General features: G+C 46.9%; 6 protein-coding genes and 2 long non-coding RNA genes across 22 annotated transcripts in view; 5 read left to right on the top strand and 3 right to left on the bottom strand.

Annotated features, from left to right (window-relative positions):
- Positions 1 to 60,698: 60,698 nt before the first annotated feature.
- ARID3B (AT-rich interaction domain 3B) lies at positions 60,699 to 119,190 on the top strand. Of its 2 annotated transcripts, XM_043555018.1 has the most exons (9): positions 60,699 to 60,832; positions 63,378 to 64,012; positions 97,631 to 97,702; positions 97,906 to 97,978; positions 111,320 to 111,503; positions 112,591 to 112,871; positions 112,974 to 113,228; positions 114,625 to 114,723; positions 116,621 to 119,190. In XM_043555018.1, the coding sequence occupies exons 2-9, from the start codon at positions 63,455 to 63,457 to the stop codon at positions 116,776 to 116,778; spliced, it is 1,680 nt and encodes a 559-aa protein (XP_043410953.1). In that variant the 5' UTR covers positions 60,699 to 60,832; positions 63,378 to 63,454; the 3' UTR covers positions 116,779 to 119,190. The 2 variants fall into 2 exon arrangements, with proteins under 2 accessions (XP_043410953.1, XP_043410952.1); XM_043555017.1 differs by having other exon boundaries at positions 112,591 to 113,228.
- Positions 119,191 to 122,120: 2,930 nt separating this feature from the next.
- Positions 122,121 to 137,576, top strand: LOC122468431. Of its 2 annotated transcripts, none has more exons than XR_006293241.1 (3): positions 122,121 to 122,666; positions 129,883 to 130,014; positions 133,153 to 133,255. It is a non-coding gene; the product is annotated as an uncharacterized LOC122468431 (long non-coding RNA). The 2 variants fall into 2 exon arrangements; XR_006293240.1 differs by lacking the exon at positions 122,121 to 122,666 and adding an exon at positions 136,784 to 137,576 and having other exon boundaries at positions 124,670 to 130,014; positions 133,153 to 133,958.
- Positions 131,054 to 135,830, bottom strand: LOC122468430. The gene is made up of 3 exons (XR_006293239.1): positions 134,859 to 135,830; positions 133,146 to 133,275; positions 131,054 to 131,683 (listed from the first exon to the last, which is right to left on the bottom strand). It is a non-coding gene; the product is annotated as an uncharacterized LOC122468430 (long non-coding RNA).
- A 1,091-nt stretch (positions 137,577 to 138,667) lies between the features above and the next one.
- CLK3 (CDC like kinase 3) lies at positions 138,668 to 152,739 on the top strand. Of its 4 annotated transcripts, none has more exons than XM_043555014.1 (13): positions 138,678 to 138,869; positions 142,303 to 142,454; positions 143,073 to 143,289; positions 145,148 to 145,244; positions 145,522 to 145,588; positions 147,916 to 148,032; positions 148,729 to 148,895; positions 150,093 to 150,187; positions 150,278 to 150,407; positions 150,658 to 150,740; positions 151,155 to 151,234; positions 151,514 to 151,604; positions 152,244 to 152,739. In XM_043555014.1, exons 2-13 carry the CDS (start codon positions 142,303 to 142,305, stop codon positions 152,418 to 152,420), a joined length of 1,473 nt encoding a protein of 490 aa, XP_043410949.1. In that variant the 5' UTR covers positions 138,678 to 138,869; the 3' UTR covers positions 152,421 to 152,739. The 4 variants fall into 4 exon arrangements, with proteins under 4 accessions (XP_043410947.1, XP_043410948.1, XP_043410949.1 ...); XM_043555011.1 differs by having other exon boundaries at positions 138,744 to 138,821; XM_043555012.1 differs by having other exon boundaries at positions 138,668 to 138,821; positions 150,093 to 150,407.
- Positions 152,740 to 153,094: 355 nt separating this feature from the next.
- On the bottom strand, positions 153,095 to 214,747 carry EDC3 (enhancer of mRNA decapping 3). 4 transcript variants are annotated; one of them, XR_006293238.1, is made up of 8 exons: positions 214,590 to 214,744; positions 196,178 to 196,359; positions 192,669 to 192,988; positions 175,779 to 176,114; positions 160,848 to 161,001; positions 158,189 to 158,406; positions 153,388 to 155,571; positions 153,095 to 153,302 (listed from the first exon to the last, which is right to left on the bottom strand). XR_006293238.1 is itself a non-coding variant. In XM_043555016.1 (7 exons), the coding sequence occupies exons 2-7, from the start codon at positions 196,339 to 196,341 to the stop codon at positions 155,237 to 155,239; spliced, it is 1,527 nt and encodes a 508-aa protein (XP_043410951.1). In that variant the 5' UTR covers positions 196,342 to 196,359; positions 214,590 to 214,747; the 3' UTR covers positions 153,095 to 155,236. The 4 variants fall into 4 exon arrangements, 2 of the variants coding, with proteins under 2 accessions (XP_043410951.1, XP_043410950.1); XR_006293237.1 differs by lacking the exon at positions 214,590 to 214,744 and adding an exon at positions 214,200 to 214,317; XM_043555016.1 differs by having other exon boundaries at positions 153,095 to 155,571; positions 214,590 to 214,747.
- A 13,499-nt stretch (positions 214,748 to 228,246) lies between these two features.
- LOC122468425 (cytochrome P450 1A1) lies at positions 228,247 to 235,368 on the bottom strand. 6 transcript variants are annotated; one of them, XM_043555008.1, is made up of 8 exons: positions 234,341 to 235,368; positions 231,861 to 231,971; positions 230,887 to 231,751; positions 230,211 to 230,337; positions 230,030 to 230,119; positions 229,822 to 229,945; positions 229,590 to 229,676; positions 228,247 to 229,438 (listed from the first exon to the last, which is right to left on the bottom strand). In XM_043555008.1, the coding sequence occupies exons 3-8, from the start codon at positions 231,724 to 231,726 to the stop codon at positions 229,153 to 229,155; spliced, it is 1,554 nt and encodes a 517-aa protein (XP_043410943.1). In that variant the 5' UTR covers positions 231,727 to 231,751; positions 231,861 to 231,971; positions 234,341 to 235,368; the 3' UTR covers positions 228,247 to 229,152. The 6 variants fall into 6 exon arrangements, with proteins under 6 accessions (XP_043410943.1, XP_043410945.1, XP_043410944.1 ...); XM_043555010.1 differs by having other exon boundaries at positions 230,887 to 231,748; positions 234,341 to 234,459; XM_043555009.1 differs by lacking the exon at positions 231,861 to 231,971 and having other exon boundaries at positions 230,887 to 231,748; positions 234,341 to 234,545.
- Positions 235,369 to 250,003: 14,635 nt separating this feature from the next.
- Positions 250,004 to 255,967, top strand: LOC122468422 (cytochrome P450 1A2). 2 transcript variants are annotated; one of them, XM_043555003.1, is made up of 7 exons: positions 250,004 to 250,119; positions 251,198 to 252,025; positions 252,572 to 252,692; positions 253,169 to 253,258; positions 253,438 to 253,561; positions 254,728 to 254,814; positions 255,547 to 255,967. In XM_043555003.1, exons 2-7 carry the CDS (start codon positions 251,207 to 251,209, stop codon positions 255,842 to 255,844), a joined length of 1,539 nt encoding a protein of 512 aa, XP_043410938.1. In that variant the 5' UTR covers positions 250,004 to 250,119; positions 251,198 to 251,206; the 3' UTR covers positions 255,845 to 255,967. The 2 variants fall into 2 exon arrangements, with proteins under 2 accessions (XP_043410938.1, XP_043410937.1); XM_043555002.1 differs by having other exon boundaries at positions 250,014 to 250,119; positions 251,195 to 252,025.
- A 26,589-nt stretch (positions 255,968 to 282,556) lies between these two features.
- Positions 282,557 to 285,679, top strand: part of CSK (C-terminal Src kinase) — an 18,728-nt gene continuing 15,605 nt past the window's right edge. Inside the window, exon 1 of the mRNA XM_043555004.1 lies at positions 282,557 to 283,201. The gene's annotated coding sequence lies outside the window, so the exon portion shown is untranslated. The remainder of the gene's footprint in view (positions 283,202 to 285,679) is intronic.

Raw genomic sequence — 285,679 nt, 5'->3', positions numbered from 1 at the left:
CAAATCAAGAATCAGATGCTTAACTGACAGAGCCACCCAGGTGCCCCAACTTTTTCATTTTTACTTAAAAGTTTTTCTTAAGTAGGCTTCACACCCAGTGTGGAGCCCAGTGTGGGACTTGAACTAGGATCATGAGTGAGATCAGGACCTGAGCTGAGATCAGGAGTTGGATGCCTAACTGACTGAGCCATCCAGTTGCTCATTTTTATTTTAAAACAATTTGAAGTTTACAATAAAGTTGCAAAAATAATACAAAATAACTTGCTTTCAACCTTCACCTAAAGCCCCAATTGTTAACATTTTACACTTACCTTTTCATTCTTTTTTATCCTCTCTAGATATATATTCTCCCACCTACATCCCAAGCCATTTGAAGGCAAGTTGCAGATATGATGCCCCATTACTCTTAAATGTTTCAGAGGGTATTTCCAGAAAACAAAGACATGCTTTCCTACATAGCCACAATACAACCCATCAGAATCAAGAAATTAATATAGTACTACCATCTACAATTAATCCACAGATGTAATTCAAATTTCAACTGCTCCAGGTAGATGGAGGCTGATCACCTCATTGCTGTTTTCATAAATTATGTGGGAAATGTTGACAGTGTGTCCTGTCAGTCATTAATCCAAACAGCCTTGGTTTATTTTAGTAGAGAATTGTATTTAGAATCCAAGTTTAGATGCTAGGTGTGTTTATTGCCACTGGGATGTCATTATTTCTAGTCCCTCTCAGGGGACATATATGAATATTTACACACGCAAACCTACTCGTCTATATTTCTATTTCATATATGTATATGTGTGTGTGTACGATATGTAAATAAAAATTATATGGGGTTTTTTTCATCACTTTTTAAAATTAATTATTTTTTAAATTTACATCCAAGTTAGTTAGCATATAGTACAATAATGATTTCAGAAGTGGTTTCCAGTGATTCATCCCCTATGAATAATAACCAGTGCTCATCCCTCTTACCCATTTAGCCCATCCCCCCTCCCACAACCCCTTCAGTGACCCTCTGTTCTCCATACTTATGAGTCTCTTCTGTTTTGTCCCCCTCCCTGTTTTTACATTATTTTTGTTTCCCTTCCCTTATGTTCATCTGTTGTGTCCCTTAAGTCCTCATATGAGTGAAGTCATATGATGTTTGTCTTTCTCTAATTTCACTTAGCGTAATGCCCTCCAGTTCCATCCACATAGTTGCAAATAGCAAGATTTCATTCTTTTTGATTGCCAAGTAATACTCCATTGCATATATACATACCACATCTTCTTTATCCATTCATCCGTGGATGGACATTTGGGCTCTTTCCATACTTTGGCTATTGTTGACAGTGCTGCTATAAACATTGGGGTGCATGTGTCCCTTTCGAAACAGCACACCTGTATCCCTTGGAGAAATACCTAGTAGTGCAATTGCTGGGTCGTAGGGTAGTTCTATTTTTAATTTTTTGAAGAACTTCCATACTGTTTTCCAGAGTGGCTGTACCAGGTTGCATTCCCACCAGCAGTGCAAAAGATACTGTCTTTCTCCACATCCTTGCCAACATCTATTATTGCCTGAGTTATTAATTTTAGTCATTCTGACTGGTGTGAGGTGGTATCTCATTGTGGTTTCAATTTGTATTTCCCTGATGGTGAGTGATGCTGAGCATTTTTTCATGTGTCTGTTAGCCATCTGGATGTCTTCTTTGGAGAAGTGTCTATTCATGTCTTTTGCCCATTTCTTCACTGGATTATTTGTTTTTTGGGTGTTGAGTTTGATAAGTTCTTTATAGATTTTGGATACCAACCCTTTATCTGATGTTGTTTGCAAATATCTTCTCCCATTCCATCAGGTGCCTTTTAGTTTTGCTGATTGTTTCCTTCACTAGGCAGAAGATTTTTATTTTGATGAGGTCCCAGTAGTTCATTTTTGCTTGTCTCCCTTGCTTCCGGAGATGTGTTGAGTAAGAAGTTGCTGTGGCCGAGGTCAAAGAGGTTTTTGCCTGCTTTCTCCTCGAGGATTTTGATGGCTTCCTGTCTTACATTTAGGTCTTTCATCCATTTTGAATTTTTTTGTGTGTATGGTGTAAGAAAGTGGTCCAAGTTCAATTTTCTGCATGTCACTGTCCAGTTTTCCCAGCACCATTTGCTGAGGAGACTGTCTATTCCATTGGATATTCTTTCCTGCTTTGTCAAAGATCAGTTGGCCATACGTTTGTGGGTCCATTTCTGGGTTCTCTATTCTGTTCCATTGATCTGAGTGTCTGTTTTTGTGCCAGTACCTTGCTGTCTTGATGATTACAGCTTTGTAATACAGCTTGAAGTCCTGGATTATGATGCCTCCAGCTTTGGTTTTCTTTTTCAGGATTGCTTGGCTGTTTGGGGTCTTTACTGGTTCCATACAAATTTTAGGATTGTTTGTTCTATCTCTGTGAAGAATGCTGGTGTTATTTTGATAGGGATTGCATTGAATATGTAGATTGCTTTGGGTAGTATCGACATTTTAACAATATTTGTTCTTCCACTCCAGGAACATGGAATATTTTCTTTTTTTGTGTGTCTTCTTCAATTTCTTTCATAAGCTTTCTATAGTTTTCAATGTATAGATTTTTCACCTCTTTGGTTAGGTTTATTCTTAGGCATTTTATGGTTTTTGGTGCAATTGTAAATGGGATAGATTTCTTGATTTCTCTTTCTGTTGTTTCATTATTGGTGTATAGGAATGCAACTGATTTCTGTGCATTGGTTTTATATCCTGCGACTGCTGAATTCATGAATCAGTTCTAGCAGTTTTTTGGTGGAATCTTTTGGGTTTTCCCAAAAGAGTATCATGTCATCTGCAAAGAGTGAAAGTTTGACCTCTTGGCTGATCTGGATGTGTTTTATTACTTTGTATTGTCTGACTGCTGAGGCTAGGACTCCCAATACTATGTTGAATAACAGTGGCAAAAGTGGACATCCCTGTCTGTTCCTGACCTTAGGGGGAAAGCTGTCAGTTTTTCCCCATTGAGGATGATATTAGTGGTGGGTCTTTCATACATGGCTTTTATGATCTTCAAGTATGATCCTTCTATCCCTACTTTCTTGAGGGTTTTTATCAAGAAAGGATGCTTTATTTTGTCAAATGCTTTCTCTGCATCTTCCTCTCACCACATGAGAGGATCATGTGGTTCTCGTTCTTTCTTTTACTGATGTGATGTATCACATTGTTTTGCAGATAGTGAACCAGCCCTGCATCCCAGGTATAAATCCCACTTGGTTGTGGTGAAGAATTATTTTAATGTATTGTTGGACCCAGTTCGCTAGTATCTTGTTGAGGATTTTTACACCTATGTTCATCAGGGAAATTGGTCTGTAGTTCTCCTTTTTAGTGATCTTTGTCTGGTTTTAGAATCAAGGTAATGCTGGCTTCATAGAATGAGTTTGGAAGTTTTCCTTCCATTTCTGTTTGTTTGTTTGTTTGTTTGTTTGTTTGTTTGTTTGTTTTTGGAACAGCTTCAAAAGAATAGGTGTTAACTCTTCTTTAAGTGTTTGGTAAAATTCCCCTGGAAAGCCATCCAGCCTTGGACTCTGTTTTTTTTGGGAGATTTTTGATTACTAATTCGATTTCTTTACTAGTTATGGGTCTGTTCAAATTTTCTATTTCTTCTTGTTTCAGTTGTGGTAGTTTATGTTTCTAGGAATTTGTCCATTTCTTCCATATTGCCCATTTTATTGGCATATAATTACTCAATATTCTCTTATTATTGTTTGTATTTCTGCTGTATTGATTGTGATCTCTTTCATTCTTGATTTTGTTTGGGTCCTTTCCTTTTTCCTTTTGATCAAACTGGCTAGGGGATTATCAGTTTTTTTTAATTCTTTCAATGAACCAGCTCCTGGTTTCATTGATCTGTTCTACAGTTTTTGTTTGTTTGTTTGTTTTGGAATTTTTTGTTGTTTTTTTGTTTGGTTGGTTTTGATAGCATTGATTTCTGCTCTAATCTTTATTATTTCCTGTCTTCTGCTGGTTTGGGGTTTTATTTGCTGTTCTTTTTCCAGTTTAAGGTGTAAGGTTAGGTTGTGTATCTGAGACCTTCCTTCTTTAGGAAGGCCTGGATTGCTATAGACTTCCCTCTTATGACTGCTTTTGCTGTGTCCCTGAGGTTTTGGGCTGTGGTGTTATCATTTTCATTGGCTTCCAGGTACTTTTTAATTCCTCTTTAACTTCTTGGTTAGCCCATTCATTCTTTAGTAGGATGTTCTTTAGTCTCTAAGTATTTGTTATCTTTCCACATGTTTTTCTTGTGGTTGATTTTGAGTTTCATAGTGTTGTGGGTATGCACGGTATGATACCGATCTTTTTGTACTTGCTGTAGGCTGATTTATGTCCCAGTATGTGATCTATTCTGGAGAATGTTCCATGTGCACTCAAGAAGAATGTGTATTCTGGGGCGCCTGGGTGGCGCAGTTGGTTAAGGGTCCGGCTTCAGCCAGGTCACGATCTCGCGGTCCGTGGGTTTGAGCCCCGCGTCGGGCTCTGGGCTGATGGCTCAGAGCCTGGAGCCTGTTTCCGATTCTGTGTCTCCCTCTCTCTCTGCCCCTCCCCCGTTCATGCTCTGTCTCTCTCTGTCCCAAAAATAAATAAAAAATGTTGAAAAAAAATTAAAAAAAAAAAAAGAATGTGTATTCTGCTGCTTTAGCATGTAATGTTCTGTATATATCTGTTAAGTCCATCATGTCCAGTGTGTCATTCAAAGCCATTGTTTCCTTGTTGATTTTCTGTTTAGATCTGTCCATTGCTGCAAGTGGGGTGTTGAAGTCTGCTATTTTATGGTATTATTATCAATGAGCTTCTATATGTTTGTGATTAATTGACTTATGTATTTGGGTGCTTTCAGGTTGGGAGCATAAATGTTTACAATTGTTAGATCTTTTTGGTGGATAGACCCCTTAATTATGATATAATGCCCTTCTTCATCTCTTGTTAAAGTATTTATTTTAAAATCTAGATTGTCTGATATAAGTATGGCTACTCCAGCTTTCTTTTGGTGACCATTAGCATGATAGATGGTTCTGCATCCCCTTACTTTCAATCTGAAGGTACCCTTAGGTCTAAAGTGGGTATCTTGTAAATAGCATATAGATGGATTTTGTTTTCTTATCCATTCTGTTACCCTGTGTCTTTTGATTGGAGCATTTAGTCCATTGACGTTTAGAGTGAGTACTGAAAGATATGAATTTATTGCCATTATGTTGCCTGTAGAGTTGGAGTTTCTGGTGGTGTTCTCTGGTCCTTTCTAGTCTTTGTTGCTTTTGGTCTTTTGGTTTCAGTTTTGGGTTTTGTTGTTGTTGTTGTTGTTGTTGTTTGTTTGTTTGTTTCATCTTTACTCCCCTCAGAGAGTCCCCCTTAAAATTTCTTGCAGGGCTGGTTTAGTGGTCACAAACTCCTTTAGTTTTTGTTTGTCTAGGAAACTTTTTCTCTCTCCTATCTTGAATGACAGTCTTGCTGGATAAAGAATTCTTGGCTGCATGTTTTTCTGATTCAGTACATTGAATATATCCTGTCACTTCTTTCTGGCCTGCAAGTTTCTGTGGATAGATAGGTCTGCTGCAAGCCTCATCTGTCTTCCCTTGTAGGTTAAGGACTTTTTTCCCTTGCTGCTTTCGTGATTCTTTCCTTACCTGAGTATTTTGTGAATTTGACTGTGATAGGCCTTGTTGATGGTCGGTTTTTGTTGAATCTAATGGGAGTTCTCTATGCTTCCTGAATTTTGATGTCTGTGTCTTTCCCCAAGTTAGGAAAGTTTTCCACTATGATTTACTCACATAAACCTTCTACCCCTTTTTCTTCTCTTCATCTTCTGGGACCCTATGATTCTGATGTTTATTCCCTTTTAATGAGTCACTAAGTTTTCTAATTCTTATATCATGCTCTTTTGCCTTAGTCTCTCTCTTTTTTTTTTCTGCCTTATTATTCTCCATATGTTTGTCCTCTATAGAGTTGATTCGCTGCTCTGCTTCATCTATCCTTGCCTCCATGTCATCCATTCGAGATTGCAGTTCAGTTATAGCATATTTTATTTCATCCTGACCAGTTTTTACTTCTTTTATCTCCACAGAAAGGAATTCTAATCTGTTTTCAACCCCAGCTAGTATTATTATCGTGATTCTAAATTCTGGTTCAGACACCTTGCTTGTATCTATGTTGATTAAATCCCTGGCTGTCATTTCTTCCTGTTCTTTCTTTTGGGGTGAATTAATTTCGTTTCATCATTTTGAAGGAAGAAAAGGAATTAATAAAGTATAAAAACATTAAAAACTAAGAACAACACAGAAAAATCAAATAAAGGATGCTAAATCCTAGGTGAATTTTGGTCTGGTTGTTGAAAGAAACTTGATAGAATAGAGAAAAAAGGGAAAGAAAAGAAAAAAAAAAGAAAAATGTTTAAAAATTTGAAAAAATGAATACAATAGAATAAAATGAAATGATGAAAGTAGAATAGAATTTAAAAATTTTACAAAATGAAAAATATAGTAGAAAAAATTAAGGAAAAATCTTTTTTATAAAAACGAAAAATAAAAATAATTTTTTTCTCTTTCTGTACTCAAGAATAAGAAAAGAAAAAGGAAAAAAAATTGAATAGATGGACCAGTGAACAGAATGAAATACGATTGAAATTGCATCCAGTTTCCCCTAGAAGTCAAACTATTAAGCACTTTATAGTCCATAAGCTAAGCAGACAGAGAGATTTGTGGTATTCCTCAAGAGCGCCATTCGCCCAGTTGAGCGGGGCTTATTGTAACAGCTCTGTTCACCACTAGATGGCGCTGGTTAGCTTACTGGGGAGGATTGTTGTGGCATGTGTAGGTGTGTATGTGCATTTGCGGGAGGGGGTGAAAATGGCATCACCCAGCTACCCAGTCTCTAGTTTCAGAACTCTGTGTTCTCCCCAACCAGCAATCAAGCACTCTTCCTTTGTCTCCATCTTCTGTCCACTCCCTACTTTTACACTGTCCATGACCAAGCTGTCAGGCTGCCAGGCAGCACCTCCCTCCCAAATTTTACCTCAGATGGGTCTGTGTTTCCCAACCCCTCACTTCTGAGGGAATACAGCTTTGACCCGCTCAGACCCTCTGGGAGAGGGTCTCATGGAACAATGGCCAGGAGCCGGCCTGCCCCCAGGAACATTCGCCTGACCATGCTGCTGCCAATGTCCAGAGACTAAGGCCAGGTGCAGTCTGCCCCAGAAAAAGTTCACACAATCATGTAGCATCAGCGGTTCAGGGATTATGGTAAATCACAACACACATCTGGCACCAGGCTTCACCCTTAATGTCCTTGTTCCAGCACCAGCAAATGTGGTTGATCTCTGGGGTCCATTGGGACCTTTGCCTATGGTGAGACCACACAACTTCTACCAAATGTCCTCTGAGCAGGGGAACCGCCTCTTCCTGTGTGGCCCCAGGACCCGCGGACCTCTCTCTGCTCCTTGGGATTCACCCTTCCCACAATAGCACTGCCAGGCATCAAGCTACGGAGTTTCAGACTCTGCGCTCCCCCTGTTTATAGAGTCTTAAACGAATTTAAACCCCCTCCTTTCTCCTTTCTCCCTCTTTTGTTCAGTCCCTTGTGGCTGTTTCTACTCTTCCTCTTTCTCTCCAGCTGCTTTTGGGGGCAGTGCTTTTCCCGTACTCTCTCCTCATCTCCATCCTCTCTCCACAAGCAAAAATAGCTCCCTGTGCTCCTTGACTTCTCTCTCCCCCAGTTCACCTCTCCACACCACATACCTGCCAAGTTCTGTGGGTCAAGTTGTGTAGATTGTTGTGTTAATCCTCCAATCAGTTTTCTAGGTGTACAAGATGGTTTGGTGTTGATCTGGCTGCGTTTCAGGAATGAGAAATGCAAAAAAAAAAAAAATCCATGCTGTTTTGCCGTCTTGGCCCCCTCCCCGAGAAAAGTGTTCAAATTATTACTTATTGTATAACAAACACACCCCAAAGTTAAAACTATTTTTTGTCTCACACACTCTTGTGAGCTGACTAGGCTCCGCTGGGCAATTTTAGCTGTGGTTGGATGGATCAAAAACTTGATTGGCTGAATATTCAAAGTGGCTCATTCACATCACTGGGGGCTGATGCTAGCTGTAGGCTAGGAATTTAGTTGGGGCTGTCAACTGGAGCAACTACATGTGCCCTTTCCATGTGGCCTGAACTTACTATAATGGCTGGGCTCTAAGAGGGAGTGGTCCAAGTTGCTCAGGTAAAAGCTGTCTAAATTATATATGTTTTAACACCAATACTTCTGGAGCACCTGGGTGGCTCAGTAGGTTAAACATCCAGCTTTGGGTCAGGTCATGATCTCAAGGTTCATGAGCCTAAGGCCTGCATCAGGCTCTGTGCTGACAGCTCAGAGCCTGGAGCCTGCTTCAAATTCTGTGTCTCCCTCTCTGCCCCTCCCCTTTCCTCCCTCCCTCTTTCTCTCTCTCCCCCTCTCTCTCTCCCTCCCTCTCTCTCTCTCTCTCCCTCCCTCAAAATAAATAACATTAAAAAAACTTTTTAAAAATTGTTTTAATAAAAAAAGATTATCGACAGATTTCTCATCAGAAATTTTGGAGGGCAGAAGGCTGATATATTCAAAGTGCTAAAAGATGGGAATGCAAGCTGATGCAGCCACTCTGGAAAACAGTATGGAGGTTCCTCAAAAAACTAAAAATAGAACTACCCTATGACTTAGCAATTGCACTACTAGGCATTTATCCAAGGGATACAGGTGTGCTGTTTCGAAGGGACACATGCACCACAATGTTTATAGCAGCACTATCAGCAATAGCCAAAGTATGGAAAAAGCCCAAATGTCCATCCACAGATGAATGGATAAAGAAGATGTGGTATATATATACAATGGAGTATTACTCGGCAATCAATAAGAATGAAATCTTGCCATTTGCAACTACGTGGATGGAACTGGAGGGTATTTCACTAAGTGAAATTAGTCAGTTAAAGACAAACATCATATGACTTCACTCATATGAGGACTTTAAGGGACACAACAGATGAACATAAGGGAAGGGAAACAAAAATAATGTAAAAACAGGGAGGGGGACAAAACAGAAGAGACTCATAAATATGGAGAACAAACTGAGGGTTGCTGGAGAGGTTGTGGGAGGGGGGATGGGCTAAATGGGTAAGGGGCATTAAGGAATCTACTCCTGAAATCATTGTTGCACTATATGCTAACTAATTTGGATGTAAATAAAAAATAAAAATAAAAAATAAAACAAGTTAAAAAATTTTTAGAAAGATTTCCTATCTGGGAGCTTAAGTGCAAAAATAAACATAAAAAAAAACCAAAGTGCTAAAAGAAAAAAACACCATCAGTCAAGAATCTTATATCCACAATTGCTTCTCAGCCTTTTGGCTAAGATCAAGTGAAGAATCTTATATCCAGTAAAAACTATCCTTCAAAGGTGAGGGGAAACTTAAAACATTCCCAGATTTTAAAAAAAGCTGAAGGAGTTCATTACCACTAGACCTGCTGTTTAAGAAATGCTCAAGGGAGTCTTGCATGGTGGAATGAAGAGACACTAGACAGTAATATGAAGCCATATGAAAAAATAAAGATCTCAATAAAGGTTAATACGAAGGCAAACATAAAAGCCAATACTGTAGTAACAATGGTTTGTAAGTCTACTTTTTGTTTTATACATGATTTAAGAGAGTAAATTTTATTTTATTTTATTCTATTCTATTTGAGAGAGAGAGAGAGAGAGGGAGTGCAAGCAGGGAGAGGGGCCGAGAGAGAGAATCCCAAGCAGGCTCCACACTCAGCCTAGAGCCCAACTTGGGGCTTGATCCCACAACCCCAGGATCTTGACCTGAGCTGAAATCAGAGTCAGACCGATTGAGCCACCCAGGTGCCCCAAAAGTAATTTTTTTGACTATGACACTAAAAGATGTATTATAACTTTGGTTTGTAACTCTACTTGTTTTCTACATAATTTAAAATGCACTATTCTTTAAAAGAACTGTTAATTTAGTTTTAGGGCACAGAATAGATAAAGATACATGTAACACCAATAAGAGGTAGGGATAGAGCTATAAAAGAGTAATGTTTTTTATGTTGAAGTTAAGGTGGGTTAAATTCAAATTAGAAGTTTATAACTTTAGGATATTAAATGTAATCCCTGTGGGGTTCACACACACACACACACACACACACACACACACGAATATTTAAAAAAGAAATGAGAAAGAAATTTAAACATTCCATTGCAAAAAATCAACTACACTCAAAGGAGTAAAGCAATAGATAAAGGGGAAAAACAGGGCACCTGGGTGGCTCAGATGGTTGAGCATCTAACTTCAGCTCAGGTCATGATCTTGCAGTTTGGGAGTTTAAGCCCCATATCAGACTTGCTGCTGTCCGTGCAGAGCCCACTTCAGATCCTCTGTCCCCCCTCTTTCTGCCCCTCCCCAGCCTGCACTCTCTCTCTTCTCAAAAATAAATAAACATTTTTTTATGTAAAGGGGAAAAAGTAATAAAGCATACAGAAAACAAATAGTAAAATGACAGAAGTAAGCCCCTCTTAATCAGTAATTACTTTAAATGTAAATGGGTTCAATTTGCCAATCAAAAGACAGAGACTGGCAGAATGGATAAAAATACATGATCAAACTATATTCTGTCTACAAGAGATTCACTTGAGATCCAAAGACAAACTGGTTGAAAGTGAAAGAGAGCAGGGGTGGCTCTAACTAACATCAGACAAAATAGACTTTAAATCAAAAACAGGTATAAGAGACAGAGAGGGACATTACATAGTAATAAAACATTCAATACAGCAAGAAGATACAAAAATTACAAACACTTAGCACCTAATGACAGTCCATCAAAATATATGAAGCAAAACCCAACAAATTCAAAGGGAGAAATAGCTCCATATTAGTAATTGGAGATTTCAATACCTGACTCACCACAATGGATAGAACAACCGACAGAAAATGAGTAAAGAAATAGAGGACTTAACACAATAAACCAACTAGAGCTAATAGACATACACAGAAAGCTCCACCCAACAGCAGCAGCATACATTTTTCTCAAGTGCACATGGAACATTTTCAGGATAGACCATATGTTAGGCCACAAATTAAGTTTCAATAAAGTTACAAAGATAGATACCATACAAAGCAGCATTTCTGATCACAACAGGATGAAGTTAGAAATTAATAACATAAAGAAAACTAGAAAATATACAAAATTATGGAAACTAAACACATTTTTAAACAGCCAATGGATCAAAGAAGAAATCACAAAGGAAATTAGAAAACACTCAGGAATGAATGAAAATTAAAAAACATACCAAAACTTAAGGGACACAGCAAAAGTAGTGCCAGCGGGGAAATTTATAGCTATGAATGCTTATGTTAAAAAACAAAGATCTCAGATCAGTAATCTACTTTGCAAATTAAGGGACTCGAAAAAGAACAAACTAAACCCAAAGCTAACAGAAGGAAGGAAATAATAAAGATTAGAGCAGAGATAAATGAAATATAGAAGAGAAAAGTCAATGAAACCAGAAGTTGGTTCTTTGAAAAATCAACAAAATTGACAAACCTTTAGCTAGATGGACTAAGAAAAAAAGAGAAGACAAATTACTCAAATCAGAAATGAAAGTGAGGAGGGGTGCCTGGTGGCTCAGTCAGTTAAGCATCGGATTTTGGCTCAGGTCATTATCTCAAATTTGTGAGTTCAAGCCCTGCATTGGGCTCTTTGCTGTCAGCACAGAACCTGCTTTAAATCCTCTGTTTCCCTCTCACTCTGCCCTTCCCTACTTGCTCTCTCTCTTTCTGTCTCAAAAATAAATAAACATTAAAAAAAAAAAAACAGAGGAAGCATCTGACTTCAGCTCAGGTCATGATTTCATGGTTCATGGGTTCAAGTCCTGCTTCAGATTCTGCTTTGGATTCTGTGTATGTCTCTTTCTCTGCCCCTCCCCTGCTCACATTCTGTCTCTCTCTCCTCAAAAAATAAATAAACATTAAAAAAAAATTTTAAAAACATTTAGAAATGAAAGTGGGCACATTATCACTGATTCTACAGAAATGAAAAACTGTAAGAGAGTACTGTAAGCCATGTATGCTAAAAATTGGATAACATTGATGAAATGGACAAAATCGACCAAAACTAAATCATGAAGACATAGAATATCCGAAGAGACTTATAAGTAGTAAGGGGATTGAATCAATAATCAAAAATCTCCCAATATCTGACAACTTATTGGTGCTGTGAAGTTTTGAATAGCACACTTTGCTTTAAAAAAAAAAAAAAACAACAAACAACAACAACAACAAAAAAAAAAAACTACCAACAAAGAAAAGCCCTAAACTTAATGGCCTCAGTAGTGAATTCCACAAAACATTTAAAGAACTAATACTAATCCTCAAACTTTTCCAGAAAACTGAAGAGGAGGGAACACTTCCTAACTCAGTTTAGAAGGGCAGCTTTAGGGGCGCCTGGGTGGCGCAGTCGGTTAAGCGTCCGACTTCAGCCAGGTCACGATCTCGCGGTCCGTGAGTTCGAGCCCCGCATCGGGCTCTGGGCTGATGGCTCAGAGCCTGGAGCCTGTTTCCGATTCTGTGTCTCCCTCTCTCTCTGCCCCTCCCCTGTTCATGCTCTGTCTCTCTCTGTCGCAAAAATAAATAAACGTTGAAAAAAAAAAAGGGCAGCTTTATCCTGTTACCAAAACCAGACAAAGACACTACAAGAAAACTGTAGACCAATATGCCTTACGAGCTCTGATGTGAAAATCCTCAACAAAATACTAGCAAACAATTCAGTAGTATATTAAAAGGATTATACACCATGACCAAGTGTGATTTATTCCTGGAATGCAAAGATAGTTCAACATACAAAAAAATTATTAATGTAATTTACAACACATCAACAAAAGGAAGGGGGAGAAACACATTAGCATTTCAGTATAGAAGTTGAAATGACAATTGACAATATTTTACACTCTTTCAAGATAAAAACACTTAGCAAACTAGCAATAGAAGGAAACTACCTCAACAAAATAAAAGAGGCCTTTTGGGGGGGTAGAGGTGATAGGCATTAAGGAAGGTACTTGTTGGAATGAGCACTGGGTGTTATATGTAAGTCATGAATCACTGGGTTCTACTCCTGAAGCCAAGACTACACTGTATGTTAACTAACTGGAGAATGAATGAATGAATGAATGAATGAATAAATGAATGAATGAATACCAGGCCTTTTAATTATATCGCCCTCCACTCACATTGAAATGAGTTTGGATTTTCTGAGCCTACATCAGCTAGCTGGGGGGAGGCAGCCCAGAAAGCTGCTGGTTTGGAAAGGGAAGCAGAGAGGGACAGAACGAGGTGGAGATGAAAATTCTGTGTTCTCCCAGCAGAGCAATGATAGGGTGCTGAGTGCTGAGTGAGGATCATGGACCCTCTGCCCCTCTCGTCAAGCGAAAGCATCTTGCCCTTGCTTATAGGCCCAGAAGCCATGTCCCCTCAAGCCAGCCTGTCCTCTGAGAACAACAGCTTTCAGGGTCCAAATCACTTAGCTGGCCATTAGTGAGTTGCCTGGTACTAGACTTGTCTGTGCCCTGGGAGAGGTCCTCCTCTACTTCTAGGCCAAACCTTTCACGGGGTGGAGAGGAGTGGATCTGAGGCCAGAGAGGGGACAGGGCCTGCCACCACTCACAGAAGTCCAGTCTGTCTTGTACCCCTCCACCGGGGGTTCTCTTCGTGGAGTTGCAGGTGAGCGGGCGCTCAAGGTTCCCCGGAGACTGGCACCGCTCGCTCATTTAGGGTGAAAAAGGCTGCGAGGGGCGTGGTGGGGTCAGGCGTTTGACTCTACCTCCTCGCGCGATGACCAGCCTGCGTGGGACACCGGTTTGTCCTGGCTGCTGTTGCTCCAAGTACCCGGGATAACACCACCTCTGCTCAGATGCGCATCGCCCAGACTCTGCTCCCTTGCCTCCCCGCCAGCGGTCTAGGTCCCGGCCTCTGCTGCGGCTGCTGCTGTTCAGGAGCGGCCCCCGCATCTCCGCTCTCTGGAAAGGTAGGTGGCCCCGCTCGGCTGGTGGGGCTCGGGATCAGACGCGGCGCGGGGCGGGTGCGGAGAGTGCGGCAGCGGAGGGAGTGCGCGCGCGGCTCTGCAGGTCCCGGGCTGTCCCCGCGGGGAGCGTGTGGGTCTAGCGGAGTGTGTGAGTGTGCGCGCTGGCACGCTGGAGCGGCTGTAAATGGCTCCAAGTCAGCGCCCAGCAGGGAACCGTAGGGTCGCCGGGGCGCAGGGGAGAGAGGGCCCCTCTCTCCACCGAGAGACGTTTTATTGCCCGTCTCGGTGCTTGAGCTGTCTTCAGTGTTTCCTGTGCTCCTCACAGGGAGCCTGGAGACCGAGTGTCATTTCTGGAACTTGTCATAAAGCCAGTAAGTGGGAAGGACAGGGTTCAAGCTCCTGTGGTTCTCTATAAACCTTGTGGCCATGGTGCACAGTGAGGAGAACAGGAGCAGGACCTGTGGACAGCTTGTCTTTTCCGTTCCATCTTCCCCAGCTAGAAGCCTTTCCCTCTGCTCTCCAGCTCAAGAGCTTTCACTGGCTCCAGCTGGCCTGTAAAGAGTCCGCGTGGGTTTGGGTGGTTTTTGAAAAACCCTGCACACCTCACCCTTGCCTGCCGGCCTCTCTGAATTTGTGTTTCATCCCCACTGCCTTCTCCTTCCCATGTGCGAGGCCCTACTCTGGAAGGAAGCCTTGAAATGTCAGTTTTAGAGTCCATACTGACTAGACTGCGTTAGGTCCCTTCAGACCTAAAGTGGACCCCTTGCCTTTAGCCACTGTTGGAATGGGTGGGAGAGAGTCTCCCAGTTTCAGCTGCTGTTCTGAAAATGGCCAGGGCTTTCCAGTGAATACTTGTTGACTATTTATACAAATTCCTATTCTCAGATCTATTAGATGTTATTACCATGCAAGTCTTGTGATTACCAATAGTTTGTCCTCACCAACTTGTATTTTGGAGTTGATGGGAATACTGTTATCTCGTATATTATTCTTGTAATGATGCCATGAAAAAATACCACAGATTGAGTAGCTTAAACAATAGAAATTTATTTCTCCCAGTTCTCAAGCCTGGAAAGTTCAAGATCAAGGTCCAGCAGGGTTTGGTTTCTAGTGAGTACTCACTTTCTGGTTTGTAGATGGCTTCTGTGTCCTCACCTGGCCTTTCATTGGTGTGTGTTCATCTCTCTCTCTTTTCCTCTTATAAGGCCACCCATCCTATTGTATTAGGGACTCCTGACTTCATTTAAAGTTATTTACCTCCTAAAAGCTCTATCTCCAGATAATGTCATATTGGAGTTTAGGATTTGATGTATAAATTTAGGGGGCAAACAGTTCATAGCATTTAGTATTGTTATAAATATTGTCTTTGGGAAAATTTTTAAAAAGTTGGGGGGAGGGGGCACCTGGGTGGCTCAGTGGGTTGAGTGTCAAACTTCAGCTCAGGTCACGATCTCATGGTTCATGGGTTCGAGCCCCGCATTGGGCTCTGGGCTGACAGCTCAGAGCCTGGAGTCTGCTTCATATTCTGTGTCTCCCTCTCTCTCTGCCCCCCCCATTCATGCTCTGTCTCTCTCTGCCTCTCAAAAATAAACGTAATAAAAAAAAACTTATAAATATTGTCTTTGGGTTTTGGGGTTTGACCCTAGTTACTCTGGTGTTTATTCTATTCTATTCTATTCTATTCTATTCTATTCTATTCTATTCCATTCCATTCCATTTCATTTCATTTCATTTATTTTTTGAGAGAGAACATGCATGCACATGCAAGGAGGGACGGATAGAAGGAGAGGGAGAGAGAGAATCTTAAGCGGGTTCCATACCCAGCTAAGAGCCCAATGCAGGGCTCAATCTCATGACCCTGGGATCATGACCTGAGCAGAAATCAAGAGTCAGATGCTCAACTGTCTGAGCCACCCAGGCAACCCAGTTGTTCTGTTTTTAATTGGGTATCTAGAGAGATTAAAAAGCCTGTCACCCATTATGCTAAGTGAAATAAGCCAGTCACAACAAGACAAATATATGATTTCACTTATATGAAGTGCCTAGAGTAGTTAAAATCATAGAGACAGAGAGTATAAGGGTGCAAGCTAGTTATAGAATGTTTACAAAGTACTGGTTCCCATACCTAGGTAGAATTTATTTTGCATGTAAAAGGAGCTAGTCACTTTATAAAAGTCAAAAGGTAAAGCAACCCAAGTGTCCATCAATAGGTGAATGGCTAAACAAAATGTGGTATGTACATATAATGGAATATTATTCAGCCTTAACAAGGAAGGAAATTCTGACATATACTACAACACAGATAACCTTGAGGACGCTTTGCTATTGAAATAATCCAGTCACAAAAAGACTGTCTCATTCCCCTTACGTGAGGTACCTAAAATAGCCACATTCATGAAGACAGAAAATACACTCTAGAAAACAGTGTGGAGGTTCCTCAAAAAATTAGAAATAGAGCTACCCTATGACCCAGCAATAGCACTGCTAGGAATTTACCCAAGGGATACAAGAGTGTTGATGCATAGGGGCATTTGTACCCCAATGTTCATAGCAGCACTTTCAACAATAGCCAAATTATGCAAAGAGCCTAAATGTCTATCAACTGATGAATGGATAAAGAATATGTGGTTTATATATTCAGTGGAATACTACTTGGCAGTGAGAAAGAATGAAATCATGCCATTTGCAGCAATATGGATAGAACTGGAAGGTATTATGCTGAGTGAAATAAGTCAGTCAGAGAAGGACAGATATCATATGTTTTCACTCATATGTGGATCTTGACAAACCGAACAGAAGACCATGGAGGAAAAGAAGGGGAAAAAATAGTTACAAACAGAGAGGGAGGGCGGCAAACCACAAGAGACTATTAAATACAGAAAACAAACTAAGGATAGATGAGGGGGTGTGGGAGAGGGAAAATGGGTGATGGGCATCGAGGAGGGCACTTGTTGGGATGAGCACTGGGTATGATATGTAAGGCAATTTGACAATAAATTATATTCATTAAAAAAATAAATACATAAATAAATGAAAATAAATAAATAAAAGACAGAAAGTAAAATGGTGGCTGCCAGGGCCTGGGGAGGGCAGGGAGAATGGAGAGTTATTGTTTTTTTTTAATTTTTATTATTTTTTAATGTTTGTATTTCTTTTTGAGATGGAGAGACAGAGCATGAGTGGGGGAGGGGCAAAGAGAGGGAGAGACACAGAATCCAAGGCGGGCTCCAGGCTCTGAGCTGTCAGCACAGAGCCCGACGCGGGGCTCGAACTCACAGAGTGTGAGATCATGACCTGAGCTGAAGTCGGACACTTAACCGACTGAGCCACCCAGGCGCCCCGAGTTATTGTTTAATGTGTACAGAGTTTCAGTTTGGGAAGGTTACATTCTAGAGATGGAAGGTGGTGGTAGTTGCACAATAATATGAATGTACTTGATGTCACTGACTGCACCCTTAAAAAAAGTTAAAATGGTAAATTTCATGTTATATATATTTTACCACAATTTTAAAAAACAAAGAAGACCCCCCATCACCACCAACCCACCCAAAACAGGAACGCATCAAAATTTGAACGATCCCACCCATCAATCATTGGGTTGGAACTCCTCCACCCCTGCACTTGACAGGAGACTAGTCTATGAATTGAGATTATGAGCTCACTGAAATGACTATAAAATATAAAAACAAGTATTACCGGATATGTGGGGCTCTTTCTTCCTGTGGAGCCTGAAATAAATAAGACTATGGCTTAGTCTTAACGTTTATGGCTGAACGTTAATTTCACAAATGTTCAAGGGCCTGTTTTATGCAAGGCATTATGCCAGGAGCTGTGGTAAATGTGCAAATGAAGCATATTCAAGAAATTCTTAGTCTGGAAAGGATATATCCATGTATAAATTTTTTCATGAGTAATTCAAATATGAGATAAAACATGACGCATTCCCCTTTCTGTGCCCTTAAAGCACCCTGTACTTCTCTCAATTATTGTTTGTGTTTCCCGGTATTGTCATTAACTTCAAGCTTTTTTTTCTTGTACTGTGGGAGATCGTGTTCATGGCCCAATTCTCCACCCCTGTATCCATGCTCTTTACCATGCAACCGTGCAATTCCTGCCTACCATCAGTAGAGTGACCTGCCTGCCCTTTGATTCTAGTTTCCACCATTTGACTTGCTTTGGCCAGTGGAATGCTAGCAGCTCTGATGGAAGCAAAGGCTTTATGTGGACTTGAACATTGGGAGCTACCCTTTTTACACCTCTGCCATCACCATGAGAACATGCCTGGGCTGGCCTAAGGAGGATGATAAGCCCATGTTGCAGAGAGCTGAATCTCCTGAACTGCCCTAGCAGAGACCTAACAGACAGCCTAGATGGCTGTTAGATGAACCTCCAGATATGTGAGTGAGCCCAGCCAAGAAAAGTGTACAAATTATAGTTGTACAACTTGATGAATCTTCACTAAGTGAACACATCCATATAATCACCACCCAGATCAAAACCCAGAACATTAACAACCCCTTGGAAGCACCTTGCCTGCCCCTTTCTAGTCATTACTCAACTCTTCCCCCAAAGATAACCATTAGCTTGACTTCTAACACCGTAGATTAGTTTTCACCTGCTCTTGAACTTCTTCTAAATGGAATCATACCATATATGGTCTTTTGTGTCTGGCTTCTTTCATTCAACCACATGTTAACAAGATTTTCTCCTGTTGTTGTGAATAGAAGTAGTTTCTTCATTTGCAGTGCTCAATCGTATAGATGGTATGAATGTAACACAATGTATTTATTAATTCTACTATTTGGGGTATTTCTTAGAACTATTAAGAATGGTACTGCAGTGAATGTTCTTATGCATGTCTTTGGATGAGCATATGTATGCATTTCTCTTGTACACATAGTTACGATAAGTATATATAGGATATATAGGATAAGTGAATATAGGATATAGGATAAGTGTATGTTCAGCTTCATACATGTTGCCAAACAGACTTTCCAAGTAGATGTACCAGTTTACATTCCCAGGAGAAATGTATGAGTCCCACCTTCTTTACTTTCTCGCAAACACTTGGTATTGTCAGTCTTTTTCATTTTAGTCATTCCAGTGGGTATGTAGTAGTAGCTCATTGTGGCCTTGTAAAAAAAATTTTAATGTTTGTTTATTTTTGAGAGAGAGAGATGGAGACAGAGTGTGAGCGGGGTAAGGGCAGAGAGAGAGGGAGACACAGAATCAGAAGAAGGCTTCAGGCTCTGAGCTGTCAGCACAGAGTCCAACACGGGGCTCAAACTCACAAACTGCGAAATCATGACTTGAGCTGAAGTCAGATGCTTAACTGACTGAGCCACCCAGGCGCCCCACATTTTGGCTTTAGTTTACATATCCCTCACGACTCATGAACATGAATACATTTTCCTATGAATGCTTGAATATCCTCTTTTCTGAAGTGTCTGTTCATGTAAGATTTAAGTTTGTGCCTCATAGGCTTCTGCTATAGGGCAGCTAGGCAGGTCATGAAGCTCCCAGCAAGAGATCCTGAAGATAAAAAAGAATTTTGCATCAGCTCAAACCCAGCCTTATCAACATCAGGAATAATATGGTAGGATTCCAGCATAAGACACTGAATGCAATGAAGCTTCAAATAAATACCCTGAGCAGGTGAAGGGTTGGACACATGACACATGACAATGGCTGGTTGCTGATAGACACACATTTGCAGATATCTTGGAAACACCAGGACTTCAGGGTCTGATTCTCAGCCACACAGGCTCAGAAAGAAGCTTCTGCAGACACAGTGAGTGAAAAATTAATATAAAACTCAGAATGCTGATGTGTTAGTTCACACTGTGAACCAGAATTGCCATACATTCCAGTCTCTGATTACGTTACTCTCTGCCTATAAGAAAATAATTTGGGAAGTCAAATACAATCAGAAGCCTGCATGGCGAGCTGGAATTAGAACACCAGGATGAGAGATGGGGGCTGGTAATGACAAGAATGTGCTTCCAAGACTTTCACAGTAAAAAATGGATCTGCCATTGGAACTGGACAAGATATGACCTTGGGCCAGGCCTCCCTCTTCCCCACCAGTACTTGGATAAATGAATGCTGTCATTGTTCCTTCAGAGACTTGCTAAATTTTTTTGTCCCATGCAGCTCCTGGGATGATTCCACCCCAAATCTAGATTCGGAGCTTGCCACCTAGGCGGAGCAATCAGCACATTCCATCCTCTGAGCCCAGGGATGGGTTTAGCATGTTAGTTGCAAATGCCGAGATCCTGATACTCTCCATTTCCTAGTGGGCATGAATGAGAAAGCCTGTAGCCCTGGGAGCCATCTGAGGACCACAAGGGGAGTCAACCTCAGATTATTCTGAGACGGAAGAAGACAGACTGGAGATCGAGCAAACACAGCCTCTGGACTTTTAGTTACTTGAGCCAAGGTATTCCTTTTCTTGTACAAACAGTTTGCATTGGGCTGGCAGACTCAGTTGACTATCCAATATCTATTCTCCTCTTCTTCCTTACTTACAGAACCTCCAGTTTACTCATAGTTTAAAAATATCCATCTCCCCATAATTCCCCTGGAGCTAAGGGTGGCAATGTGGCCAATAAGATGCAAGTGAAACTCACTAAGAATATTGATTCTGGAAAAGTGATTGATTTTCTGATTAAAAAAAAAAAAGAGGGAAGACTCAACTGGCACATACATTCTGCCTTCCTCTACCCTTCTCTTCTAGCCTGCAGAGCAGATAAAATATCCAGAAGAATGACAGCCAACTTGTGATTACAAAGCCAAAAGATACTAAGGATAGCAAAAGAAGATAGAAGATGCCTGGGTGGCTCAGTCGGTCTGACTCTTGATTTCAGCTCAGGTCATGATCCCAGGGTCATGAGATTGAGCCCCACATTGAGCTCTGTGCTAAGTATGGAGCCTGCTTGGGATTCCCTCTCCCTCTCTGTCTCTCTCTCTCTGTCCCCCTACCTCTCTCCCCAATCTCTGAAATTAAAAAAAAATAATGATAAAATAAAAAAAGAAGATAGAAGGAGACTGATTCCTTAAACAGTTGCACCAGCCCTGGACTACATATCCCAGACTCCTCGTAACGTGAAAAAACTAAACCCCTTATTGGGTTAGCCACTATGTTAGTTTTCTGTGAAATGCAGTCAAATGCAATCACTTAGAGAATTCAGTCCATGAAACATGGACTCAATAGAGTGGTAGAGATGGGCCTTGGACTGTGAGGGTACAGATATTGCAGACTGGAATGCCCATGACCTCATTATGCAGTGGTGAAACATTGCTTTTCTATGGAAGATACTCCACATGCCAACCAAGTGTGTTGTGTTAGGGAAAAATAGAATGTTGGCACTTGCAGGTGACTTCATTCCACTTTCAATAAAGTCCTGAGAGAGACCAGTGTACTAGAGTTTTCCAGGCTGAAGGAAAAAGGGAAGGAAATTCTTGTTTACAGAGCTCCTTCACTAAGGAAAAACACTCTGCCTAAGGCCTGCAAATCTTTGAAGGAGCCTCTCGGAATTTGGAGATTTTCAGGGCTGAACAAGATCGTTCTTTCTGTTCTCTAAATAGGTAGGCTGCCAAGCAATCGTCTAGAAGATGAGACTGGCGTCCTGGATCTTTCCTAAGTACCTTCCTTTAAGAAAAACCATTCAACAGAGGAAATGAGGGCTGACACTTTGTTTTGTTTGTTTTCAAAACAGTTGTTTTGTTTTGCTTTGTGTTCAGTTGTCTCAAATCAGTAAACATCAAGTTGAAGGCTAGAGGGATAGGGTAGAACACAGAGGCCAGATGGTTATAGAGGAGGAGTTTCATATTTAAAAACTGTGGCTATAATGAAGATAAAGAAGATGGATAAAGAAGATGTGGTATGTATATACAGTGGAATATTACTCGGCTATCAAAAAGAATGAAATCTTGCCATTTGCAACAACATGGATGGAACTAGAGGGTATTATGCTAAGAAAAATTTGCCAGTCAGAGAAAGACAAATATGATTTCATTCATATGTGGAATTTAAGATACAAAACAGATGAACATAAGGGAAGGGAAGCAAAAATAATACAAAAACAGGGAGGGGGACAAAACATAAGAGACTCTGAAATACAAAGAACAAACTGAGGGCTTCTGGAGGAGTTTGGGGTGAGGGGGGATGGGATAAATGGGCAAGGGGCATTAAGGAGGACACTTGTTGAGATGAGCACTGGGTGTTATATGTAGGGGATGAATCACTGGAATCTACTCCTGAAAACATTATTGCTCTATATGCTAACTAACTTGGATGTAACTTGATAGATAGATAGATAGATAGATAGATAGATAGATAGATAGATAGATAAATGCCATGGCTATCTAGGTGTTTTGGCTGTGGCTAATCTCACACATAGGACTGAATAAGAGATAAATAGACTGGAACCTTACAACATTTTTGAGGGGATCATATCACCAAAAATGAGACTCTAAGAATCTGGCCAGCAACACCTTATCATTTTTCAGCCCAGGCCCCTGAACACACATAAGAGAACAGGCCTCCTCCCCAAAGTTCACTTCAGATATGACTGAGAGAGGATACTGAATGAGAAGTCCTCTGCAAAGAAGATGGAACTTGGACCATGGAGCACAATCAACGAGGGATATCTTCTCAGAGAGTTGGTTGGCTGAGTAAGGAAATTACTGTCAGGGAGGGAGTCCTGGCGACTCCTCTCTAGTAGCATCTGGTATTTGCTGTAGATGTACTTCCCATTCTTCCCTTTCCTGTGTGGGAGTTGTATTTCATTCCTTCTCCACTATTATATATGGAATATGTTGGGGAAAGATAACTTGCCTTTTAGTTTATTGGACTCTCAGGATTCACATCAGGGTTACATGGAGAAAACTATTGATTGACTAGAGATCTGGGCTTGTGAGATGTATGCAATGTCTGGATGAGACCTTGACACTGTCCCCATTAGGGAGGGTGTATATTCTACCTATGGGAGGATGGATAGCCAACAGGGTGGACTGTAGTATTGACTGCTTTTTCCTATCCAATGATTCTTCTCCTTTTCTTCTTTATTAGCAGAACTTTGAATTTGTTCGGGAAACCAACATGTCCCACTAAAAACAACACCAAAGTTTTCTGGCCACTGAGACATAAGGAAAATTCTGCCAAGGATATCTGGAAAAGCTTTGCTTTCTGGCTGCAGGTATCACTCTTTTTCTCCTTTCCTTTTCCCCTTTTCTTGCCTGGAACCAGATGGAAACTTGAATCTTCAGAGCATCGGAAATGGTAAATACGTCAATAAATGTCAAAGTCTATTTATTCCTCTTGGTTTCTTTACATGCATGTGACTACTTAAATATAATGTGGGCGTTTCCCTTTTCCACCTTCTGGAACATTCTAAGTAGCTTAGAAGGTTTAGGAAATTCTCCTATGAACTGATTTGGGTCTTGTGTCTTTTGAAGAGTAATCCTTTCATTTATTTAAATTCTTTATGTTTACTAGGGTCAATTTGGGTGAATGATATTCTCCTAGGAAATCATCATTTGGTTTTCAAGTGTGTTGGTCTAGACTTGGGAAAAGTAGTATCTTAAGATTTTTAATTTTTCTTCTGTTTCAATGGTTATTTCCTCCCTGTCATTTCTTATCTTCTATATTTATGCCTTTTCTTTTTTTTTTTTTTTCCTGATTAGGTTAGCTAATGCTTTGTCTATTTGATTGATTGGATTGATTAGGTTTTTTTAAGAACCGGAGGTTGGATTTATTTATTCTTTTTACATATTTTTCTGTTTTCTAACTCATTAATCTCTGCTTATATACTTAATAATCCCTTCATCCTGCTTTATTTCAGTTTACTTTTTCATTTTTAGCCTTTTTTAAACATTTATTTATTTTTGAGAGGTGGGGAGGGAGGGAGGAGCAGAGAGAGAGGGAGACAGAGGAATCAAAGCACGCTCTGTGCTTAGGGCAGAGCCCGATGTGGGGCTTCATGTAGGGCTTGATATAAGGCTCCATGTGGCTCTTGAACTCACCAGTCATGAGATCGTGACCTGAGCCTAAGTCAGATGCTAAACTGACTGAGCCACCCAGGAGCCCCTTTAACTGATGTTCAATTTTGCTGATACAGGTATTTCATGTAATATATTTCCTTCTAACAACTATTTTTGCAGTATCTTATAGCTTCAGATAAGCTATGTTTTCATTATTACTATTTCATAAAATTCTGCAATTTTGGCTTGTATTGCCTCATTGGCCCATGAGTGGCTTAATACACAGTGCTTTAAATTGGCGGGTCTTTTTGCCTTTTAAAAATAATTGTTTTTAGGCGCGCCTGGGTGGCTCAGTCTGTTAAGTGTCTGACTTTGGCTCAGGTCATGACCTTGCAGTTTGTGAGTTTGATCCCCACATCGGGCTCTGTGCTAACAGCTCAGAGCCTGGAGCCTGCTTTGGATTCTGTGTCTCCCTCTCTCTGCTCTTTCCCCATTTGCATGCCAGCTCTCTCTCTCCCTCTCTCTCTCTCTCTCTCAAAAATAAATAAAATCAAAAAATTAAAACATTCTTTAAAAATAATTATAAGTAGGGTTCACGCCTGGTGCAGAGTCCAACTCAGGGCTTGAACTCATGGCCCTGAGACCAAGACCTGAGCTGAGATCGAGAGTCAGCTGCTTGGCAGGGCACCTGGGTGGCTCAGTCAAGTTAAGCATCTGACTTCAGCTTAGGTCATGATCTCATGGTTCACAAGTTCAAGCCCCTAATCACGGCTTATGGGTTCGAGCCCCACGTTGGGCTCTGTGCTGACAAGGAGGAGCCTGGAGCCTGCTTTGGATTCTGTGTCTCCTCTTCCTCCCCCTCCTCCACTTAAGCCCTCTCTGTCTCTCTCTCAAAACTAAATAAACATTAAAAAAAAAAAAACAGTTGGATGCTTAACTAACTGAGCCACCCAGGAGCCCACTTTTTGCTTTTAATTTGTTATTAATTTATAATTTTATTGATTTGTGATCAAAGAATGTTGCTCATGCTATTGCTATTTTTAAAGTTACTGAAATTTTTTTGTGTGACCCAATGACTCATCCATTTAATGACTGTTCCTTTCAATTGCCCAGTAGCCCGTGTTCTGATCCACCAGGTCTCAGACCTGATCTCAGTATCTCCCCTCACAGGATGGAACCCTCTCCTAGCTGATGTTGTTGGCATTGGCCTCCTCTAGGACCAGCTGGACTCCTCTCTTCCACATACCATTCCTGCCCCCATACCTCATTGCTGATGTGAGCTCTGGAGCTGGCTTCTTGAGTTCCAGATGGTTATCTGCCCATTTACATGTAAATTGGAATTTGAGGTATTCTCTGTCTCCTAGAATGCTGTAGGTGAGAGCTGGGGTGATTTAATTTGCTTTCATTGTGGATTTGTGCGGTTTCCGGAGGACTGTGAAAGGGTTTAGGAATCTGCCATTATTGTTCAGGAGTCAGGGAGCTCTGTGCTTTCCTTTTATCATATTTACTCTGCTGTTTTTTCTTCAATCCTGCCTTCCATTGGCTTAAATATTCTCTTTTGCCCATCCTTCTTCCCTCAACATTGAAGTCACATTTCTTTTTCTTTTTTTTTTTTTTTAAGATTTATTTGTTTTTGAGAGAGAGAGCGTGAGTGGGGGAGGGACAGAGAGAGAAGGGGACAGAAGATCTGAAGCAGGCTCCACACTGACAGCAACCGGCCGATGAGGGGCTTGAACCCACAAGCCATGAGATCATGACCTGAGCGGAAGTCGGACGCTCAACCAGTTGAGCCATCCAAGCTCCCCTTGAAGTCACAGTTCTACTTCCATTCTCTTAATGGTAACCGTGAAAACGGTAGCATGCACATAGCAAAGTCTAATGTTAACATCATTGCCTTCCTTCCCAACAAGGTAAGGGACTTAGGACGTGTTGACTCCTGTCGTCTCCCTCTCATGTTGCTGTTCATTCACCAAACAATTTTGAGTTACCATGTGCCAGGTTGATAGAATAATGAACAAAAGTTTGGAGGGGGGAGAGGGTAGAATCCCTGTTTTAAAGGATTTACACCTTAGTGGGGGAGAGAAACGAGATACAAATTTAAAATATGTAACATGTTACATAATAACAAGTACTAAGGAGCAAGAAAAAAATTAAGCAAGGTAGGGAATGTGAAATCTCCCCTGTGTGTGTGTGTGTGTGTGTGTGTGTGTGTGTGTGTGCGTGTCTAGCTAGCTATGCAGGTATCTTGGGGAAGAACATTCTAGCCAAAGAGAATATCAGGTGCAAAAGCCTTAAAGGACTTCTTGACAAGGAGGTCTGTGAAGCTGAGTGAAGTGAAAGGGGGAAGAATGGTAGGGTTTGAGGTCACAGAGCGAACAAGGAGACCAGAGTAGGACCTCACAAGGACTACAGTCTGGACGACAGTCCACATTAGGGATTTTGGCTTTTATTCCAAGATGGGCAGAGGAATGACATGGTCTGACATATGTTGTAGCAGGACCACTCTGGTTATTGAGAACAGACTGCTGAGGCTGAGCCAGTTAGGAGGTTACTGCTCCACATGAGAGAAGATGATGGCTGGCCCCAGATAGGACACTGGGAGGTGAGGAGAAGTGGTTGTACTCTATGTGTATTTTGAAAGGTGAGCTGACAGAATTTGATAACTGACCAGTGTTAAAAGCAAGGCAACAGGCCCAAAATGGAGTCGCTTATGCTAAGCCCCAAGTCACCAAACTGAGACTTAATTGTGGGTTTGGCCCCTCCCAGAAGTAGAATCTTAAGTCAATTGATCAGGAATCACCTGGTGGGCACTAGCAAGGTAATCTGCCTGCTAGACCCCTGTCATCCCCTAAAGGAAAGTGACCTTGTCACAGCACTCCACTTTTTGTTGGTTCCTTGTTCCCTTCTGCCTGTAACAGTTTTTCATTTTGTGCAGCAACTTAGAGCTCCTTTCTCCCTGCTAGATGGGATGCTGCCTGATTTATGAATCATTGAATAAAGCCAATAAGATCCATAAGATTTACTCAGTTGAATTTTTTTATTTTTTTAACGTTTATTATATTATTGAGAGAGAGAGACACAGAGCATGAGTGCGGGAGGGGTAGAGAAAGGGGGAGACACAGAACCAGAAGCAGGCTGCAGGCTCTGAGCTGTCAGCACAGAGCCCAACACGGGGCTCGAACTCACAAACCAGAAGACCGTGACCTGAGCCGAAGTCAGATGCTTAACTGACTGAGCCACCCAGGTGCCCCTTGAATTTTTTTAATGGCAGTGAGGTGTGAGGGAAAGCAAGAGGACAAGGATGACACCCAAAACGTTGCCCTGAGCAACTGAAGGATAGAGTTGTCATTAGCTTCCTATTGCCTGGCATTTAGTCACATGCTGTAGGAAGCTGAGTTCTAAGAATGCCCTCAATGCCCCGTGAAGTCCCTACCCTTTGAGTGCGGGTGTGATCTCATCCTGTGATCATATTTTGTTACATGGCAAAAGGAAGGCTCTCCAGGTGGGCCTACTCTAATCCCAGGCCCTTTAAAAGGCCATCTTCCTCCTGCTGGTGGGCAGAAGAGGAAGTCAGAGATTCAAAGCCTGAGAAGGACTTGCTGTACTGATGCCGTTTTAGAAATGGAGAGGGCCACACGAGGAGGGGTCCAGGCACCCTGGAGGAACAGACAGCAGGAAATGGGACCTCAGATCCATGGCCACAAGGATCTGGCGTCTGCCAACAGCCTGAGTGAGTTCGGAAGAAGGTTCTTCCCCAGAGCCTCTGGACGAGAGCCCCGCCCAACTGACACCTTGATTTTGGCCTTGTGGGACCCTGAGCAGAAAACAGCCAAGCCCAGACTTCTGACCTACAGAACTCTGAGACAGTAAGTCTGGTATAAGCTGCTAAGTTTGTGGTAGCTTTTTACACTGCAAGAGAAAATGAATCCTCATGGCCACACACAACTCTTAGGGGGGCTGGGAGATGGTGTCCCCAGCTGGGCAATCACGTGCGTTGTTAAACTTGAGGGTGGGGGTGTGCGTCTATAATAAAAGAAAGAGAAGAATGAGCACTAGGGGGATGTTACGATGTTCTTGCAGGGACTGTAAACCTGCAGGGCCCAGTACAGCAGACACTGACCACAGGTGGACATTGAGCACCTGAAATGTGGCCGGTCCAAACTGAGACGGGCCATAAGTGTAAAATATCCACTAGATTTTGAAAAAAAAAAAAGGGGGGGAATGTAAAATATCTCATTAAGTATATTTTATATCAATTATATTTTGAAATGATAATATTTTTCATATATTTGATTAAATAAAATACATTATTAAACTTAATTTCAACCTGTTTCTGTTTACTTTCAGAAAATTGGGGGGACAGGCACCTGAGTGGCTCAGTCGGTTAAGCATCGGACTCTTGGTTTCCACTCAGGTCATGATCTCATAGTTTCATGAGTTCGAGCCCCGCATCAGGCTCTGCACTGATAGTGTGGAGCCTGCTTGGGATTCTCTCTCTCTCTCTCTCTCTCTCTCTCTCTCTCTCTCTGCCCCTCCCCTACTCATGCTGTCTGTGTCTCTCTAAAAAAAAAAATTCTTTTTAATTTGGTCACATGTGTAGCTGAAAATTTTAAATTATATCTGTGGCTCCCATTGTAGTTTTATTGGGCAGTAAACATCTCCTTCATTTTCGTCACATGCCCGTGAATTTAATTTTTTAAACATTGGGTTTTTTTCAACATTACAGATTTAAAAAGGCAGTGTTCCCATAAGAAATAATGGCAAAGAGAGGAGTTCCTAGTCACATTCAGCAAACCTGTTTTCCCAGACTACACAAATACACTAGTTGATGCTTGTGCATATATGTAGGAGGTGGGATTGATGAAGGTCACCATGTTCAGTGGCTGCCATCATGGAGATGGAAATATTGCTTATACCATCATGATTCATCCCTTAAGGCTGGGCACACACAGCCCCCAAATAAAATGTAAGTTCTAGCAGCAAAAGCGGAGGGGTGGTTGTTACGTAGGTAGGTAATCACAACCTACCATAATGGGAGGGAAAGGAAAGGACTGTCTGTCACGGCTTTGTCTCTTCAAGACACATGTTTACAGCCCCCTGGTGGACTATGGCGGCACTTCAGTCAGGCCAATCAGATTCCCCTACTTCTTAACCGCCTCCACCCTTGTCCAAACCATCACCTCAGGCAAGCATTATCCTAAGAGATTCCTAATGGGTCTCCCTCCTTCCCCTCCTGTCCACCAGAATGAGCTTTAAAAACCTCATCAGGTCATGTTACTCTTCTGCTCAGAACTCAGGAGCAACTTTCTTTCTAGTCAGAGTTAAAGCTAATGTCCTCACTTCCCCTCTTACCCATCCACCCCTCACTCCATGCTAGCTGTGCAGGCTGCCTGTGCTTCCTCTGTCAGTGTAACACATCGTGCGTGCACCTATCCTGGCAGTTGCTATCAACATCACCATATCACCTTATCGCCCTAAATAAATAAATTGAAAAAAACAAAACATTAGTCCACCATTCTATACCATTCTATATACCCCCCTTAGCTGGATTCTTTTTTTTTTTTTTTTTTGGGCCGTAGCGTGTAACAAGTGACCTATTGCATATTTAGTTGTTATATTTATTATGCATTTGTTTATTACCTGTCTCCCCCACTGGAATGTATCCTTCAAAAAGTCAGGAAATTTGTCTGTTTTGTTCACGGTTGTATGCCTCCCCAGCATTTAGAATAGGGCTTAGCATGTAGTAGGTGCTCAAAAATATTTGTTAGATAAATCAATGAAACAAGATCTGAACAACGAATAAGCATTGTATGGCCTTCATTGTTTTATCCTAGGATATGTGACTTAATGTCACTTAATGTCACAAAAAAGTCAATTCCATATATTTATATATGACTTAATTATAAATGGCTATATTTATATATGACTTAATGTGACTTAATGTCACAAAAAAGTCAATTCCATATATTTATATAACATTAATAAAATTCCAGGGGCACCTCACTGGCTCAGTTAGAAGAGTATGTGAGTCTTGATCTTGGGGTCATGAGTTCGAACCCCATATTGGGTGTAGAAATTACTTAAATAAAAAACCTAAAAAAATTTTTAATAAAAATAAATTAATAAAATTCCAGTTAGAATCTCCACAGAGTTATTTTTTATTGGATTAAATTATCTTAAAATTCATTTGGAAAGAATAAATGACCTATGATAGCCAATAAATGTAGGAAGAAGTACACTAAGGGTAACTTGGCTTACCAGATATTGGAAGACCCTGTAAAGCTACCATAAGAAAACCCATATTATATTGGCATAAGAATAGACAAATGAGCCAGTGTAACTGACTAGAAAATCCAGGAACAGATAATCTGTTTATAAGAACAGATTAAAGGCGAAATTCAGTGATAAAAGGATGACTATCTAATAAATGGTGTTGATGTTATCTACCAGGGAAAAAACTAGACCCCCATTTTATACATTTACAAAAACAAGTGCCCAGTAGATTAAATGCTGAAATGTAGTTGGTACTTAAGGAACTCTAACATAAATACAGAATTGTGTTAATTTTGTCCTCATGCCAAACGAAGACATATGGCCGATTTCATCACAGTCAGAATTTATAGTGCATATTCTTAATCCCTTTGCTTTAATAAAAAAAATCCTGTTTCATGACTGGGCTCAGGGTATCAAAGCCCAAGCAGAGTGAGGAGGGAGTCTGTGGTGGGAAGAGGTGGGTTGGTGATGGCCAAGGACAAAGACGGGGACATGGCAGTAGCCATCCAGTTGGACATGTCAGAGTCTAAGCCAGGTAAGGAGAGGGCTCATGGAGGGGCAGGACAGTGGTGACATGGAAGATACAAAGGGATTTATCAAACAAGTAAATATTTCAAGGATAATTGGGTAATGGGAACCACATTTCTCACTATCAAAAACAAAAGGTCAGGGATGTCTGTGTGGCTCAGTCAGTTAAGTGTCCGACTCTCAGTTTCGGCTCAGGCCATGATCTCACGGTTTTGTGAGTTCGAGCCCCACATTGGGCTCTATGCTGACAGTGCAGAGCCTGCTTGGGATTCTCTCTCTCTTCCTCTCTCTCTGTACCTTCCCAACTCATGTGGTCTCTGTCTCTCTCAAAATAATAAATAAAACTTAAAAAAAAAGGACAAACATAATAATGGAGAAACTAGAAAAAGCCTGTGGTGCTAGATGGGAATTGGAATGGTTTCCATTTCATATAGATAGGTTATAACAATGTATGTATCTTGTATGGATGTATATCTAAAACATAAATTCTCTTGATCTGTCCACTGAGAAAGACTGGGAACAACAACATCCTGAAGCAAGGAGTCTTCTTAGCACTGAGATCTTTGATTCTGAGTGCTGAGAAGCCTGGAAGAGACCATCTTAACCAAGTAAATCAAAGAATCAAAACTAACATCACAATTAATGCACCAAATTGAAATTGCATACCCCTGATAAAATGCAATTGGAGTATATTCCTGCCAAAGTGCACAACTTGAATCTAGACATGACAAAACATCAAACAAACTCAGATCAAGGGACAGTCTACAACATACCTGGCCTGTTACCATCAAAAATGGTCATACATGTTGAGGAAAGACTGAGAAAATGTTCCAGACTAAAGGAAACGAAAGAGAAGTGAAAACCAAAAGCAGGGTGTGATCCTGAGTTGGATTATTTTGCAAGGACATTTTGGGGGCCATTGGTGAAATGTGAATGTACTCTGGGGTTAGATTGTAGTAACTATCGTCATCAGCATCCTGGCTGTGATGGTTGTGTTGTGCTTATTTAAGAGAATGTTGTTGTTTGTAGGAAATACGCACAGTAAGGTCCTTGTGTGGGTAAAAGGGCATGTTGCTGGCAACATGCTCTTAAATAGCTCAGGGCAAGAAATGTTCTTTGCACTAGTCTTGCAATTCTTCAAGTTTGAAGTTATTTCAAGATAAAAAGAAAGGGAAAATCTTACTTTAACCACTGATCCAATAGAGGGGGAAAAGGCAACATAAAGCTGCACAGGTACAACTCAAGTTTACAATTTTAGGTGCCTGTGTGCATACTTCGATACAAAATAATTCGCAACTTCTAGAAATAACGATTTGATGTATTTCTAGAAAGAAAGGAGTAATTGGCATGGAAAGCCAATCTATGGTTACCCATAGTAGTAGTCCTTATTATCCATTCTAGCATGATTCCAAATACCTGTGGCACACCACTGCTGCTATACTGATTCAATGAATTCTCTATGTCCTGGAGAATGGCACCTTGATCTTTGCAGAGTATTGCCTCTGCCTTCAGCAGACTGCCCCAACACTCTATTGGACAAGCGTCTGCTCGCATCAGGTACAGCACAGGACATGAGCATCAATACCATGGCCGTGGGCCTATTCCACAACACTTTTGCTGCAAAGTGGGCCCCCGACCTGATACAGTTCTGTGGGATTCTATGATAGTAGATCAAATATTTCATAAGCCCTCAGTGAGTGGTGCTGGCCAAGACCTTGTGGGGAGGACAGGCAAACCTATACCTGGAATATGTCTGTTCCTGTGACAATGAACTGTTGACACTTCTGGGATGGGAGGGATCCACTGTGCTCTGGGCCTGCTTCAGGCAGCACTCAAAGCTGTCAGCTTCTCCCACTGTAGACTGGAGCAGTATCCCTAGGATACTGCACAGGGATCCCTAGCACACCAGGTGGTGTGCTTCTTTCTTTGTGGTAGATGTAAGATGGCAATAATTTGTCTTTTACATTGGAAGGGAGTCATCATGCCCTGATGACTGGACTCATCAACATTTTATGCATGTAGAAGGCCCTGAATTTCACAGAGCTCCCTCCGGAGAGTATGTATCTTACTAAGGCCTCCAGTGTATTGTCCACTCTTCTTCATCTGGCCCATGAATGTGATGCCATCGATGTGGTGTATCAATGTGGTACTCTGCAGTATGTCCAGATATCTGAACCTCTTCAGACTATATTATGACATAGCATAGGAGACATAACCCGGGGTGGAGCTTTAAGTGTATATTGTTGTCCATTCAATGTAAATGCAAGTTTTTTCTGCCCCTTTTTATCTGATTGGGATTTGCCAAATCAATGGTTGCATAGCATGCACCTGAGGCCAGAGCAATTGCTCTAGCTAATATGCCACATCAGGCACAGCAGCTGCAGTCAGGGCTACGGTACCTGGTTGAACTCATCGGAGTCTACAGTCACCCTCCAGTGTTCTGGGTTCTGCAGGGGTGAGAATCATGAATTAAACAGAGACGTGATGGAAACCAGCATCCCTGCATCCTTTCTATCCTTAAGGATGGAACTAATCTCTGTTATCCTTACGCCCAGCACTCTTCTTTGTTGACCCCCAGGAACAAACCAACCCCTATTATATACTCAGGCACTGGGAAATGACCACTGAGTGGGTCCAAGAACCCAGTGGACCCACTGTAAGCCAAACCTAAGACAGGATTCTGCTTATTACCTGGCTCCATGTGCCTCCTCAGCTGTAACTGGGAGCAGGCAGCTGCTACTTCAGGTATCCAGTATCAATGTCAACACACACCCTGTCTTAAACAGACCTTGATATGTCAGGGTATTCTTCCTTTCACAGTGCAGTTGCCCAGGTAAATGGCCATAGATCTCTTTGGGAGAGGGCTGGGGGAATCATTAGCATATATTCTTGCTATAGTGTTGAGGGTCCTTCCTCCTACGGACCCAGCCACTTCTTCAGTCATGGTTTGAAAACTGCCTCAAGTCTGGACTCTGGGAAGGGATTGTGACTTTTGAGGGGAGCTAGTGCCTTCTGTCTTCCAGTCACCTACACAATTTTTTCTGCTGATCAAGCTAAGTAGTACCCATGACAGTTACCCATCTATTTTGCCTCTAGGGATGCTTTGCTCTATTAACCATCTCCATAACTCCCTGCGGGCCAAGTCCCCCTCGCTGCCACTCCAGGTTTACCAGCCATTATGATAATTGTCATTCCCTCGCTTCTGGAAGTTAAGCACTGCCACTTGGCCCTTGTTGTTTCAGGGTACAGTTGTCCCCATTGCTGTCAGTGAGTCAAATTCTGTAACAGTCTCTTCCATCGTCAGCCCTGGTCTTTGGAGGAGAGCCATGATTTAACCTTTTTAGAGATTCTGGTGATCTCTCACCAGTAGATTTATATGGTCTTGAAAAAGTGTGTCTTTTGGTTCTTTCCATGGAACATAATTGTCTGGTGGGCCTTCTGGTTATCCTTAGTCTATTCTGGCATACCCACTTCCCTGAGTGTTGTAATCACACTGCATCATCTTCCACCGCAATTCTGATACTTAAGCTCTTTAGCATAGATCATCACTTTTTCCAGGCTTTTTCCACCCTGGTGGTGAGTTTGCACCATCTTCTGGTTCTTGCCAGGATATTGAATTGTGTAACTCAAGAGAGGGATCTCAAATTTATTCCTGGGTTGCGATATTTGCAAATCAATCAATGTGTTACATCGCATTAATAAAAAATGATAACAACCATATAATCATTTCAATAGATGCAGAAAAAGAATTTGACAAAGTACAACATCCATTCATGGTAAAAACTCTCAACAACGTAGGTTTAAAAGGAACATATCTCAACATGATAAAGGCCATATGTGAAAAGCCCACAGCTAATATCATCCTAAATGAGGAAAAAAACTGACAGATTTTCCTCTATGGTTAGGAACAAGACAGAGATGTCCACTGTCACCAATTTTATTCAACATAGTCCTAGCCACAGCAATCAGACAATGACAAAAAAAAAAAAAAAGGCATCCAAATTCACAAGGAAGAAGTAAACTTTTACTATTTGCAGATGACGTGATACTATGTATAGAAAACCCGAAAGACTCCACCGAAAAACTGCTAGAACTGATAAACGAATTCAGTAAAGTTGCAGGAAATCTGTTCCATCTTATACACCAATAATGAAGCAGTAAAAAGAGAAATTAAGGAATCAATCCCTTTTACAATTACACCAAAAGTAATAAGATACCTAGGAATAAACCCAAGAGGTATTAATAAACCTAAGAAAGACCTATACTTTGAAAACTATAAAACACTGATGAAAGAAATTGAAGACGACACAAATAAAGGAAAGAGATTCCATGCTCATTGATTGGAAGAGCAAATATTGTTAAAATGTCTATACTACCCAGAGCATCTACACATTTAATGCAATCCCTATCAAAATACCAACAGCCTTTTTCACAGAGCTAGAACAAACAATCCTAAAATTTGTATGGAACCACAAAAGACCCCAAATAGCCAAAGCAATCTTGAAAAAGAGAAGCAAAACTGGAGGCATCACAATTCCAGACTTCAGGTTATATTGCAAAGCTGTAGAACTCAAAACAGTATGGCTCTGGCACAAAATAGACATAAAGATCAATGGAACAGATAGAAAACCCAGAAATGAACCCACAACTATATGGTCAATTAATCTTCAGTAAAGGAGGCAAGAATATCGAATGGGAAAGAGACAGTCTCTTCAACAAATGGTGTTGGGAGAACTGGACAGCAACATGCAAAAGAATGAACCTGGACCACTTTCTTACACCATTCACAAACATAAACTCCAAATGGATTAAAGACCTAAATGTGAGACCTGAAACCATAAAAATCCTAGAAGAGAACACAGGCAGTAACTTCTTTGATATTGGCCATAGCAACTTCTTTCTAGATATGGTTCCTGAAGCAAGGGAAACAAAAGCAAAAATAAACTATTGGGACTACATCAGAACAAAAAGTTCCTGCACAGTGAGGAAAACAATCAACAAAACTAAAAGGCAACCTATGGAATGAGAGAAGATACTTGCAAATGACATATCTGATAAATGGTTCGTATCTGAAATATATAAAGAACTCATAAAACTCAACACCCAAAAAATGAATAATCTAATTTAAAAATAGTCAGAAAACATGAATAGACATTTTTCCAAAGAAGACATCCAGATTACCAACAGATACATGAAAAGATGCTCAATATCACTCATCATCGGAGAAATGCACATCAAAACTAAGAGTTATCACCTCACACCTGTCAGAATGGCTAGAATCAATAAAGAAACAACAGGTGTTGGCAAGAATGTAGAGAAAAAAGAACACTTTTGCACTGTTGGCAGGAATGCAAACTGGTGGAGCCACTGTAGGAGACAGTATGGAGTTCCTCAGAAAGTTAAAAACAGGGGCACCTGGGTGGCTCAGTTGGTTAAGCATCTGACTCTGGATCTCAGCTCAGGTCTTGATTTCAAGGTTGTGCAAGCCCTGTGTTGGCCTCCATGCTGAGTGTGGAGCCTACTTAAAAAAAAAAAAAAGAAAGAAAGTTAAAAATAGAACTACCCTATTATCCAGCAATTGCACTACTAGGTATTTATTCAAAGAATATAAAAATACTAATTCAAAGGAATACATGCATCCCGATGTTTATAGCAGCATTATCTACAATAGCCAAATTATGAAGACAGTCCAAGTATCCCTCAATTGATGAAGGGGATAAAAAAGATGTAGTATATACATATAGTAGTAATATATATATATATATATATATATATATATATATAGTATATACATATATGTAGTATATATATATAGTATATATATATGTAGTATATATATATAGTATATATATATGTAGTGTATATATACACACACACACACACACACACACACACACATACATACACAATGGAACATTACTCAGCCACAAAAAAGAAGGAAATCTTGCCATTTGCAATGACCTGGATGGAGCCAGAGAGTATAATGCTAAGCGAAGTAAGCCAGTCAGAGAAAGACAGATACCATATGATTTCACTCGTATATGGAATTTAAGAAAGAAATGAGCAAAGGGAAAAAGAGAGAGAGAAACCAAGAAACAGACTCTATAGAGACTATAGAGAAACTATAGAGAACTGAGAGTTACTGGAAGGGAGGTGGGTGGAGAGATAGTTTAAATGGGTGACGGGGATTAAAGAGTGCACTTGTTGCGATGAGCACCAGGTGATGTATGGAAGTGTTGAATCACTATATCGTACACCTAAAACTAATATTACACTGTATGTTACCTAACTGGAATTTAAATAAAAAATTTCCCCAAAAAAGTAAGTAGTTGATCCAAAATTGGGTACATGTGAAAACAAAGCGGGGGGGGGGGGGGGGGGCGGGGGGAAGAGAGAGAGAAATCCCAAGTCAATAAACTCTTCCTTTCCTGATTTTATGTTCCTTCCCCCTCCAACAAGCACCCTCAGAATCCCGTTCCACATATATCCCCTCTGGCTCCTCCAGTTCATACTGGCTAGGCCTTGCCGCTCCTATGGGCAGAGTCCCTTTCCTCTCTTATCAGGCCCAACACTCGAATGCTGGGTTATGCTGCAGCTAACCTGGTATAGGCCTAGTGGCTAGGAGGAGAAGTGGGCGTAGATCCTGAAGGGGTACCTGTTGCTTTATGAGGGAGAGCTGCCTGCACTGCCTCCCAGCGGAGAGGGAGTGCTGGCTCTCACTAGGGAAGGGTGGGCTACTTCTGCAGACTCAGAAGATTCAGAGGAATTTGTGGAGTTAAAATCTTCAGAAGCATCCATCCAGATATCTCCATTCCATGTGTCAGAATCTCAGGTTTTTCCAACTAGGACCCTGACTTTAGCCTAAGAGATCTGCCTTATTTGGCAATTTAACTGCCTTTGAAATCAGTCACTCAAACTATTGAGTCCTGGGCTTAGTCCTCAGCTTCTCTGCTCTTCCACTGCAGGAGATGTGGGCTTTGTTGTATGGGCCAAAAGGGCCCTCTGGGTTCCATACCCGACTTTTCCTGGCTAACTGTTCACTATCCTGCGGCACGTCCATGGCACTTAGCAATAGCCATCCAATTCCATCATCCTTACGGCTACTATTTCCTCCGTGCATCTCAAGCATCTGCTACCTTGTGCCCGCCCTCTAGAGCATTCCATTCTATTCGTTCACTCTCCCAATTCACCACTGGGTGTGCTCCACCTACTTCTAGTAACGGGGTCCTCTTTGTAAGATGGGTGGTGACCCAGTTCCAAAACCCCATCTTCTCGAAACCCACTTTCTCGTCCGCTTCTGATACCAACTGTCGGAAGGTCAGGTTCTCAAGAGTTGAGGCTGAGTTGGAGTTTGGGATGTAAAATGCTTGTTAGAGATCCACAGCTATGAAAGGAGGGGAACGAAAGCAGGATTGGGCTGAAGGAAGTCTGTGCTGTGGAGTCACCAAAGTCTCAGCCAAATAGCAGTTAACCCTGGAGTGAGAAGTCCCATCAGCATCAAGTCTAAATGGCTAGACTTTTATACCCCTGCTGTGTTCAGTCACCAGATGCAGACTGCACCAGGAAGGGCATGACCTTAGACAAGACAGCCCCCTGCAGGCTCTGAAGGAACGGACACTGGAAACTGTCCGCTAACCACTATCCCTGCAGTTGGGCAGCTGGCCCTTCCTTGAAACGGGATCTGGGCAATACATTGCCGTGTGTCCCACAGTAACATGAAAGTGCATAAGTCCTGCATGTACAGCTTGGTGAACTCACCCAGGTACAATCAGCCAGCTCAAGAAACAGAATTTGCCTGAACCACAAAAAAAAAAAAAAAAAAAACATTTATCCCTCTTAGTGTTTCTCCCTCAAGGTAACTATCTTTCTTCCATCACCGTAGACTCATTTACCCGTGAGTTTTTTTTTTTTAACTGTGGTCAAATACACATCACATAAAGTTTACCATCTCAACTACTTTTTAATGTTTATTTCTTTATTTGAGAGAGAGAGAGAGCAAGAGAGAACGCAAGCAGGGGAGGGGGAGAGAGAGAATCCCAAGCAGCTTTTGCACTGTCAGCCCAGAGCCCGACTGGGGGTTCAATCTCACAAGCTGCGAGACCATGACCTGAGCCAAAATCAAGAGTTGGTCACTTAACCAACCGAGCCACCCAGGCGTCCCTTAAATATTTTTAAGGGCACAATTCAGTAGTGTTAAATATATTCTCATTGCTGTGCAACCAATCTCCAGAACTCTTTTCTTCTTGCAAAACTGACCCTGTCTATCTATATGTGTATGTACCCATTAAACAACTTCCTGTTCTTTCCTTTTCTCACCCCCTGGCAGCCACCATTCTACTTTCTGTTTCTATAATTTTGACCACTCTAGATACCTCATATAAATAGGATCATACAGTATTTGTCTATTTGTGCCTGGCTTGTTTTACTCAGCATAATGTCCTCAAGTTTCGATGTTTTAGCATATGTCAAATCTCCATCCTTTTAAAGGCTGAATGATATTCGGTTGTATGGGTATCCATTCATCCATCAACAGACACTTAGGTTACTTTCACCTTTTGGCTACTGTGAATAATACTGCTATGAATGAGTGTACTCCTTTACCTGCTTTTGAACTTTATACAAGATCATGGGTAATCTTTTGTGGTAAGTTTCTTTCCTTCAATATTAATGTTTGTGAAATTCATCCATCTTATTGCATATAACAATATTCTTTCTCATTGATGTATATTATTCCATTATATGATCACACCCTAATTCGCTCATCCATTCACCCATTGATGGATATTGAGATGGTTCCCAGGCTTTAGGATTTATTTATGAATAGTACCACTATGCATATTCTTGCTCGTGTCTTCTGGTAATACACATGTATGCATTTCTGAGGGTATATACCTAGGAGTTAAACTGCTGAGTCATAGGTTATATATGTTCAGTGTTAACTACATTCTGCCTCATAGTTGTCCAGTGGGCTGAACTAATCTCCCCCTCTCAGGAGCACTGAATGAGAATTCCAGTTATTTCACATCCTTAGCAGCACTTGCTCTCATTGTAACTTTAGCGATTCTCATTAGTATAATAGCTCATTGTGGTTTTAATTTGTCTTTCCTGATGACTAATGAGGTTGAAACACTTTTCACGTTTATCAGTCAATTGCATATCCTCTTTTGTGAAGTGCTTGTTCATGTCTTTTACCCTTTTCTTAACTGAGTTGTCTTTTTTCTCACCGATTTTTAGCTTCGTAGGATTTGTATATATTTGCCAAAACGTGTTTAATTCTCCATTGCAGATGGCGCGGTCTTGTTCCAGAACCTCAGGGATCTCTCTGGAGCTTGTCACAAATTATGCACACCATCTTCTCCCATCTCCCACCACTCTGTGTGTGTGTGTTCTTGATAAGTGCCTATTGTTGGATATCGCAAATATATTCTCCCTCTTTGTGGCTTACCTTTTTGCTCTCTTCGTGGTGTCTTTGATGAACAGTGGTTCTTCATCTTAATAAGTTTGAATTATCAATCTTTTTCCTTATGGTTAGTACTTTTTGTGTTCCACTTACTAGTTATTTTTTTAAGCTTATTTTTATTTATTTTGGAGAATGAGAGAGAGCAAGTGGGGGAGGGGCAAAGAGAGAGGAAGAGAGAGAATCCCAAGCAGGGTCAGCCATGTCAGTGCACAGCCCGATGTGGGGCTCCATCCCACCAACCGTGAGATCACGACCTGAGCCAAAATCAAGAGTCGGATGCTTGGGGCACCTGGGTGGCTCAGTCGGTTAAGCATCAGCTCAGGTCGTAATCTCATGGTTCATGAGTTTGAGCCCCGCATTGAGCCCTGCTGACAGTATGGAGCCTGCTTGGGATTCTCTGTCTCCCTCTCTCTCTGCCCCTCCCTCGCTCGCTCACTCTCTCTCTCTCTCTCTCAAAACAAATAAATAAATATTCAAAAGAATAAAGTCAGCCGCTTAGCCAACTGAACCACCCAGGCACCCCTAATTATTTTAAACTATGCATAAGAATAAATATGTATCTATTGAAATAAGAATCTCCTTTTGTGGCCTGCCTAAGGTTATGTTGTGTGACAGCAGTCGTCCTCAGTGGCCCACTGGATGAAACCCAGATTGGCTAGCATGAATCACATTATCCCAGCCCTGGCCAGGCTTCCCAGGCTCCTCTCAGTGCTCCTTTCTCTGCACTTCCCCCTTCAGCTATTTGCTAACCAACCACCCTGCACTTGTATCAGCAATTCTGGAAATGATGTATCAGGAACTGTAGCAAACGCTCTTTCTCTTTCCCAACAGGACACTGACTTTTTATTTATTTATCATATTTTTAAAGTAATCTCTACACCCAATGTGGGGCTCAAACTCACAACCCCGAGACCAAGAGTTTCATGCTCCACTGCCTGAGCCAGCCAGCACCCCTCCCCCAATATCCTGATTTTGTTCAGGCATCCACCCTCCTCCATGTGGCCCTGTGCATCGGGGGCCCTGAGCTACAGGAGGGGGCATCCCGATTGCATAATCCAATCATGGCTCTACATTCCCCCTGCTGTGGACAATGGGACCCGATTCTGGTTAAGGAAATGTGCACAGCTCCTGGGAAAGTCATCTTTGCTCCTGTCAAAGAGAACAGGAAGAGGTGCCTTATTTCTTACTTTGGAAGTTATGGGGACTCAGAGCAAGTTCCACGGGCCTTTGATGATATTGGGCACCTGTGACCAGCATGTGCCTGAAGAACAAGCTTCTGCCAGTCTGCATTTCCTTCTGATTTAAGCCAGTTTGCATCAGGGTTTCAGTCCTTTAAACAGAAAGCACCCTGCAACATTGAGTGAATGTAGACATCCTCGGTGGATTGTGATGTGCAGGGCCAGCTTCACTGGTGTGTGACTAGCTGTCACACATGACTACCTCATGCTTGGTAGTCCCCTCCCCCCCCCAACCCCGCTTGGTTTACTGTTCTATTGTTACTGTTCTGAAATTCTTAATAACTTATGATCAAGGGGTCCTGCATTTTCATTTTGTACTAGGCCCCCCAAATCGTGTAGCTGGTCCTAGCGATGCCTTGCCTGTAAAACCCACCAGCTTCACTGTAAAATGAAGAGGTTGAACCACTCATCAGCTCATCCTTCTGGATACTCTCCAGCACTGTTAAGAATTCAGCTTTCCCCCAACCCATTTTGGTGAGTAATGACTTTTCAGCACCCCCAAAGTGTCCCATACAGGCAAAATCCAAGCCCCCTGGCCTAGCACTCACCATCTGATTCGGTAAGTTGTTCATGTCTCTGTTTCTTTTAAAAAAAACTTTTTTAAATGTTTATTTACTTTTTGAGAGTGAGAGAGAGCACGAGCCGGGGAGGAGCAGAGAGAGCGGGAGACAGAGAATCCGAAGCAGGCTCCAGGCTCTGAGCTGTCAGCATAGAGCCTGACACAGGGCTCAAACTCAGGAGCCATAAGATCATGACCTGAGCCAAAGTCAGACGCTTTAACCGACTGAGCCACCCAGGTGCCCCATGTGTCACTAGTTCATCCTCGACTTCCATTACTCTCTAATGGGAATCATCTACTTCAGTCAAAATGAAAACAACAGGGGGTGCCTGGCTGGCTCAGTCAGAGGAGCGTGTGACTCTTGATCTCAGGTCGTGAGTTTGAGCCCCATGTTGGGTGTAGAGATTACTAAAAAATAAATAAATAAGACTTTTTAAAAAAGGAAAACAACAACAATAATGAAAACAAGGCATGTGATAGTGGTTTACAGACTACATTAACACATATTGTAACATTTGGTCCTTGCAATAATTCTGTGAAACGTAAGTTTAAAATTACCCTGTACCTTCATTCTATTACAACTAGAATCTGCTGATCAGCTTATGTGTAGTGCAAAAGTCCTCAAATTTAATTAGTATAGTTAGTTACTAGTCACTTTTTTTAACTTTAAAAAAAATTTTGGGCGTGCCTGGGTGGCTCAGTCGGTTAAACGACCGTCTTCAGCTAAGATCATGATCTCATGGTTCACCAGTTCGAGCCCCGTGTCGGGCTCTGCGCTGACAGCTCAGAACCTAGAGCTTCAGATTCTGTGTCTCCCTCTCTCTCTGCCCCTTCTTCTGCTCATGCTCTGTCTGTCTGTCTCTCTTTCTCTCAAAAATAAATAAAAAACATTTTAAAAATTTATTTTTGAGAGAGAGAGAGAGAGAGCACACTTGAGTGGGAGGGAGGGAAAGAGGGAGAGAGAGACAGAAAGAGAGAAAGAAAGAGAGAATCCCAAGCAGGCTCCATCCCAGCACTGAGCCCACCACAGGGCTCAATCCCACGACTCTGGGATCATGACCTGAGCTGAAATATAGAGTCAGATGTTCACTGAGCCACCCAGACGCCCCAGTTACTCGTCACTTTTAATGACTTTTTATTTTGAGAGAATTTCAGACTTATAGAATGGTTTCGTGAAGACTACAAAGACCTACCATATACCTTTTATTCAGATTCCCAAAATATCAACATTTTATCACATTTGCTTTATCATTCTTCATATATATACATATATATATATATATATATATATATATATATATATATACACTCATACACATATGTATTCATTTAGGGGTGAAAAGGCTATCTGCAGTTTACTCTCAAATGGTCAAATGGTTCAGGAAATAATTATATAATTACATATATTATTAGTTATATTTTTGTATGTTTAAAGCTATATATATATTATACATTAGTATGTTAATATATAAAAATGTATTCGTTTCATTATCTATATGTTTCCTGAACCATCTGAGAGTAAATCGCAGGCATGATGCCTTTTTACCCCTAAATACTTGAATATTTCCTGAAACAAGGTCATTCTTGACATAACAATAGAGCAATCATAAAATTCAAAACCTAACATTGATACAATAATATCATCTAACCTACAGATCTTAGTCAGATATTATCAGTTGTCTCAATGATGTCCTTTAGAGCAAAGAGGGAACAATGGATTTTTCTGGTTCAGGACGCGATCCAGGATTACATGTTGTGTTTAATCAACAAATCTCTTCAGTTTCCCTCAATCTAGAATAACTCCTCAGTCTCTCTTTGCCTGCCGTTAGCTTGTCACTTGCAGAATACAGGCCAGATATTTTGGACAAAAATCATTCCATTAGGTTTTTTCCTCGTGATTAAGTTCAGGCTATTCATTTTTGGCAGGAATACCACACACACAAAAATGATGCTGTGTTCTTCTCAGTTAATCAGGAGGCATATGATGTCTATTTGTCCTATTACTGGTGGTGTTAATTACCTCTGATCCCTTGGTTAAGATGGTCAGGTTTCCCACTGTAAAGTTATTATCATTCCATTTGTAATTAATTAATAAGTATCATGTGAGGAGGTATTTTTATCCTTTATCCTATCCTCATAAAGCTTTCACCCATTAATTTTAGTATCCATTGATGCTAAAGTTTCTAATTCTATTTTTGTAGGATTTTATTTTTAAACGGTCACACCCCACACAGGGCTCAAACCCACAACCCCGAGATCAGGAGTCACATGCTGCACCAGCTAAGTCCCAGTCACCAACCAGGCGCCCCGAGTTCCTAATTCTTTTAATGGGAAAAGTATCCATGACCCAATGGTTCAAAAGCTCCAAATAGCATATGAACATCATGAACAGTACAGTGAAAAGTAAGTCTTCTGAGATCAGATTTCAAGTTTAATATGTGGCGACAACATGATTTAGTTTATCCTGGTAAAAATTTTCTTAAAATGTTCCTCGTGGATTAAAAATACGTATTTATGCATCATTTTATTGCCTGTAAGTCGGTATATTATGAAATATTCTATATCTTCCTTTTCTTACCTAACAACATCTTTGAGATTTTTCTACATCAGAATGTATAGCTCACTCTTTTGAAGAGTTAGGGAGTGCTCTTTTCTGTGAATGTACTTATATTTGCAAGGTCCCTTTCTTCAATTTAAATTTCTGAAATAGTTACTGCATACATATCATTTGAAAGCAGTTCAAAGAGTATACGTGAAAAATTCTCCCTCCCACGGCTTCCCTGAGCCAACACATTTCCCACAAGAGGTAACCAGTATTTCCTGTTCCACATGTATGCTTCCAAAGATACGTCACACATAGGTTGTGTAAATGAAGCTCACGTAAGTCTCCGGTTTGTCTCAGATCCCAGAACAATAAGGTCACATTCAAAGTTAACCTGCAAATCCACCACCACAGGATTTACGGCGGAAGATTGTAGAAAACCAGTTTTTCACTCTCCGTCCCCCCCCCCCACCTCCACCCTATAAAAGATGTTGGAGAGGGTGAATCAAATAGGAGATTCAAGGTCTTTAGAGAAAGCTGTTGGGGTCCTGACTCACTGCGACACCCCTAACCTCATCATAAGGAACACGTGCCCATCACCTCACACTAATGGAAGGAGTTTTGCTGGAAGCACCCGGCAATATATCATATGTGTGTTCCTTCCAATCTGAGAGACACAGTGGCCAGTGTCTGAGTTATGCCTGGAGTATGTGAAAGGTGAAGGGCTGACTCAGGCATCCTGTGGGGTAGAGATGAGACTATGGTTGGGGGTGACCCAACAATGGGTCAAATGAACGTGTTTTGTCTAGTGTAGATATGGTGCCTACATGCAAGGGGTCCAGAGATGCACTGTCTTGGATCCTGTTCAAAAAAACGCTGCCCAGAGGGGCGCCCGGGTGGCTCAGTCGGTTGAGCGTCCGACTTCGGCTCAGGTCATGATCTCGCGGTTCGTGAGTTCAAGCCCCGTGTTGGGCTCTGTGCTGAAAGCTCGGAGCCTGGAGCCTGCTTCGGCTTCTGTGTCTCCCTCTCTGCTCCTCCCCCACTCATGCTCTGTCTCTCTCTGTCTCAGAAATAAATAAACATTTAAAACAAAAAACAACGCTGCCCAGAGAAGTGACTGGATTTCAGCGGGAGGAAGGTGGAGACACATCACCAGAGGCCCAGAGCCTTGAGAAATAATTAAACAAACACCTGTAAAAGCAATACACTCATCTCCATGAGAGAAACTGCAGAGGTGAGATCCCCACTGATGGAATGAGGGAGCTCTCAAGAACTAAGGAATACAGTCCCTTCCCCAGAAAGAGCAACCTTAAGTGTCTGTGAACTCCAGAGAATGCCGATGCCACTCGTGACAGCGCTAGTCAAAGACAAACTTGACTGTCTGGCCTATTACTTCCTCCACATGCTCCAACTTCAATAGACCTTATGGTTGTGCAAGTTGAAAGGGGTACGAACCGGGGGGCCACAATCCAGCCTGCTTTCCGTGCTCCAAACCATACGCCCTGGCAGGGGGCGTGTCTTCTGGGAGGAAGAATTGCCTTTTTCTTCTTTACGCAGAGGCACGGTACTCTCCCCACAGGGTTGCACCCATCCACAAGGGGAACCACTTTCTGATCTGCACCGAGACCACACTTGAACTGGCAGCCACCCAGCTTGGAGGGCTCAGAGGCAATTGCTAGGGAGACGAAGAAGGGAATGGAAGCATTGACTGAGGAAGGACTGGTCATACAGTCCTTTTCCACGGGAGGCGACCCACCTCACAGAGGCCCAAGCTGGAAGGGAGGGAGAGGCCTCAGTTTTAAATCGTCTTTTAGAAAAATGTATTTATTTATTTTGAGAGAGAGAGAGAGCATGCACATGATGTGGGGAGGGACAGAGAGAGAGGAGAGAGAGAATCCCAAGCAGGCTCTGCACTGTCAGCACATGGAGCCCGATGCAGGGCTGGATCCCACCAACTGTGAGATCATGACCTGAGCCGAACCCAAGAGTCAGATGCTCAACTGAGTGAGCCACCCAGGCGCCCCCAAATCAGTTTTTGAGTGATGACTATCACAGGGAGCTGAGCATTTTTCTTGCTTAACTGATGCTGTTTGGGAGGACTTGTGACATGTAAGAGTGACCAGCAAAGTTGAGGGACCTGATCAAGAGTTTATCGAAAGGGACAGTAGAAAACTAGAACCCCAGGGAATAGATTAAAGGGCCGGTGGAAAAGTTGCACCCTGTAGTGGAGACCTCTAGCTCCTTACCAGTACACATTATCTCCTTCGGGCACAAAGCGAGGCGATACCTCCCAGTGTCCCTTGCAATCAGGTAGACTCTTTAGACTAAATTCTCTCCAATGGAATGTAGACAGGTGAGGGTTAATCTAATGGGCACCACCTCCAGCACTGGCTTAGCAACAACCCCTTCCACTCCCTGCCATGAAACTCTTTTCTTTCCTCTTCTGCTAACTTGATACAGATGGTGACAAGGACACCAAGGGTGATGGACAGAAGGACCTTGGGTCTGTATGAAATACTTACTAATTACAAAGGGACAAAGAATGACTTCACAGTGGAGAGAACTGGCAGACAACCACCTTAGCCAAGTGGTCAAAGTTAACATCGCCATACTCTGTGTCTGCTGATATAATGTACTGAAAACCAACAACACCACCTCTGCGGTGTTCCTTCCAGAAATGCATATCCTCACATCTGATCAGGCAAACCCAAACTGAGGACAACGAACAAATCAATGGACCTGTACTCTTCAAAAATGTCGAAGTCATCAAAGACAAAGACTGTAGATTAATTATTTAAAGGGAAATAGAGAGACTTGACGATTTTAAATGCAATGTTTGACCCTGAAGCAGAAAAACAAGTTTTTTGTTTTATTTGGTTATAAAGCCTATTTGGGGGATATTTAGAAAACTAGGAGTATGATCTCTAAGTTAGATAATAGTATGGTGTCAAAGTTAATTTCCAGATTTGGGGAATCATACAATGGTTATGTAGGAGAATGTACTTGTATTTATGAAACACACACCAAAATATTTAGGCATAAAGGGATGTTGTGTCTGCAAATTACTCTCAAATGGCTCATAGAATATAGTAATAATATGTATACAGAGAGGGAAAGAATGGTTAAGCAAATGTGGGGAAATGTTAACCTTTGCAGAGCCTGGGGCAGAGTATATGGAAACTCTTTGTACTAATTTTGCAGCTTTTTTATAAGTCTGAAATTATCACCAAATAGCTTTTTAAATTTTTTTAAGTATATTTATTTATTTTGAAAGAGAGAGGTTGGGGGAGAGTGGGGGGGTGGGAAGGGAAAAAAGAAAGGGCTCTGTCGGTGCAGAGCCCTACTTGGGGCTTTAACTCACAAACCATGAGACCATGACCTGAGTCAGAATCAATCAAAAGTTGGACGCATAACTGACTGGGCCACCCAGACACCAAATAACTTTAAATTATATAAACCTGAACACCTAGAATGGAAAATTATGGCCTCTAGGATAGAGAACAAAAGCATGGAAAGCGGGGCATGTCAGTGAGCAGTTCTCGGGTAGAGGCTTAGCACTTCATACAGTCATCAGCTTGCTGCAGGGTTCTTGTGTTCAGTAGCAACTTCTAAGGGTCATCTGCTTTCTGGCAGCTCTCTAGGAACTTGAGTTTAAAATTTCCAGTAAGTGCAATTTTCTGATTTTTACTGCTGTATAACAGATAATGTCGTCTTAGCTGAGTAACATGAATCCAAAGATCAATCCTTTGGAGTTTGACTGCTGTGATAAGGCCCTCTTTTCAAGCAAGGTTTAAGTTTCTTGGATTTTTCCAAAACGCCCAGTCACCTGGTCTAGTAAGGGCATTTAGAAGAGGGTCAGTGGCTGGCAAGGGCGTGTGGCATGTGCCTGTTTACTGATCAGACTAAGTTGATTCGGTTAATCCTTCACAACATGCAGCCAGCTCTGCCTGTCAGAGGTTAGAATCCACTATAGGTAGACAGATTCCTAGTCACATGGGCCTGCCTACCAGGTACCACTTCGTAGGAAGGCAATCTGTGAGTTCCTGAATGGGAAGGACATGGAGTCTTAAGAACCAAGGACAGTACTTAAGGCCATGGGAAGTCAAGCGTGTCCACTAATTCAACTCATTGAAGTATCAATATTCCTTTTGTTCTCTCTTCTTGTCTAGGTGATTAAGAGTGATAAGGGCAGTGAGACTTCTACATGAGAGGTGATACTTGACAAAACTCAAGAATAATTGCCCCAGTGAAATATGTTCCTGTGTCATTAAACACCAAGCTGGACTATCTTAAGGAGTGACTGCAAAGTGCAGTCAAAGCGCAGAACTGTGAGCGCTGTGGCTTTTTGACAGGGGCAGGCTTCAACTCACCCAGAAAAGAAACACATGATTACCATAAGTATCCATAACTCATACAGGGAGGTAATTGGGTGGAGTCTCTTTGGAAATATGCCAAGGATCTCTCAGGGCAGGATTCCAATATATGCCTCACTTTTATAAGGTTTCCTGGGTTACCTTGTTCACAGGTGAGGCGTGCATTGACCATGTCTTCTCCTGTCTCAGGTAAGTGTCCCCATCCATGTTTAATATCACGGCCACTCTGTCCCCTCTGTGGTGTCCAGTGTCCATCTGAGGTGTTCTGGTGTTACTGGAGGCTGGCTCCCTGGATCCTGCAACCAACCTTTTTCATGTATGATGGCATTCTTGAACCTCTCCGTAGGCTCCTCATCCTGTTTTTAAAAGAAATCACCGTGTAAAGACTTCAGTTAGAGCAGTTTGTGAGCATAATGATTTATAAAGCATTTCCTCTAATTTGTGTATGTGTGAGCCTCTACTTAATGGAAGTAATTTCCAAGACGTCAAGAAACTCACTTATTTGGTGTCCATTTTTAACAAGCACACCTGAGGAGGTAAAAAGAAAAAATACTCTCTTTCTTTCCATGGTGTTCTGAAATCATGGGCCGTGAGTCAGAATGTCAGAATGTACTGCTTGTTCCTTGCTGTGTTTAACAAGGTATTGTGAGAGGTAAGCTCAAGCTAGAAGGTCCTGGTTTGCAAGCAGAAGTGAAAAGGAATCGACAGAGCCCAGAAGTAGGGCCTTACGCCCGACCAGCAGGAAAAAAGACAGAAAAGGTTTTGAGAAACAAAGGTCCACGAAGATATTTCAGTTAAACAGAGGAATTTTTCAGCACTAGTGCGAAGAACAGCTTCAAGGCTTTCCTCCCACCTAAGCCTCTCATTTCATATGGCTTCACTGTAACTGCCATTAAGTTGGGAAAGAGGCATGGAGTAAAGAAATAAATGAAAGTTGATACTTCTATCTTGAAAAAAAAACTCTTGGCCATGATTTCTGGCACAAGAAGCTGCTTAGAAGCAAATAGATCTGAATTTTCTGAGGGAGCTGTATTGCCAAAAACCCACAAGCCTGGCCTGAATAAGCAAAGCCAGAAAACAACCCTTGGATCTCCAGACTTGCACCAGCAGGAAGCAGACTGTTAAGGCTGTAATGTCCCCAAGGAGGGCATGCTCCCTGCTTCCTATGTAGCCAGGGAGAGCGATGGCTGAGGGCAGAACCAGGGTACAAAGAAAACAAGGACAAGAGAATTTTCCCTAAAGAGAAAAATTGGGTCTAATCTAGGAACTTCTTTCACTGCCAGGAAAGGGAGTCTTCACTATGTACATCCAGCAGGATTCCACGATTTCTCTGCATGTGACTTCGTGTTTCCCATTCTCCCTTTTCCAAATAGTTTTTATTTCAGTTTTCCTGCCCCCTCTGTCACTGTGCAGTGGGGTAGTGATGAAGTGGCAATAACTTGGGTTTTATTTTGCTTTTTTTTTTTTTAAGTAGGCTTCACACCCAATGCGGACCCAGAGCGGGGCTTGAACTCATGACCTTGAGATCAAGACCTGAGCCGAGATCAAAAGTTGGATGCCTAACCAACCGAGTCACCCAGGCACCCCCAACAACTTGGTTTTTAGTTCATACGTTGTTAGACCATGAGGAAATTAATCCAGGTCAACTAGAGAAGACTGCAATCCAGATTTTGATATGAATGCCATAATTGGATGGGACTTTCTGTCATCGCCCTTAGGGGAAGGGTGAGTCTATTTGGTGATCAGAAAGACTGACTATAACAGAGACCTCTTGCTGTCTAACAAAAGCCATTATTCTGCAGGCATACGACTAGACTCTTTCTCACATCCCCTTTCAATATGGGAGTGGCCATATGACAAAGTGTTCTCCAGTGTAACACGAGCGGAAGCAACGAGCACCACTCTGTGACCTAGGGGACGGTAGAGCACAAGATGGAAGGGGCCTAGGGTCCAGAATGATAGCAATGAAGGAGCCACCTGCCTGACCTGAGTATCTGCCCAGGACTGTTAGGGTGAGCAAGAAATAAGCTGTTTTGCTGAGTCATGTTTGGGATGTAGTTGTTGCAGAAGTTTAGAGACCTACCCCATGAGTCATGCTTGTTCAACATAATGACCACACACAGACACCGTTTGTAAACACAATTATTAATGGTAACATACTAAACACCCTGTAATGAACCTTGCTTTTTTCATTTAGTGTCCTGGAAAACGTTCCATATCAGTACATCAAAGACTTCCTCATTTTTCTCTTTCTTCTTTTTCGCTTTTTGATAGCTCAGGTACAACACTATTTAACCAGTTCCCTGCTGGTAGACATTTGGGCTGGTTCTGATCTTTTGCTAGTGTCACATGCTCAAGTTCTTTCCATTGGTACTCTGCAAACACAAGATACAGATCAGCTTCATGTCCAGCATGATCTAGTTTCACTCTCTGATGCACGACGTTCCTTAGTTTCTTTTCGCCAAATTGCAGAGCTAATTATGTAACAATGTTGATTGTCTGTGGTACACTTATAAACTGTACATTGAAAAATACACTCTGGGCACCTGGGTGGCTCAGTCGTTTAAGCGTCCAACTCTGGATCTCGGCTCAGGTCTTGATCTCCGGCTTATGAGTTCAAGCCCCCTGTTGGACTCCACACTGGCATGAAGCCCACTTAAAAGAAAGGAAGAAAAAGAAGCTCAAACGGTTACAAGTCAAATACTGACACCGCTGGGAGGAATATGGCATGGTGGTTACCAGCATCAATTATAGTCAGACAGCCCTGGGTTTTAAATCCCAGCTCTGCTCTCTATAACATGTAACTTAACTTCGGGCAAGTTACTTAACTCCTGTGAGCATGTTACCTCACTTGTAAAATGGGGCTTATTATGAGGATTAAGTGAGAAGTTAAGTGAAGTGGTTAGTATACAATAACTAGCAGTAAATAAATACTGTAGATTTTTTCTTAATACAGCATTTTTCTAATTCCCAAGGAAAGCAAAAATTAAACTTGAATCTAAGGTTAGGACATGCATCCTAAGTGTCTTTCTTCTTTAAAAAAAAAATTTTTATTTATTTATTTATTCAGAGAGACAGAGAGGGATAGAGAGCATGTGAGCATCAGGAGAAGGGCAGAGAGAGAGAGAGAGAGAGAGAGAGAGAGAGGCAGGGAGAGAGAGAATCTCAAGCAGGTTCCACGTTCAGCACCGAACCCAACGCAGGGCTTGATCTCAAGACCGTGAGATCATGACCTGAGCCTAACTTGAGTTGGATGCTTAACTGACTGAGTCACCCAGGCACCCCATTAAGTATCTTTATTCTTCTTTTTTTTTTGAATGTTTATTTTTGAGAAAGAGAGAGAGTGGGGGCATAGAGAGAAGGAGACACAGATCTAAAGCAGGCTCCAGGCTCTGAGCTGTCAGCATGGAGCCCGACGCAGGGCTCGAACCCACAAACTGCGAGATCATGACCTGGGCTGAAGTCAGACACTTAACTGACTGAGCCATCCTGGCACCCCATGAGTATCTTTAGTCTTAAGGTGGGAATTGGTTTTCAAAAGATTAAATCATCATTCGATTTTTTTTCAAAATGATTTTCTTTTACATACTTTCCTGCAACTTGGTAGTTTCTTTTTACATTCTACCCTGACATCTTCCCATGTCAGTAGAAAGTATTGACTTCATTGTTTTTAGTGGCCATAACCATTTTTTTGATAGCTATTCATTTTTTCATAAGGATAAAGCCCTCAAATCTTGTGACCACTTATTTGAGTTTTCTATGTAACTATTAGAGTTCAATTACATTGGGTCAAGGCTTATACTGCAGGTTCAGGAAATTCACTTGTTACCATGTCATAATTAATGTTAAAACAAACAACGCAGAGGCCTCATTGCTTTGGGGACTGAGAAAGAGAATGGTAGAAAATGCATGCAAGTGTAAATGCCATTCTCCTAGCACTTGAATTCCAGAAGTGAAACTGGAGGGTTGAACTGTCCATATTAGGAAATGACTGGTTGCTTGATGGCCAAACAGTTAAGCTAAGTATTTTGCTTTTGGGGGGTGGGTGATATGGAAGAGAATTGGTCGGGAGGATATCAGATCAGTTAGCTTCATAACCGCCCTATTCTCTTTCAGCATAATCTCAGTGGTTAGAAGCATTATAAAATCAACCTTTCGCTTTAATAGGAGAGACTTGAAAACCCAGCTCATTTTTTAAAGATGACGTTTCTGCATCAGTTTCCCAAATGAGGTTATGTGTTATTGGCTGAAATTGCAGCAGGTTAAAAGCCCAGGTTTGAATTGGGGCACCTGGGTGGCTCAGTCAGTTGACCGTCCTACCCTTGATTTTGGCTTGGGTCATGTTTCCAGGGTCATGGAATTGAGCCCTGTGTTGGGCTCTGAGCTGAGTGTGGAGTCTGCTTGGGATTCTCTCTCCCTCTGCCCCTCTTCCCTCTCCCCCACTTGCTCTTTCTCTCTCTCTCTCTTTCAAAAAAAAAAAAAAAGACAGGTTTGAATCAAAGCATTCAACACGCGCTTTTGCTGTGAAGTCATAAATGAAGGCCTGGGACACAGACAATCCTTTCAATCTCTCTGGCATTGAATGTATTTCACCCTGATAAAATATCAGGAATCCCCATTATATTATACTCAGTTTTCTTTAGCTAAGAGTCAGGGATAAAAGGGCTGTAAACTGGCAATGGGAACATGGCTGTGTCATGTGCTTTGTGGGGGCAATAAAGACATGATGAGACCCAAACACCTCAAACCTAATAAAACGAGTGCTCTCCACGGTCTGCTTGAGAAACTCCTTTTCTCCACCCTATATTTAGGAAACTTCTTTTCCACTGAAGTTTCTCTAGGATACCTTGCATCCTCTGAGCCCGTGTTTCCAAAATACTTACCTCCGTAAATTCTCTATACTTACGTCCTGAGATTGACTTTTTTTTTTTTTTTTTTTTTTCAATTCAGAGAGGACAAGAGTCCTGGTCGACCTTAACAATAGGAAAATGCACATTACTGTTCTTGATAATTCAACATTCAGTGTTGGTGCTTGGAAATAAAGATTATTTTGATGGATGGAAAGCCCCTGGGCATGTATAGGTGTCTGTGGACACATTTACAGCAACCGGTTGGCTCCATGATTCTCCCAGCCGACCAACTTCAGTTCAGGCGCCCTCTCCTCTTAGACTCGCCAGCACTTGACAGTGTCTGGCTTATCACAGCTCTGTCGGGTGGAGGGCCAGATGGCTCCCACAAAGCCCCGACCAGAGGCACAGACCTGTGACCAGATATCTCGTTCTGGGACGGATGGCTTGAACTGCCTCTTGCAGCCTTTTGCTCTACCAGTCTGTGGGACTGCCGAGGGCTAGAGCCACCAAAGAAATCTGGATGGAGTTTGCAAAGACAGCTTTCAATTAAGTATCAAGGAGAGTGAGATGATCTAATGTTTTCAAAGGTGAGTGAGTCACTTAGGGATTGGCCTTTTTATTTGCTTTAGAGGTCTGACTTGTTCCATTCCCAGGTGAGGGAAAGAACAAGATAGTTAAGGCAGTTTATCAGAATGTTGGCAAAACCCAGAGCCACCAGATTGGAAAGGACTTTTGCAGTGGAAGCAGGTCGAAAGGGAATGTGGCAAGACAGCAGCTACCAGCAGGAGCCCTTATTACTTTGAAGAATGTTCTCAAAGTTCAGCTTTGGGCCTCAGTAATGAGGTGCGGCCAGTCCCCCAGGCTTGACTGGCTTATGGAAGCTGACACATCATGTAACCCAAGTCATCAGACACCAAATAACCATTTTCTGATTCAAACTATAGAACTATAGAAACAGTTCTGTAAAAGAAAAGCCTGAAGAGTCGGCCTGATGGGCATCCCCCCACCTCCCATAGGAAAACCCAGTGGACAATGAAAGCCCCATCAGGCTGCAGACAACATCACTGGTGCCTCCACCTCCGTGATGAGGTCCCCTCAGGAATGTGTGGACTTGATCCACCTCCTTTCACACCCTCTTGGCCAGTCACACTCTTTCTTTACACACGTTAATAACATTTACTCAGCAGAGGCTGTACACGTGCTCATATATAGCTCCTGAGGCTATACCTTGATCTCAGGACAAGAGGAAGCCTTAATCATCTGGTTACATTTTAGTTGTCCATGGCATTAAAGGTACAGTCACTGCAGAACAGTCCACTCCTGCCTTACTAGTATCATTGTGTCCCCCCCTCTTGTGGGGCCAATGCAAATTGGAAATGTAATCACTGGTAATTTCAATGGGAAAGCATTTTATGTTTCTTGAGTCCCCAGACTGACACCCACTCATGCTAAAATACCAAATCTCATTAAGAGAGACACAATTACTTCAGTCATTAATATTGGCTATCAGAAACACAAACTGAAACCATTCTTCCCTTTACCAGTCATGACTAATTACATTATTATTCTATAATATGACCATTTCTCTATTGTTTCTTAGTTTTTATGCCCTGTACATTTAATTTTAAATTTCTAACATATACATACAAATGATACCCAATATTTATACAATTCAACCTTTATTTAAAAAAAAAAAGAGTAATAAAATCAATGAAAACCAGGCAAATGTTATTAGTTTTACTGAATGAGTTGAAATACAACAGACAGGATGTGTACGATCACCCCTGTTGTAAATAAGCAAAACAATGAGAAACTAGATGGGAGAACATAAGGTAACATAGACTAACTAGGTGATGATGATGCATGATGGCTACCTTCTGCAGGTGCTAAGCAGCTCCAAGAAGTACACCCAAACAAATCCAGCCCAACAGATACAAAGAAATGCCCTGCGTATCTGTTATCTTTTATTGCAAAACAAACCACTTCACAACTGATTGTTTTAACTCTAAAACAATAAACATTATTTTTCACTGGTCTCTGGGTTCACTGGAAGTTTCTCCTGGTCTAGGCCAGCACAGCTGGACTTAGATAGTCTACAATGGCCCAGCTCACATGTCTGGTGGTTGGCAGGTTAGTCTATCCAATGAGCCACACTCGTATGTTTGGCAATTGGTTAGACGTCAGACAAGGTGTTGATCTCGTGTTTCTCATCACTCACCCATCAGGTTAGCCAAGAGTTTTTCACAAGGTGGTGGAGTTCCCAGCACTGAGAGAGCAAACCGCAATCAGAAGCACTTTTTAAGAATCTCCTTGTATAAAAAAAAAAAAAAAAAAAAAAAAAAAAAAAAAAAAAAAAGAAGAAGAAGAAGAAGAAGAAGAATCTCCTTGTATCAGATTTGCTAATGTCCCATAGAACAAAGCAAGCCTTGAATGAGAGACTAGGGAGAGACTATACCTGTTGATGGGAGAAGCTAAAAAATACCAAGGCTATTCTCTTCAATTTACTATACCTTGGAAGCCAAAATAGAGAGATTGAATGATATTCTTTATAACCAGAATGGATGGTTATCTCAGGGTTGAAACGTATGTCTATGGGGAGGAGGACTTTTCTGTTTTAACTACTGAGGTCATCTAGGAAGGCTGCCCTCTTGGGTCTGCTACTACACCTGAGGCGAAGAGATGAAACCAAAGAGGTAGGCAGAGGTTAGGGCTCTGTAGGCCACATGAAGGAATTCCTGTCTTGATCCCAAGAGCAATGGGACCATAGAGCACTTTAAGGAGAGATAAGATCACTTGGGCTGCGGTGAGGACAGTAATTCTAGAAGCTTTTCCAGGAAGGGGAATAGTGAGATAAGCCGTTAGTCATAGAATATGGGGTCAAGAGAAAGATTTTTTGTGTTTTGTTTTGTTTGTTTTGTTTTCTTTTTTTTAAGCAAAAGATGTTTGAAACTAGAGCTTGCTTGAATATTATTAGAAGGATCCAGTATTCAAGAGGTTAGAGGGAGAGCCCTAAGAATTTAGAAAGGAAACTCGAGCGCACATGCAATGTTTGGCTTTTAAAAAATCATATAATAAAATTGACTGTATTTTTCTATATACAGTTTCTATTTTCTATTGTATAGTTCTGTGGACGTTAACACCTTCACATAACTGCCACCACAATCAGGATAGAGGAGTTTCATCTCCCCAAACCCAAACCCTCCTTTTTGCTGTCCCTGTATTATTTTATTTGAGAGAAAGAGAAAGAGAGACAAAGAGAGCTGGAAAGAGGGGAGAGAGAGGGAGAGAATCTTAAGCAGGCCCCATGCTGAGTGTGGAGCCCAACTTGGGGCTTGACCCCACGTCCCTGGGATCATAACCTGAGCCGAAACCAAGAATTGGATGCTCAACCAACTAAGACACCCAGGCACCCTTTGTTGTCCCTTTATAATTACTCCTCCACCTCGAATTCCTGGAAACCACTGACTTATTCTCCACCACTACGTGTTTATCTTTCAAGAGTGTCATTTTGAGACTAGCTTCTTTCATTCAACGTAATGCCTTTATCATTATGTTATAATGCCTAGTTGTTGGGTAGATCAACACTTCACCCTTTTTTGTTGCTGAGTAATATAATATCCCATTGGGGTCAGCTTCTGATAGCATTCCCCGGGTCAGTAAATGGTTTCACCATTCTACCAGTTATTTGGGCCAAAAACCTTGGCTTCATCCTTGATTCTCTTCTCCAACCTACACGTCCAATCCATCAGTAAATCCTGGCGGCTTTACTTTCAGAATAGACCTGGAATCTGACTACTTACCAGCTTCTTTGCTGTCATCTAGTTCAGGCCACCATCATGCTCTGGAGGACAAGTGCTTCCACTCTTACCCCTCCACCCTCAGTCTACTCTCCACACAACAGCTGGAATGAGCCTTTTAGAGGCTTAAATCTGATCAAGCCACTCTTCTGCTCAACTCGCCAGTGGTTTCAATGTTAACAATCCAAATTTGTCACCATGGCCTAAGGCCCTGCATGATTGGGCCCCTGGCTGCCTCTCAGATCTCTTTTCCTGCTGCTTTCCCCCTCATTAATTGTGTCAGTTATAGGAGTCTCTTTGCCATTCTGTTAGCAAGTCAGGCATGCTCCTGCCTCAGAGCATTTGAATTTTCTGTCTCCTCTGGAACACTCCTTCCCTAGATATCCACAAGTCAATTCCAGTTTCTGCTGATCAGTCCTTCTCTGACTGACATGTAAAATAGCAGCTACAGGGGCACATGGGTGGCTCAGTCGGTTAAGCGTCCGACTTCAGCTCAGATCACGATGATCTCGCGGTTCGTGAGTTCGAGCCCCGCGTCGGGCTCTGGGCTGATGGCTCAGAGCCTGGAGTCTACTTCCGATTCTGTGTCTCCCTCTCTCTCTGCCCCTCCCCTGTTCATGCTCTGTCTCTCTCTGTCCCAAAAATAAATAAACGTTAAAAAAAATTTTTTTAAATAAAAAATAAATAAATAAAATAGCAGCTACATGACACCACTGTCTAACCCTTAACTCTGCTTTGTTCTTCATATAGCACATATATATTTGTTTTTCTGTCTTTCAACACTAGAAGAATCTTTTAGGACAAGGAATTTTTTTGTTCGCCTCTTAACAAGCACCTAGAGGGGTGCCTTGCCTGGCAGAGAGTGGAAGTTCAACGAATATGTATTTTTAAATGTTTATTTATTTTTTAGACAATGCGAGAGACAGAGTGCAAGCAGCGGAGGGGCAGACAGAGGGAGACACAGAATCTGAACCAGGCTCCAGGCTCTGAGCTGTCAGCCCAGAGCCCGACGCAGGGCTCGAACTCACGAACTGGAGATCATGATCTGAGCCGAAGCAGGACACTTAACGAACGGAGCCACTCAGGCACCCCTCAACGAGTATTTTTTATTTAAAAAGTCATAGGCGGAAAAGACAGAATGGAAACACCTGTAGATTTCTAGATTTTAGGACATTCTACATTTATTTCAATTCCAATATAATTAAAATACAGTATTAGATTCGTTTCAGGTGTACAATACAGTGATTGAACAATTCCATACATCACCCAGTGCACATCATGACACATGCACTCCTTAATCCTCATCATTTATATCATCCACTCCCCCACCCACCTCTCCTCTGGTAGGCATCAGTTTGTTCTCCATAGTTAAAAGTTTGTTTCTTGGTTTGTCTCTCTTTTTTTCCCCTTTACTCCTTTGTTTTGTTTCTTAAATTCCATATATGAGTGAAATCATGTTGTATGTTTTTCTTTGCTTGACTTATTTCATTTAGCATTATACTCTCTAGTTTCATCTGCATTGTTGCAAAGGTTTTTTCTTTTTCATGGCTGAATAATATTCCATCGTGTGTGTGTGTGTACACATACCATACCATATCTTCTTTAGCCATTCATCTATCAATGGACACTTGGCTGTTTTCATAATTTGGCTATTATAAATAATGCTGCAACAAACATAGAGGTGCATGTATCCCTTTTAATGTTTCTGTATTTTGGGGGTATAGGGCATTCTACACTTTGTGACTTATACAGTAAGATAATCAGAGGAAGGTGTATGGGAAGTGTAGGGTTACAGATTTGCAGAGCTAGTGGACAGCAAATTAACTAGAAAAATATTATAATGAAATTTCCAGGCACTAAAAAATTTCAGAGCCAATTTATGGTTGAAATTAATAAGCTAGTGATGGCAGTCTGTTCAGCAGGACAATTTTCTATGACCAGCTACAGGAATAGAGAGGCATGTTGGTCCACCTAGGGTGGAGGACTTAGTTGGAGAAAAAGGCCATGGCAGGCAGGTTTAGTAGTAAGAGCCAGATTGTAATGGTACACCCTTGTATCTAAGATCCATAAGAAGGGAAGTGAAGAATGCAGACTAAGTGGAGGCTTTCAACGGATTAGAGGTACTGATAAAGTGAAAAAAAAGTTCTGAACAAGTTCTTCAGCAGTCAAACTGAAAGGACATCAGGTTGCAATTGGACAGAAGGGTGTTCCAATTACTAATTTGTGACACAACAATGTTTCTGGTGACAAGGTCCAGGCTTTTGCCTAAGATTGGGAGGCTGATGTCAGGGTCGCTAAAGATGAGGCCCAAGATGGTTCAGGGGCAGTTTCACTTTAATTATCAAGATGGAAGATAGAGGAGACAAAATTAAAACACGGAGCTGGATGCACAAATAAACAGATGGTTTCTAAGAGGCGGTTACATAGGTGGCAAAGTCTTAAGAAGTGTCTGAGAAGCAAGGGTGTTTACAAGAGGTGACCGGATTCGGCACATAGCCCCCCACCTTTTGAACTTCGGAAGTGAGAATACCAATTCATGGGAGGGGGTTCCAGAGGATGCAGCATCCTCGGAACACAACCAGGTCCCAGTTCAAGAGGTTCAGAGAAAACTGGTCTGGAAGAGGGCATCTCAGAGGAAAATCGGTTTGAAAGCAGGTGGCTGGGAAGGGGACGGAAGCAGAAAAAAACACGGACACCTCTCGTCCTTTATTTACCTTCCTACCAACCTGACGCCGCTCCACACCTCCACAAACAGAAAACACAGAGAAGACTGAACGCAGCCCATCTCTTTTCAACTCCGCGCGGAAGCCCTCACACCGGAACGCCGCGGAGTCCACGCTCCCCATTGGCGGAAGCTTCCGCCAGCTTCCATCCGCTTCCGCCAACGACTCAGTCGGGCGGAGCCGTCCCTAGAAGTCACTTCCGCTTGACCCCGCCCCCTCGTTCCCATTTTGGCTGCTTCCGGCCTCAGGCCCCGCCCCACCCAGTGTGGCCCCGCCCCGGCCCCGCCCCGGGCTCGCGGTCCCGGCCCCGCGGCGCCGCTTCCGGTGCGGGCCCCGCCCCGGCTGTGGCCCCCGGCTGCGGAGGAGTCCGAGACGCAGCTGCTGCGGCGGGGCCTGAGTGGCTGCTTTCACCCCCCCCCCGGCCGGACCCGAAGAGCTGCGCACAGGTAAGCCGCGTGGGGCCCGGCTCCCTCAGTCGCGCGGGAGAGTGGGCTGTGGCAGGTGGAGGTACGCGAGGGGAGGCAGGTGTGTGGGGGGGAGACGCGAAGGCGCGGGCCGGCTGAGCGCGGGGCCGCGGGGGAAAAGTGAGAGCGTCGGGAGGAGACCCGAGGCGCCCTGCAACCAGTAGGGTGATTTGAGATAAAGAGATGGGAAGAGTAAGGGGCCCCCGGGAACTGAGGGCGAGGATAGGTGGGGTTGGGGCGATCGAAGAAGAGCCAGCGGATTGGCTGAGAGGGCTTGGTGGAGGTAAAAGTGATAGGGCTGCGATTGGGGGTATAATGAAGAGGGGGGGGTGGTGCTGGCGTAACCAGGGAAGGAGGTGTGGGGCTTGAAGGGAACCGGGGCCAGAGGGATCCGGCAGCGAAGGTAGCGGGAATGGTAGGGGAGGCCGGGTTCAAAGCTACAAGCGGTCCGTTGCGCCGGGCATGGTGGTCCGGGAACTTTAGTGGAAATGGGGGAGGGGGCCGTGTGAAGGGATGAACTGGCTTAGATTTCTGAGACACAAGTTTTCTAAATACAGGCAGGTGGCATTATTGTTTGGATCTTTCTGCTTAGGGACAGTTGGTTGATGGGCTCTTGGGGGAGGGTGTGTGTATTGAGTTGTGGAACTGAGTCATTTCAATCTTACTAAAGAGGCTGTGAGACACCTCCCCCTCTGCTGGGGACAGCATACTAAGAAGATGGTGCCACAGGACAAGAAGCAGTTGTTCAATGGCTGGCAGGACTCAGTCGAAAAATTATTCCTCTTGTAACTGATTGACTGCAATGATTGTAAGGAAAATCAAAATGACCACCGAATTATTTGCTTTATTCTTTTGTTTAATTTTTTTTTACGCCAGTTTTTATCCTAAATGCATACTTTTGCCAACTGGATTTAATGTGGGTGTAAGTCTTTTCATGTTCTGTTACACTATAAAAAGGGCTAAAGCTGCAGGCGTAACTCACACTTTCTCAAGTGCCAAGAGAGGAAGTAAAGGCAGTAAGAGGCAAATTGGAATTTGAATCTTCCACCAAATTCAAAAGGCAAAAGCAGTGCTTCTCAGATAAACCGAAAATGAGAATTCTTATCTCTGCTTTTTTGCCTAGCTTTAAAAATTGTACCTTTTTCCTCTAACCCATTAAAAAATTAATAAAACCACACAGTTTTTATTGTTAGGGATGTGATTACTTCCCCATGAATTTTTGAAAACACTGAAGGCATTTAGTTGTTTTTTTTTTTTTTTAATCTTTATACTCCGTTCTAAAACAGTGAAACAATGCAAATATCAAGTCCCAACCTGTGCGAAGCAGCTTCTTCTTTCATGTGATGACAACATTGTACGCCATGTTGCGAGTCCTGTTACCTAAAATTTGCCCGTGCGTAGTAATCCAATCAGTTATGGGGAAACATAACTCAAGTGAGGTTTGTTGGGGGTGGAGATCTGGAGAGGAGGACGGGAAAGAGGGAGCTAGCGGAGAAGAGGGTGTGAAAGGGGGATGTGTTTGGAGACTGATTGGTAAGAATGCTGATAAACCTGTCCCTAGAGTACTTTTGGCCTGAAAGCCTTTTCTTTTTGGTATTTGTCTTAGAATATCATAGTAGAAGTGAATCAGAAAGAAAAGAGATGTGAAGAGATTTACTTGGTGGTTTATAAAAAAGAAGCATTGCCTTGTTGTTGAGACAATATTAATATCTGTTTCAATTTAATTAACTTTAAAATCTCCAGAGGAATTCCCCCACTGTTTGTTTTTTGAGTGACGATTGCAATTTGAAACTCTTGCCTCCTTGTGTATTTCTTTCATGTTGTTGAAATTGGATTCTTTTTGAGGCCATAATGTACAGTTAACATGGCTTGGCCCACTTGAAGAGCAGGCTGGCAATTTGATCTGGGAAATTTGAAAAGTTTAAACCTAAAAGCCGTTTGCTAGGTTCTGTTTTGGTATGAGAGAAATCATTCTGTCTTCCTGATTGCTCTGCGTCTGGCTTGGATGGTACTTCTTTCTCTGATGGGCCTGGGAACGTAAACAGTGTTCCCTCTTTTGTAGGCAGGACCTTCTTTCCTTTATTCTTGAGGTTTTCATACTCACCACCTTTGTACAGTGCAAACCCAGTTGCCTTTTCAGTAATAAACTGGCTAATGTTCGATAATGAGAGAGAGAGATCAGAACACAGAAGTTCACAGTAATAAACTGGCTAATGTTTGATAATGTTGAGAGAGAAAGGTCAGAACACAGAAGTTCACAGGCTAGGTATTGTCTGGATTTACTTCTTTTTAAACCCACGGTAGTCCACCTCTGCTGAGACTCATCCTGTCTTCACACCGTTCACTACGTCCCCTCCAACCTCCCTCCCCCCAAGTCCGCTCATTCCTCTTAAAACCCAGGCTTAGGAGTGTATGTTTAGTGTTCAGAACTCACACCCTTTAGTGGAAAAAAGAAAGTCTTTTAATACCTGTTTTACATTTCCCCCCTTTGTTTCTCCTTCTTTGTGGTTTCTGTCGATCACTTAAGGTTCAGACCCAGTGTGCCCACTGGGCTGTGCCCAGGTTCAGAGCCATGCCAATCGGTGGGTGAAACTCGAGGCAGTGATGGAGCCACTGCAGCAACAGAAGCAGCCGCCGCCGCCACCGCCACCGCCACCGCCACCACACCTGGCTCCTCTGCAGATGGATGCCAGGGAGAAGCAGGGACAACAGATGAGGGAAGTCCCATTCTTATATGCCCAGAAGTTGGTCGCTCAGCAGACTCTCCTTTCCGCCACCCCTGGGAGGTCTTCTGGCAGCCCTGCCCTGGGGCCCTTAGCCAGAGTTCCACCAGCCACAGCAGTGGCCCGAGTGTTTGAACGGAGCAACGTGAACTCAGAGCCTGAGGAAGAGGAAGGAGGTCTGGAAGATGAGGATGGGGATGACGAAGTTGCAGAGGTGGCTGAGAAAGAGGCCCAGGCTCCTTCAAAGTATTTTCATGTGCAGAAAGTGGTTCGCCAGGACCCCAGAGCAGCACCCGTGTCCGGTCTGCTTCCAGCGCCGGGGCTCCCGCCGCGGGGACAGCAAGCTAAAGAAGACCATACCAAAGATGCTTCCAAGGCCCCACCTTCCGTCTCCACAGCTGGGCAGCCGAGCTGGAATCTGGATGAGCAGCTCAAGCAGGTCAGTCTTTGTGGTGCAGGGGGTCATTTGTCCTTCCTAAAGGTTGGCTGCGAGGGATACTGCCAGGTCCGGGGTCTCCGCCAGTGTGTGCCTTCTCACCCCGCTTCAGTGACCCAACGGTCTCACCATAAATAGGCTTTGAGTTTTTTTTCCCCATACTCGTTTCTTGATTACAGCAATGAAGTGTGTCCTCCTAATATAGTTTCAAATTGGATGTGAAAGAATGTCAGTACAATCTCTTTTTTTAAAAAGGAAGGATGAGGTTGCAACAGTGTTATGAAGGATATCTAAATATATGCGACACGCGACTCTAATTACAGTTTTTGTACATTAGTAAGAGAACAGTCTTGCCTAAGACCATTTCATAGCCCCAGGCTAACCCAGGATCGTACTCTTTAAGGACAGTTTTGTTGTTTTGCAGTTAAGTGTAGCTGACAAGAAGCACCTGTGTTGTGTATGTTTTCCAACGAAGAGCATTGTAGACATGATTTCATTTCACCCTTATACCACCCCCTTTGAAACAGGAAAAGGTAGACCTCAAAATTCCAATTTTAGCCAAGGTAAGCTGAAGTGATTTTCAAGTGGCGTTTGTTTGTTTGTCTGTCTGTGACAGGGGTAGGGGCAGAGTGGGAGAGAGAGAATCCCAAGTAGGCTCCACACTCAGCACAGAGCCCCACATGGGACTTGATCTCACAAACATGAGATTGTGACCTGAGCCAAACTCGAGAGCTGGACACTTAAACGTCTGAACCACCCAGGTGCCCCACGTGCAGGTGATTTTCAGACGTGGCTGAGCATCACAGTTATCCTGTAAGCTTTAAAAAATACAGATCCCAGGGTCTTAATTATATTTTGGGGGGTGCCTGGGTGGCTCAGTCAGTTAAGTGTCTGACTCTTGCTTTTGGCTCAGGTCATGGTTTGTGAATTCCAGCCTGGCATTGGGCTCTGTGCTGACAGTGCAGAGCCCGCTTGGGATTCTCTGTCTCCCTCTCTCTCCTCTTTCTCTGCCCCTGTCCCTGCTTGCATGCATTCCCTCTTTCTTTCAAAATAAATAAACATTAAAAATAAAAATGAATTCTATTTGGGTGGAGCCCAAGGAATCTGTGTTGTCAGCCAAGCCTTTGGCTTCTGATTCCTCTTCCCTTTCTGACCTGCCATGCAGTTTTTCCTCACCAACAGAATGGGAGTGTTGGTGGATTGTTCCAGGTTAAGTGACTTGCTGGTGCTTAGGGAGTTCGTGATAAAGCTGGTAGTATCTGGGTACTCCCCACAAGTACATGCTCTTCATGCGGCCCAGTGGTGCTTTGCTCTTTGGAAATAAGTTGTAAAGAGCTGTGGGTGTTCACAGGGCAACTGAGAAGTCCTGTAAGAAAGGTCCTTTGGAACCTGAAAAATCAGCGGCTTTGAATACAGGAGCTCTGTGTAATTGATCTGCGTTTGACCACAGCAGTGTTTGCAGTAGATTCCAGAGCTAGCAAAGTGGGGGGTTCAGTTCCCATTTCTTCCATTTATTACCCTTGTGATCCTTTAGTAGGGCTCTCAGTCTGTGAGCCTGCATCCTTTCGTCTGTGCAGTGAAAACAGGCGTACCTCCTGAGGGTGTTGTGAGGATTGACTGAGCTAGCACGGTAGGTAGGAGTGCTCCAGGCGCTCTTTTATGCACCGTCCTCCACCTCCTCCACCTCCTCCACCGCAGCCACACAGGCCCCGGAACAGGCAAGATGCCGAGGTGCACCGAGGTTTTCCCTCAGATCACCGGGAGGTAGTGGCAGAGCTGGGACTTGGATCAGAGAGTCCCCGCTTCCACGACAGCGGCAGCCTGGCCGCCAGCCCAGACCCGCCTCCTGGCTGATTGCTTTGGTTTAGCAAAACATCTGTGAGTTGCCTGCAGCCCCCGCGCTGCCTTGTGGCTGGCAGAGTTCCATGCCGGCCGCTGAGTCAGCTCATAGCGGGATCCCGCCCTGACAGCACTGGGAAAGTTCAGGCCCGAGGCGGCTGGGCTGCCCCCGCCTTGGCAGCTGGCCAGCCTCTGCGTGTGTGCGGTCGTTCCTAGAAAGTGCAGCCGCGTGCGAGGAACAAGTGGAGCTCCAGAGCCTGTCTGTCTTCAGGAAGTGTAGCAGGTGTTGAGGTCAAGCCATGAGAGCTTTGAAAAAAGAGACTCTCCCCAGCCGGCGTGTGCATGCACACACGGATGCACGGTAGCGGGCACCCAGCGCCGTGTTCTGGGCGGAGTGGCCCCAGGACTACACAGCTCAGTGCTCAGGGGCTGGCTGATGGTTTCTGAAACCCTTTGAGTTCGTTTTAAGTTTCTGAGGCACACTCACTAATTATAGACTGCCTGGCAGAGCACCTGCCAGGATGTTTTATAAATGCCTGCGTAGCTGAGGCCTAATCTCACGTCCCAAATTTCCCTTCCCCTTGGATTCAGAGACCAAGAACTGGGTTGGGGAAAACCTCAGATGCACACCTTTTCCTTTTGAGTTTAATTTTAGAAAATTGCTTTGGTCTGTGCCCTCCTCCTTTGTCTAATCCTGCCTTAAAAATTTTTTTTCTTAATGTTTAGTTTTGAGAGAGGCAGAAACAAGAGTGTGAGTGGGGGAGAAAGAGAGAGAGAGGGAGAGAGAGAATCTGAAGCAGGCTCCAGGCTCTGAGCTGTCAGCACAGAGGTGGATGCGGGCCTTGAACTCAAACTATGAGATCATGACCTGAGCTGAAGTTGGATGTTTAACCGACCAAGTCACCCAGGTACCCTTAATCTTTTAAAGAAGTAAATAATGTGCTTGGGATATAAAAAACAAAACAAAAAACAAACAAACAAAAAAAACCAACAACTTTTAAAAAGCTGTGCTTAGGAAGGGGGTGCTGAAAAACTGTACTTGGGGAGAGCCTATAGGAACCATCACAGAGCATGAAATTAGCTTTTTTATTGTTCACAGTCTTCTATTTCTGATGCAGTTGACTTGTAGAGAGCAGGAACGGGGTATCCTTTGTTCCAGCAATAGTTACAGAGATCTACAGGGAACACAAAATGATCTCATTGTTAATGTGTTGCAGTATCCATTTTGGTCTTTTACACAACAGACTTTGTAAAAGTCTTCTTTGTAAAAAGCTTCTTTGCAGGGAGGGACTGAGCTCCATGGACTAACTGTGGGCTTCCCTCTCAAGATGCTCACCGTCTAAGCAGAGGCCGTGTGGAAACCTCTAGGAGGACTGGGGCTTGGGTGGCAGTAATTTCACTCTGTCCTAAGTCAGCTGAAGCCCAGCTGCCCAGTCATAGCAATGCTGCAGATATTTTAAAACGAGGTTTTGTTTCGGACATTCACACACCAAGGTAAAAAAGTTAATTTTGACAACAGCATGGCTAGCACAGCTTGGGAAACCAGCAGGAATACCCAAGTTATTTTACAAGACTTTGGGGACTTGGGTCAGCAGGCATCTGCCAAGCAAAAAGCAAAATTTAAAAAGCCTAAGGATTCCACAGATTATCTTTTGTTCTATAGCCCTTTTCTTAGAACATGGGAAGTCAAGATAATTTTATGGATTCTCCTTAAAGAAACTCTTAGAAAAGAATTGCTTCTTAAGGCCTGGATCGTTAGACAGAATGTAGTATTCTCTGACACCAGAGTGATGGGAAAATAGATAATGCCATTGAACCAAGCATTCTAAAGCCCATCAGATTTCGATAGGCAGAGTAAATAATTGTAAAACAAGGCAACAGACAAAGAGCTGAGTGTCCCTTCTCTCAAGGGAGATCAGTAGAGCCCTGTCAGCATACAACCAAATGGAGGGTGTTACTGGCCTATTAGAGGTGGTCTTCTGCCCTCCTGGGAAGAGGGTAGTTCAGGCAATACAGGCTTTGTCTGTCTTGAGCCTGTTAGTGGAGCCAGAAGGTTTCCAGAAGGGTGTAGACTCCCTGACAGAGAATAGAAAGATGAGGAACACCTTGGTAGGCATGGGGGAGCCGAGTGTATGTGTCTGATTTTCGGCCTGCTTTGCTGGTCACCTCGGTCACCAAGTGTGGGAAGGAGGAAGGATGGCTGACTGCTTGGTCTGTAAAACCTATTACTAAGAGTTCCTCTAAGTAGTAAGGTGCCGTTTCTTGGACTAGGCCTACTTTTCTCGGTACATGCTACCTGTCCTTGGAACATTTGATGCTTTTTGTAAAGACTGTGCAAACTGGTGCCTGAAAAAAATAAGGTCATAAGCTTTCCTCGCTTTCTTTGTAGGTCTGTCTTGCATGCCCTTAGCTTCTGCCATCACAGTGGAACCAGCCAGTGGTTGGTTCTGAATTGAGGTCAGTCTCCCCCCACCCTGCTCCCAGAGGTTGTTTGACAACGTCAGGAGACATGTTTGGTTGTCGTGACTGGGGTGTAGGAGATGTGCTACTGGCATATAGTGAGTAGAGGCCCTACTACATCCTGTACTGCACAGGACAGTCCCCCCACGACAAAGAATTTCCTGGTGCAAAATGTCACTACTACTGTGTTGAGAAACCCTGCTCTACGTTGTGTAATTGGAAACAGAACGTACGCCGTGCCTTCCTCGACGCCGCCCTAGACTCTGTTTCTTTGCGTTTTGGTCTTGGTCTCTGAAGAGTTTGTCAAACTTAAAGTGTTTGTCACTTCTACTTTCAATGTCTGTGTTGAGTTCATGTCTTTCCCCACAGTCACCTGGGAGACCAAACTGTCACTGAGGAGAGGATTGAGACCTAGAACTTGTACTGTCTCATTTATTTCTACCAGTGGTGCTTCTAGCCTGGCATTCCGTGATGTCTAAAAATGCCTGTGGTGATTTTTAGACTTGGTTGCCCTTTTATACATTAACCCTGAAAGGTTAAGGCATAAATATTCAGCAAACTTGTTAATTGGTAACAGATTTAATTAGTAAATCGGCATTGGTTTTGGAGCCAAAAATGTGGCTTTAGGTCCTAGCTTCACTGCTTGCTTGGGACAGGTGTCCTAGCCTGCCATTCTGAACCCATGCATCCATCTATCCCACAGGATGGTAATCCTCTCCTGCTGTGTTCAGTGAGCAATTGTAAAGATATTACCAAGGTGGCCAAAGAATAGAAGTGAGAGACCTTTGTACAATTTATACCGTCATACAAGGGTTGGGTCAGATTGTCATTACCACTGAGATACTTTTTTTTTTTTTTTTTTAATGTTTATTTATTTTTGACAGAGAGAGAGAGAGAGAGAGAGAGAGAGAGAGAGAGAGAGAGAGAGCATGAGCGGGGGAGGGGCAGAGAAAGAGGGAGACACAGAATCCGAAGCAGGCTCCAGGCTCTGAGCTGTCAGCACAGAGCCCGACGCGGGGCTCGAACTCACAGACCGCCAGATCATGACCTGAGCCAAAGTCGGACGCTCAACCGACTGAGCCACCCAGGTGCCCCTGCACTGAGATACTTTTTGAAGCTGTAATCCTTTAGTCTTTACTACCCGTATAAGTAAGATGCTCCATAAATCTTAGATACTGCTCTAAAACAATTTCTTTTAAAGTTTCCTAGAGCTGTAACCAAACTCTAGTATTCTGGAGTTCTCTGAAACATTTCAGGTTTATGTCAGCTGAAACCATTGCACTTTTTTTTTAGTCCGCACCTTTAAAAAAATTTTTATTTTCTCCTTGTTGAGAAACGATTGCACTTTTGAAGCTGCTTCTTTCCACATTAAAATAGGGATATGGGGGGGGGGGGGCGCCTGGGTAGCTCAGAGCTGGTTAAACATCCAGCTCTTGATCTCAGCTCAGGTCTTGATCTCAGGATCGTGAGTTTGGGCCCTGCGTTGGGCTCCACATTGGGCAGGGACCTTACTTAAAAAAAAAAAATAGGGATTTGTGCATATTTCTTTAGGTGGAACTAAGCCTTATTTACATTGAATTCTTATAAAGGCATGGTCGCAACTTAAGTTAGTTCCTTACAGTTCTTACCAAACATTGATCCCTCTACATGTGTCTGAGATCCCATCCCCTCCTAATTCTCAGGGACTTGCTCCATCAGAGAAAGGACTATTTCTTGGGACCCACTGGCTTCTGAAGCTTTTTTCCACATTCACGCGTGTTCTGCTATCTCCCAAATTTAAAAACAACAACAGCAAAAAACTCCTTTAATCAGTAAGTCTGTCTGATTCATTTGTTACAAGGGAATGAGAAGTCACTTTTTAAAAACCTTCCCTTGGGGCACCTGGGTGGCGCAGTCGGAAAGCGTCCGACTTCAGCCAGGTCACGATCTCGCGGTCCGTGAGTTCGAGCCCCGCGTCAGGCTCTGGGCTGATGGCTCGGAGCCTGGAGCCTGTTTCCGATTCTGTGTCTCCCTCTCTCTCTGCCCCTCCCCCGTTCATGCTCTGTCTCTCTCTGTCCCAAAAATAAATAAACGTTGAAAAAAAAAAAATTTAAAAAAAAAAAAAAAAAAGAAAGAAAAACCTTCCCTTGACTGGCCATCTCTCCTTCCTGCTTGGTCCTCATTGTCTCCCCTCCCCACAACAGAGCTGCTCAGAGGAATTGTTTGCACTCCCCACCTCCACTTTGTCATCTCCTGCTTACTCCTCAGCACACTTCAGTCTGGGCTCCGTCTCTTCCGTGTCCCTGAAGTTCCTCTTGGTGAGGCCTCCCAGTGACCGCCATGTTGCTAAGCCCAACCTACCCTCACCTCACTTGATTTCTCAGTGGTTCCAAATACAGTGGACCCCTCTCCTTGAAGCATTCTCTTCCTTTGCTTTCCATAGCCCCTCCATTGGCTTATTTTCCTTTCTCTTCTGTGCGACTGCTAGAACCCCAAGTTACCCAGGGCTTGGGCTTAAACTTTCTCTATATAGGCTCCCCTGAGCAATTTTCTTTCACTCTCATGGTTTTAAATACTGCCCACAAGCCATGGACTCCAGTATGCATTGTTTGAGCCCATTTTTCCATTCTGAGCTCAATTGCTGTATCCCCAGCTACATTCCTGAAATGTCCACCTAGGTATTTCACTGGCATCTCTTGCTTTCCAACCTACTCCCCTATAATTACTTCCTCCTTTATTTTTCCTTCTCTGAAGTGACATTTCTCTCCACTTGGTCTTCATGTCAGAGACCTCAGAGTCGACCATCTCTCATACCTCCTACTCTGTCACTCCATTTGATATCCATCCAGTCCAGCACCAAGTCTTACCAATTCTCCCATTGAAATGTCTAGAATTGTGCTACTTTTCTCCTTCTCCACTATCACCTACCTAATCCGGGTAGCCTACCTACTGCTGGAGCTATCCACAAGTTTCTGTCTTCCCTCCCCCATTCTAATCCATTCTCTACACAGCAACTAGAATGATCTTCTAAAAAATAAATCCGATTATGTTACTCCGTTAATGCCATCCAAGTGTGGTGTCAGTTGCTCCAGTTGCAAAAGCCAAAATCTTTATAATCTGATCCCTGCTTGTTTGTCCAGCCTTATTTTTGTGAATCTCCTGATCTATCATTCTACTCCAACCACACTGCCCTTTTTATATGCTAGTCTTTCTGCCTAGAACATTCCTCTAGGCTAACTCTTATCCAGCCTTCAGTTCTCACCTTAAACATCTCTTTCTCAGAGGCACTGTCTTCACCTTTGCTGTAAATCAGGTTATATGCTATCATTGAACATTATACTTTTATATTTGTGCGGTTGCTTTGTTTGTTTGCTATCTGATTCCTATACTAGGTGTAAGCTATAAGAGGACAGGGACCATATCTGTTTTGCTTATCATTGTATCTCTGTACCTAGCAGAGTGATAGCAGATAATAGGTGCTGAATAAATATTTGTGTCTTCCACTGTCTTTTAGTTTGCCCTGTTTTTGTTTTTCTTTTTTTTAATGTCAATGGCATTATTTCTTTCTTTTCTTTTTTTTTTTTTTTTAGAGCAGTCTTAGGTTCACAGCAAAGCTGAGTAGAAGGTACAGTGATTTCTCGTATAGTCCCTGCCCCAACCTACACACAGCCTCTCCCACTGTCAAAATTCCCCACTAGAGGGGTACATCTCCTGCAATCGATGAACCTATATTGACACATCATTATCACCCAAAGTCTGTGGTTACATAGGGTCCACTCTTAGTGCTGTGCATTCTGTGGGTTTTGACAAATGTATAATGGCATATATCTTCCACTGTGGTATCATACAGAGTAGTTTCACTGCCCTAAAAATCCTCTGTATTCCACCTGTTCATCCCTCCTTCCCTGGCAACCACTGAATTTTTTTTTTTTAATTGTCTCCATAGTTTCACCTTCTTTAGAATATCATATAGTTGGGAGAGCCTGGGTAGCTCAGTAAGTTAAGTGTCTGACTTGGGCCTAGGTCATGATCTCACGGTTCATGAGTTTGAGCCCGAGTCGGGCCCTGTGCTGACAGTTTGGAGCCTGGAGCCTGCTTCGGATTCTGTGTCTCCCTCTGTCTCTGCCCCTCCCCTGCTCACACTCTGTCTCTCTCTCTGAAAAATAAATGAACACTTTAAAAAGTTCAGAATATCATATAGTTGGAATCATACAGCATATAGCCTTTTCAGATTGGCTTCTTTCACTTAATAATATGCATTTAATTTTCCTCCATGTCTTTACATGGCTTGATAGCTCATTTCTTTTTAGCACTGAGTAATATTCCATTGTCTGGATGTACCACAGTTTATCCATTCACCTATTGAAGGATATCTTGGTTGCTTTGGCAAGTATGAATAAAGCTGCTGTAAACATCTGTGTACAGGTTTTTGTATAAATGTAAGTTTTCAACTCATTTAGGTAAATACCAAGGAGTGCAACTGCTGGATTGTAAGTTAAGAATACGATTGGTTTTGGGGCGCCTGGGTGGCGCAGTCAGTTAAGCGTCCGACTTCAGCCAGGTCACGATCTCGCGGTCCGCGAGTTCGAGCCCCGCATCGGGCTCTGGGCTGATGGCTCAGAGCCTGGAGCCTGTTTCCGATTCTGTGTCTCCCTCTCTCTCTCTGCCCCTCCCCCGTTCATGCTCTGTCTCTCTCTGTCCCAAAAATAAATAAACGTTGAAAAAAAAAATTAAAAAAAAAAAAAAAGAATATGATTGGTTTTGTGGGGCGCCTGGGTGGCTCAGTCAGTTGAGCGTCCCACTTCGGCTCAAGTCATGATCTCACAGTCTGTGAGTTCGAGCCCCATATCGAGCTCTGTGCTGATGGCTCAGAGCCTGGAGCCTGCTTCCGATTCTGTGTCTCCCTCTCTCTCTGCCCCTTCCCTGCTCATGCTCTGTCTCTCTCTGTCTCAAAAATAAATAAAAACATTAAGAAAAAAAAAATTAAAAAAAAAAAAAGAATATGATTGGTTTTGTAGGAAACTGCCAAACTGTCTTCCAAAGTGTCTGGATCATTTTGCATTCCCACCAACAATGAATGAAAGTTCCTGTTACTCCACATCCTTGCCAGCGTTTCGTGGTGGTAGTGTTTGATATTTCGGCCTTTTTTTTTTTTTAATTGAAATTTTCATTGAGATAATTGCAGATTCACAGGCCAATATAAAAAATAATTTAGAGAGGGCCGCCTGGGTGGCTCAGTCGGTTGAGCGTCCGACTTTGGCTCAGGTCATGATCTTGCAGTTCTGAGTTCAAGCTCCATGTCGGGCTCTATGCTGACAGCTCAGAGTCTGGAGCCTGCTTTGGATCCTGTGTCTCCCTCTCTCTGCCCCTTCCCTGCTCATGCTCTGTCTCTCTCTGAAAAATGAATAAATGTTTAAAAAATTTTTCTTTTTAATAATTTAGAGAGATCTCTGTACACTTTGCCCAATTTCCTTCAGTGGTAATATTTTATAAAACTGTAGTATACTCTCACAACCTAAGTATTGACAAAGACTTTATCCACTGATCTTAGATTTTCTAAATTTTACTTGTACACTGTATGTGTCTATTTCATTTTTTTAATAAGTTTATCTATTTTTGAGAGACAGAGAGCAAGTAAGGGAGGGGCAGAGAGAGAGGGAGACAGAGAATCCCAAGCAGGCTCCACGCTGTCAGCGCAGAGTTCCATGTGGGGCTTGATCTCACAAACTGTGAGATCATGACCTGAGCCGAAATCAAGAGTCAGGACACTTACCCGACGGAGCCTCCCAGGTGCCCCTGTGTCTATTTTGTTTTTAAGGCTAATTGATTTTATGTTTAATATAGCTTCTGAAATTCTTGTTAATAAATGCATTTGAAGCTGTAGATTTCTCCCAGGGTTGCACTTGTGCCATATTCCACAAATGTTGATATGTAGTGTTCTCATTGGTTAGTACTAAACACTTCATTATTTCAGTTGTAATTGCTTCTTTAACCCATGGGTTGTTCAGAAGTATTTTTTAGTTTCCAAGTATGTGGGTTTTTAAAAAATGTGTAGGTTTTTAAAAAATACTAATTATAGCTTAAGTATGCCACACATCCAGTGTGGGGCTTAAACTCACAACCCTGAGATCAAGAGTTGCATGCTCTACTGACTGAGCCAGCCAGCCACCCTCTCATTTAGCTCATAATTAAGTTCTAGCCATTGTGGTTAGAGAACTGGCATGATACCCATTTTCTGGAATTTTTTATGATGTCCTTTGTGTTGGCCTTATGTATGATCAGTTTCTATATATTCTCCATGTGCTTGGAAGGAATGCCAGTTTTGTTTTTGATAGATGTGGGGTTGTGTATCTAGTGGATCAAGCTTATTAATTGTGTTATTCAGATCTTCCTGATCCTTACTAAGTTTTGTGTGTGTAATCAGTTTCAGAGAGGTAAATTAAAGTATTCCAGTGTAGGACTGGCTTTCTTTGGACTAGTGTTAGTATGTTTTTTCCTCACACAGTCCACAATCTTAATTTTATTTATTTATTTTGTAAATGTTTTATTATTTATTTTTGAAAGAGAGCTGGGGAAGGGGCAGAGAGAGAGGGAGGAGAGGATCCCAAGCAGGCTTTGTGCTATCAGCACAGAGCCTGATGTGGGGTTTGAACTCATGAACTGTGAGATCATGACCTGAGCTGAAGTCAGATGCTTAACCAACTGAGCCACCCAGGCGCTCCCTGAGCTGAAATCAAGAGCTGGACGCTTAACCAACTGAACCACCAGGTGCCCTTGACACATTCCAATCTTTGCATCTTAAGACCACATATAAACAGGGCGTCTTAAGTGCCTCAGTCGGTTAAGCATCTGATTTTCTATTTTGGCTCAGGTCATGATCTCACAGTCATGAGATCAAGCCCCAAGTTGAACTTCACTCTGAGCTTGGCATGGAGCCTGCTTAAGATTTTCTTTGTCTCATGTGCCTGGGTGGCTCAGTCGGTTAAGCATCCTACTTTGGCTGGGGTCATGATCTCACAGTTTGTGAGTTCAAGCCCCGCTTCCCTCCCTCCTTCTCTCTCTCTCTCTCTCTCTCTCTCTCCCTCTCCCTCTCCCTCTCCCTCTCCCTCTCCCCCCCTCTCCAACCCTCCCTCCCTCTCTGTCTGCTCCTCCCTTGTGCATGCTTGTTTTCTCTCTCACAAATAAAATAAATTCTTTTGAAAAGACCTATAATCTCTGCCTTTTTATTAGCTTTATTTGATCCATGTAGTTACTAGGATCGGTGATACACTTGGATCTATTTCTACCCTCTATCCTTGGGTCTTCAGTTCGACCATAGTTTTTCTTTGCTTGTTATTTTTTTTCTCTCCTGTCTTTTGTTATTTGATTGGGGTTGTTTTTCTTTTAATATTTTTTTTAATGTTTGTTTATTCTTGAGAGAGAGACAGAGCATGAGCAGGGGAAGGGCAGAGAGAGAGACAGACAGACAGACACAGAATCTGAAGCAGACTCCAGGCTCCAAGCTGTCAGCACAGAGCCTGACGTGGGGCTGGAACTCAGATCATGACCTGATCCAACGTCAGATGCTTAGCTGACTGAGCCACCCAGGTGCTCCGAGGTTTGTTTGTTTGTTTGTTTTAATTTATGTATTTTCTGAGAGAGAGAGAGAAAAAAAAAAGAATGAGTGGGGGAGGGGCAGAGAGGGATAGAGAGAATCCAAAGAAGGCGCTGTCAGAGCCCTACGTGGGGCTCGATCTCATGAAATGTGAGATCATGACCTGAGCCAAAATCAAGAGTCAGACGCTTAATCAACTTAGCCACTCAGGTGCCCCATGATGGAGTTTTTAAAATTCAGTCTTTGTCTCATCTGCTGGTTTAGAAATTAATTTCTGTTTCTGTTCTTTTTTTCATTATGTTTAGCTTTTAACTTGCATTCTTGACTTTTTACACTACTATCAAAAAAATTTAGCAACTTCAGGATTCTAGTTTTAACATTTATTCTGCTCCCATCTTCCAGTTTATTGTGGCTAGTATTTTAGTTGCAGTTTGTTCTAACCCCTCCCCTAAATTAATTTTTTCCCTTAATGATTAAGTATTTATTTAGACTTCCCAACAAGCCTATCCTTTTCTTTCCTCTCCATGACTTCTTACAGCCCACTCTTTCCCTTTGGGCTTGGTCTTCTTTTTCGTTTTTTCACTAATTCTTTTAGCAGAGATTTGTATGTAGTAAAATCAGCCTTGGTATGTCTGATAAAAAGTTTTTAATTTATATCTTCATTTTTCCCTTACTCTTGTATGATTGTTCATAGTTTTAAATTCTAGATTGACCTTGATTTTCTTTTCTTTAGGCTCCACACCCAGCGTGGAGCTCAACGCAGAGGTCAAACTCAAAACATTAAGACCTGAGCTGAGATCAGGAGTCAGTCACTTAACCAACTGAGCCATCCAGGTGTCCCAGACCTTGATTTTTCTTAACACTTTGATGATATGATTCCATTGTCTCCTAGCAGTTATTTTTCCGTTGAGTAGTCTATTGTCGGTCTAATTGTCACTTTTGTGATTCCTTTTTCTCTTTTGTGGCTTTTAAGATTTTTTTTTTTTTTTTTTGGCTCTGCTATTTTTCACTTGTACTTCAGTATTCTAGGTTTGGACTTAATTTTTTTTTTTTTCCACTTGGGCCTTTTTCTGCTCCTTCAACCTGATCTGTCTCCTTTTTTCCTCTGGCTGCTCTTTTTTTTCTTCACTACTGTTCTAACAGAAGTATTTGGACCTTCTCAATCAGCATTCTCTGTATCTTTTCTTGTATATAGCCTTATCTCTTTATGTCATTCTCCTGCATTCTGGAACATTTTCACATTCTATTTTCCAACTTTAAATTCTGTCTTCAGCTCTGTCTATTCTACTTAATAACTTAAAAAATTGTTTATCTTACAGGGCACCTGGCTGGCTCAGTCGGTAAAGCATTCAACTCTTGATCTCAGGGTCGTGAGTTCGAGCCCCACAAAGGGCATGGAACCAATTTAAAAAAATTTTTTGTGTGTTTATCTTAATGTTGTTTAATTTCTGTACTTTTTTTGGCTTTTAAAAATCTGCCTGTTTTTACCAGTTGGCTTCTATTCCTTCCTTTGAGCTCTTTGAACATCTTGAACTTTTTTTATTAATGTTTCTTTTTTTAATGTTTGTTTATTTTTGAGAGAGAGAACGCATGCCCAAGTGGGGAAGGGGCAGAGAGAGAGGAAGATAGAAACCCAAGCAGGCTCCACCTTGTCTGCGCAGAGTTCAATGCGGGGCTTGAACCCACAAACTGAGATCATGACCTGAGTGAAAATCAAGAGTGGGACTCTTAACCGACTAAGTCACCCAGGTGCCCCAGACATCGTTAACTTTTTAAAAAACTTTACATTATGGAATTTTTAAGACTTTTTATTATGGAAATTTCCAACATGCAAAAGAAAAGAGAATGGTAATGAACTGCCTGTGTCTTTTACCCAGCTTTCACCAATTACTAACATTCCGCCATTCTTTAAACATGCTTATTTTAAAGATGCTTTTAGATTATTCTGTTATTATCTCATCGTTGGAGTACAAGTTCTTTTGTTACTCTCCCATATGATGGTTTATTTCCTCTTATGGTGTTTTTGTTTTCCCAGTGGAAGCTCATTTTGAGTTGGGATTTGTTTCCATGGGAGTCCCATGTGCTCTGGATTATGGAGGCATTCCTAAGGGGAGTTTTGTTTTCTCCTCTGCTGGGGCCCTGCGAGTTTAGCTAGTTGTCATTACTTTGGAGTAATGTGTATTTGGAGTCTCCATCTGTGCCTGGTGAGAGTCTGGGCTTCTGTTCCTTATGGACTCTATTTTTCCATGAGGGCCCTGACAAAAGGCTAGTTCCCTTACTTCTCCAGGCTGGTGTGCAGTTTTTTAAGCCCCATCTAATGAGGGGTGGAAATGTATTCCTTCATGGCCTCTGGCTTTATGCATGTATCTCCGTTCTGGTTCCTGTCATGCAAGGGACCTTCAGCCCTGGACTCCTCTCCCTTGGGATTAAATCCCCAGTCCTCAGCCCTTAGATGTTAAGAACTATATCCAGGTTCCTTTTCCCTTGAGTCCTACAGCTTTGGCACCTGCTCACTGTTGGTTGATTCCTTTTTGTTCCTTGCACTGCAGGCTAGGCTTTCTCTCTTGGTTTCAGCTTAGCTATATGTGTAAGGAGTGGAGGGTGCTGACTTTTATCTAGCATTTCTAGGTGAGGTTTTCTTGGCAAAGGAGGGAGGTAGTAGAGTTCATATCAGACTGTCCTCAATCATGGTTTGTTTGCTGCTTTTGTTTTTTTTTTTTAAAGTTTGATTTTTAATAGCTCAGACTTTTTGACTTCTTGTATGCCAGGTACTTGCCTTATTTCACTGAGTTGTGTGAGGCAGGCCCTGATATCATCACCCTTTATGTGTGTGTTTTATAGATGAAGAAAGAATTGTGGAGTGGGCGCCTTGTAGTCTCACAGTTGGGAAGCTGGGCTGGGGGTTCTGACTTCAGCCTCCATGCTTTACCTCTTCCCATGCTCCCTCTCACTCCTTTCCAGATGGAGCAGGGCAAGGATAATCTTCCTTCAGTGCTCCATTACTTTGAAAGTAACTTTGATTTATTTCTTCTGATTGTCACAGGGATTCGCACTCATTTTTTTTTTTTTTTAATTTTTTTTTTTTCAACGTTTATTTATTTTGGGGACAGAGAGAGACAGAGCATGAACGGGCGAGGGGCAGAGAGAGAGGGAGACACAGAATCTGAAACAGGCTCCAGGCTCTGAGCCATCAGCCCAGAGCCCGACGCGGGGCTCGAACTCACGGACCGCGAGATCGTGACCTGGCTGAAGTCGGACGCTTAACCGACTGCGCCACCCAGGCGCCCCATGGATTCGCACTCATTTTAGAAAACATCGAAAATATAAACATTTGTAAAGGAGAAAATAAAGTCACCATAACCACATAACATAGGTGTTAACTGTAAACATTTTCCTGTGTAGTTGACCCTTGAACAACACAGTTTTGAACTGGATGAGTCCACTTATATGTGGACTTTTCCCCCATAAAAACAGTACAGTCCTACAAGTGTTATTTTTTCTTCCTTGTGATTTTCTTAACAGTTTATTTTTATTTGAGAAAGAGAGAGAGAGAGAGAGACCGACCAAGTGTGAGTGGGGGAGGGGCAGAGAGAGAGGGAGACACAGAATCTGAAAGCAGGCTCCAGGCTCTGATATGTCAGCACAGAGTCCAATGCGGGGCTCAAAATCATGACCTGAGCTGAAGACGGACGAACAGTTTCTATTCTCTAGCTCACTTTGTGTAAGAATACGGTATATAATACATATAACATGCACAATATGTGTTAATCAACTGCATGTTATCAGTAAGGCTTCTTTTGAGAATCAAAAATTATACTCAGATTTGCATGCGGAGTTGGCATCCCTGACCCCTGTGTTGTTCAAGGTTCAACTGTATTTCCTTTGTGGGTTTTTTTAAATAATTTTTTTAATGTTTGTTTATTTTTGAGAGAGTGCAAGACAGAGTGCAAGCAAGGGAGGGGCAAAGAGAGAGGGAGACACAGAACGCGAAGCAGGCTCCAGGCTCTGAGCTGCAGCACAGTGCCTGACGAGGGGCTCAAACTCACAAACTGCGAGATCGTGACCCAAGCCAAAGTCAGAGGCTTAACTGCCTGAGCCACCCAGGCACACTATTTCCTCTGTGTTTTAAAAATAGTGCCTGCGATAGGTATCTTATATGTAATTTTGTGCCCACCTTTTGTCACCTAGTAGACTATGAGCAATTTGTATCATTAAAATTTATTTTAAAAGATAATTTTTAAATGGCCTAAAATTTTAAAAACGTATTACAGAAGTGCTATTGACTAAAATAATTTTAGAAATATAAAAATGTATAAAATAAAAGCCTGACTTTCAGTTCGTCTTTGTTAACAGTTTGGTGCTCTATACTTTTTCAGAACTTTTTTTTCTTTTCAGAAACATTTTGCTTGTTTTTAACAAAAAATAGGTACTCTACACATTATTCTGCAATGTATTTTTTTAATGTTTATTTATTTTGAGAGAGAGAGGGAGAGAGCACACGCACGTGAGCAGGGAAGGGGCAGAGAGAGAGAGAGAGAGAGGTTGAGAGAATCCCAAGCAGGCTCTGTCAGTGCAGAGCCTGGCTAGGGGCTCAATCCCATGAACCGCAAGATCAAGATTTGGGTGGAAATCAAGAGTCAGATGTTTAACCAACTGAGCCACCCAGGCACCCCTGCAACATATTTTTTTACTCAGTGTTGTGGCTTTCTTTCCATGTGTGTTCATAATGATCTATTTTATAATCATTTATCTCAGAATTACACCAGCAGTATGAAGAGATGCTCAGGAAAATTAAAACCACCTAGGAAAATACAGAATAAAAATTTTATAGTTTAAAAAAATACAGTGTTGTGTTGCCTATGCTGCACCCACCCACCCATCCCACCTCGCAGGAGGCCACATTTGGCATGAATCAGCTTGTAGGGCTGTTTCTGTATATTTACCTACTTAACTGTGTAGTTACAGAATGTATTAGAGAGTGTATGTATGTGTGTGTGTTTAGTATAAATGTAAACTATCTTTGTAGATGCTCTATAACCCCTTGTCCTTGTGTCTGTATTTCTATGGCAGGTTACAGTATCCGAGAGTTTGAATTTCTTGTATCAGAGGGTATATGTCTATTATTATCTTTTCATATGTTTGCCTTTTGTATTTATTCTTATCCTGCTTATAGCCTTTGTCCATTTTTCTTTTTTTTTTTAATTGTGAAAAACATACGAGATTCCCTCCTAAGAAAATTGTAAGTGTATAATGCATATTGTTAACTACAAACACAATATTGTACAGAAGATCTCTAGAACTTTTTCATCTTGCATGACTGAAACTTAAACCCATTGAGCAGCCATTCCATTCCCTTCCCATCCCCTGAGGCTCCTGGTAACCATCATTCTGTTTCTGCTTTGATGAGTTTGACTACTCTAGATACCTTATAGAAGTGAAATCATGAAGCATTTGTCCTTATGTGACTAGTTTATTTCACTTTAATTACATTTATTTGACTTTTTATTGAAATGTATACAATCAATATTTAACATCTTGCTCACCAGGTTCATCTACGTTATCACATATTACAGAGTTTTCTTCTTTTTAATGACTGAATAATATTCCACAATTGAGTATAGTTGAGCCCTAAAGTTCCATTAGTTTCAGGTGTACCACATGGTGCTTGAATGAGTCTGTACTTCATGCTGTGCTCACTATAAGTGTAGCTGCCGTCTGTCACCATGCAACAATATTATAATATCATTGACTCTATTCCCTCTACTGCACCTTTTATCCCCATGACTTATTCATTCCATAACTGGAAACCTGTATCTCCCACTCCCCTTCACCAATTGTGCACATCCTACTGCCTCCCTCCCCTGTGGCAACCATCAGTTTGTTCTTTATATTCGTGGGTCTGTTTCTGCTTTTTCTGTGTGTGTATTCATTTGGTTTTTTTAGATTCTGCATATAAGTGAAATCATATGGGTTTTGTCTTTCTCTAACTTATTTTGCTTAGCATAATACCCTCTAGGTCCATCCATGTTGTTGCAAATGGCAAGACCTCATTCTTTTTTATGGCTGAATAATAGTCCGTCGTATATGAACACCACATCTTCTTTATCCATTCATCTATCAGTGGACCCTTAGGTTGCTTCCATATCTTGGCTATTGTATTTTTTTTTAAGTTTATTTATTTATTTTGAGAGAGAAAGAAAGAGAGCATGAAGTGGGGGTGGGGGGTGGAGAGAATATCCCAAGCAGGCTCCAGCTGCCAGCACAGAGAGCGGCACGGGGCTCGATCCCACAAACTGAGATCATGACCTGAGCCAAGGTCAAGAGTTGGGCCCTTAACCAACTGAGCCAGCTAGGTGCCACCGTATCTTGGCTATTGTAAATAATGCGGTAAACATAGGAGTGCACATGTCTTTTCAAATTGGTGTTTTTATTTTCTTTCAGTAAATACCCACTAGTAGAATTATCAGATTCGTATCGTATTTCTATCTTTAATTTTTTGAGAAACCTCCTCACTAAGAGTGGCTGCATCAGTTTACATTCCCACAAACAGCACAGCAGGGTTCCTTTTTCTCTACTTTCTCGCCAACACTTGTTATTTCTTGTCTTTTTTTTTTTTTTTTAAGGTTTTTATTTTTAAGTCATCTCTGCACCCAACATGGGGCTTGAATTCACAACCTGAGATCAGGAGTCACATGCTCCACTGGCTGAGCCCAACCAGGCACCCCTTGTCTTTTTGATTCTAGCCATTTTAACAGGTGTCAGGTGATACCTCATTGTGATTTTGATTTGCATTTCTCTGATGATTAGTGATGTTGAACATCTTTTCTTGTGTCTGTTGGCTATCTCTATGCCTTTGGGAAAATGTCTATTCAGGTCTTCTGCCCATTTTTGAATCAGATTATTTTTGGTTTTGGTTTTTTTGGTGGTGAATTGTATAAGTTCTTTATATGTTTTGGATATTCCTTATTGAATGTATCATTTGCATATATCTTCTCTCATTCAGCAGGTTGCCTTTTCATTTTGTTGATGGTTTCCTGTGGTGTGCAAAAGGTTTTTATTTTGGTGTGATCCCAATAATTTATTTTTTCCTTTTGTTTCCCTTGCCTGTTGAGACATCTGAAAAAATGTTGTTGCTAAGGCTGATGTGAAAGAAGTTCTGCTTGTATTCTCTTCTAGGAGTTTTATGGTTTCAGGTCTCACATTTAGATCTTTAGTCCATTTTGAGTTTATTTCTGTGTATGGTGTAAAAAGTGGTCCAGTTTCATTCTTTTGCATGTAGCTGTCCAATTTTCCCAGCGCCATTTATTGAAGATACTATCTTTTCCCCATTGTATATGCTTGCCTCCTTTGTTGTAGATTAGTTGAGCATATAAGTTTGGGTTTATTTCTAGTACACCACATTTTCGTTATTCATTCATCCATCGATGGACGTTTAGGGTTGATTCCATATCTTGCTTATTGTAAGCAATGCTGCAGTGAGCATGAGAATGTGGATACCTCTTCAAGATCCTGATTCTAATTTTTTTTTCCTTAGTTGTGACAGATGACTTTTTATTCAGTATTTAAGCCATGTACACTTGTAGATGGTAGGATACGAAGGCTATAACAGCATTCTCCTTAAGATGCAAAGTTTAGTGTAAACATTGGAAATTTTACACGCAGCACTGAGCACAATACTTGAATTCTTTTTTTTTTTTTAGTTTAAATTCAAGTTAGTTAACATACAGCATAGTATTGGTTTCAGGAGTAGAACCTAGTGACTCATCACTTCCGTTAACACCCAGTGCTCATCCCAACAAGTGCCCTCCTTAATGCCCATCACCCATTTAGCCTACCCCTCATCCAGCAACCCTCAGTTTGTTCTCTGTATTTTAGAGTCTCTTATGGTTTGCCTCCAACTCTGTTTTTATCTTCCTTCCCTTCCCCTATGTTCATCTTTTGTGTTTCTTAAATTCTATATGAGTGAAATCATAAGATACTTGTCTTTCTCTAACTGTCTTACTTTGCTTAGCATAATACACTGTAGTTCCATCTACATTGTTGCAGATGACGAGATTTCATTCTTTTTGATTGCCGAGTAATATTCCATTGTATATATGTATATATACCACACCTTCTTTATCCATTCATCAGTCAATGGACACTTGGCTTTTTCCTTAATTTGGCTATTGTTGATAGTGCTGCTGTAAACATTGAGGTGCATGTGCCCCTTTGCTAATTCTAATTCTTTTGGATAAATACCCAGAACTGGGAGTGCTGTATTATATGGTAGTTCTGTTTTTATTTCTTCAGAAACCTCCATACTGTTCTCCATATTGGCTGTACTATTTTACATTCCCACCAACAGTGCACAAAGATTCCAGTTTCTCCAGATCCTCTCTGATACTTGTTATTTTCTCTTTGTTTTTATAATAGCCATCCTAACAGATGTGAGGTGATCTTCATTTCCCTATAATGATTAGTGTTGTTGAGCATCTTTTCATAGATGTCCTGGCCATTTGTATGCCTTTGGAGAAGTGTCTGTTCTAGTCTTTGCCCCTCTTGTAATCAGGTTGTTTGTTTCTTTTTGCCGTTAAGTTGTAGGAGTTTCCTATATCTTTTGGATATAACCACTTGTCAGATATATAGTTTGCAAATATTTTCTTCCATTCTGTATGTTGCCTTTTGCTCTGTTGATTGTTTTCTTGACTGTGCGAAAACTTTTTTGTTGTTGTTGTTGTAGTTCATTTGTCTATTTTTACTGTCGTTGCCTGTGCCATTGGTGTCCTATCCAAGAAATCATTGCCAAGAGTAATGTCACAAAATTTTCATCCTATATTTTGTTATGGGAACTTTATAGTTTCAAGTCTATTTTTAAGTCTTTTATGTATGGTATAAGCTAAGGGTCAGTTTTCATTCTGTGCATGTGGATATTCAGTTTTCCCAACACCATTTGTTGAAGAGACTATCTTTTCCCCATTGTTTATTTTGGTACCCTGACAAAGATCAGTTGCCCATATGTGTGTGGGTTTATTTCTGGACTCTGTATTCTATTCCATTGGTATATAATATCTGTCTTTATGCCCATATTGTTTTGATCACTTTAGCTTTGTGATATGTTTTGAAATCGGGAAGTATGAAGCCTCAGCTTTGTTCTTTCTCAAGACTGATTCAGCTGTTCAGAGTCCTTTGTGGTTCCACATGAATTCTAGAATTGTTTTTTTCTTTTTCTGTTAAAAAAAAAATGCCACTGGGATTTTGGTTGGGAGATGCATTGAATCTGTAAATCTCTTTGGGTAGTATGGACAGTCTAACAACGGTAAGTCTTCCAGTCCATGACCATGGGTTGTCTTTCCATTTTTCTATATCTTCTTTAACTTCTTTCAGCAGTATTTTGTAGTTTTAAGTGTACCAGTCTTTTGCCTCCTTGATTAGATTTATTTTATTTTATTTTATTTTATTCTGTTTGATGCCATTTATGGGATTGTTTTTTTTTTAATTTCCTTCTTGGATTGTTTATTGTTAGTGTATAGAGACACAACGGATTATTTTTTATTTTTTATTTTATTTTTTATTTTTTTAAACATATTCGTTTTTTGTCTCTCAGAGAGAGACAAAGCATGAGTGGGGGAGGGGCAGAGAGAGAGGGAGACACAGAATCCAAAGCAGGCTCCAGGCTCTGAGCTGTCAGCACAGAGGCTGATGTGGGGCTCAGACCCACAAGCTGTGAGATCATGACCTGAGCTGAAGTCAGACACTTAAGCAACTGAGCCCCACAACTGATTTTTGTATGTTCATTTTGTATCCTGCAACTTTCTAGAATTCACTTACCAGTTCTAACAGGGTTTTTGTGTGTGTATGTGTGGAATCTTTAGAGTTTTCTACATACAAGATCTTGTCATCAGCAAACAGAGATAATTTTACTTCTCCCTTTCCATTGTGGATGCTTTTTTAATTTTTTTTCTTACCTACTTGCTCTAGCTAGGATTTATAGTACTGTGTTGAACAGAAATGTTAAGAGTAGGCATCCTTGACTTGTTCCTCACCTTAGAGGAAAAGCTTTTAGTTTTTCACCATTGAGTATGTTGTTAGCCGTGGGGTTTTCATTCATGGCATTTAAAAAAAAATTTTTTTAATGTTTTTATTTTATTTTTGAGAGAGTGTGAGTGGGGGAGGGGCAGAGAGAAAAGGAGACACAGAACCCTAAGCAGGCTCCAGGCTCCAAGCTGTCAGCACAGAGCCCCACATGGGGCTCACACCCACAAACTGTGAGATCATGACCTGAGCTGAAGTCAGACACTTAACTGACTGAGCCACCCAGACGCCCCTCATTCATGGCCTCTAAAATATTGAGGTAATTTACTTGTATTCCTAGTTTATTGCGCATCTTTATCATGAAAGGATATTAGATTTTGTCAGATGTTTTTTTCTGCGTCTATTGAGATAATCATGTGATTTTTACCTTCTATCTGTTAACGTGGTATATCACATTGGTTGATTTTTGTGTGTTGAATCATCCTTGCATCCCATGGAATCAATCCCATTTGGTCATGGTAGACGATCCTTTCAATGTGCTGTTGATTGTGGTTTGCCAGTATTTTATTGATTTTGCATTGTATTCATCAGGTAGCTGTCTTGTAGTGTCTTTTTCTGTCTTCGTTACCAGGGTGATGCTGGGCTCAAAACATGAATTTGGAAGTGGTCCTTCCTCTTTAAGTTTTTAGATGAGTTGGGGAAGGGTTGGTGTTAATTCTTAGTTAAATGTTTGGTAGAATTTACTTGTGAAGCCATCTGGTTCTGGGCTTTTCTTTGTTGGAAGGTTTGATTCTGATTTAATCTTACTAGTTATAGGGCTGTTCAGATTTTCTATTTCTTTATGATTCAGTCTTGGTAGGTGTAAGTTTCTAAGAATTTGTCCTTTTCCAATTTGTTTACATATAATTATTCAGAGTAGCCTCTTATAATCTTTTTTATTTCTGTGGCACTGATTGTAATGTCTCCTCTTTCATTTCTGAATTTAAATAAATTTAAGTCTTCTCTTTTTTCTTAGTTTAGCTGAACGTTTGTCAATTTTGTTATCGTTTCCAAAAACCATCTGTTAGTTTAGTTCATGTTTTTCTGTTGTTTTTCTAGTGCCTGTTTTGTTTGTTTCTGCTCTGATCTTGATTATTTCCTTCCTTCAGCTAACTTTGGGCTTAGTTTGTTCTTTTTCTAGTTCTTTGATGTGTACAGTTAGGTTGTTTGACATTTTCTTTTTTAACGTAGGCGTTTATTGCTATAAACGTCCCTCTTAGTACTGCTTTTGTTACATTCCATGAGTTTGGGTATGTTGTGTTTTGTTGCCTTAACCCATTTTTTATTCTATTATCTCTGTCACATTGAGCTGTACTAGCTCTTATGCATAGGTCCTTGTCTTTATGTTGCAAGCATTTTTCAGTTGTTGGTCTTTCATCTTGTAGTCCTTTCATCAGGTAGGAGTTTAAATTTTGATGTAGCCATATCAGTTGATCGTTCCCTGTATGGTTTCTCTATTTAAAAAGACTCTCCTCTCCACAGAATTATAAATATATATGTATATAATTATTATTTTATGATTATATTTTTATTTGTAGGAAATATATACTACATCTTTTTTATCCATTCATCAGTTGATGGACATTTGGGCTCTTTCCTTAATTTGGAATTAATGGGAAGGATATGAAGTGGGAATTGAATGTTTTAATTGTGCGACGTCTGTCACATGGATAGCACCTTCACGAGTTGCCTGTAAATGTCAGATATCTAGGCTATTCCAATTTTTTGCTATTATAAATAAAACTGACTGTATTTCTGGTTATTTAGGGTAGAATTGGAGAACAGAATTCTAAGATCAGGAGGAGACTAGATAGTGAAGCAGTTAAAAGCAGAGACTTAAAGATGTGTTGCCTGCATTTGATTTTCGACTCCTCTGGTTCCATTGCTTTGCAACCTTCTACAAGGTGTTTCCTATACCTTCCTTATGCCTTGGTTTTCTCATCTGAAAAATGGAAGTAATAATAGTACCCCCACCCCCTCAGAATTCTACTGAGGCTTAAATGTTTAATACACATGAAATACCGGAACAGGGCCTGGCACGTGGTGAGTACTCAATTACTGTTAGCGTTAGGGTTTAAGTTTATTTTAAGAGAGAGAGAGAGAGAGTGCGTGCATGTGCATTTGAATGGGGAAAGGGCAGAGAGACAGAGAATCCCAAGCAGGCTCTGCCACTGTCAGCACAGAGCCTGATGCAGGACTCATACTCATCAACTGTGAGATCACAGCCTGAGCTGAAATCAAGAGTCAGACGCTTAATGGACTGAGCCACCCAGGCACCCTGTGATGGCATTTTAAGACAAGTGACTTTCTAGAAAAGTCCTGTTGTTTTTATATTTCCATTATGGGAATAAAGGAGATCCCATTGCCCCAACCCCTTGTTACCATTGAGTTTTATCATTAAAAAAATTTTTTTCAATGTTTATTTATTTTTGAGAGTGAAAGAGTAGGAGAGAGACAGAGAGGGAGACAGAGGATCTGAAGCAGGCTCTGCGCCATCAACACAGAGCCCGATGTGGGGCATGAACTCACCAACTGTGAGATCATGACCTAAGCCAAAGTTGGATGCTTAACCGACTGAGCCACCCAGGCGCCCCAAATCTTATCATTTTTTAAAGTTTTGCTAATTTGTAAAATTGAATATGTATAATGGGCTCTTATTATTTTTTTAATGTATACACTTCTGTTTTCCTCTTGAACCTTAAAATTAAACTGCTGACTTTAGGAAATGGTTTCTATTGCCTTCTAGGTCCCTTTTTTAGAATTGTATTTTTAGAACTTGAAGCCCACCTTCTTTTAAGTATTTGTTTCCCCCCAGTTCCTCACTTAGCCTGTGGGGATCCTCCTAAGTCTATGCCTGTGGCTTGTTCTTCGGGCACTGACATTCATTTGAGCCCCTGCCACCTGCCGGGCCCTGTGCTGGTGCCCTGGCCTCACAGAGGAGCAAGTTGCTGTGTATGAGAGAAGACAGCTAGGAGAGGTGGCAGGCAGCAAGGGGCAGCGGGCATCAGAGTCAGGACGTGTACACATCGTGGTGCCACCCCCCAAGATGGGGCTGTGGGGTTGGGAGAACCTTAGGAGAAGTTTTCAAAACTATACGTGGGGCCGACTTTTGAACACAAAGTGCAGCTGCCTTTGGTGTGAGGAAACCCTCTCCGTGGAATACCAAGCTTGAAATGAAAGAAGTTTTCTTTTTTTTTTTTTTTTTACTTTATAAAATAATTTGTCATAGCATTTTTTAAAAGTGTGTTCTTTCTATATATTTAAAATATGTTGCTTGGAGGCACCAGGCTGGCTCGGTTGGAGCGTGCGACTCTTGATCTCAGGGTTGTGAGTTCGAGCCCTGCATTGGGTGTAGAGATGACTTAAAAACAAAAATTTTATTTTTTATTTTTTATTATTATTATTTTTTAATGTGGCTTTAGAGGCTCCTGGGTGGCTCAGTCAGTTAAGTGTTCGACTCTTGATATCAGCTCAGGTCATGATGTCACAGCGTCATGAGTTGAAGCCCTGCTTCAGGCTCTGTGCTGATAGTGCCAAACCTGCTTGGGATTCTCCCTCTTCCTCTCTCTTTGCCCCTCCCCTGCTCACACTCTCTCTGCTCTCTCAAAATAAATAAACTTAAATAAAATAATAAAATTAAATTTAAAATGTAGCTTGAAAAAAGTTTCATTTAAAAAAAAACATTTCTGAAAGCACTGATCTTGGGCATGTTTCCTAACATCTTCAGATCTCAATTTTCCCTTCTATTAGGAAGGTCAGATGAGGTGTTCTCCTCCGTTCACAACACTGTTGGCTGGCTGAGCTCTGTGGTTTAAATGGATGGCAGGAGCCAGTATGGAAGTTCAGGGGACAGATAGCTTACAGGGCGGAATAAGCATGTGGAACTCTGCTGAGAAAAGGAGCTGGCAGTTGGCTCTGTGGCAGACTTAGACTTGGCAGGGCCGGTCCACTCTTTGGCGTAGGGGTATCCTCATCGCCAGCACCGCACTTCGAGTGTCTTCCTCATTTTGTAGGAACACCCCATTTCTGAGCACTCTTAAGTATTGCCTGGAGGGATGGTGTGGCTAGATGGCAAGGTAGGACTGCTGCCCTCTCCCCTCCTCCCCTCCTCCTCCTTTCTACTGCTTAATCAAGAAAGTGTCCCTTAGCTCTTTTTCCAAGCCACCGACTTTCAATTGATCTTGGCTGCTAGTAAGAGGAGGGGAGGTGCTTTCTGGTTCCTGCTAAAGTTACCTGACAGCGGAAGGTGTGCATCTGATAATTATAACTCTGGTGTTTCCAAGGCCTGAGCGATTTAGCTAAGAGCAGTAATCCTGATCTTATCAGGAGGGTTTTGTAGTCCAACAGTGTTGCTTATAACAATATCTGTTTTACTTCCTGGGGCTTCAATCTCCTTTTAGGATTCTCCTATAATCCTGCCCATTACCCCCTTGTGCATGTCTCATTACCTCCTGGAACCAGTTAAAACTGGTGCGAGGGCAAAGATGTTTTTCTTTTCTTCCTACCAAGATCTGGGAATTGAGCTTTTAACATTCCAGCAACATCAACCTGGCCAGCAGTAGAGCAGTCACAGTGAGCATAGATGATACCTGCAGAGCCAAGGTCTAGCCAATGAAAAGGTAAGTTGCTTATTTAAAAAAAAAAAAAAAAATTACAATAGTAACAACAGCAATATTCAGCCCAAGTACTTTAGTTACATTTTATATTTCAAAGCAATTAAATAGTATCCATGAGTTTGAGATCAGCCCCTTTGAAGTCTAGTTATTTTCCTAATGACTACCTTGAGATTCAGCCCCCAGGAATTTGCCCAGATCCTTGACCTTGGGGTTCAGAATCTATTAGATTATAGAGAGTAGACAGAAAGGAAACACATTACTGTTCTATGTCTTTAGAGAACACTCAAGAATCTCTGCAAAAGTTATCTGAAGTATGTATGAAGGACATGACAGTTTCTTGGAGGTTTCAGAATATGAGGAGCACAGAAGAAGAGTTGGTAACTTAGCCTCTGCACTTTAAACCTGAAGGAAAGGGTTAACTCTTGCCTTGGGGAGGAGTGAGGAATGGGAACTAAAATTGCTTTGGACATCTGAGCTGTGCTTTAATAAGATATTCCAGGTGGTCAAGGAGTAATCCTAAAATAGCCTAGATACTTAATTGCTTTTAAAGTCAGGCACTCCTGTCTCTGGGGAGGTACAGCTCTAAGGAATGTAGTGCTGGCTCCTAAGATCTTGGAGGCGTGGTCTGGTTGGGCTTTTTTTTTTTTTTTTTTTTTCTCCTTCCAAATCCCAGTAAAAAGAAAGGCCCAAGGTAGCCTTCTTGGGTCAGGAAACACTGGTTGAATTTCTCTCTTTCTCCCCACCAGAAGCTTGCCTCTTGCTGATGCCAGCTGCCATAACCTGGCTTGTTCCAGGGTTGTGGAATATTCTCTGTCTTCTCTCCCCTCCCCCCACCTTTCTTTCCCGCACACTCTTAACCACCAGCACCAGAGATAGTGGTCTATTCCTGTGCGATTACTTGCCCAGTGTCTTTCCATTCCCATTAGAACCTTTCTTAGGATAAGGTTCACATTTACCCTTTCCCTTTTGTCCCCTTAGTCCAGATCCAGTTAATTCTCTGACTTGGCTGCTTCTTCCCAAGACTTTTCTTTTCTCCCTGGTCCTGCTGTCCCCTACCCCTACCCTAGGCTCTCTGCATGGACTGCCACACAGCCTGCCACCCCCTGTGCTGGCTTTCCTCTCCTGTCTTCTGTGCATTTTACAAAAGTAGTGTATCTACATTGCAAAACGTTATGCGGGCCAAAGCATATTTTGTTACGTGAAGAGTCATACTGCCCCCTTACTAGAAAGGCTAAATATTGTGAAGGTGTCAGTTCACTGAACTATTCCATAATTTCAGTGCAATCCAGATTTTCTTCATTGGGGTCAAGGGAGAAGGGGGGAGAGCAAGTGATGGGTCTTGCTTGACACATCATTCAAAAGTTAATCTAGAAAAAATAAACAATTGTTTTTTTAATCATCTCTCCCTCTCCATTAGACTGCAAGCTCCAGGTCAGAGGCTCCTAACTGTCTTGTTCTTTTTGCCTCAGAACTTTACAGTTTCTAGCATATCCTAGGTGACATATCCTAGGTGATCACATGTTCGTACGGGAATGATATAATGAAAAATTGAAAAGTGAAAATCCTGCATAGTCTCAACCCGATTAGGTGTCTACATACATTTTTAGATTTCTATTTTTTCCCAACCAAAGTAGGGCATTAAAATCTTCTAAAACACTGGTTTAATCATTTATTTTCTGCTCAGAAAACATCACTGCCTCCCTCCTGTTCACAGTTCAGAGTTTAAATTTCCTCCTGGTATTCAAGGCATTTCACAGCCTGTTCCCACCTCAACTATTCAGACTTGAATCCTCCCTGCCAAAACATGCCTTGTTTATCCCCCCACTCTGTGCTCATTTACACTGTAAATCTCCCCTCAACCCATTCTTCCATGCCGGCTTTATCTCCACCTCTGAGGAGCTCTCCTTTCTTCCACCTCCACCTCCTGGGCACTTTGTGTTTCGGTACTTTGACTTGCTCTGTTCAGTGCTCTGTGTGTCCAGCTTGTTTTTCCAACTCCATGGTAAAACTCCCAGCAGGGAGAATCACTTTTGGGGGAGTAGAGGTATTCTCAGCAGCTTGCACAATGCTCTCCCTGAGGTGGGTTCTCAGGAAATCAGTGTTGAATAAGTTTGTCATAGGGTCTTTGCTGCTCGGGACAGAAAGGGCCCCTAGAGGCCCTCTCATCCAGCCCTGTCCCATGTTGGATTCCACAGCGTGACGTCCCAGACAGATGGCCATCCCAGGACAGGCAGCTGCCCACCTCCTGAGAAGGCCCCCTCCGTTACTGGGCAGTTCTGATTGCTAGAGAAGTCCTTCTTCTGTCGACCTGGGTAATTTCTGCCCCGTAACTCTAGTTCTGCCCTCTGGGGCTTTATGGAAAAAAGGAAAAGAAAAACAACAACACCTTGCGTCCTCTTCTCCAAGGCAGCCTTTTAGATTTTCAAAGAGTGAATACGTTATCCCTCTGTCTTCTGGATCTTCCAGGTTGAAGTGTTGGAGAAGCACTGTTTTAATTTTGAGGAGCAGTCAGGTTAGACTTTGATTCATTATTGTTTGAAGGCCTTTTATGTGCACGTTCACAGTGCTAGGTGCCATATTCTGCCGCCCTCTGAGGCGAAACCTGCTTATCTCTCTTTCTCTTTCCCCTGGTGTCCTGTCCCCTGGGGGAAGATGGGTCCCTTCCTACCCAGGATGTTCTGTTTTGGAGGTAGTGGTGAAAGCTTAGCAGTTCTTATCCCAGTACCCCCAGATAAGTCCCCCGGGCAGGTGATGCCTGAGGGCTAGTTTCCTGGTTGGCTGCACTTGCCAGGTGAAACCTAGGAGATGAATCTGGGACTAAAAGGGCCATGACTTGGCAGTGTAGGCATTCTGTGACCAGAGGATTTTCTTCTTCTTCTCCTCCCTCTCTCCTTTCCCGATGTCACACCCGGAACACTCTCTGCTGTTTCTTCCACCCACAAGGCAGGACAGCGTGACAAAGAGAGCCAGACCTGCATGTTGGCACTGCCACTGGGAAGCTCTGAGACCCTGGGCCACTTAAGCAGCTTGCTCTCTTTGAGCCACTGTTTTCCCATCTCTAAAATCACTACCCCTATGTCATACAATTCAGTGAGAAAATGCTTGTTAAGCCCCTGGCCCAGTCCTCGCTGCACAGAAGATGCCCAAACATTAGCTTCCCTTCCTTCCCCCAGCCTTCTTCCACTCCCATTTTTGAGGGATTTAAAGGCACGACACTGTGCTTCCCTGGGAAAAATAAACTGAATGTGGATATAGCAACCACAGCTAGCCTTGGATGGGTATTTGGGAACAAACTGTCAGTTTCCTGTGAGCTCCTGGTGAGATCAAAGCTTTTAAGAGAGGTCTTAAGTAGGAGAGGCTGGGAAGGTTGTAAATGGCAGTAAGTGACCACTCACTACTGCCTGCAGCCCTCATGGTAACAGAGCCTGTTCCCCTGGTCGGTTGCCTTGCATGCAGCAGCCCTTCAACTGAAATGCTTTTCTCGGGGATCCCCCTAAACTGTGGAGCTAGCTCCTTTTGGATGTGTGTTCCCCACGCTCACCTCTGCCACTCCTCACTCTCCTCCCCACCATGCTCAGCATCCAAGACAGAAGTCATCGCTGGGCTTCGAGCAGTCACACCCACAGCCCGGTGAGAGGCCAAGAAACCCACACGTCAGCTTGAAGTAGCTATGTTTTTACAGTAGTTGATCAGAGTGCTGAAGCCTGCGGTCCTCCCCATGAAAGGAGGAGAGAACAGAGGAGTTGTGGGGTTGGAGGTCCCATGGGGGAGCCCATTCCTGCCTTTCAATAAATGTGCCCATGCTTTCTCTGTACTAGAGGCTGGGGATACCCTGATGGGATGTGCACAGACTCGAGGGGACACACACAGACTGGGGATGTAGGCGGGACACAAGTAACCAGCACATCCGGTGATAGCCCAGAGGAGAAAAGCATCAATTCTGCCTGGTGGGCAGAAGCGAGAGTCTTCGTGGAGGAACAGCATTCAGGCTAGACTGTGAAGGGCGGGCAGAGCCAGGAATTACTCTCACTGCAGCCAGAAAATCTTGTGAAGTAGGGTTTAACTGCCCCAAGACCAAGAGAGTCATGCAAAGAGAGCGGACATTTTCTCATCAGCCCCAACTAAATATTTTAAATTAAGTAATGACCCATCCCAGCCTCGGACAAAAGAAAACAACTCCACTCCCCTGTGTTTTCTTTCTTTTTTTTTTTTACGTTTATTTATTGAGAGAGAGAGCACGCACGCATGCTTGCACATGAGCGAACAGAGGAGGGACAGGGAGAGAGAATCCCAAGCAGGCTCCCTGCTGTCAGCGCTGAGCCCAACATGGGACTCGATCCCACAAACCATGAGATCATGACCTAAGCCAAGAGTCGGATGCTTAACCAACTGAGCCACCCAGGTGCCCTTCCTGTGTTTTCTTTAAATCATAACTAAAATTCCTATCTGTGGAATGGGTCAAATGGTAGCATTGCCCAAAGAGTTGAGTGTCCTCTTTCCGTCCCGTTCTGGCAAATTTCCCTGTCTTCTGTGGTCACTGAGCTAGGGGTGTTAGGCTAAAATCCCATAGCTAAGCAGATTTGCAAGTGTTTCATATTTAGCGAGCCACAGCTAGTGCAAGGTCTGATTCTCCCACCACTTGGGTTCTGATGTCTAAGCAGAGCTGGAGAAAGCCAAGGGGTCATGACAAGCCCCAGCCCCCACCCTTCTCCTCTGTTCCTGAGCTGAGCTCTCGCACTTGGGTGTTTATTTTCACACGTAGTCACACAGTGGTTGTACTGATGTGCTTGTTTTTACACTCCTCTCCTGCTGTGGAAAGCCCTGTCTGAATTCTAGGTTGTGGATTCTGTCCTCCTCACCCAGCTGAGTGTTAAATAGTTTCTGAGTGAGCATTCTGAGTGCCTGGAAGTTATTGTAATTAGCAAAAAACTGTGTTTTCATCTCTCTTGGTGACTGATAGAGAAAAAATCCTCCTGTGCTTCAGATCTCTAGCTGGAGAGAGTTGGGAATTGAGCTGCCACAGTAAACAGCTGACATAACAGAAGCGGCAATGATCCCCCATTAAATGTCTTTCAGCCGATAGGGGCTCCCGGGATAATTGACTTTCCAGCAGGAATTACTGGCTCAAACAAAATCACTGGGCATTAGGGCAACCTACTGCATCTTTTGAAAGGGGGACTGTAACTCTGTCTGGGTTTGCTGACCTGACAGGCATAATTCATCTTGATTATTCATTGTGCTGGTTCCCACCAGATGATACCAGATTTCTGTTGACTGTAATTACAATGTGGGGGTGAATCTTAGCTTTTTTTTTTTTTTTTAAATAGTGTTTCCCCCGCTTGGTTATTGGCTTCCCTGAGCCGAAGAGCTGTAGAGAGATCTCTAACAACGTCTGCCTGGGGAGATGATGAGTGCACAGTCAGATAGCATTTACTGAGCACTTCCTTACACACATCTTTTGTGAGATAAGCAGGGAAACAATTTGGTGTAGCCTGTTTCATTTCAGCTGACAGAGTGTCACTTCTTCTTGGTTATACTTACCTCACGGTGTACTAAATTGCTGCTATCAGGAAGTGGGTCTACATCCCAGAGCCCTCTTTGAGTAGGGGAGGCAAAGTATGGTCCCAGAATATAACTGAATAAATAATACCTCCTGCTTTCGGGCAAGCTTGATTAGAGGGGAAGATAGAAAAGAAGGGAATTAGACCAGGCTCTTATGTTACTGACAAGGTTTTACAGCGAGATCCCTATGCAGTCCAAAGAATGTCCTCCCAGGAAACCCCTGCTCCCCATCCCCGGATGCCCCTCCCCAACCATTTACATGCCCCAGTGCCTGCGCATGCGCCCAAAGTCCTCGGGGGAGAAATGAGAGAGTGACAGGCTTGGTGCATCCAGTCCCATCCACTGGGTCCTCCACTGACCAGTGTAGACTTCTACTGTGACATTTCATATTCCCCACTGGCAGAGGGCCTGTTTGACTCTTCTGTATGGTATGTGTGTATATTTTTTGAAGAGGTGCCTAATTGACTCAAATAGCCAGGTAAGGCCTTTTCGCAGTGATTCTAGTTCATCAGGCATTCGCTGGGGCCTGTTAAGTGCCAGCAATGTGCTCTATGCTGGGGGTACAAAGATGGATGAGAAACTTTTGCTTTCAAGGAGCTTACGATAGGGTGAGGATGATAGATAATTCCAAAGTGTGTTAAATTCTAAGCTCAAAACGTATAGCGATTTCTTCCAGAGTACTTAGTGCAGCCGAGAGTGAAGGGAAGGCTTCCCCCAGAATATGTTGCCTAATCTAAGGAGTAAGAGTTACCCAACTGAATAAAGGCAGGAAGCAGGTTCCAGGAACATAAACAAAGGTGTATTTGCTATTTCCTCCTAATTGGCTGAATGGTGTTGGTTTAACCCAATCAATTAAATTAGGATTAGGTTTTCATTATTTCTCTAATGGAAATGAATTTCATCCCAGGGGCACAGTCTGTATACCTTGGGAATAACGTCAAACTCTGAAGGCTGTCCTATCACTAGGGAGTTCTGGTCACTAGACTTCCAGCTTCCAGTGGTGAGGTTTAGTGGAGAGACCAGAACTTCAGGACCTGCCATCTGTGATCCTTTATCCTCCACTTCGAGTGGTCACATGGCTTTACAGCGTGCTGTGTAGTATACAAACGTGCCATAAAATCATACAAACACACATGCCGTGTAGAACCTGAAGAAAAGTGGGACAGCTCAGAGTGATGGCTTCGGGAGGATCAGCTAGGGATGAACAGGTTCTCAGAAAGTTGGGCCTTTGTCTCCTCCTCTTCTAGGATTATCAAGGATAAGTAACACCCACCCTCCTCCAACAACTGGACCTGATTCTTCCACCTGACTCCCTCTTACTTTGGAACCATTTCTGAAAGCGAAAGAACAAGAAGATGTCCCTGTAAGAGCAGCAGAGGCGGGTTACCTGAGGAGTCTTTTACAGTCTGAGCCAAGATAGCACAATTGCTCAGGGTCTTCATCTTTGCCCTAAAAGATTGCCTTGTCCTCCGTCACTCTCCTATGCCCTTCTGAACTCTGTGCTTTGTTCTCCTTTAGAATGGTGGTTTGGCCTGGAGTGATGATGCGGACGGAGGCCGGGGAAGAGAGATCTCTCGAGATTTTGCCAAGGTCTGTAATGTCTCCTTTGTGATAATGAATGGGGCAGCTCTGCAGTGGGTTGTTAAATCTGATCGCCAAGGAATAAGGACGGGAATGGCCCGTGAGTCACATTTGTAGTCATACAGATAGATGGTTGTGTATCTCTGGTGGAAATCTTCCTGCATTAGACGGAATTTTTCATTGTGTTTTTTTCTGGGGGACCGGGATTGCAGCTGTATGAACTGGACGGTGATCCGGAAAGGAAAGAGTTCCTGGATGACCTCTTCGTCTTTATGCAGAAGAGGGGTGAGTGTGCAGTCTCCTCAGTTTTTCAACTCAGTGAATATTAATTGAGTGCTTACTGTGTGTAAGTCACTGTTAGCCATTCTCCCTGCAGAGTGCTGGCATCTTAGCCCAGGAGAACAAGAGGCACTTAACTGCTGAGTGGTTCTGACCCTAGCAGAGTAGTCGACAACCAGATCGAAGAGGACAGAGAGGGCCTTGGCAGAAAATAAATGGAATGATCCATCTAAATTTGGTCCTGCCTTATTTTTGTTGCTCTCTTCTGATTAACCGGCCTCTCTGGTGTTATTTTAAATTCAAATGTACTTTTTTCTTAGCCTTATAGCAACTTTGGGCATCACTTAAACTAGTATGTCAGGTTTCCTCTTGGTGTACCTAGTCCTACAGACACTGAGAAAGGCCAGTAAAAGACTAGAGGTCCCTCAGGATTTGTTGAGAGGGTCTGAAATGATCTGTGAAAAGGAAAGGCTAACTCGTTTTTTCTTACCCATTGGCTCTGGTTTTTGCACCCCGTGGCTTGGTTTGGGGCGCTCTGCATGGGCACCTACTTTATAATGCGCTTCTCACTTCTCTGTCCTTCTCTCCTTCTCACTCCCACTCCCCACCCCAGCCATCTCCACTTTGGACCCTGGTGGGACTGAGTCTTGAGCCCAATGACTTAACTTCCTGGCTTTATGTCCTGTGATAGCAATGAGTTCACCAGCCAGGTTAGCCCGCAGAAAGCATGGCCAGAAAGCCAGCCTCTCTAGAAGGTCCTCAGCAACCTGTGTAGTTCCACCTTCATCACCCTCAGGACAGAGCCACACAGCACAGCTGTTCCCACCAGCCTCCTGCCTGGGACCCTGCCTATGTCTGGTTGTGTATCTCTTGGTTTCTGTGTCTGCTCCTTTATTGAGACCCAGGAATGAAATCTTCCTCTTTATCTTAGGCTGAGCTATAATGGCAGCCCCCAGCAGGTACTGTTCTGCGTTAACTCCTTTCTCTCCCTCTTCTCCCCCGACCCCCCAGCACAGCCTTCCCCCTCTCTCCTCCTTCCTCTTCCTTTACCTTGTAAAGCCTCACTGCTGTCCTAGTAGCGTGCATGTTACTGCTGGTTTGCTTACAGAGGTAGTAGGAAGTTTGGTGTCTCCGTGTCCTCCCATCTCCAAGCCTCTCAGAGCCGTCCAGGCAGCCCACAGTTTACTCCTCCAGCTGCTATCTGGAGCTGCATGTGCCAATGCAAAACAAGAATATAATCCCCAAAGATAATGTGACTGGCAGCAGTGAAACTCCCTGGTTGCCCTGAGAGCGAAAAATCCACTTAATACTTTGGTCTCCCTTCCAATTACCTTTTAATTATTTACAAGCTCCACAAGCCCAGCTGGTGCAAACCCAGGAGCTGATCTCGTCTCAGAGGGGCTGCCACAGCAATATAGATTTTAATCAGCACTGTGGCTCCACTGCTTTCTTTTCTACTTTATTGTCTCCCTTCCCAGAAGGATTTTTAGAGGAAAATGGAAGTTAGATCATCCTCGCCAAGAGTGAATGTCGGAAATTATTTGTTTACTACTCTGTGTCCCCAGTAGACTAGGAGCTCCTTGAGGACAGCCACTTTATCATTTCTTTGTGTCCCCGGTGCTCATACAGGACCAGACAGGGAGGTGCTCAAGATGTGTTTGCCGTGCAAGCAGTCCTAACTCAGGTTTTCCGCACTTAGCTGGCCCCACGCAGGAAGGCTGAGCTGCCCCGCTCTGGGTAGCCGCCCTATAATCTGAAGTCAGCAGTAGAAAGCAGCGTGTGCCGAGAAGCCTGCCATGCTGTGGCAGCTGGGGACTGCCACACTGTCATCTAGGATATTTCTCAGGGACCCTGAAACAGGGGACTGCCACACTGCCATCTAGGATATTTCTCAGGGACCCTGAAGCAGGAGTGAGTGACTCCCTTTGATCGTGTCAGTTTATGGTTATTCAGGCTGGGCAAATCTTTTTCTTCTTTCTTTCTTTTTTTTTTTTTTTTTTTTCCCAACGTTTATTTATTTTTTTTGGGACAGAGAGAGACAGAGCATGAACGGGGGAGGGGCAGAGAGAAAGGGAGACACAGAATCGGAAACAGGCTCCAGGCTCTGAGCCATCAGCCCAGAGCCTGACGCGGGGCTCGAACTCACGGACCGCGAGATCGTGACCTGGCTAAAGTCAGACGCTTAACCGACTGCGCCACCCAGGCGCCCCATCTTTCTTTTTTTTTTAAAGTGTATTTTTTGAGAGAGAGAGAGAGAGAGGGAAACAGACAGAGCATGAGTGCGGAAGGAGCAGGGAGACACAGAATCCGGAGCAGGCTCCAGGCTCCAGGCTCCAAGCTGTCGCACAGAGCCCGACGCAGGCTCTCACAGTCGGGGAGATCATGACCTGAGCTGAAGTCGGGCGCTTAACCGACTGAGCCACCCAGGCGCCCCTGGGCAAATCTTTTTCTGTCCTCACCACTTACGTTAGGTATTTCACTGTTTGCTGGCATCACCCGTAGAAAGGAAACAGTGGAGTCCATGTTGCAATTTATTAGTCACCCAAATACAAGGTTTCTCAGCCTCAGCATATTTACTTTGGGGACTGGACAGCCCTTTGCTATAGGGGCACCCCCCCCCCAAGTCATGATAACCAAAAATATTTCTAGATATTGTAAATGTCCCCTGGGGAAGAAAACCACGCCTTCCCCATTGAGAACCACTGCTAGAAGGATGGGAAAGAGGGTGAAGTTCTAAAATTGCCTTCACAGAGAAATTCTTTATGGAAATCATCTTCCCTCCACTCAGGTAGCCCTACCTGAGGGTGGTGGGGGCCTGTGCCAGGCAATATCACAGGCGCCCCTCCTGTGGCCAAGTGCCAGAAGAGTGCGTGCCGGGCCCCTGTTCTGGGCTGGGGTACAGGGGAGGCCTCTGCACCTCCACCGGATTGGAGGTAACAGGTGGAAGACCCACACAGGTGGAGGCAGAAGCGTGGTGGCACCCGTGGGCCAGGCACAGCTGGAAGAATCCTTCATTGTCTGTGGCCTGGGTGAGTCAACTGGCACCAGATTGTGAAGAGCCGTGGCTGGCCGAGAAGTTAACACTTTAGTCCGTGGACATAAAACGTGGGGCGCGTCACCAGAGCTGGGCCTTCAGGAAGCTTGCCGTGTGTGGCAAGCAGGGGTGATGGGGGCAGAGAGGGGAGAATGAGGCACAGAGACATTATGGAGGTTGTTCCCTTTAAACTCACAGTGGTCTCCTCTCTGGAAAACTAGCATCTAAGGCTGTAAACTAGATTGTGTGGCCCAAGAGGGCTCGGAGCAGATCACAGTTTTACTCATGTGACGCTTGCCGTCTTCCCTCTTCACACGGTGGTGAGACCAAGGGCCCTTAGACATTTGTGACTGGTTTCGTCACTCCCAAATCGGAGTGTCTGGGGCACTCAGGAGCCAGGTATCGTTAGCTGGGTCGGAGAAAAAGCCTCAGAGATCCCGGCAGCAGGGCAGCGACTCCTCCTCCAGGGCTAAGGGGAAGGACAAACATAGATTTCACAGGAGCCGCTGAAGATGGCCTGGGTTTGAAAGGCTTAGTGACTCCCACCTGGACCGTGAGTGGGGCCGGGCAGCTTTGACACGGCAGGCCGCACCGCAGGCGAAGCAGACAGGGCTGCAAGGGAGGCAGCGCCCAGCAGGCTGCCCAGCGAGTGCAGCTGCAGGTGATAAACGGCTGTCCAGCGGCAGAGGGGCCAGGCCGTAACTGCTGCTTTGTGCAGCGTCTCCTTCGCTTGTTAACGTGTTCGGGTGAATTGACTGCCACAGATGGGCCTTTCAGCTCCGGGCACCTTGGTTTCTGGGCCGATGGTCCCCTCCCCCACCAGCAGAACAAGCTGCCCCAGAAGGAGCCTGAGAAGAGGCCGAGGCAGCTCCGCGTTGTCGGGCTGTCTCCTGCCTGCCTTGGGAAACAGCCGCTGCGGCCCTGTAGGCAGGCACATGGCAGGGGAAAGAGCTGTAGACGGCGTGCGGGTCCAGGCTCGCGCCCCACCCATCTCCATGATCGGGAGCAAAGCATTCTCCTTCTGGGGGCCACAGATTCCTTATGTGTAAAATGTGAGGGTTCAATTCGAGTTAATCTGGAAGCTTCTTCCAAGTTCTGTGTTTTGTATCATGTCCATGATTGTGTCTTTTGCACTACCAACAACAGGTCACCCTCACTGACCAAAAAGATAGCAATTTTCTGTCGAAACAGTTGTGTAAAAACAATACTGAGGGGGTGCCTGGGTGGCTCAGTTGGTTAAGCGTCCGTCTTTGGCTCAGGTCATGATTTTGCTGTCCATAGTATGAGCCCCGTGTCGGGCTCTGTGCTGGCAGCTCGGAGCCTGGAGCCTGCTTTGGATTCAATGTCTCCCTCTCTCTCTGTCTCTCCCCTGCTCACGCTCTGTCTCTCTCTGTCTCTCAAAAAGAAATAAATGTTAAATTTTTCTTTAAAAGTATTTAAAAATGAAAACTATACCGAGGACCCCCCCAAAACAAGTACTTCTCCCCTTTCCATGCCCAAGCCAAATTGAATTAAACAAGTTGCTTTTGATCTTGGCCCCCACCCATGTCTCTCTGGAAAGACGGGTTAGATTTCAGAGTTCTGATGCCCCTTCTTGCTTATTACCTTTTGCTGCGTGCACACACACGCGCAAGTCTGTGTAGAAAATACACACGCATTTCTTTGCAAAAAATAAAGCCAAATCATTGTAAGTAAAATTCTCTGGCTAATTGAACTGACTATGGATGGTTTCTGAGATCTCATTCCGTGTTAGATTTTCCAGGGGGAAGTCTAGGTAGGCTGGAGGGGACTAATTTGGAAGTCTGATAAGCAAGGGCTTATAAACAGTTCCATTCTCTGACAGTGAGGAAGAAAAGCTTGTTCCCTAGGTAGTGAAACAGAAAGAAATATGTCATCAAAGAGGAGAAAGAGGATTTTGCTGTTATTTTTATTATCCCATGTGTTTTATAAACCCCTTTCAACCCATTTTCTTATCTGCCGCTCCGCACAGCTCTAGCTCTGAGGGGTAGCGAGAGCAAAGGTTACCAGGTTAAGTGACTTGCCTAAGGTCACAGAGCCGACTTAGCACTTGTCCCCCAACTCCAGGCCAGTGCTCTTTCCCTCTCCTGCAGCGCCTTTGAGAAACAGCCCCTTGTGCCAGCAGCTCCGTCGCTTCCTGTTCAGGCAGTGGGCAGGCTTTGTCTTGCTTTCAGCCTTCTGAAGCCCCACAGAGAATGCTGGTCTGCCTCCACGGGCCAGTGTGTGGTAGGGTCTGACAGCATCTAGCTGATTAACACGGGGGTAGGACTGTTCGCATGAGAGAGGTCTTCATCTCAGGGTAAGGCCCGCCTCTCAGGGAAGGGCAGATGTGACGATTCACAGTAGCACAGAGGCTGCCATCTGTCAAGGCAGGATGGGGGGGTGGGGGGCACGGGAGAGGGAAGCTCTAACGCATCTTATACGCACCCAGAGCACCCCCGAACAAGGCTCTGCTCTCCCTGCCCTAGCCAGGCACACCAGGTAAATGAGCTGCTTAGTCACATAGAGGACGAGCTTTGTCAAGCCCTCACCCGGAGAACTGCCCTCCTCCCCCCACTAGTTCTGTTCAAGGCTGCAAACTGACCTTGGTTTTCCCAGATGGATTGTTGAATCTGTTTTTGATGTGTATATACAAAGAATTTACTGTGGGAAAAGGGCTTGGTCTGCCTCAAAGTGCGATTTGAGTGTTTTTCCTTCTGTTGTGTGCTTATCTATCCATCTCAGGCAAGGAAATGTTCATGACATATATCGCTCTGCCTTTTGGTGGAAGCAGTTTCTCATATATTCTTTGTAACTTGCAGTAAATGGTCTATGCCATGGACACTCTTCCTGATAGACTAAAATACGTGTCTCTGTCAGATGAAATAGGCTTTGGGGCTTCGTTTTCTAACTTTAGCACCAAATGAAAGTCTAAAATGCAAATATTTGTCTCATGATTGGCCTTTGTTTGAAGCCAAATCTTTTTCTCTCCCCAGGTGTTCCAACTATTAATATACTGGGTTTTTTTCCCCCTTCTTTTCCATTTAAAATAGTCATTTAATATCCTATATCTACTCAGTTATCCCTAATAATAGGAAGGGATCCTGGTTTTTGGAAGGCATGATTAATTTGAAGAGCCCAATTTTGTCATTCAGTTCAGCCTCTTCCCCTCCAGATCTTTTACTTATACTTTAGCACTTGGTAAAACTGAGTTGATAGTTTGCCCTTCTTTGTTCCAAGTGAGCTAATATTTAGTACCTCATTCAAGGATTGGTGTAGGAATAGTCTAAAGCAAGGATTTGGTCCACTTACATGGTGAGAAGATCTACTGAGTATTCAGAAGCCAGTGGCATGGTTTGGCAATAGAAGACAGTCATGAACTGCCTAGGCCAAAAGGTCCTTGAGTTCTTGTACCTTTCCCCAGCCAACTTTCCACCCCCTCTCCTGGAGACACCAGCTAGGTCTGTTGGTCAGCAGCAGTCAGAGAAAGCAGAGAAGACATGATGATCCACCTCCTTCTAACTCCTTGACCAACTTCTCTGAACATAGTTGTTTTTTTTTTTTAATTTTTTTTTTTACGTTTATTTGCTTTTGAGACAGAGAGAGACAGAGCATGAGGGGGGGGTGGGGCGGAGAGTGAGAGAGAGAGGGAGACACAGAATCCGAAACAGGTTCCAGGCTCTGAGCCGTCAGCACAGAGCCCGATGCGGGGCTTGAACTCACGGACTGTGAGATCATGACCTGAGCCAAAGTCGGACGCCCAACCGACTGAGCCACCCAGGCGCCCCTGAACATAGTTTTTAAGGAAGGAGACAGCACGGCCCTGACCTTACAAGCCATAATAGAACACAGCATTGCACATTGAACTTCACCTAAAGCAATTAGTCTGAGCTAGAGTATCAAAAAGGGTGAGGAGTTTGGGGCACCTGGGTGGCTCAGTCGGTTAAGCATCCTGAGTCTTGATTTTGGCCCCAGGTCATGATCTCACGGCTTGCGAGTTCGAGCCCTGAGTCAGGCTCTGCACTGATATAGCTTGTGGAGCCTGCTTGGGATTCTCTCTCCCTCTCTCCCTCTCTCTCCCTCTCTCTCTCTCTCTCTCTCATTCTCTCCCTTTCTCTCTCTCTCTCTCTCTCTCTCTCTCTCTCTCTCTCTTTCTCTCTCTTTCTCTGTCTCTCCCTTTCTCCCTGTCCCTGCCCCCTTGGCCCTCCCCTGCTCCCACATGCATACTCTCTCTTAAAATAAATAAACTTTTTTTTTTTTTTTTTTTAAGTTGAGGAGTTTAACATTTAACCTCTCAGGTTATGGTCCCTCCAGTACTCCCATGCATTGCTTCTGGCAATATAAATGGGCATAACCACTCTGGAAATTTATTTGGTAGTGTTTACTGTAGCTGAGCATATGCCAAACCCTGTCATTCAGTAATTCAGTAATTCCACTCGTAGGTGTATTCCCAAAGAAATGAATGCTGTGTTCACTGAAAGACATCTCAAGAATATTCAGAGCAGTACCATTCGTTAGAGCCAAACACTGGAAAGAACCCCAATGTCCATCAGCAGTAGAATGGACAGATAAATGGTGCCATAGTCACATAGTGGAATAGTGCGCAGCAATAAAAAGGAACGAACTGCTGTACGCACTGGAGGGATCTCATAGGCCTAATGTTGAGCAAAAGAAGCCAGACACACAAGGGTAGATACTACATGATTACACGTATGTGAAGTTCAAGCCTATCACCTGTGGTGGTGACACACGTCAGGGTGATGGCTACCTCCTGGGAGAGAAGAGGTGGGGAATGAGTATTGATTGGGAAGGGGCATGAGAATTTTCTGGGGTGCTGGAAATGTTCTGTATTTAGATCTGAGAAGTGGTTACAGGGGTGTACATGGAAGCAGAAATCCAGTGAGCTGTGTAGTAAGATGAGTGCACTGTGGTGTGTGTCTGCTGGACCCACTCGGTGGGAAACCAGAAGTAGAGCTTAAAGATACCTGTCAGTCCAGTACTGGGACGCTTGAGCATCTTGCCTCTGCTCTGTTATGTGGGACAGTCAGCCACACGCTGCACCGAACGCTGCCAGACATGGCTGCCCCGTCTCCTGGCCTGAGGTATTTTCTACATAAACAAGTCGGGAGAAAAATCACCCGTCGTTTCTTTGCCTGTTCCTGGGCGGCAGGACCAGAGAAGGAACGAATATGCAGAGGAATGGGCAGGAAGCCTGTCTGTCTGCCCATGCACACTCCCCGCTTAACACGGGCCTTAATACTTTTAGGCTCTCCAGTCGACCGCCCGGCTCTCTTGACAGGCAGTGGAAATGATTAATGATCATTTTCAAAGCCAGGAAAAAACAGCGAGGGTCCTTGGCAGGGCCACGTCCTGGGTCCTGGGCCCTCACCCCTGATCAGCGGGCGGGAAGGCAGCCATGTGACTGTCTGGGGTCCCCGCCCCTGACTGCGTCTCGTCTTCGTTGGAACAGGCCCATTTTCTGTGGTGGGGTGGATGTGCCACCTCCCATCTTTGTCTCCAGAGCCCAAGGAGGCCATCTCCTCCCTCCGCCCTCACCCCTACCCCTTCCCCCTATCTCCGCAGTCTTGAGTGGCAGGAAGGAGAGCGAAGTACCAGGGAGCAGCTTTTCTTTGACTCCATGTGTCTGGAAGTTCCCAATGACAGCTTTGGCCTTGCTAGTGCCGTGCCCCAGCGGCGTTCCCACCACCCAAGGGTTAAAGCCCCGGGAGCCCCACAGCCTCTCTGGGTCCCTGGCCCTCATAAAAGCCTTTTCTGCGTAGTCCCTTGGGCTGCCTCAGGCTCCCTGGCTGAAATCTGATAAGGGCCCTCTTTGTTGGAACTGTCAGTCTCCTTTATTGAGGAGGGAACTGGAGACCAGCGGCATTTCTTGGGGTACAGATAAGGCCCTGGATTCCTGTCAGAGGGAGCATGATTAATTACCCTCAATCCTAGCTCCTGCTTTGATAGCAGTGACTGACAGTACACAGGCTTCCCCATCAGGTGCTCACGCCCCCTCTGGGAGGCCCGATGGGGGTGGAGATTCAGCCTCCTGCAGGGCCAACGCTAGTGACCCACGAAGCGCTCTTGCAAAGGCCGTTTGCCTCCTTCCTGGTTCTCTGCAGGTTGTTTTTGCTCTTATTGTGGACAGAGATCTGTTACCTTCCAGGTGAAGAGCCTCCTTAGAGGAAGATATAATCCAGCCCAGAGAGCAAGCCAGAGACACCCCTCTTCCCTGCAAGGCTGGAGGAAGAGCGTATGGCTGTGGTCCTTAGCCACACAGGGGCCTCCATAGGACAAGTTCCTAAACCATCCACCTAAAGTCACTTGGCAACATTATTCCATAATTCAGGCAAGCTCCTAAAACCAACTCACCCTCCCTTCGGCAATAATCACAACTATCCATTTTTGTTTTCAGTTTTTATTCATAGACTCATAGGACTGAAAGGCATCTAGCCCAAATTCCTTATTTCACAGATGGAGACACTGAGACCCGAGTATGTCAGTCCCTCATCCCCACTCCCCAGTATGATATATTGGTCCTCTTTCTTGTTCAGAAGGTAAACTCCACTACACAGCCTTCCCCCATCTCTCTTCATAGCTGAGTCTCCTTGAGGCAAGGGAGATGCCTGCCGGGTCCGTTAAGCACAGGGCAGCCTGCAGAGACAGACCAGTCTGAGGGTCCTGTTTCTGTCGTTTGTCTTGAAGCCAGCGCAGGTTTTGTGTATGGATTGTCTGGACAGTGTGAGAAAACCGTACCGTCCTCTACAGCTAGCACTCAGAATAGTCTCAGCTTTGTTTCTGACAGTATCGGGGTGCCTCCTACCCTGGGAACTATTTTCAGCAGTTTCACCAAGGGCCAGACTCTGGGAAGATAGCACCCTGCCCCCTTACCCACTCGTCTCTGCACCAGCGTGCCAGCTGTATCCCAGACCTGTGCTTTCTCCCCAGGGGTGCTGGGACGAGGTCACTTTTTGGTTAGATTTACGGCCTATGACTTCACATGCCACTGTGCCCCTTTCTTGTCGCCTCAGCTCCTATACCTACCTCTGTTTCCCCTGCCCTGAGCAGTTCTCAGCCTCATGCAGTCACATTCTGTGTGACTATCAAAACGCTAACTTTTCATGAAATTTCTACATCTGTAATGTTGTTGTCTCTCAAAGAAGCCATGTCAAATGGCTAGACAGTCCAGTGATGACTAGGGAATAGCCTCCAGAGGCCGTGTGAGCTACACCTGAGAACCTTTCATGGTTCATAGCTACACCTCATCTCCAAACAAAATCAGTATAAACAGCTTGGTCACTTTCCATTTTCCTGGCTTGCCTCCATAAATGACCGTGTCCAAAAGTACAATACACTGTTTACGTTTGAAGATTTACCAGCATGGGAGATTGTAATGAAAATCGTGTAAATTATGAAGGCCATTTGCAAATGGATTTCGAAAACCAGATACGTAGCTCCCATCTGTGACGGTTGGAGGACAGCACTCCCATCAGCTGGGCAAGCCCTGCCTCGTGGTTGGTTACACACTCAGCCGCACCCGTCTGTGTATGGCCCAGACCTGGCTGCCCTCCACTCTTTAACACATGCTGCCCCTTCTCTTTGACCCCACTGAGCATGTTCATGGTCTCTTTACCTTCTCAAAACCACCCCCCCCCCAACTCTCCATCCATCCTTCTGCTGCCTGTCCACTTTTCGTGGGACCTGGACGCAAAGACCTTAACAACCCTGGGCTTCCATTCCCCCAGTTTGTTTACTAAGGGTCGTGACCCTAATGAGCCCGCTGGGACCTGAGAGGAGACAGTGACTTCTGTTCAGGGTTGTCAGCCTCAGACACCTGACTTGATGCTGGTGACGGGTCTGGCGGGCACACTGCAAGCATTACGGAAATGCATCTGAGATTCCAAGTTGGGTAACCCAGAGCTAGTAGCTATGACTCTGAGGAGCATTTTTTTTTTCCAACCTGCACAGTAGTTTAACTTATTACACACTATAACTTTAAGAGATGGTGAAGGAGAAACAGTCTCTGCCTTCACAGAGCTGACAGTCGTCCTGGGCTACCCAGTGAACATACGTAAAATGATCAGAGACTAAGTATCGCTGAACTTGTAGGCGTCATAACAGGAATTTGGAGAGAGAAGAAATCCCTGTGAACTAGGATAGCTAGAAGATTCTTCCTGAAGGCCACTATGGAGAGGACTTAAGCAGAGGCAGGTCATGTTAGGCTTGATGAGGGAGAGCACCAAACAAACCATGGAGGAGAAATGGGCCTGGTTTGGGCAGTGTCATGAGGGGACCCAGCTACTGAGTGAGAGTGAGTTGTTGGGATGCTTGAAATACTTTGTAGGTAACCTTTTAAGGGGTGTTGGGGCCCCAGGTGATGAGACTGGGCTTGTGGGGCGGGATGGGCAGACATAAGAGTCTGTAGGTGTTGAACAAGGATGCCAGGGCCGTGGTGGCAGCCGTGCTCAGGGTGAGCGCATGGGTAAAGAGGCCGCCGTGGGCTGGGAAGGCAGATACGTTTGAGAAGTGCCTCTAAGGAAGGATCAGTGGAGCCTCCTAACAACCTCAAGGGGGGTGATAGGGGAGAGAAGAGGAGCCGGTGCTGCCCAAGACCTCAGAGGATGATGGTGGTGCTGGAAGGAAAAGGAAGTGATGGGAGAGGACGGGCTGGCTTGGGGATAAGGGTAAGCTCAGTGTGAACATTCTGACTTGGAAGGGAACGGGTCACTGTGAAGATGTCCAGGAAGCTTCTGCAAATGCGAGGGGGGCTTGGGAGTGGTCCTTCCAGAGTCTGGGCGATGCCATGAGGGTGTGAACTCGCCTGGCCATGAGTGTGCTTCGGCAGACAGGCCTCCCGAAGGACGTGGACCTTAGCCCTGTCCTTCCAGGAGACCAGTTCTGCCATACCAGGCTCTCGTGTTTACGTCCGGAATCAGGTTCACTGTCCAGAACACAGGGAGAAAAAGTGAACCAACACAAACTATGTGTCTTGGCAGTGTCCCCACAGTCCTCTGCATATTTTACCTGTGAATCTTTGGATCTAACACTATGACCCCTTTGTTTTGACCCTCTAAGGACCAGCTGATCAAGACAAAAGTTCTTCCAGACCTCCTGCCCCCTCCCCACACTTAGAAAAGAGGCCTGGTGCTGCCATCCAGCTCCACATACATGTTCATGCTCAGGCTGTTTGCTCTTCGTGCCTCTAGCTTGCATTATCCTGTAAAAGAGTTGATGAGGCCAGTGTTTCAGGGCTAGGAAGAAAATGGCATTCCTTGAGGGGAAAGAAGCAGGAAGAGCTGAAATAAACAGCACTTCTCGAAAATCAAGCTGGCTCACCGTCCACCAGGCAGGCAGTGAGACCTCAGCAAGACTGGGGCAGTGGGAGGGGGCCAAGGCAGAGGAGAGCAGCCTGTGTACAGTAAAAGGAGTTTGCCATCAAAAGGCAACAAGTCTCATACCCTGCCCTGGACGGTGACCCTTCCCTGCGGAATTCTCCCCTCTGACCTCCAGATCATTAATCCTGAGGCTGCCAAATGACAGTCATCCATCACGCCTCCTGACGAGCATCCCAGCCGCCTGTGAAAGGACCCCAGCCCCGCCCTCCCTGCCGTCCCCTGGTGCTCATTAGTGGGCCTTCCTGCCTGGTGCCAGGTTTCCTAATCAAGTCCCTGGCTCCTCTCACTTCCCTTCGGGGCCAGTGGCGGAAGCTGCTCTGACCCTCCCTCTTGCAGAGGCCAGGGAGGGGGTGGAGTGATTACTGGGGAGAGAACCATTGAGTGGCTTTTTATCCCCCTGGAGACTTGTGTGTCCAGCGGCTCCTTTGACTTGGTGGGGACACAGGAGAGAAAACATTTCTCCATCCTGCCACAGGAGAGGGGGAAGCCGGCAGTATGCAAATGAAAACACTGTTATAAAGTGCATGTAGAGCTACAAAAGAGACACCCAGGGAGCTGTGCAGGTGGGTGGTGGGACAGCCGAGTGGCTTCTGAAGGCTCGAGAGGAATGTGAGTGGCCACATCATTAGGAAAAAATCTGGACTCATCTTGGTAGCCAAATAAATAAAAATAAAGGGAAAACATACCCAGAAAGACTAATGTCTTAAGCAAGACCACAAAGCCTGTGAGATGGACCTGTCTGCTCATCCCAAGGAGAACTGGCAGCTAGTCTGTCTGATAGCTTCCAGCTTTGGGAGTTGGAGTCAGATTAAAGCAGATTCGTGAACATATTTCTAACTCAGCAAAAGGTGGGCACATGGATATGTCTTCTTTCTCTGCTTGATAACACAACTCTCTGTTTCTCTATTTGGACAATCACAGGGACTCCCATCAACCGAATCCCCATCATGGCCAAGCAGATCCTGGACCTATATATGCTGTATAAGCTGGTGACGGAGAAGGGGGGCCTGGTGGAGATCATCAACAAAAAAATCTGGCGGGAGATCACCAAAGGCCTGAACCTGCCCACATCGATCACCAGCGCCGCCTTTACCCTGAGGACCCAGTGAGTGGCCAGGGCCCTAGGGAAAGGAAGCTGAGGCTGGAGAACAGGGATGTTTTAACCTAGAGGAGAGGAAGGAAGGAAGGAAATTCCACTGTACAGTGAGCAAGATGAGAGGAATTCCCAACGCAGCCAGGAGCTTTCTGAGAGGCGTCCCTCTCTAGACCTAAGTAAGGATGAGAGCCACCATTTCCCAAGAATGTTCCTAGGCTACTTTGCCATTCTCTTTCTTTCGGGCCTCACCATTAACTCCGTGAAGTAGGTGTTATGCCATTTTTCCGAAAACAAAAACTGAGTCTCAGAGATCACAGTTGAGCTGAGATTCACCCCTGGGCTTCTGGCCCTGCATCCACTCCTTCCAGGACATCGTCTCCCCCACACACCCCCAGCCTAAGCCTTAGCCCTTCCTGCCTGACATTCTGCACGCCCGGCCACAGAGGACCGGGATGTGGGACCCGTTTTTGCAACCATGTGAACTGATTCCAAGGGTGACAGGCGCAGGGGAACCAAGAGTAGCCTGAGGGGCATCGATTCTTTGGAGCATGCTGGATGTTGCTCTCTAAAGAATATGGAATGAGCATCTGTGAGTCAGTACGTCATAGCCTTGTTGAGAAGTGGGAGGGCTTTATCTTTGGAACTCTTCCAGCAGGAGTCGGGGACAGCACTGTAACCAGTACAGCGGTCATTCTCTTGAGGCTCTTGGGACATCTGATGCAAGGATGGACAGCACTTCTGGGTCCACGCACAGTGGGACAAATCACTCCTATCCGAGCAGCATGACTCAGAATGGTTAGGACGTCCCAGGAGCCAGGAAGACATTGCAAAACCTTTCTCCCAGGGTACTAACACAGCACCAAAACACACATGAAACATGAGTGGAGATGTGCTTTATTTCCCTGAAAGAATGGTGCCTCTGAGTGGATCAGAGATCAGGACAGGGTTGAGTAGCAGCTGGCGGGCCCTGGACCTTTCTCTTCTGCCAAGTGACCCTGTGTCCTAGAGGCCTGCCCCACAGAGACCCAGAAACTTTCACTGGGCAGCGTCTGGAGCCGTTTTGGATTATTCTCCTCGCTTGCTTCCTCTCCTCCAGGTACATGAAGTATCTCTATGCCTACGAGTGTGAGAAAAAAGCCTTGAGCTCCCCGGCCGAGCTCCAGGCAGCCATCGACGGCAACCGGCGGGAGGGCCGGCGGCCCAGCTACAGCTCCTCCCTCTTTGGCTACTCGCCTGCTGCTGCCACTGCTGCCACCGCCGGGGGCCCCGCCCTGCTCTCCCCACCCAAGATCCGCTTCCCCATCCTCGGGCTGGGCTCCAGCAGTGGCGCCAATGCCAGCAGCCCTCGGATATCCCCAGCAACCACTCTCAGGAAAGGTCTGCAGGGGCCAGGGAGGGGGCGGGAGGAGGGGGGCAGGGAGGGAGTGGGAGAGCCCGTCGTCAGGTGCGAGGTCTGTGCAGCTCTGGTGCCTTTGCCAGGTGATGGAGTCCCAGTGACGACGGTGCCTGTGCCAAACCGCCTGGCTGTGCCCGTGACCTTGGCAGGCCAGCAGGCCGGGCCCCGGACGGCCGCGCTGGAGCAGCTGCGGGAGCGGCTGGAGTCAGGGGAGCCCCCGGAGAAGAAGGCCTCCCGGCTGTCGGAGGAGGAGCAGCGCCTGGTGCAGCAGGCCTTCCAGCGCAGCCTGTTGAGCATGGCACGCCAGCTGCCCATGAAGATCAGGATCAACGGCAGGGGTGAGCGCCTCCTCCGACTCCACTCTCCACTCCCTGCCCTCCTGCTGAGGGCCCTCCTCCCGGCTCCTCCACTCGGGCCCACCACGCCCCAGGACTGGGGTGGGGCCCCCTCCGGGTTCTGCCCTCCGGGTACCCGGAAGGGTCTCAAAGCCAGAAAGCCACACGGGGCTTTACCTTCACCAAGCTGACTAAAAACTGCTGCAGGCAGTGCCCTGTTCTCTGTCAGAAAAGAAAAGCATTTGTTCAAGGGGGAGGAGCCAGAGACCTTCGGGCACAGCTGCTGTGTTTCTCTTCCTCGCCAGCCTTTTGATCTGTCTAAATTAAAGGGCTCAGCCTTCACCCTGGTACCTCCCCGGATGTAGATCTGGGCGGAAGATGGCATCTCCATTCTGAGCCTCCAGGAGCCTCCGGGAGGGGCCAGGCTGCCTGTGACCCTTACAGAGGAAAGAGGAAATACCAGTTTGGCAGCATAATTGACATCTTTCCCTTCCCTTCCTCATTTTTCAGGTGCCCTACCTTCTGGACTCCTGAATCACACACTCCATGCCCCTTGTTCCTTTCTCCTCTCCCCCCACCCCCCACATTTTCTTGGCCATTCTTGCCCCGATTCTGTCTCAGAACAAACTTCAGCCAGCATGTAGTGGGAAGTCAGGTGTGAAGGGAGCTGTGTGCATTCGAGGGCAGCACTCCCTGCCCCACTGTCCCCAGGTGAGGAGCAGGACGCTGGGGGCGACAGCCCAGACAGCAGGGCTCTGCTCTGTTACCTGCACAAGCCAGACACTAATAGCAAAGCAGCTCACCTGGAAGAAGTACTTGGTTGCGTGATGAAAGGGCAGAGTGTAGGGTGAACCAGGCAGAGCCAGAGCCTACAGTTCTCTACAGACCCCAGGTGGTCAGGTGGAGATGGGTGCCACGTGCCGGGCCACATGCTGTGCAGGTAGACCCTCTACCTGAGGACCACCCAGCCCAGTTAAGGGCAAGAAGAGGTTAAGGGCAAGTCCTCAGAGGCAGGGACTGGGGCTTGCTGGTCTCTGGTTCCCCAGCCTGATGGATAGTGGATGCTTAGTTAGCATTTGCTGAAACACTGAAAGTGGCAGTGCACAGCTGTGAGCCAAGGTCAGTCTTTGCAGCCTGTGATCCCTTTCGTGGATCACAGAGGGAATGGGGGAAGTGAGTGGCTAAGCAGGGAATAGAGAAAGCCAGTGATAGGACCTTGGCAAGCCTGGGTTCTCCTGCTGCCTGACCTTACGCTCAGGGGAAGGTTATCCAGATACTTTCTAGAACAGTGGGAGGCCTCACCTGCTCTGGTCAGTCCGGGAGAGTGGGAGAGCCTCAGAGAGGACACTGCAGTGTTGGAAGTCCTAATCAGGCCCGCTGTCTCCCTTGTCCCTAGCAGAAGACAGAACAGAGGCCTCGGCCGCAGCGCTGAACCTGGCCACAGGCAGCATCGGGAGCATCAACATGTCCGTGGACATCGATGGCACCACCTACGCAGGTGAGGCTCTGGGAGCCCCGAGGGAGGCCCACAGCCAGGGCCCCTCCTGTCACCCTCCCATCTGAACAGCTTCCCAGGGGTGGCTCTCTTGTATGTAGTCTCGAGGTTCCAAAGGTTAAGTGGTTTTTCCAGACTGGGAGAGGCTGAGGATTGCCAGCAGGATGACAGATCCCCCCCCACCTTCAACAGAATGGTGGAGACCCTTCATCTAACCCTTTTGGACCAACGGTTGAGTCGCTAATTGCACCCATAACTTAAACGCGAAGCATCACAATCCCGTCCGTGCCCATGCCTTAAACATCGCGTTTGCCGTCATGGACCTGTGGCGCACAGGGCTCCTTGGAATGGTTCAGCTCCACTCTCCCTAGACATTGCCTGTCATTCCCTTTCTTTAAAATGGACCAAGGAGTGACACGCAGGCAAAGGAATCTGAGTGCAGCAGAAATCCGCCTGTTTTTACGATTCCACCCAGTCCTTTAAAATTATTCGTCTCAGTCTACTTGGGCAGCAGTTTGTTGGCTGGTTGGGTTAGCATCTCTACCAAGTCTTTTCAATTGCTGGAAACCAGTCCTTTTCCCGCTCCCATTTCTTTGGTTTAGGGGTGAGTTTGGGAACAAGCCCCACCAAGTCTTACTAGTAAGCACGGCTTGCTGAGCGGGGGCCAGAGAGCCCGAGGGGTCCAGAGGAGGGGCTTTAAAGGTACACCTTCCATCAAACTGGTGCTCCTGTTCTGGCGGCACCACCCTGCAGGCCTCACGCTCTGGCTCTGCCGGCCACCAGCTGCCAGCATCAGGGTTGCGCCAGGGAAGGGACGGAGTTCCTGGAAGCAGCCTACAGAGAAGCAGCGATGCCACATCACCTTGCCGGTCACCACATGACTGGTGCTTTGGAGGCCACATTGAGAAGTCTCAGCCTGACACAGGGGACCTCTCGAGACCAGGCGAGACAACAGGCAGGGCCTAGGTGCCCTTTGCCATCTGGTGGTGCTTGATGGTCTAAGAGGATTGGGGGCTGGGGGTGGGTCCATGGAGAAAGCAGGGAAGGACGAGATCAGTGTCTGGAAAGTGGGAGATAACGCCTCCTCACAACATGGGGAGCAGTCAGAAGGGAGGTGAAGGCACCCGAGACCTCACCTGCATCACCCTTGTCCCACCTGTGCCCTTTCTTGGTGGGCGTGCACGTCTCACAGGCCAGGAACTGGGAAGTCGTTCCCAAGAGCCCCTCACCTCTGTCCTCACCACCAGAGCTGACAGACCCCGCTCCTCTGCTCTCTCCCCTTTTCTGCCACCCCACAGCCCCGCTGCCCTGGTTTGGGCCTCTTTCCTTGTGGGCCTCTGTCGCCCCTGTTCCTCCCAGCCCCATGGAGAGCATTTTAAAACTCATATCTTATCGTGTCCCTCCCCTTTCTAAAAGCTCCAGGGCCTTCACGACCCACGCAGGGTAAAACCTGCCTCCTAAGAGGCACACAGGCCTCCCTTCCCTCATCTTCCCATCTGTGCAGCCTCACCTGCCATGCCAGCCTCCAACACATTGCCACCTCCCTGCTCTGGCTCTTCCTTTGGCCACTCTTTCTGATAGCCCAGGCATGCTCTCCCCCCGAGCCTTTCCTGACCAGCTTGCCCCTGCCTTCCACCACCTTCTCTTTGTTCCCACAAGCCCCCGGAGGAGGGAGCAGTGCTCACAGAGCACTGGTTACATCTCCTCAAAAATCATGGTTTACTTTTCTGCCCCCTGGCCGGCCTGTCAGCACCTGAGGCCGGATGGTATTCAGGACTCTGGTCAGCGGCCAGCATGGTGTCTGGACCGGAGCCTTATACAGGGCTGGGCACCCGTAGCGGGAACAGAGTGCAGCTGCCCGACACTCTTTGCTCACGCTCGTTCCCCTCCTCCCCCGCAGGTGTGCTGTTTGCCCAGAAGCCCGTGGTCCACCTCATCGCAGGGTCTGCCGCCCAGAGCATGGGCGGCAGCGGCAGCGGCAGCTCTCACTGCTCAGCCAGTCCTACCTCGTCCCGGGGCACCCCCAGCGCGGAGCCCTCCACCAGCTGGTCCCTCTGAGGGGCAGGACCCAGCTCCCCGTGCCCCGCTCTCCTGTCGAGAGTGAAGGAGGTTGATGCACAGAATTTACCTCATCTCACGGAGCCCACGTCAAACACCACGTGGCCAGATGTTGAGAGTTTGGACATGTCCGTCTGTCCGGGCTCCGTTCGGGTCCTGCTGTACTCTGGGGACAGGGAAAGGCTGCAGGGGCAGGACAGGGCAGCGTTGTCCAATCAGGGATTGTGCTGGAGAACTGGGCGGGGTCTGTGGGCAGCCAGCTTCCTCCGGGGTTCCCAGGCCACCTCCCGTCCCGGGCACAGTGTATCGACAATCTGTAAGCCGGCACAGGGCTGGAGGCCCTCCAGAGCCCTTCCCCTTAATTTATTTCCTTTCCCCTGCTTTCTGCCGTGACCCTGGGGTCACTGGCCTCTTCCCCTGCTCAGCCCTTCAGTCTTTAACTCCCATGTTGGGGCTGCTAGGGGCCAAGACAATGCCTTCATGGCCTTTCTCCGCTGAGCATGGGATGGGGCCCTCCTACCCACCTCACCTACCATGTTTGGTTCCAGGGGTGTGGGTCCCTCATATTCAAGTCTCGAAGCTATCCTCAGGGCCCCATGTCCCTCTTTTAATGGTCCCAAGAAAGGGCACACGAGGGCAGTCCTCAGGCCCCAGAGCTTACTGGGTACCTGCTGAGGGAGAGGCAGAGCCTCAGGGGGCTGCCCAGGCAGGCCCTGGCACCCGCTTTCACACTGACCCTTTTCTGGCCCTCCCAAACCTCACGCTCTCACTCGCCCTTTTGGCCACCTCTCCCAGGAACAGCCCACTTGTCCCTCGGGCCCTCCCTTCTCATGGGGTCACCTCAGCCCCAACATCCCCAAACCTGCTGATGTCAGGTTCATTGAAATACCTCAGATTTGTAATTGTTGATGTTTGATTCTTCAGGAAGTATTTGCATCTCTGATATCTTTTTTATATGTGTTTTGCTGACTTTTTTGTTTTTAATTTTTATTGTTGTTATTGTAGCACCAAAGAAATGAAAGCAGATCACCCCTAAAGCCGAGCAAACCTTTGGTACCCCAGCCCCTCCGGCCCTTCGCTAAGACCCCAGTAACGAGGCGGGGAGGCAGGCAGGGCAGATGACTCAGGGATCACGGTGGCCAGGGAGGCGGTGAAGCGAGAGGCCCTTGCTCATGCAGGTCAGGTCCAGAAACCACACGGTTCTGAAGATGGTTCCTGACCCATTTGCTGCCAGAGCAGGGCTGGTCCCACACCCCTACCCCCAGCTCCCCAGGGTGGGGACAGAATGACTCCCCTTCACTCAGCATTGCCACCTCAGGGCAGGGGCAGGCCGGGGAGGCCCTGGGCCTTATAGAGGCCTTGTAGAGCCGTCCCAGGGATAAGGGGATGCCGTGAGCTCCGTCCTCCCTTGGGCCCCTGGGCTGGAGCAGGCCGCTCCCACGTTGGGAAGATGGGGTGATTGTCACACCAGGCTCATCTCTGGTTGAGTCCGCCCTGCAGAGCTCACAGAACACCGCTCACTGTGACGTCATCGGGCTGTGGTGGTGACAGGCCACGCTGGCACGAGCTGTCACACAGCTAGCATTCGGCCCTGTCTGTGAAAGGAAAGGGAAATCAAAAGCTGGAGCACAAAACAGCTCCCTCAGCCTGGTAAGGTGCACTCTGCCGGACGCATCTTCTCACTCCCTCCCCAGCCTTCCACACACTTGCTCACTCACACACACACACACACACACACACACACACACAGCCCCACCCAGCGGGGTCTGACCCTCTTCTGGCCTCAGGAGCCTTCCCGCCTTACCTACCAGGTAAGCGCAGGCGGTGGGCAGAGAAGAGTGTCTGGGATCCGGTGCCAGGAAGGGCCCGGTTGGCTGGCGCTGGGCCCACTTGAAAGTGTCACAACATTTGGCCAGTGTGTCTTTCTCAGGGGTTTGGTCACGAAGGATGGACTCTTCTAGCCGGAGGACACAGGGACGGTGCACTGTGGCTTTCTGGTCATTGGATCCTCTCCCCTTCCCTAGGCAGCTTGCCCAGCCAGCTTTGCCCTCTCAACAAACCCTTGCTGCCCTCGAGGACAACAGCAGGGTCTCAGCCCGGAAGCCCAAGAGTCGGGGATGCCAGCAGGCGCCCCAGGAGCGGGGCCCTGGGCAAGAGAAGCTTTCCCTGAAGGTGCAGTCCTGAAGGCCACAGGGCAGGCGGTGGGCCGGGGCCACTTCGTCCCCACCCCTCCCTCCCCTCCCCATCTGTGTACTCTGACCAGGAAAATGTGCTAGCACATGGGTAGCCTAGGCAGTGGATAAATACCTCAGACGTCCTCTTGCAGCAAGTGTCTGTATATGTTGTGGTTATTTTCTATCTTACATGTTCTCGAATGTTTATATTTCAATAAACCTCTACCTCTTCACACAAGCAGGTCTCTCGGATGCTTTCAGTGACCCTCCCAGTGGGCAGTGATCGGGATGAGGGAGCGGTGAGAGCATTGAGAGTAGAAAGGACACGCTCCTCTGGATCCCTGGGTTTTCCTGAACCTTCTGCCCTTTACTGCTTATCCATTCTCCAGAGTACTCACTCTCAGCCTGTTTCTGGCTTGGCAGGAAACGCTAGGTATTGCCTGACCACCAGGACCATCTCCAGTGGTTCCGCATCAGTGTCCTGGCAGGCACAGGGCCAGGGGACTGCCTCCATTTAGCAAGGCTTTTTTTGAGGTCCTGCCGAGTAAGTATGGTCCCCGTGCTTATGGAGCTCACGGTCTTGTTGGGGAGGCACACACAATTATCCAATCAAAAATTGAAATGCAATGTGACTGGGACAGTAGGCCATTGATGGCAGATGGATGCTGGGGCAGCTCACTGGGGCATCTCTGGAAAGCCTCCCAGAGGTGGCGATCTTTCAGCTGGAAGAGTGAGGTTGCCAACTGGAGATGTGAGGAGAAGCATTCTCGGCAGAGAAACTGATCTGTGGAAACTTGGCGGCCTCAGAGGACCTGCCCTTGGGGAATTGTGGCCAGGACCTGGAGTTGGAGGGGTGAGGAATTGGGGAAAAGTATGGCTGGGTCCAGGATGGATCCCAGGCTAAGGGATTTGGGTGCCATCCTTTGAGCATCAGGGCACTGCTGACACGTTTTAACCAGGACCTAGGCTTAAAAAGAGGCTTTTCTGGAAGTGTGATCTGGAGTCAGGAGACATTCTGGACATGAGACCTCTGGGATGCCACCGCTGGAACTCGGGCCTGGACCCAGAGTGCCCAGACTTTTTTTTCCACCATGATGCACATCCTATGGCTACAAGCCAGTTTTGGTGAAACCAAGAGAAGTGGGCAGAGAGGAAAAGCACTGGGGATTTGTAATTGCCCTCCTCCACAACAACAGCGCCCCTCCCCAGTCTGTGCAGTCCTCGGAGGCAGGCAAATGCAGACCCCTTTGCCATTCTGAAGTGCTAGCAAACGAGAGTGACCTTGGGACAGGCTTGAGCCTCTCACTGGTCTCTAAACACCTTTTGAAAGAAATGACCAGTCCTTTAGTAATTTTTTAAAGTATTCTCTACACCCAACGTGGGGCTCAAACCCCCCAATCCGGAGATGAAGAGTCACATGCTCCACTGACAAAGCCAGCCAGGCACCGCTAGCCCTTAGTACTTTAATAACTGGTAACCAGTAGTTGGTATCACACCTCCCAGCTTCCTGTGACGCAGCAGGAGGCCCACGAGGGTGTCGGGGAGGTGAGGAGAAGCAGGGTCTAGAGACCTCTGAGGCGGAAATGGTGCATCGTGACTGCAGGGGGTGGTGCGAGGAGAAAAGCTCCTGACGGAGGTGGAGAATCTAGGAAGAACAAGGCACCAGGCCGCTGCAATTCCTTCCCGTTTCAGTTTAACAAGACCTATAGGAGAATATCTTCCAAGACCTCGAGAAAGGGAAGGATTTCTCCAACTAGACCCTCCAAAAGAGTTTATCAAAAGATCCTGGTATTTTGGGATACCTGGGTGGCTCAGTCAGTTAAGCATCTGACTCGATTTCAGCTCAGGTCATCATCTCACAGGTTCGTGAGTTTGAGCCCCACATCCGGCTGTGTGCTGACAGTGTGAAGCCTGCTTGGGATTCTCTCTCCCCCTCTCTGCCCCTTCCCCCTCAAAATAGGTAGATACAGGTTTTGGGGGCACCTGGGTGGCTCAGTTGGTTAAGCTTCGAACTCTTGATTTCGGCTCAGGTCATGATCACACGGGTTGGTGAGATCGAGCCCTGCATTGGGCTGTGTGCTGACAGCTTGGAGCCTGCTTGGGATTCTCTCTCTCTCTCTCTCTCTCTCTCTCTCTGCCCCTCCCCCGCTCACGTTCTCACATTCTCTCACTCAAAATAAATGAACAGGAAAAAAAAAAAAAAAAAAGAAGATACTGGTATTTAGAAAGACACACTGGGAGAGTCCCCTGGATGGCTCAATTGGTTATGCATCCAACTCTTGACTTTGGCTCAGGTCATGATCTCATGGTTAGTGAGTTTGAGCCCTGTGTTGGACTCTGCACTGATGGCACGGAGCCTGCTTTGGGTTCTCTCTCCCTCTCTCTCTGCCCCTCCCCTGCTTGTGCTTTCTCTCTCTAAATAAATAAACTTAAAAAAATAGATGATACTTGCAACATAAAACTAACAGCCAGTGTGTGTGTGTGTGTGTGTGTGTGTGTGTGTGTTAATGCTTATTGTTAAAAGCAAAAGGGGGGGGGTTGAAAGAGGGGGCCAAGTCATGAACAGCTGTTTTGCAGAAGAGGAAATACGAATGGCTGGAACTTGCTGGGGCCAGGGAAATGCACAGAAAACCATTCCACACCATCAGATTGGCACACACTTTGGTCTTACAATACCAGGTCTTGGCAAGGATGGGGAGCAATGGGAACTCTTGGAGACTGCTAGGGGAATGTAAATTAGTCTAACCACTTTGGAAAACACTTGGGCATTACCAAGTGGCACATGCAATTCTCCTAGGTTTGTACCCCAGAGGAACTGCACGTGTGCTCCAGGAGACCTGACAGCACTTAGCTATGAAACTATCGATTTCTGAATACTGGTGTGGGCCAGGTGCTGTTTTAAGTTCTCTGTGTTAATTCCTTGGATTCTCTACACATATGAGATGGGACTATGATTCCCATTTTACAGATGAGGAAACCGAGGAACAGAGAAGTTGAGTAACTAGCCTGAGTTCTTATAGCTAGTGAGAAGAGCTGTAGGGGTTCTAATTCGGTAGCTACGGAGTCCAGAGTCTGCCCTCCCAGCAAGTACTAAGCATTCTATACACGCTTATTTCCACTCCACCTACACCCCTATGAGGCAGTAACTTCGTTCATTTTACAGATGCAAAAACTGAAAAGCAGAAATGTGCTCCAGGTCACATATCTAGTGAATGGCAGGGCTGGGAATGGACTCCAATCAGCTGCCCTAAACTCTCCTGCATGTGCCTCCCTTCAGTGAGGGGCAGGGGCGACCCAGCCCGGTGACAGAAGGAAGCAGAAGTTGGAGGGGGTGTCTGGTCGTCCGAAGTCTCCGTTCCGCCCATGTCCCCCTTGCTGTGCAGTCGGGAGTCACCTGACAGTCCTGAGAGGCTCCAAGATTCTCCTGGACCAGCCTTCCCGGCTCCGCGCCACGCCGCAACCTCCCCCCACCTCATTGGCCAGGACTGGCCACGTGCCCTCCGTATAGCCAATGGGGGGGAGGGGGCGGGGCGCGGGAGGGAAGCCCGGACGCCTCCTGCACCTTCTCCTGGGAGTCTCCGCCCTGAAAAGGGGAGTTGGTGGCTTGCGGCTTCTGAGAGGTCGGAATCACCACTGGAGGGAAAGGAAGAAGGAACCGACCAGAAAAGCAGGACCGGGACGAGTGGGGACCTTGCTGCGCTTGGAGGCAGAGAGGTACCGTCTCTCTGGAGGGGGGGGTGGGGGGTGGGGGGGACGCCATCTGTGCCAGGAAGCAAACAGGAGCCGGCCTGAGGGAGTGAGCGGCTGGAGGGTGGGTGCCCGGCCTGAAGGGAGGGCCCTCCGGGGAGGGCAGCGCCCTGGTTTGGAGCGCACTGGGGATGCGCCCTGGCAGGGGTCCCAAACCACTCATCTCATGTGAGCAGAAAGGAGAAGAATTTATTTTCGGAGTCTGGGGGAGCCCAAGGACAGCGGGGTGTGGGACTGGCCTTGGCAAGTGCTGCCCTTGGAAGGTACTCCTTTCCTTCTGAAGACCAGCTCACCATGCTGCCCAGGTCACAGAGCAACGTGAGATGACCATCCTAAAGGTCAAGTTTATGTCTTCTCCATACAAGAGACCTCCTGGGATGAGCTAAAGTGTCTCCATCCCAATTCCACGTCCTGGGACCTGTCGGCTCCATTTGCCCTCACTGAAATCCAGCTTTTGACACCATGAAAAACAGGGAAGTTAACAGTTCCCAAGTTTTCTGTGTCCAGTCTTCAGCCCCGAGAGACTACGATTTTGTCTCAAGTCCAGTGATCAGGACAGGGCCACTGGCTCTGTTGGGCTCAGGACCCAGTGCTGGACCCATCAGCTGGGAACTCTGTAGCTCCCACAGCAGCTGTGTGAATGGCAGGGAGGGCAGAGAACATTTTGCAGGAGATGATGCTGGAGAAACAATCTGAGAGCTGTTCTGTCCTTCCATCCTGCCAGGGTCCTCCTCTGCCAAACTCTGCTTAAGTCAGTTAGATGGAGGGAATGTTCAGTGACAGAGTTGAGGGAGGTTCTGGAAGCACGTGGCCCAGCTGACGGAGCTCTGTAGGGGAAGGAAGTACACAGCAGGGTGGGGAGGGAAGTTCAGAAGGAGAAAAATGGCCAGATAACCTCAAGGGGGACAACTCTAAGCCAGCCTTGCCTCTGGCCATCTTTGATGGCCATTGTATCAAGCTCAGAAACGAGAAACGACCTTTCTGGAACAGGTTAAGGGACCAGGGGGCTTAGCTGCCATTTTGCTGTGTGACTTTGGGCACATTACTGCCTTGTCTGGGCAAGTTCCCTGTGAAATGGGGACTATAGAGTGATGTGAGGCACAAAGGTATCAGAACTCACTTTGAAAAGTCTAAAGCCCAATACCCAAGGCCTCCACCAGTAAGACAGAAGGTTTGTGGTCATCATTCTGCTGGGACGGGGCAGTGAATGGACCAACCAAGCCCCACAAGGACCTTAGCACCCCACTGGGCACTCTCTGCCCAGCTCTACTTCTAGCCACAGGGTCACCCTGGGAAAGGGCAGGTGGTCTCATCCACTAAGAGTCAAGAACCTTGTACTGACGTGGGCATTTCAGGCCCTATTTCAGGCAGGGGACAGGGAGGCTTCTGACTGCAGCCACCTATGACAGGTCCCCTGCCTCAGGCCTGACAGAAACCCTAGCCGGGGAGGGGGGGGGTGCTCCACTCTCCCCAGGGAGTCCTTGCCCACCCTTGGTTCTTGAAGCCTGACAGTCTGCTGTCAGCTCACTGGGGGCAAAGGGCTGACCTCGGTCTCTTGTGCAGCAGAGTGAGGCTATAAACCTGGACCCTGGTGGCTCTGGGCCTCAGTGGGCACAACACCTTTCTCCTCCAGCTAGGGCACTGCCCCAAGTGCCAACGTTTCTCAGATGCTCCTCTCCTCCATGGTTCTTGGGCTATGGCTGACACCTGGGGACAAATGAAGCAGAAGCTGACCCCACAGAGGGCAGAGAGGCAGGGCAGGTAACCAGGTATGGAGTAGTTCCGGTTCTATCCAGGGAAAGGGAGGCCAGCTGAGGAATCCATTCAGAATCGCCAAAGGCCCACGCTGGAAGGACCTTGTGGGCCTCTGTCTCCCCTCTACTGTGGCTTGCAGATGGGGAAACAAAGGCAGAGAGAGAAACAGGGTCTGGGTCACACAGGGAGGCAGGGGTTACTCTGCCTGTTCCTCTAGGGAGTCCCCAGGTGTCACCTTCAGGGGTTGAGAGATGGCTGGAGGCTCCCGCCCTCCCAGTGCTAGAGCCCTCGATGCTCAGAGCTACACCAGCTCCTCTCCCTGGGGACACAGTTCTCAGCCTGAGGGTCGGAACTCTTGGAGTCTCCCAGGTCCCACTGGCAGATGTGACCCCATTCTCTAGGGGTCCCCAGAGAGAAGTTCAGGCAAAAGATAGAAGTCCGCACCCCATCAAGCTCCTCCACACAGGGTCATAAAGATGAGGACCCGCGTCAAGGTGAAATGGTATTTAAGCCTAAAGCAGGAGCTGTTCCAGGCCGTGGGACGTGCTATATTGTCCATCACTGGCAGCCCACTTTGTCTCCTGAATGTATTAAGTGCAAATAATGCCTCATTGATAGAATACCGGACAAATAGACTTTGTGACTAAAGCCCTATAGGCAGGTGGTCTTGGGCCCACCTCCATGGTTTTATGACTTTAGTGCCGACTCACTCTAACTGGACCCCAGGTATAGGGAAACTCAGGGCCACCGGCCAGGCGCACTGTCTCGTGTAATCCTCACATCATCCTTTGAGATAGGTACGATAGGCAGTATCCCCCTTTTACAGAAGAGCAAACTGAGGCCCAGAGAAGGCAGACTTGCTCACGCTCGCTGAGCTGGTCAGTGGTGGAGGTGACTTGAGCATAAGAAGGCCACTCTCCTTCCATGCATGACCCCAGGCCCAGGAACCCAGAGGTCCTAATCCCTGTGCCTCCAGAGCCCACCCAGCCATGCCCCCTCCTGCTTCTTCCCCGTGTTCCGTTCCTCCGAGAGAATAAGGCAGACCAGGAGATACATCAAGTTCCAGGCCTGGCAGTGTCCCCCCTGGGATTCTCTTAGCATGTCCCTAAATGCCCTCTCCCATCTACCCCCAAATCCTCACGGGAAGGGGAAGAGCTGTGAGGGTCTCTGTGAAGGAAGGTGGTTTCTCCCCACAGAGCCCCTCAGATCTGGGTGCCCCTCACTCCATGGTCCTCACTTTTCCGCCAGCTCCTGCTCAGAGCCCTCAGCTGCTTCCAGCCTCAGCTTCTCAGCAAGCCTCTCTGCCACCATGGGGAGGAAGGCAGAAAGACAGTGAGCACATTGTAGGGCCCGGGCCCTCCTGGGGGCAGTGCGAGGTTGGGAGGGATTTGACTGAGTCCGGGGAGGGCAGGTCAGTGGCACTGGGGACTGGGCACAGGGGACCGTGCCCCCCCCCCCCCCACCGGGGCATGCAGGCCTGGCAGAGGCACAGAGGCGGAGGGATGCTGAGCACCTGGTTCTGGGAACCTCCGGGGCCGGCTGGTGAGCCTCCAGCTCTGGGTCCCGGATTTTCTGGAGCCCAGCTCGCCTCTGGGCCAGCTCCAAGCCTGCCTCCTTCAGGGAAGTCTGGGAATGGGGAGAGAGTCTGAGAGGGAGTCAGTCACTGGCTCCTACCCTGATCTGGTGCTTCAGGACATCGCCCACCCTGGTTCTCGCGGGGGCCTGCCTGGGACTCTGCCTTGACCCAAACAAGGGGCATAATAGCTGTCAGGCAGGGACAGGCAGGTAGAACAGCACTTGGAGGAGGGAGCAGGACAGTCTCTGCCTCTCCACACCGTACAGGTGACTACAAATTCCCCTGAATACAAAAATATGAATGGGTGATACTCCCTCAGTGCTCCCTATGGGGCTACGCTGCTCAGCCCAAGGGCTCCCTGAGGGCAGGCCAGGTCTCCAAACCCTTTACATCTCCAGATCGTCCCCTGTCTCCCTGCATGGGATCCCTGTGCACTTGCTTTGCATTGATTGGTGAGCCTGCCCTGTGTGCCTGGGCTCCTCCCAGGGCCACCCTGCAATAGTACAAGGTCAGGGCCACCTGGGGCTCCAGCCTAGAGTGGGTCTAGGCTCTGCTCTTGGCCCTCAGTGAAAACACCCTGATCCTGACTCACGGGCTCCAACAAGTTAGGCACCTCCCCTCCCCACCTTCACCTCCCTGGGGGCCCTTGGTCTCAGCAACTCCCACCCCTGGTCACAAGGGCCCAGTGTGGGATCAGAGCCTTGTCCTCTGCTTGGGAGGCCCCGTCTCTAGCCCTGGCCCCACCTTGATCTGAGGGAGGGCAGCCAGCACCCCAAGCTAGCTCTCACCTCCTGTGGGAGCTGGAGCAGCTCCTGCCCTGCCTGCCCGTGAGCTCTCCCCTCCGCCTCTGGTGGAGCCCATGCTCGACACTCCTCTGGCTCCTCTGTCGTCCTTGGCTCTGGCAGCTCCTGGGGCCTGGTGGGGACAGCAAGACCTGTACCTTCATCCCCACCCCCATTCTAACATCATTAGCCCAACCAAGGCGAATGGGCCACTCGGCTGGGGCATCGACCTAGTTCTTAAAAGCTGGAGAGAGTGCGACCCAGGGACAGTAACCCAGTGGGTACACCGAACAGGGTCATAGGACCAATGAGGATCAGAACCCCTGAGTACTGCCAACACCACTCCCAGTGTACAGATGGAGACCTGAGCCAAAACAGCAAGGGCCACCAGGCCATCATCCCATCTGTGTCCTTTGGAACCCAGCTGCCTGAGAGGCCCAGGGAAGATTCCAGAGTGGCCTTCCCCACAGGCTGTGTCTGGAGGCCGAGGGAGTGGGCTTGACTGGTGCCCACTCAGTAGGTGGCAATCTGGTCCCCAGACTTCCACAGGGTGGGGAGCCCACCCTCCACGTGCAGACTCCGAGAGCTTGCCTGGGGACCCTGCTGGGGGAAGAGGGTGGGCGGCTAGGACTCTGGGACTGCTGGCCTCCCTTCTAGGCTGGCTGAACTGTCTAGGTTCTCATCCTTGTTCTGGGGTGTGAGCAGGCCCAGGCCTCGCTGACCCGAGGGCACCTGGACCTGCGGGTTCTGGTGTCAGCTGCGCCCAAAGTCCTAGAGCTCCCTGGCATCCAGCTCAGCCAGGAGTGCAAGGCTCTTGTCCACTTGTGGACAGATGGGCTGCCCAGGGCCCCACAGCCCCGCCCCTGAGCCCCTGGGTACGACAGGGGCCAGGGCAGGGAGTTTGGGACTCTTTGGGACAGGGAAGCTGAGACCTCTTGAGGGGAAGTGGCTGGTAACTGGCAGAGCCTGGGCCTCCCACTCTTTTGCACCAGGTCCCTGATCTCGGGTTTGGGAAAGACTCTAGGGTCATCAGGAAGGGCTCCTTGGGGGCCCCGATCCCAGGTGGGCAGCCCCAGGGCTGCCCCAGCCTCGGGCAGCCTCCAGCTCCTCGCCACCTGCCACTTCTACATCCTGGCAGCCACCTGGCTGTTTTCCTTCTCCAGAGTCTGCATCTTGCTCTGTCGCCGGCCAGACAGAGGGCGGCCCTCACCCCATCTTCTCATGCCCACGAACACTCACACGCGCTTTTGTGTGATCTCCATCCTGGCCCCTCGCCTGCCTCTCCCACCCGGATGCGGACAGGCTGCCTGGGGGCTCACTAAACAGTGCCCACCCCTCCTCACAGCGGCCCCTCCTGTGGCCCCTCCAGCCTTTCTGCAGCCGTGTCAGGGCCTTGGGGCTAAATGAGGGGAAAGAGAAGACGGAACAGCTGGGTCCCCGAGATCCCAAGTCCTACCCAACCCACCTGACAGGAAGGTAGCAGGATGCAAATTGGGAGGTATAAGCTATGTTTGTGTTCTAACCCCTAGTACGCCAGAATGTGATAAGGTCTTTACAGAGGTAATTGGAGAGAGCTCTGATCTCATCTGGCTGGTGTTCTTACAAAAGGGAAATTTGGACACAAACACGTGCACAGGGAGAGCACCCTGTGCACGTGGAGGCAGAGGCTGGGGTGATGCATCCGCAAGCCAAGGAACATCGGGGACTGCCAGCAGCCACCAGAAGCCCGGGGAGAGGCAGGAACAGAATCCCCCCCTCAGGGGGACCCACCCCTGCGGCACCTGGAGCTCAGACTTCCAGCCTCCAGAGCCGTGAGACAGGAAGTATCTGCTGCCGAAGCCCCCTGGTTTGCGGTACTTTGTTCTGGCAGCCCTGGCAGACTGCCAGAGGGCGAGTGACATGGAGCCCCAGTGGATCCCCGGTTGGAAAAGGGGATTTTCGCCTCCAAGCGGCCACGCCAGCAAGCAGCGTGAAGTGCGTAGCAACAGGAGCGAACATTTCCTGGCTGCATGCCGACACTGCTCTGAGCCTTCTACATGCGTGTTCAGTTTACCCCTCTTAGCGGATGGGGGAGAACCGTAACTGTTCTTGGTTTGGGGGTTTCTTCCTTACAGATGAGGCCCAGAGAGGTAGAGTAACTTGCCTGAGGTCACGTAGCAAGTACACTGCGGAGGCAGGATTGGAGCCCAGTACTCGGGCTCTGGGGCCCACGGTCTTAACCACTGATCTGGGGACAGTGCAGAGCACAGAATCCTGGGCTGGCGCAGAGGAAGAGAGACTGAGATAGAGACCGGGAGAGGGTCAGGGTGGAAGGAGCTTGAGATTGGGGATGAGACTGTAGGTGGAGAGCGCCGGAGGCCCCGGGAGCCCCTCGCACCCTCCTGCCAGCCAGATGTTGCCCGGTTTCCCTGAGAGCCTCAGGCCCTGCTCCCCAGAGGACCCCTGCCCATGGCCCAGGGTGGAATTCTAGATCACCCTCCCTGGACAGGCGCAGGGCCTGGGGCACCACTTGCTCACAGAAGGTGAGTCCAGGCCGGGCCTCCCTGGGGACTGGGGAGAGAGAAATGGCCTGGGCAGTCCCCGAGAAGCAAAGGACTGGAAGGCCCTCCGGTTGGGGCCCAAACTGACACTGGTTTACGGGTCATTTGCATGTTGCTTTCGCAGGGCTCGCTCCGCACCACTTCCTTCCCGGCACCTGAATCTGCCCAGAGGTCCCAGCCCTCAGTCACCACGCTTTCTCGCCAGCGTTGTCCGCCCGCAGGCCCCCGTCCTGACTGGGGTGCACACCCCATAAAGAGTAGTGTCTCTCCAGGCCCTGAGGAGACAACTTCCAACCCACAGGGGTCTGGGTTGATAAACAGACAAAAACTGAGATTTCTTTCTGTACAAATGTGCAGTTGCAGACAATCACTGCAAATCTGCTTCCTTGAGGAGCTAACAGCCCTCTCGGAGCAAAGCTCTGGGCCCCAGTTTGAGACACCGATTTAGACCAACTCCACCTTTCGTGAGGCTCAAGGCCAGCTAAGCACTGCTGCTGAGACCCACTCTCACACTCCTTCATCTCACGCAGACGAGCCCCACTGCGGCACAGCAGGACCCCCCTCCTGGGTCCCTGCAGCTCCACATCCCCGGGCCTCCAGGCTGCCTCCTTGCTGACTCTGTGTCCGTGTGCGCACATCTGGGAACATGTGCGTGTCTCTGGGTGAGTGTCTCACGTGTATCCTGGTGGGGGGAAGGGAGTGTCCACCAGTCTATCTGCTTGTGCATGTACACGTTTGCCCTAGACACTAAGGGAGGACACTGGCTGGGAGGAGGCCGTCACCAAACTGGACTCAAAGTCTGGTGGACACGGCCCGGGACACCCAAGCCCTTGCCCTGGCCCCCGTCCCACCATTCACCCCCTTGTCCTCTCTACTCCTCATCTGGGTCAGGGACTGTTCTCACTCTGCCACCTCCACATCTGTCCTCTCTGGGCCTCTGCATGTGCCCCTCTCTCTTGCTGAAGTGCCCTTCATTCTTTCACTGAGGATGCCCAGTTCATCCTTCAGGGATGCTTCAGAAGCTCAGAAACCCCTTCAATTGGGAGGATTTACCTATCCGCTGCCCCCCTCCCCAACTCCTACAATGCCTTTCCCCTCATCAGGCGTATATATTTTTTAATGTTTTTTTAATGTTTATTTTTGAGAGAGAAAGACAGAGTGTGAGCAGGGGAGGGGCAGAGAGAGAGGGAGACACAGAATCTGAAGCAGGTTCCAGGCTCCACGCTGTCAGCACAGAGCCCAATGAGGGGCTCGAACTCACAAACCATGAGATCACGACCTGAGCCGAAGTCGGATGCTCAACCGACTGAGCCACCCAGGTGCCCCTAAAAAAATTTTTTTAATGTTTATTTTTGAGAGAGAGAGAGAGAGAGAGAGAGAGAGAGAGACAGAGCGTGAGTGGGGGAGGGTTAAAGACAGAGGGAGACACAGAATCTTAAGCCGCCTCCAGGCTCTGAGCTGTCAACACAGAGCCCGACGCGGGGCTCAAACTCACGGACTGCGAGATCATGACCTGAGCCAAAGTTGGACGCTTAACCAATTGAGCCACCCAGGCGCCCCAGACATATATTTTTAAATGTTGATGTATTTATTTTTGAGAGAGGAAGAGAGAGAGCAAGCAGGGGAGAGGCAGAGAGAGAGAGAGAGAGAGAGAGAGAATCCCAAGCAGGCTCCGTGCTGTTAGCATAGAGCCTGACGTGGGGCTTGAACCCACAAACCATGATCATGACCTGAGCCGAAACCAAGAATGAGATGCTCAACCGACTAAGCCACCAAGGTGCCCCTCTCCTCATCAGACGTATTAAATTGTAATTGCCCACTTGATGACTGTGTGGCCCCAAACCATAAGCTTTTGGGGACGAGGGGTGGTCTGATCTGACTTTGGTTCTCCTGCACACAGAAGAGGGCCAGACATGTAGTAGATGTTCAGGGAAGGTATGCTGGATGAACGGGGCGGGGGATGAAAAGAAGGATGGATGGGTGGGTGGGTGGAGCGTAATGAGGAAAGCAGGAGAAGGGAAGGAAGTGTAGGATAAAGCTAGTGGGCAGCTTAAGAGCAGAAAGACACTAAATGGCTCGCAGTAGGAAAGACTGGGCAGTGGGGAAGAGAACGAGGAGAGGGGGCACGTGGGGAGGGAGAGGAAGGTGGTCACCCACCTGGGGAGACCAGGCCTCGGTCTCTGTCTGGGGTCTCTGCAGTTCTTTAAATTTCAGGGCAACTACCACCTGGTGCCAGCGTGCCTCCCAGCACTCAGCCACCTTCTCTTGAAGCCTGGGATGTGATTCTTCCTTTTCTAGCTCTTTCCTTAGGGGCACTGGCACCTCCTGGACCTAGAGTGTGCTAGTAGAAATGGACACAGTATGGGCCCCAGATCGCCCCCAACCCATTTTCAATGGTTTCTTTCCAAGTTGCATGGACGTCCTCACGGTGTCTTACTGGCTGGGATGGGGACTGGGGCAGAGACGCCTCCTCTGTGGCCCCTACACACACAGAGCCCTCTGCCCTGGGCACTTCCACTCCCAAGCATCCTGACTTGAGCCCAGCAGCTAAGGTCATCTTGCCTCCCCCCAGCCTGGCCCTGGGCCAGCAGGAAAGGTTTGGCCATACGTGGCAGAGACAGGACTTGTGGAAGCTGAAAGAATTCCCCCGTGCTCCCCTAAAAGGGCCAGAATGGGACACCCAGGAGTGTTAATACCCAGGGAAGGGAATCTGGGAATTTGGCCACATGATTCAGGATTTGGGGACAGAGGCTGGCCCGCCTCCTGCCCACAGGCTATCTCACCCAGTGTGAGACGATCTGAGGGTGGGCCTGAGTGGCTACTTGCCAGGCCTCCGGGGGGCACCCCCAGTGCTGCTCGCCACACCACCCTCTCCGCACGCAGCCCTGGTACTCTGCCCCCGGGGCCTACACGGGGCCCTCTGACACCGTATGTGCTCTCCTAGAGGCTGTGGAGACCAGCCTCTAGGCTGCTCTAAGCAGACCACTGGTCACCGGGGGTTCTGCCCAGCTCTTCTGAGAGTCTCCTGTTCACTTGTGAAGACCCCCCTTCCCCCCACTCATGGCTCGGCCTCCACCAGGACTGTGGGGCTCACCTGGCTGGGATCGGTCTGCTCAGGCTAGCCACCAGGCCTTTACCCTCTCCCAGAGCCCTTTTTTCCCTCATCCTCTGGGACTCAACTCTTCCAAGAGGCCTCCTCTGACCTCCCCAGCCCCCAAGGGACTTCTCCAAACCCCAAGCTTTCAATCTGGACCAGACGGGTTAAGGCAGGCTGCGTACCACCAAAGGGCGCTTTCTGGGGCCACAGTGGGAACGGTGCACGCTGGAGTTGCGTTGTGTGGAGGCCCTGCTCCAATCTGTCCCTCCTGGGCATTCCCTTTTCCATGGTGTCCCTAGGCCCCTCATCCAACTTTGGAATCCCCAAGGTCAGGGCCTAGAATCCCCTGGTTCTCTGCCCCCCTGGTATAGGTGGGCACAGGCTGGCTCAGCTGGTGCCCTGGATTCCCTGGGGGGCGGGGGGCGCGATCCTGCCAGCTGTCTTGGGCCACCTGACCCAAGGATCAACAGCTGCTCCTGCAGGAAGGCTATATCCTGAGCCTGGGCAGGGGTCTCGGCTGCCCCCATCAAGACGTCATCCAGGCCCTAAAGTGCCCGGGCCCTGTCCCCATCGCAGCTCAGCTCCTGGCCCTGCAGGCCTGACACCAGCATCTCCTGCAGGTACATTCGGTCCAGGATCCTGAGGTCTCCTCACAGCCTCCAGACCACACTGGAGCCTGAACAAGTTCTTCCCTACCTTCTAGGCTTTGTTTTCCCATCTGGACCCGGAGGGGAGGAGGCCGGGTGATGGCAGGGTCTTCCCAAATGTTGACGGGGAGGGAACTGAACTGAAATCTTCGCACTGCCCTCCTCTGCCAGCTGCTGCTCTAAGAATGAAGACCAAAGAATGAAGTAGAAGGCAGGGCCGGTGTTCAGCGCCCTGCCAGGCACCCACTTAGAGAAGGGCTCTGGCCCACGGGGCCCTTGGCTCCTCTGGTCCAAACACGGCTGGGCTTTTTCCATTTCCGTCTGCAGTAGCACGATCTTGCCCGTCCTCTGCCACCATGCCCTTCACCCATAACCGGGCACCCTGACCTGTCTTGTGTGTCCCGGTCTGGCCTCCACTCCTGTCTCTGGGATCCCTGCAGCTGATGCCTCTCCTGCGCCAGGTGGGCCAGGGAGCTTTCCACCTGTTGCCAGGAGGGCTGAAGGCAGCACAGAGCCCCTGCAGAGGGCCATCCCTGTCCCCAGGCATGGCAGTGTCTGTAGATTTTGATAAAGCAGGCAGACTGCACAAGGCCCACAGACTCCACCGCTGTGATAAGCCCCACCAAGGGCCCGGCTGCTAGCCCAGCACAGACCCGAGTCCTGGCTTGTACACCTGGGACTGTGCCCCACAGCTCTGAGGGGCTGCTGTTACCACTATAGGCTCCAGACACGTAACCCTCCACCTCCAGCTGGACCTGAGACAGCACTCCTCCACACTAGCTGCTGATGGCTTTGGAGCCCCAGCAAAAGGAGTAGGGATGCTGTCATGGAATGCTAGAGAGTGGGAGGCAGGAGCAGACAGGTGGGTCCCCAGGGTCACCCGCAGCATGGTAGGGAGCGGCAGCTCTAGAAGGGTCAGCTGTGGGCTGAGACCCCCGGTGACTAAAAGCTTAGGAGCCTAGGCCATCACAGTGTGGTGCTGCCCACATGGGGCAGGGGTTCTGGGGGCCTCCCCTAGAATCTTCAACTTGCATGAGCCTTCACCTTCCTCACTCCCTGGGGATTGCAGCTTTTGCCAGGGGCAAGTGGGCCTTGGAAACTTTTCTATCCACTGAGCTGAAACCACCTGCCTCCCTCCCTCTGACTCTCTGGCCAGGGGGTGGGTGGGTGTCACAGGAACCCTGGCCCTTCCTTTGCCTCCAATCCAGTGCCCCCAGCCACACCAGATAATGCACTGCACACCTCCAGGGGCGCCATCACAGAAATGACACTATTCACAGAAGCTCTGTTGGGGACTCGATTCCTGTTTCGTTTGGATGCCCCAGACCTTGACAAGCCTTCCTGAGAACCCGACCCCAGATGTGGGCAACCAGCCCCGAGCATTCTAGAGCTCTCGGCCTGGGAAGAGGATTTTCTAGCTCAGGGGTGCTCCCTGGGCCTGCAGATAAGCAAGGAAGACCAGGGAGAGAAGGACGGGAACCTCACTCTGTGCCCCAGAGTGAGGAGCTCACACAGGGCCCTGCAGAGTCCCAGCTCGCATCCCTGCATCTGCGGTGACTGTACTCGCTCAATAGGGCCTCCAGCACCGTCCACAGGTGGTCAGCCAACGCTGCCAGCTGCGCTCTGCCAGCCATACCCGCAGGTCCTTCTCTGACGGCCTCCAGTCCTGCTCCAGGGCTCTGTCTGAGCACCTGCCAGGAAAGAGGAGCCCAGCCTCGGCTTGGGCCTCAGGGGCTGCTGTGCCCACCTTCCCCACACTCACTTGCACCCTTCAGTGGGGCTTGGTGAGCAGGCACGGTCCAGTGGCCAGAAGTGACGGGAGTGCCAGGGAGAGCAGAAGGGGCCAGGCATCAGGTCCACGGGGCTCTGCCTCAGTGTGGGTCCTGAGAGCAGGACAGATGGGAAGCCCTGGGGTTGGGGCAGTCCTGCCTTCCCAGAGCATCAGCTTCTGAGACCCCTCTTCAGACATGGAAACTGAGGCCCCGGGGCTGAACACGCACCTAAACCTGTCAACCCCAACCACTTGGCCTCGACTTTTCCCTGATGATTCAGACTACAAATAAACACCAGCCTCAGCCCCCCTGAAGTTTTCCGTTCCAACAGCTTCTATGAGCTGTGATGCTGACCACGGCCTGGCCACTTGCTAAACAACCAAGCTCATCTGGCGCTCTCCATCTTGGGCAGGGGGAGCTGAAGCTCAGAAGGGCTCACCCGTTGCCCCAAGGTCATGAAGGGAGTCCACTGTGAACTGGGCCCACACTCCCCCACCCCTGCTGCTCCCCTTCCCAGTGTGGGAGTCTGGAAATGGTAGGGGACAGGGGAACATCTGGGGGACATGGTAGTTTAGCTCTAATGTGGGGGTCAGAGCCCTTAAGCCAAATTACTGCTTCAGTGCCCTCTTTGGCTTCTATAGCCTCAGCTGTAAGGTGGGGGCCCTGAGCCCTAGGCCCCACCAGTTTGGTTAAGGGGCCTCGTGGGGTTGATAGCGGCTGCACACTCCACTTGTCCTTATGCCCACCCACTTCACCTCCAGGGTTTGGGCTTCAGAATCCTAGCACTGTCTCTCTACCCACACCCCTGGGCACCAGGCACCCTGCCCCAGCTCTGTGCAGGCACAGGGAGAAGGTGCTCACTGAGGACAGCGTCACTGGGCTGAGCTCCCCCACCCCCTAAGTGACTTGCTCACTCCTCACATTCCCAGACCCGCCCCCTGTTCAGGATGGCACTACCACCCACCAGCCCTCTCCCCTCAGACACCTTGCCGCTCTCCTCTCCCGTCTCCAGACCCACATTCTTGCAGCCCCTCCGGAGCTGTCTCTCCACATTTCCTCTCAAAAATGGACCATGAGGACTGGCCACCGCCCCGCTCTCCCAGGCCCTGGGGAGCACCCACAACTCCCCTCCGGCTGGGTGCTCTGTCTTCCCACTAAAAACAGGCGCTCCCCACGGTAGCCCCCAGCGCCCCCTGAGAACCCGAACTCTACCTGGCTTGGTCGTGGAAGGGCTCGTGGTCTGCCGGAGTAGGGAGTGGCACAGACCAGATGTTGAACTTGCAGAGCCTGTGGCGCGGAAGGCACGGCCCTCAGTGCTGTGGGAGCACAGGGAAGGGGAGCCTGACTCCCCCTTGGAGCACCCAGGAAGGCTTTCCAGACAGGTGACCCTACAGCCGAGGCTCAAAGATGAATTAACAGCCCCAGAGAAGACAAAGATGGATGCGGTAGTCAGGGTGGGCAGGACAAGGAGGGGCTCAGAGGAGCTGGGGCCTGGAGGGGGCAGCACGCTGAGCTAGGAGCCCAGCAGGGCAAAAGGGACATCAAGAGGGGCAAGAGTTGCTGGGGGTGTCAGGTGCCTGGCAGCACGGCACAGGGCAGGGGCATTTCCCTGGGGCCTTTGAACCAGGCTGCAGTTCTCAGCCCACACGGAAAAAGACTTGGTGCGCACAAGGGTAGAGGCCTGGGGAGAGAGGCTGGTCCTTGAAGGTCAGAGGATGTGGAACAAGGTTGCTGGAAAGGCATGGAGCAAGGCTCCTGGAGACGACCCACTCGCTTGAGCTCCCCAGGCGAGTTCCCAAAATCTCAGCCTTGGAGGGATGAGGTGAGAGGGTTGGGGGTGGGAGAGTTATCTTTACTTCACCTCAGGTCAGATCTTTTTTCCAAGTGCCTGATACTCTGCCTCTTTTTCTTCTAGGTGTGATTTCTTTCAGGAACAAAAAGACAAGCCCTAATGAAAAAAATGAAGCTCTGATGGTAGAATCTGAGGCAGGGACAGCTACTGAACTGCAGATTTTGGAGTAGGGGCTGGGAGATGGCTCCTGTTCCATTTCAGAAAATGAGATCGTTTTCCTTACTGGGAGGCAGGGCTCCTGGGTTCCTAACATGGAAAGGGATGGTGGGAAGATGGGCCGGCTTAACCCTTAAGAACCTGGCTCCCAGGGCAGGGCTGGAGACGGGAGTTCCCCTCTCAGCTCCTCCACCCTCAGCTGCCCACGCGGTCCTGGCTTCCAGAAGCCTTGGAAAATGCGGGCAACGCGACGCGGTGCGGGGAGGAGACACAGAGTCCATTCACCTCGTGTGAGTGGATGAAACCCCAGATGAAACCACGCTGGTGTGGCCGCGGCCTGTGGCCAAGCACGGGGGCCGGGCAAGAATGGCAACTCATTGCCTCCAGCCCTGAGGCCGGATTCTAAGGGAATGGGGACAGCAAGGCTCTCGGTCACCCACAGCACAATCGAAGCACCTCCTGAATTTCTGTATTGGGGGGCGGGTGCCTTTGGTTGGAAGGGGACCGGGAGCCGTTCTTGAGGCTGCGTTAGCGTAGCAAGCCTCCCGTTTTCCCCTAGCTTCGGTTGTTGACTTCGGATGGGGAGGGCGAGAGCATCTAACATAGAATTGGGGGAATTAAGCAGCCCCTCGAGCCACGCCGTCAGTTTAAGGGAACGCCAGAGACAGAAGGCGAGGTGAAGCACCGCGCCTCTGGGAGGGGTGGCTCCGCAAGCACGGCGCCTCGCATCAGGGGCGTGCCCAGCCCTCATTGGGGAGTGGGCGCGGCCTGGAGGCGGGAAGGCGGGTGGCCCGCCCCCACAGAGCCGTCCCGGGAGGGGCGGGGCATCGTGCCTTTCGGGCCCTGGCGTGGGGTGGGGGTAATGAGGGGCCGCAGCCTCCCGCTTAGCCGGGCGACGCTAGCGAGGGCCCTGGGGTGCGAACTCTCACAAACCGTGAGGTCTCCACAAAGGACCACACCTCGGCTTTTCTCCCGTGGAAAAGTGGGGTCTCGTCGTCCCGCCTTCACCAGGGGCGGGGCAGCGGGTGGGAGGGGCTTCAGCGATTCTGTCCTCGCGACCTCGGCCAAAGGGGGCGTCGAGTGATTCGCAAAAAAAGGCCAGCGGGGCTTGGCCGCGGCGGGGCGCGGGCTTTCCTCTGGCGGGGGTCTATTAAGCGGAGACACACTGCGAGTCCGCTCACTGCGCCGCTCAGGGAGAACGAGACTCCCTTTCCCCCAGACCCCGTGCCTCCAGAAGCCCCGCCGACGTGGCTCTCGGGTATCTTCCGCGAATCTGCTCTGCATGCACATGGGAATGTGGGCGTGCCGCATGTCTTTAACCTCCGCCCCCCCCCCCCCCCCGCCACACACACAAAGAATAAGGTCTCATTTGCTTCTTCCACAAAACCGAGAGTCGAGACCGCCTTCCTGAACCTCGGGACACAGACTTCCGTCATCTCTGGCGCCCTCCGGGGTCCCGGGGCCAGGCGGGCGCTCAAGGCCCGTCCGATTTTCACTGAGGCGTCAGCGAAACAATGCCCGCTTCTCTGCGCGGAAAGGGTTGGCGTGCACGGGGGGGTGGGGGTCGGGTCCGAGGAGCAGGCACGATCCCCGGCCGGGTCGGGGCTCCCAAAGCCCGCAGCGCGGGACGGCACCCTTGCGGAGTCCTGGGGCCTACGTGCGTCGCGACACGGCGGGGGGCGGGCCGCAGTCGGGGACGTCCCCTCTGCCCTCCCGGAACCAGTCTCCACTGCTGTCGCCTGGACTGGGGCGGCGAAGACGGGTCCTCCAGAGCCTTCGAGTCGGGGGCTAGAGCGACCAGACCACCGAGCGAGGTCGAGCGAGGACTGGCGACGGCTGCGTCACGCGAGGGGCGGGGCCGTCGCGGGCGGAGGCCGGAGCCGGAAGCGGAAGAGGCGCTCGGAGCGGGGAGTGGGGCCTAGCCGCAGCCGGATCCTGGGAGACGGTGAGTGTGGGCCCGGGCCCGCGACGGCGGCGGCGGCAGCGGCGGGGGGTGAGTTGGTGAAGGGGACGTGCTGGGTACGGGTCCCCGAGTTGCCGGTTCGGTCTCGGCTTACTCTCTTTCTTTCTCCTCCTCGGCCCGCCTCTGGCCGCGGCCCCGACCTCTCACCCCTGACCCGCCGCTTCTCCCCCGGAGGGGCGGTCACCACAGACCCCAACCTCTGGATCCCTCGGTGTCGGAATCTGAGCTGCCTCTGAGGCCCCTGCAGGGATTCAGTTTCGGCCCTGCACCTCCCGGGGAAGGGGTCGGGGTCCTACCTGGGAGAGCCTGGAGGGGCCTTCAGACCCCTCCCATACCCTTGGCTCGAGGCTGGGTCTGTAGACTCCTCCTCCCCGCGCGGCCTGGAGTTTGATTCTGGCTCAGGCTGGCCATCCGCCTGCCCCCGGAGTCTCCCCTGGCCGCCACTGGCGGCGGTTATGGGGGAAGGGGCTCAGGTCTCTAAGACCCAGGGCACGTCTGGAAGGGACGCGAGCGAGAGCCGCGGGCCTCCAACGCGTTTTGTTGTGATGATGGAGCCGCTCCAGCCCGGGGGAGGGGCCAGCCCAAGTTGACAGTACAAATGCCCGGGCTGCTCCCTGGTCCGGGAGTCCCTGTGTGCTTTAGTTCCGGGTGCGGGTGCCCTGGTGTGGACCTGGGGTGGGAGTTGCCTGAGCCAGGCCCCCGTCGAGGCGGAGTTGGCGATCTTCCAGCTTCCCTCCTCCATGCCCTTGAAAAGGAGGAGCGTTTCACCCGGTGGTGGCGACTTGTAAGGTGGCAGGTTTGAGGTTGCAGTGGTGGGGCAGCGTCAGCCAAAAATAACCATGGGGCGCTGGAGTGGCTGGGAACCGGGAGGGCAGACGCTGACCTGGCTGGCTGCTCTTCTCGTCAACCCAGTTCTCTGGCCAGGAACAGCAAATGAGAAGCCGACTAGGCCTATGCTTAGAGAAAAGCTGGCATCCTTGGCCTGGTTTCCTTTACGTTATCTCTTTCTTCTTTGTGTAAGAGTAGAGCCTTCCTGAACATAATTGTGACCCTTAACCTCTTTAAATAATCCATAGGCTGGCGTTTCAGAGAATCAGAGGTAATTGATGAGAAATGGGACCTAGAGCCCTGACTAGGAAGATAATGAGGGATATCTGGTATTTCCAAAATTTCAGCTGCTCAGAATGTGTTAAGGGAGAAGTTATCTCTGCTGTGATTACTTTATGTGGTACTTAATAGCTCTCATACCTGTCATCTCCTTTGCCAAGTTGGCTGGGAGGTGTTATCTCCAATTTTCAGGTATGGTAACCGAGGCCTAGAGTGACTTATGTAAGGTCACAAGGCCAGTAAGTGGCAGCACTGGGATTTAGTTCAGGGTTTTCTACCCAGAGCTCGCTCTCTCCTTGAGGAAGGGTCTTAGGGAGGAAAACAAATCCTTTATGCCCTAAGGCATTTAACATAGACCCAGAGGTGTTACCTTGAACTTTTTTTTTTTTTTTTTTTTACGAAAAAGTTGACTTCAGTAAAGCATTTGACCTGAAGGCATGTGCTAGGCATGTTAACGAAGTGGCATAATTTAATCCTTGCAGAGCCCTGTAAGAAATTACTATCCCCTTGTTGCAAGAGGAAGTTGAAGGTCAGAGTAGTTTGTTAACTTGCCTGAAGGCACACAGCTAGAAGTGGCACAGTGTCAGGATTCAGCCTGACATCTGTCTGACTCTGAACCTGTGCTCGGTCTACTAACATGAACACGCACAGACCTAAGAATCCTCTAGGTCTCAGGAGGGAGTCTTTGGCCTGGTGCAGACCAAACCACGTCCCTCCTCCAGCTCTGGCGCCTTGTCCACCCAGAGAGGATGGGCAGACCTCTGCCTGGCCACTGGAGCATCTTCCGTGTCACTCAGTGAGGTGTGAGATGCTGCTTTCATTCCATAATTTGGGCACCTGACCCAGGGTGATTGCAGGAAAGCAGTGAAACATTAGTCACCTGATCAAAACAGAACAGCAGTTTAAGCTTGGGGGAGCTGCTGGTAATTTTACATAGTATTTACCTCTAAGAGTTGCTGCGCCCTGGGCTTCCAGGTGGATAGGAGAAGAAACCTGCTGGGGGGGGAGATCGAGGGCAGTGACTTTCTCAGGATCCTGGAGACGCTTCTGGGGCTTTAGTCAGGTATGCCTTGCTGCCCTGCTCGTCCAAGGGGAGCGGTTGCATTCTGCTCTCCTGATAGACCCTTCTCAGGAGATCGGGTAGCCGCAGTGGGTTTGTCCAAATGTGCTTAGTCAGGCAAGCCCAGGACTGACCACCATTGGAGGTTGGCTAAGGCCAAATAAAGGGTTGGGAGGAAGGCTGGCCACGGTCTCTGGCCCAGCCTTCCAATGGAGCCAATGTCAGAGTTTTGGGTGTGGGTGGAACAGGGAGCTGCTCTCACACATCCATCTTTCCCAGCTGGTGTCTGATCTAGCCTGGCAATTTCCTGTGGTGGATTTAAGTCCCTGTGGAACAGGGATAGTGAGGTGGGGCCCTTTTGGCCTGCCACTCCAAGCTCACAAGCTTGCCAGGCACTCAGCCCTCCGGCTACTCCTGAGTTGAGCACAGGAGAAGGTACTGGAACAGGGAATCTGGAAGGGGGCAGTAGTGGTACAGTTAGAGGGGAGGCACTGCTTAGCATGGCACCACAGGTGGCCTGAGGGGCCTTGGGCAAGAAACTTGGATGCCCTGAGGATGCTGGCATCATTTACTGGTGCTGAGACAGAGCGTAGAGCAGCAGCAGGGGCTGGACAGACCCCCATGTCTGTTTGGCCAGACCCTCAGATGGCCTAGGGAATGTTGGAGAGACCCTGTGCACCTCCTTCTCCAAGGGCTGGTCTTCTTGTCTCTGCCTATGGCTCCTCCCATTGGTGTGTGGTCTTTGCTCCCTTGAGTGGGGTCCAGTTCAGGGTTTCAGCCAGGCAACTTGGCTTTACACTTGAGGGCTTTCACCCTTTGCTCCTGTGTGTTGGCTTCCTGCCAACAGCCCTTTGACTCTGGCCTCTGGCTTGCAGACCAGTCGCTTCATACAGCCCCACAGACAGGAGGGAATTGAACCCAGGAGGCTCTCCTTTCTCCTTGGCCTTGATCTCCTGTGATGGTGCTCACCATCACCCCCTACCCACCCCCCCCATCCACATTCTATCTCCGCACCTGTGCTGGCTCCCCTGGTGCCCCGAGTGCTCAGGACAACGGTGCTGTGCTGGGGAGGCAGCTGTTTGTTTGTTCACTGGTGGAGAAGGGTGTTGCCCATTGTCTGCTGTTTGACCAGTGTGACCTCAGAGTTCTTCTTCACTTCATAAACCCCTGGGAGGGGCTGCCCCCAAACAGAACAATGGGCCTCTTCTTCAGGAGCTCCTAGGCTTCCCGAGCAGCCCTGTGGCTAGAGGTGGCTGGCTGCGTGTTTAGCAGGGCTCTCTGTTCCTTGTGGCCTAGATGCATCACTGTAAGCGATACCGCTCCCCTGAGCCAGACCCGTACCTGAGCTACCGATGGAAGAGGAGGAGGTCTTACAGTCGGGAGCACGAAGGGAGGCTGCGGTATCCGTCTCGAAGGGAGCCTCCGCCCCGGAGATCTCGGTCCAGAAGGTGACAGGGGATTAGGTGGGAGGAAAGGGCTCCTTCCCTCACTGGGACCAGCGAGACGGCCTGGAGGCGTGTGGCAGCCCTGGGTCCCATCAGCTGCCTGCCGCCTCTGCCCTGCGGCACCTTGCTTACTGCCCCTGACCTCATGCATTTCTGGGCCTCCGTATTCGCTGCCGTCCTTGCTGCCCCTTTCTCTATCCTTGAGCCTTTTTTCCTCCAGCCACGTCCCCCCATTTTCAAAGCCAGCATCTTCCCTGCTGACCCCTGAGCCTTCCTCGATGGGGTTAGGAACACAGTCTTTGTCCTTTCCAGAGGTTGGTCCCTTTGCCCTGTCTTAGCAGCCACAGGGAGTTCTGGGGCGCTGGGACCCTCTGAAGCCCTCTCGCTGCTCACCTGCCCTGGTGCCCTGCCGCCTGCACTGGAGAGTTGCCACCAGCGGCCAAGGTTCTGGAGGCTGGACTTCACACATAACACCCTCTCTCCCCTCCCCTCAGCTCCAACAGGCTGCCCTTGTGAGCTCTGTGTAGGGGTCTCCCCACATGCCTTTGGCCCAGAAGCAGAAACCTGGCCGATGGGAGGAAGGTCCCCATCTCACCAGTGTCTTCGTCCCCCTCCTGGCAGCCACGACCGCCTGCCCTACCAGAGGAGATACCGGGAGCGCCGCGACAGTGACACATACCGGTGTGAAGAGCGGAGCCCATCCTTTGGAGAGGACTGCTATGGATCTTCCCGTTCCCATCATCGTCGGCGGTCGCGGGAGAGGGAGCCGTACCGGACCCGCAAGCACGCCCACCACTGCCACAAACGCCGCACCAGGTCTTGTAGCAGCGCCTCCTCGGTGAGTGGTGGCCAGAGTGTGCCGGCTGGGGCTTAAAGGCCTCACCTCTTTCTAGCCTTCTCTCAGGCTGGCTGGTGTGGGTGAGTACTGCCAGCCCCGTGCACGTGCATTTGGTGTGTGTGCGCGTGTGCGTGTGCGTGTGTGTGTGTGTGTGTGTGTGTTGTCTGGTCCAGGTGCAGGGCTGAGCAGCAGGCCCGGCTCCTCTGTCTTCTGGCCCGTTGGCAGTGGCAGTGATAGGGGCTCTGGTTCCGGCGCTGGCTGGCCCCCGGCCTGTCTATGTCTCCACACGGCTCCAGGCACAGGCCACATGGTGCGAGTGGCTAGGGACACGTAGAGAACCTGATAGGGTTGCCGGTCTGGAGCTGCGTGGCCTGGTCCTTCCCACCCAGAGATTGCCCGCACGTGCAGCCGCGTGTTCTGACTGGTGTGGACGGCACCCACCTCCGCGGTCTCGTCTCAACACCCCTCCCGAAAGGCCTGGAGGCTGGAGTGCCCGCGGGTAGGGGACGTCTGCCTGTCAGTCAGCTCAGACCGGGAGCTTCCCCTCCGACCTCCAGCCAGGCCCTCTTCAGACCAGCCTCTTCCTGTGAGAGGCGGTCAGGACGAGGGGGACGGGCTGCCTGTGTGATCGCGCACCGGAAGAAATGGCAGAAAGGCCCGCAGCCCCAGGTCTTGTCTGCTCGCGGGCCGCGGGCCGCATGCCAAGAGCGGGGCCTGGCGGTGTTCTTAGCATGGAGGTTGTATAGCTCTCTGCCGAGACTGGGAGCCCCTGCGGCACTCGGGCCCCTGCAAGGAAGGCCACTCGTGTGTCTCTCAGGTTACGTGCTGTCTTCTCTTCTCCTCCCCACCCCTCTTCCCTCCCGCCGGCCTGAGGAGTAGTGGCGGAGGACAGGCAGCCAGGCATCTTCTCTGCACAGCTTTCCTGGACTTCCTTGAGTGGCCACGGGTTGAGGGTTGACTGCAGGTGCCCTGCGTGGCCTGGTGGCCTCCCGCACACTGCCACACGCTGCTGCAGATGGCGGTGCGGGTCTGTGGCTCTGCTGCTTCTCTTTTTGGTGCCTTCTGTCATCACGAGGCTCAGGATGGCCTGGCCTGTGAGTATCACGGGTGTCAGGGCAGGAGCTGGCTTGGGGCCTGTGTGGGCCATCGTGGTAGGAGGCCGGCTGGCCCAGAGGATCCCGGGCTCCTTCCTCGCTCGAGGCCGGTGGCACAAGGGCTGCTGACAGAAGGCCGTTTCTGGTGGCGATGTGAAGTCTGGCCTCGGATGCTGTCTGGGGGCAGGTAGCAGCTTGGCTCTGAGTGGCAGCTGTCGGGCACGTGCAGGGCTGCGTGTGCAAACAGAGGCAGGCAAGGACGGGCTGGGCGTTCTGCAGCTGCCACCCACGCTGGACGATCGGACCCGGGCTGAGCCAGCCACCTTCTTGCGCCGTTCTCGCTGCGTCTTCGTCCCGGCCGGAGCCATCACGGGAGGGCCCGGGAGGGGGACACTCAGTGGAGAAGGGAGTCGGGCTGTGGCTCTCTGCGTGGCCCGGCCCCCCGGCAGCAGAGGCTGGTCGTCTTTCTGAGCGTTTGCGGCGCCCTTCTCTTAGATAATGTCCGAGTTTTCTTTACATACCTGTAGCTGTTTTTACTTTTCTGTTTTTGAAGTCAGTTTGTGTCTTGACGTGTCCCTTGCAATATCCCTATCGTTATATATGCTGTGTGCCTTATGAAATGCTGGGATCTGGAAAATCCAACCAACCAACCCACCGGCTCCTCACCGTCTCCACCTCTGCCTTTGACTGACACCTCAATCTGTCAATCGGAACCGCCTACCATGCGATTGGTCGGATGGCGTTTCGGGGGGCGGTGCATGCAGAGAAGCCAACAGAGCAGTAAGCGCAGCAGCCGGAGTGTGGAAGATGACAAGGAGGGCCACCTGGTGTGCCGGATCGGCGATTGGCTCCAAGAGCGATGTACAGCCACCTTTCGTAAAACTTTACCTCTCTACTTTCTACCCCCCTTGTTAGACGAGACCTCTCCTGCCCAGAGGGGCCTCTATTGCGCGTGGCGCCTTAGCGGGGCCACCAGTAATTGCCTGAATGACACAGACGCTAGCAACTTCTGTTTTTAAGAGTGTAGCAGTGAGAGAGAAACCTTTTTTGTTTTTGAGAATTTGAATGCTGTGAACTTGCAGGAGCTGCCGACCCTCTGCCCTCCAGACCCTCACGCCCTGCTTCTTTTCTCTCCTAGATGAGATCGTGGGGAACCTGGGTGAAGGCACCTTTGGCAAGGTGGTGGAGTGCTTGGACCACGCCAGGTGAGCCTTCCTCCTGGGAAGAGCTAGCCTGGGGCTCCTGAGGGTGGCGGCAATCGGTTTATCCTTTTGCTTTTTGAAGGGTAGCACCATAGCAGGGTGCTGACCTGCACGTGTTGGGGTTCTTCTGATCCCCGAAGGTCGGGAGACATTCCTGGGGTTCCACAGGCACATGCATCCCTGCCCAGGTAGTGCCGGCCAGTGAGCGGGGCTGCCCGCGTTGCCCCACGTCCCCAAGGCCGTGGTGGTGGGTGTTGGAGCAGGGCCAAGGCCCTGGCCCTTACGTGGTCTGGGGCCGCGTCTTACGATCTCTTTTAGGGTTTGGGCCTGGCAGGGGGGTTGACATACTGCTGTGCCCACACCAAGCATGGGCCCCCACCCTCGGAGGCCTGCCTGAGAGGCCACGCACGTCCCAGTCGAGAGAGACCTGGGCTCTCTTACGTCACAGGCCGTTGCCTCCCCGGAGGTGGCCAGTGTTGATTGTGGGTCCCTCTGAGTGTGCTCAAGTAGAGTTGGGGGTATACCTGTGTGTGTTCGGGTGCTTCGGGGGAACCTTGCCGCCTTCTAGGCTGAACAGGGAAACGCTCTCGTCCCTTTGCCGTTCCTCAAGGCCAGAACTCTTACCTTAGGCTGGGAGGCCACCTCCCTGGAGCCCGTGACCTCCCTTAATGGCACTCTCTTTGGTTTGGTGCGCTGGCTACAGAGTGCTCGTGTCCATGCTGTCTCACTTGAGCCACGTGCCACCTGTCCCGACCCTTCCACGGTGTTAGAGGTGAAGAACGCACTCGGGGTTTACCTGTACCCCCAGTTGTTGAGGGCTGGCACCAGGAACCACCACACGGGGAGCTCGGAAAGGACAGTTAGAGCCAGCAATCCAGTTAGCCCTGTCGTCCCCAATAAGGTGGTGATGGTGACTGCGAGGAAACCTCCCTGGGCTCCCAGTTCCTGTTTAAACACCCCTTGGACCCAGCAGGGCCCAAAAGGTCAGGGCTGGGACCAGTGGGCCTAGGGATGGGTAGACCACACTGGCCAGAGAGACATGTGGCAGATCTGAGAGCTGTGACACATGGGCGCAGCTGAGCTCTCTGGGCTGTGGCATTCTGAGCAGCCGGAGGGAAACTGAGCCAAGTCCCTAACGGGCAGGCACAAGGCTCAGGGGACTTTCAGGGGCTCCAAAGGGAGTTGGCCAGTGGGGGTGTTATGAGGAGGTGACCTCCAGCTCAGCAAAGGAAAGGGCCTTATCCCCAGAGCCCTCCAGCCCTAATGCTGGCTGCCTGTGGAAATGATGAGCTCCCTGTGTTGAAGAGGAGAATGCCATTGAGGGGTCCTGTTCTAGGAGCCTGGAGCAGGGTAGCCTTTCCTCTGAGGTCCTTCTCTGCCCTGGAAATCCAGGAAAACGGGATAGGGAGAGAAAAACCGGGTGTTCTCCAGAACATGCCTCTGCCCTGGGGCCAGGGAGACTTTCCTTAGGCACCATGGCCAGCCTCCCAGACACCTCACGGGGTCACGTCCTTGTGGACCAGGGCTGTGTCACTCCCGTCCCCCACCAGGCCTCTGAAGCCTGGCTGTCCCTCCCTGATAGCCATTGGGCCCGGCCGCCAAATCTCAGCAGGTCTCCTGCTCTGCTGGCATCCTGCAGGCGGCCTGCGGGGCAGGGCTGGGGGCTGGGAAATGCAGGGCAGGAATTGTTAAAATCCTCACTGGACACCAAAGAGGACTCCTGGCGCTCGGTGGTCTCTGAGAAATGTTGTGGCTGGTTGGTAGGCAGGCTGGTGGGGCTGCAGGGAGTGTGGTAAAGGGAGTGATCCTGGGGCTCCCAATGAGGTGCTCCCCGCCCTTCTACCGGCACCCTTAACCTTCTTGCCAAGGCTTCGTTCCCCCCTAGAACCCCCACCCCAGGGGGAGCTGTTTGAAGATGTGCTTATTAGGAAGGTCAGGAGGTGCTGCAAGAAAGTTCTGGGTGGGATGGCCTGGCCAGGGTCAGTCAGGGCTGACGGGCCTACAGGTTGGGTTACTGAGTGAGCTGGTGCTGGTCCGTGGGCTAGGCCTCTGCTCCTCTGCCCACTGCCCTCTGGTTGCTGGCAGCTGGCTGACATCAGATAAGCCTAGGCTGGCACGGATGCCAAGAGCGCTAACTCACAGATGCCAGGGGAGAGTAGAGGTCTGGTGTCACCTGGGTGGCAGGGGTGTCCGGTGTCTGCTGCCTTCAGAGCAGGCCCTGTTCCTGGAGTCCTGGATGGTATTTGCCAGGAGGTGCCAGGTGGGGGTGGGGGTGGGGGGAAGGGCCGAGCGCTTCTCACAAGAACTTGCACTTCCTTCCCTGGTCCCAGAGGGAAGTCTCAGGTTGCCCTGAAGATCATCCGCAACGTGGGCAAGTACCGGGAGGCCGCCCGACTAGAAATCAATGTTCTCAAAAAAATCAAGGAGAAGGACAAAGAGAACAAATTGTGAGTGTCGGCCGGGAGCGGGAGGGAAGTCTTCAGTGGGGATGGCGTCCCCTCCAGCCCCGGCTGCCTAGACCCGGGGGCAGAGCCATGTCCTCTCACTGGCCCCGGGCCTGCTCCCAGCTCCCAGCTCCCAGTTCCCAGAGCCAGGGGAGCTGGGCCAGTGAGTCTCGCCAAAGGAGCCTTTGGATTTCAGTCCAGCCTCCACCCCAAACGTTTCTGTGTTCCCAGGCAGTCCCCCAAGCCCACTTCTGTGAATAGGGGCCTTGGGGGTCACGGCAGGTGTAGACAAGACACACGCCTGAAGCCGTTGGGGCTCTGGCATGGTCAGAGAACTCCGAAGGAGAGCCACCTCCGCACACACAGGCTAAGCAGCTCCTCTCCCACGAGCACTGCGCTGAGCCCTGCAGACTCGAGAAGCTCGGTTAAGGGAGCTGGAAAAAGTGTGTGATGCCATCACTCTCTGAGGTGTAGGGATTATGCCCAGGTCATAATAGATGGGGCAGAACACCTAGGACCGGAATTCCCCCTACAGCAACAGAACTTTAGTCCTTGCCCTGAGCTGGTCTGAGGGACTTCTGTTGGGGAGACGTGCCCCAGTGGCCCGGAGTGGGGACTGGCTTCACCTGAGGGAGGGGCGGGGAGCCAGCCCCCACCCTCCAGCAGAGCCTGAGCCCCCCACCCATCGTCCTTCTCTAGCCTGTGTGTCTTGATGTCTGACTGGTTCAACTTCCACGGTCACATGTGCATCGCCTTTGAGCTCCTGGGCAAGAACACCTTTGAGTTCCTGAAGGAGAATAACTTCCAGCCTTACCCCCTACCACACGTCCGGCACATGGCCTACCAGCTCTGCCACGCCCTTAGATGTAAGTGACCACACTTCACGGGGCATGTGGGGTGGCAAACTCGCCCGGCGGTCTTACGCTCCCCCGTTCACACCAGCACGCCATTCTACGGGGCCTGAGAGACACCAGGGCCCCTTTAGTCGAAAAGCCTTCAGGTGGGAATCTCTGGGAGGATGGAGAAGCTTCAGTCCCCTCCAGGGGCCTCCTGAGCCCACCTGTGCCACAGGCACTCGGGAAGGAAGGAGAGCGGCTGTAATCAGTTCGGCTACTAGTACCTTCTCACCTTCCTGCAGAGGATGAAAGGTCAAAGCCTGCCCTGGCAGATCCCACCCCCAGGCACTGCCCACACGGACACCCTCTGTCTGGCCATCACATCCCATCTGCCCGCCAGCCTTTAAGAGCCTCTTTGGTGGCACACGTGCTCAGCACTGCAGGATTTGTGGGCAGCGCAGGACAGAGGCTCCTCAGAGAGGAGGTAGACAGGCCTAGGGCTAGGCTGTATGCGGTCCGCACAGATGGTGGGGACAGGGACGGATACTCCAAGCAAGGTGAGCGGCGCAGTGAGGGCCCAGAGCCCGGCACATGCTGAAACTCACTCTGAAGAAGAGAGGGGCCCGTGCTGGGGAGAAGTGGGTCACAGCGTGCTGAAGGGGGTCTGGAACCAGAAAGTGAGAGGTGGCGGGTGCCACCGTTGGTGGGGCAGGGGCCGGAGAAAATGGTAGGTATGTCCGCTCAGGCCTAGGTTGTGCTTCACGGGTGGCCCCGTGGTTAGTTGAACGTTGTTTCCGCCATGTTGACATTCTTAATGACTTTTGAATCAAGGGACCTGCGTTTTCATTTTGCCCCGGGCCCTGCAGATCGCGTAGCTGCGCTGGGGAGAGGGACCCATGCCAGGGCTGGTGCTGCAGCTTTGGTGAGAGAGGCTCAGGAGGCCAGGCCCCCACAGAGGAGGTGAAGGGAGGTTTTCTAAGTGGGAAAAGTCTCCCCTGCCCCTCTCATAGAGTGTCAGGACCTTCCAAGGCCCCAAGCACAGAGGACTGTGGAGAGGGAAGCCGGTGTGGACACAGTCTGGTATCCCTTGGCCTGCTGCTGAGGTTAGGGGTGGGCAAGGCTCTGGCGGGCCGGTTGTGGAGGAGGGAGCCGGCCCGGAGCTGGCAGGAGGACCAGAGAGGCGGCCAGGGTTCTCAAGTTTCTGCTTTTTTCCTCCCGCTCTCTCAGTTCTACATGAAAACCAACTGACCCACACAGACTTGAAGCCAGAGAACATCTTGTTTGTGAATTCTGAGTTTGAAACCCTCTACAATGAGCACAAGGTATCGGTCAGGGCGAGGCCGAGGCTGTGCTCTGGGGTGGGTCGCCCATGGCACGGACTCCTGACCTGGCTCGCCCCCCTTGCCTGTCAGAGCTGTGAGGAGAAGTCAGTGAAGAACACCAGCATCCGAGTAGCTGACTTCGGCAGTGCCACCTTTGACCATGAGCATCACACGACCATCGTGGCCACCCGTCACTATCGCCCACCTGAGGTGATCCTTGGTGAGTGACTGTACAGCCCCCGGCCCTGATCCAGTGGACAGCCATCGGGGGAGGGTACGGATAGAGACAGTGCCCGCCACCAGGGACCGATGCTAGAGTCGCTGCGGTTGCCGACTTGGCCTTCCCGAGAAAGGGTTTCCTGTTGAGGTTTGGGCAAGAGTCCTGCCAGCCGGAGTGGCCGCTGCCCTTTGACCTCTCGGCTGGGAGCACAGGGCTGAATCTCATGGTTTCTCCCCATCTTGGCTTTCAGAGCTGGGCTGGGCCCAGCCCTGTGACGTCTGGAGCATTGGCTGCATCCTCTTTGAGTACTACCGGGGCTTCACCCTCTTCCAGGTGAGGCCCATCCCGCGTCACTGCACTGCCCCGCGCGGTGCTCCCCTGGCAAGTGGCGGGGCCGGTGCGGGGAGCCCTTCAATTCAACCACCCACCAGTCGGGGAGTCTGGTGCTCAGCCTCGGGTTGGAGGGCCAGGGCAGGAGGAGCAAAGGGCAGAGATGGGCCCAGGCAGGGCACGTTTCGGGAAGAGGTGTGTGGTGATGGATGAGTCCACCGAAAGGCTGAGGGGTGTGAGCCTGACCCTGAGGGAACAGGCTGGCAGGCTGCCACCGGGTCACAGACCGGGGCTGCTGTTCCACTGGTGGATTTGCCTCTCCTGGGGCAGGGAGGGCACCTGCCCATCTTTTCTGTCCCTTATTTTCTCTGAGGCTGGTACTGACCCCTGCTTGCTCTATCCACGACCTTCCAATAGACCCACGAGAACCGAGAACATTTAGTGATGATGGAGAAGATCCTGGGGCCCATCCCATCGCACATGATCCACCGTACCAGGTAAGGAGCCGGGTAGCGCCCTTGGTGCCGGCCTCTGGGGCCTTTCCGGTCTTGGCAGTGGGTCACGAGCCTGTCTTTCCGGGCTCACAGCGGCCTTCCCTGCCGTACACACCGAGAGACTCGGCGGACCGCTTGCCCTGCTGGGTCAGGCCGGCTAGGAACCCCGACCCCCACCTGGCTTTGCTGCCGTTCCCAGAGTGCCGCGGTCTACCCCAACCCCCACCGGAGACTTGTGGCCCCTTCCCCACCCCTACCATTTGACCTTTACCTCACTTTCAGGAAGCAGAAATATTTCTACAAGGGGGGCCTGGTTTGGGATGAGAACAGCTCTGATGGCCGGTATGTGAAGGAGAACTGCAAACCTCTGAAGGTCAGTTTCTGGCTTCCCCCAGCTCCCCTCAGGCCAGGGAGACCCCAGGCACCAGGCAGACACACAGCAGAGACAGGCCAGGCTGCTAAAGGCGGCCTCCTCGCCCGGGCTCTGCCTGGGGCCGCACCCAAGGCTGCTGGGCGCCGGCACGGGGCTTCATGCAAACTGCCCCACAGGAGCCCTGAGCCCTACCCCTTCCCCGGAGGGTGGCTATGGACGTAATTGGGGAACAGCAGAAGAGCCAGATGTCAGAAACCTTGTTGGCTCCTGTCCCTCTCTCCTCTCAGTTTTGGGAAGAACTAGGCAGGACAGAGGGGAGGGGGAGGGGACACGTAGACACGGCCCGGAAGCCTCTGGCAACTGCATTTGGTGCTCGGACAAGCGAATTCTGCAGAGGTGATTTCTACCCACCTGTCAGGACTTTGCATGTGGGGGCAGAGGCACCAAGCCAGCAAGACGCCCAGTAGCCTGACAAGTTCAGAGCAAAACGCTCTACACGGGCATGAGAGGAAAGGAGCTGCTCACTGTCCAGGAGGGGAGACGTAGTCCTCCGGGGAGGCGTCACTGCCTCCTTGACCCCCGCAGCGAGGCTTCCCACAACCCTGCCGTCACACTGAGGCACCTTGTGTCCCTGAGCAGAGTTACATGCTCCAGGACTCCTTGGAGCACGTGCAGCTGTTTGACCTGATGAGGAGGATGTTAGAATTCGACCCTGCCCAGCGCATCACACTGGCGGAGGCCCTGCTGCACCCCTTCTTTGCCGGCCTGACCCCCGAGGAGCGGTCCTTCCACACCAGCCGCAACCCAAGCAGATGACAGACGCAGGCCACCACGTGCGATGGAGAGCGGGACTGGGCTGCCCGGCCCCTCTTCTCCAACCTCCACCACCACCGGGCCCCAGGGCCAGAGCCACCAAACGAACAGTGCAATGTGAAGGAAGGCAGGAGCCCGCAGGGGAGGGGACTTGATACCCGGCTGCCAGAAAGCACAGATTTGACCCAAGCTATTTATATGTTGTAAAGTTATAATAAAGTGTTTCTTACTGTTTGTAACCCCTGGTACCGGTGTGTCCGTCTCCAGGCTCCTTGCCTTCTCCTCCCCCTACCTGATTAATAAAGTCTTTCTTAGCAGTTCAGCTTGTGGAGAGCTAAGTGTGAACTGGGCACGGAAGGGCTAGCCAGTGGAAAGACAGAAGCCAGGGGTCCCTCTGGGCCCAGGAGAAGAGCCTCAGAAGCGGGGGGAACCTGCTGGAGGGCACCTGCTCCCCTCAGCCCGTGCAACCTAGGGGAAGTGGCCTGCTGCACCTGGGCAGGGGCGCCTAGTGTTAGTATTCTTCCAGCCCTGTCACCGGCTGGCACTTGAGGCCCCACGTGCCTGACAGCTGGTTTCCCGGAGGCTGTCAGACATGAAATGATCAAGCTGGGCTCCTATGGCCCGAGTGGCGGTACCTCACTGCAGCCTACACAGCAATTTACCACAGAGCGCAGGACTCCGTCATTCAGCTTTATTTTAAGTGCTGGTTTTTAGTTCCCCAAGAACCGCAGGAGTGATAGTCGACCACCTGACTGGGGCCCCTTGGGGACTGGGCACTGGGGGGCAGGAGGCCTCCGAAAAGAGCCGAAGGTAGAGGAATCATGCTTATCTTTAATACCACTGGAGAAGGCCCGGGCTGAAGGCAGGAAGAGGCTCCAGAGCCACCTGCAGGGAGAAGACGGAGAGGCTTGGGCATAAGCTCCCAGTGGTCCCTTAACACGGTCCTCACCCCAGGGCCACTGCAACTTACCGGAGCAAGCAGAGTCCGTCGGGCTGGGGTTCCTCGAGCTCTTCCTTCCACTGTACCCAAGGGGGGGCCTAACTGCATTAACAGGCAGGCACCCAAAATCTGCTTAATGGTTGCTTACAACATACAATGCCTGTAATCCAGCACTGCTCCTCAGATTATGACCCTGCCTCTAAAGAGAGGGCCCCATCTTGGGAGCTTCTTGGCCCTGAGAGTGAGCAGAAGCTCAGGGAGGATACACACGACAAGGCTCATAGTCTGGCTTCCTCCCGCTACTGGAGACAATTTGTTTGAGGGAGGATGGGAGGAAAGGAGGGACCAGCCCTCTGCCCTGCCTCATCTGCTCCTGGCTATGCTCCTATAAGAAAAGTGATAAGAAGCCTGAAACCCAAGGTACCAGGGCCTACCCTGTGTCCACGATCCTTGGCGAGCCCTCCCACTCGCCGCCTTAACCAGAGTGGGTGGGCAGAGAACAGAAGGAAGCCTGAATTCCTGAAAGAGGCTTTTAAAAGCATGAGCTTTTTGCAAGGGCCCTTGCCAGGGACTCCAGGGCACAGCTCCTGTTCTGAAACCAGCCTCCAAGGCCTAAGCCTGTGAAGGTCCAAGGGCTTTACTGCCTTAGGACCTGAGCAGCAGTATGTTCCTATGGCTGAGCCCCACCAGCTAGCTCATCTAGAACTAGACTCATTTTGGCATCTTTGAGATAGGGGGCTGGCCCCAAGCCTACTCATCTAGAGTGGACAACCATAAAGGGTTCAAAGCCCAGACACTGTAAGAACTGGGGTGGAGCCCAGACAGGGGAGGGGCATGCGCCCTGCTCTGGGATGACAGCTGCAGAGGACCCTTTCAGGGGAAAGATGGGGGGGGGGGGGCAGAAGGAAGTTGGGGTACATATGCAGGCAAGGAAGTTGGGGTGGGATAGTGGTAGCCGAATACAGAAGCACCAGGGAGCCTCTTCTGGCTCAGCACCAGGCTCCCCCAGGGACCTCCCCAATACTGAACATTAAAGCTGCACCCTGAGGGCTCTGGCCCCAGACTAGGCAAAGGCTCTGCCCCCAGCTAAAGAGAGTATGGGGCTGGGGGGCACGGCTGGCAAGATGGGCACTGTGGTTCTACAGTAACATAACCTTATACTACCTATGCTGAAAACAGAAAAACAGTATAAAATCCCAATACAGTAAAACCATCCTGATGTCACCCCCTTCCCTGCCTCTCGGAGCGATGGGAGTGGAAAGGAAGGACCCCTGAAAGAAATCCCAGCATAAAACTTGCATCAGCTCAGGAGAAAGGGTCAAAAGCCCCCAAATCAACTTGTCGTGGGGCTCTGGGAAGGAAGCCTCCTCAAAGCCCTCAAAATGAATGCAGAGTGCAAGTCTGCCCTCTAGCGGGCAACTGCAGCACAGCCAGTTCGACATAATCAGAAGGTGGGGCTGCCCGGCTAGGGAAGCAGGGGAGATGAAGCCGCAAGCTCCGGCAAGGAGGGGCCCCCAAACAGGACCCACCCCATCCCACAAGGTGCTTGCCCAGGCCCCAGTGACTGTAAACCTGAAACACGGGTCTGTGAGCTGCCTAAGTCTGTAAACAAAGCCCCACCCAGCCGCGAAGGGGGCCAAGTGTAGAGATGCCTAGAGCCACTCAGCCTGCCACCCACCCTGCACACCCAGTGGGAAAGCCTTCCCCGGCTAAGGGCAGGTGACAGGTCATTTTTAAATATGATCTGTTCTCTCACAGAAGTAACAAATCCAAAAGCGAAAAAATTTAACAAGGTCCATGAAGCTTCACATCCTTAAGGCGTTCGTTGTCAAGTTCAGTGTGTCCGGAGCAGCAGGGGACTGCAGCGCCCAGAGCTCCTCTAGGCAGAGTGCAGTGGAATGACAAACTTGCAGCCAAAGGGTGAGTGGTAGCTGATGCCCACCTCCTGGAACACCTGCTGGGGGAGGCCGATGTCGCACAAGTAGACGCGGCCCGCACGCTCCCCCAGTGGTAGAGGCAGGCCCAGAGCCAGTGACCACTTGGCATCGATGCCCTGTTCACCTTCATGCACAGGAGGGTCTATGCTGAGCACCGGTGCCCGGTTCCGATTGGCCCAGGCGACAGCTGCCTTGTACCAGGGCTGGTCCCGCAGGAAGGCATTCTCGGGGCAGTCCAGGCAGTTGATCACTAGGTCCACGGGGCTAGTGGGCAGATCTGCAGGTGGAAAGAGCACCATCTGGGAATCGCTTTAAGTAGAGAGCAGCCCAGGTAGGGACTAGAGCCCACGAGGCCCCAAGGGTACCTTGCTCTGACACCACTCCGAGCCTCGCCACAGGCTGGCTTTCTCAAGACTGGGTCGGGCTCCGGAAATTCCAAGGCCTAGTTGGGCTGGGCACCAGAGACCAAGGGCACGTCAGCCCGACGGACCACTGACCTCTCACAGACCCCCAGGCCGAAGCACTGTCCTGATGGCTGTGCAGGCCACCTCTGGGCACAGGAATGCACATCCGACTAAGCTCTGAGAAGGGGGAGCCCTGCCCAGAGCCCAGCAGAAGTGGGCTGACTGGCCCCAGAACTGCAAGCAGGCCAGAAGAGAACACACGCTTACTTATTCTGCCTTGGGCTAGCCTACTCACACCTCAGGAACCAGCTGGGCCTTGCTCATCCCGCCCTCCCATCTCATGGAAATGGGCCGTCCTTCCAGCCCAATCTTAAGAATGGAGAGGGAAACCTATCACTTCTCCAGGCATTTAAAAAAGCTTCCCTGCTCAAACCAAGCCTCTGGGACAGCATAGGTGTCAACAAGTATGTTAAGTCTTGACCAACCTAAGAGGATAAACTGAGAATAGAAGAAATCAGACCAAACTCAGACCATCCTCAGACTTAGCTTCTAGAGTTGAAAAAGGGAGGTTTTTTGGGTAGCCAGAGGAAGAACTACCTGGAAAAGGGCATCATGTTACAGATCTCAAGAGGGGGAACCCACAGCAGGCCCCCTTCCTGGCTCTTGGCCTAAAGAAATGATATTTCTCAATTATGGACTCATGGCTTCCTTACTTAGAATAAGCCACCATGATGAGGGGTCGGGGGATGTCCCTGTGGGCCATTAGGCTCTCAACAGTAAGAGTGCTGTCTTACGTTCTATGTGCACCCAGGAGCCTGGCCTGATAGGAGACTGAGGTTCTGGCCCAGGGTCTGGCCCCAACTTGCCATCTGACCCCTGGCAAAGCCCTTTCTTCCTATTTCTTCTCTCCACTCCTCCCCAGCTCACACTGAAACCCTCTCCAATCACTTTGCCCCCCCCCCCCCACTTGAAACTGCTCTGGTCAAGATCATCAGGAGCTTCCGCACTGCTAGATCCAGTGGTCGATTCCCAGTCTTCGTTTGAGCCTAACCTAGAGCTGCTTGCTGGCAGAGCTGACGGCACCACACCCCTGCTTTTCACTTACCTTCTAAGTGCCTAGCTCTCCTGGTTTCCCTTCTCCTTCACTGACCACTCTCCTAAGCTGGTCTCTCAACTCCCTGACTTTTTTTTTTTAATATTTATTTTGAGAGAGAGAGAAAGAGAGAAGGGGGGGGGGGAAGCAGGGGGAGGGACACAGACAGGGGAACAGATGATCTGAAGCAGGTTCCGTGCTGACAGCAGTGAGCCTGATGCAGGGCTTGAATTTGCAAACCATGAGATCACAACTTGAGCCAAAGTCAGGACGCTTAACCTGACTGAGCCACCCAGGCTCCCCCTCCCTGACTTCTAAACAAAAAACTCCCTACCTGTTCTCTCTTCCTAGGAGATAGCTTATCCAAGCTCATCAGGGCTCATTCCCACCTATACACTTGGCCCTCCAGGCCGGACCCCTTCACCCACCTGCGGACCCATCTGTATCAGTCAACATTTCCACCTGCCTATCCACTGAGCACCTCTACCTGAGCTTCTGCTCTTCCTGCCCAAACCTCTTCCCACAAATCTTCCCATCTCAGGATGGCACCTCCATCCTTCAGGTGACTGAGGCCGAACACCTTGGAGTCGTTCTTAACCCTTCCCTGTCACATCGGATATATCCAATCTGCAGCCTCTAGCTTAAAAACTGATTTAGAAACCAACCACCCTTCACCCCCTCTACCAGAATCACCAGTCTGTGTTCCAGTGTATCATAGGAGCCTCTTAACACCTCTCTTTGTAAACCTCTAGTCTACTTCCAAACAGCAGCCAGAATGATCATTTGGGACCTGAGATGGATTCTATCTTCCTTCTACTTATTCCTCCAGTGATTCTCCATCTCACCCAGGGTTAACATTCAAACCCTTATAGTGATCCACAGGTCCTTTCTTTACAACCAGACCCTAAAAGGTCTCTGCCACTCTCTACCCAGCTCTCGAACACTCCAACACTCTCTAGCTCCCTTCCCTGCTTTGTCTCCGTAACACTGACCACCATCTGACCTAATGGAAACGTTACTTATTTGTCTCTTTGTCCTAACCAGAACCTAAGTCCATGAAGCATGGATTTAAAAAAAAAAAAAAAAAAAATCCACCACATCCTCAGTGTCAGGAGTAGTGCCTGTTCTGTAAAATGAACAAATGGGTCCCCAGCTCTCCATATGAGAAGTGGGAGAGGGAGGACAGTGAAGGGATGGGAAGTAGGCAGGTCAATACCCTAAGTACTTCCTTTATGCACGAAAACTTACAGACAGAACAGACTTTACACCTGTGGTGCTTTTCCACATGCCACCACTGGGCGGCAGCACCAGACCACCAAGCTCCAAGAGGGGGCGGGGCGGGGGTGGGTGGGTGCTCGGGGGCTTGCCATATTAGCCCAGCCCTAGCAAATGCTCACCTTTGAGGTTAGATACTTGTTGGCCTTGGGTCTTGCTGAAGAGAGACAGCTCGTTGGTGATGGACTCCAGCATCTTCACAAAGTTGGGCAGGAAGAGGATGACCTGGACATCGTGGTTGGCTAGATGCCTTCCACAACTGATCCCCTGAGCCCCTTTCACATGGGGGCCACACAGCAGGGCCACTGTAGGCCTCTGGTGAACATTTTTGGGATTCAACCTGGAACAGAAGGTAAATAAGCGCTATCAGCTGCAGACCTGCCAATCCCTTGCACCCTAAACCAGACGAGTGCACCCGTCGCTCTCAGAGTTTTTGACAGTCCCAGGCCCCGAGGGGGCCAAAATCCACAGCATCCCAGGTCTACAGGGTGGCACTGGCCCTGTCCCACACATCAGTGTCATTTCATCTGCTGGGTCCTCTCACTAGGCAGTTCACCCAGATCTTGTTCCATATAACACGGTTGCCAGAACACTGCTTTCCGATCAAACCACTGAACTGTTCTATGTGCCCTGTGAGGTCCAAATCCTGCTTAGCAAAGACGCTTCTCTACCTCTACAGCTTTCACTCTTCTTCCCCAACATGCTGCTCCACTGAAGCAAGGCTGGCCCCGCTCTGTCCTGTACCTGTAAGGCTCCTTCCTGCTTCTCCTTGTCAAATTCTGACCCACGTTTTCTTTGAGATCCAGCTCAAGGCTCACGTCTTCCAGGATTACTCTGGCTCAACTCCTAAGAAGCTCAGAGCAAGTACTGAAAATGGCAGTTCTAAATCGTCCTCAATCAGTTGCCAAACCAAGTTCTCTTTACCAAGCTGCCAGTAAGCTAATAAGGGCAACACCGTAGGTACGGATGGTACCTCTTCCCTAGAATGCTGTGTGGATCAATGGAGGTATAGACAGCATTTAAACAGGGCCTGACACATTATAGCACTGGTCACAGAGGAGGCAGCAGGCTCGGGGCTTCCTGGTCTCCTAGGCTGGCAGCTCCCTTGGATACCCACTTCCTGACGAAGTCATTTCCAGCTCTTGCCATTCAAAGCTGAGCCACAAGTAAGGAGGTTTGGAGGATTAACTCTGGAGCTGTTCCCAACCCACAGACAGTACGCTCTGCCTCCAGGGCAGAAGGCAACTAGAGATGGACAGCAAAAAACAGGCTCAGGTCCCTGCTTAGCAGTGACCGTCACCTACTCTCCCAAAGGGAGGAAGATGACAGATGCTGTTCAAGTCAAAAAGGAAACCTCTGTCCTCCAAATAAATTCTAGGGAATTTAGCAATGCACTCTACCTATACACCAAACCATTTCATTTCCCCCACTACGTTTGCATCTTAAGGAAATACGACAAGTACTTCTCCCTTCGGACAGATACTGCTGCGCTGTGGCGTCTGACTCACCCGTGTCTGTTCCTGAAACGGACTCTTCCTCTTACAGAGGCACCCTGTCAGGACTCAAAGCAGACCATGGCACCGCCTACCCCACGGCAGGGGGCAGAGTCCAGGCCTATCTGGGCGGGAGACCGGCTCCACCAAGTACCAGCAGTGTCAACGTGGCGAGTCTTACAGCTCTGTGAGCCTCAGCCTGCTCAGCCTCAAACACCAGGCTAGATTTACCTTCGAAGTGAAGTTATGAAGATCAAATTCAACACTGTTGTGCAAGCACAGTGATAAACCATGTGGGACCCCACACACATGACAAAGATTACTGGCTGTGGTGATCTTTCTCAAAGGAAAACCAGCAACTGCTGCAAAGGAGCTGGAGGTGGCCTCCTGAGAGTTCCAACGCAGGGAGAAGACAGGCACAAGGACAACCGGCCCCAAGAAGCCAGCTGGAGAGGAATGTGACCTGGTGAGGACATTCGCACCCTGCCCCCACACTGCTGTTTCTTCGGCAGCTCCCGACTGCTCAGCTGGTCCAAAGCCCTACTTTCCAGCCACACAAGATCACAGATCCTGGCCACTCCCATGCCCTCAATTCCTTCTGCCTTCGGCACCTTCCCTCCCGACACCTGCTCCTGCCCTCCCTTCCTGCTTGCCCCGGTGAATTCCCCCTTCTCCGCAGGACGCAGCTTAGATGCTGCTGCTCCAGGTAGGACAACTGACTTGCCCAGCCTGGAATAGGACTGTGGCTTCCTGTACGTTCTTGTTTCCTCTACCACAGCATCGTACTTTCTGGAGACCTCACCAGCCTTCCGGAGGGCAGGAGCAGTATTTCGTTCTTCTTTGTGTCCCTAGTCCTAGCACAAGGATTCACACATGATCTCAGTAAATGACCACAAATAAAATTAAGCACTGCTCTTGATATCTGGGCCCAAGGGCAGGTAGGAAGGCACCGAACTCCAGCTCTCACACCCAGTTGTCAGGGTGGCTCCAGAAGTTCTCAGATATGGAACTTGGGGTTGATTTGTATCCCAGCCTGTCTGAAGTGAATGACAAGTGCCAAAGGCTGCGTCTCTGAAGGCTCACAGAAGGCAGGCCTCTGGTGGCCAGCAGGAGTGTCATGAACCAGCTATTACTAGGGAGAGAAAGGGTCAAAGGGTTAAGAGGGGCAAAAAACCCCTCGCAGCACCCAGGAAAGTGACTTCACAGAGGGACTCACACTGACAAACTCCTCGGCGAGCAGCACCTGCCCACCATTCTGTCTCCTGCCGGTCTGGAGGCATTTATTTACCTGTTCGGTCCTCCGAGTAGGGTCAATGCCATCTGACTGGCACACACCCCTGTCATCTCCAGTCTCCGCTCCAGAGTCAGCCCGTGCTTCTCGGCCACAGACAACAGCTTTTTATGCAGCTCATAGGAAACACTTGGGACAACCAGGCCCGAGTCTGCAGTTCAAAAGGAGGTGAGGAGAGAAAGGGTAAGTGATAACAGGAAACCAGATCCACAAGTGGGTGTACTCAATCCAGGATTCTGTGAAAGCCAAGACTCTAAGACCAACCCTCCCCTGGCCCATCTGCCTGATCGGGACCGGGGTGTGCTATGCAGCCCTCCAGGGCTCAAGAAGTGGACGGGAAGGGAGTAACAACTTGTTCATGTTACCAAAGAGCAGAGGCGAGCTTCAGTGCTCTTAGCAATTTAGCTTTAGCCATAAAAGCCAAGTCTACCAAGATCAATTTTGTTACTACCCAGAAAAGGCGGCACAGCATGTAACAGCAACCTATCGGCCACGTCAGAAGGGAACACGCTTTTCCCAAAGTGGGGGGAACGCCATCCCTGGCAGTGGGGCTGGTCCTCACAAGCAGGACTTCTTCCCCAGAAGTGGAACAGACGCTAAGCCTCCTGACACTCTGCTCCCTGCTGCTCACTGTGTAGGCCGGATGACTTGCTCCCATCTGCTCCCTCCTCCTCCTCCTCCTCCTCCTCCTCCTCCTCCTCCTCCTCTCTTCTACTCTGTCCTTCCTCTTTGCTTAAGAAATTCAACGAGCAACTTGTTTCCTCAAATAATATGTCGTTTTCTCCCCATCTGGGGTTGAGTGTAACCTAACACTTCTACCTCAGGGAAAGAGTACATAGAAAAAAGCAAGCTACTGAGAAGAATCTTCAACATTTTATTTGCCATAAAGAAAGAAACTCAATAAATGTTAGGGAGAATCACAGTCACTGAAAGCACACCATGGAAAGTATTTGGTTTCGTGAGGCCGAGGTCTGCAGTAGCTGGTACACTTGAAAGAGTCTTACCTGCATCAGTTCCAACACACCAGGAGCTGTTTCAGGGCCCAGGAAAACCAGGACAGGAAAGAAATGCCGAAGTAAAAAACTGTGATCTGTAATGGGCAGCTCATCTTGACAACCAATGCCACCTTACAAATACTAGAAGCCACTGGACTGGCCCCAAGGGAGCAGTCTTTTGACTTTTGCCAAAGAGTCCCATTTTGGCCTTACGGACCAACAGACTGATACACACAGACTCCAACTGGCAAGGCATCATGGGATTGCAGGTAACTAGTTTTGTCTGGCTGGATCAGGTGCCTTTTTAGATCCTGTGTCTTCATCTATACTGGACTGTAAACTCCTCAAAGCAGGGAAATAAAACCTTTCACTTCTTTGGCCCCCCACCTCTTCAACTTGTCTCAGCAACATTCATCAACAGAGGTGGGTTCTCATCAAGTACTCAAACATACACATGATGCAATCCTGGTGCTATTTCTGGTCTGGCCTAACTCTATGGTAGGAGTTGTCAAGAAGTTCATCATTATCCTACTGGTTCCAGAACCCTCTATAGAAAAACTTGTCTTCCTCACTGATCATTTCAGGAATAATTTCTTGAAGTTCTACCAGGGATCCAGTCCTCCCTACACAGATTCTTAAAATCACACAGAACGAGACTGGTACATTTGAACAACAGGAACCCAAGCACAAAGACTGAACCCAAAGCACCAAGGTCTACATCCTCTCAAGGGAAGGTGAAATAATAATAATTTATGTAATGATGATAATACAAGAAGTCTACACATCCACGCTGACACTATCCTGCGGGTTAACCGAACCCCTCCACCTGCTTGAGTCCTACTCCCGCCTTGGCACAAACAGCGCCATTAGGAACACAGGCTGTCTCCTCTCCCACTCTCTGAAATGTCAGTTCTAGGGAGGCTGCAGCCTGACCTTGCATGTCAACAGCTGATTAAAACAGTCGTTTTTACGGCCTGCTCCAGACACGCACATATTATCAGAACTAATTAGGAACCATTGATAGTGGTGTGAAAAGGTCCAGTGAACTCTCGGGAGTCATAAGTCACTAACAACCCTAACCTGTCAGACAAGCCATGCACCCGCCTACTACAAACCCCTCTTTACCTGCAAAGTCACGCAAGAGAGAGCTTTCCCTCGAGCCTGTGCACTTCTTCACCCAGTTATGTGCTTTCTGTTGGATCTGAAACGGATCGAGGCAGTGAGTCTGAGCCTGCCACCCTACAAATCAAGCTTTCTCTCTGGGTCTATGTCGTGTGCTGCGTGCATGTGCACCCCCCCTCCCATTCTGAGGGCTCTCTGGAGGCAGACTGAGCATTTTCTGCTACCTGTCTCCTCGGCACTTAAGGGTACAGAACTCACAGTACAGGGAGGAGAGCTTACCCCAAACCCTGGCTGGTTAAATGCTACAGCAGAGAGCTGCACATCAGTGACCAGCCTCTCACTGATCTGGGCCGGGGAAGTGGGGTGAAGGGGTCACCGTTGACGAACCGGCACACTTTGTAGCCTAGGGAAAGACAAGGCCAGGATTCCTTCCTGCTCAGTCTGCCAGTTACAGGGTCTAGGATTCCACCATACCCTACTCAGTTCCTCTGAAAGGAATGTGCAAGCACCACAAAATGTTCCTTTTCCACATTCACACACAAAGTCCAACCAGTCAGACTGGCTTATCAGAAACAGGCAGAGGGAATAAAATAAACTCCAAAGGAAGGGAACCAAGAACATAGCGTGTAAATTGCAAACAATAACACTGCCAAACCTGAACACGAGCCAAGCCTAATTATGTTTGGGTTGGAAGGTGGATCCTTATTGTTCAGGAACCAAAGCAGTAAGATCAGTCAGTAGGGTTTCTCTTAGTATGTATTTTACAGCTGTCGGCGAAACCAGAAAGGGGGACAGGATTATAGCCAGTTCGTGACAAGAAGAGCACATCTTAGGATCTAATTAACCTTAAGGTATCAAGGAAAACGACTCAGGCACACCCCATACAGGCTAGGAGCTCACTCTGCAGCACAAAGCTGCGAGAGCAATACAGCCTCGTTGGCCAGCAGCCCGGTGCCTGCTGTGGCCTCCCCTTCTTCAGGCCTTTGTCACTTCCACACGGCTCCTTCCACTACATACTATTTCAGGCCTCTGCCTCCCTTATGGACATATATACACACTCTCACACCCTCAAGCACCATGTCCAAACCTTCTCCAGCGGCCTCTGCACGTACATCCTTCCCTGTCCCTCAAACCTCCCAGCCTTTCGGTTATGTAACAAGGCTCCCACCACAAAGTGTCATCTCAGATCTAAACTCAATCCTCACACAGACATGGCCCTTTGGTTAGAAAGGCTGTGTGCATCCCAGGTCTTATCAATGAGGAGCACAGCTCATTAACGGGCATGGTGATTTCTCCGGGGCTATGAATGCTGATTCCATTTTGTGGTGGTCACTCAACTGTGGGGCAATATCACACTGGTTGGGTTTGTTTTGAAGTTTTTATTTATTTTTTTAATTTTTTTAACGTTTATTTATTTTTGAGACAGAGAGAGACAGAGCATGAATGGGGGAGGGTCAGAGAGAGGGAGACACAGAATCCGAAACAGGCTCCAGGCTCCAAGCTGTCAGCACAGAGCCCGACGCGGGGCTCGAACTCACGGGCTGTGAGATCATGACCTGAGCCGAAGTCGGCCGCTCAACCAACTGAGCCATCCAGGCGCCCTTGAAGTTTTTATTTTAATCACCCAGTGCTCCTCACAACAAGTGCACTCCTTAATCCCCATCATTCTACTTGACCCATCCCCATACCACCTCCCCTCTAATAACCATCGGTTTGTTCTCTGTAGTTAAACACACTCGTTCTTCTTTGGAGTAAAAACCACCGGTAAGTTCATACCCTCAGACCCACAGTGTACAAGAAAGCCCCTGTAGATTTACATTAAAGCTACCACAAAATGAAATTTGGTGTCCAGTGTATCCCTGAAAGAAGAATGTGTTACAGGAAGCCTAAATACTCTTAATACTCTTTATTAGGGCCCATGATCTGGGCCCTGTTCACTTTACCCCTTTCACCTTAAATCCCAACTCCCACCATGCTCCAAGGCACCTTGGCTGCCTTTTGGCTCCTAAACACCTCAACTCCCTTCTGGCCTTAGGAAGCCTGTCCCCTCTCTGGGGCCTCTCTTCTCTCTTCCAATGCTCTACCCACACTCAAGGCTGGTTCCTCATTCTTCAGGTCTCAGCTTCTTTGAGCCCTCAGTCTCAGCATGCTGCTTATTTCCTTCACTGTGCTGAATACAACTTGTAAACAACTGGGGGTTTTTTTTGTTTTTTGTTTTGTTTTTTGTTTTGGACTATCTACTTTGCCAGACTGTAAACTCCATGAAGGCAGGGACCATGTATGTCTCATTTGCTGCTGTAACCTGTTCTTCTTGTACCTTCAGTGTTAGCACAGGGCCTGGTGGAGGGTCTACATCAATAGGTGTTGAATTAACGAATGAATGGGAAAGGACACCTATAAAACAGCCTCAGCGCCTTCCATTCTGCAGCTGGACAACAGCCCAGCTGTAACCAAAGGTTAAGTGTGGGTAAGAGGTTTTGGATTCTCTCCTCACGTCTTCCTTCCTCCATTTACAACAACTAGACCAACGCCCTGTCCACAATGGACCTCATTCTTCAGGTTAAAGCTCCACTGGAACAAGCCTTGGACTCAAGGGTGTAAAGGACTTCCTGACAAGATTACTTCTTAATTATGAAGGGGAGAAGGAGCTTTATGAAGAAGATATCCGGTGGACAATACCTTACCAAGTGATTAAGTCAGCCCCAGTGGTGAGACAAACTGACACTGTCTATTCTTATGATGTGATACCCTGAATAGAACAGAGCCCCACCAAAATCCTGGGAAAAATGTGTTAACACGAATCACATCAAGAGGAAACAATCAATCAGTAAATAAAACTAAGGAGTATACTGCAAATCAACTGGCCTAGACTCTTCACAAATGTCCATATCACAACAGACAACAAAAGTTGTGGGAATCGTCCTGGTTAAAAGGAAACAAACGAGAGATGACAACTAACTGTAATGCACCACTGCTGACTATAAACACAGCTACGAAGGACACTACTGGGACAACTGGAAGGTTGTGGATATGGAGTGAACATGAGGACACATTTGGGTTAAAAGTTTCCAGGGGCGCCTGGGTGGCGCAGTCGGTTAAGCGTCCGACTTCAGCCAGGTCACGATCTCGCGGTCCGTGAGTTCGAGCCCCGTGTCAGGCTCTGGGCTGATGGCTAGGAGCCTGGAACCTGTTTCCGATTCTGTGTCTCCCTCTCTCTCTGCCCCTCCCCCATTCATGCTCTGTCTCTCTCTGTCCCAAAAATAAATAAAAACTTTGAAAAAAAAAATTTTTTTTAAAGTTTCCTGAGAGCCATCTCACCGTGTGGTTGTACACACAGCACCGTGCTGAGCGCACAGGGAAGCAAGCAGGGGTAATGGAAGGAAGTAGGAGTGCTCCAACTAAACCTCAAAGGTTCAGGTGTGTACTTGCATTTATATACAAAGTAAACGTGGCAAAATGTTAAGTGAATCTAAAGGAAAAGCGCATGGTGTTCGAAAAGCGCATTGGTGTTCGTTATACTATTCTAGCAACTTTTCTGAAAGTTTGAAATTGTTTCCAATGTAAAAAAGTTGGGGGGTAGAAAACAGAAAGTTAATTAAGTGCCTTCAAATAGGACCAACGAATGTGGGCAGAGTAATAACGCTTCAAGCCAGTGGTGGGGTGGGGAGTGGCAAAAGACAGAGTAAATACAAAGAACATGAAAAAAGACCCTGTTCCCACAGTCTTATGATCTAGCTGAAAACAAAAAATATGTGCAGATACCAGAGAATACACAGACTGAACTGTGGTCTTGAGCACAAGTGTCATGTATCAATTTCAAATCAGGGGCTACAGGTGGTAGGTATCAATTCTCAATCTGAACTATGCCTTGAAAGACAGGCAGGATTGTAGCCAGAATGACAGGAGAGAGAGTACTCCAGATGCGGTGGGGAGGAACCATGAACAAAGGTCCAGAGGCTGGAATCTGTGTGACACATGCAGATGAAAACTTCCCTTCCTGCAGCCCCGGTGCTGACGTGAAGGCTGGCTTAGAGTAGCAGGCGGGCCCAGAGTTCAGAAGGCTTTAAAGGCCAAGTTGTTTTATGCAGGGGGAAGTTAACGAAGACAGAAAGACCATGAACTGGTATCAGATGACACAGGGAACCTGTGGGGTAGCACAAGAAACTAAAAAGCCATGACCATTTCAATGGGCGACTCTGTAGGAATAGGAGAGCTTGAAGCCAAAATGAATACTGAGGATAAACAAAAGTTGCTTGCCAGGGCTGCTACAGAAGGAATCACTACATCTGCTATTAGGAAAAAAAAGGATGTGAGGGCACGCGGGCTACGACATCTGTCACCCCACAGATCTCCAGGGTTGATTTGGCTGGTCTTCTTTCTCTCTCTCTCTCTCTCTCTCTTTCTTTCTTTCTTTCTTTTTCTTTCTTTCTTTCTTTCTTTCTTTCTTTCTTTCTTTCTTTCTTTCTCTCTCTCTTTCTTTCTCTCCCTCTTTCTTTCTCTTTCTCTTTCTTTCTTTCTTTCTTTCTCTCTCTTTCTCTCTCTCTCTCTCTCTCTCTTGCTTTCTTTCTTGAAGGCAGACTGTAACATGCAGCACCTCATTTGGTCTCGAAAGCTTGACTCCCCTATGTTCTCCTACAAATAGACCTTGAGAGCTTGTTTGGAGGCTCTAGCAGGGGAGCCACCTGTATACCCTTGACCCAAGAACGGCCCTCCTCTATTGGGGAAGGTCGTCCTCTTCACCCAGCTTGCAGCTTCGGGAGGGATGCACATGGAAAGGTGAGGAAGAAAAGGGACACCTGCCTAGCCAGCCAAGAGAAAGAAAGAGGGAGAGAAAGAAAGAAAGAAAGAGGGAGAGAGGGAGAGAGAGAAAGAAAAGAAAAGAAAAGAAAAGAAAAAGAAAAGAAAAGAAAAGAAAAGAAAAGAAAAGAAAAGAAAAGAAAAAGAGGGAGAGAAAGAAAGAGGGAGAGAAAGAAAGAAGGAGAGAAAGAAAGAAAGAAAGGGGGGGGGGAGAGAGAGAGAGAGAGAGAGAGAGAAAGAAAGAAAGAGAGAGAGAGAAAGAAAGAAAGAGAGAGAGAGAAAGAAAGAGGGAGAGAGGGAGAGAGAGAAAGAAAGAAAAGAAAGAAAAGAAAGAAAGAGAGAGAGAGAGAAAGAAAGAAAGGAAAAAGGGGGGAGGGGAGGGGGTAGGGGAGGGGAGGGGGGAGGGGAGGGGAGGGGAGGGGGGAGGGGAGGGGAGGGGAGGGGGGAGGGACGGGACGGGACGGGACGGGACGGGACGGGACGGGACGGGACGGGACGGGACGGGACGGGACGGGAAGGGAAGGGAAGGGAAGGGAAGGGAAGGGAAGGGAAGGGAAGGGAGAAAAATGGCCTCTAGGATCCTTTCTAGTCATGAATTTTTATGAGAAGGAAGAGGCAAAGGTGGCTGCCTATTTTATGCCAGGCACCTAAAGAACGGCGATTGCACTGAAAGGAACAGGAATGGGAAAGAGGCAAGGATGCTGGGAAGGGACGACTGACTTAGCTGCGGTATGTCGAATTTAAGGAGGATGGTGGATGGTGCAGATGTTGAAATCAAACTCCTTCCTCACTCTGGCTAGACACCTGTGGCTCTGAAATGGGAAGAGGATACATATTGGCAAAGTGGTCACATTCACAAAGACCAAATCATTTTCTAAAAAAAACAATAAAATGACCAACTGGCAGCTTTTGATATATCAAAGCTCAGTTGTGAGGTCATAATATATACCTAGTTTCCAGACCCTCCAGGCCTTAGTTTAAATTTTAAATTTTAAATTAAGGGGCACCTGGTGAAATTAAATTAAGTGGCTTGGTTTCAACTCAGATCATAATCCCCGGGTCATGGGATCAAGCCCCGCATCGGGCTCTGCGCTGAATGTGGAGCCTGCTTAAGACTCCCTCCCTCCCTCCCTCTCTCCATGCCCCCAACTTGCACTTTCTAAAATAAAAAAATAATAAATTTAAAAAAATTTAACTAAAAGTATATAAATTCTTAAATTAAAACTCTTGCAAAAATTGTCATGAGACCTTTTCCCATGCAAAGACTGTAGGAAGCACAAATGTTCATTACTGGGGGAAGGGTCTAGCCAAGACACCGTCTTAACAATACTGCTCTAAAACCTCATGAGATTGCCAATGACTACAACGAAGCCCCTCAGGCCTAAGACAAGTATCTACCTGATTACCCAGGCCCCCAAACTCTGAAGGACAACATACTAAAGTAAACATATGTTTACTAAAGTAAACATACCCTCAACTCTGTTAGAATCTGAGGTTCCTAAAATCAACCAAGTCACTGTCGAGGAAGTCTGCTAGCAGAGACACAATTTTAAAAAACTAGGTTAACTCTGTTCAGTGCAAAATTATGGTGGCACTTGGCACAGCACAGGTGTATTAGTGCAGGCGTTTTGATCCAGAACATTTCCTAGAATTTACCTCCTGATGTGTCCCTGTAGCTCTCAGGAGCACAAGCGCTGAAGGAAGTCTCACTACTCTTACGGTAAAATTCTTCAGTGGCCACTTCTAAACTCAGAGATTTATTTCTTTCTGAATTCCTACTGAACACACATAGAAACGCAAAGCAGATTTCCTGTTTACCTGTTCTTCAAGAGAGAAGAACACTGCTGGTCTTGAAAGGATTAGAATACTTCTTAAGGGACTCTCAGTGACAAGAGGCAGAAGCAGGCAGCCAGAGCTCAGAGGCAGAAATGGAAGGCCAGTGTGGAAGACAACTGCCAGCCTGAAATGCCGAAGGTCAAGCTTGTCCTGACAGCAAGACACATCCCCACTGAAGCTCAAAGACTCAGTTAGCCAAGGTGGGAAGAATAAAGAGGCAAGCCATAATAAAGCAGCAGGAACAAACCAACTGTGGCTTCACCAGCAGCTCCCCTTCGAAGTAGGAACCAGAACTGCTTTTACCAAGACAAATGGGCATGGGTAAGTGGTAATGGACGCAAAGGGAGCTCAGACCAGAGAGCCCCACTTAAACTTTGACTTGATCGTTTTGCAAGACAGTAAATAGTAACTCGTTTCCGGTCATCCTCCTCATACATTTGCTGCTCCTCAAATCTCAGTGGGCAGATAGTATGGTGGCAAAGAAACATCCTTCAGACAAAGCAAATGGGACAACTGCAGAGATTTGGGGCCTGCACCAACAGCCCCCCCCCCCCCACTGCCTCCCATCTGGGCTTCTAAATACTAGAGGGCTGAAGGAGGCTACACAGTGGAAAACAAATGGCAGAAGTTAAACAAGAATTCTACCCAATAGGAAGGGTTCTTAAATATACCCAAGAAGAATTTATCAGAACTCAGGAAATGAAGAATTCGAGACACTTTAAAGTCATTCCTGACTGAAAGGTTTACTGGACCACTTAATGCCAACAAAATGGGAATAACAAAACGAGGAGAACAGGGCAATCTCACAGATGTGCTGTGAAAACTGTGACAAGCACGTGAAGTACTCAGAATGGTGCCCGTGACATAGTCATCATAAATACCCAATGAACTTTCAATACTATGACACTGATCACAATGCTGTTGCTTCTCCTAAAACAGGTTCCCACCATCCCCTTTCTGCCACCTCTAAACCTTGTACACAGTTCTATTATTTGTTTACACATTTAGTTACTCCTGAGGCCCCTGAGGTGGCAGACAATGACTAATGACTTACCCAGAGGGTCTAGAACGGTGCCTGGCACGTGGTAGAAATTTTATAAACGTAGATGCTTTGAAATAACCTTACTGAGGCAGCCTTTGCAATTCTATTTGAAGTCAAATACTAACGATCACAAGCTGGGCATTGTACTAGCTGCTTTTCCACATGATCTCATTTAATTGACAATTTTATCCCACTTTACAGAGAAGGAAATAGGCTCAGTAGCCCCAACTTGGCTCTATAACTCTGCTCTCTGACTCTACAGATGCCTCCTCACTGAAGCCTGCATTAACTCCCTGACCTCTCTCTCAGTGAGGTAACTCTACTGCTTGTCTTTTCTGAGCTCAGCCACAAAGCACTGCGGGCAGAAAAATCACAAAACCATGCAGACTTGGCCCACTGCAGACTTACGCAGTCTAACTACCACTAGACGCTCACGGCCATTCTTCCTGCCCCACGGGCTTGATGCCTTTCAACACTCCCGCCCACTCAACCCTTTTCTACCTGTTTCCAACCATCACACTCCTCTGTACCATTTCTCTCACAGCTCTTTCCTTCCACTCAGAGCCCCAAACCTCTGGTAATGAGTTATGTCCAGAGCTCAACCAGTCTTGCTGCTCTCATCCCTCTGTCCTCCCACTGTACCCTGAATTCTATCATGAGACCAGTCTTCGTAGACTAAAAGTCTTCCTAAAAGAGATTTGAGATAATGTCATTTTCAGAACCCTTAAGCTGCTCTCTATGGCATAGGACAAGGACAGCATATGCACACAAGGCTCTGTGCTCCGGTCCAAAGTATTTTTAATTCCTGTTAGTCCCCCATGCAAACTCAGTGCCCTGGCCAAACCAGACAATGGCCAATCTCCCATGGCTCTTTCACACTATTCACCAGCACCTACCAGCCCACCCACGCATCTCCTCTTCCTCTCTGCCTAGCGAAGATTGCCCAGTGGTTCAAGGCTTCTGTCCTGCTCCCTTTGTGAAGCCGTCCCTCATCAGCCCAGCCTTCAGGACCTCTCCTGCTTCTCAATATCCAGTGCAATTAATGTCCACGCTCACAGGACTCTAGGCATATATGGTATCTTCCCATTTTCTGATACACTTTAATAACGAACGCAAGGTCTTAGAGTCACTTACACAAAATAAGCACAGTATTCTGACCGAATGGTCGTAAGTATTTCTTTTAGAGTATTATGAATGTTGAGCAAAGATTCTACTTCGAAGCCTTATCTCTCTCCTAACTAGTGTTCTTTGGGGACCGCTTACCACCGAACACAGAGAGCGCACACGCATCTCACACTATTTATAGCCAAACTTAACACACAAGTATATGACTCCTGGATATCGTTATTTAGCAGGGTAAGTCCAAGTGGAGGAATATCTGACAATCTGTGACTGTTGGAAACAGCACTATCAAAGGACTCAAAAAGGCTTTCTAGAGAGAAAAGATTTGGGTTAAACAAAGAGCTAAATTTAGTTGCTTCCTGAACGTGTTTTCCCAATCAACAGACCTTTTAGAACCCTGCCCCCATCTCACACACACACACACACACACACACACACACACACACACACACACACAGTTGGCAGAGGACTGCCAAGAGGAGTGTAAGCAATGACAGCATAACGGCTTAGAAACAGTTGACACCACTTAGCATGCAGTTAGTGTGCTGGATACCAGCAGCAAGCTGTCAGAATCCCAAAACCCAAGCCATCACCAAATGGGTGGTAAACATGTTGCTCTTTTGCTACCCTGGGGATTAGCAGAAAACAAGGTATTTGGGGTTCTAGGACACGAATGCTCAAAGGCTAGTTGGGGAGCCAGCCAAGTCACTCCCCCCAGAGGCTGATCTAAGCTGGCCCATTCCTGAGGGAATACTAAAAAGAAACGACTGCAGTCTATTTTGCTATTACATGCCCTTCTCTTCTTATACTATATTCTTCTTCCTTTTTAACGTATCCACATTTGGAAGATAAAATGAAATATAACAGATAAGGTTTATAAGAGCCTTTATCTCTCTGGGCCTCAATGTCCTCATGTGTAAAATGAGAAAATCATACTAAGTGATCAAGTAACTTAACACTAACATTTGATGGTCTTAGGTTATTCCCCCACCTATTCCAGATAGTCTGCCTATTCTAACTGTAACATTTGCATAGTAAACCCAAGTGGAAAAGTGCCCCCAGCCGTGCACTATCTGAATAACAGTAAAAACCTACTTTGAGGCTTGTCTCTTGTTCCTGGAGCAGAGTTGAAAACCACCTGTAGGAGAAGCTGCTCCGCAAGGCAACAGCTCGCTTGCTCTACTTCCAGCATAGACCCTGCTTGGCAAAAGGGCTTCATTTGCATTCCTGATCACTATTGATGACAAAGAGGAAAACCAGATGGCATGAAGCTGCAGGGCCTCTCCTCCTCTCACTGTCATGCCTCAGTCAGGTACAACTGGTCACTATACACAAGCCGCCATACCGGAGTTCTTGGCTGAGGACCAGCTCATGGGGTTTGTAGTATGTTTGTTAATGGCAATTCTGGAAAAGTTTCACGTAAGACAGGGAACTTTTTATTTCGGTCATTAAATTAAACTAGGTGCAAAAATCAAGTTAGGGAGGTGGAATGTATAGTAGGAAAAAACTCCTACCCCTCCCCTTTGCCTACTCTAGCAATGTTTTCTCAGGTTCTTTTTAGATCTGAGAATCTTTCCTGAGTCTATCATTCCCTCCCTTTTAGCCACTTCATTCCAAGGCAGTCTATATCTCCCCAAGCTCAGGGATTTCAGGGAAATGACAACCGCATGGCCCAACCACCTCAGCTCAGAGAGCCACCAGCAGAGGCAGCTTATTTTACTAATGAGGGCAGTAAAAAAGGGGAGCCATAGGGGTAGATAAATAGCAGAATCTGTACTATCAGACCTGTTGGATGACAGCTGCCTTTGAAAAGTTTAAAATCTGGCAAATTAAGCCTGATTCTGAGCTAGGCTGTTTGCCTATGCATAGGTGGTAAAAATCAAAGGAGTTCAGCAAGTTACACTGTCAGTGCCACTTAGGGAAACTACCTTAGTAAAGAGGCATGCCCACCAGAATCTGCCAGTGACCGATGGAAAATAACTTGGTAATCTCTCTTAGCCTCAGAGTCGGCTTATTTTTTGTTTTAGCGTGGAAAGCACATGCAAATTTCTATACTCAGCAAACCAAATACATCAAAACCCTATTACTGTCTACAAAAAAGCCACACCACATCTGATTTTGCTCCAAATGTAATTAAGTCATCTCCATAATACTTCCTATAACTGCTACTACTGTTCTAGATTTATATTCCCTATATTCAAACCCTCAAACCAAAATGAATATTGTACTTAGTTCCTTCTCTACTTAATTAAAATGATTATGATTCCTCCTTTGTTCTTTAAGATCCTTCAGTAACAATGGTTTTCAAACTGTATTCCCAGAAGCCCAGATAATAATGTGGTTTGGGGTGGGACAGGGAGAGGGGTGAAGAAGACCACTTCTCCACAGCTGCATTTATCTGCCTCAAATGCCACGTTTGAAGAAAAGCTCCTGATACTAAAAAAAAAAAAAAAAAAAAAAAAAAAAAAAGAGGAAATACAAACCAAAACCACATTGAGATATCACCTCACGCCAGAGTGGCTAAAATGAACAAATCAGGAGACTATAGATGCTGGAGAGGATGTGGAGAAATGGGAACCCTCTTGCCCTGTTGGTGGGAATGCAAACTGGTGCAGCCACTCTGGAAAACAGAGTGGAGGTTCCTCAAAAAATTAAAAATAGATCTACCCTATGACCCAGCAATAGCACTGCTAGGAATTTATCCAAGGGATACAGGAGTGCTGATGCATAGGGGCACTTGTACCCCAATGTTTATAGCAGCACTTTCAACAATAGCCAAATTATGGAAAGAACCTAAATGTCCATCAACTGATGAATGGATAAAGAAGTTGTGGTTTATATACACAGTGGAATACTACTTGGCAATGGGAAAGCATGAAATATGGCCTTTTGTAGCAACATGGATGGAACTGGAAAGTGTTTGCTAAGTGAAATAAGTCATACAGAGAAAGACAGATACCATATGTTTTCACTCTTATGTGGATCTTGAGAAACTTAACAGAAGACCATGGGGGAGGGGAAGGGAAAAAAAGTTACAGAGAGGGAAGGAGGCAAACCATAAGAGACCTTTAAAAAAAAACTAAGAAGGGGGGGTGGGAGGGAGGGGAAAGTGGGTGATGAACACTGAGGAGGGCACATGTTGGGATGAGCACTGGGTGTTCTATGGAAACCAATTTGACAATAAATTTCATATAAAAAAAAGAAACTTGGGGCATCTGGGTGGCTCAGTTGGATGAGCGTCTGACTTTAGCTCACGTCATGATCTCAGTTTGTGAGTTTGAGCCCCGCGTCAGGCTCTGTGCTGACAGCTTGGAGCCTGGAGCCTGCTTGGAATTCTGTGTCTCCTTCTCTACCCCTCCCCCGCTCATGCTCTCTCTCAAAATAAAATAAACATTTAAAGAAAAGAAAAAGAAAAAGGAACTTAAAAACCATTGAGGTAATAGACTAGACTACCCAATATAGTGACCTCGGTGACTACCCGGGCACTAGTTGGTTACATGAGAATTAGGACTAGCCAAACTTCCAGATGACCAGGGCTCTCAGGAGATAAGGACAGCATAGTAAACAAACGTAATTTATTAAAACCCTAATTTTAGCCAATGGTGTCAACCATCCATCTCCAACTGTTTTTTACCCCAACAACTAGTGAATCAGAGTTGAACCTCTGGTAAAATGTAAAGGCAGTAATAGGCAAGCCAAAGTGAAAAGTCAAAGATCTGATTAGTTGGCTCCTATGCCTTTAGTTGTTAATCACAACACACTAAATAAAGAGCAGACCAGATCCTGTCAGATGTAGGATATAAATGGACATGAAATCAGCCCCCTACCCTATGCTGTGATAGGTAGGATGCTACATTAGCCACAATTCCCAAGAGACAATGATAATAAGCCAACCGCAAAGCCACTTTAGTTAATTCCTACTGCAAGCCTCTGATTCAGAATCTAGATCATTGTGTTTCAGGCATAATGGAGAGGGAAGAGCAGCCGGTGGAAAGCGGACCTGGTGCAACTCACCAGTGCAGAACTCCTTGCTCACGTTGTGGGGCACAGTGATCCGCCGGTAGACAATGGGCTCCGACTCCAGGATGTTCTCATCGTGGCGGTACCGAGTAGGCCTTTCATTTGGGATGCCCCGGGAACGGGTACCAGTTCTCCTCTCATAGGTATCAATCTCTTCAAACACAGCTGCCTTGTCAAAAAGGGCCAGGTTCCCTTCAAAATCAAAATCTGTGTCTGGGATCTCCTCGATATCATCCCCAAAGCACTCGTCATCTTTATTCTTCATTTGGCCATTCTTTAATCCACTTTTCTTTGGAGTTGCCTGATTTGGGTGTCTGCTACTAGATGACCCTGGAGGGAAAAACAGGGACTAAGGTCAGTATGCCGACAGTAAGTGCTCAGTGGAAGTGGAAAATGCATTAGTGCTTTATGGAGAGTGTTCCAGGAATCAAAGTGAAGATTGTAAAGAAAGGTAAGCTATTCCTAGATCGTATTAAGTAGCACAAACTACCACAAATCTCCTGGAATAATAGATTTCATATATTACCTAAGTAATAATAAATATAAAATAAGTACAACTCCTGGAAATCCTAACCAGTTCTACCCTTCACAAGGAAACTGGTAATGACAGAGGCTTTTTTTTTTAACAACTGAATGTCAAAAAAGTGGAAGGGCGCAATCCCTATCAAAATAACACCAGCATTCTTCACAGAGCTAGAACAAACAATCCTAAAATTTGTATGGAACCAGAAAAGACCCCAAATAGCCAAAGCAATCTTGAAAAAGAAAAGCAAAGCTGGAGGCATCACAATCCCGGACTTCAAGCTATACTACAAAGCTGTAATCATCAAGACAGTATGGTACTGGCACAAGAACAGACACTCAGATCAATGGAACAGAATAGAGAACCCAGAAATGGACCCACAAACGTATGACCAACTAATCTTTGACAAAGCAGGAAAGGATATCCAAAGGAATAAAGACAGTCTCCTCAGCAAATGGTGCTGGGAAAACTGGACAGCAACATGCAGAAAAATGAACCTGACCACTTTCTTACACCATACACAAAAATAAACTCAAAATGGATGAAAGACCTAAACGTAAGACAGGAAGCCATCAAAATCCTAGCAGCACTTCCAACAGATCCTAGAGGTTCCATCAAAATCCCAGAGGAGAAAGTAGGCAAAAACCTCTTTGACCTCAGCCACAGCAACTTCTTACTCAACATGTCTCCAGAGGCAAGGGAAACAAAAGCAAAAATGTACTACCAGGACCTCATCAAAATAAAAAGCTTCTCTACAGCAAATGAAATAAGCAGCAAAACTAAAAGGCAACCTACGGAATGGGAGAAGAGATTTGCAAACAGCATATCAGATAAAGGGTTAGTATCCAAAATCTATAAAGAACTTACCAAACTCAACACCCAAAAAACAAATAATCCAGTGAAGAAATGGGCAGAAGACATGAATAGACACTTCTCCAGAGAAGACATCCACATGGCCAACCGACACATGAAAAAAAATGCTCCACATCACTCATCAGGGAAATACAAATCAAAACCATAATGAGATACCACCTTACACCAGTCAGAATGGCTAACATTAACAACTTGGGCAACAACAGATGTTGGCAAGGATGTGGAGAAAAGAGGATCTCTTTTGCACTGCTGGTGGGAATGCAAACTGATGCAGCCACTCTGGAAAACAGTATGGAGGTTCCTCAAAAAATCAGAACTACAATATGACCCAGCAATTGCACTCACTACTAGGTATTTATCTAAGGGATACAAGTGTGCTGTTTCGAAGAGGCACATGCACCCCAACATTTATAGCAGCACTATCAACGACAGCCAAAGTATGGAAAGAGCCCAAATGCTCATCGATGGATGAATGGATAAAGATGATGTGGTACACACACACACACACACACACATACACACACACACGCATGCACGCACAGGGGAGTATTACTCAGCAGTCAAAAAGAATGAAATCTTGCCATTTGCAACTACATGGGTGGAACTAGAGCATATTATGCTAACCGAAATTAGAGAAAGACAAATATAGGACTTCACTCATATGAGGACTTTAAGATACAAAACAGATGAACATAAGGGAAGGGAGGCAAAGATAATATAAAAACAGGGAGGGAGACAAAACATAAAAGACTCTTAAATATAGAGAATAAACAGAGGTTTGGGGGAGGGGTTGAGGGGGGGTGGGCTAAACGGGTAAGGGGCATCAAGGAATCTACTCCTGAAATCACTGTTGCACTATATGCTAAGTTGGATGTAAATTAAAAAAATAAATATCTGAAAAAAAAATAAAATAAAAAATGAAAAGTGGAAGGGCAAGGGGCCAGCAGTCTCTTCCCACAGGTCTGAGTGGTTTGACCCCAAATGTCCAGGAGTAAAGAGAGAAATATCCCCAGAGTAAAAGAAGATCAACTCCTCATAACCTGAAGTTCACAAAAAAATACTACTCAACTGGCTCCGAATTCTATGCTTCCCAAGCAAACAACCTTCTAATTTTTAATGTGGTCTTAGCCTAGAACCCAGCAGGAGGGAATCTCTGGTTTAGAGAGATTCCAGATCTTGAGCCAGATATACATCTATCACTGTAAGTTCGTATTTTGACTTATAAACCTGTTTTTAGATCTCTCTCTCTTTTTTAATGTTTATTTATTTTTAAGAGAGAGAGAGAGAGAGAGAGAGAGAGAGAGAGAGAGAGAGAAGGAGAGGGACACAGAGGGACAGAATCCAAAGCAGGCTCCAGGTTCTGAACTGTCAGCACAGGGCCTGACTTGGGGCTCAAACTCACAAGCATGAGATCATGACCTGAGCCGAAGTTGGACACTTAACTGACTGAGCCACCGAGGCACCCCTAGATCTCTTAATGTGATCTTTTCTCAGAATTTAATACTTGTAGGGAAGCAATTTCTGAACCATCAACCGACAAGGATCATACTGACCTGATTCTACAGTGACCACACCAAGATGCACATCAACACCAGAACAGCAGACACTCTCTATCTGGCCACCACACATCAGTCAACTACTCTTCTAGCAGCCAAGACAGAAAATCCCACAGAATTCTCCAGACCATCCACTCCTAGAGAATCCTGAATTGAGTTTATATTCTGACCATCCTGAAAGGGTGGACCAGGCTAATGGTATGCCAAACTGAACCTCCAATATGGTTTAAGTAAATGTGATGTGCTTCCTTTTGAAAGACTGAGATCTTTAATTACTGAAAATACTTAAATAGAGGTTAGAATGATCACGAGCAAACTCCCTCACATACAGCATCCCAACTATACTGCTCTAACTTCTCACAGCAACTCCCTTCTACCCCATGGAGGAGCCAGGACACCTAGGCTCTAGCTGCAGTTCTCGTTAACATGTTACATAATCTCAATTTCCTTGTATGTAAAATGCTCACTGTTTTATCCCCAGCAGAGTTCCTAGCACACAGCAGGCAGTCAATAAATATTTGTTTAACAAATTAATCAACATTGGCAAGATCAATTGCAATAATTATTCTGAAAGATGTGTACTGTGCAAATATAACTCGTGTCCCCAAGTCTTCCTATTGCCAAATATTGGTATAGAAAAGGGCTGAGCTGGAAGATGAGATTTAGCCCTCTGAAAATAACTAAGCTTGGCCAAAATTATAAAGGAGAGGAAGATCTAGCTGAGCCACCATCAACAGCTTGGATTATAAAACAATGACAAGATTGTCAAAATGTGGGTTAAGTTCTAGTTCCAATAATCTGACAAAAACATTTAGTGAGAGCATGCTATGTGCCACAGCCAGGTAAATAACCAAGACATGCTACTCAAAAAGGAAGGAGGAGAGGGGTAGCTGTGTGGCTTAGTCAATTGAGCGTCCAACTCTGATTTCGGCTCAGGTCATGATCCCAGGGTTGTGGGATCAAGCCTTGTGTCAGGCTCTGTGCTGAGTGTGGAGCCTGCTTAAGATTCTCTCCCAGTCTGTCTGTCTGTCTCTCTCTCTCTCTCTCCCCCTCCATCTACCCCTCTCCTCCGCTTGCACTCTCTAAAATAAATAAATAAATTTTTAAAAATTTTAATAAAAAAATAAATTCTTAAATTAAAACTCTGGCAACAAGTTGCCATGAGACCTTTTCCCATGCAAAAACTGTAGGAAGCACAAATGTTCATTACTGGGGCAAGGGATTCTTGATTTCAGCTCAGGTCATGATCTCATGGTCATGGAATCGAGCTCCTTCTGCTTGGGATTCCGTTTCTCTCTCCGCCCTTCCCCGCTTCGTGCTGTAACATAAATAAACTTTTTTTTTTAAGGAGGAGTGATATATAAGCAAGCAACTAAAATACAACGTGGTAAGAATTATAACAGAAATTTATATGAAGTATCACAGAAATGTGGATGAAAAAAGCAGAGCTGGATTAGGAATGGGAGAGCAGGCATGAAAATACAAGGTCAGGGTAACACCCTCAGCAATAGAAGCAGGCAGGGGAAGAACTAGAAAAAAGTCCAGTATACAGGACTAATGTTCTGCCTCAATATAAATCAAAGCATACTATTAGAAAACAGGTCTCTGGCCCTGTGGTCTCGGCATACCCAGGAGTGTAAAGGATGATCCACTGGGATGAAGGGAGAAGATATTTCATACTCTATTTTTTCTTTCAACTAAAAAGAATAAGAAATTAGGCTTCATGAATTTAATGTTCAGCTAGAAATTGGCACCCTTATGAGGTTTCATGCCAGCCAATCACTGCCAGTACTTGAGATGTTGGAAGAAAGAATGATGTTCCATAACAGGACGTGTATCCGTGCAAATGGACTTGCATCAATTTTTTTATGGTAAAATGTACGTTAACATAAAATTTACCATTTTAACCACTTTTAAGTATACAGTTCAATGGCATTAAGTACATTCACACTGTTGTGCAACTATATACATTTTTAGCTACTAAAGCATACTAAAATGAGTAAGTGGCTTAAAAAAGATTCCTATAAAGAAACTATGCATTAAAGATAATACTAATAATGCAATCATAAGTGAGCCAAAGAATGGCAGAGCTAACACCTCTCCGATTCCTCTTACAGGTCTTCTTTAGCTAGAATGAAATTTTTAAAAAATTGATCCGATCTAAGAAGATGGTCTCCCAAATTCAAAAAAGTATCAAGGTTATTCCAAACATGGATCCATATGGACTATCATTGATTAACCTCACCCTAAGTGTATATTCTACATCAGGAGTCTGCAAACTGTTTGGCGCTCACCAAATTCAGCCCACTGCTGTTTCTGCAAATATGTTTTCTTGGAACACAGTCACACTCATTTGTTTACATATTGTCTAAGCCCACTTCTGTGCTGCAAAAGCAACGTTAAGTATGTGAGACAGAGACTTCATGACCGGCAAAGCCTAAAATATTTAACATCTGACCCTGTACAGGAAAAGTAGGCCTCTCAGAGAGAGGTATTCTTTCCAGTTTTGCCTTTTTTTCAGCTACTACCTTTCCAGCGATGAAAAAATTTTTAATTTCTTAATTAACTGAACCCAGGACCGGTTCTTTGAACCTCTGTTTCATTCAAAGTGTTCAGGGTGTCACTTATTAGTCTTTCAACTCCACACTCAAGTCTCTGCGGTGTTGGGCTGGGACTCCACAACTGCATTTCTCCTCCTGTCAGGTCCCACTACCAGTAGCAGACATGTGAAGAGAGTGGAAGGAACAAGGAAGGAGGAGTGACACGGGACTGTCTCCTTCTTGTTCACTTGCTGTTCACACCAGCATTGCCCTGGCAGTCGGTTCCGGTCTCCCGTTTTCCCTTCTGCCTCATGCAGACAGAACAAGCTTCAGTGCAGCTCCCTGGAACTAATGGCACCAGCTCTGAGAAGCCTCTTCTCTGAACTTCAAGTTTCTGATAACAGCAGCCTGTTCCCTGTTTCCCCTCCCTCAATGTCTCTTTTTGCTTTTTTGGTCCTCTAACACCTACTTAACCAATTCTATTAAATTTCTTCTGAAATAACTAGTATGGTTACTATTTTCTTAAGTGGTATACCAAGATTTAAGAAAATGAGTGACTCACAGCTAATCACTCTGTTCTAACCAAGTATTGATGTTTAATAAGCAAAAAAGTTTTGAACCATTAATAAAATATTCTTTAAAAATATTTCATGTTTATTTCATCCCTTGTAAATTGTAAAGGTAAAGAACTTTCTGAATTACAGACACACAGATATACACAGAAATAGTGCTTACAGCTCCAACCCTAAAATCTCAGACATGGGCCAAGATTAAACACAGACCAGTATAGATGTTAAAGGGCCCATCTTCTCCCAGTGGGGATGAAAATCTTAACTGACTTGAGCTCAAAGTAGACAAATAGAACAGACTAACCAGATTTGCTGTTGTCTCTCACCCAACAGAAAGCAGGTATCTAGAAACATTAATCCCCTTAAACAGATCAAGTGATCAAACCATAAAGCCAAACCCCTAACCACTGCTGCTACCAATGGGGAACAGCTTAGCTATAGACAAAGCAAAAACACAAAATAAGTAAGGTAAACTACTAAAGAAACAAAGTCAGCCAAGGTCCTATTGCTGCCCTGGATTCAGTCCTGGGAGCCAAGAGAAGATGCACCTGGGCTTCATCTCCTCAGAGGTACAACACTGATTTTTGTTTTTATAGCTTTACTGAGGTTTTATCAGTACACAAAAACCTGTACATACTTAATGTATACAATTTGATGAGTTTGGACATATGCAAAACACTTGTAATACCACGACCACAATCAAGGTAATAAATATCTCCACCTCCCCACCACCTCCAAAAGAGTCCATGACTCATAGTTATTCACTCTGTTGAAAAACCAAATATTAATTTTTCAATAAGCAAAACATTTTGAACCATTAAACCAAATTTAAACCAGTATTACTGTGAAAGTTTACTTCGTGTTTATCTAGTCCTTTTTAATTTGTTCCTCTGTTTCTCATATCTCATGTATATAGCATGTATGTATCGTAGAAAAAAACCCAATCAATTGGTGAGCCCATCAGGAGTTGTGTCACAGAAATGTTTACTTTTACAAAAGGAAGTAAAAGAAACCTAATGAACTAATAACATCAATATTAGGAGTCAAATACTTCATGCTTATTTTAAGGCACTATTTAGGCCAAAGCACAATTTCCCTGAAGCTGAATATAGTTTATCTGAAAGAAAGGAATCGGGGTGGTCTCCAGGAGTCTCTTCATGTCAGCCAACTGTACCTATAATCATACCACTGTTCACTGAACCCAAAACACATTTCACATTTCACCAGGACAGAATTTTGATCAGTATTTTTCTATATTCATTTTTAAAATATTCATTAAGCATCTGCTATCCACTAGGATCTGTGTTAAGTGCTGGAGAGTCAACAGTGAACAATATCAATATAGCCCCAGTCCTCACCTGAAGTTACTCTCACCCCCCTTTACTACCATTCCCAATCACTTCTGCAGACCCAACAGTCAAACTGCCTGTATCTTCCACCATGACACTTTCAATAGGCCCTTGCCACAGGTAAGCAATTTTAGAGTTTTTTGCCCTGTAAGCAGATTCTGTTGTTGCCTATCTAATGTCCAGATCTCTTCCTCAGAACAATACCCATTTTTGTTCAGATAGATACCATACCCTCCTCTCAGGGGAGGGAACAGGTAAATTTCTAAATCAATCATGGTGGTTCTCATGCCAACAACTGATTTAAGCATGGGCGCATGAAGAATACTGGTCAAGAAGACAGAATGGGTGAAAGGTGGAGAGTAGATCTTACAGCAGTTTCTGATAACAAGGTTTCCTCATTCCTGAAGAACTTTTGATTCTCAATCAGGGGCACTATTATGCCCCAGTGGGACATTTGACAATGTCTGGAGGCATTTTTGGTTGTTACAAGTGGGGGTGGTTGGGAAATATTCCTGGCATCTAGAAGGTGGAGTCCAGGGATGCTGCTAAACGCTTGTCAATTTGCAGAACCTATGCAGCTGGCACCATCTTAGGCTTTGATATGCACATTATCTCAGCTATCTTCAGACAACCCAATTAACCTTAGCATTCTACCAATGAGGAAACTAAGGATGTTCCAAACCGATATGTCTAAGTTAGGACTTGAACTCTGATCGGTCAGATTCCAAATTCCATGGTATTTGTGGAGACAAGAATAAGGAAACCATGTAACTCTGACAGACCTAGGCAAAGTGAAAAGAACTAGCAGAGGATCATGTCTAGAAAACGAGCATAGAAGGCAAAAGCAAAAAACCTATTCAGTACAGCACAATGGTAAAAAAGGAATTCAAAAGCAACAGGAAACAAGTATTCCTTTTTTAGAAGAAACTTTTTGTTAATATATGTTCTTAATAGTGCATAAAATATAATTGCAGATATTCACTTAACTTTTTTAAAGTTTATTCTGGGGTGGGGGGAGAGAGGGAGAGAGGGAGGGAGGGAGGGAACACTCAGGGGAGGGGCAGAGAGAGAGGGAGAGAGGGAGGGAGGGAGAGAGAGAGAATCCCAAGCAGCCTCTGCAATGTCAGCATGGGGGCCCGATGCAGGGCTCAAACTCATGAACCATGAGATCATGACCTGAGCTGAAGTTGGACGCTTAACTGACTAAGCCACCCAGGTGTCCCGAAAATTGCAGATATTCACTTAACATTTTGACATGTTCCCTTCTAGTCAAAAAATATGCATCCATCTTATAAAGTTTTGTACCTTGCTATCTTGCTTAGGAGCTTCTGTTTCATGAATGATTTCTCCAAATATCTTTTTATAAGATTTTTTTATAGGGGCTCCTGAGTGGCTCAGTCGGTTAAGCGTCCGACTTCAGCTCAAGTCATGATCTCATGGTTTGTGAGTTTGGGCTGACAGCTCAGAGCCTGAAGCCTGCTTCAGATTCTGTCTCCCCCTCTCTCTGCCCCTCCCCCACTCACATGGTCTCTGTCTCTCAAAAATAAATAAAATATTAAAAAACATTTTTTGAAGATTTTTTATAGACTATACCCTATTGATGTATACCATGCCTACTGATGAACTTTTAAGCTATTTCTCATTTTTACTGTTACAGACTCAGCCCAAACACACCATCTTGATTACTCCAACTGAAAGATCACCCCCATCTGACCACCTGCAGCAGTGTGGGTACCGTTCATCTAGTACTTGCCCCAAACTACCTACTTTGTTCTGCAGTTATCTGTGTTTTTACTCTAACTCAAGGACAATGTAAGCAAACAGAGGGCAGAAATTTGTCATTCAGACCTGTCACCCAATTCTATGCCCTGTCTACCATAAATACACAAATCTCTGAGTTCATAAAAACAACCATCTAAAAAACAAAAAAACACCCCATACAAACAACAAAAGAGTCTAAAGAAGTCACTAAAGAAAAGGCAACTTGAGATGAACTATGAGAAAGAAAGGCAGCTATCAAATCTTTGCGTGACTGAAAAAGACAGGAAGATGAAGCTGTCAACAATAATAAAAGAGGGGGTATGAGGCAAGGGCTTTAGAGGAAAGGAGTTCAGTCATGCCCAGTATGAACGGACAATGAACTATCCTGAATCTATCACAATGACAGATGAAGACAAGCAATTATCAGCTTGAGAGAAGACAGGGCAAAAGCAGCAAAATAGGAAGCCACTTTGGGCTCAGCCTTAAGACTCTATAAACATCACTTGCAACCAAACCAGAGTTGTGTCTTTAGAAGGTATCAGGTATTTTCTCACACTCTGAATACAGAGCTTACATTCACTCATTTGACAAATATACACCAAGGATCAGCTATGTTCCCAACACTGCTAGGAAAGTAGACGGCAAAAAAGGTTTCCAAGAGGAAATACTGACATCATAGGTCAGCAAGAAAAAGATAAGAGATTATAAAGTAAATGAAAAGCAAGCCAATATGCTCAGTTGTCTCTGATTCTTCCTTTTCCTCATACTTTAATACAAATATTGGGAAGTCCTGAGTGAATCAGCTGTCTCAATACTTGGCTTACTCAGCCCAAGGGCCTGGCTCTATGTTTAAAATGGCCTTTGGCAAATAATTAAAACGTGTTTGTTTGAAATATAATACATATAAAACTAAACAGCAAAGCCCTTGTTTAGAATTTAAGATAATAAAATATTGGGGGGGGGATAAAAAAATAAAATGGACTTTGGCCACTAGGATAGAAAAGCGCTTCCCTTGGAAAAGATAAACAGTGCTTCATAGATTTCTTTACCTTTCAATTACAAAGGCCAAGTATGTGTTAAGACTAAAGGCTGGCCGCCTTCCTGTGCCATTTTGCTGCCAGCCTTTGGCACAAAAGCCCTTTGGCCAGGATAACTTACAACAAACCCATTGTTGTGTAACCCTCAGTGCCACTTATTTATTGGTTTTTGTCACACACACATTGTAAAAGGGAACTTTGTCCTGCACTTAGCACGCTAAAGGGCACCTGAAGGTCAATGGCAAATGTTTTAATGTCAGACTCAATGGGCTTCACGAAGAGATAACTGAGAGCATCTGGAACCTTCTTTTCAACTCCCCAACTTCTAGGCCTTGGTAATAAATAATTCAACTTCTTGGGCTCCAGCACCAAGAAGGCACATCCAGGGCACATCCAAGGAGGTTAAGAAGTTATAGTAGGACCTCGGATGGTGGGATCATTGGTAAAATGAACAGACCATACACAGACCTGTATCCTTAGCCAGTCTCAAATGGTTTCCCTCAGCTTCCGAGGACTAATATTCCATTCATCTACTTGACAAATATGGAGCCTGTCTGGGATTCTCTCTCCCTGCCACATACACACTTGCACTCTCTCTCTGTAAAAAAATATATAATTAATTAACTTAGGACCGCCTGGATGGCTCAGTTGGTTGAGCATCTGACTCTCGATTTTGGCTCAAGTCATGATCTCCTGGTTCATGAGATGGACCCACACGTCAGGCTCTTTGCTGGCAGCACAGAACCTGCTTGGGATTCCCCCCCACACACACACCCCTTCCCCACTTGCATGTGCACACACTCTCTTTCTCAAAATAAATAAACCTTTAAAAAAAGTAAATAAAATAAAATCTGCTTGTGCTAAATCTCTCACAAATGTTGGACTAGGTAACTATAACTAACGAATCCCTCAACAATCATCACTAACCTTAACAGAATACTTAAAAACCAGAACTGAAGAGGGGTGCCTGGGTGGCTCAGTCAGTTAAGCATCCGACTTCAGCTCAGGTCATGATCTCACAGTTCATCAGTTCAAGCCCCGTGTCGAGTTCTGTGCTGACAGCTCAGAGCCTGGAGCCTGCTTCAGATTCTGTGTATCCCACTCTTTCTCTGCCCCTCTACAACTAGCACTCTGTCTCTGTCTCTCAAAAATAAAATAAAAACGTTAAAAAAAAAATTCTTAAGTAAATTAATTTTAAAAAAACAGAACTGGAGATTATATTCCTATACTTTATCAATCTACTAGTTTCAACATCAATAAACATATACCAGGAAAATTTCTATTTACATATCTCTAATGAGAAAAATACTTAATCTCTATTTCTTTATCAATGAAAAAAACAATGATAATCTACATTACAACTGCAGTGGGAAGAAACCAATCTATTTTCTTGGAATCCTTAAAATCCTCTGGCAGACCTTTCTACTCATCTTACAGCGTTCACTAAACAAATAAATAAATGCAACTCAGTTAAGCATCTGACTTCAGCTCAGGTTATGATCTCACGGTTCGTGAGTTCGAGCCCCACGTCAGGCTCTGTGCTGACAGCTCAGAGCCTGGAGCCTGCTTCTGATTCTGTTGTCTCCCTCTCTCTCTGCCCCTCCCCCACTTGCGCTCTGCCTCTCAAAAATAAACATTAAAAAAATAATAATAAAAACAAATAAATGCAACTCTACCTATCACAAGCCAATTCCAAGCCACATCTCATCATCAAATTCCCAGGTCACAGACATTTTCCAAACTAATCTGGATTCAGAAAAAGTTCTCTGAAAGAGGATAACATTTTTTTTTTTTTTTTGCCATGATCCCTTTACCCTATTTATGTGCACTTAATAATCTAGGGAACAGACTAAACAGCAAAAGCAGAAGCATCATCCACCAGGGGATACTTTTTGAGAGTGACCCAACTTTTTTACCAGAGTGACTTGTTAAAGATCAAATAAATTACTTGCTTGACGTTAACTGCACTCTTTCAAGAGAGTTGCTATAATTGTTGGTAAGGGGAAAAAAATTCGATAGCCTTACCATAACATCCAGCAATCATACTCCTAGGTATTTACCCAAATGATCTGAAAACTATGTCCACATAAAACCTGCACACAAATGTTTCTAGCAAGTTTTGTTCATAATCATCAAAAGTTGGAATCACCCAAGATGCCCTTCAATAGGTAAACGGACAAACTTTGATACATCCATACAATGAAATATTATTCAGCAATAAAAGGAAATGAGCTATCGAGCCACAAAGACATGAATGATTTTTTTTTTTTTTTTTTTTTTTTTTAGTTTGAGGGAGAGAGAATGCGAGTGGGAGAGTGGGGCAGAGGGAATCTTAAGCAGGCTCCATGCTCAATGTGGAGCCCAACACAGGCAGGGCTCAATCCCACGACTCTATCAAGATTCAGACACTCTGGGAATGCAAGCTGGTGCAGCCACTCTGGAAAACAGTATAGAGGTGCCTCAAAAAACTAAAAATAGAACTACCCTACAACCCTAGCAATTGCACTGCTAGGCATTCATCCACGGGATACAGGTGTGTTGTTTCGAAGGGATACAGGTGTGCTGTTTCGAAGGGACACTTGCACCCCCATGTTTATAGCAGCACTATCAGCAATAGCCAAAGTATGGAAAGAGCCCAAATGTCCACTGATGGATGAATGGATAAAGAAGATGTGGTATATATATACAATGGAGTATTACTCAGCAATCAAAAAGAATGAAATCTTGCCATTTGCAACTACGTAGATGGAACTGGAGGGTATTATGCTAAGTGAAATCAGTCAGAGAAAGACAAAAATCATATGCCTTCACTCATATGAGGACTTTAAGAGACAAAACAGTTGAACATAAGGGAAGGGAAACAAAAATAATCTAAAAACAGGGAGGGGGACAAAACAGAAGAGACTCATAAATATGGAGAACAAACTGAGGGTTACTGGAGGGGTTGTGGAAGGGGGAATGGGCTAAATGGGTAAGCGGCATTAAGGAATCTACTCCTGAAATCATTGTTTCACTATATGCTAACTAATTTGGATGTAAATTTTAAAAAATAAAAAATAAAATTAAAAAAAAAATGATTTGGACACTCAACTGACTGAGCCACCCAGACACCCCAACATGAATGAATGAATCTTAAATGCACTTTAAGTGAAAGAAGCCTGTCTCAAAAGGCTACCTACCATGTGATTTTAATTATGTCATATTCTGGAAAAGGTGAAATGAAACCTACAAAGACGGTGAAAAGATCAGTACTTGCTGAGGCAGGGGAGAGGTCATGGAGGAAAAAGTGGAAAGACTAAATTGGTGAAACAAGGGATTCTGTATAATACTGTAATGATGGATACAAGGCACTGCAGGTTAAAACTCAGAACCTTAGAGCACAAAGAATAAGCCTTAAAATACGCAAATTTTTAAAAATTCATTGAGGTGGGAGGATGCCAGAATGGAAGGCAGAATGTGACAAAACAATCTGTTACAAATGCATAAAACAAGTTAATGAAGGGAGTGTGATACAGGTTAGTAATTCCAATAGTGCTATACCTGTGCACTGGAACTAAATGATTTATAAGCCCATGGACAACAGATGGTAGGAGACCAGTCTTTCACTGTTAGAGTGAAAGGTGACAGATGAGAAAATAGAGGTGGCTAGAGTGACGCAGGTAGTAATGGATTCAAGCTGGAGACATCAGTATGAACTCATGCTTAGCTTCATATAGTACAGAAGATTACATATAAAAATAGTATACATGTGGGGTGCCTGGGTGGCGCAGTTGGTTAAGCGTCCGACTTCAGCCAGGTCACCATCTCGCGGTCCGTCAGTTCGAGCCCCGCGTCGGGCTCTGGGCTGATGGCTCGGAGCCTGGAGCCTGTTTCCGATTCTGTGTCTCCCTCTCTCTCTGCCCCTCCCCCGTTCATGCTCTCTCTCTGTCCCAAAAATAAAAAATAAAAAATAAAAAATAAAAATAGTATACATGTATATACACTGGTCAAGTATACATATATCTATTTCCCTGCTCTGTCAGCCAAAAAGAGGGGCACCTGGGTGGCTCAGTCTGTTGGACGGCCAGCTTCAGCCCAGGTCATGATCTCGCAGTCGGTGAGTTGTTCAAGCCCCACATCAGGCTCTGTGCTGACAGCTCGGAGCCTGGAGCCTGCTTCAGATTCTGTGTCTCCCTCTCTCTCTGCCCCTCCCCTGCTCACACTCTCTCTCAAAAAATAAACATTAAAAAAAAAATTTTTTTTTTTAAAGGCAACACCCAGCAGCAATGAGCATAGCTAGCACCCAGGTAATGGCTTATAATACCACTCTCCAATAAAATAAACAGGGATCCTTGGAGACATGGCTGATTCTAGGGCTAGGGCAAAAAATATAGAAGAAAATGTGGCTCCTGGGTGGCTCAACTGGTTGAGTGTCCGACTCTCAATTTTGGCTCAGGTCATGATTACAGGGTTGTGGGAGCGAGTCTTGCATCAGGCTCTGCACTACATGTGGAGCCTGCTTAAGACTCTCTCTCCCCCTCCCCGCTGCCCCTGTCCCACCTTCATGCTTGCACTCTCTCTCTAAAATAAACATTTATAACAAAAAGTGATTAGAAGATAAACCTGGAGCATCTTGTAGGGCCAGAAAGTAAAGAAGTACTAGGGAAAAAAACCTACCCACAATAATGGGGGAAATGTCCAAGGAAAACAGGAGCTAACCAAAACAGCTCCCAGTGGCCAATGCCAAGCACTAAAATAAACCAGTGATGAATTATAACCTAAAGTGTAAGATAAATACTTGTAAGTCCATACTGATAAAAATAAATAACTGAATAAACATGGGAGAAGAGACAAATCTCTGGTGCAGAAGAATTCCAAACAATGTATACAGATACTCTGCATAACTTTCTACTTAGAGGTGTGGGCTGCACACTGACTTCCTTCCAATATAGGAGGAGTGGGGAGAACTCTACAGAAAAATGTGACATACACACTTCCCTCAGCCAGGTGATCAAGGTCAACATCAAGTCATAAACCATGTTCACAGTACATACCCTTGATATGAAGCGATGAAAATAACTTTTATCACTGTAGTCTTCCACCCTAAACACATAACCCCAATCTAATCACAAGAGAAACATTAATTCCCAATTGAGAATATTCTACAAAATACCTGACCAGTACTCATCAAAATAGTCTAGGTCACCAAAACCAATGAAACTCTGAGAAACTGTCAGATGTAAGAGGAGACATGACTATTAAATGTAATGTGGTATGCTGGATAAGCGTCTGTAACATGGACATTAGGTAAAAACTAAGGTAATCTGAAGAAAATACTTTACTTAATAATAATGTATCAATATTGGTTCATTAACTGTAACAAATTTACCTTAGTAAGATGTTAATAATCAGAGAAAAAAATACTAGGAAAAATGCTAATGAAGGTTATCTCTAAGCACATGAGATTATAAGCTGCTTGACTCCATGAATTTTAAACAAACAAGTCAGTGTTTTCAGTAAAGAAAAAAGGGCTTTAAGTGAGAATAAAGCAAAGCAGAGAAGGTTAAAGTCTAAATGAAAACAGTAAATTTCCTATCCAAGCATTCTTTAGTTTTTCAAAAGATGTGGAAGTAACAATTCAATTTTAGTCTCAGGTTTTCACTGTCAATTCAGACAGTTACTTAAGCAATGAAGGAATGAGTCCTGAAATACACTTTTTTAAGTTCCAAAATTTCAAGAGTTTATTCATGAAATCAGGGCATTTTCAAATGTAAAAATGTTGGCCCCTAACACAGATGCCACACAGATTCTGGTGAATCTGTTATAATTCATTTTTATAACATTATTCTAGTGAATGCGTTAAAAAGCATACCAGATTCTAGTGAATTAATTACGGTTCCATAGTGAGTACATGGCATTCAACAATTTGTTAGTGCCAAACACAACTAGGCTATCAACACACCAGTGCATATTTTCCTTTATGTGTTAGTAAGGACAGTGAATATAGCAAATTTAAAATTGTAGTCTGTCGGAAGGGGTGCCTGGGTGGCTCAGTCGGTGGAGCATCTGATTTCTGCTCAAGTCATGATCTCATAGTTCATGGGTTCGAGCCCCACGTCAGGCTCCGCACTGACAGTGAGGAGCCCGCCTGGGATTCTCACTCTTTCCTCTCTGTCTCTGCCCCTCCTCCACTCACACTTTTTTCTCTCAAAATAAAAAAAATAATAAACTTTAAAAAAATTGTAGTCTGTCAGAGACCGTCCGATCACAGACATGTATACGCCAATCCCTTCCTTTCCTCTGAGGATGGGAGCCAAATCACAAGTTAGCCAAGTATTTCCTGGAACAGTCAAGTGTAGACTCAACTCAGACATCACCACCACCATCTGTTACCAGATTGAAGACAATAATCGCTTTCGTCCACGTGAACTCCAGGCAGGTTACTGACTTTCTTGAAGGAAGTTAAGTGGGGGAGAGGGTAAGGAGCTGGTATGAGTCTCTAACAGCTTATTTTCTCTCCCTTAATCTCCTGAAGGGGTAGACCTACAATAAGAGAATCATGCTGTATTTTTGAGAAGCTTTACCAGCATCCCTTTCACTAGGGTAACAAAGAATTTGTTTACAGAACAGCAGTGGATAAAACCTTATAGCCCTGAAACACAAGGGTAAGAAGAAACATCAACTTGATCCAACTTACAAGAGTTGTGCCGACGACGGAAACTTTTGGACTGACTCAAGGATTCCGTGTGCCTGTCCACATAGCTCTTTGAGCACTGTTGCTGCTGTGGGGAAACGGCAACATCTTGGCTCTTCACATCTGTCCTCTTAGGGATATTCTGAGGGGCACTGCTGGAAGAGGTTGGCTTCTTCACCAGCTTGCCTGTGCCATTCTGATTGATACCCATTTGGTACCCAACACCAGAGGGGCCTAATTCTGTCTGATGAAGGTCTCCAAAATGTTGATTTTCTCCAGGACCTGGTATCTCCAGAATTTTTAATTCTGTAATGTCACCTGCCCTGAAATACACAAAAGAATCCAAGTCTCAAAACTAATAGTGCCATACTCATGTTCATAGCAGTATTCTTCCCAAGAGCCAAAGGGTAGAAACCCGAGTGTCCACTATAAGATGAACAGATAAACAAAATATGGTACAGACTTACAGTGAAATATTTACTAGGCCTTTAAAATTTTTTTTTAATGTTTATTTTTTGAGAGAGAGGAAGGCAGAGTGTGAGTTGAGGAGGGACAGAGAGAGAGGGAGACACAGAATCCGAAGCAGGCTCCAGGCTCTGAGTTGTCAGCACAGAGCCCGAAAAGGGGCTTGAACTCACAGACCGTGAGATCATGACCTGAGCTGATGCTGGACACTTAACTGACTGAGCCACCCAGGCACCCCACCAGGCCTTTAAAAGGAGGAAAATTCTGACACATGGTACCCCATGGATGAACTTTGAAGACAGTATGCTAATAAGTAAAATAAGCCATCACAAAAGGACAATTATTAAATGATTCTACTTATATGAGATATTTAGAATAGTCCCATTCATAGAAAAAGAAGGTAAAAAATTGGTTACCAGGGCTGGAGGAAAAGGAGATTAGAGAGTTAGTGTTTACAGGGTATGAAGTTTCACTGTGGGGTGATGGAAAAGTTCTGGAGATGGATAGTAGTGACAGGAGGCAAAGCTGTGGAGGTAATGGGGGCCAGATCATACTCATATTACATTTTTCTAGTGGCTGTAGGGAAGGTGGAAAAGCTAGCGGGAAGAACACTGAGTGAGGAGATCAAGCAAGAAATAGAGGCAACGAACAGGGCAAGTGACAATACAAATGGAGAGGGGAGGATGAAACCAAGAGACATTTGGACTCCATAGGGTTTGGTGACTAAGCATGAGAATCAAAGAGAAAGAATTTACAATGATTCCTAAGTTTCTAACTCGGAAAGGTATAATTAGTTACCGATTAAGGGTAGACCTTTGAAAGAAGAAACCTACAGATAACATGATGAGTTCAGCTTTGAAAATCTTAAATTTAAGATATTTTGTGGGAGCAGGGCACCTGGGTGGCTCAGTCAGTTAAGCGTCTGACTTCAGTTCAGGTCACAATCTCACAATTCATGGGTTCGAGCCACATGTCAAGCTTCATGCTGGCAGTGCAGAGCCTGCTTTAGTTTTCTTTCTCTCTCCCTCTTTCTCTACCCCTTCCCCACTCACGCTTTCTCTCTCAAAATAAATAAATTAAAAAAAAAAAAAAAGAATATGTGAGCAAATTTCACATATTCATTAAAAAAAAAAAAGATATTCTGTGCAAGGGGTGCCTGACTGGCTCAGTTGAAAGAGCATCCGACTCTTGATCTCAGGGTCCAGCCCTACACCACGTGTAAAAACAGAAAGATATTCTGTGGGATATCCACCTGGAAATGACCAATAGACAAAGTAAGTGTCAAGAGTTCAGATAATGGGTCTAAATTAAAGATCTGGGGTCTCAATGTGTACGAAGGTACACATGAAGTGGTCGAGAGAGATTACAGACAAAGAAAAGAATCAAAGACAGAACTTTGAGTAAATCAATCTTAAAAAGTGAGTAGAAGAGGGGCGCCTGGGTGGCTCAGTCAGTTAAGCATCCAACTTAGGCTCAGGTCACGATCTCACAGTGAGTTCAAGCTCCTCACAGGGCTCTCTGCTGTCAGCACAGAGCCCACTTTGGATCCTCTGTCTCCTTCTCTTTCTGCCCCTCCCCCACTCACATACTCTGTCTCAAAAATAAACAAACGTTAAAAAAAAAGTAGAAGAAAAGGAATGTGGTGTCGGGGATGTAAAGGAATGGAAGAATACATGGAAAGAAAACCCAAAGGAGTGACAGAGGAACTAAAAGACAACACTTCAACAGGCGGCATCTGAGTTAAGGTTAGAATGAAGACACTGCTGCAGAATTTGGCAATTAGTTCATTTGTAACATTGAACTAGCGAGAGCTAGTTTAGCAAGACGGTAAAATTAGAAAAAAAAGACAATGGTGGGGAAAAGAAGAACTAGAGAATGAGGCCACAAAGGGAATGAAAACACACTATTTTGCTCTGAAAAGAACCGTGGGTATAAAGAGAAAGGAAAGGATGGGCAATACCTAATGGCACATGCAAGCTGTGGGTGGACGTGGGTGTTGGAGGGTGTGAACTGTGGGGGAAGGCTGGGAATGTTGGAATGCAAAGAGGGGAAAGACAGTATACAGGTTGATAATGAAGACACAAAAGACATGGAGTAGGGTGTCAAAGGAGACAGAAAAGGATAGTATGTGAGGCGTACAGGACAAGGGTAGCCCTGAACACACAGGGTATGTCTTCTATTGAGATTTTAGAAGGGGTTAGAAATAAGAATTGAATACTAAAGATTATGTGAAGGTACTTTTTAGAGAGTCAAGGAAGCTCTCATCTGACCGTTCTGTTGTTGCTCTAACCTAAGAAAGGGAGACTGTATGACAAACTGGTGAAAAGAGGGATGTGAAGACAACAACTGAACTTGCAGACAACTGAACTTGAGATCAGTTAAGCATCTGACTCATGGTCAGTTAAGCATCTGACTCATGGTTTTGGCTCAGGTCATGATTTCGTGATTCATGAGATCAAGCACTGTGTTGGGCTCTGCATTAACAGCTTGATCCTACTTGGGATTCTCTCTTCCCTTCTCTCTCTGCCCCTCCCCTACTCATGCTTGCTCACACTCTCTCTCTCTCTCAAAATAAGTAAATAAACATTAAAAAGGAAAAAAAAAGAAAAATACATTTCAGTAACTAAGGACCTCAGCTACTGGAGACAGTGTGCTTCTGGAGATAAATTACAATACAAATCTAAAAGAGAGATACATTTATGCAGTGGGGGGAGGATCAATAAAGGCCTTAGATATAAGAAAACACAAATAATAAAAATCTGAGAAAGAAAATAGATTATTCGGAATTTGACCCACTTAAATAATATTGAGTGCTTGACAGAGACAAGAAAAATATTTGACAAACCCCGATTCATTGGCTAAAAGTTAATTATGACACAACACAAACTCTACGCTGAAACAGCAGCTAGACTAGAAGAGTTAAGACTGCAAAATCTCACCTGACAAGACTCTCCTCAAAAGCAGCCCCATACAAGAGAACGTCGGCAATAGGACCAAGCTCCACAGACCACGAGACTAGATTTGAAGAAATCAGTCAGGACACTCACCTGAAGGTGACTTCTGGCACGAGGCACTTCACTCCATTGTGGAAAGGCCGGGTGAGAGAAATGGTCTGGCTGATCTGATCCACTGCTGACACTCTTCCCTGATAGACCCCCAAGCTATCACCACAGTTGATGGACACAATACTGCCCAGCCAATCCGTAGCCATGTTGCTGATGTAAGACCACTGTAGAGAAAATGAGCCATTCAAATCTTGAGAAACAGACAAATCTTTAATTAAAATCAGCAAATATTATGTCAGGCTCTGAACCAGGTGTTGCTTAATAATACATATTCTGTCACATCCTTAATTGAAGTAATAAAGCATAAAAAATAAAACTTTTCTGTGGGGGGAAGGGTGCCTGGGTGGTTCAGTCAGTTAAGCGACCGACTTCGGCTCAGATCGTGATCTCGCGGTTTGTGAGTTCAAGCCCCACGTCAGGCTCTGCGCTAACAGTTTGGAGCCTGGAGCCTGCTTCAGATTCTGTGTCTCTTCCTCTCTCTGCCCCTCCCATGCTCATGCGCGCGCGCTCTCTCTCTCTCTCTCTCTCTCTCTCTCAATAATAAATAAACATTAAAAAATTAAATAAAAAAAAACTTTTTTGGTGGGAATGCAAACTGGTGCAGTCACTATGGAAAACACGGAAGTTCCTCAAAAAATTAACAATAGAACTACCCTATGATCCAGTAATTGCGCTACTGCGTATTTACCCAAGGAACAGATGCGATGTTTACATACATACATACATACACACATACACACACACATATACACACACAATGGAATATTACTCAGCCATAAAGAAAGAATGAAACCTTGCCATTTGCAACAGCATGGATAGAGCTAAAACATATAATGTTAAGCAAAACAGGCCAGTCAGAGAAACACAAATATCTTATTTCAATCACATGTGGAATTTAAGAAATAAAACAAGCAAAAAGGGAAAAAGAGACAAGTCAAATAACAGACCCTACAGATGAATGGATAAAGATGTCACACACACACACACACACATACACACACACACACACACACAAAATGGAGTATTATTCAGCAATCAAAAAGAATTAAATCTTGCCATTTGCAACTATGTGGATGGAACTAGAGGGTATTATGCTACCTGAAATTGGTCAGAGAAAGACATATATATGACTTCACTCATACGAGGAATTCAAGAAACAAAACAGATGAACAAAAGGGAAGGGAAGCAAATAAAATATAAAAACAGGAAAGGGGACAAAACATAAGACTCTTAAATATAGAAAACAAACAGAAGGTTGCTGGAGGGATGTGGGAGGGGGGAAGGGCTAAATGGGTAAGGGACATTAAGGAAGACACTTGCTGGGACAAGCACTGGGTGTTATACACAGGGGTGAATCACTGGAATCTACTCCTGAAATCACTGTTGCACTATATGCTAACTAACTTGGATGTAAGTTAAAAAAAAAAAATGCTGAGGGGATATATATATATATATATATATATATATATAAGCAAAAAATAAAATAAAATAAAATAAAATAAAATAAAATAAAATAAAATAAAATAAAATAAAATAAAATAAAATAAAATAAAATAAAATAAAATAAAATAAAATAAAATAAAATAAAATAAAATAAATAAAATAAATAAAATAAAATAAAATAAAATAAAATAAAATAAAATAAAATAAAATAAAATAAAATAAAATAAAATAAAATAAAATAAAATAAAATAAATAAAATAAAATAAAATAAAATAAAATAAAATAAAATAAAATAAAATAAAATAAAATAAAATAAAATAAAATAAAATAAAATAAAATAAAATAAAATAAAATAAAATAAAATAAAATAAAATAAAATAAAATAAAATAAAATAAAATAAAATAAAATAAAATAAAATAAAATAAAATAAAATAAAATAAAATAAAATAAAATAAAATAAAATAAAATAAAATAAAATAAAATAAAATAAAATAAAATAAAATAAAATAAAATAAAATGACTCTTAACTATAGAGAACAAACAGATGGTCACCAGAGGGGAGGTGGGTGGGGGGATGGGTGAAATACGTGAAGGGATTAAGAGTACAACTCATCTTGATGTGCACTGAGTAATATATAGAATTGATGAGTCACTATACTGTACACCTGCAACTAATATAATGCTGTAGGTTAACTATACTTGAATTACTTTTTTTTGTTATATTAATGAATAAGCAATATAATTTAATTTATATAAAGATATTATAATTGCTTTAAAGAAAAAACAGTAAAGATAATATTTACCTAGACATCAAATCACACAAACTATAACCTTTTTATAACTAAATCAACTCTGACAGGAAAATGGGAGGCATCAGTCTACCCAATTTCAAGGCTTATTATATGGGTATGGTAATCAAAACTATGTGGTATTGGTGGGAGGAAAGATATATAAATCAATGGAATGGAATAGAAAACCCAGAAATAGATACACACAAAAATGCCCCAAAATGATTCTGACAAAATGCAAAAGTAATTCAACCAAAGTAACATAGTTTTTACAAATGGTGCTGGGACAAATGGATATCCATCAGTAAAAAACTAAACCCTGACCTAAGTCTCATAATGTACACATTTATTAAAAATGATTACAGACTTGGGGCACCTGGGTGGCTTAGTCGGTTGGGCATCGATTTCGGCTCAGGTCATGATCTCATGGTTTGTGGGTTTAAGCCCTGTGTCGGGCTCTGTGCTGACAGCTCAGAGCCTCGAGCCTGCTTCTGCTTCTGTCTCCCTCTCTCTCTGCCCCTCCCCTACTTGTTCTCTCTCTCTCAAAAATAAATAAACATTAAAAAAAAATTTTTAAATAATTATAGACTTAAATGTAAAATGTCAAACTATAAAACTTTTAGGGAAAATATAAGAGAAACCTTCAGGATCTGGTGAGGCAAAGAGTTCTTAGACCCCAAAAGCACAATCTATAAAAAGAGAAACAGATACACTGGAGTTCTTCAAAACTAAAAACTTTTGTTCTATAAAAGACCTTGTTAGGAGGATAAAAAAGACAAGTTACAGAATGGGGAAAATATTTTTTCCAAACCACATATCGGAAAGAGACAAGGAACTAGTATATAGAATATATAAAGAACTCTGAAAACACAGTAGAAAAAAAAATCCATTAAAAAATGGGCAAAAGACACAGAAAGACATTTCAAAACAGAAGATATACAGACAGCAAACAAGCACATGAAAAGATGCTCAACAGTTCAACATCACTAACCATTAGGGAAATACAGTTTACAATTACCATGAAAGATCACTACACATCAGCCAGAATGGCTAAAATAAAAACTAGTGACAACACCAAATCCTGGAAAGGATGTGGAAAAAACTGGATTCCTCACACACTGCTGACGGGATTATTAAATGGTATGGCCATTTTGGAAAACAATTTGGCAATCTATAAAAAATATTAAAAACATGCAACTATTACATGACTCAGCAACTGCACAACTGGTCATTTATCCCAGAGAAAGCGACACTTAAGTTCACACAAATAGGCCCAAACTAGAAACCAAGATGACCTTCAATGGGTGAATGGCTGAACAAACTGCGGTACCATAGAGAAAAAGTAAAAAAAAAAAAAAAAAGCCAACCCCATCAAGTTACATTCCATCTGATTCAATTTATGTTAACATTTCTGAAATGACAAACTACAGAAATGGAGATGAGTTGTTCCCAGGGTTTAGGGAGGGGCTGAGGCAGGAAGGAAATAAGGATGGCTATGAAAGAGCAACAAAAGGTCTATAAAAGGGATCCTTGTAATAATGGAAATATTCTGTATCTTGACCACATCAATGTCAATGTCAATATCTTAGTAGTGATACTGTACTACAGTTTTTGAAAAAAATTTTTTTTCAACGTTTATTTATTTTGGGGACAGAGAGAGACAGAGCATGAACGGGGGAGGGTCAGAGAGAGAGGGAGACACAGAATCGGAAACTGGCTCCAGGCTCTGAGCCATCAGGCCAGAGCCTGACGCGGGGCTCGAACTCCCGGACCGGGAGATCGTGACCCGGCTGAAGTCGGACGCTTAACCGACTGCGCCACCCAGGCGCCCCTGTACTACAGTTTTTGAAAATGTTATTACCAATGAGGAAAACCGGGAAGGGTATATGGAATGTTTCTGTATTGTTCCTTACAAGTGCATAAGAATCTACAATTATCTCAAATAAAAGGTTTAATCTAAAAAAAATCAGGGTCCTCTGGGCTCAGTCAGTTAAGTGTCTGACTTTTGATTTCAGCTTAGGTCATGATCTCACACTTGGTGAGACTGAGCCCCACATGGGGGGGGGGGGGGCTCTGTCAGCCCAGAGCCTGCTTGGGATTCTCTCTCCCTCCCTCTCTCTGCCCCTCCCCTGCACTAGCACACACACTAGCTCTCAAAATAAACATTACAAAACTAAAAAATAAAAAAATTTTAAAACATCAATGTCTTCTACCACATTAACAAAATAAACAAGGAAATCACATATGATATCAATAAATGCAGAAAGACAGGGGTGCCTGGCTGGCTCAGTTGGCGGAGCATGTGACTCTCAATCTTGGGGTTAAGTTTAAGCCCCACATTGGGTATAGAAATTACTTAAAAATAAAATCTTTAAAAAATAAATAAATACAGAAAGATAATCAGACAAAATTCAATATCCATTCATGAAATCAAAAAGGGGGGAGTGAGGGCATCTGCAAAACAATTATAGTGAACACCATATTAATGGTGAAATAATAAATCCTTTACCCCCAAAGACTGGGACAAGGCAAGGATATCCACTTCCATCATTTCTACTTCTAATCAATACCATACTGTAGGTTCTACACTGCAACAAGAAATAAGAAGCACAAATAATGGAAAGGAAGAACTAAAAATGTCTTTACTTGTAAACCATATGATTGACTGTGTATGTAGAAAACCCTAAGAAATGTACCAACTAAAAAAATCCTACTAGAACTAATAATTTAGCAAGGTCACAGGATACATGCTCAATTTAAAATAAACTGTACTCTCAGTTTATTTTAGCAACAAACTGAAAATAAAATTTTAAAATACTATTTGTAGTACTATTAAAAACCATAAACTTTACTTAGGATAAAAAAACCATTACTTACGATAAATCTAATGAAAAACATGCAGAACTTCTACAATGAAAAATATAAAATACCACTGAGGAAAATTAAAAGAGGATCTAAATAAATGGGAGAGATGTACCACCTTCATAAGTCAAAGAGCTCAACGTTGTCAATTCTCCCCAGTCAAATACAAATATCAATAAAAATCCCAACTGGTCTTTTTGAAGAAACTGAAAAACTGATTCTAAAAGGCATATGGCAATGCAAAATACTTAGAACAGCCAAAATAATCATGAAAATAAAAAACAAGGCTACATGTTTTATACCACCTCATTTTAAAATTTACTATAAAGCTATAGAAAATCTGTGGTGTTGGTGCAAGGCTAGACAAAGAAATCAATGGAACAGAACAGAGCCCAGAAACAGACCCACACTGACTTCCAAGCAAGGTACCAAGATAAATCAATAAAGAAATTCAAGTATTTTTCAAAAAATGGTGCTAGAACTAGATATACAGGAGGAAAAATAACCTTGTATTCCTATCCCATACCAGATACAAAAAATCAATTTGAAACAAACTATCTAAACATAAAAGCTAGAACTATTAAAGCTACTAAGAAAACAGTATCTTCGTGACCTTGGGTGAGAAAAAGCTTAGACAAAACACAAATAAGTTCTAATCATAAAAGAAAAAAAAAATCTGATGAATTAGATTTCATCAAAATGTAAAAGTTCTAATTATCAAAAGTCACCATAAAGAATATAAATTGGAAGAGATGCGAAATATATATATATATATATATTTTTTTTTTTTTTTTTTTTTCAGTGAGACTAACTGGGAGGCAACTAGAGCAGAGCATCTGAGAGCTGATGGTAAACTGTAACAGATCAACGGAGATGGAAAGAAGTTGACCTTTCATACAGGTGGTCTGAATCTAATGATGGTTTAATATGATAGGTAACAGAAAGGAAGGAGAAAAAAACTACTGCTAAGAAAATAAAAGGGGAGTGGAACACACATAATCCCACAGCCTTTAAACACATACCATCATGTTGTGCAACAGCAGCAGCAGCAGCAGCCAGCATTTACTGCACATTTAGTATGACTCAGCCAAAACTTTAGGGGCATTCTTCCCTTCAATCCTCATGACAATTCTACGGGGTAGCTACTTTACTAACCCATTTTATTTTTTAAAAGAGTTTTAAAAATGCTTATTTATTTGAGAGAGAGAGACAGAGAGAATGAGCAGGGCAGTGGCAGAGAAAGAGGAAGAGAGAATCCCAAGCAGGGTCTGTACTGACAGCGCAGAGCCCAACATGGGGCTCAAACTCAAGAACCCTGAGTCATAACCTGAGCCGAAATCAAGAGTCAGATGCTTAACCAACTGAGCCACCCAAGCACCCCACTTAGTTTTCTTATTGAACATTTAGAGAATTCCATCTTTCACAATTATAATTAATGCAGCAATGATCAATTTCATATAGTGCTTGTCCTAAATTATTTTCTTAGGATAACGCCCCAATCAGTAAAAAGGTAAAGTCATCTAGCTTTGATTACAATGTCCCAGAGCAGAAAACTATTTTTTTCCACGTCATATTTTTTCAACTTCTCTTCAAACCAAATCATTCTCTGAATGGGGTTAGTCATACATTTAAAATAATGGTAACATAATAAAATATTTAAGAAGATATTCCACATAGTCTAGCCACATCCCAAAATCACTTCTATGGAGGCTACCTCCCAGACTAGGCCAAGCCAAGCATTTCAAGAAGCAAAACAATGGTTCTTTCTTCTACTATTGCCCCAAAACAAGAGGGGGAAAAAAAAGGTAAAGCCAGTCAAGAAGAAAACATTCACAATCAATATATCTGATAAAGGACTTGTATCCAGAATACATAAGGAATATTTACAAATCAGCAATAAAAAAGGAAAAACACATTTCTTAAATATGGGCAAAAGAAGTTATCTGAATGACCAATAAACATATGAACAGCTGCTGAACATCATTAATTACTGGGGAAATGCAAATTAAAACACAACAAGACAACTCAAACATCCACGCTGGGTGAACGGATAAACAAAATGTGGTATATACCTAGAGTGGAATATCATTCAGTCTTAAAAAGAAGTTCTGATATATGCTACAACATAGATGAACCTTGAAGACATTATGCTAAGTAAAATAAGCCAGATAGGAGTTTCCTACAGCAGTCAAGAGGCTACCCAACACAAGAGACTATTCTACCACAGAGACAGAAAGTAGAAGGTGGCTGCCAGCAGGGGGGAACAGGGAATGGTAAGTTATTGTTTAATGGGCACAGAATTTCAGTTTGGAAGTCTGAAAAAGTTATGGATGGTGGTAATGGTTACACAACAATGTGACTGTACTCAATGCCACTGAACTATACACTTAAAATAGTAACTTTTATACACATGTATTTTACAACAATAAAAAATCATTATGTTGGAAAAAAACACCATAAGATACCATTTTGGTATCTTGGCTTAAAATTTAAAGGACGGTAGGTGACACCAAATGCGTGTGATGATATGGAGCAACTGGAACCCCCTTACACTGCTGATAGTGTAAAATGATACTACGACTTTGGGAAGGAGTTTAATGATTTCTTACAATATTAAACACATACCTATGACCCCAAATTTCATTCCCAGCATTTACCCAGGAAAAATGAAAACATGCTCAAAAAGGAACTTGTACACAAATGTACACAGTAGCTTTATTCACAATAGCAAAAACTAGAAACAAGGACAAGAGATAAATTATGGTATTAACAACAAAACACTACTCAGCAAAAAAAAGGAACAAAAAACTTATGCTACAACAAAACTATGAATAGCTAATTCTACCTTGTCTTTCTGGTATCTGCTAAAATGTCACCATCCCAAAGAGGCCTTCCCTGGCTACCCCCAATCTAATGTCACTACTCACCATCACTCTTCAACACCTCATCTTCTGTTATGGTCTCAAAATTAATCACAACACGAATTACCTTATTTATGTTGTATCACCCCACTAAAATGTAAGCTTCATGAGGGCAAGAGACCTTTTCTGCCTTGTTCAGCAAGTAAGAGTGTCCAGAATTAAAAAGAAACTCAAATATTTATCTAATCAATGAATGAATTTACATGTCATAAATCTGACAGAAGTTAATCACTCAAAATCTAGAGTATATAAATATTTATATTTAGATGCCTTGGCCCTTCTTGGAAATAGTTCTAAAATCAGAATACCTGTTAAGCATACTCTGTGCAAAATCCTACAAAGATATGAAATCCAGCATTGCCCTACATACAGAAGGAAGTCAGGAAATAGCAGATGAGTATAAACATAACATACAATACTAAGTACAAAATGAAATACTGCTTGGCATTCTCCATGAAAAAACAGAAAAGAAAGATAATTTCAAGCTGTTTTCAAGTATTAATTTCAGAAATACACCTACCTAAAATATACAGCCTAAAAAAGGAAAAATAAAAAACACTCGTGTGGTAAAAAGAATATGTCCCATCAGAAACACAAAACCTAAAGAAAAACTCAGGGAATTTTCCAGTGATCTAAGTAAGTATCAGAAAACTATGCTGACAGAAGAGAAAATAATGTGTTAGCAGGATCAACTGTTAGATTTTTTTTTTTTTTACATCTTATAAAAAATTTCAAACATACACAAATGTAGACAGAACAGCATAATGAACCCCACGTACCCATCACTGAGTTACAACAATTATCAATATAAGCATTTAAGAAATCAGGTGATTTTCCGATGCAACCCAATTTCCACAACACTGATGATGGTAAAAGGCACAAAATACACATACTTTAGGCTTATTTCCCATGTCCTGACCAGCCTTTGTCTACTTTAGTATCACAGAAGTATGAATGTCCTCTCCCATCATTTATACTCCGTCATAATCCTACTCTGATGCTTGCATTATTAGCTGCAGAATGAAAAGCTGTAGTAACAAGAATTTTTTCAACTACCAGAAATTCATGAGATGTGAAAGAATTTTATTTCTTCTTTACCCAATATATATATATATATATATATATATATATATATATATATTTAAGACACTGATGTTGTCTTTAAAAAGCTTTTGCACAACAAAGGAAACCAAAAAAAGGAAAAGGCAACCTACCACTGGGAGAAGATATTTGCAAATGATATATCCAATAAGGGTTTATTTTTTTAATGTTTATTTATTTATTTTGACAGAGAGAATGTGCACAAGCAGAGGAGAGGCAGACAGAGAAGGAGAGGGAAAGAATCCCAACCAGGCTCCACACAGTGCAGAGCCTGATGCAGGGCTCGATCCCACAAACCATGAGCTCATGACCTGAGCTAAAATCAAGAGTCAGACACTTAACTGATTGAGCCACCCAGGTACCCTCTCCAGTAAGGGTTTAATATCCAAACTGTAAAGAACTTACACAACACAAAAAAATAACCCCAATAATCTGATTAAAGATGGACAGAGGACCCAAATAGACATTTTTCCAAAGAAGACATAAAGATGGCCAACAGACACATGAATAGATGCTCAATATCACTAATCATCAGGCAAATACAAATCAAAACTACAATGAGATAGCACCTCACATCTGTCAGAATAAGCAATACCAAATGGACAAGAAACAATAAATGTTGGCAACGATGTGGACAAAAAAGAAGCCCTGTGCAGTTGGTGGGAATGCAAACTGATACAACCACTGTGGAAAACAGTATGGAGCTTCCTAAAAAATTAAAAATAGAGATTCCAAAAAAAAAAAAAAAAAAAAAAAAAAAAAAGAAATGGAAGGAAAGCTTCCAAACTCATTCTATGAAGCCAGCATTACCTTGATTCCAAAAACCAAAGACCCCTCTAAAAAGGATTACAGGCCAATATCCCTGATGAAGCTGGATGCAAAAGTTCTCAACAAGATACTAGCAAATCAAACTCAACAGTACATTAAAAGAACTATTCACCATGATCAAGAGGGATTCATTCCTGGGTTGCAGGGCTGGTTCAATATTCATAATCAATCAACATGATACACCACATTAATAGAAGAAAGGATAAGAACCATATGATCCTGTCAATAGATGCAGAAAAACCATCTGACAAAATACAGCATCCTTTCTTGATAACAACCCTCAAGAAAGTAGGGATAGAAGGGATACCTCAACATCACAAAAGCCATATACGAAGGCCCACAGCTAATATCATCCTCAATGGAGAAAAACTGAGAGCTTTCCCCCTAAGATCAGGAACATGACAGGGATGCCCACTCTCGCCCTGTTGTTCAACATAGTGTTGGAAGTCCTGGCCTCAACAATCACAACAAAAAGAAATAAAAGGCCTCCAAATTGGCAAAGAAGTCAAACTTTCACTCTTCACAGATGGCATGATACTCTATATGGAAAACCTGAAAGACTCCACCGAAAAACTGCTAGAGCTGATAGATGAACTCAGCAAAGTCACAAGATATAAAATCAATGCACAAAATCAGCTGCATTTCTATACACCAATAATGAAGCAACAGAAAGAGATATCAAGGAATCAATCCCATGTACACTTACACCAAAAACCATAAAATACCTAAGAATAAACCTAACCAAAAGGTAAGAGATCTGTATGCTGAAAACTATAGAAAGCTTATGAACGCAACTGAAGACACAAAGAAATGGAAAAACATTCCATGCTCATGGAATGGAGGAACAAATATTGTTAAAATGTCAACACTACCCAAAGCAATCTACACATTCAATGCAATCCCAATTAAAATTGCACAGCATTCTTCTCCGAGCTAGAACAAGCAATCCTAAAATTTGTATGGAACCACAAAAGACCCCAAGTAGCCAAAGTAATGTTGAAAAAGAAAACCAAAGTGAGAGAATCACAGCCTTTAGCCTCTACTGCAAAGCTGTAATCATCAAGACAGTATGGTATTGGCACAAAAACAGACACACAGACCAATGTGCATGAGAACCCAGAATTGGACCCACAAATGTACAGCCACCTAATCTTTGACAAAGCAGTAAAGAGTATCCAATGGAAAAAAGACATTTCTTTAGCAAATGATGCTAGGAGAACTGGACAGCAACATGCAGAAGAATGAAACTGGACCACTTTCTTACACCATACACAAAAATAAACTCAAAAGGAATGAAAGTCCTAAATGTGAGACAGGAAACCATCAAAACCCTAAAGGAAAAAAAAAGGCAACAATCTCTCTGACCTCAGATGCAGCAACATCTTGCTCGACGCATCTCCAAAGGCAAGGGAAATAAAAGCAAAAATGAACTATTGGAACCTCATCAAGATAAAAAGCTTCTGTACTGCAATGGAAACAATCAACAAAACTAAAAGGCAACCAATGGAATGGGAGAAGTTATTTGCAAATGACATATCGGATAAAAGGTTAGTAGCCAAAATCTATAAAGAACTTAAACTCAACATCAAAACAAATAACCCAATGAAGAAATGAGAAGACATGAATAGACACTTTTCCAAAGACATCCTGATGGCCAACAGACACATGAAAAGATGCTCAACATCACTCATTATCAGGGAAATACAAATCAAAATCAGTCTGATTCCACCTCACACCAGTCAGAGTGGCTAAAATTAACAACTCAGGAAACAACAGATGTTGGCAAGGGTGTGGAAAAACAGGAACCCTCTTAGAACTGTTGGTGGGAATGCAAACTGGTGTAGCTGCTCTGGAAAACAGTGTGGAGGTTCCTCAAAAAATTAAAAATAGAATTACCCTACAACCTAGCAATAGCACTACTAGGAATTTATACTACTAAGATACAGGAGTGCTGATTCATGGGGCACATGTACTCCAATGTTTATAGCAGCACTTTCTTTTTTTTTTTTTTTTTTTTTTAATTTTTTTTTTCAACGTTTATTTATTTTTGGGACAGAGAGAGACAGAGCATGAACAGGGGAGGGGCAGAGAGAGAGGGAGACACAGAATCGGAAACAGGCTCCAGGCTCTGAGCCATCAGCCCAGAGCCCGACGCGGGGCTCGAACTCACAGACCGCGAGACGGTGACCTGGCTGAAGTCGGACGCTTAACCGACTGCGCCACCCAGGCGCCCCAGCAGCACTTTCAACAATAGCCAAATTATGGAAAGAGCTCAAATGTCCATCAACTGACAAATGGATGAAGAAGATGTGGTTTAGATATACAATGGAACACTACTTGGCAATGAGAAGGAATGAAATCTTGCCATTTGCAATGTGGATGGAACTAGAGAGTATTATGCTAAATGAAATAAGTCAAAGAAAGACAGATATCCTATGTTTTCACTCATGTGGAATTTGATAAACTTAACAGAAAACCATGGGGGAAGGGAAGGGGAAAAAACAGAGAGGGAGGCAAACCATAAGAGACTTAAATACAGAGAACAAAGTGAGGGTTGATGGGAGGGGTTTAGGGGAGAGGGGAAAATGAGTGATGGGCATTGAGGAGGGCATTTGTTGGGATCAGCACTGGGTATTGTATGTAAGCGATGAATCATGAGAATCTACTTCCAAAGCCAAGAGCACACTGTGTACACTGTATGTTAGCTAAATTGACAATAAATTATATTTTTTAAAGAAAAATAGCCAAATTATGGAAAGCGCCCAAATGTCCATCAACTGATGAATTAAAAAGATATACACATTCATACATACATACATACATACAGTGAATACTACTCCGCAATGAAAAAGAATGAAATCTTGCCATTTTGCAACAATGTGGATGGACCTGGAGGGCATTATGCCAAGCAAAATAAGTCAGTCCGAGAAAGACAGATATCATATGATTTCATTCATATGTGGAATCTGAGAAACTCAACAAATGAACATAAGAGAAGGGAAGCAAACTGTAAGAGACTCTTAAATACAAAGAATAAATGGAGGGTTGCTGGAGTGGGGGAAGGCAGGGGGATGGGTTAAATGGGTGATGGGCATTAATGAGGGCACTTTTCGGGACAAGCACTGGGTATCACACGTAAGAGATGAATCACTAGAATCTACTCCTGAAGCCAAGACTACGCTGTGTGTTAACTTGAATTATCAATTAAACAGAAAAAAAAAGAAATACCATACAATCCAGTAATTCAACTACTGGGTATTTACCCAAAGAAAACAAAACCACCAGTGTGAAAAGACAGGTGCGCCCCTATGTTCACTGTAGCTTTACAATAGCTAAGAAATGAAAGCTAACCTAAGTGCACACTGACAGATAAATAAGATGTGGTGTACACACAGGAATATTACTCGGTCGTCAAAAAGTATGAGATCTTGCCAAGTGTGACAACATGGATGGACCCACAGGCCATTATGCTAAGTGAAATAAGTCTGATAAAGACAAATACCATATGCCTTCACTTACATGTAGAATCTAACAAACAAAACAAAGAATCATAAATAGAGAAATGGTGGGTGCCAGAGGGGATGGAGTTGAGGGGATGGGTGAATTAAGTGAAGGGGATTAAGAAGTACAAAATTCCACTTACAAAATAAGTCACAGAGATGAAAAGTACAGCACAGGAAACATAGTCAATGATATTGTGACAACAGTGTATGGTGACAAATGGTACCCATATCCATCATGGTAATAAGCACAGTGTGATGTACAGAATTACAGCTGAAACAAATATAAGATTGTACAGCAACTATAATTTAAAAAGATGTTGTACATTCAAGTTTATATTGGTAATAATTGAGAACTTTTAATAGCTTTAAAACGTGGACTGCCAGTTCTACAATAGAAACTTTTTAAAAAGTAACCACTCGACGTGTAACAAATTACCCTATTATCACAAACTTCCCTCTATGTAAAATACATTAATGCATTATCCAAAACTCATCAAATAGGCTCATTCTATAAAGAAAATTGCTCTATTAATTTAAACCAGTAAATCTAAAACCAGTGAGTGCCATCTGGGTTCCGAATCAGATGAACACACTAAGGAAGGGGGTTTCATCAATCAGAGGGCTAACATCTTCGTGTCAAAAGAAGAGCAACAGCTGAAGCAGAAGGAGATCTAGAAGCCACAAGGAGACCAATCTTTGATGTCTTTTACTTTCTACTTTTCTATCAGGGCCTAATATACATAGTAAGCCTACATATTTCAAGTGTACAGCTGCATGATCTTTTGCATATTAATTCACCCACATTACCACCACCTAAATCAAGACACAGAATACTTTGAACTCCCACGAAGTTTCCACTGTGTCCCCACAAAGGTAGCCATTATTCTGATATTTAACACAAAGGATTAGGGTAGCCCTTTTTTTTTTTTTTTTTTTTTTTTTTTTTTAATATTTTTGAGACAGAGACAAAGTGCGAGCGGAGGAGGGGCAGAGAGAGAGAGGGAGACACAGATTCTAAAGCAGGATCCAGGCTCTGAGCTGTCAGCAGAGCCCAACTCGGGACTTGAACTCACAGACCGTGAGATCAGGACCTGAACTAAAGTCGGATGCTTAACTGAGCCACTCAGGCACCCCTAGGTTAGCCTTTTTGAACTTCATATAAATGGAATCATGAAGATTCTTATTTATTTTTTTATTTATAAAGGTTCTCTTTTGAAGTGTTTGGTTTCTTTGCTCAATTTTACATCTGTGAGATTCATCCTTATTGTTGTATGTAGCAATAGTTCATTCTTTGTCGTGACTATATACTATTCTATTATATAACTATGCCTCAGTGTATTTACCCATCCTGTTTGGGGGCCTATTATGTATAAGGAATTTAACATTTTTGTATTTGTCTTTGTTGGGAACAAATGTGCCCATTTATGCTGGCCAATTACAAAGTCTTAGAATATGTATGGACTAATCTGCTCAAACGCTAAACTATCACTTTTTCCCCACTAAGTATGAGGCTTTCCATATCATTTCTCTTAATAAGAGACCTTTAGATAATAAATTCAGGTAGCCCTAAATGATCTTCCACCCATTATGCAACTGAGGCAGCTGCCAAAACACTTTATAAACTACAAATGAAGAACTTGGCAGTTACAAACCAACTAACTTCCATTTCCTCTGCCACATCAGACAGAACTCACACTATTCAGATTGAAACAACAACTCTGGTCAACTAAGGACAGTTATAACCAACAGCTGAGGATGAGTAAGTGGTTACTTATGGGCTTCTGAAAAACTAGGTATTTTTCCATGCATTTATCTCGAAAGCTATTTAATCAAAATCTTGGGAATGGCAGGGTTGCCTGGGTGGCCCAGAAGGCTTCACTAGTAAATTCTATCAAACATACGGAAAAATAAACAATCCTACACAAACTCTTTCAGAAAACAGAAAAGAAAGTAACATTTCCCAACTCATTTTATATGGGTACTATCACTCTGATACTAAAGCCAAAGACATTTTAAAAAACTTCAGTATCCCTCATGAACACAGACATGAAAATTCTTTTTTTTTAATTTTTTTTAATGTTTGTTTATTTTTAAGAGAGAGAGACAGAGCGTGAGCAGGGGGAGGGGCAGAGAGAGAGGGAGACACAGAATTTGAAGCAGGCTCCAGGCTCTGAGATGTCAGCACAGAGCCTGACACGAGGCTCGAACTCACGAACAGTGAGATCATGACCTGAGCCAAAGTGGGAAGCTCATCCGACTGAGCCACCCAAGCGCCCCATAGACACGAAATTCTTAACAAAATATTAGCAAACTAAACTCAGCAACATATAAAAAAATATTATACACCATGACTAAGTGGGGTTCATTCCAGGAACACAAGATTAGTTTAACACCCAAAATTCAAGTAATTTAATACACCATTTATACATATCTTACACATATCTCAGAGGTTTAATACAAAAAAGGTTACTTGTATATTTTAAACACATCAAGGGGTGCCTGGCTGGCTCAGTCGGTGGAGCATGCAACTCTTGATCTCAACAGTCTTGAGTTCAAGCCCCCACATAGGGTGTGGAGCCCACTTAAAAAAAAAGAATAAAAATAAGAACATCAAATTGCATATTTAGATAACTTTGTACGGATCTTCTAGAAGTCAGTATTTACATGCCAAAACTTACATCCTAAATTATTTAAAATGTTTAAACTACTGAAATTTACAATGACCAATTTCAGATGCCAACTTAAATGTGTAAGAGATACATAGACTTTCTAATGTTTCAGACACTAAAAAAAGTTTTAAGACCCTGAGTAACAAGGGAAAAAGAATCACTCATGTCAATGCAACTCAGACAACCAATAAAAAATTACTTCAGACAAGCAACAAAAAATTACTTTTGAAAATTTGACAAATTCCAACGACTTTTAACTTGTACCCCCAAATTAATTTACTCTTTTAGAGTACCCAGACATAAACCTTATATTCCAGGAGAGAGCTAATCAGTGCTAAGGTCAATCTTCCTTTCTTGTCCTAGATTCTATGTTCTCCTAATGCAATCTGCCACCACAGTCCCACGAGTTTTTCTCACAACCTAACCATGCCACTGATTCAGATGATTGAAACTCCACTTCTTTTTATCACATGAACCCCTTCCAAGTTACATCTACCTTTTTTTTTTTTACATCTACCTTCATTACCTGGTATAATTGTATTTTTTGTAACCTAACTGAAATTTCTCACATTTGTATGACCATTTCGTTTCATTAAACTGCACTGGGAAAATCTTGAGATTAACCAGATGATATTTTCTCTCTTCACTTCCAAAAGGTAAAAAAATCTGATAAGCACACCTTTCAGATAAGGCTTGAAATACACACTGTCTATAAAGAAAGTGATATAGCCTCAACTCACCAGAATCCCAACTGTAAGTTGTATTCATAAATCAAACCTTTCCAGACCTAGAGGCTCAAAGTCATGACTCCATCTAACTTTACCACAATCTGGCAAATTCCCCTATGTCACCCACCAGGTCATCATAAAAAAGATGTAATGAATGCCCTCTAAAATCCTGACACGCTATCACTACATTCCTTTGAGACACCAATTTGAAGTTCCTGTCCTGTTGTTCTGGATGAATTTATAACTCTAGCAACCCTGCTCCTCTGGCTAGGATACATTTCCACTTTGAATTCTCAGAAGTCACAAATATCTTAAACATTTTCTAATCCAGTATTTTTCAAACTACAGGTCTTTGGCGGTCAGACCTGTTGGCAGTCAATTTAGTGAGTAGCAATCAACTTTTTCTTTCGATGAAATAGAAAATGTCAAGGGGCATCATATGTAGAAAGGGTAAACTTTTGAGGGGTATGTCGTGTGTACTGTGCCCATGCTGGGAGCACACACGGAGTCATGATGTAAACTGTATCTAACTGTGGGTCCCAGGTCAAAAAAGTTTGAAATACCCTTTGCTAGTCCCACAGCCCTACCCCCACAAGGAAGTTCCACCAAAAAATTCTAAGTGATAAAAAAGTTACGTTATTTGTAACCATCTTTATTTCATTGAGAGAAACCAACAGATAGGAATTTTGAACTCAGTACCCCTAATCTGCCATTCATAAAAAAAGACTAGAATCCATCTGAGGTTTCCAGTTGAAATAGTGACCTGCTCACAGACAGTCATTTATGTTCTGATGGTCTTACTAGACCGATACCTGACAGCGGACCGAAATCACTCTAGTCTGCGGCTAGGTAAGAGTAGAAAAACCATTCCAGTTCCTCATCCGCAACCACAGGAGAGGATTGTTAGGACTCCTCCTAGCTCTGGAATTGGAAGATTCATTGAAAGCCAACTCGCCAACCAGGCGAGGACTACGCCTCGCACACGCCAGAACACTTGAACCACTCAACAAGCCAAATGTTGATAAATTCAATCAACAGCACACAAAGGGTAGTTAAAGAAGCTCAGGCTTAACACCTACGGCTGGAAAGAATCAAGAGGCTGCGCCCCGGCGGGTATCGTTAACTTCTCGGCCACCTTTCCCTCTCAGACCCCAGTTCACCTCTGTCCTCAGGCTATCAGTCACGGAGGTGGCACCCGCGCTGTTCCATGCCAGCCTACTCCATTGTGCAAAAGGACACTGAGGCATGGAGCAAAGAGTGGGCTAGCTGCCCCGGCCATCAACGAGGCTAAACCAACAGCCTAGGCCGCTAATGCCTCCCCCCTCCCACGCTTCCCGGGCTGTTTAGAATCCTGCTGCCCTCCGCCGCCCACCTCAAACCACACCCCCTGAGGCAACCCCTAGGACCTGGCCCCCGGCTCGCGCCCGCCTCTATAAAAGTCTACAAGGCCCGGAACCCCGAAGCCTAAAAGCAAACCCGCTTGGCAACCCCGGAAGCCCCCTCCCGCGAGCGCCCGTACCCCAGCCGCCCCGCCGCCCCGCCGCTCCCACCTCCAACGCCGTCTGCCTGTCGCCGCCTCCGCACACCGCGCCAAGGAGACCCCGCAACACGAGGAGACCCAGAGGCTGATAAGGGGCTTCTCCACACCCACCCCCACAGTCGCGGCCGCCGCCGGAAGCGCCCCGCGTCTCCACGCCACCGCCGTGAGGTCACTTCCGGCGCGACGCCTTGGAAACCGGAGGGCAGGCAGTTGAGGGGCGGAGCTCCCGGGAAATTTGAGAGCCTGGAAGAGCGCGGCGAATGCCCGCGCTGCGGCCTCCGGGACCGCGCCTGGGCGTCCATTTTGCGAGCCCCGCCTGCTCACGCGGGGTAGGGGCCTGGTTGGAGTTGGGGCCCTGACCCACTTTCCGGCCCAGTTGTGATGAAAAGTTCCAGCTTTCTCTCCAGACCCCTCGGGCTTATCGCCGCAGAAGAGCTGAGGACTTTGGGGAGGAGAGGGTGCCTGGTGGCGTGGACGTCGGCGTTTGATCAGTTGTAACTGTGGAACGCAATAAGTAGGCCCCCGCAATGGATTAAAGGAAACAGATTCCCCTGGCAGTTGATCTTCGGAGTGGAATCTGCTTCAGCTCATTTGGGAGTTAGTGCTAGCCAATGTGTACTTGAGTGCCGCTCCCCCCCCACACATCCCAGTACTTGGTACATGGGTAAGTGCCACTCTCCTTGTGGCATTTTAGAGCATTGGTAGTCTCGGTTTTGGGAAAAAAAAAAAAAAAAAAAAGTAGGCGTTTAAGACCACGACTGAGTATAATGAGGGATTTTAGACCTTTCAAGTTTGCAAGGTCATCTTAAAACCTGATGCCACGTTTGAGAACCACTGCTTGGGCAGGTAGCAAAGAGTAGGACAGTGGTTCCAAACACGGCTCTACAAAATCAGTTGAGGAATTTAATAAAATTTCCTCTCTCCAGGGAGTGCCTTCCCCTCCCCCATCGCAAGAGATTCAATTTTCATAGGTCTGGAGGAGCTCTGACATGTATGTGTGTGTGTGTGTGTATATATATATATATATATATATATATATATATATATATATATTATTTTAAACGTTCTTTACAATCAATTCTTTGCACATCCCAGATTTGGGAGCCATTGCTGTATGAAACTCAGGGTTGAGTTTTGTTCTAGCTCTACCTTTTGTTTTTTACATATATCATTTTTTAACGTTTTATTTATCTAAGTAATCTCTACACCCAAGGTAGAGCTTGAACTCATGACCCCAAGATCAAGAGTTGGATGCTCCTCTGACTGAGCCAACCAGATGCCCCTACCTTTTGTGTTTTTTTATGACAGCTGTGTAACTTGAGATAAACTGGAGATAATAACTTAACAAAATTGCTGTAAAATTGCAACCGAACATGATTGGTATTCCTAAAAAACAAAAGGTGGTTAATTCTCTTGTGCCTTCTTTTGGTTAAGTGTTCTATAGTCCACTTGGAACCATCTTTTATTAAAAAAAATTTTTTTTAACGTTTATTTATTTTTTTTTAATTTTTTTTTCAACGTTTTTTAATTTATTTTTGGGACAGAGAGAGACAGAGCATGAACGGGGAAGGGGCAGAGAGAGAGGGAGACACAGAATTGGAAACAGGCTCCAGGCTCCGAGCCATCAGCCCAGAGCCCGACGCGGGGCTCGAACTCACGGACCGCGAGATCGTGACCTGGCTGAAGTCAGACGCTTAACCGACTGCGCCACCCAGGCGCCCCAACGTTTATTTATTTTTGAGACAGAGAGAGACAGAGCATGAACGGGGGAGGGGCAGAGAGAGAGGGAGACACAGAATCCGAAACAGGCTCCAGGCTCTGAGCTGTCAGCACAGAGCCGGACGCGGGGCTCGAACCCACAAACCGTGAGATCATGACCTGACCCGAAGTCGGACGCTTAACGACCAAGCCACCCAGGCACCCCTGGAACCATCTTTTAAATTCACAGGTGAAGTCAGTCCTAGAGGCCACTTTTAGGCAACAGGCTTGAGCAATGGAAACCTGAGTAAGGTACAAGGTGACCACCCAGCTGAATGCAAACAGGCACATTAGGCAACCAACCTCAAAACAGCCGTAGACCCTAGCTGACTAATGGGCTACTTGCAACCAGGCACAGGTACCAAAAAGGGAAAATTCTATATGTTGCCATACTTCCTCACTCCCTCCGCCTTAAGTACAGCCCTCCTCCACTGCCTTCTGACGGACAGTCTCTCCTTTGCTGTCCTGCCCGCTGCTCTCTTGCAGTGTATTCAATAAATGTCTATCTCCTTTGCTCTGCCTTGGGTGAATTCTTTCACCTCCTGCACTACCAGCCTCCATCCAATCTGGAGGCCCCACATCAGCCTTCAGTCATGTGGTTGTTCTCTGCTGCCCCATCATCTTGCACAGTGCTTGCCAAGAGTAGGTGTAAAATAAGTGTCTGTTGAATGAAAGAAAGAATTGTCCCAAGACCCCCTGCATAGACTGCCTAGAGCTCAAACTGGGAAGCTTTTAGTAAGATCTGAAGCCCTAGTTGGTCAGCCATTAAACTTTGGAAATGAGATCAACTGCCTTAATTCCTCTGCTGAATTGCTCTGCTTAGCAAAAACTGTATTGTTTTTGAACTTTGACCTCATGGAGGGATCAGTCACCCATCTTTTAATGCTTTTACACATTGAGTTTCTCATTTGGCCTAACTGGAGTGGCAGATACATTCAGAATTGTAAAGGGGAACTTTGTTTTCTCTAAACTATGTCTTCATTCTTCTTTCTCTAGGGCTGGTTGTCTGAGAACCACAAAGATTCTCTCTGAGAAAGGGATTGTCTCCCTTCCTGACCTGAGCACAGAGAAGTTGCTTTCATTGAGTTCTTTCAGAAACCACAAACCAGTGGCATTGGGCAAAGGTTGTTTAAAATACACATTCCTAAGTCTTACTCTCAGTCTAATTCACTGACTCTGGGGTAGGATCCAGTAGTCTGTATTTTAAAAGATTTTTTTTAAGTTTATTTATTTTGAGAGTGTGTGCAATTGAGCCAGGGAGGGGCAGAGAAAGAGGGGGAGAGAATCCCAAGCAGGCTCCAAGCTGTCAGCACAGAGCCAGAAACGGGGCTCCATCTCAAACAGTGAGATCAAGACCTGAGCCAAGATCTAGAGTGGGATGCTCAACCCACTGAGCCACCCAGGTGCCCCCAGGAGTCTGTATTTTAACAAACTCCTCAGGGAATTCTGATGCTGGTGGCTAAAATATCATAGTTTTGGAGGCACATTAATTTCTTTGCTTAATGTTAGATAGCAAAGCCTCCTAGCACCACCATTCCCTCCCCTTTCGACCACCACCCCAAGCCAAATCACACAGAAATTGACAAGGTTTACTCCTCCAAAGCCAAACTTAGTTCTTCCCTTTTTCATCTTTCTCCTTCTGCTCTGATGGTTTGTACACTAATGCATATCCAGTTTTACACAAGAGGTATGTTCTCTCAATAGGATCTAGAAGTGGGGGTGTTCATTAATTATACAATAAATTCAAATTAAAGATTATAATTTTACATAATTAGGGGAGAGGGGAAGTCCTGCTGGAACACTGTTCCAAACACCCTGTTTTTGCTACAACCACCAGCTATACAGATTAACTCTCCATGTGTTAAATTGAACACTAGTTCAGACAAGAAATACCATATACCCAGAACATACAAGAAAGCACGGAAGGTATCAGACTACTAGGTTTTTGCTAAAAGAACTTGGAAGCTAACTTAAGAAGCTCCCACTGGTCAAAAGTAGGACAACTGAGCATCGATGAGAACAATGGAAATTCATCAAATATATTAAAATCTGTGTGTTACTAATGATAATTTTATTTTTTCAAGTTTTATTTAACTTTGAGAGAGAAAGAGAGCGCAAGCATGGGAGGGCAGACAGAGAGGGAGAGAGAGAATCCCAAGCAGGTTCTGCACTGTCAGCACAGAGCCCAATGCAGGGCTTGAATCCACAAACTGTGAGATCATGACCTGAGCTGAAGTGAAGAGTGGAACTCTTAACCAACAGAGTCACCCAGGAGCCCCACTAATGATAATTTTGAATAACTTAATTGGAACCATACTTAACCACACACCTGACACTCCTATTTACTCAAATGAAATTAAAGCCTGTATTCACATAAACACTGGTACACAAAAATTGGAAATAACCTAAATGTCCCTCAACTGGGGAATGAATAAACAAGCTATGGTAGACCCATGAAAACAATAAAAATTAATATATGAACAAAATGAATGAATCTCAAATGCATTATGTTAATTTAAATTCAGACTCAAAAGGCTATATACTGTATAATTCCCCAAGACAAGGAAGTAGGGGAGGGGGTGCTAACAGTAAGCATGGGGTTTTCTAGATATAATATCTAGGCTGAGATATACAGAATGAAAAGGGAATTATTAGGTGATATAGGAAGTTCATTCCAGTAAAGGGAGAATTGTATAGAAAGCCAAGGAAATGTGAGTGAATCACAGCCTATCCAGGGAAATACAAGTCGCTCAACTTGAATGGAACATATATGTAAAGGGAGGAAGTGATGACAGATTGATCTGGAAACGTAAGCAGAGCCAGATTCCGAGGAGCCTTCTATGCCATAAGGAGTTTGGATTTATCCTAAGGGCAATGGGAAGCAAATGAAGAATTTGAAGCAAGAGAGTATCCTAGTAAGGCTTGTATTATGGAACATGGACTTGAATGAAAACTGGGTAAACTCAGATGAGAAATGTTGAAAAGCCATGGTAAAGCACCAGCAAGTGGGGCTGATGAGGTGACCACAGACAAATTATAAAGATGCTCAGGAGATAGATCAACCGCCAGCTTTATGGTAAGGCAAAAGATTGTTTGGCAGTGCTATTTGCTCAGATATGGACTCGAAGAGGATGAAGAGGTTGTGGGTAGGCAATAAGAGAAAAGGGGGAAAAGATAGAGGATAAATTCAGGTCTGCATATGTTGAGTTTAAGGTGTGTGGGAGCAGTGAAAATCCTGAGACTTGGGAAATTGGGAGCCTTGCGCTAGACTCCACGCTTTAGATGGTCCACACTCTGGAACTCCTTAAGCCAAACCTTTCTCTCTGGGGCTAAGAGGGCATGACTACCCAGAGCTCACACACCCCTCTTTCAGCCCTGCTGTATTTCACATTCCTAAGATTCCCAAATTCCTTTCCAAATGGCCTGAGTCCACTTTCAGCCCATAGATAAGCACCTTGCCCAGGTCATCCTGATGGTGGACCTCACTGCCATTGTGCAATACCCCTAGGCCCAAGGAGTAGACAAAAATGTGGCTGCTTGGGAGGGGTGTGGATGGAGCTTAGAAATTCAGGCTGGAATGTTCCCCCATGTGGATCTGAGAAACCCCTCATAGCGTGGGATAGAATAGGGATAGGAAGAAAAGGGAAACAGTTCAGGGATCTCCATGTGTGTTAGGAGTGGGCCTGCTGTGAGGCATCTGGTAGGAAATTGGAAATGTGGATCTGGGGCTCGGGAGAGAGAGAAAAGATTTGGAAGTCATCAATAACCAGGTGGTACTGAAAGACCCAATAATGGATGATGTGGTCCAGGGATGGCATACAGCAAGGGAATAGTCAAGGGCCAAGGACAGAACTCTGATGAACACCAACATTTAAGAGATACACATAAAGAGAGAATGATTCAGAGGAAATTGAGAAGCTGCAGCTAGGAATACAAAAGAAAACTCAGCAGTGGGTAATGCCAAAGAGACCCAGAAAAGTGATCATTTTTTTTTTTAAAGAGAGAACTTTAAGAGAATAGTTAACAGTGCTAAGTACTGCAAAGAGCTTGAATCAGAGGAAGACTGAAAATGTCCATTAGATTTAGTAACTAGGAGGTCCCTGGTCATTTTGACAGGGGCTTTATGAGGGAGTGAAGGGGCCAAAAGTCAAATGTCAGTGGATCAGGAGAGAACGGGAGATGAGCAAGTGGAAGCAGTGAGTGTGGACAATTTCAGGAAATTTAACTATGAAGGTAAGAAGTGAGACACAATAACAGTAGTGGCAACTGAAAATAATAATCATTCAGCGACAGAATTTACTACTCACCGAATCCTCTCGAAGACTTCCCAAGTTCCCAAGTTATAGAACTCCACCAGGTACTGCTGCTGGTTGGAGAGAGTTATCTGAACTGGGTAGACCTTACCTGACCAGCAGAGTCAAATTTCTGGGAGCCATTGTAGATGGCTCAGTGGGCAGCACCCACTTGCCTCTCCCAACATATGGAAGGGAGTTTTAACAAGACTTACTTTGCCTTATTGCCCTGTGGGCCACACTAATAATCTCTAATAAAGGCATCAACCAGTAGAGAATTAACTCTTAGGTCAAGAACAGCACAGCACTAATCTGCAGTTTTTGACTTGACAGTATGTGTTATGGAAGTCTAGAAGGGTAAAGCTGAAGGGTGCCTGGGTGGCTCAGTCAGTTGAGCACCCAACTGTTTTTTTTTTTTAATATTTATTTATTTTTGAGAGAGAGAGAGAAAGAGTGTGAGCAGGGGAGGGACAGAGAGAGGGAAACACAGAACCTGAAACAAGCTCCAGGCTCTGAGCTGTCAGCACAGAGCCGGAGGCAGGGCTCTAACTCACGAGCCAGGAGATCATGACCTAAGCAGAAGTCAGATGCTTAACATACTGAGCCACCCAAGCGCCCTCCTTGTTGTTTTATTTAAAATAACCTAGGGGGTGCCTGGATGTCTCAGTTCGTTAAGCGTCCAACTCCTGATCTCAGTTCAGGTCTTAATCTCTGGGTCGTGGTTTCAGGCCCCACATTGGGCTCTGCGCTAGCTATGAAGCCTACTTGAAAGGAAAAAATAAAGGGGCGCCTGGGTGGCTCAGTCGGTTAAGCGTCTGACTTTGACTCAGGTCATGATCTCACGGTTTGTGGGCTCGAGCTCCATGCTGACAGCCCAGAGCCGGGAGCCTGCTTCGGATTCTGTGTCTCCCTCTCTTTCTGCCCCTCCCCTGCTTGTGCTCTGTCTCTCCCTCTCATAAGTAAATGAACATTAAAAAAATTTTTTCAAGGGGAAAATAAAAATTAAAACAACCTAAGAGTTTAGGAAAAGGCAGCTAGGAAACAAAAATTAGATTTTCAAGAATTGAGGGGGCATTTACACAGGTGAGGCAAAATATAATTTATTGTCTGAGTAGAGTATGCAGAGGACAAAGGATATTATTTAGTTCTTCATCTCTAGAACAAGCTGTATATTCCAGGCCATAATATTCCTTTAGGAAAAAGTCCCCTTTTTCCTACCATATTTAAATTGAATATTTTAAACTGACACCATTATATGAATACATTTAAAGATTTAGTCATACCCTACAATGTTGGAAGACAATATTAAAGTTTCCATTTTTAATCTTAGAATATGATTGATTTTATAAACATATTATTAAGTAATGTATATCACATTAGCTTTGCTATTTTTTTTAACTTTTTTTATTTTGAAAGAGAGGGGCAGCATGAGTGGGAGAGGGACAGAGAGAGAGGGAGAGAGAGAATCCCAAGCAGCCTCCACACTGTCAGTGCAGAGCCCGATGTGGGGCTCCAACTCATGAACCATAAGATCAGGACCTGAGCTGAAACCAAGAGTCAGACGCTTAACTGACTGAGTCCCCTCCTCCCCCACCGGCGCCCCAGCTTTGCTACTTTAAGTTAAACCTGTACAAAGTAAAGATTTTTCCCTGACAAACAAAAGCTGAGGGAATTCACCCCCACTAGACCTGCCTTGCAAGACATGCTAAAAGGAGGTCTTTAAGCTGAAACAAAAAATGCTAGGTAGTAACATGAAAGCATATGAAAATATACATCATACTGGTTAAAGGTAAGCACATAGTCAAATTCAGAACACTAATACTGTAATATGGTGATGTGTCAACCACTTAATTCTAGTATAAAGGTTAAAAGGACATACACTTACCGTGATGACTACCGAGTAACGTATAGAATGATTGAATCACTACATTGTATAGCTGAAACTAATATAACACTAATTACATTTAATTCTACTGGAATTAAAGAAAGAAAAAGGTTAAAGGACAAAGTGATTAAAATAGCTATAGCTACAATAATTTGTTAATGGATACACGATATAAAGAGATGTAAATGGTGACATAAAAAAACAAAAGCAGGGAATCAAAGAAAGAATAGAGATTTTGTATGTGGTTGAAGTTAAATTGTTATCCATGTAGGGGCACCTGGGCAGCTCAGGTCATGATTTCGTGGTTGGTGAGTTTGATCCCCATGTCGGACTTGTTGCTGTCAGTCTGTCAGTGCAAGAGCCCGCTTTGTATCCTCTGTCCCCATCTCTCTCTGCTCCTCCCCCAATTATTCTCTCTCTCTCTCCCTCATTCTCTCTCTCAAAAAATAAATTTAGAAAAAGCGCTAAAAAAATAGTAAATTGTTATCCACATAAAATAGACTGTTACAAGATGTTTTATGTAAGCCTCATGGTAACCACAAATCGAAAACCTACAGTAAGATTCACAGAAAATGAAGAGAAGGAAATCAACGCATACCACTATGGAAAATCATTGATTCGCAAAGGAAGGCAGAAACAGAGGAAGAAAAACACAAGGGAACTACAAAATAGCCAGAAGGGTGCCAGGGTGCCTCAGCTGGTTAAGTGTCCAACTCTTGATGTCAGCTCAGGTCATGATTTCAGGTCGTGATCTCCTTGAGGTCGTGAGACCTAGCCCCAAGTCAGCCTCTGCGGTGGGCGAGGAGCCTACTTGGGATTCCCTCTCTCTCCCCCCCATCCCTCGCTCTCTCAAAATAAATAAATAAACATTAAAACAATAGTCAGAAACCAATTAAGAAGATGGCATTACTAAATCCCTATCGATAATTATTTTCTTTTCCTTTACTTAAAAAATTTTTAGTGTTTATTTATTTATTTTGAGAGACAGAGCATGAGCAAGGGAGGGGCAGAGAGAAGGAGAGAGAGAATCCCAAGCAGGCTCCACTCTGTCAGTGCAGAGCCCGATGTGGGACTCGATCCTACAAACCATGAGAAAAGAATCCTGTACCCATTGGCAGTCACACCCCATTCCTCCCACCCCTCAGCCCCTGGCAACCACTGATCTGCCTTCTTTCTCCATGGATTTTCCTATTCTGGACATTTCATATAAATTAAATCATATAATATGTGGCATGTACGTAATATGTGGTCTGGCTTCTTTGACTTAATGTTTTCAAGGCTCATCCATGCTACAGCATGTATAAATGCTTCTGATACAATCCTTTTTATGGCAGAATAATATTCCATTGCTTGGATATACCACATTTTACTTATCCACTCCCCAGGTGGTGAATATTTGAATTATTTCCAGGGTTTTTTAGCTATTATTAATAACACTGTTATGAACATCCATATGCAAGTTTTTGTGTAGATATATGTTTTAATTCTCTTGGGTATACACCTAAAAATAGAATTGCTAGATTATATGGTGACTCTGTGTTTAACCTTTTTAGGAACTATTTCCCAAAGTGGCAACATCATTTTGCATTTCCACAGCAATGTATGATTATTTATTTTCTTTTAATTGGAGTATAACTGACATGCAATATTGTATTAGTTTCATGTGTAAAAGACAGTAATTCAACATTTGTATACATTACAAACTGGTCACCACAATGTTTAGTTACCTTCTGCCACCATACAAAGTCAATGCAATGTTATTGATTATGTTCTCCTTCACCACATCATACCCCTAACCCCTTTCCTGTCTGGCAACCACTACTCTGTTCTCTCTGGAGAGAACAGATGAGTTTGGATTTTGTTTTGTTTGTTTGCTTGTTTTGTTTTTTAGATTCTGCTTATAAGTGAAACATTGCAGTACTTGTCTTTCATTGTCTAATTTATTTCACTTAGCATAGTGCCCTCAAGGTCCATCCATGTCATTACAAATGGCAAGATTTCATTCATTTTCTTCTATTCTCTCTCTCTCTCTCTTTACACACACACACACACACGCACACACACACACACACACACACACACACCGTCTTTATCCATTTATCTGTCAATGGACACTTAGGTTGCTTCCATATCTTGGCCCTTATTAAGTAATGCTACAACAAACATGGGAATGTATATTTTGAGTTAGGGGTTTTGTTTTCTTCAAACAAATACCCATAAATGGAACTAACAGATCCTGTTGTATTTTTTTAAGTTTATTCATTTATTTTGAGAGAGAGGTGAGGGGCAGAGAGAGAGAGAGAGAGAGAGATTTCCAAGCAGGCTCCACACTGCCAGCTCAGGGCCAAACACAGGGCTCGAACTCCCAAACTGTGAGATCATGACCTGAGCCAAAATCAAGAGTCAGATACTTAACTGACTGAGCCACTCAAGCATCCCTGTTAATTTCTTAAAATTCTATACACTTATATTTTTTTAAGTAGGCAGCATGGAGGCCAACATGGGGCTTGAACTCAGGACCCTGAGATCAAGACCCGAGCTGAGATCCAGAGTAGGACACTTAACCTTTAACCAACTGAGCCACCTAGACACCCCTATACATCTTTGAAGTCTCTTTTAATTTACAAGTTTTCCCTCCAATTCTTTCTTTCCCTTACAAATTTTCTGTTGAATACCCCAGGCCTTCAGACCTGTAGCATCCCAAGGTCTGAAATTTACTGATTGCACACTTATGTTTCTGTCTAGCATGTTTCTTCATCTTCTATGTTAATTGCAAGCTGGAGGCTGGATAAAGCTAAGTTATTAGACTTTTGTTCAATCCCTCTGGCAATACGGTTAGCAGTGTTGGGTTCTTTCATCAGGAAGCACATATTCTGGTTTTCATTCATTTCTAGGATGCTAGCAGTTGTTCGGTGCAATGCCCAGGTCCATTAATTTGTTGGTGGCTGTAAAGTAGTGACATCTATTATTTCTTTTTCATTTATCAATTGGAATACTTAAGAGACGCTTCTTATCTACTATTTGGTTGTCTGTAGGTATAGGTCATATAGGAAAGGTAGGATAAATACTTAATATTTTGCCTTTGTTTCTCTCTTGTTAAAATACTGAATTGGTTCCTCTGAAGGTAGCCAGCTAATTAAAAAATAGATACATAGATGCTTATGAACTCGTGGATTCAAACACATCTGATAGATTTTAATCAATGGCCATTATTGTTGTTGACACTCAAATTGCCCTATCTTTGGCTTGCTGGAGCCTTTTCAGTTGGCTCCTGAATAGAATGATCCACTCTTGGTAGTCTTTATGGCTTTTGCTGTCTGGTATGAGCAGCTGTTCCGGGCTCATTTTTTATATTTCCTGCCTCAAATCTGTAACCAGCATTTCTCCAAGAAGTGGAGATTACCTGAATGGTAATCTAAGCATCGGAGATGCTCATTGCTATGAGTTGGTCATTGATTCTAACACATAGAAATACACACACACACACACACACACACACACATACACACACACACACACACACACACACACACACAGTTGACCCTTGAACAACAGGAGTTTTAACTGTGTGGGTCCACTTATACATAGTTTTGTTTTGTTTTGTTTTTTATAAATACAGTACAGTACTGTATTTCTCCTCCTTATGATTTTCTTAACATTTTCTATTCTGTAGCTTACTTCATTGTACAAATACACTATATAATACATATAACATACGTTGACAGTTTATGTTATGGATAAGGCTTCTGGTCAACAGTAGACTATCAGTAGTTAAATTTTGAGGAAGTCAAAGTTATACACAGATTTTTTACTGCATGGGAGTCAGTACCCAGAACCCCCACATTGTTCAAGAGTCACTTGTATATGTACATATATACGTATATGTATACTTAACATTTTCTATATTATATCTCTACCTTCTTTTTTTATACCAAAAATCCTAAGTCTTGAGGGTACATGAATAATGCATGACGAGTGCGAATGCATGAGGATGATGAATTTAGATATCTTCATTATTAATTACTCATTTATTTTACCCCCCCATTAAACTATAGTATCAAAAAGAAATACTAATATTACCATTAGCAATATGATTACTGAGAACAGTTACATAAATTGTTTTTCATATGCTATCCCCATGTCTCTCACTTTTCTTTTAGAACAAAAGGCAGAAAACTTTTTCTTTTTTACTGTTTTAATCATTTTAAACTGCACAATTCAGTGGTTTTTAGTATATTCACAACATTACACAACTCTTACCACTATCTATTTCCAGAATATTTCCATCACCCCTAAAAGAAATGCCTGTACCTTCCATTTCCCCCACGCCCTCTCCCCAGCAACCAGTAACCTACTTTCTGTCCCTATAGATTTACATGTTCTAGACATTTCATATAAATGGAATCATACAACATGTGGTCTCTTGTGTCTGGCTTCTTTTACTTAATGTGATGTTTTCAAGGCTCATCTATGTTATAGCATACAATACGAGTTATTTTTTAAGTAAAAAATAAGTCAATAAGGGGCACCAGGGTGGCTCAGTCCTGGTTAAGCATCCAACATCCAACTGTGAGGTTTGGGGGTTCAAGGTCACATCAGACTCTGTGCTGACAGCTCGGAGCCTGGAGCCTGCTTCGGATTCTGTGTCTCCCTCTCTCTCTGGCCCCCACCCCCGCTCATGCTGTCTCTCAAAAATAAATAAAAATGTTAAAAATAAAAATAAAAAAAATTAGTCAATACAAGTAAGATTGGACACCAAATGCCTCATTTCCCTACATAAGCAGGCTCGCTCCAGCTGATTTCAGCTTGTCCCTTGCAGTAGCCTGAAGCTTTTGGTACATTGGCTCTATCTACTCCTGTATAGCAACTGCTGGTTGCTTGAGGACAAAAGCTAGGCTGGAGGTCAATCCTAAGATGTGTTATCCCTCAGTCCGTCAGTCAGAACAGCTCCTGGTTATGTGGGTCCAGCCTCTGCCCATACTGGGCAACACTAACTACTCTGACATCCCAAATGGACAGGGACTTTCAGTGTTGAAATCTGGGCCACAGCCTGCTTGTGGGGCCCAATGACCAAAGGCCTCGTTTTCCAACTGTGACCAGCCTGGGGTTCCAATAAGGCAGCAGGACCTAAACCGGGCATGACTAAGTGAGGAGCAGACCACAGCTTCTGAGCTGAGAACCTTCCTTCTCCCCCCACACTGTGACTAGAGTCTTCCCTGTTGGACTTGAGAATCTAATGCCACGAGACCCAAGTGAGATTGCCTCTCGTTCTTTGAAGAGGGATCTGCGTAGATAGCCCCAAGATGTGCAGCAGCCCCTCTCCACACCCAACGAGCCCCAGCTCTGAGCCTCACCTTCCTGGGTGATCTGTCTGATAGAGCCCTAATCACAATGAATTACATGATGTGTTTGTCAGTTTGTTCTTCCAACCAGTTTGGGAGGACTTTGAAGGCAGAGACCATGTTTTATTTGCTTTATACCCCCAGTGCCTGGTCTACAGAATGTACTTCATCAACGTGTGATCGGTTAGAGAAGGAGGAAGACAGTGTAGGGATAGAGTCTTGTGCCCCAACTAGATTGCAAGCTTCCTGAGAGCCATGGCTTCACCTCTTCACTGACTCCTTTTCCTTTTCTTTCTCCCACACTAAAATCCAACATGAGCCTGGGCTCAAAGTGGGCATATAGAGGAGTGATGGCTTCATTCCAGATTCAAAACATTTCCATCATAGGACTTCTGGATAATATCTTTATTTAGCTTAAGTAGGAATTTCTTACACATTTCTGGATACTTGGGTTACAATGTTCTCTATTGCACTCAATAAATTGTTCTTAAGCTCTTACGTATGATAAATGAAGGCATGCCAGTACAATGCAGGCTAAAATATAAAACTTCTTGCATATAAACATTTTTTAAAGGCATTTTAATATTGGGCATAGAGACCTGACTCAGGTGCCTGAATCTGGGCACTCCCTCTGTTCTCTGCTCCTCTTAGGCACAAGCCCCCAGCCCCTCCTGGACAGGAACAGGGTCCTTGCGAGGCCAGGATGCAGCCCTGTTCCTGCCTGCAGGGAGAACAGAAGAAGGCATCGCAGTGTCCCAGACCCATGTGGTTAGACTGCTCAGCCTTATTCAATCTGGGAGACCACCTCTGTGCCTAAGCTGCCTCTTCCCTTCACTCTTGGCAGCTCCCAATTGTCAAAGAGATTAGACAGGCCCTGATGTGGCCTGCTCTAAATGTTTCTCAAACCAGTCAGTCCCCACAGAAAGCCAGCCAGCCACTGGGTTTAGAGGCTTCTAGAGAATTCCCTCAAGGTCTCCAGGGGCCTGAGGACCTCCTAACCCTACCAGGCCTCCTGCCTCAAGCACAACTCTGGAAGGCTCCATCTGCTCCTTTTTTGGCCCCTGCTGTGTCCATTGTCTGTGGTCAATATGCAAAGGAGCAAGTCCAGGGTTGGGGGCAGGCATGATCCTTCATGCTTGCCTGCAGCCCAGACAGCAAAACTCAGCCAGACCAATATCTGTGGGTTTCAGGCCAAGGTTTAGACCGCCCCGCCCCGCAGACCCCAGGTCAGCCCCCTGGCCTGGCTGCCCAGACAGGCCAGGTAGATAGAGTCTAAGCTGCAGGGCTCTCAGACCCCTAAGTGCGCATCCGCACTTGGAAGTGCTCACAGCGGGCATGCTTCATGGTCAGCCCATAAATAGGAGTCATATCCACCTTCGTGCCCTGTGGCACACTGAATTCCACCTGCTGCAGCAGGATGGCCAGGAAGAGAAAGACCTCCAAGCGGGCAATGGTCTCACCGATGCACTTCCTCTTGCCCAAACCAAAGAGAATCACCTTCTCACTCAGTGCCTTGTTGATGGTGCCATCAGGAGTGAGAAATCGTTCTGGTCGGAACTCAGATGGGTCACCCCATAGCTTCCTGTAATCAGAGACAGGCAGCTGAAGTGGTAGCCTGGGGGCTCCGAAGCATCAAGTGGGTTGAACCCCAGCCCCAAAGAGTAGGAGATGGGCAAGTGGCCCAGGGACAGCTTGGGACAGGGTAGGGTTTCCCCTGCCTCCTCTCAACTTACTGGTCATGGTTGATCTGCCACTGGTTCACAAAGACACAACGCTCCTTGGGGATGTAAAAGCCACTCAGACTTGTGTCTTTTGTGGTACTGGGGAGGAAGGAAGCTCAGTCAAGCTCAGGGCTACAAAGAGATCTCCCTGCCCCCCATACATGTCCTTTCCACCAGCCCTGATCAGGTACATGGTCTGGAGGAAGGGCCAGGATCAGAGAGGAGTGGATGCATGGGGCCTCACCTATGGGGGATAGTGAAAGGGACGAAGGAGGTATGTCGGAACATCTCCAGGATGAATGCTTCCATGTAGGGCAGCTGGAGTCTGTCAGAGAGCCGGGGCTGCCGCTCCCTCCCAATCACTGTGTCTGTAGAACATAAAGGACCATGGATGAAGGGGCTGCCTGGAAGAGGCAAAACCCTCTGTCTTGTTAAAGGAAGCCACCGCCTACCCAGCTCCTTCTGGATCTTTTCCTGTACATTGGGGCTCGTCACCAGGTACATGAGGCACCAGGAGATGGCAGTTGTGACTGTGTCAAATCCTGGCCAGGGAAAAACAAAGGGGAAAAAAAATCAAGTGCTTGGCAGGTCAGGGCAGTTGGGCACAGGAAATGACAATGGGGTAGCTCATACCAGCTCCGAAGAGGTCCGAGACAACATTAACAATCTTCTCGTCAGACAGCTGGATATTGGCATTCTCGTCCAGCCTCTTGTCCTGACAGTGCTCAATCAGGCTGTCTGTGATATCCCGAATGTGACCCTGGGTGGGGAAAGCCCACAGATGAACAAGATCCCAAACCCAGAGCTACCTCTCCATCTGGATCTGGTTCCTCACCATCCCTAGTACCTTTGTTCAAGAGGTGACTTCTGTACTCCTAGGCTGCCATCCCAGCTTCCCACACCTCTTCAAGGCTCCCTCCTGCCCAGAGTACTGGTGGCCCCAACTCAAGGGACACTTGAGACAGAGGTGTCCTCTGGATATGCTCTTTACCCTTCTCTCTCCCATGAGGCCAGGAGATCAACTTTTTAACTCTCCCTGGTCCCCAGAACAACTGGCCTAGGGTTCTGCACAGACTTGCTGTTCAGTAAATATTGCTGTCTGACAGAAGGAAAGAAAGGCTAGCCAAGGAAAAGTTCTAATTCCCCACCAAGGATGGAGTCCACTGTACCACTGGCCTCAAAACCCCAGGGAGGAAGATCCCTGAGAGCCTACCAGACCCCCCCCCCACCGCTGCTCCATTTATCTCTGACCTTCTGGCCCCAACCCTACCTGCTCCCCACCATCCACCCGCCTCTCCCCAGCCTGTACCTTCTCAAAAGTTTTGTAGTGTTCCTTGACCATCTTATGAATGAAGATGGAGAACTTCTCATTCACGTCCTTGAAGAAATCCAGGGAAGGGTTGGGTAGGTATCGAAGGATGGGGAAGAAGTCCACAGGGTTCCCAGAGGCAGTGCCATCCCCGAACTCATTACTCAGGTTGACTAAGCTAAGCAGCTCTTGGTCATCATGGTCATAGCGCCGGCCAAAACACATGGCGCAGATGACATTGGCCACTGACACCACTACATATCTATAGGGGTCAAAGTGCCCAACTTTTGCCATCAGCTCCTGGAACTTGCCAATGAGGTACTCAGCCTCCTTGCTCACATGGTCTTCCAGGTAGCAGGAGGATGAGGAAGCCGGGTCTGAGGCAATGGAGAAACTCTTCAGGGCGTTCTGGGCCAGGCGCCTGCGGGTGGCCCACACCGGTCCAGAGTCTGGGCTGAAGGTCATGCTTTGGCCCTCAGAGATCAGAGTGAAGCTGTAGAGATCGGGACGCCCCTTGAAATCATCACCCTGACGCACCAGGGCCTGCCGGATGGTGTCCAGGCCGCTGAGCACCAGCACGGGTGTGGAGCCGATGCGGATTTGCAGCACATCCCCGTAACGCTGGCTCAGCCTTGCCAGCACCAGATGTGGGTTCTTCCCCAAGGTCAGCACGTGCCCGAGCAGAGGCCAGCCCCAGGGCCCTGGTGGACTCTTCAGGCCTTTGGGAACCCGAGGCTGCCAGGCCCTGACCACCCAGAACACCAGGCAGAAGACAAAGGAGGCCAGGAGAAGCTCTGTGGCCGAGATGGGGACGGAGAGTCCAAACACAGACAACATCATCAGTGTAGAGATCTCAAGATGGCTGCTGAGAGGTGGGGCGAGAAGAAAAGATGAAGATTTCAGAAGGGGGGATGTGAGGAACCAGCATCTGAAAGTGTCAGCATGCTAGTCAAAGAGAGGGGAAATCTTCCTACCCAGAACAGCCAACTGGATATGAAGGAAAGAAGGAGAGGAGAGAAGCTGTTTGTTGAGCTGCCACTGTGTGCCAAGAATTTCACTGCCATTCATTCAGTCCTGGCCACCGCCTATAAGGTAGACCACAGTGAGGCTCAGAGAAGGTAAGTAACTTGTACAAGGTCACACCATCAGGAAGTGTTGGATCCACACTCCCAAGTGCCCAATTTTAGAATCCCGCTGCACCAATCTGAATGGGTTTTCCAAACATCAGTCTGTGATTCCCATATGGCACCTGTACTGTTATTTATTTTGTGCTTTTCTAAGACCAACTGAAGAAAAACAATTTTTATTAGTTGGCTCCATGCCCAACATGGAGCCCAACGCTGGGCTCAAACTCACGACTGTGAGATCGAGACCCTGAGGTCAAGACCTAAGGTGACATCAAGAGTCAGATGCTTAACTGACTGAGCCACCCAGACACCCTGCTAAAATCAACTTTAAATCTACCCACTGAGCATGATTCCACATACAGACATCTGCGTGAAAGAACAGGTTTGATTTTTCCCCCTCATTAAGCGCATAATCAATATATGTCACCCCCAATCCCCTTGAATACTACCCACCACACTTGGGGAAACACTGCCATCAGGAGAGCTAGAGATCGTGGGCTTCTTTTGCCTCATTTCACATTTGGGGAAATTGACCTCCAGAGGGGTCATTGACTTGATTAAAGTCACCCAGCACTCACCAACAGAGCCAGGACTCAGACTTCTTATGGAAAGTTCCCTGGGAAGTTTTCAGCTCCTGTCACAGAAACCTCCCTTTGAAGAGTGGCCAGATTAATCAATGAAAAGGTGTTTTTGTTTTGTTTTGTTTCATTTCATTTTATTTTGTTTTGTTTTTCAGAACCCTCAGGTTTTTTTACTGCTCACTCCCGGGGTCTAGGGAATCCTGCCAGACCAGACCTTGGGAGGAGAGAAGGGAGTGGAAGACCACTGCCTAAGCCACACTACCAAGCCTCAGCTCTCTGAGTTCAACTGACTCATAGTTTAAAAGCAGTTGGAGACAAGCTACATTGAGGTTCCTGGTCACAGAGGTCCAGGCCAGGGTTTTTGTTGGGCTCAGTTCTCAATAAATGAGTAGTCTCAGCCTCCCCCACTTACCAGTCACCAGAGAGCAGAGAATAAAATGGAAAGCCCCCACCAGATAAGGGCTGCAAGAAAATGCTAGACTGGAATAAGGGACATTAGGAATCAATCTAGATTTAACAGAGGTGGAGATAATACTTTCTCTCTAGGCTTGTTCTAGAAAGGGTGCGCAAATTCATGGAGGATTCTCCTCAAGATATTGGCCTCTGACTGGGGTAACTGCCAGGTGCCCTGGACTGGAGATAAGGAGACTGAGTATTCCAGGTTCCATGGCATGGCCTTGGACTTGTCATTTTGTCTTTCTGGGCTCCAGTTATATCACCTGAGAGAGGGGGTAGGATATGATCTCCGGTTCAGGGTGCCCAGCTAGATCCCAGAGAAAGAAAACCCACATCTGACCTGCGGAACCTCACGGTCTGACTAGTGAGGTTTCCCCACAGGAGAACTACCCAGGATGGGAAGATTGTCTGGCTCCTCCCTTACCCATATAGCCATCTCTCTAGGGCAGCCCCCTGGAGAAGCTGGATCTCAAAGCACACTCAAGCCCTGACTCTGAGTGAACTAGAGACGAGCCTTGGTGTGCCACAGTGTTCCCTTCTGCTCACCAGGTGCCCCAAGGACCTCTAGCCTTAGTGAGATGGTAAGAGGCCAAGAGAGATGTGATTGGTGAGTTTTCAGGGACTGATAGTCCAGCTCTCTACAGTTATCAGTCTTTCACACTGATTGCCCCTGCCCAGTACAAGCCAGAGAAGGCAGTCAATGAGATAGGGAAGGCCCGGGGCAGTGCCCGGGACTCCTATTCAGATCTGCATCTTTTGTACTGGCCAGCACATCTTGGCTCTAACAAGCCATGCCTTGGGAGGGTAGAGACAGCCAGGCATAGCCTACAGACAAGGCAAGGTACAGCTGGTAAGAACCCAACCTTCCCCTCCATCCACTCTGACCACCCATGAAGAAGCCCTCTCATCACACTGCCTGACAAAAGGGCTGCACATGATCCCAGTTTTTCACAGTTGTGTCCGTATCCCAGCCTCCCAGGTGACCCTAATGGGGAAGCCCCAGGGCCTTCAGGGAGTCAGTGGGAATGGAGCTGGAGACTAAATCCTGGAGTCCTTGGAGGGGGGCCATCTAATATCTAGAATTCTGGCACCAGCTGTGGGACCTTGGGCAATGCCTGCCCTTCCCCCTGGCCTCAGTTTTCCCACTACGGAGCTGGAGAGCCTGGTCACCAAGGATCCTCTTAGCCTCCTTTTTTGAGGTGCTAGACCGGTGGCCACCTAGGAAAACCTGGAGGCATCAAAATTTTCTTTTTGTTGGGAAAGGGAAAGCCATAAGCTCCCAGCACTCACCTGTGGCTGTGAGGAGTACTGAACTTAGCTGAGATGCGTGGTCTCTTAAGCCAGGACCCCAAAGAAGATCAGGGGAGACTCCTAGACCTGTCACCTTCAGGATGAGGGTGAAGTCACTTCGACCTTTATAAAACAGCTTGCACGCTTGGCCACGCCCTCTGGAGCTCGGACAGAGGAAGGGGCGGGCTGAGGGGGGGGGGAGTGGTCTCTCTAGGATGGAGGGAAAGGAGGGAGGGAAAGGGAAGGAAAGGGGGATGGTAAGTGGGGGAGAAGACAGGATTGGGGGAACTCAGAGGGACTGGTAAGAACCCACTATGGGCACTCCTCATCCTAGTGCCAGCACGTAAAGGGGTGAGGGCTGGGGACACCTGGGACCCCAGTTCCCAGGTACCCCATGGACAGCACAGAGCCCCGCTGAGGTGGGAATTTGAAGGAGAAGTCCCAGGACATCCCGAAGACACGGTATTGGGAGCCCTCCATCCCCGGGCGCGGGGACCCCTCACCCTAATTTTTGCATGCACTGGAACTTGCAAGTGCTTGCAAGTGCCTCCCCTCGCTACTAGTTGACAGGGGCCCGGCAGGCGGGGCCAGGCTGCCGTGTGATGACCTCTTTCCCCCGGGTTACTGAGTCCGGGCTCGGGCTCGCGTGAGAAGCGCGGCGACCCCAGCCTCGAGGTTACCGGGGCCGGAAGGCCAGAGGCGCCGATGGGCTGGCTCCGTTCGCCAAGAGCCCCCAGAGCCCGGGCGACTAGTTGAAGTCTGAGCTCCCGGACAGACCGGCAGGAATGCATGGAAACCTGCGGTGTCAGTCTCGCTGAGGGCTCACTGGCTCTCACTAGCTCTAGGGCCACTTTGGAATACTGTAAACCAGAGGTACTTCCAGCCGGGACCCACCCGCCCTCGAGGTCCCTCTTGACTCCCGGGGTTGCTAGCATGTTGGCGGGGCGGAGAAATCGGGAGGCGACTGGGGCTGCGCGGCTAGCTCCCGATGGCCGAGGAAAGGAGGACCTTCGGGCCGGGCAGGGGAGGGGGCACAGGGACCGAGGAGCCGGGCGCCAGGCGCAGATGCCTCCCCAGGCTAGCGTGCACGTGTCTGGTACATCCCTCCAGGGGGCAGAGGTCACGCGGCCCATCCCTGCCCCACCTGGCCGGGGGCACGATGCCCGGGAGTTGCGTGAGAAGGGCTCGGAGACCTGCGCAACCACCCAACAGCCCAATTCCCAAGCTCGGGTACCGGCAAAGTCACGCGAAGGGGGCGGGGAGTCGAGGGCGGGGCTCTTAAAGAGCCAGTCCCTAGCGAGCTTGGAGGTGAGGGTGGAGCGGGAGTAGCCGCGAAGCCTCGGGTGCACGACTGGATTGGGGGGCGGGTGCGGTGCAAAGGGCCCAGGTTTGCGTGCGGAGCTGGGCTTTTGCCTCCAAGCAGGCGCCTGCGTGTGTCCGTATTTGTGGCCCACGCCTGGGGGCAGACACGCAGACCCAACGCCTGGCTGGCTGCCTCGAACGCTGTCCTCGCCCTTGCCAAGCCTCCCTCCATAGAATGTGCAGGGAGAAAAAGTTGTATTTGCGTGTCTAGCTCAACCTGTCCCAAACTAATCACGTCACCCGCCCTCCCCGTCGTGCTCCCGAACCCAGCAAATGGCACCGCCATCCCCTGGCCCAACCAAAACCAGAGCCTCCTCCCCTCTGAGGTTCCCTCACCTTGCGCTCTACTCACGCACGCATTGGACAAATATTTACCAGACCCCTACTATGTGGCGGGCGCTGTTTTGGATGCTGGCGACTGACACAAAAGTGAAGAGAACTGACACCGCTCCTGCTCACATGGAACTTATGTTGGTGGCCCCCGGAGTGGGGTGGGGTCAGTAATGCACAAAGAATGTCAGAGGGTGAAAAGTAAGAGAAGGGGTAGGAATCACGTTGGGGGAAATTGCCATTCAAAATAGGGTGGTCAGGGGCGCCTGGCTGGCTCAGTTGGTGGAGCATGCGACATTTGATCTCGGGGGTTGAGAGTTCAAGCCCCATGTTTGGCGTGGAACCCACTTTAAGAAAAATAGGGTGATCAGAGAAGGCCTCACTGAGAGAATGACACTGAGCAGAGACAGGTGTGTGGAATCAAGACTCAAGACGCACCGATATCTGGAAGCAGAGTGCACGGGGCTGGGGAAACAGCAAGTTCAAAGGACCCTAGCGGTGGTCTTTGGGAGGGAGCAGTACCAGGGGCACTAGAAACACCTCCTCCGTGTGAGATGGACACATTGTGGGGTCTGAGACAAGGAAGATCGCTCTGGCTACTGTACTGAGAATAGACTACGTGGAGGACACACTTCTCCACCTCAACATCTGTCCAGCCCTGCTGTGTGTCTTTGGCCAGGACCCCAGCATTGCTCCCTATTGTTAAAATGGCCTCCAAACCTGGTTCCCACTTGCCTGTGGCTCGCTCTGATTCCTTCTCTAGCCTGTTGGATCCAGAATGGTCTTTCCAAAAATGGAAAATCTCATTCTGTCACAACCATGCCCCTTCAGTAGCCCCCATCTGAACAAACCCCAGAATCTTTAGCAGAACCTACCTGGCCTGACCACCTCTACTTCTAATCTCCCCTATTTGAAATCTCAGCTAAAACATCACTTTCTTTGGGAAGCCCCTACCCCACCCCAAATCCTCCCCACAGCTAGTTTGGGGTCTCCTGATCTGTGCTTCCAACACTCCCCCTCCCCCGTGGTGATTCTCAGAACACTTGACCCCTGCTAGGACCCCAATCCAACTCGTCATTCCTGCCTCCATGCCCTAACACAAGACAAACACCAACCTGGGAGAAACAGATCGCTAAGTCAAGGCCTTGCAAGATATTAATAATTGGTAAAAGAGTTAGATCCACTGGGTGATATTTTTTTTTATTTTTTTTCCAACATTTATTTATTTTTGAGAGACAGAGAGAGACAAAGCATGAGGAGGGGAGGGACAGAGAGAGGGGGAGACACAGAATCCGAAGCAGGCTCCAGGCTCTGAGCTGTCAGCACAGAGCCCGATGCAGGGCTGGAACCCACAAACCACAAGATCATGACCTGGGCCGAAGTCAGACACTTAACTGACTGAGCCACCCAGGCACCCCTACCTGGGTGATATTGAGCCCTAATGCTATAATAGTGGAATTTAAGCAAAAGGACAGGCAGGAGACAAGGGAGGTATGGGCTTCCATTCTGCGTAGCATCCTTCCATTCATTCCACCTCTGTACCGCTGGCTCAGCCTGAGGAGCTTCATGGCACCCAGTAAAGGTCTGTCCTTTAATCTCAGTTGGAGCTGGAGCAACAGAGAGTGGAAAGAACCCATGTGGAAACTTTAACAAGGGAGCAAAGAGCAAGGCACCCCCAGATCCCTATCCTGCTCTGCAACCCAGTCTCTCCCTTTGGCTTCCCAGAATCCCCACCAATGCCCTAGCTCTAGAAAATCATGGCAGCCTGCTCATCAGGGATGGAGACTGTCTGCTGGGGCTCCTGACCAGGGAGCCAGCAAATTCCTCTTGGTAGAAGATGCTTTGCTCACATTCTCTAAGGGGCTCTTGACCCCAGAGAAATTCATTAGCTAATTAAGCCAATTTCTTTCCCACTTCTCAGCCACTTTGAGCTGGAGAGACTGACACCAGAACGAAGGCCCAAGGACATGTGGCAAATCAGAGTCCAGAACTCTGGCCTCTTCCTTCCTGGCCAGGGCTCTACCCACCATGATTTATTGTCCCAGATTACCAGCAAAGCCTCAGGGGTCCAAAGGTGGACAGGCTCAGCCCCTGGATCAGGGGCCCCCATTTCCCCATACTCCTGGACAAGAGTCTGGAGCACTGGGGTGACAGGAGGCATTGCACTTCTCATCAGCAAGCCCTGTCTCAGTGAATAGCCCACAAGACAAAGGGGCCTCCAAATCACCAGGCAGAGAAAGAGGGAGGCAAGGCAGGTGGTTAGAGAGCCTTGGCATGGAGCTGAACAGCCCATCCTGGGTCAAAGTTTACATGCCTTTGCGTGAGAAGATCTTTGGCTAGGATTCCCTAGCAATCGATTGGTCTGATACCAGGAACATGGGGGCAGGGGGAGCAGTGAGGAGGGGGAAAGGGCTCTGGGCTGAGGGTCTTGGTCCAGCCAAGAGTGTTTGGTCAGCACTGCTGAAGGCAGTGTAGTAGGGGGATGGGACAGCAAGACTCACAAGAAACCCCTACCCCACGGTGGAGACGGGGTTGATGCCCCAAACATAGCCTGTGCGGAATCTGGAAGGGCTCCGGGAGCTGAGAAAAAGTTGAGACCCTGGGGTGGGGGGCAGGTAAGGGGACTCTGCTGGAGGGTAGAGTAAGAAGAGTAGAGGAGGGGTATTCCTGGCCTGCGGAGGGGACATAGCACCAACGAGGCACGGTAGCGGGAGGTTGGGGTGAGGCTGTGGAACAAGAGTAGGGTGTGAGTGGATGTGGAGCACCGGGACTTGCCTCCCAGTGTGTCTTCGCCCTCGACCACACTGAGCTCTGAACCCTAAGCACCTTCACCTCTCCTACCTGTGCCCCGACAGCCAGACAGACTTGGTTTGCAGGATCCAGGGCTCAGATGGGGCAGTGCCCCCTGGCTCCCTGGCCCTTGGCTACTCTAGTTTGGGTGACAACACTTTCCCACAAAACCTATTGAACTGGTATGACTATTAAAAGTGCCCTCTCTCACTCTCCTCTCAGAGACTCATGGCTTGGACCATAAGTCATGTGATTACCCCAGTGTTAGCGGATATCTGAGGGGTTTTGTGTGCCCAGCGTCCATTCTCTCTTCTTCTGGAAGTACCACTTTGATTGTCCTTTGAGGACTACCTCACTTCTACTCTTAGCCAGTAGGTTTGGCCATCAGTCTGGCACATGACTGAGGCCAGTGAGAGCGTTACAGATGTTTTTATGAAATTGCTGGAAAAGAGAAGTTCTCTTTCTGCCAGGGGTGGCCAAGCTAGTTAGAAAATAAGTCTGGGGCTACCAGTGGCCATGTTTAAAGAAGGCCTACTTTAGAATGATGTCCATTCAGGGGAAAGCAAAGCTGAGAGATGAGGAGAGATGGCCCAGGTCAGGCATCCTACTGTATGCTCCCTTCACTTCTGTCCAGGGCCAGCATCTGGGCAAGGCCACACTGCTGGCCACAGGGCTGTGATCACCAGAAGTCCTCACTTTCTTTCAGTTTCAAAGCCTCCTGGCTCCTCTCAACAGGGCCACAACCAGGCCCCCCCCCCAATAATCAGCAGAAAGCAGGCTCTGTGGGGGCCCTCCGCAGAGATAGACCTCTGCAGGATTGGGACAAGAGATCTCCATGTTTTGATAGATGGGGAAAGACTGGGAAGGTATGGACCCTGCGACACTGCACAGAGAAGGCTGGGGGTGGGGGAAGGTGCCCAGGGGTTCCGGGCTAACTCTGGAGGGCAGTGGAGACGAAGGCAGCCCTTCTTTTCGCCTTTTTCTCTTCTTCCTTCAATGGCATCTGATATGATTAATTTAGATCCATATTACATAGCAGAGCTTGACTAATTCTACTCAGCTTGGCAGTTGCCTTTACTGCTAGGGGATGTTTGCCAAGCCAGTGCATTGTGAAAACAGCCTTGCAGGGAAATGTTTGACTAGCTAAAGGGCATGTTCAGCACACTCAGGGAAATGCTCTGATCTCCCGTTAGAGATGCCCTTTGAATAAACACAGAGGTTTGCTGAGAGCTAACGTTCTTGTCCTCTTATCAAAGCAAGGCCTCTGCTTTGTCAGCCAGATGTTCCTGGATGACCTCCCACTGTCTCTGCCAAGGAGGAGGTCTCATTCAGACCTATGGGGCACAGCCCGGCTGCACCGCTAGCCAGTGACAGGCCACTCAACCAACTTAGCAACCCTTTCCCAACTGCCCCGCCTCTTGTTGGCGCCCAGTAGCCACTCTTCCCACCTTGAGTTTTCCTCCCTTCTCACACCGCCCCCAGCCCCAGTTTTGTGCAAGTACCCTTCCTCTTCCTTTCCAGAGCTATGTGCCTCTGGAGGAGGCTGACCCTAGCCCCCCAGCCGCGGGTACTGTGTCTTGGCTGCTTTGAACCACTCCTTGTGGCTCCAGTTGCCTTGCTGGTGATTGGATTAAACACAGATCTGTGCTATGATTCTGGCTAATGAGATCTGGAGAAATCTGGTAAATTCTAGGACTCCATCTGGTGAAGGAAGACTGGTTAACGATAACAACGCATCTTCAATAAAACCTTCAGAAAGAAAGGAAAATGTTTTGTGGACCATTTGTGTTGTCTCGTGTATGAAACAAGGTCCAGTAGAGGTGGCTGTCAAGCTGTGGCCTACTGTAGTGACTTTGCTAGGCTGTGTGAGAAAAAACACCCCAGCCTCACTCTCTTGCCACCCTCCCATCTCAGGCCAGCGCCTCCCATTGACTGAACCCAACAAGGAGCCAGAGGATGGTGGTGGGAGGAGGGCACTGATATGGTCTGCGGTGGTTAACCTCTCCGTGCACAGAGCAAGGGGGTGGGGGTGGGTCTGGAGGACAAAGAGGAGTTTCAGTGAGTCTGCGATGATCTCATTCCTCTGTTTGCCTGCTTGTTGTCAGTCTCCTCTGTGAAGGCAGGGGGCCTGTCTTCTTCACTGCTGTACGTTTTCTCCCAGAACAGGAGCCGGCAGCATGATCTATGCTCAGTAAATATGGCCGAACATCCGCTAATGACAGGCACTGTACTAAAAACTGAGTTGTCCGGTCTAGAAAGGAAGAATGAAACCAAGAAATGTGACACCGGGGTATTAGTGCTATGGAGAGCTTGGCCCAAAAGAGGAGGATCCAAACCAGAGTAAGGGGTCAGGCTGGCCCAGAGGAGGTGGGGCTGGAGCTAAGGTTTGGAGGATTTGCTCTACTGGAGAGATGAGAATCCTTCGTCATTAACGCATCACAATTCGTAATGTAAGTAAGCATTTCTAACCTGGAAGCAATGCTTTTCCTGGAGGGTGTTTGTTGGATGGGGAAGAAGTGGTTGGAAGAGGATAAGGTGTTCCAGGCAGAGGGAAGAGCATGTGTGAAAGCACAGAGGCAGACAACAAGAAGGATAAATGGTCCCTCTGACTGGTGGGAAAGACGCCTAAGAAGGAGGGGACGGTGGGAAGTGAGGAGAGGAGTGAGCAGAAAATGGCTCACATGCTGAACTGAGTTTGAAATTTGTTTCAAATGTCTTAAGAAATTACTAAAGGCTTTGGGGGCACCTGGCTGGCTCAGTCTGTGGAACATGCAGCTCTGGATCTCCGGGTCGTGAGTTTGGGCCCCATGTTGGGTGGAGAGATTACTAAAGAAAAAATTGAATAGAGATGTGACACGCTCAGACCTGCAATTCAACAAGTTCACTTGGGTGGTGGTATGGAGCTCAGACTGGAGGGATGAGTCGAGGAGGGAGCCAAGAAGGGTGTTGGCCAATACAGCAACCCTGAGCCATATGCGGCTACTTCCATTTAGAATTAAATGGAATTTAAAAAATAAATAAATTAAATTAAATTAAATGGAATTTTAAAATAATTTAATTTAATGAAATTAAAAAATTAATTAAATTAAATTAAATTAAATGGAATTAAAATTCAGTATGTTAGGGGTGCTGGGTGGCTTAGTCAGTTGAGCGTCAGACTCTTGATTTTGGTTCAGGTCATGATCTCACTGTTCGTGAGACTGAACCTCTCATCAGACTCTACAGTAACAGCACTGACAGTGCAGAGCCTGTTTGGGATTCTCCCTCTCTCTCTCTGCCCCTCCCCTGCTTGCGTTCTCTCTCTCTCTCTCTCTCTCTCTCTCTCTCTCTTTTTCTCAAAAATAAATAAATAAACACTTAATAAAAAAATAAAATTCAGTATCTCAGTTGCACTAACCACATTTCAAGTGCTTGATAGCAGCATGTGGCTTGTGGCTACCCTATCGGATAGCACAGACACAGAACATTCTACCACCACAGAAAGTTCTGTTGGACAGCACTGGCTTAGAGACAGTGAGATCAAGTAGGAGATTCCCGCAAAAGCAAGGGCAGGAAGTGGTGTGGACAGCCTTCTGCAGACAGTGCCACAGTAACAGAGAAAAGGAGCAAGGCTTAAGAGGTATTTAGGCAGTAGGATCTTGAGAATCCAGCTGGTGGTGAAGGATTCCTGAGTTTCTGGCTGGGCTGATGATCCAGAGGGAAGGTGTGTGGGCAGGGAGGTGACATGATTCATGTGGGCATGATAAGGATGCTGTGGGAGGGGGCCCCTGGATGGACCCATGCAGCAGGTGATTGGATGTCCAGAACTGAAGCTCCAGATCCATATCTCATAGATCGTGAGACCCCTTCCCTAGATTTCATTATCCACCTGTGTCCAGCAAGGTCTCCTTCTCTGCCAGGTCTGGGCGCAGAGATGAATGGGACTCAGCCCCTGCCTTCAAGGGGCCCACAGTCTCTGCTGGAGTTTGGGTGAGATGACGGGCCAGCCAAAAACTACAGCTCCTTGTGGCCAGAGCTGTGGCAGAAGTGAGAATGGGATGATGAGAGGCACAGAGAAGGACTCACCCCACAAGGAGCAGAAAAGGGGATGCCAATTGCTGACTCCTGACCACCAACCAGGCTGATGACCGTGCACTGAACAAATTTGTTGAGTGATGGAGGAGTACCCTTCACCCTTTCCCTCACCTTAACCTTAGCCACACTCTGCGCTTTCCTGGAATCCTTTCGTCGGGATAGGACTGCTGTGAAGCTAAAACAGAGACGGCCAACATTAATTATGCAGCACAGAGCCTGGGCTATGGTGCTGAGTAGGTGCTCAGAGCAAATTTTAACTGTCAGGATTATTACTTGAAATTTCCATAAAACTGATGCAGGAAATGCCCAAAGCAGAGTGTTCACAAAGCTCTCATGCAGGTTAGCACTCTTACTTGTGAACACTAATGGATTCAACAAATCTTGTTCTGAATACATGTTGTGTGCCAGTTTTGGTGCTGGAAACTAGAGGTAAGGAGAAAAGCAGAGGCTACCTCGACCCTTAAGCTCACAGTCCAAAGGGGAGACAGCATGAAGGGAGCTGTCAAGGAGAGCAGTGTGAGGCCTGGGGGAACTCAGAGGAGCAGTGTGGTGACAGCTCAGCAGGGTATAGAATGATGAGCAGGAACTGGCCAGAGAACACGGGGTAGCTGTGAGTTTCAAGCAAAGGGATCAACATATGGAGAAAGACAATGGAGGTGGGCTGGGGGTATGCTGGGGGCTCTTGGCAGCAAACAGAGCCATCCATAGAGGTGAACAACAGCTGCCTCTGAAGCCTTTGGGTGCTAAGCAAAGGAGTCTGGTTTTTATCCTGAAATCTGAGAAACATCGAGGGATTTTAAAAAGGGAAGTAGTCAATATGCTCTCCAGAATGGACAAAATGAAAAATGTGAACAGTAGTCCATGGTGGTGTGTGCATGAGAAGCATGCACCCTCACACACAGCTGGTGGACGTACCTATTGGTTCAAGTACTTTGGAAAATTGTTTGGTAGAATCCACTAGCACGGAACCTATGTCTAGCCTATGATGTAGCATGTCCTCTTATGGCTTTATACGTAGCAGAAATACATACAGAAATATGTGTAAGAACGCTCTCAACATTCAGGCTCATCATAGTCCGAGATGGAAAACAACCCAAACATCAATCAGCAGTTGAATGGATAAATAAATTGTGTGTTCATGTTATAATGGAACAGCATACAGCAAGGGGAATGAACTACAGCCACATCCAACTTGTGAATAAATCTCATAAATGAATGGAAAGGGACGAAGGTAGATACAAAGGAGTATGCACTGACTGCTCAGTTAGACATTTAAAAGTGATTGGAATGAGTTTTATGATTTTTTACGTTATATTTTACCGTAATAGAAAAAGTAAAAACAAATTCATAGAACCATACAATTCATAGAGCAGAGGGCACGCTAATGTAAACAATGGACTTTAGTTAATACTGATGTATCAGTATTCATTCACCAGTTGTAACAAATCATGCTAATGGGAGGTGTTGATCATAGGGGAAAGGGGGAGTGGAGGTAGGGGGGTATATGGCAGTTTTCTCTACTTTCCACTCAATTTTTCTATAAAGTTAGACTATTATAAAAAATAAAATCTACTGGGGGCTCAGTCAGTTAAGAGTCAGACTCTTGATTTCGGCTCAAGTCACGATCCCAAGGTTGGGGGATCGAGCCCCACATTGGGCTCCGTACTGAACGTGGATCCTGCTTGGGATTCTCTCTCTCTCTCTCTCTCTCTCTCTCTCTCTTTCTCTCTCTCCTCTGACCCTCTCCCTTTCTCTAAAGAAAATCTATTAACTAAAAATATTACAGGACAGGGGCACCTGGGTGGCTCGATCAGTTAAGCATCCGACTCAGGTCATGATCTCGAGGTTCATGCATGCTGACAGCTCAGAACCTAGAGCCTGCTTCAGATTCTGTGTCTCCCTCTCTCTCTGCCCCTCTCCCACTCACATTCTGTCTCTGTCTCAAAAATAAAATAAACATTTAAAAACATTTTTTAAATATTCCATGACAAAAAAAAAAGAGTAGACACAGCATAATTTCATTTATATAAAGAACAAACACAGGGGCACCTGGGTGGCTCAGTTGGTTAAGTGTCCAACTCAGCTCAGGTCATGATCTCACAGTTTGTGGGTTCAAGCCCCATGTCAGGTTCTGTGCTGACAGCTCAGAGTCTGGAGCCTATTTCAGATTCTGTGTCTCCCTCTCTCTCTGCCCCTCCCCCAGTCGTGCTCTGTCTCTCTCTGTCTCAAAAATAAACATTAAAAAAATTTTTTAAAAAAGAACAAACACAGACAAGACTAATCTACAGTCTTAGAAGTTGGGGTGATGGCTTCCCTCGGGGTAAGAGCACAAGGGGGTTTCTAGGGTGCTGGTAACGTTCTGTTTCTTGATTTGAGGGCTGGTTTCATGGCCTTGTTAAATCCGTAAAAATTCATCAAGCTATACACAATATCTACACTTTTCAGTGTGGATCTTATAATTAATTAAAAGTTTTGGGGCACCTGGGTGGCGCAGTCGGTTAAGCGTCCGACTTCAGCCAGGTCATGATCTCGCGGTCCGTGAGTTCGAGCCCCGCATCAGGCTCTGGGCTGATGGCTCAGAGCCTGGAGCCTGCTTCCAATTCTGTGTCTCCCTCTCTCTCTGCCCCTCCCCCGTTCATGCTCTGTCTCTCTGTCCCAAAAATAAATAAACGTTGAAAAAAAAATTTTTTTTAAAGTTTTAAAGATTTTTATTAAAAATAAGATAGCCTGTTGCATAGAAGTTCAAATATTTTATGTAGATACTCCATTCTCAAGGTTGAGGGGGGAGCAGAACTCTCCACTCTGTAGTTGTGGGCTGCTCACAGGGCCTTCTTTCCAAAGAGCACAGTACAGAAGGGGGGGGTGGGGTGGGGAGGAGTGACTCACCATGGAAAAACTTGACAAACTCCACTTCAACCGGCAGATCAAAGTCAACATCAACCATCCTGAGCCAAGCTGACAATATGTAGCCTTGACATGATGTGACAAAGATGGCACTTCTCTTCTGTGGTCTTCTACAAATAACCCATAATCCCAGCATCAGACAGATTCCAACACTGGGCATCTTGTGGAATAACAGACCAGTACTCTTGAGAACTGTCAAGGCCATCAAAAAAAGATACTCTGAGAAACGTCACAGCCTAGGGGAGCTTAACGATGACTCAGTGTAATATGGGGTCTTCCTTGATGGGATAGTGGAACAGAAGGAGACATCAGGCAAAAACTAAGGAGATCTGAATAAAGTATGACTTTTTAATTAAAGAATTAGAGTGAGAGAGATGGAGAGGGAAATAAAGGTAGAGGGGGTGAGGAAGGAAAGGAAGGAAGGAAGGAAGGAAAGAAGAAGGAAAGAAGGAAGGACAGGAGGGAGGGAGGAGAGACACCCACAGAAAGAGAGAAATATTTAATTTTCTGTAAAACTTAGCCTAACCTCAAACTTTAATCTTTCTTTTTAATGTTTATTTATTTTTGAGAGAAAGCATGGGGGAGGAGCAGAGAGAGAGGGAGACTAGAGGATCCGAAGAGGGCTCTGCGCTGACAGCAGAGAGCCCAATGCGGGACTCGAACTCACAATCCTTGATATCAGGACCTGAGCCAAAGTCGGACACTCAACCGACTGAGCCCATCCAGGTGCCCCAAACCTTGATCTTTTTATTGCGCAAGCTGAACCCAGTAGAGATACAGACAGAAAACAGCTTTCCTTTCTCTCAGCCATGGATCTTCAAACCCTCTCTGCAGTTGTATCAGACTTCTTGACCTTGGCCCAGCTTGACCACACAGCTTTCCCCAGTTCAATCTAAATCAAAATTTGCTACGGGGCGCCTGGGTGGCTCAGTCGGTTAAGCGTCCGATTTCAGCCTGGGTCATGATCTCACGGTTCATGGGTTTGGGCCCTGCATTGGACTCAGAGCCTGGAGCCTGCTTCAGATTCTGTGTCTCCCTCTCTCTGCCTCTCCCCTGCTCATGCTGTCTATCTCTCTCAAGGAATGAATAAACATTAAAAAAAATTTTAAATCAAAATTTGCTTCTCACGTCCAATTTAGGGTGTGTTCCCAGCCTCTTGGGGACCTGGCCAGACCCCATGAGAAGGAGAGAGTTTTGCTCTGTTTCTGTACTCCTTCCTTCCCCTGCCCTGCTCTTTACTGGCCTCTCCACCAGGGAGAGCAAAGAGGGAAGGTGCTGGAAGAGAAGCCAATCTCTTTGTATTTGCTGGGTGCTATTTATCTTCTCTCTTGGCTAAAGACGCCCTTATGTGTAGCAGATACTCCACTGCCAGCTTTGCATCGGGTGCCTTAGAGTCCCAACTGTCCTCCATATCATAGAGTCCCTAAGTAGTGCATGGACTCTCTGGCTGACCTCTTGCCCGCCCCCAGCTCACTCTCACAGGGTACATTTGCAGCCTGTGGCTGCTGAGGTCCCCTCCCTTCTGCAGTGAGGTCCCATGATGCAGCTTATGTCTAATCCCTTCAGGATGTCTACCCAGCCCTCAGGAGACTCATATCTTGGTACTGCACCCCACTCTGGCCATGCAGACTGCCCTCTGCTGCCCCCACCATCACAGCTGCTCCCCCAAATCTAGGGACACATTTCCAGCAGGTGTATAACATGTTGGTCCGGAGTACAGTCTTCTGAAGGTTTGGGTCTCAGCTCTAATACACTCCTCTGGAACCTAGAGCAAATTACACAACTTGTCTGTGCCTCTCTTACTCCATTGTAATACGAGAACAGGATTAATTTCGATTCCATGGGATGACTGAAAATGTTTTTTGTTCATAGGTGAAAAGCTCTTAGAACAACTGAGTCCATAACTATCAAGCTCTATAAAGTATGTGATAAATATGCAAATGGCACAGTCCTCCTCACCACTGTCCAACCCACCTGGACTCTTGGCCCAAGAAGGAGACGCCATTCTCCCCTCCTTTTTTTTTAAAGTTTATTTATTTTGAGGTGGGGAGGAGCAGAGAGAGAATCCCAAGCAGGCTCTGAACCATCAGCACAGAGTCGGACTCGGGGGCTCGAAACCACAAACAGTGAGATCACCACCTGAGCCGAAATCAAGAGTCAAACACTCAACCCACTGAGCCACCCAAGGGACCCCAACAGGTATCCAACTTTCAAACCTTGGGTCTTCTGGACCCTCCTCACTTAGCGCTCTGAGATGGAGAGTTCCTCCTGCCTTCCCCAGGGAAGGAGAGGGAATCACGATGGAAATCCTCACCAAGCAACAGCCCTCTTGCTACCTTAAAGCTCCTTGATAGTCAGTGAACACCCACATACCTTCCCCTAGGACCTTGGATAGCTAACATTTGCCATATCTATATGCATACACCCCGAGACATACATTTTTTCCCATTTTCTTTTTAATGTTTATTTCTTTATTTTGAGAGAGATACTGCATAAACAGGGGAGGGGCAGAGAGACGATCCCAAGCAGACTCCTTGATGTGAACACAGAGCTCAAGGTGGGGTTCAGTCCCACAAACCGTGTGAGATCATGACCTAAGCCAAAATCAAGAGTTGGAAGCTTAACCGACTGAGCCACCCAGAGGCCCCTTAGACATTTTTTAACAGAATTATTTAAAAGTTGAAAAAATTCGGGGCGCCTGGGTGGTTCAGTTGGTTAAGTGTCCGACTTGACCTTAGGTCATGGTCTCAAGGTTTGTGAGTTTGAGCGCCACATCGGGCTCTGTGCTGACAGCTCGAAGCCTGGAGCCTGCTTCGGATTCTGTGTCTCCTTCTCTCTCTGCCCCTCCCCGACTTGTGCTCTGTCTCTCTATATCAAAAATAAATGTAAAAAAAAAAATGTTTTAAGTTGCAAAAATCATGACACTTCACCCCCAAACACCATAACATTAATCTCCTAAGAAAATTTCCTACAATACCCTGCCACATAACCACGATGCTACATTCACACCTAAGAAAATTAAGGTTAATTCCTTAATATCTTCTAATCTCCAATCTATGTTCATGTGCCTCCAGTTATCCCAAAAATGTCTTCTGTAGCTTTAAAAATTTTTTTCTTGGAGCGCCTGGGTAGCTCAGACGGTTGAGTGTCTGACTCTTGATTTCTGCTTGGGTCATGATCCCAGGGTCATGGGATCGAGCCCCCCATCAGGCTTTGCACTGGGCGTGGAGCCAGAACGTGGAGCCTGTTTGGATTCTCTCTCTCTCTCTCTCTCTCTCTCTCTCTTTCCCTCTGCCCCTCTTCCCAACTCACACACTCTCTGTAAAATTTTTAAAAAATGTTTTTTTCCTTTAAATCCAGGGTCCAGTGAAATTTTACATATTGCATTTTTTTTGTTTTTTTAAAAAGGTGTTTATTTACTTTTGAGAAAGCACAAGTGGGGGAGGGGCAGAGAGAGGGGGACAGAGGATCCAAAGCAGGTTCTACACTGACAGGCTGACAACAGTGAGCCCAATGTGGGGTTCAAACTCATGAACCGCAAGATCATGACCTGAACTGAAGTTGGACACTCAACCAACTGAGCCGCCCAGATGCCCCTACATATTGTATTTGGTTGCTTTGTCTCTTCAGGTTCTTCACTCTAGAAAAGGACCTTTTTTTAAATGGTGTTGACTGTTTTGAAGCCAGTTGCCATGAGGAACCGCCCACAGCATGGATAGTCTTCATTTGATTTTAAATTTCTTATCATCTCTTACCAGGAGGGAGGAGGGCAAAGGGGTCACCCTTCAGAATGCAGGTTCCTAAATGTTTTTCAGATTAAAGATTTGGGCTGAAACTCGGAGTTGGCCGGAACACGGCCATTTCTTATGGGGTTTTGCAGCTTGTTGGAAGGGTGCTACAGATCACCATTCCTGAGAAGAGCAGATCAGCCTGGACCAAGTGCCCAGGCAGGGTGCCTCCTCATGGGTGCAGTGGGAGAGGAGACTGAAACAGCCCAGGGGTCTTTTGCTCCTAGACCCTGACCTGCCCTTGAGAGAAAAAAGCGTTTTGACCCTGGAGCCTGAAAAGAGCTGGACATTCCTCCCCAGGGACATGACAAGACCTGCCTTGGGCCCTGGGTAGTCGGTGCAGCTGAGGGATCCTTGCCCAAGGTCAAGGGCTGACCCTTCTGACTTCATTTGATGACATTGATATCAGGTGACCAGGATGGCCAGGCCAATCTGACAGAGGGTGATGTTTATAAAAGGCCCTTCACCCAGAGACAGAAGCTCCGTGCCAGACTCCATAACCCTGCTGATCTCAAGCACCTGCCTCTACAGGTACCTTTCTTGGGCTTATTTCCCAGTCCCTGGGAAATATCTTGGGAATGAATGGAGAGGAATAGACCCTGAGTTAGGTGTAGGAGGCCTGAGTTCTGGTCCACCCTGACCAGTTCCAGACCTCAGTTTCTACTTATTTATTTATTTATCTTTAGAGAGAGAGAGAGTGGGGGAGAGGTACAGAGGAAGAGAGAGAGAGAGAGAGAGAGAGAGAGAATCCAAAGTAGACTCCATTCTCAGTGTGGAGTCCAACACGGGGCTCAATCCCACGACCCTGGGATCATGACCTGAGCTGAAATCAAGAGTTGGAAGCTTAACCAACTGAGCCACCCAAAGGCCTCTCTCCATTTTTATTTTTAAATTTTCTTTCTGTCTCCATTTTTAAATTAGCAACTTGGACTGGGCCATCTCTGATTAGAATGGAGAGATGGGGAGGGGTCCCCACCTGGCACGAGGGCAGCCCTGGCTGTGGCTTGGTTGCAGCCCAATCTCAGTCTCCAAGACTGTGAGAGGGTGGGGACTCATCCTCAGAGGAAGGACTCTCCTTGATCTGGTAAAGAATGCCCCAGGGGAGGAAGCATCACCAGTCATTTGCATGAGCCTTGGGACCCTGGCCCCTTCAGTGTTTGTTGCTGGGTGGGAGCTGTTCCCCTTTCCCTGGGTAGGAGGAGGTATTGGCAGGAAGTCAGCATCGGCAGGGACCCTTTGGCATAATGTCCAGCATAACCTTGAACTGGGGGCTGGCAAGGGTGCTTCCCTGTTTTGAAGTCGTCAATTGCCTCCACTCCAGCCTCAGAATTGGAAATTGAGGTGATGGGCAGATGGGAGCATCAGGGGTAAGAGTTCAGACACTTAGGTTGGGAATTTTGAGTCTCCTTTCCAGGCCTCAGATTCGGTGATGCTCTAAGAGTGAGCTCTTGGGACACGGGACCTACGGTGGATACACTTAAGTCTTTCTGGCATCTAGCTAGGAGCCAAGTACCAATCATGTGCCAGTGTTTATTGACTGAGTGAGTGAATGAACGAGTGAATGGCTCCATCTTGATGCTCAACCTGGCGCCTCCTTCTTCCCCAGTAGTTGATACAGATGGCAATATCCCCAACGGCCACAGAGCTTCTCCTGGCCTCCTTTGCCTTCTGCCTGGTGTTCTGGGTGGTCAAGGCCTGGCGGCCTCGGGTTCCCAAAGGCCTGAAGAGTCCACCAGGGCCCTGGGGCTGGCCTCTGCTCGGGCACGTGCTGACCTTGGGGAAGAACCCACATCTGGTGCTGGCAAGGCTGAGCCAGCGTTACGGGGACGTGCTGCAAATCCGCATCGGCTCCACACCCGTGCTGGTGCTCAGCGGCCTGGACACCATCCGGCAGGCCCTGGTGCAGCAGGGTGATGACTTCAAGGGCCGGCCCAACCTCTACAGCTTCAGTCTGGTCACTGATGGCCACAGCATGACCTTCAGCCCAGACTCTGGACCGGTGTGGGCCGCCCGCAGGCGCCTGGCCCAGAGCGCTCTCAACACCTTCTCCATTGCCTCAGACCCGGCTTCCTCATCCTCCTGCTACCTGGAAGACCACGTGAGCAAGGAGGCCGAGGCCCTCCTCAGCAGGTTGCAGGAACAGATGGCAGAGGTCGGGAGCTTCGATCCCCATAGCCAAGTGGTGCTGTCAGTGGCCAATGTCATTGGTGCCATGTGCTTTGGGCAACACTTTCCTCAGGACAGTGAGGAAAAGCTCAGCCTCATACACAGCGGCAATATATTCGTGGAGAATGCGTCCTCCGGGAACCCTGTGGACTTCTTCCCCATCCTTCAATATATCCCCACCCCTGGCCTGCAGAGATTCAAGGCCTTCAACCAGAAGTTGGTACAGTTCCTGCAGAAAATTATCCAGGAGCACTACCAGGACTTTGACGAGGTGAGCCCAGGGTTTTGGAGCTGCAGGGCCTGGGTGCCATCCCTCTCACTCAGCTTCAAGCTACACACGCAGCTGATATGCTGCTGCCAAGGCCTAGGAAGGCTCTGGAACACCCTGGACTAGCTGTGGGACCTGGAAACAATCCCTTTCCCTCTCTGGCCTTAGTTTCCTCATCCCTCCTGCCTCTCTTTCAGGGTGGCTTGAAGCCCCAGAGATATTTGGCTGTGAATGGGCCCCTGGCAGAGTCCTGCAATGTGGGGGGTTGTTGTCTTAAGAAGGCTTTTGTTCTGCAGGAATCTGAATGCTGACAGAGGCTAATCCCCAGCTCAGGTGGCACTTTGCTTCCCAGTACTCACCCCAGCCTCCTCCTTGGAAACTGGACCCTTGGGGTTATTGGGAGGAAGGGTCCCCAGGGCTGCCACCAGCTCCCACTGTAAGCCCAGCTTACTGCCTAGAGGCCAGGGGGAGGTGCCATGTGGAATGGGGCAAGGTTCAGTGGTTGGCCCTGGAAATGCCAGGGTTGTCCCTAAGCTTGTGTCCTCACAGAACAACATCCAGGACATCACAGGCGCCCTGTTGAAGCACTGTAAGAAGGGCTCCAGAGCTAATGGTGGCCGCATCCCTCACGAGAAGATTGTCAGCCTTATCAACGACATTTTTGGGGCCGGTAGGAGTCAGACCCTTGCTCCTCCATCCATCACTGCCTGCTGTCCACCCACAGACTTGTTCAGCCCCTGAGTCCATCAGATAACTTGCCAACCACATACCAGATGGGTGCAGGACACGCAGACACCTGGCCCATGTTCAGGGTCTGAGTCCAGGCCATGCCAACAACTGTCAGTGGAAATTCAACCAAACCCCTCTCTGCCTCTGGGCCTCAGTTTCCCTACCTGAATAATAAAGGGTTCTCTAGCCTGGAAGTCTGGGTCCCTGTAATTCCAGAAACGAATTCTAAAACCAGTGACCAAATTTGCGGTGAGAAGATCTGTCTCTGCCCTCAGAAAACTCATGGAGGGGGTGGAGAAGGTAGGGGGGAAGAAGGCAGAGAAAGCAATGCTTGGTACATTCATGCTGGGTGTTTGGGGAATTCTGGTTTCTTGTTCTTGGCTTTCTTACTTCCTTACCTTGTACCATGCTGCCCAGGATTTGACACTATCACAACAGCCATCTCCTGGAGCCTTATGTACCTTGTGACAAATCCTGAGAAACAGAGAAAGATCCAGGAGGAGCTGGGTATGTGGCAGAGATGCATTGGCTGAGGGAAGCCTTGGGATCCCCAGGTGATTTGTTCGATCTACACGTGGCCGTTATGGGCCTAACAGGGGATGTAATAGGGGACATAATAGGGGACGCAGATGCTATGGAGCAATCAGGACGGCCCTAAGCCCTGTTTGGTCTTCCGTGTTCTACAGACACAGTGGTTGGCAGGGCACGGCGGCCCCGGTTGTCTGACAGACTCCAGCTGCCCTACCTGGAGGCCTCCATCTTGGAGATCTTCCGACACTCCTCCTTCATCCCCTTCACTGTCCCCCACAGGTAAGATCTGTTTATTCTGCCCTGCCGCCTTTGAAGTCCTCACCATGTCTCTTCTTCCCATCTTCTCAGCCCTGGCCCTGGCTCAGATCTCGGCATCTCATTTCTGGCCATGTCACCAAGTTCCTCACAGACCCTCAGCCTCTAGTCTGTGCCCCAGCCAGTCCAAGCCTGATCAAACTACCCCACTTTCAGGAGAAAGTCACATTCTTTTTTTTTTTTTTTTTAATTTTTTTTTTCAACGTTTATTTATTTTTGGGACAGAGAGAGACAGAGCATGAATGGGGGAGGGGCAGAGAGAGAGAGGGAGACACAGAATCGGAAACAGGCTCCAGGCTCTGAGCCATCAGCCCAGAGCCTGACGCGGGGCTCGAACTCCCGGACCGAGAGATCGTGACCTGGCTGAAGTCGGACGCTTAACCGACTGCGCCACCCAGGCGCCCCGAGAAAGTCACATTCTTGACCTCAGCTCTCACTCACCTCTGCTCACATTCCCTCCCTGCAAGTACTCTCAGCCCAGCCAGGCTGGCCTCACTGGACCTCACCAGCACGATGAAGCCAACCTCCAATCCTGCTGATGCTGGACCTTCTGCCGGGAATGCCATCTACCCTCTTCTCTGGCTACCAGAATTCTGTGCTTGCCCAAGGTCCATCCTGACACAAACTTCCCCTTCGCTAGCAGGCTTTCTTGACTCAACTGGCTGGCATAGATTCATTCTCTGATATCTTGCAGAACTTTCAGCCGTTTGTCTTTGATAATGTCCTGGGATTTTTCACAATGTCAAGAGAGTTAGTGAACATTTACTTCTACCCATATATTGGTCTAGTCATTCCTGGAGCAAGAGGCCTGACTCCTCAGCCAAGCTGGGAACTCCCGCAGGGCTGGCCCAGACTGCCTTCTTCTTGGCTCCAGAGGATGGCCAAGTGCACAGCCAGATGCACAAAAAAGTTTAGTAAACACTTGCTCGGCTGAAGGTGAAAAACAGGCGCTGAGGAAGGGGAAGGATAACTTCACCGCTTCCCTGCACCCGACATTCCCTCCCAGTGTGGGGTATGGAGACTGTGGCGAGCAAGCTATTGGGCTGGGGCGGAAGTAGGAGAGAATAGTTCCCAAAGACATGCCCCAGTTTTCCTGCCCTGAGCCTGACTGCCCCCTCTTCCTTCCTCAGCACAACAAGGGACACGACACTGAATGGCTTCTACATCCCAGAGAAACACCTTGTCTTCATAAACCAGTGGCAGGTCAATCATGACCAGTGAGTATACATCTCCCACTAAAAAATACGTGAGGCTCAGCAGTCAGGAAGGCTGTCTGTCCCTCTGGGAACTGGTTATATAATAGAGGAATGGGGCCTTGATTGCTATACATAGTCTGTTCTAAGTAACAGACTTTAGGTCCATGTTTCTCAAACTATAGTGCACATAGGAAATGACCAGCAGGTTGGTTAGATTAGGGTGCCTCATCCCCCAAGATTCCACTTTGGTAGGTAAAATGGAGTACCTCAGGTGATTCTGATGGCAATGGCCTGGTGACCTCTCTTTAGAAAATCCCACTCTAGCCTGTAGGTAGGGGTACCATATAATTTACCATCTAAATGGGGGGGGGGGGCGCTCCTGAGTGTGAAAAGGGATACTGCCAACAATTCCTCCAAAGCAATGAGCATAAACCAGGATGTACTATTGATTCCCCTTATATATTGAGTAGGATGGAGATAACATTTTCCTTCTTTTAATTTCTTGTAATTGAAGCATTATTTCTTTAAAATAACAAACTAATATTAAAAAGCACCATTTGCAAGGCCAATCATTTTAGAGAGAGATTTGTAAAAGAAATAAGCATCAAAATACGGTTTGGCCGCTTTCTCCACTCTCTTTTCATTACTCTCGACCTATTCTAACACTTGTACCATCAACAGAAGTCTCCCCCAGGTCTTTCCTCCTGGGGTCTCCCCCACCCAGAAATCCCATCTCCTCTGTTCCTCTTGCAGAAAGGTGTGGGGAGATCCATTTGAGTTCCGGCCAGAGCGATTCCTCACTGCTGATGGCACTGCCATCAACAAGATCTTAAGTGAGAAGGTGATGATCTTTGGCCTGGGCAAGCGCCGGTGTATAGGGGAGGTCCTGGCCAAGTGGGAGGTCTTCCTCTTCCTAGCCATCTTGCTGCAGCAGCTGGAGTTCAGCGTGCCAGCGGGTGTGAAAGTAGACCTAACTCCCATCTATGGACTGACCATGAAGCACGTCCGCTGTGAGCACGTCCAGGCCCGGCCACGTTTCTCCATCAAGTGAAGACACCAGCATGCCAAGGCAGAGGGAGGGGTGAGGATCACCCATGGGTCCCCAGCCCTTGTTTTTTGCCTTTTTCTTAAATGAAAGCTTTATTGAGGTATAATATACATACCACACAATTCACTTTCTTAAAAGTAGACAATCCAATGGCTTTTAGTATATTCACAGATCTCAGGGGGTTCCTGGATCCAGTTTCAACATGGGGGGTCCCCACACATACAACACCAAGCAATTCTTGGACACCAACAGGGTGTCCAAGAATTCAACTCAATTCTAACACTGTCTACCCAGAGATAGCATTACACTTCACAGGTTAAGGGCTCAATCCTACAGGACTGCCCCCCACCCCCCACTCCTGACTTTAGTTGCTAGTCACAAGCCCCAGGCTGCTACTTGTGCTTCAGACTGGGGGTTCCAATGACCTCCCCCTCCTTAGGTTCTTTAATTTGCTAGAGTGGCCCACAGAACTCAGGGAGACACTTACTTATGTTTACCAGTTTATTAAAAGATATGATGAAAGATAGGAATCAGCAGCCAGACAAAGAGATATACAGGGCAAGGTCTGGGGAAGGGGTATAGAGCTTCCATGCCCTCTCCAGGCACATCATTCTCCCCAATCTCTGGGTGTTCACCAACATGGAAGCTTTTGATCCCAGTCCTTTTGGGATTTTATGGAAGTTTCATTGCATACTCAGGACTGACTAAGTCCTTGACCACTGTCTCATTGAACCATCAGCCCCTTTCCCCTCCCCAGAGATCAGGGAGTGAGACTGATCCAACACTCTAATCACATGGTTGGACTTCCTGGAAACCATCTCCCAAAGTTACCTCCATTAATGCAACAAAAGATGGAGTGCCGGGGTAGCTCAGTTGGCTCAGGTCACGATCCCAGGGTTGAGCCCACACTGAGCATGGAGCCTGCTTAAGATTCTCCCTCCCTCTCTCTCTCTCTGCCCCTCTCCCCTACTCACTCACTCTCTCTAAAATACATATATACTTTTTATATATATTAAATATATATTAATATATATTATATATTATATATATAATATATATATACATTTAATATATACATATATATAAACAAAAGACACCTTCATCACTCTCAACACTTAGGAAATTCCAAGGGTTTGAGAAGCTGTGAGCCAGGATCTGTGGACAAAGACCAAATATATATGAGAAATATGTTTGGTCATTCATATGACCAACATCTATTTCTCATAAACCACAAATTGCAACAGAGTTGTACTACCATACCATAATCAATTTTAGAAACTTCTCATTGACTGGAAAAGAAAGCTCATACCCACTGGCAGTCACTCCCCATTTTCCCCAACCCTCCTCCGAGTCCCACCAGTTCTAGGCAAATACTAATCTACTTTCTGTCTCTATAGATTTTCCTACTTTGCACATTTCATATAAATGCAATTATACAACAAGAGGTCTTTTGTGACTTTTGTGACAAGTGGTCTTTTGTGACTGGCTTCTTCACTTTACTATACATTACTAGTGTAATGTTTTCAAGGTTCATCCATGTTATAGCATGTATCAGTATCAAATGTCTTGAGTACTATGAGTAGGCCCAGGTTTGTTTCCTCCATCATTGAGGGTACATTGTTCACTGCTCTCTTCTCTCCTTTCCTGTTTGACCCAAGTCTTTGAACACTTGAAGGGAATATGAAGGAAGGGACCCAGGTTTGTGGACCAAACCTAGATGGCTGAATGGGGGGAACTTCATGTCCCATCCTCAAAACATCTGACTTCTCACAAGACCTTCATTTGTTCATCTACAGCTAGGGGAGGACAAGTTCCCCAGAAGTCCACAGGTTATCTGCAAGAGCCCAGGTCTCATCAAAGGGAATTATCAAAGAGTAAAAACATAAGCCATAGAATGGGAAAAAAGATTTGCAAATCACATTTGCAAATCATATATCTGATAAGGGATTAATATCCAGAATACACAAGGAAATCCTACAAATCGACAAGAAAACAAACAACCCAATTTAAAAATGGGAGAAAGACTGGAATAAAGGTCTCTAAAGCAAACATGCAAATGAACAATAAGTACATGAAAAGATGCTGAACATCATTAATTATTAGAGAAATGCAAATCAAAGCCACAGTGAGATACCACTTCATACATACTAGAATGGCTATAATAATGATTTTTAAAAACCTAGATGGTTATAAAAATAATTTGTTATATAAATATAAATGGTCATTCTATTGTAACCATAAAGCAAAACCCTATGGTAGATACACAAAAGATAAAGAGAAAGGAATCTAAACACTCCACAACCAGATGCACACACATACAACATACATTTTTTATAAGTAAAAAAAAAAATACAGAAAATGAGTAATTGTGGTAAGTACTACAAACAAGACTGTCCACTCACTGTTAGCTGTGTTAATACCTATAAATGGATAAATAATTGAAAGGAACTTCACATGGTAGACATTTTTGTTGCAACTTATCTAGTATCAGATGTGGTACTGGTCTCACACTGTTTAATTTTGTTAATATATAAATTCTGCTAGTAATATATCTTGGTCCAAATCTGTAATGATAGAATATAGAGTTTGGAGAGTAGCAGACATTCGAATGTTTGTCCACAAGTACATTAGTAAGACCAGACAATAGAAAGGTACAGGCTGGGGCACCTCAATGGCTCAGTAGGTTAAGTGTCCAACTTCAGCTCATGCTGTGATCTCCCAGTTCACGAGTTCCAGCCCCATGTCAAGCTCTAGGCTGATAGCTCAGAGCCTGGAGCCTGCTTCAGATTCTGCATCTCCCTCTCTTTCTGCCCCTTCCCTGCTCACACTCTGTCTCTCTCTGTCTCTCAAAAGTAAATTTAAAAAAACATTTAAAAAAAGAAAGGTACAGGGCAATTTCTTTTCATACAATCTAGTTTAATGGGGGTATTGAGCCCTTAAAATGTGGCTAATCCAAATTGATATGTGCTGTCAGTGTAAGATACACTCAAGATTTTGAAGATGTACAAAAAATGTAAAATATCTCAATTTTGTATATTGGTGAAATTATATTTTTGGTATAGCGTGTTAAATAAAATGTTATATTCAAAATTAAAACAAAAACAAAAACAAAAGGGGCACCAGTAGAACATCCAACTCTTGATCTCAGGTCTTAATCTCAGGATTGTGAGTTCAAGCCCCATGTTAGGTATGGAACTATTTAAAAACAAAACAAAAACAAAAATAAATACACCACTACAGAAAATAATCAAATCACAAAGGAAGAGAGCAAAAGAAGAAGAGGAGCAGGAGAAATACAAAAGAGACACAAAACAATTAACAAAATGGCAATCACTACATATCAATAATTATTTTAAATGTAAATGGACTAAATTCTCCTATCAAAAAACATAGAGTGGATGAACAGATTAAAAAAAAAAACAATAACTATATGCTGCCTCCAAGAAACTCATTTCAGATGTAAGGACACACAGACTGAAAGTGAAGGGATGAAAAAAAGATATTCCATACAAATGGAAACCAAAAGAAAGTTGGGATCACATCAGACAAAAAAGAGCTTAAAACAAAGACCATAATGAGACAAAGAAGGTCATTACATAATGATAAAGAAGTCAATCCGACAAAAGGATATGACACTTGTAAATATTTATGCAGCCAACATAGAGACCCCTAAATATATAAATACTAACGAACCTAAAGAGAAAAATAGACAGTAATACAATACTAGGGAACTTTAATTTTTTTTAATGTTTTATTTATTTTTAAGAAAGAGAGAGAGGCAGAGAGAGACAGAGCACAAGCAGGGGAGGAGCAGAGAGAGAGGGAGACACAGAACTCGAAGCAGGCTCCAGGTTCTGTGCTGACAGCACGTGGGGCTCAAACTCAGGAACCATGAGATCATGACCTGAGCTGAAGTTGGACACTTAACCGACTGAGCCACCCAGGCACTCCTACCACAATTTTTCTAAAAAGCAAGTAACACAATGAAATATTGCGTGCGGTAAAAAGAAATAAGCTACCAAAGTGACAAAAAGGGAGGAAGCTTAAATGCCTATCACTAAGAGAGAGAAGCAAATCTGAAAAGGTGACCTACTTTATGATTCCAATTGTATGATATCCTGGGAAAGGAAAAATGGTGGAGACAGAGAAAAGATCCGTGGTTTCCAGGAGTTTAGGGATGAGGTGTGGGGGTGGGGGAGAGATGAACAGGTAGAACACAGCACTTTTAGGGCAGTGAAGCTATTCCATGTGATACTATGATGGTGGATACATGGCATTATACATTTGTCAAAACTCACAGAATGTACAACATAAAGTGAATCCTAATGTAAACTATGGACTTTAGTTAATAATAAGCATAAATACTGGTTCATTAATTGCAAAATATGTGCCTACTCATGCAAGATGTTAATAACAGGGAAACTGGAAGCAGGGCAAGCAGGTATGTGGGAACTCTCCATGCTTTCTGCTCATTTTCTAAACCTAAAACTGCTTTAATCAATTAATTAATTAATTAAAGCCTATCTGGGGCGCCTGGGTGGCTCAATTGGTTGGGCTTCCAACCTTGATTTCAGTTCAGGTCATGATCCCAGGCTCATCCCAGATTGAGCCCTGCGTTGGGCTCAGTGCAGAGCATGGAGCCTGGTTAAGATTCTCTCTCTCTCTCTCTCTCTCTCTCTCTCTCTCTCTCTCTCGGGGCACCTGGCTGGCTCAGTCGGTTAAGCGTCCGACTTTGGCTCAGGTCATAATCTCGTGGTTTGTGAGTTCAAGCCCCGTGGCTGGCTCTGTGCTGACAGCTCAGAGCCTGGAGCCTGCTCCAGATTCTGTGTCTCCCCCTCTCTCTCCCCTCCCCTACTCATGTTCTGTCTTTCTCTCTCAAAAATAAACATTTAAAGAAAAAAAAAAGATTCTCTGCCCCTCTCAGCTCTCTCTCTGAAATAAAAAAAATGAAAGTTTATCAATTAAAAAAAGACAAATAACACAATAATATATTGCCAGAATATTAAACAAAGGTCCAGGCCTTTCCATCTCTCCACATAGCTCTGGGGGTGGAGCCCCCATTTTCCACTCCGGTGCCCCCTGATTTCACCACCAGTGTTTCCACCTGCAGAATGGAGGCAGAGTTGGATTAGTTGATCTCATAAGAGCCCTAGGTTCTAAGTGTATAAGAAGTTTGCTTTGTTCTTTACAAAAAGAGAAAGCTGTTCATCATCTCTTATCCCCTCCCCATTGAAAAACAGAAACAGGAAACTAGGGGATGCTGAGATTTGGGCTTCCCCCCTTCCCCCACACACCTGAATGGCCACCTGACTCTTCAATGCCCCTCTGGCCCCAGGCTCTTTCCAGGGACACGCCTTTATGCCTGAAGGGACCAACTGACTCCAGAGTACCCACCCAGGTGTGAGTGGGATGGAAGAGAGAAAATCATGGAGGAATCCTCAGGGCGGGCCCTTGAAGGAGGTCGGACACAGAAAGAATGGCTGTGCCCCTCCAGCTATTATGACCCCCTGCTTTCTGGAATAAACTCAGCCTCATCTGTCCTACAAATTACAATTCTCCGAGATGAGACGAGATGAAAATGAGCCAGACCTTCATTTCTGAAGTGTTCATCCAATGGCACAACGGCCCCCAACGTTCTGGAAACAACCGTGGTCATCTGTAGCTTTGAAAAGGTTAATACATTTTAAGAAGGAAAGTCAGCTGGAGTCTGTGCTAAAAGCCTGAAGGGAGGATGCACCCCACCTGGGTTCCAGCCAACTGTGCCCACACCTGTCCTCAAACCTAAAGCAAACTCTCCAAGGAACCTCCATCTGAGAGAAAACTCAGTTCACCTATCAGATGGAAGAGGCACAGCTCTGCCCTAGGGAACACCAGCCTGAGGAGGACTACAAAGTCCTGCCCTGGGGACTTGAGACTTTTCTGGACATCCCAAACTGAGGGGAAGAGACACAGCCCCGGGGGCGCTCCACTCTGAGGGGGAAATGAGCCTGCCCTGAGAGTCCAGGTCTGAGGATAGGGGTGGAGCCCAGCCCTGGAATCTCAAGAAGCATGGCCTTGTCTGAAGAAGGAAACATTGCCTTGTTCTGGGAGCCCCAGTCTGAGGGGAACACGGTCCAATCCTTCAGATCCTCTCCCTCGTGGAAAACTCCATGGATGCACCCTTGTGGCACACATGAAGACCCCATCAAGCAACAAACAGTGCCATACTTTGCCAATCTGAGATTCCAGCCAGGTCCCAGCTGACTTTCAGGTTCACAGGTCACTCAGCGGTCACCACCCTGTCCTGCTCCCTGTGGTCAGGAGTTGGCCTGAGCTTCTCACGCATGCCTGGCCAATCTTTAACTCACCCAGGCTGGCCTAGGGCTCACCTCTGGCCAGAGCCAAAGTTGGAGGGATTAGACATAGAGATTCCGCAACCCCTCACCCCTGCTAATCATCCCTGCCCCCCACAGCAGGCTGGAGGCCGATTGGAACAGTCATGTCCTGCCCCTTCCTGGGCAGGTGTGGGACACACATCACCGCAGGGTGTTCTCTCAACCCTAGGAGGTAGGCACCATTATACCCTGCTTGGAGACAAGGAGTCCACGCCTGGGAAAGCATGTGCTGGAACCGGTGGGGGAGGAACTCAGGGCTGTGTCACCTGTGCAGAGCCTCTTTCCCTGCCTGCTCCTCCCCCCCCCCCCCCGCCCTTAGCCAGGACTGTCTGGCTGGAACAGGGTGGCTCTCGAAATGCAGTTTGATCAGTGAACCCCGTGGACAGTTGGAAAGGGCACTCAGTGGGACGGTTGGGAGCCCTGAGCTCAGGTTCCAGGTGTGGGTGACCTTGGGCATGTCCCTTCCCATCTCTGGGCCTCAGACCCCTGTCTTAAACCACCTCTGATGTCTTCTCCAGCACCGTAAACCTGAAGGCAGGGCCAAGAACAATATCCCTGCTCTGCCAGCCTCACTTTAGGCTGTGGGCAAAATCCCATGAGGCTCCGGCACACCTGGAGGGGCAGTGCACAGGGGAGGGCTAATTCTGGTGAACACAGTGGGAACCCCGCCTCTGCCTCAGGGGGAAAGTGAAATGACTCCTCGGCCTCCCAGCATGTCCAGTCAGATCCCCAACTCCTTTTATCTCAAGTATCATCCACCTACTAGGTCTTAGTTCATGTTCTTGGAGAGGAATGTGATGGGCTCAAGCCATCTTTTCCACCGAGGCCTTATGGGTGAGAGGTCACAGGTTAACCAGTGATTGGGTCACCTTGGAGCAATTGCTCACGTCTGATCCAAGTGGTCACAGCACGCTGGAGAGACGATGGCACAAGAACTCCCATCTGTCACTTTCCTGCCTGGCCCACCCCTCCTCACACCCTCAGTGCAGAACAACCATATTCTCCTTGATACTCCAAGACTGGGCCTTCTGATTAGGAAAGGAGAAGGACCATCCCTGTTCTTACTCCAAGGCAGCTCAACCCATCTCTGAAGGGGCTATAGTGATGCTGAGCCAGGTGGTCCTGCCTTGATCCTTTTGTCAGCGGGGTGACCTCTCTCCCAGGATCCCCTCGGTCCCGATGCAAATGAACCCAGATCTGCCCAGATAAGTCTCAGTCCTAAGGCAACTTGCTCCCCAAGGAAAGATTTTCCAGTTGACAAAGAAATCTGAGGGACAGGGCAGACTGAAACCAGGGTGGTGGGTGCACGTCTGGGAAACCAAGCAGAGGCTAGATTTTCCTACTCCAAAGTTTATCTGGCTCAGAAAGTCAGTCCCTGAGTCTGTCCTCCGCCTCATCCTTGCTATTGGCTCTTGTGCCCGAGAGGGGGCTGCCAGCAGAGTTCATCACACCCTCACCTGAGTGCCCCGCCTTGCAATGATGCCCTCCCTCAAAATTAGCCCCCAAGCCCCTGCACTTTGGTTATGCCTCTACCATGACATAACACCAGGTTCGCAGGGTCCCCCTGGAGTTGGGGCCAACATTCAAAGATGTGCAAGGGTAGGAGAACTTTGGGGGAAGGAGCCTGCCCTGTGCAAAGCCCTCACCTTGCACTAACGAGGGGGGCCATCTCTGGTCCTCTCTGAGGCCACCTGCACTCTCCCTGGGGGCCCTGGGGGCCAGCAGATTTCTCTGGTTTTAGAAGGATAACACAGTGATACTCGATACGTTTCCCCACACTGCCCCTTCATGTCTGCACCTCCCACTTCCTTCTGGGCAGGTAATTGACGATGGGAGTCCAATACCCAGCAGGGCCTGGGAAAGGGAAAGGAGATAAGGCAGGAGGCTGGCTCACAAGGAGAGGTCCAAATCCCAGCTCACCCCTGGGCCAGTTGTATAACCTTTCTGAGTGTAGCTTTTCCCATGGTGCGACTGGGGATGACAATCCTACCCCACAGGGCTGCTGGGAGGCTTGATGAGATAGAGTGGGTAAAGTGCCAGGTATTATTTAGGTCAATGCTCAGCACACACACACACACACACACACCAGGAATGCTGTGAAGTGAGGTCTCGGGGCAAGACCAAAACCATGACACGCATGCTGCATTTGCAGCTGTGCGTATGCCAGGCACACATGTGTGAGCCAGCATTCCCGGGACCCTACACCCTCTCACTGGGGTCTTGCCAGGGTCTGGGCTCAGCCCACTTCCTTCCATTGCTCCCCCCCCTCCCCGCCCAGAAGCTGGGAAGGGCTGGGGGTGCTGGCGTGCCAGGGAACAATAGGCCCCCAACCCCTTCCGGCCCATTGCGTGAGAAGGAGCTGCCGGAAGGAAACTCACCTCCCGGTGGGACAAGCCGCCACCACCCTGACGCCTGCTCCAGGGAAGCCTGGAGACCCCCATGCTGCTCAGGGGGAGGGCCTCTGTGTGCTCCAGGCCTCTTCCTCTGGGTGCATTCTGTCCCTACCACCTGGACTGGCTTCCTGTACTGCTCTGGCCAAGGCATCCCTGCCCCCCTCCACAGGAGCCCAGGACTCCGTTGTCATTCATCCCTGTGTCCCTTAGTGTGTGGCCCGGCTGGAGCAGTCTCCATGAGTGTGACCAACTAAGTGAGCGACCGAGTGCAGGAAGCCAGTCCAGGGACAGTTGGGGGCCCAGGGCTGAGCCAGGAAAGATGAGAGAGAGAAGGATCCAGCTCAGCCAGAACTTACACTGCAGATAGCGATGAGGCCAGGGCCCCAGAAATCCCTCGAGAGAGCACAGGGCCCACTGCTGGGGGCCAAGGGTGCTCTCGCTCTCCCTCAAAAGTCCTTCCACCATACAGGGTTTCATTTGTAGAGCAGTTCCTTCACCTACAACCCCAACTTTCTCACGCACATCCCCCTCATTCCGGGTGGGTCCAGTGCCTCCTCCTTCAGACTAGGGGCTCTCTAAGGCCAGGGAGGAGGGTGGAGGGAAGGGGGGTGCTCTTCTCCCACTCTGCCTGTCCATACCCAGCAGCACGTGTCAGAGGGTTCACACCAGGGGGGCTAGCCACCTGAGGCTCTGGACAGCACCCCCATCTAGGCACCGGTTTCCCCACCGAGAAGCCGTGTGTGCATGAGGTGTGGACTGGATGAGACCATCCCTGCGGCGGGGCCCTCCTGGCCTGGGTGTGCGGATGCTGCGGCCCAGAGCGCAGCCTTGTCTGATGTGCGATGGAAGCTGAGGTCCGCCTGGATCTCACCCCAGCTACTTGTTTTCCCCGTGTCGCCCCCGCCCAGAGCTCTGGGCAGGGTCTCAGCTCCCCTGGCCAACAGGTCCAGGTCTCCAGGTTCTCAGGTGCGACCACTGCCTGTGAGCAGGAGGAGCAAACACATACTTCCCAAACCTGCCTAATTACCCTGCCAGCCACCTCCCCACGGCCACCCCCACTGCGGAGGAAGCGCTAATCTGGGGACTGAGAGATTCCTGATTCTCACGATTCTCAAGGCAAGGACTCAGGCACGCGAGCGGGCAGCTCCCGTGGCCCGGAGGGCACAGGAGATGGCAGGCACACCTGCGAACACACGCCTGGCTGCAAGCACGCACATACTTGGCTGGTGTGCTGATTCGCCTGAACACACACCTGGCAAACTCACGCACGCAAATCTACCAGGCCACTCCAGGCCCACACTCACCCGCGTGCACCCACCCACCGAGAGCAGGTGCCCCCCACCCCATCCGCAGCCTCTTACACACCCCCCCAGGACTAGCGCTCGATAGGCGTGCCCACGCCTACCGCCACTCCCCACTGGCCCACTGGTGCTCTTGGGCCACCCCCGGACCTACATCTTCTTGTGGACCCCACACTATGTCCACTTTGGAGGTTCAGAGGACACTAGGAGCGTAAAAGGGCTTTGGAGATGAACCCCAGACAGAGCCAAGGGATAATGGCGGAGGTCTAGCGCTGTGTAGCAAGTGATACAACAATGAGTTTTTGCTTTCAGCAATACTACCGATTCACTCATTCATACAAGTTATTACAAAGCATCGTTTCCAACCAGTGTGGGAATCAATGGTTCAACCATTGAATCAATGATGTTGAAAAAAACCAGATACCTCCCTCTGTCCTAACACCAAAATAAATTCAAACGGATCAAAAATTTACATGTTGGTAATAAAACCGTAAAAGGCCAAAAGAAAATGGAATTAATGGATTCTTGAAAATAATCTGAGAGTGGAAAAAGCCTTTCTAAATTTGACACAAGTCCAAAAGCTCTAAAAGATTGATTCTGCTACAATAAAGATAAATCATTTCTTTTTAAAAAAAAATTTTTAATGTTTATTTATTTTTGACAGAGAGAGGGAGACAGAACGTGAGCGAAGGAGGGGCAGAGAGAGAGCGAGGGAGACGCAGAATCCTAAGCAGGCTCCAGGCTCCGAGCTGTCAGCACAGAGCCCGATGCGGGGCTCGAACCCATGAACTGTGAGGTCGTGACCTGAGCCGAAATCAGACGCTTCACTGATTGAGCCACCCAGGCGCCCCCAAAGTAAATCATTTCTGCATGTAAATGAATCATAAAGTCAAAAGACATGCAATGAATGTGTCTTCCATTTTGCCCCTGCAGATCCCCCTCTCTACCCTTCTCTACGCTGCTCTTTGTCATGGGAAGACGACCTGCAGGAGCCTCCCCCACAGGCTCACTTGCCCTCTGCTTTCTAGCTGGGTACATGGAAATTAAGCTGTAATGGAAGATGGGGGATGTGTCCTCTCAGACCTCCCTCCCCATGCAGCTCTCTCCCTGGGGCTCAGCTGTTCCCTCCAGCAGCGTCCTTCAGACAACTGAACTATCCCTCTAGCTCCTCCCTATTCCCTGCCTATGCCCTTGTAAATAATCCCTGTATTAAACCTTCCTCAAATTAAACTTATTTAAGAATGCCATCTGGGGGCATCTGGGTGGCTCAGTCAGTTAAGCGTCTAACGCCCGATTTCAGCTCAGGTCATGATCTCACCGTTTGTGAGTTCAAGCCCCACATCAGGCTCCACCCTGACGTGTGGAGCTTGCTTGGGGTTCTCTCTCTCCCTATCTGCCCCTCCGCCCTCCCTCCCTGTCTCTCTCTGTCTCTCTCTCTCTCTTTATATATATATAGATCTATAGATATCTATTTATATAAATAAAAAAAAAAGAATGCCATCTGTTTCCTGTCGGAACCCTGCATGATACATAGGTACATGATACCTAGGTACATACATGATACATAGGTAAAAGGTTAATTTCCTTAATATGCAAAGAGTTCCTACAGAAAAACAACAATCTAATAAAAATGGACAAAGAACATGAAATGTTAACAGAACAGGAAAATACAAATGAATTTTAAACTATAAAGAGATACTTGGCCTCACCTGTAATATAACTTTTTTTTTTACTTGAGAGAGAGAAAAAATGCAAGTGGGAGACAGGGGTTGAGGGAAAGAGAGAGAATCTCAAGCAGGCTCTATGATCAGCACAGAGCCCACTGCGGGGCTCGATCCCACAACCCTGGGATCGTGACTTGAGCCAAAATCAAGAGTTGGACGCTAACTGACTTGGCTACCCAGGTGCCCCCAAAAATATAACTTAAAACAAAAATGACAGAGGGGCACGTGGCTGGTTCAGTCGGAAGAGCATGCGACTCTTGATCTTTGGGTTGTGAATTTGAGCCCCCCATTGAAGGCAGAGATTACTTAAGTAAATAAAACTTCAAAAAAAAACCCTAAAATGACAGACATTTGTTCCCCAATCATATTGGCAAACATGAAATATTTGATAACACTGTGTTGGCCACGGGATTAAAAATAGTCACTCATATTCATTACTGGTGAAAGTGAATTTTAGTTAAAAAATAAATCTCTAAAAATGAATTTTGACAATATTTGTCAAAAATTTTGAAGCATAAGGCCACCTGGCTGGCTCAAGGGTTGTAAGTTCAAGCCCCACATTGGGCAGAGAGATTACAAAAAAAAAAAAAAATCTTAAAAAAAATTTTTTAAGTATATACTTTTGGAGGTACCTGGCTAGCTCAGTCAACAGAGCAAGCAACTCTTGATCTTGGGGTTGTAAGTCTGAGCCCCACATTGGGTGTGGAGATAACTTAAAAAATAAATTAAAACAAATTAAATTAAATTAAATTAAAATAAAGTAAAATCTTTAGGGAAAAAAGTGTATACCTTTGACCCAGAAATGCCACTTCTAGAAACTCATGCTTCAGTTAAGCTGACACAAATGACAGTATGTTCAGTGATTTTTTTTTTGCAGCATCTCATTAATCCCAATAACCTGGAAATGACTACATAAATTATAATAGACCCATACAAGACAAAATGCATGATATGGAAGATTCTCCAGGACAGAATATCTAGTTTTGTTATCTTTTATGTTTTTAAAAACCGTATACTGGGGCGCCTGGGTGGCTCAGTCAGTTGAGCGTCCGACTTCAGCCAGGTCACGATCTCGCGGTCCGTGGGTTCGAGCCCCGCGTCAGGCTCTGGGCTGATGGCTCAGAGCCTGGAGCCTGTTTCCGATTCTGTGTCTCCCTCTCTCTCTGCCCCTCCCCCGTTCATGCTCTGTCTCTCTCTGTCCCAAAAATAAATAAACGTCGAAAAAAAAAAAGTGTTTAAAAAGGCAGATACTAAAAAAGTAAACATATAAATAAATACCCAGTTATAAATTATAATGAGTGTTATGAAGAAGCAAGCGTGCTATAAAAAGACAAACAGGGATGGCTTTTTTTTGTTTATTTATTTATTTTCAAGAAAGAGAAAGAAAGAGTAGGAGAGGGACAGAGGGAGAGAAAGAGAGAGAGAGAGAGGAGAGAGAGAGAGGAGAGAGAGAGAGAGAGAGAGAGAGAGAGAGAATCCCAAGCAGGCTCTGTGCTGTCAGTGTAGAGCCTGAATCCACAAACTGTGAGATCATGACCTGAGCCAAAATCAAGAGTCAGATGCTTAAATGACTGAGCCACCCAGGTGCCCCCAGGGATGATGACTTTAGATGGATTGATCAAGGCAGGGTTCTCAGAGGAGGTAGGTAGAGTAAAATAGGAAGAGCTGAGGAAAGATGTTCTGGGCAGAGGGACCAATGTGTGCAAAAGTCCTGAGGCAGGAAAGGGTTTACTCTATTCCTAGGGGCAAATTACCCTACCACTCCTCTCAGAAAAGGCATAGTGTGACCCGCAGACTATCATTTTAGAGATGGAGAGACAGAGGCTCAGAGAGGGGAAAACAGCTTCCCCAGAAAAGTTGATGAGCAGAACTAGCACCTAGATGTTTGAGTCCATAAACTCAGTACTATTCTGGCCATGCATTTGAGGACCTTTTGCAGGATCACAGAACCAGGAGCAGAGATCAAGAGGGGAAGAAGTTTGCCACTCCCCTGGCTCTGCCCTGCCTTCCCACTGCCACCCTGGACCATCTCAGGGACTGAGGGAGGAACAATGACAGGCATGTATGCACAAGCATATATACACGTCATGAGCACTGACCACAGCCCTCAGACAGCTAAGCTGCTGACTTACTATGGCCATCTTAGGCTCGGAGTTGGATCCTCCCCCACTTTGCCCCAGTCTCTGAAATGTGCCTCTATTAAAATGCTGCCTGGGGCACCCGGGGGGCTCAGTCGGTTAAGCCTCCGACTTCAGCTCAGGTCATGACCTGAGTTCGAGGCCCGCGTCAGGGTCTGTGCTGACAGCTCAGAGCCTGGAGCCTGCTTCAGATTCTGCATCTCCCTCTCTCTCTGCCCCTTCCCCACTCTATCTTTCTCTGTCTCTATCTCTCAAAAATAAGTAGATGTTAAAAAAAAATTTTTAGGTGTTGCTTATTTTGTACATAAACCTCAGTTCACATGAGTGATCGCTATGCAAATTCATGTGCACAGCCCTCTGTATTTATACTGAGGACAGCAACCAGTCCCCATTTTTCTCATTGGCTAATAATAATCCTATGAGGCACACACTATTATTTACCCCTTTTTACAGATGAGGAAACTGAGGCCCAGGAGACATCACATAAATTGCCCAGCAAGTAAAGCGGCAAAGGAAAGAGTCAAACAGAGGGAGGTAGGATGGCAAATCCCCTGTCCTTAATTGAACATTAAATAAACGTGCAATGAATAAGTTAATAGGTGATCCTCATGGCACAGATAAGGAAACCGAGGTCTAGATAGGCACCCAGGAAGCTGGCGTTCGGCAAGGTTTAAAACCTGGATTTTAATCGGCCCAGCATAGCCCCCTCTCAGCGCCGGCGCTGCCAGCTCTGGTCCTGCTCCTGCCAGGCTCCCCCAGCTGGGACGGGGCAAGTTCTCCTATTTGCCATCCTGGGGTCTGGCTGGACTCTTTGGCCCCTGCCCTGCACCCCCAACTTGGAGCCCAAGAAGGTCCTGGCCCTCTCTGACCTATACTTGGTGAATCTGACAAGGAGCTGCCTTCTCCTCAAGCTACTAACCAACCCCCCCTGCCCCGCCACCTCCTTTCCCAGAGAGGGTCCCAGCCCCACTCTCAGGGGGAAGTGGAATCCTGAGGCCTTACCCACTGCTGTGCCTGTGCTAATAAGCCGGGGTGGAGCCCAGGGGAGGAGCTACCTGGGAAGACCAGTCCCGCACACCAGCACCCCTTCTAGCCTCCTTTCTCTGCAAGGTGTCTGCAAGCCGGATATGCAAGCCCGGGAGACTGGAAAGCCAGCACCATGGTCTGCCCACCCAGGGGATGATGAGAGGCACTCTAGGCACTCCCCGCCAGCTCACCTCTGTGCCTGCTGTCCCCCTCCTCTATGCTTCCCACCTGGGTGTGGGCACTGCCCTGGTTGGGGGGGGTCCTCTCCTCCTGTGCCCCACTCCCAGCAGCCACACTCTCCTGTTCTCCCTGCCACACAGGAAGGGTAATCCATTCCTAGATGCCCAGGATTCCTTGAAGCTTGTCACAACAGTGGTCTTCAAAATTTGTTAACTTTTTCCAGCACTAGGGCTCATTGTTCAAAGGAGATCTTCCCACCTGCCCCGCCCCCAAAAGTCAGCCTTGTGAGCTGCGGGAAGGCGAGTGGCCCTTTCTTGCACCCCCGCATAGGCAGCTGTCCAACTCTGTAGCCCTCTTCCTGCCCCCAGCCAGGTTCTCAGCTCTCAGGCTTAGATCTGACCCCCTCACCCCTGCCGGGAGCTGCCGCAGCGAGAATGCAGTCTGGGACGCCCCCTCGTGGCCACTCGGAGAAGAACAGGCGTCCCGAAGCCGCGGAAGGTAGGGGGCAGCCCTGACGACCCCGTCCGGGATGGACAAGCGAAGGAAAAGCAAGTTTATTTTGCAAACGCAGCCTCAAGACAAGTCTCAAGCGCTTCCCACTCAGGAATTCTGGAGAAGCCACTAAGAATGGCCAGAGGCAAACGGATGGTTGCCAGAGGGGGAGATGGATGGGCAAAATGGGTGAGGTTTGGGAACGGGAGATACAGACCTACAGGCAGGGAGTAAGTCACGAGAATAAAATACATGGCATGAGGAATATAGTCAGTGATATATCGTAGTCGTGTTGTAGGTGACATTTGTGAGCACAGCATAATGTATAAACTTGTCAAATCACCATGCTGTACACCTGAAACTAACGTAGCATTGTTTGCCAGCAATACTCAAATTTAGAATTTTTTTCTAGAAAAAAAGAATGGTCAGAGGATGCTCTCCCCCTACCCCCCTCCTCCATCATTCCTGGCACGATCTACATAGATCTGCCTGAAGTAGAAATTCCTCATCCAACTCCCTGCCAGGAGTTCAATTCTGTTCTCTTCCAGGTTCAGGGAATCATTACCCCCAAGGTTGACCCATCATCTTTCCCGTGCTGGGGACACCAGGAACACTGATGGTGTAGACCCTTCCTGACTTCCAGGGACTCACACTGCTACTTACTGGAGCAACAGGTGAGCAAATGAGGGTTACAGGTGCACTGACAGGCCCAGCGACGGGAGCGGCCTGTTCTTTTTTTTTTTTTATTTTTTTTTTTTCAATGTTTATTTATTTTTGGGACAGAGAGAGACAGAGCATGAACGGGGGAGGGGCAGAGAGAGAGGGAGACACAGAATCGGAAACAGGCTCCAGGCTCTGAGCCATCAGCCCAGAGCCCGACGCGGGGCTCGAACTCACGGACCGCGAGATCGTGACCTGGCTGAAGTCGGACGCTTAACCGACTGCGCCACCCAGGCGCCCCGGGAGCGGCCTGTTCTACAGGGACCTACATCTTCACCTACCTCTTCTCCAGAGATCTTCTATCCAAAGGGGTTAAATGCTAAAATCTGGAAGATGTCCAGATGCTCCCCTGATTCTGCTTGAGAATCCGCCTGAGTTTCCTGAGCACTTGTTTTCTGCCAGGTCCCTCCTGCTGCTTTCTTTGCCCACTTGGTCCTCACGGCACTCTGTGAGGGCAGGGTGCTCATGCCCGCTGGGTGCAGAAGAGGAGATCCCTTGCCCAGGATGACACCACTAGCCATCTACAGAGTCAGACTCGACCTCAGCTTTGCTTGTGACTCTTGCAGCTCCTGCAGAAGTCCTTGCACCAAAGCATGCCCCCGGGGCCCACACCAGGCATGCTAGGAAAGCTCACGAGTGACCCCCGTCTGCCCCCTCATGCCCTCCATCCCAGCCCTGCCTCCACCAGTGTCCCAGCTCTGCCTTCCATCTCGGGGTCCAGGACCATTCAACCCAGACACTCCTACCTGGACTGTTTCTGGCAGGAGATGGCTCTGAAGCGGCAGCTTCCTCTCTTCCTCAAGGGAGGCCTGGCAGGCGGGGTGTAAACATCTCCCCCAGCTCACTGCCAAACAAACCTAGGACGTGGGGCCGGCCTCTGGAACCACTGTCTGAGAACCTCTCATGGGGTAGAAGAGAGAGCCCAGGCTTTGGGATGGTTCTGCAAATCACCTCTGTGAGCCTCTCTTTTGCTGTACAGATAACATCGAGATGCTACTATTTCCCTTGAGGAGAAATAAGATTGAGTGTACAAACACCCAGCACACGATAGGTGTTCCAGAAACGGTGCCTTCCTTCTGTCTCACCCTCCCTTGCTCCTGTTTTATTTATTTATTTTTTTTTATGAAATTTATTGACAAACTCCTGTTTTATTTTTAAGTCATCTCTATCCTCAACGTGGGGCTCGAACTCACAACCCCGAGATCAAGAGTCACATGCTCTTCCGACTGAGCCAGCCAGGCACCCCTGCTCCTGTTATTCAGGAGAATTCCAGTGATGTCAGCAATGCTGAGGCCAGGCCAGATGCCCTGAGAGCCAGTGTGGTGGTGGCCTTGGAATCAGAGAGCAGCCCGAGGTCGGGGACCCTGGGGAATCCTAGCAGCCTGGTGCTGATCCGGCTGTCCTTCACTACCACCCCATCTGGAAAAAGGCCTTCCAGAGCCAGATGGAGAACGGCTAGGAGTGGTTCTCTGAAGGGCTGACTTCTGCCTCTCTGTGAAGGGATGACCAACCCGCCCATGCTTTCCGGAAGTCACCTTATCTCTTCCCCTTCCGGCTGCCCTTGGTTCCCTTCCCTCATCTACACGGGCCAGCCTTGCCCAGAACCTGCCTTGCAACACTCCCAATTGGAGAGGGTCAGCTCTGGCTCTGGCCCTAGTTGAGTCCGGGACAGGGTCCTCTCCAGGCTCCTAGCAGACAACTATTTCCAGACAAGACATGCACCTGCTCTCCAGACGTGGCTCTGGGGCTGCTGGCCAGAGCCCTGTGACTCTGCCCTGCCCCTCCAGCCCCTCCACCTTCCCCTTCCCTTGGGATCTCCTCTCTGGCCGCCAGGAGGCGCTGTTCCCTCTCAGACCTGATGAGACCACAGGCCGGCACCATCAGCGACCAAACTCATTCTAAAAGAGAACAGAAGGCAAGTCATTGTGAGGAGTGCAAGGGGAAGAAAATGACCTTTGTCTGATTACTGTTATGAATCTGACACTTCCCACGCAGGACCTTACCTCATACTCCTGCCACAACAACGGGTATGGGCTCAGGGTGACTGCGGAGGGTTCTAAGCGACAAACGGAAACTGACCTCTGGCTCACATACGCAAAAAATAAACGTACTGTTCACAAAAGTAGCAGAAGAGACAGAACACGCAGGGGAAATGGCAGTCATCCAAGGAAGACGGCCACAAGGAGACAGCTAAGATCAGGCTCTCAGTGCGGTTTGAACAGGATGCTGCCCCCGGCCTCTCGGCTCCCAGCTGCCACTGAAAATAATCTCCAAGGGTTGCTGGTGTTTGTGGCACTGCATCCTTCTGTCACACACCCTCACCCTAGCTGACATGAGGTCTGGTGTTCTCTGCACCACAGCTCAGGGGAGCAACCAGCTCCTGCCAAGCTTTGGTCACTTTCACCCCAAGCTTAATCCTTCACTCATTCAACCACCACTAGGTCCCTTGTCAACATCAAGCACCAAGGACCTTGGCTCCCAGACTCAGCAGGCCTGACTTCTCTCTAAAGCTGCCACTCTCACTGCTGACTGGCCAGTGGAGCTGGGGATTGAGGTCTGGCGACACCCTAGCTGCTGAGGAACTGGAGTCGCATGGCCCCCTGGGGCGGGGGGAGGTCTTTGGGGAATAAGAGGGCCATCTTTCCAACCAGAACTGGCCTGCCATGGGCACTGTGCCCCCCCCCCCCCATGGACAGACAGAGGGAAAAAAGCCAGCCCCTGTCCTCAGAGAGCTCACCTGTCCCCAAGACACCCACAACCCAGAACTCAACTCTGGGGAGCTTAACAACTGGAGGGAAGGAACACTTTCCTCCAGGCTCCCTGCAGCCCACTGAAGAAGGGCCCTCCAGGCCTCATTCCTGACTCAGGTGGCTTCTAGAACCTCCTTCAGCTCAAGGAGGGTCCCCTCCCTGCCCAGCTCCACTCCACTCCCAACCAAAAGAGGGGTCTTTTCAAAGCTCCCCTAATCTCCCACAGGGACAGGTGTTGACACATAGGTGTATTCACAGGTGCAACAGGGCAGGAGGATTTGCATGTGATTTGCAAAAGCTTGACCCCCAGCTGCTCTCACCTTGCTGCCCAAGCCAGGCAAACCTCCTGCTCCTTCTCCTTGCCAGTCCCCACCCTGGGCCACGTTTCCAACCTTTGCACCTCAGAGAACCCCAGGATGCTTTTTCTTGCTTTCCCCCAAACAGTTCCCATGAAGAAGCCCCAACAGCACCAACTGGGGCTTCCAATCTGCGAGGCAGAGCCTGGGCACTTCTGGGTGGGGGTTGGTTCAGCTCAAAGATGACCCCTGGCAGGTGAAGCTCTCTGGGCAGCACTGAGGGTAGGCATCAACCTGTAAGAGGGTTTGTGAGCCCAGCACTCCAGGAAGCTTTGGCCCTGCCCAACCCCAGGGGCTCCAGGGCCTGGAGAGGAGTAAATACACCCTCAATATTTGGTGAATGGATGAAGGAGGGTTTGAATGTATCAGCCACTCTGTAGCCAACCGTAGGGACAGGCACAGACAAAAGCCTCAGGGAGGTGCACTGAATACTCACAGGACAACAGGAGAGGGCCAGGACTACAGAGCCTGTTTTGGGACTCAGAGCAAAAACTCTCTTCTGCCTGCCAGTGAGCGAAAGCATGCTTTGTGCCAAAGCACTGTGCTAAATGATCAGCTTTACATCGTCTCCTGTTAGCATCACAAGTACCCTGTGAGGTGGGCCTCTCATCCCCATTTTAGAGATGAGGAAACTGAGGCTAGGAAAGGTTAAGTGACCTTTGCTTACAGCCACACAGCTGGGCAGGAGTGAGGCCAGGACTCTAACCCAGACTTGTTAAAATAAATTGGGTGATAATGATGCGGTGGCATTCTGGGTCCTTCCTCCCCTACCCAGGATCTGGTGACCGAGTTCCCTGACAGAATCCCTCTTAAGTTTCTGTATCTGCAAAACAGAGATAATGATGATACTTACTTCAAGAGTATATTGCAAGGATTAAATGACTATTAGGACACGTAAAGTGCTTAGGATATTGTCTGGCACATTGTCAGCCCCATATTAGTGTTGCCTCATTATTGGTTTTTTTAATTATTATTGATTGAAATTCACGTTATTCATCCCACCAACATCTGAGAACACTGCATTTCAGCCTCCAAGAGCAGATCAGGAAATCCCCACCAAGGGGCAGTCAGTGAGTGCTGACAGGGCCTGTTGAGGGGCCCAGCAGAGGGGAGTGGTCTAGCCTTGGGATCTGGAGAAGGTCATTGTAGGACAGAAAGCAAATTCTCCACCTGTAAGCAGGAGTAGCTCGCTTTTTTTTTTTTTAAGTTTATTTACTTATTTATTTGGAGAGATCAAGAGTGCACATGAGAGCAGGGGAGGGGGCAGAGAGAGAGGGAGAAAGAGAGAATCCCAAGCAAACTCTACACTGTCAGTGCAGATGTGTGGTTTGAACTCACGAACCATGAACCATGAGATCACAACATGAGCCGAAACCAAGAGTCAGAAGTTTAACTGACTGAGTCACCCGGGCACCCCAGGAGTGTCATTTAAAATTCAAATGCAGGTGTGCCTGGGTGGCTCAGTGGGTTGAGCGTCTGACTTTGGTTCGAGTCATGATCTCGTGGCTCGTGGGTTCCAACCCCGCATCAGGCTCTGCTGACAGCTCGGAGCCTGGAGCCTACTTTGGATTCTGTGTCTCCTTCTCTCTCTCCACCTCTCCCCTGCTCACGCTCTCTCTAGACTTCAAAAATAAGTAAACATTTAAAAAATGTAATAAGTAAATTTTAAAAAATTCAAAGGCAGAGAGGCGCCTGGGTGGCTCAGTGGGCTAAGTGCCCGACTCTTGATCTCTGCTCAGGTCTTGATCTCAGGGTTGGGAGTTCGAGCCCCACACTGGGCTCCGCACTGGGCCTGAAGTCTACTTAAAAATAATAATAATAATAATAGGGGCACCTGGGTGGCTCGGTTGAGTGTCCGACTTCAGCTCAGGTCACGATCTCACAGCTTCTGGGTTCGAGACCTGAGTCAGGCTCTGTGCTGACAGCTGACAGCTCAGAGCCTGGAGCCTGCTTCGGATCTGTGTCTCCTTCTCTCTCTGCCCCTCCCATGCTCACACTCTATCACTCTCTCTCTCTCTCAAAAATAAACATTAAAAAAAAATTTTTTTAAGAACAATAAATAAATAAATAAACAAATAATAAAATATTCAGAAACACACAAATGCACAGCTGGACCATGGTAAAACCCTCAAAGAGCCCAGTGTCTCTACCTGGGGAGGAGTTGCACAGACTCTCAAGGTCTGCTCTGCTTCAGGGCTCGGCCACCCTGCCCTGCCCCTCACTCCATCCTGGCCTCCTTCCCCTCCTCTCAAGTTCAGTTCCTTCCAGCTCCAGTGCCTTTGCTCCTGTCGTCCCCTCTGCCTCCCCCCAGGCTGGGTCTGAACACTCAGGTGAGGAGGGCTCCTCTGCGCTGAACCCACGGCACACCTGCACATCCTCTTGGTAATGTTCATCACCTTGCTCAACATGTGTGCCCCCCCAACCAGAACATTCCAAGAAGACAGGGACCGAGGAGGAGAGAAATCTGTGCCATGAGGGCGGCACCGAGACGGCTTGCAGGGATGACAGGTATCTTGACCAGTTCATGTCATGGACTTAGCTCTGCATTCTCCCACTTCAGGGAGGTTCTAAATCAGGCAGCCCAGGGGCGCCTGGGTGGCTCAGTCGGTTGAGCGTCTGACTTCAGCTCAGGTCACGATCTCGCGGTCCGTGAGTTCGAGCCCCGCGTCGGGCTCTGGGCTGATGGCTTGGAGCCTGGAGCCTGCTTCCGATTCTGTGTCTCCCTCTCTCTCTGCCCCTGCCGCGTTCATGCTCTGTCTCTCTCTGTCTCAAAAATAAATAAAACGTTAAAAAAAAAATTTTAAATCAGGCAGCCCAGTACCTGTGACCTTTGCGGTCAGGGGACTGGCCAGTTAACCCCTGTATAGCAGGGGAGGACCTGTGTGTGGGTGGACTCAGGTCACAAGAGTGGGGTCCTCCAACTCCCCAGCGGCCTTTCAGTTGGCCAAAGCCACAAAGCCACCAAACTGCCACCACCAAGACTTCTACCACCATCATGTCAGAAACAAAGACTAACTTACTAGGACATTCCCTTGAGCAAACTGGTGTCGTGAAGGGAAGAGACCTTAATCTGACATCAGCAATGCTTGTGCATAGTAAGTGCTCAGTAAATTTTAGCTGTCGTCATCAGTAATGATAATGAAGTGCCTGGCACATAGTAGGTGCTCGGTAGTTCTCTGGTCCCAGGGGGTCACCAGCTGGAGGCAATCGGCAGCCACCTCCCCTCATCCTCAGGGCCTACACTTTTGCACAAGGAGTCAGACCTGTAGGAGACCCCAAATGTAGCCCTTCAGCACATAGGTGGGGAAACTGAGGCCTAGACAGGGAGGACTTGCCCAAAGTCGCAAGCAAGATCTGTCCCTAGAGCCTGGGTTTCCCAGGCCAACACCTCATCCTCATGATAAACTCTGCAGCCCAAGGATGGAGGTTTTCAACGTGTGACACCTCTAGATTCAAGTGGGCACTGCTTACTCTCAAGAACAGCTTTGTAAGGGTGGGAGTTCAGGTTCAGGCACAAGGGCTTATCTGGAAAGCCAAGGCCTCAGGCCTACATGAGGCAGGTGCAGCTTTGTGACTTGATGGAGCCCATGGAAGCCTGCTCCCCTGTGGGTCAGGAAGGGAAAGAGGCCACAGGAGAGGCCCATCCTGGCCCCTGGTTCCCTGAGCTTCTAGCAGCTATGGATATCAGCTTGGCCATCCGGCCAACCAGCCCCTGGCTTTGAGATATCAGAGGCCACTGTGGCTTCTTGCTTTCTCCTGGTTTCTGCCCTTCTCTAGGTACTCCCAGCCGCTGCCATTGGTCTGGTCTCCCTGGTCACTTTCCCTCAAGCCCCCCTTTCTACTGCTTCCACCCCTCAACCCAGCCCTCGGGTCTGTGAGACCCTGCAGCAGGGCAGTGGCATTCACACCAGGCCTGAGTGACCCCAAAGCCATGCCTTTTCCACCTGGTCTCATTGCTGCCCAGGTGTCCCCAGGTGCTATTTCCTGTTGGTGCCACTCGGCCTCTTTCCCAGTGACCGCCCCTTCCACCTTCCACAGCCTCCTTCTGGAGGAGGCTCATTCCCCAAGGGCCTAGCAGGACCTCCCCAGTGGGGGTGGTGATGACAAGGCCGAAGCATATTCCCGAAGCAGGAGGCCACCTGAGGTGCTGTCAAGCAAGGGCAGCTGCTTACAGGCAGCTTGGCCTGAGCACCTGCTCCGCAGGAAGTGCAAGGGGACTTTGCTGGAAATCTGCCTTTAATCTTGGCTTCCTGTTTTCTGCCCTGTGGGACCGCCCAGAAGTTCTGAGTTTCAAACTATTTCACACCAGCTTCTCTAAACTGTCATCTCAGAGCAAAGAGGCTGGGGGAGGGGAGGAGGCAGGATGGAGGGAAGAGAGAGACCCTCCCTTCCCAAGGGACCGACCCTGGGAACACAGCGCAGTCCGCACATAAAGGTGGTTAAGCTCTGGACTTCTGGCAACCAATGACCTACCCATCTGTGCATAGCGCTGGTCTAGCTCATACTGTTAAGTGCAGCCCGAAGTCCTGACCTCCACCCTCCACATCCAGGAGTCTCCAGCCTCTCTTCTCTGGACTCCCTCCAGGGTGGCGACAAGTAGCCCATCCTGGGACAGCTAGCAGGAGCCTCCCTGGCTATTTGCCCAGAGGCTCCAGCCACACCCAAAGATCAGGCTTGCTTTCTCCTGTGGCCTTACTCCCCACAAACAGCACCTAAACAAGAGCTGTCCCATGGCTCACCTTTGTCCACAGGAGCCCAAGCCCATCACCACTGGCCCCCCATTGGCCATATAATAAAATCCAAACTCATGTCATAAAACACCTGGCCCCCAAGGGCCCCCAGGATCTGACCCCTTCCCTGAATACCTCCCTCCCCGACCTGCAGGCCTCACCACCTTGGCCTCCTGACTGTTCCTGAAGCTGCCGAGCCTGTGTGCCTGGCTCCCGTAGCCTGCTCTCCTCCATCCAGAATTCACTGCCTTCCTGCCACAGTGTCTGATTACCCTGTTTGTTTATCCTGCTGGGCAAGAACCGCGGTGGCCTTGCCTACACCTTCATCTCCGGCATCCAGGACGGCGGCTAGCGCTTAGTAGGTGCTCAATAAGTGTTTGTTGAGTGAGTCTGTGAATGAATAAGTGACTGAACATTGACTGGCTCTTTCACTAGAGAGGACACCTAATAGGGCAGAGTACTTATTGATCTGCCTCCTGGGCCTAGGGTTCAGGGAAGTTAAAACACGTATTTCACTGTGCTATGGGGAGGTGGAGCCAGGATTCAAATGCAACTCTGTTTGACTCCAAAGTTCACACTCCTTGCCACAGCAAACCAGGGGAAGAAGTCAAATGTGTTGGAGGCAAAGGAAGATGGGTCGGTAACCAAACTGGGACAGGAATTAGAGCATTTCCCCCAAATGCCCACAGTCCCTTCCCCTTTTGCCAGCCGACTCCATCAGAGGAGGGGAGATGTCAACTTCTCCCTTTCAAAAGCCTTTGCAGAGCTATTGAAGGGCCTTCCTTTAGGCTGAGAGAAGGCCCCATCAGGCACTATTTTATCATTCCATCTTGACCTCAGAGGAAAGAAAGGGAAACCAACTGAGCTGAGAACCCTCCCCAACCCCACCCCTAGAGCTGTTATCTTGCTGAATCTGAAGCATCTCTCATGAGCAGAAGTATATTTTGAGCCTGATCTTACAAAAGAGGAAACTGAGCTCAGAGACCTTAAGTAACTAGCCCAAGGTCACACAGCTAGTAAGTGGCCCAGCTGAGATTGAACTTTGAGATCTGAACCCCCAATCCATGCTTTTTTTGCATTACACCATAGCAATCTCTGGGACCTGATGTCTCCTCAAAGGGCAGGAGTGGGACTACTTCTTCCCTCCTTTGATGAGCTAGTCCCTCACTGGGAAGCTGGCCCAGGGGTGCACTGCGTCACAGAGCCAGCCTGTGGTTTGTCTGGGGAGTCACACCCAACTCCTGCTCCTGACATTTGAGGCTCTATGCAAACTGCAGCCACACTCTCTCCAGCCCACTCTCCGACGGGCCCGTTACTGTCCCTCCCATTCCATAGGTCTGGGTGGACTAGCCTTTGTCAGTATACCTCATTTCCCCCACCAGACAGTGCCCCTCCTCTCTGCCCACCCAGCCCTGTCCCTAAGAAGTGCCTTGATGCCTCCGACCTACACCCGAGTCTCTGGTCTCTCCTCCATCACTAACCTCCCCCCACACCACCGCCACACACACACACACACACACACACACACACACACACACACACACGGTCTGCTCCCGCAGCTGAGAGCAGACCACTTCCCTGCTCCTCATTAACCATGATATGTAACAGTGATACTTAACTGAGGGCTGATCAGGTGCCAGCCGCTGCATACTAAGCACCTTAGATGAATTAACTCATTTCCTCACCACAGAACCTTAAGAAATTGGTGCTATTATTTTCCCCATTTGGTAACCATAGGACAGAGTTTAAATAGCTTTCCCAAGGTCACAAAGCTACTGACGACTTCCTCATTGCCTCCAGGCTGAAAACAAAGCGCAACAAAGTCCCACAAAGTTCTTTGGATCTCTCTCGTCCCTGCACCTTGCAGGGACCCCGTCTCCCACCACTCTCCTGAGGCCACACTGCAATTTGCAGCCATACTGAGCTATTTTCAGTTCCCAGAGCCGTCAAGGCTCTCACCATTCTCTGCCTTTGTTCATGCAGTTCTCCTGCCTGGGGTCCCAGTTCTATGAAGTCTTCCCATTAGCCCTCTCCTCTTTTCTGCTTTCTGTGGACCTTGTACACCACGTCTCCACGTTTATCAGTTGTTTCTTTGCACTTGTGTGTTGGCCTGTGAGTTATCCCACGGAGAACTCCCTGACAGTAACCAAGTGGCCCTACTCGTAGACTTCAGAGCCCGTCACGCTGTCAGAGCCAGGAAATGTTTTTGAATGAATGCTTACTGCTGCGAAGGAGGCCCACTCTCCACAAAGAGATCCGAGGAGACAGGCCCAGGTCAGGCCTCAATTGCTGCTACATCGGGGGAGTCTGCGCCCAGAGAAAGCTCGGAGCAGGCTCCACGGCGGCCGGGTCAGCCCTCTGGGAGGGACCTTGGGGAGACTTCAGCGCTGGCCGGCAGGTGGGGGCAGGGCGTGGGCGCGGACACACCCCCCGCAGTGCCCCCCGGCGCCCGGCAGGGGGCGCCGCTCCTCCGGCCCACGCCCCGCCGCGCGCCGGGCAGGCCCCCTCGCGCAGGCGCGCTGCCGCGGGCGGAGGATCCGGGCCGCGCTTCCTCTCGCCAGGCCTGCGAGCTTCCTCCCAGCGGAGCCCCGGGCAAACGGAGCTTGGCCGCCGCCGCAGACACCGCCGCCGTCCTCCCGCTCCCGCCCCACCCCGCACCCTGCCCGGGGGGCCTGCCGGGGTGGGGTCCGAGCGGGGCGACCGCCCGGCCGCGCCGCCGTCGGGGCCGTCCCCCGGCCAGCCGTCCCTCCCTCCCCAGCCAGCCTGTGGCCGCCAGAGCCTCCGGGGAGTGGAGCTCGGGGAGCCCCCGCGGCCCCCGATCCAGCGTCCGGGGCAGCCCCCCGGCAGCCGGCGCGACGTTCCAAACTCGAACCTCGGTGGCGGCGTTCGGAAGCGGAACTCTGCCGGGGCCGCGCCGGCTACATTGTTTCCTCCCCCCGACTCCCTCCCGCCCCCCTTCCCCCGCCTTTCTTCCCTCCCCGACCCGGGCCGCGCGGCCATCCCCCTGCCTCTGTCTGGCCGTCCCTCCTCCCCCTCTTTTCGCACCAATACCTCTTTGTACCGCACCCCCCGGGGACCCCTGCGCCCCTCCCCTCCCCCCTGGCCGCATGGACCGTCCCGCAGGCCGCTGATGCTGCCCGCAGCGAGGTGGCCCGGACCGCAGTGCCCCGAGAGAGGTGAGTGCCTGGAGGGTCTGGAGGAGGTGGGCGTCCAAGTGTTTCTCGAGGGGATGAGGGTGGAGGTCGCGCGTCCCGCTTCTGTTGCTTCCGTTGCAGCTGCGGTCACGTCCACTCCCATCCCCCACCTCCCTTACCCCCTCCTTCCCGGGTTCGAATTCTCCCGGGAGTCGATGTCAGCCCGACTGGGAGGGGAGCTTACCAGGGAGGTACTGCCCTGTGAGCCCCACAGACTTGTCTCAGGCCACTCCGAGTCTGTCCCCTCCTTTCCCCGTCGTGTTGGGGCTGGCTGGAGCCTGGAAGGAGGGGCAGCATGGGCCAGGGCCCTGGAGAGTGGGCACTTTGCCTTTCCCTGCCCGGGCCCTCCCTGCAGGTTCCCTGGCCTGCCTTATCCTGCACCTTCCCTCATCCCCCCACTGAGAGGAGCCGGCTGGCTCTACGAAGTCCAGGGCCCAGCCACCTCCCTGGAGCCTGCCAGAGGTTGAGCCTGTCTGCCTCCCAGAAGACAAGGCCTAAGCCAAGGGACCTGTGACCCTTGGGTGGGGAGACTGGGCAGGGCCTCTGTGTGGGTGGACGTGACACTGGGCATCAGGACCATGCTCCCACCTCCTGGCAGCCTAGTCAACTCATTCTCCCAGGCTTCTCAGGGCCCAGGCCAGGTGTCTGGAAGAGGCGTGTCCAGCCACCAGATCCTTGGAGCTTAACTGGGGGTTCACCTCCCCTCCCATTTTGTGGACCAGGGTACTGAAGCTCAAAGGGGGAAGTTGCTACCTTAGGCCTCTAGCAGGGCCGGGCTGTCTGTCCGTTCATCCTCTGCTCTACAGAGCTGGACTCCTGTGGATGGAGGGAAACCAGGCAGGGACCTTCACCCACCAAGGACCCAGGCCCCCAGCCTGACCCAAGGGACTTTGTGGGGTGAACACGTGCTTCCCTGCAGAGGGCTTCCGGCCCCAGCTCTGCCTGGGTCTGGGCTCAGGCAGCATCAGCACTGCCCATGGGATTTCCCCTTGGTGCCTGAGGCTGGGTCCCACTGACAGGATGTGGTGGGAGAGGGGCACCTTGTCTGGTGTGGCCCTGGCGCTAAGTTGAAACAACCTGGTAGTCAGTCCTGACCCAAGCCTCCCACACATGTGTTCTAGCTGGCACAGAAGCAGCCAAGTTCAGAACATGAATGGGATCCAGATGGGGAAGGTGAGAGCCCTGTTTCCACAGCCTTGGCATAGGAGCATTGTCAGAGTGGGGACACCCAGGGGGCCTCTTCGAGCCCCCCACACTTTGGTGATCCCAGTGTCTTTTCTTGGAGGGGCCCCAGCAGGAACAGGGCAAAGGCAGCAGGAGGAAGGTTGGGAGTGTGGCAGGATCCTCTTGCTCCCTGGAGGGATAAGAGGTTCCTTGGAGGATGCTGAGCTGTGTCTGGGTCCCCTTGGGGCCGCTGGTGGTTTCGTCCTGTTCAGGACTCTGCTCTTGATGTAAGGTTTTTTAACGGTTGCCCCAACATGCTTGGTGGAAGGGACCCAGATGTGGTGGGCGTGAGAGACTCCCGTCACCCAGCCCCCCACCCAGCCCTAACTTCCTTTGCAGCCTGAGGGCCTGGGGCTGAGGCCTGACTGTTGGACACTTTATACCAACCGTGAGCTGTGTGGGTGCAGCTCCAGGGTCCCAAGGCCTTTGTAGAAAAGGGTTCTGGCTTCAGGCTAGCACATGTGCAGAGATGTGTTTTTTATCTGGTGAGCCTAGTGCCTTCCTCCCTCTCAGAAGTGGCTGCTCTTTTCTCTGTGTTGGGTCAGGGGCAAGGAAGGACCAGATGATCGTCTCCGGGGCCACCGCCGAGGGCACCAGGCCCCAAGAGGTTGAGCTACCATTGAGCAGCCCAGAGTACAGGCAGGGGCAGAGGCCCAGGATACACAGTGTGATCCAGCCACCCAAACAAGCTGCCAGCTGGCCTGATTGGGCAGAACGGCCTGCGTCCAGTTCTGGGCCCTACCTTTTGAGGCATTTGAAAGCCTTGACACATAGTCCCCAAAGAAAGAGGTGTTCGGTCTGGGAAAGAGAAGGTAGGGAGAGACCCTGAGGTGCCTGAGGGGCTGTTGCATATCAGAAAGGCCATCCCACGGTAGAAGATGTTCCAGACATCAGGGCCAGAGCTGGGGGCCAGATGGGTCCCAGGGAACCAAGTCTGATCTCATGGGAAAACTACATACGGATTACTTTCTTAATGCATAAAGTAACAAAGCAGCACTATAGGAAGACTTAGAAAACAAAACAGAAATCACAATTTCTTCACCAGCAGTGACCGTTTGCATTTTAGAGTTCCCTGCCTGTCTCTTCCTGATTCCACCCCCCCCCCCCCTTCATCTCTGTTGTCATTTGAGTATGCGCGCCATGACACCTTTTTTCGCTTCATTCTGTGTTTCTGGGCATTTTCTCAGTCTGTGTAACTTCACCTCTAAGAAGCTACACCGCATTCCAAGTAGCTCC

Source organism: Prionailurus bengalensis, chromosome B3 (assembly GCF_016509475.1).
Source record: "Prionailurus bengalensis isolate Pbe53 chromosome B3, Fcat_Pben_1.1_paternal_pri, whole genome shotgun sequence".
NCBI lineage: Eukaryota > Metazoa > Chordata > Mammalia > Carnivora > Felidae > Prionailurus > Prionailurus bengalensis.
Note: the sequence above shows the minus strand (reverse complement) of the source record. Positions and strands in the feature narration are given on the sequence as shown.

Bases quoted from the DNA above. Each gene is read 5' to 3' on its own strand.
- ARID3B (XM_043555017.1), top strand. From the start codon at position 63,455: ATGGAGCCACTGCAGCAACAGAAGCAGCCGCCGCCGCCACCGCCACCG. The intron at 64,013-97,630 runs GTCAGTCTTTGT...GTTCTCCTTTAG, and splicing joins TGGATGAGCAGCTCAAGCAG to AATGGTGGTTTGGCCTGGAG. The intron at 97,979-111,319 runs GTGAGTGTGCAG...GGACAATCACAG, and splicing joins CGTCTTTATGCAGAAGAGGG to GGACTCCCATCAACCGAATC.
- CLK3 (XM_043555012.1), top strand. From the start codon at position 142,303: ATGCATCACTGTAAGCGATACCGCTCCCCTGAGCCAGACCCGTACCTG. The intron at 150,741-151,154 runs GTGAGGCCCATC...ACCTTCCAATAG, and splicing joins GGGGCTTCACCCTCTTCCAG to ACCCACGAGAACCGAGAACA. The intron at 151,235-151,513 runs GTAAGGAGCCGG...CCTCACTTTCAG, and splicing joins CACATGATCCACCGTACCAG to GAAGCAGAAATATTTCTACA.
- EDC3 (XM_043555015.1), bottom strand. From the start codon at position 214,286: ATGCCTCAGTGTCCTTTTGCACAATGGAGTAGGCTGGCATGGAACAGC. The intron at 196,360-214,199 runs GTGAACTGGGGT...TTTTCTCTACAG, and splicing joins CTGATAGCCTGAGGACAGAG to TGGTCTTACATCAGCAACAT. The intron at 176,115-192,668 runs GTAAGTTGGATC...TTTTCCCTCCAG, and splicing joins CCGTCGTCGGCACAACTCTT to GGTCATCTAGTAGCAGACAC.
- LOC122468425 (XM_043555005.1), bottom strand. From the start codon at position 231,726: ATGATGTTGTCTGTGTTTGGACTCTCCGTCCCCATCTCGGCCACAGAG. The intron at 230,120-230,210 runs GTATGAGCTACC...TTCCCTGGCCAG, and splicing joins CTCGGACCTCTTCGGAGCTG to GATTTGACACAGTCACAACT. The intron at 229,677-229,821 runs GTGAGGCCCCAT...CTTCCTCCCCAG, and splicing joins CCTTTCACTATCCCCCATAG to TACCACAAAAGACACAAGTC.
- LOC122468422 (XM_043555003.1), top strand. From the start codon at position 251,207: ATGGCAATATCCCCAACGGCCACAGAGCTTCTCCTGGCCTCCTTTGCC. The intron at 252,693-253,168 runs GTAGGAGTCAGA...CATGCTGCCCAG, and splicing joins CAACGACATTTTTGGGGCCG to GATTTGACACTATCACAACA. The intron at 253,259-253,437 runs GTATGTGGCAGA...CGTGTTCTACAG, and splicing joins AAAGATCCAGGAGGAGCTGG to ACACAGTGGTTGGCAGGGCA.